The sequence below is a fragment of the Odocoileus virginianus genome, chromosome 12 (genome assembly GCF_023699985.2).
Source record: "Odocoileus virginianus isolate 20LAN1187 ecotype Illinois chromosome 12, Ovbor_1.2, whole genome shotgun sequence".
Lineage (NCBI taxonomy): Eukaryota > Metazoa > Chordata > Mammalia > Artiodactyla > Cervidae > Odocoileus > Odocoileus virginianus.
The window spans coordinates 3,827,256-4,115,613 of record NC_069685.1 but is presented as its reverse complement, the minus strand read 5'-3'; the positions used below and the strand labels follow the sequence as shown (position 1 = coordinate 4,115,613).

Below are 288,358 nucleotides of genomic sequence, written 5' to 3'. Positions count from 1 at the left end.
ATCTCTCTGGTATCAGACTCCATCTTCCATTTCTTTGTGTTGTTTACTCCAGGCTGCATGTTATTGCGAGCAGGAACAAAGATCCTGGCTTTTCTAGTTTTGATACGATCTTCTGGAACACCAGTTAAAGTAGTAATATCCAATTTTCCATCAGCTGTTCTAAGCTGCGTGTCTCGAGTTTGGTCCTGTGCCAGCCTCCACGTGGACGTGGTCAACGACCTGGTCAAAACCGTGGAAACGGAAACGGCAGCTACAGTCGCTGCCCTTCTCCCCCACAACGCCTGCCTCAGCTCCAGTTTTAGGCTTTTTAGATGGGTTCTCAGATCGCCTTCAGGAAAGGCTGTTATACTCAAATTCATTTCTCAGAACTGTTATTCTTAGAAGTCTGTGACATTTCATTTCAGTTTGTACTTTTTTTATGAATGAGGTTGACTGTTTTGCACTGGGTGGAGATTTTATTTTTTTTATTAAATCTTTTAAGTTTTTAATGAGTTTTATTAAATTTGGGGGTTTGCTCTAGGAAAAATTAAAATGGACTCTATGGATAATTTCTTGGTATAGTTCTATTAATAATAAGTAAGAATGGTCTATGAATTTCAAACATTTGTGAAATATGACTTTGTATTTTTACATGGTATTTTTGAAACTCTTTTCTGATTTTCAGTCTTACCCCTAATTATAACATCCAGTTTATTTCTTTATTTATTGCTTAATTTTTCATAGTAGTTTTCTTTTAGTTTCCTTAGCAAAAGAGGTAATGCATGTTTATTATTAGAAAAAAATAAGAAAAACGAGCAAAAAGAAGGAAATACAAATATTTCTCTTAACCTTACATTCTGCACAACTACTGTCATATTACTGAATACTGTCTTCTAACTTAGTTTTCTATATAATACATTTTGGATGTACATATATCCAAGCCATTAAATATTTTATAAAGTAAATTTATTGAATGCATAGTATATTTATCCAGAATATCCTTTTAAGAGTCCAGTTATTGTACTAATTTCCATGGTTTTGCTATGAAAAACTGTGCTTTAACATGCATCCTTAAGCATTATTTTCTTTAGCTAAATTTGTAAAAGTGGAATTTCTATGTAAGAGTTATACATAAATCTGTTTTTGCTACATTTTTCTACTGTGTTGAGGAGTACTTATATCTCTGAATCCTTTATTATAATGTTTAGTGTTTTAAGTAGCCAAAAAATCCTATCTCATGCTTTATTTTACATTTTTCAATTATCAGTTTCACCACTTTTCTTGTTTATTACCCATGCATGTTTTATAGATGCTTATTGACATATTTTATTTTACTGTTGGAGTATTTCCTTTTTTTGTAATTATTTTTAAAAGCTCCTTATTTATTAACTTATTAACTTGATCTTTAATATTTATTGCAAGTGTTTCCCCAGTTATTAGCCTTTAATTTGATTTATGATGTGTCTTAATATGAAGTCTTTAAAAATTATCTCTCTTAGCTGCTATGTCAGGTAAAAGAAGTCCTTCAAAGCTTGGTTGATGATGGTATGGTTGACTGTGAGAGAATTGGAACATCTAATTATTATTGGGCTTTTCCAAGTAAAGCTCTTCACGCCAGGAAACGTAAGTTGGAGGTTCTGGATTCTCAGGTAGGCCACCACAATTTAAAATAATAGATTTGTTTTTTAAGAAAGAAATTTGTTTTATTTAATCCTCTTCCTATTTAGTGGTTTCTGTTAAATTTTTAACGTGCATTATTTGACTCACAATCTGAAGATAATCAAAATCTCTTTTTTTCCAAGGGGTGCAAAGACCTTAGAATGTTCTAACTGTCATCTCACATGCTGTGATATTGTTTTCTAGTATTTCAGTTCTTTTTAGGTTTACAGAAAAATTTATGGGAGGGTACAGAGAGTTCCCAAATACACCCATGCACACCCCCCCCCAACCAAATACACAGTTTACCTTATTATTCACATCTTGTATTAGTGTGATACAGTTGTTACAGTTGACAAGCAAGTGTTGATACCTTATTATTCACTAAAGTCCATAGTTTACATTAGACGTACATTCTTTGTGTTGTGCATTCTGAGTTTTGACAAATCTATAAATGTCATGTATCCAACATTATAGTATCATGCAGTGTAGTTTCACTGCCCTAAAAATCTCCTTTGCTTTACTTATTCCTCCATCCTTTCCTCTCCTCTAGCCCTTAGCAACAACTGATATTTTTAAGGTCTCTAAAGTTTTGCTTTTTCTAGAATGTCATCTGGTTGGAATCATTATAGTCTGCAGGCTTTTCAGAAGAAAGAAGAGTGGCTTTTTTCACTTAGTGTGCTTTTAAGTTTCCTCCATGCCTTTTTGTGTTCTGGTAGCTCATTTCTTTTGATTGATGAATGATATTCCATCCCATTGTATGTACCACAGTTTGTTTACTCATTCAGCTATTGAAAGAACTCTTGGTTATTTCCAAGAGTGTAGTTTAAGATTCTGTCACATTTTGTTGAGCTATTTTGTATCCTTTTACAAGACTGATGCCATGAATTATCATGTAGAACTTAGGGTGCAGTGGTCCCCCCCTTATCTGAGGAAATACATGCCAAGACCCCCTGGTGGATGCCTGAAACCATGGAAAGTACTGAATCCTATGCAGGCTATGTTTCTTCTTATGTGTACATACCTGTGATGAAGTTTACCTTAGAAATTAGGCACAGTAAGATATGAACAGCAACTAGTAGTAAAATAGGACAGTTATAACAATAAGAATGTGAACGTGGTCTCTCTCTCTGAAGACATCTTACTGTGCAGATTTAGTGCCCTTTCCATCTCTTTTTTTTTTTTTTTCCATTTATTTTTATTAGTTGGAGGCTAATTACCTTACAACATTGCAGTGGTTTTTGTCATACATTGAAATGAATTAGCCATGGATTTACATGTATTCCCCATCCCGGTCCCCCCTCCCACTTCCCTCTCCACCCGATCCCTCTGAGTCTTCCCAGTGCACCAGGCCCAAGCACTTGGCTCATGCATCCAACCTAGGCTGGTGATCTGTTTCACCCTTGATAATATACATGTTTCGATGCTGTTCTCTCGAAACATCCCACCCTTGCCTTCTCCCACAGAGTCCACAAGTCTTTTCTGTACATCTGAGTCTCTTTTTCTGTTTTGCATATAGGGTTATCGTTACCATCTTTCTAAATTCCATATATTCCATATATATGTGTTAGTATACTGTAACGGTCTTTACCTTTCTGGCTTACTTCGCTCTGTATAATGGGCTCCAGTTTCATCCATCTCATTAGAACTGATTCAAATGAATTCTTTTTAATGGCTGAGTAATATTCCATGGTGTATATGTACCACAGCTTCCTCATCCATTCGTCTGCTGATGGGCATCTAGGTTGCTTCCATGTCCTGGCTATTATAAACAGCGCTGCAATGAACATTGGGGTGCACGTGTCTCTTTCAGATCTGGTTTCCTCGGTGTGTATGCCCAGAAGTGGGATTGCTGGGTTATATGGCAGTTCTATTTCCAGCTTTTTAAGAAATCTCCACACTATGGCTGTACTAATTTGCATTCCCACCAACAATGTAAGAGGGTTCCCTTTTCTCCACACCCTCTCTAGCATTTATTGCTTGTAGACTTTTGGATAGCAGCCATCCTGACTGGCGTGTAATGGTACCTCATTGTGGTTTTGATTTGCATTTCTCTGATAATGAGTGATGTTGAGCATCTTTTCATGTGTTTTTTTGCCATCTGTATGTCTTCCTTGGAAAATGTCTGTTTAGTTCTTTGGCCCATTTTTTGATTGGGTCATTTGTTTTTCTGGAGTTGAGCTGGAGGAGTTGCTTGTATATTTTTGAGATTAATCCGTTGTCTGTTGCTTCGTTTGCTATTATTTTCTCCCAATCTGAGGGCTGTCTTTTCACCTTGCTTATAGTTTCCTTTGTTGTGCAAAAGCTTTTAAGTTTCATTAGGTCCCATTTGTTTATTTTTGCTTTTGTTTCTAAAATTCTGGGATGTGGGTCATAGAGGATTCTGCTGTGATTTATGTCAGAGAGTGTTTTGCCTATGTTCTCCTCTAGGAGTTTTATAGTTTCTGGTCTTACATTTAGATCTTTAATCCATTTTGAGTTTATTTTTGTGTATGGTGTTAGAAAGTGTTCTAGTTTCATTCTTTTTCAGGTGGTTGACCAGTTTTCCCAGCACCACTTGTTAAAGAGGTTGTCTTTTTTCCATTGTATATCCTTGCCTCCTTTGTCGAAGATAAGGTGACCATAGGTTCATGGATTTATCTCTGGGCTTTCTATTCTGTTCCACTGATCTATATTTCTGTCTTTGTGCCAATACCATACTGTCTTGATGACTGTGGCTTTGTAGTATAGTCTGAAGTCAGGCAGGTTGATTCCTCCAGTTCCATTCTTCTTTCTCAAGGTTACTCTGGCTATTCAAGGTTTTTTGTATTTCCATACAAATTGTGAAATTATTTGTTCTAGTTCTGTGAAAAATACCGTTGGTAGTTTGATAGGGATTGCATTGAATCTATAGATTGCTTTGGGTAGTATAGCCATTTTGACAATATTGATTCTTCCAATCCATGAACACGGTATATTTCTCCTTCTGTTTGTGTCCTCTTTGATTTCTTTCATCAGTGTTTTATAGTTTTCTATGTATAGGTCTTTTGTTTCTTTAGGTAGATATACTCCTAAGTATTTTATTCTTTTTGTTGCAATGGTGAATGGTATTGTTTCCTTAATTTCTCTTTCTGTTTTCTCATTGTTGGTGTATAGGAATGCAAGAGATTTCTGTGTGTTAATTTTATATTGCCCTTTCCATCTCATTGAAGCACTTGTCATGCCCTGTGGCTGTAACTTGTGCAGTTTGAGGTGCAACAGCAGAACTTGCCCAAATTTCTTTTTCCTTCTTCACAGTTTCATGGAGAGAAGAGTCATTTCTCTGTCTTTGCAACCTCAGCGTACGAGTTTTTTCTCTCCTTATTAAGAACTTTCACCTTTTCACTTAAAGGAAGCTCTTTGCAGCATCTCTTTAGCATATCTGAGTTGCGTGCTTCGTGCTTTGGAGCCATGGCCAATTAGAATGATGGTCAGGTGAGCACAGGACTGTGGTCCCTTGACAGTAACCCCATAGGCAGCGTGAGTGCTAAGTGACTGACAGGCAGGATGTGCTGCCGGAGTGACTGTCCGGGCGGGGCGGCGTGGCGCGGAGCAGGGCAGGGCAAGGCTTGTCACCGCTCAGGATAGCACGCGGTTTAAAACTTACGGAATTTTCCATCTGGTATTTCCACACTGTACTTGACCACAGGTAGCTGAAACCACAGATAAAAGGGGGCTATACTATATAGGCAAGGGATGCAATTTTAGGGGAAGTCCTGTGGACTTTTTTGGCAAGGGAGAAAGAGTCCTGATTTCTGGAAGGTAACAGTAACAGGAAAAGTTAATTAACAATAGTAAATTAATTTCTCTCTGGAGGTTTCGTGAGACTGTGTTTATTCACAGGAAAATCCTCCTGAAACACCACTTTTTAAAATGATGCTCCTGTGTTCAACATTATGGTGAACCTTCTTTCTGTCAGTGTTCTTAATTACAAGCAACACAAGCTACCTCTGGTTGACATGAGCAGAAAAGAAATTTATTAAAAGATGTAAGATGGACTTGCAGAATCACTGGGAAGGATAGACGCAGTTCTAAGAGTAGGCAGGACCTGAGGGAAGGTGCACGGCCAAACTCCTACTAGGACGCACCGTGAAGCCTTTCTGGTGAGGGCACTGCTGCTTCACACTCTGCACCCAGCTTTGCATTGCTGACCTCAGACGATAACCTCGGGTTTATGTGTATGTGTGTGTGTGTATTCTTTTTCAGATTCTTTTCCCTTACAGTTTATTACACAGTAGGACCTTGTTGTTTATGCTGCATTTTTTTCCTTGCTAGGAAATAACATGCATATTCATCACTCAGCAGTTTTTTTAACTTGTGCAATTAAAAACTATATATAAGGTGATTTCTTTTTAGGCCTTGTTACATTTCCCTGTCTTCATGGTTTTTTGTTCTTCTCATCCCCTATGAAAGTTCCCTTGTCTTTCCTTTTTACTTAGTTCTGAATGTCCTTTCTCAGAAACTTCCTCAGGCTCCCTTAGCGCACTGTGTTCTTGCCCTTCTCTAAACCCCTGTAGTGTTTTTGGTCTTACCATAAATAAAATGTACAGCTTTGGCAAATATTTCTGATTGTCCAATAAACATTTTCCCCTTTTTCATTGCTCACAAAACATTACTATGTTGAAGGAGCAGAAGACGTTAATCTTCCCAGAGTCCCTTGCATCTATGAATGGCAATGGGAAACAGATTTGATGAATGAGATGTAAGTGAAGAGTAGCTTTGCGGTTTCTGGGAAAATGTTCACTTTCATGATCAAGGCAAAACCCTTTCCTCTTTTCCATGATATGGACCTGAGATCGAACTGTGCCGATGTCCCTAAGAATGACCGGGCCTGAGCTGACAGGGCTCGGGTCCCTGGTGGCGTTTTGGCACACTCCGCAGGCCTTGGACAGCCTCACCTCTGGACTTCACGTTGCATAAGAAAGTTAAGCCCCTGCTTCATCTAGTTTTAGTCAAATACTCTCTTTGTATTCTAAAAGGATGTATTCTAAGTGGATAAATTTGCTTTAAATATTTTTTTAAATTTAAATATGACTTAGCTCTTGTATTATCTATTGCTGTGGAACAGAACTTCATGCCCCAAAACTTCATAACTTAAAGAAACAAACTTTAGTATCTCACCATTTCTGTAGGTCAGGAATCCAGGCATGGTTTAGTTAGACTCCAAGCCTCACGTGAGGGGACTTCTCTGGTGGTCCAGTGGTTAAGGATCTGTCTTACAGTGCAGGGAACACAGGTTCAATCCCTGGTCTGGGAAGATCCCATGTGCTGTGGAGCAGCTAAGCCTGTGCCACAGCGAGAGAGTCGGTGCCCTGCAAGAGAGGCCCTGCGTGATGCAGCAGGTCCTGTGTGCCACAGCTGAGGCTGACAAAGCCAAATAAATACATATTAAAAAAAGAAAAGTCTCACTGAGGCTGTGGTCAAACTGTTGGCCAGGGCTGTATTCTCATCAGAAGGCATGTCTGGGAGATTTACTTCTGAACTCAGACTTAATGGTTATTGGATTTAGTTCTTTGCCGGCTGTTGGGCTGAGACCTTCAGTTCCTGAAAGCATTGGGCTGGTGGCCTGAATTCCTTGGTAGCGTTTGTGCGTGGAGTGTCCAAGACAGAAGCCATAGGGGTTTTTGTAACTTAGTCTTGAAGTGACTCACCTCTGCCTCCTTCTGTTCCCTAGAAACAGATTTAGTTCACACTGAGGGAGAGATTATACATGGGCATAAATACCAAGAGACAAGGATCATTGGGACCATCTTAAAGGATACATACCACAAATTTTTCATTCTTCTAACTTCCCAAATGTATAAATATTCTTATTTGTTTTAAAAAATAGTTTTATTGAGGAATAATTGACATACCCAAACTCATACTTAAAGTTTATAAACTGTTAAGTTTTGACATATGTGTGCATCCATGGAACCATCACCATAGTCAAGCTAAGGAGCATACCCATCACCCCTAGAATTTCTTCATTCCCATTCTCTCTCTCCTGCCTAGCCCTAATCCCTGACACACACTGCTTCCCCTACCCTGTTCCTCAGGCAACTGCTGATTTACTTTCTGTCATTATACATTAGTTTATATTTCCTACAGTTTTATATCAGTGGATCATGCAATACATCTCTTTCCTGCCTTCTTTTACTCAGCATAGCTAAGATGTATCCATGTTGCTGTATATATTACTCATACATTTTTATTGTTAAGTGGTATTTCATTGTGTAGATTTACAGCAGTTGTTTACCTGTTGATGGACATTAGGGGTTTTGTTTGTTTTAGTTTCGGGTTATTAGAAATAAAGCTTCTATGAATATGTATATATGTCTTTGTATAGACATATGTTTTCATTTATATTGGGTAAATACTTAGGGACAGGATGGCTGGATCATATGGTAGGGGTATGATTAGCTTTTCAAGAGATTGCCAGATGGTGTTCCAAAGTGTCTGCGCCATTTTCCAATCCTACCAGCAGTGTGTGTGTTCTGGTCTCTCCATATGCTCACTGATACTTGGGATGACACCCCTTCTAGTAAGTATGTAGTGATATCTTGTAATTTCCATTTCTCCAGGTTAGTTCTTTGCACATTCTAGATACAAATCCTTTATCAGATAAATGCTTTCCAAATGTTTTCTCCCAGTCTTTGGTTGTCTTTTCATTTATTTAACTGTGTTTAGAAGAGCCGATATTTTAAGTTTAAAGGAAGTCCAGTTTATCTTATCAACTTGTTTCCTTATGGTTGGTGTTTCTGGTGTTGTATCTTACCTTCTTCCAGACAGTTATTCATGCCTGAAACTAGGCCTAACAAGTGCTAATTAAGCATTTCTTTTTTGACTTTGTAAACCAGAGATTATCTGGAGCATTGTATGCTTTTTATTTCTTTGCCTCTGTATTTAGCATAATTCTATTTAGCAAGTGAAGGAATTTTGCAAAAAAGTAAGCAAGAGATTCTTGCTAGTATAAAGAATCTATTTTTGATAAGTGAACTTTTAATATCTTTGTTTATTCTCAATAAGGGATAGAATGTTCTAATTAGTTTCTGTCAATATTTTCCTCTCCCTACTGGTTTGAAAGTTGGGATCCAATGTTTTTTGTGACATACTCCTGTTCCTGATGCCGCTTTTACAAGCTGGAGATCAAAGCTTAATCTCATGCACTTGCTCCAGAAGTCACAGTTAAATCAGAGGCCATCACATAGGTAGTAGGTCCTATACCTTCTGTTCTCAGCTCTGCAGAGTGAGATTTTGATATGTCATTCATAGAAGATTGATAGCATTTGGCATTTGCAGTTAATAACTTTTTTTAAGAAACAAAAAACAGTACCGTTTCACTGACCTAAACCTACTTTATTTTTCACTGAAATTTGAGAAGGAATGCCAGTATCATACTATGCCCCTCAACTATGGTTCTGAAGAGAGCTTATCATTTGAGAGAAACAGTAAGGCTTAATGGGAAGAGAAGTAATTAGAAATCAAACATGGATTGAAATCACAGTTTTAACTTTTTGCTAGTTGTAAGGATCTTGGAAAAGTTTCTCAAGCTTTTAAAGCCTTAAAGTTTCCCAAATTTGTAAAAACAAAAAAGAGAGAGATTATACTTACTTCAAAGCATTGTGTGGATTAAGTAGTATATGTAAGGTGCCAGTGTACATAGGCACTCAGTGTATGGTGGCTGGAGGTTTGACTAAATTAGTACTCATCTCGGAGTATATACTCTTAAGTTTACTTGCTCAATCAGAAAAAATATTTGAGGGTCTACTGCGTGCAAAACATTTTACCAGACTGGAGGTAATTCAAAAAAGTAGAAATCAATATCTTTACATGCTTTACTAAGAAAGAACCTGTAACCTGCGCTGAAGATAAGATACATACAATACACATGAAAGAGTGAAAAGTATTAAGTGGCTGACTGCTGAATGAGTGATAGAGATTAAAAGTATTGCAAGAGGTCATGGGATTTATATATAGACATCACTGTTAATGTTGAATTGAAGCAGATTCCAAATTCAAGGATGCACTGAAAGATCAGCTTGTTCAACATATTGCCAAAGTAAAATGGTAACTTCTTTTGAGTTTCTTGTTAATTACTTCCAGATTAGCGAGAGGGAGCTCTTAGTTTCCCCCACCACCCCCATCATTCTGTTCTGCTTTGGTTCTGCCAGTGATTTCAGTTAGGTACAGAAATGTACTTGTCTCTTGAGAATGGGCGTTTTTTGTAATTCTGAAAATCAAATCAGGAAACATTTTTCTCTCTTGCCTTTAGGTTGTATGTGTTGCTCACTATTAAAGACAATCTAAAAAAGCCTCATGGTTATAATTTTTGTTTCTCTAAGATAGCAAAGAAGCTATCAACTGTGTGTGGATTGCATTAACTGCTTCTACAGAAACACTGTGTGCCTCCTCTGTATATGTGTCGTACTAAGTTCTTTGAGCAATATAAAAAAATGATAAAATGTGTGTTTTGTATTGAGATAATTTGTATTTACTTGGTAAGGCAAGATAAATACTTTATATACAGTTAATTAACTTTTAATGAAAAGGCACTGTTAATTGACTTTTAATGAAAAGACATTGTTAATTAACTTTTATGGGAAAAAAAGTCTATATAGTTAAGGGAAAGTTATTAGAAATGGTTCTTTTGAGCTGAAAGTTGCCTCAGTGTAGATGGATGGAGGCGATTACTGAGGGGGACAGAGGGAGCCACTGATGCTCTTGAAGGTGATGGCCAGACTTGACTGAGCAGTCAGTCAGGGAGTTTTAAGAGTTTGTCTTAGTCCATTCAGGCTGCTGTAACAAAATACCACGGATTTGGTAGCTTAGAAACAACAGAAATTTATTTCTCATAGTTCTGGGCTGGAAGTGAATGAAAATTAGAAGAAACAAAAGATGTGAGGTTAGTCTTAATGAAAACAGTCCGCTGACTCAGGGTTCCGTTAATGCTGCTACAAGCCTGTGGCAGTTTTTAACTGATGTTTCGGAATTACAGAAATCATACTCTTTCTTTTGTTTTCTTGCTCTGCTGAGGCCTTCCTTAGTTCTTCATCCAAGTTCTGATTTGCAGCCCATTTATTACTAGTGGAAGGTAGTTTGGGGGTCAGATTTTCTAGGAGTCAGTTTATGACCAACATTTCATTTTGAAATCCACACTAAATTGCGTTTCAGACACAGGGTATGGGTTTGGGGAGACACTAAGAGATTCTCAGGATAATTTTTTAAAAATTTTACCAGTTTTTAGAAATGAGTACAGATATGCTGGCAACTCCATGGGAAGTTAAAACTATTTAAAGTCAAAAAATGAATTTAATACACCTAACCCACCAAGCGTCATAGTTTAGCCCAGCCTATCTTATAAGGACTCAGAACATTTAAACACTAGCCTACAATCGGGCAAAATCATCTGTCACAAAGACTTAAGTGTTGAATATCTTATGTAATTTATTGAATACTGAAAGTGAAACAGAAGTGTCGTCTGGGTACAGAGTGGTTGTAAGTGTGTTGGTTGCGTACCCTGGGGATGACGTGGCTGACCGGGAGCTGTGGCTCACTGCTGCTGTCCAGCATGAAGCATCGCGGGGAGTGTGTACTGCCTGTCACTAGACCGGAACAGGAACCAAACTCCAAGCTCCAAATATGGTCTCTACTGAATGTGGACTGCTTTTGCACCATCATAGAGTTGTAAAGTCATTAAGTCAAACCATCTTAAGTTGGGAACCATCAGTATATAAAATCATTTATTGCTAAAACCGAGTGGATAAAAAATAGGTCCACTTGAGCTCTGTGGACAACTTGAAATGTTTTTAAATAAAAATAGGCGTTAACCTCTGTTGAAATTCATTCAGTTCAGTAAATGTGTAGTGAATGCTTGCTGTGGCAGGCGTTGTGACTGAGGGGGGCTAATGGTGAATGAGGTAGCTCCGGTCCTCAGGACCTCACAGTCTGGTGAGGAGAAACCCTGGTCACCAGACCCCGGCCACATGGTGGGATAATGTACAGCATGGGAGAGGATGGCAGAGGGTGGACGTTCTGCTGAGGAAAGGCTTTACAGTTAAGGAAGGAGACGTTTAGGTTTGTTCTGGAAAGATGGGTGAGTCCAGAAGAGAGTAGAGGGTGAGTACAGAGACCCATATGTTAAAGTAGTGGAGCACAGTGGCTTACGAGAGTGGACTCTAGACCTAGACTCTAGGCTCAAATCCTACTTCTTCCATTTACTGGAAACATCTTGTGTCTCTGTTTTCTCTATTAAGTGGTCCTAATATTTCCTACTTCACAGGTTGGTTGTGACAATTAAATGTGTTGTATTTAACTGCCTACAACAATGACTAATGACTAATGACTAATGACAATGACTTGTTCTTATCTGCCAAGACCGGATAGATATGTATAGAACTGCATAAATATGAGAAAATCTTGATTTGTTTTGTACTGCTCAGTTGAATGTGAGGGATGAGTGTTGTTCAGTCGCTAAGTCATGTCCAACTCTTGCAACCAAATGGAGTTAGGCTCGCTGGGATCCACTGCCCTTGTGATTTCCCAGGCAAGAGTACTGGAGTGGGTTGCCATTTCCTTCTCCAGGGGATCTTCCCAACCCAGGGATCAAATTTGCGCCTCCTGCATTGACAGACAGGTTCTTTACCACTGACCCACCAGGGAAGCCTGAGAGTGAAGGGTTCTGTGTCTGAAGCTGAAGAATTTTGAGTAGGGAAGTGAAATGATCAGAGCCTTATGTAAGAAAGATGCTTCTGTTGGCAGTATGGAGGCTATGTAGGGGTGTGAACTGTGAAATTATCCCGCTAGTGGCTGTCCCAGGCCCACTCTGCTCCAGATAAAAGGGCTTTTTTGCCCTTCCTGTGCCATGATGGTATGGATGGTACCCTGTGGGGCTGCTTCTTCCCAGGGTTCTAGATAGGAAGTGGTGGATTTTCTCTATTCCTGTGCCCTCCAGGTTTTCTAGGGGCTCTGTAGTTGCACTCCTGTTTCTGCAGTTGTAGCTAATCTTGCAGTACCAGAGAGGGTAAATCAGGGCCCTTCTCAGAAACTCTCAACAGTGTCTAATGTTCTTCCTTTCCTCCTAGACTCTCCTGCGTCTTCTGTCTTCAATTTGTCATTTGAAGAGGACAGAACAGGACTGGTTCTGGCTGGTCTTACATTTTTTTTGGCCTAAACCTAGACTTTGACTTTTGAAAAAAACAAAAAGAAAAAAAATCTTATGGTTCCTCTGTGTGCTGTCACTGAAGTTTGTTCAGGCTCAGCTAGAGCATTTATTACTCTTGTCGTATTTACAGCTAGAGCATTTATTACTCTTGTCATATTTACAGATCTCTCTCTTGTATTAGGTATGTGTCTCAGACATAAGATAAACGCCATATCTTCAATCTTCTCTTCCCCAAACCTAATACTAATCCTAAGCAGGCATTTAATCATGTAAACAAATGAGTGAATGAACACATCAGACAACTAACCAGCTTCTAAACCATCTTATCAGCCTGAAAGTTGATGTTTAATGAAAATGTTTGATAAAGAATGCTTTTGTCTAGAAATAAATGGAATATCTGACTAACAGTGGCTTAAATAAATGGAAGTTTATTTTTCTCACATTAAATCAAAAGGTAGGTATCTGCTAATGTTGATCAGTGTTTCAGTGGTATCCGTCAGCATCTTTGGGGTCCCTTATGGTTATGAGATGGCCACCATAGCTATTCTTGTCATAGCTGAAGAATGATAATGCAGAGGGGAGAGGGAAGTGACAGGAATGTTGTCTCTTAACAGGAATACGAAAGAAAGCTTTCTCAGACCTCTCCAACAGACTTTGGCTTAAATCTGTAGACTGAAACAGTGTCTCTGTAACACTGTAGTTTCCTGTCTATAGAGGAAACTAGGAGTGGAAGTGGGTAGGGGAGGAAGGAGGTTGGGAATGGCTTAGATGACTCAGTCAGCTGAAAGGATTGCAGGCCTAGTATTATAAATAGGATGCTGTTTTATGAGAGTGTAAAGTTCTGTAACTGCAGCACAGTTGACCAGATAGTAGTGTTTGATGGTAATGTAGTCTGTTCGCAGTGAATACGTGAGCTGTACAAAAAACATTCTGCTTTATCGTTGACTTTTTTCCCTTTGGTTGCAGGGCTGATACAGGGCATCAACAGAATAATATTTGCATTTTGACATTTCCTTTCAATAGAGAAATACTTGGCCAGTTTCTTACTTGTGCAGATAATCCCTTTTTTGCTATTTTAGATGTGAAAGTCGCTCAGTCGTGTCTGGCTCTTTGCAACTCCATGTACTGGGGCCTGCCAGCCTCCTCTATCCATGGAATTCTCCAGGCAAGAATACTGGAGTGGGTAGCTGTTCCTTCTCCAGGGGATCTTCCCAACCCAAGGATCGAACCCAGGTCTTCTGCATTGCAGGCAGATTCTTTACCATCTGAGCCACCAGGGAAGCTGTACAAATACATTTTTGTTGATGTGGTCACATTTTGTCTACCGAGATTTTTCTTTTTTTAAGTATCAGAGACTCTTATTTGTTTTAGAAATCTTAGTTTCTTCATTGAAAGGTTTTTCTTTATCAGAAATACCATTTATTCTCATCCTTTGTTTCATAGCATTAATGTTAAGTAACTATGCTATATATATAGCTCAAAATGTAGTTTTTTATAAAGAAATATTTTGAAAAATCTAGTTTTGGCTGTGCTGGGTCTTTGTTGTTGCAGGCAGGCTTGCTCTAGTTTTGGTGAGCAGGGACTAATCTATAAATATATACTATATTTATAATATATAAATATAAAATATAAAGGACTCTAAAGAAAGCTGAGCCCCGAAGAATTGATACTTTTGAACTGTGGTGTTGGAGAGGACTCTTTGAGAGTCCCTTGGACTGCAAGGAGATCCAGCCAGTCCATCCTGAAGGAGATAAGTCCTGGGTGTTCATTGGAAGGGCTGTTGCTGAAGCTGAAACTGCAGTACTTTCACCACCTGATGCGAAGAACTGACTCTTTGAAAAGGCCCTGATGCTGGGAAAGATTGAAGGCTGGAGTAAAAGGCGACAACAGAGGATGAGATGGGTGGATGGCATCACCGACTCAATGGACATGGGTTTGAACAAGCTCTGGGAGTTGGTGATGGACAGGAAGGCCTGGTGTGCTGCGGTCCATGGAATCGCAAAGAGTCGGACACGACTGAGCAACTGAGCTGGGGCTGCTCTCTGTTTGCGGCACACGGGCTTCTCATTGTGGTGGCTTCTCTTGTTGTGGAGCAGAGGCTCTAGAGCGTGTGGGCTTCTGTGGTCGCGATGCACAGGCTCAGTAGTTAGCACGCACGGGCTTAGTTGCTCTATGGCATATGGATTCTTCCCGGATCAGGGACAGAACTTATGTCCCCTGCATTGGCAGGTGGATTGTTAACCAGTGCACCAGCAGGGAAGTCCAGAATATATAAGTTGCCTCACTTTAAGTTGCCTCACTTGAAATTGTTCTGGACGTTGTTTCTTTAGAATGTTGACAAATTTAATGTATTAGTATGGTGCCCAGAAGGACAGGATTTTCAGTGAAAAACATAGCCTTTGATATCCAGATAGCTAGATTAAACCAGCAGCATTGCCATTTACTACTTGGTCAAATTACCCAGTCTTTCTGGATCTCAGTTTCTTAATCTGTAAAATGGCAATATCAAAACTTCCAATGATGTCCTGAGTATGCTGCCTCCTCTCCAGGCCTGGTCCTCTGGAGGCCCTCAGTAGCAGCTGCTGTAACAGGTAAATACTCCTGGCAGTGAGGAGCACACAGAAACCATATGGCTTGTTGCATTTGTAGTTTGTTGCTCATCACTGCTTTTATTTACTTGAAGGAAGGGAAGAGAAAATGAAGAATGTGACAAAACTTTTTTGAAGTGAAATTACTTGCTTCTTTAGTTAGGATTATCAAGTTATATTCGGTTTATTAAAGTGTTTATTTTGTAGAAAATAGTTCAACTTTCTCTCTCTTAAAAAAGCAGTTTTATATTTATCTCTCGCTTACTGGCCCCATATACCTTTGTTAATGGGAGAAGAGTTACACTGTTTTGCAGTGGTAAGCCAGCGAGTCATCACCTAGTGGCACAATCACATTATAAATTTCCTAACTATACTTAACCAGCATTCCAAAATGGACTTTTCTTATCCAATAAAACTATATCTGTAGCCAATATTTACTATATTTATAGCCAATAAAACTATATACTATATAAGTAATATATCAAATTCATGCCAGTTTTTCTCAGTGGACGTTCTATTTTGATTGTATTGGGCTATAACCTTTTCAAGTAATTTTTAACCAGGATTCAAAGTCACCACTAGACATTTTAATGATTCCATTCTTGATTTATAATTTTTGGTATCTCTTTAAAAAGATAAGAAAGAACCTTTTATTTTTGTGGCATTTGATATCTTTACCGCCTTCTTGATGGAAAAGATTAAGAGCATTAGGTTTTAGCTTTTCAAACTTTTCATATGGATATTTTTAAACCTACTACCTTTCTTCACCAAGGCCACCTGTGCTTGATCATACCTTATGGCAAGTCTGTGTGTCTTCCACTGATGAGCACTTATGTTGCTTCCATATCTTGGCTATTGTGAATGTTGCTACAATGAACATAGGGGTGCATATATCTTTTGATTAGTAATTTGGTTTCTTTGGAGAAATACCCAGAAGTGGAATTGCTCAGTTGCATGATAGCTCTAGTTTTAGTTTTCTGAGGAAAGTCCATACCATTTTTCAGTAGTGGCAGTGCCAGCTTACATTTCCACCAACAGTGCACGAGGGTTCTCTTCTCCACATCCTCGGTTCAGTTCAGTCGCTCAGTTGTGTCTGACTTGTTGCGACCCCATGAACCACAGCACACCAGGCCTCCCTGTCCATCACCAACTCCCAGAGTTTACCCACACTCAGGTCCATCAAGTCAGTGATGCCATCCAACCGTCTCATCCTCTGTCGTCCCCTTCTCCTCCTGCCTTCAATCTTTTCCAGCATCAGGGTCTTTTCAAATGAGTCAGTTCTTCGCAGCAGGTGGCCAAAGTATTGGAGTTTCCGCTTCAGCTTCAGCCCTTCCAATGAATATTCAGAACTGATTTCCTTTAGGATAGACTGGTAGGGTCTCCTTGCAGTCCAAGGGGCTCTCAAGAGTCTTCTTCAACACCACAGTTCAAAAGCATCAATTCTTTGGTGCTCAGCTTTCTTTATAACTAACTAGACAGACCTTTGTAGGCAAAGTAATGTCTGCTTTTTAATATGCTGTCTAGGTTGGTCATAATTTTCCTTCCAAGGAGTAAGCGTCTTTTAATTTCATGGCTGCAATCACCATCTGCAGTGATTTTGGAGCCCAGAAAAATAAAGTCAGCCACTGTTTCCACTGTTTCCCAATCTATTTGCCGTGAAGTGATGGGACCGGATGCCATGATCTTAGTTTTCTGAAGGTTGAGTTTTAAGCCACCTTTTTCATTCTCCTCTTTCACTTTCATCAAGAGGCTCTTTAAGTTCTTCTTCACTTTCTGCCATAAGGGTGGTGTCATCTGCATATCTGAGGTTATTGATATGTCTCCCAGCAATCTTGATTCCAGCTTGTGCTTCATCCAGCCCAGCGTTTCTCATCATCCTCACCACACTTATTTCTTGTGTTTTCGATGATAGCGTTCTGACAGGGGTGCGGTGATACTGTCTTGTTGTTAACTGGCTGCTCCGGTCTTGGCTGCTGCAGGTGGGCCTTCTCCAGTTGTGTCGAGCAGGGGCTACTCTCTGGTTGGGACGCACAGGCTCAGTAGTTGTGCACAGGCTTAGTTGCTCCACAGCATGTGGGATCTTCCTAGACCAAGAATTGAACCCGTGACCCTTGGGTTGGCATGCAGACTCTACCACTGAGCCACCAGGGAAGCCCTCACTGTGGTTTTGATTTGCATTTCTATAATGATTAGAGATTTTGAGCATCTTTTCGTGTGTCTGTTGGCCATTTGTATATCTTCTTTAGAAAATTATCTATTCAGATACTCTGCTCATTGAGTTATTTGTTTTTTAATATTGGGTTATATGAGTTCTTAGGATCTTCCCTGTAGCTCAGACAGTAAAGAATCTGCCTACAATGCAGGAGACCCAGGTTTGATCTCTGGGTTGGGAAGATCCTCTGAAGAAGGGAATGGCAGTTCACTCCAGTATTCTTGCCTGGAGAATCGCATGGCCAGAGGAGCCTGGTGGGCGACAGGCCATGGAGTCGCAAAGAGTCAGACATGACTGAGCGACTAACACTACTATATGAGTTCTTGGTATATTTTGGATAGTAACCCTTTATTGGCTATGTCCCTCATAGCTCAGTCGGTAAAGAATCTGCCTGCATTGCAGAAGACCCAGGTTTGATTCCTGGGTCAGGAAGATCCTCTGGAGAGGGAAATGGCAACCCCCTCCAGTATTGTCACCTAGAGAATCCCATGGACAGAGGAGCCTGGCAGGCTACAGTCCATGGGGTTGCATGAATTGGACGTGACTTAGCGACTAAACCACCATCGTTGGATACATCATTTGCAAATATCTTGTCCCATTTAGTAGGTACCCTTCTCGTTTTGTTGCTAGTGTCCTGCACTGTGCAAAAGCTTTTTAGTTTGATGTAGTCCCATTTGTTTATTTTTGCTTTTGTTCCCCTTGCCTGAGGAGACATATCCTCCCGAAAAGTCTTTCTAAGATTGATGTCACAGAGCATATTGCTCATGTTTTCTTTTAATAGTTGTATGGGTTCGTATTTTACATCTAAGTCTTTCTGTTTATATGGTATGAAAAAGTTTTAGTTTGATTCTTGTATATGTAGCTATCCAATTTTCTGAGACCACTTAGCAAAGAGATTTGTCTTTTCCACATTGTGTATTCTTGCCTCCTTTGTCATAGATTAATTACCGTAATTGCATGGATTCATTTCTGGTCTGTCTGTTCTGTTCCATCTGGAGGAGGGTAGGCCACCCACTCCAGTGTCCTTGCCTGGAAAATTGCATGGACAGAGGAGCCTGGCGGGCCCCAGTTCATGGAGTCACAAAAAGGTGGAAACAACTAAGCACACACAAACATTCTGTCCATTGATCTATGGGTCTGTCTTTGTGGCATACTGTTTTGATTACTGTAGCTTTGTAGTGTAGTTTGAAATCAGGGAGCATGGTGCCTCTAATTTTATTCTTCTTTCTTAAGATTGTTTTGACTATTTGGGCCTTTCGTGTGTATTTGTTTTTTTAAACAAATTTTGGAATTATTTGTTCTAGTTCTGAAAATTGCCAATGATATTTTGATATTTATTGCATTGAATCTGTAGATTGCCTCAAGTAGAATGGTCATTTTAACAATATTCTTCCAGTCCATGAGCACAGTATATATTTTGTCCAATTTCTTTAATCTGTGTCTTAGCGGTTTTCATAGTACAAGTCTTCACTTCCTTAGTTAGACTTATTCTTAGTTGATTTACATTTTTTGATGCAACTGTAAGTAGTAATGTTTTCTTAATTTCTCTTTCTGATAGTTTATTGTTAGTGTATAGAATAAAAGGGCTTCCCCGGTGGCTCAGTGGTAAGGAATTCATCGGCAATGCAGGAGATGCATATTCAATCCCTAGGTCAGTAAGATCCCCTGGGGAAGGAAATGGCAACCCACTCAAGTATTCTTGCCAGGGAAATCTATGGACAGAGGAGCCTGGTGGGCTACAGTCCATGGCATTGCAAAAGAGTCAGACACAACTTAGTGACTAAACAATACCAGCAACATAGAAACACACTAGAATCTTGATGTTGATTTTGTATCCTGCAGCTTTAATGAATTATTTTATTCTAATAATTTTTGGTAGAATTTTTGAGATTTTTAAAATTTTGTATCATGTCTACTGCAGTGACAGTATTACTTCTTTCCAATTTGGATTCTTTTTTCTTGACCGATTGCTGTGGCTAGTACTTCCAATATTATGTTGAGTAAAAATTGTAAGAGTGGACATTGTTGTCTTGTTCCTGATCTTGAAGGAAATGCTTTCAACTTATCACCATTAAGTATGATGTTATCTGTAGGTTTATCATTAATGGCCTATATTATGTTGAGGTATGTTTCCTCTATATCCACTTTGTTGAGAGTTTTTATAATCATAAATGAATGTAGAATTTTGTCAAAAGCTTTTTTTGTACATACTGAGATAATCATATGATTTTTATTCTTCAGATTGTTAAGATTGTATATCACATTGACTGAGTTGTGTATATTGAACCATCCTTGCATTCCTGGAATAGGTCCTGCTTGATCATGGTATATGATCCTATTAATGTATTGTCAAATTCAAATTCAACTTGCTAGTATTCTGATGAGAATTTTTGCGTCTATGTTCATCAGTGATATTGTCCTGTAACTTTCTTTTGTGTGTGTGGTCTTTGGTTTTGGTATAAGGGTACTGCTGACTTCACAGAATGAGCTCAGAAGCGTTCCTTCCTCGTTAGCGTAGTTTGGGAGATCTAGGCGTTAATTCCTCTTTGTTTGCTTGGTTGAATTCCCAGTGAAGCCTGAACTTTTCCTTGTTGGAAATTTTCCTTTTCTTTTAAACTGATTTAATTTTATTCCTGGTAAATTATCTCTATATATTTTCTATTTTTCCCTGACTCAGTCTTGGGACATTTTATGTTTCTAGGTTGCCCGTGTTACTGGCATATAATTATTCATAGTAATCTCTTACAATCCTTTGTATTTCTGTGGTTTCATTTGGAACTTCTTTTTCATTTCTGATTTTGAGTCATCTCTTGATGAGTCTGGCTGAAGGTTTATCAGTTTTGTTTATCTCATCAGTGCACCAGCTCTTGGTTTTATTGATTTGTTTCTATTTTTTGTCTCTGTTTTATTTATTTCTGCTCCTCATTGCATTCTGAATTATTTTTCCCCAGTTTTTTAACTAGAGATATATATGACACCAATAAGTGAAGTCGCTCAGTCGTGTCCGACTCTTTGTGACCCCATGGACTGTAGCCCACCAGGATCCTCCGTCCAGGGAACTTTCCAGGCAGGAGTACTGGAGTGGGGTGCCATTTCCTGCTCCAGAGGATCTTCCCGACCCAGGGATCAAACTCAGGTCTCCCACATTTTAGGCAGACGCTCTACCATCTGAGCTAGGGCAGTCCCTATGACACCAATGAGAGTTTTTCAAAATTGATGTGAAGTAACTAGTACTAACTTTAGTTGATATAAATCTAGGTTTTAAAAATAATACTCTAATTTCCCTAATTATAACAAAGGATTAATTTATTCTTTCCATTAGAAAAGAAAGAAAGAAAGTGAAGTCGCTCAGTCGTGTCCGACTCTTTGCAACCTCGTGGACTGTAGCCCACCAGGCTCCTCTGTCCATGGGATTCTCCAGGCAAGGATACTGAAGTGGGTTGCCATTTCCTTCTCCAGGGGATCTTCCCAACCCAGGGATTGAACCCAGGTCTCCCGCATTGTAGGCAGATGCTTTATCCTCTGAGCTACCAAGGAAGCCCCATCTTTGCATTAGAGTCTCATTTTTTAAGAGCTACCATTTAGAAGTATCATTTATGAGATTTTAGCTAGCTTTTATAGCCACGTCTTAAGTAAGTACATGTTTTCTGTAAAATTTTTTGAAGTGGGGGGAAAACCCTCAAATCCAGGCAGCCAGTCTTGACATACTGAGGACCCCCAGACTGGACCCTAGCCTTTCACCCTCAGTTCCAGTCCCTCTGCACACTCTGCTGGGAGGCCTCGTCTGCTCATGTGGCTTCCGGTGCCTCCTGTATATTTGTGAGTCCCTGGTTTTTATCTCCTGCCTATGCCTCTGCACTGGACTCCACACCTGTGTCTGTATTCAGCTACTTACTAGACATCTCTACTTGAATGGCTGGTAGGCAACCCACATTCAGTATGTTCAAGACTCAGTTCTTTACCCAAACCTGTTCTTGTGTCTTATAGATTCTGAAACTACAGTCTACTTATTCATCGAAACCAGAGACCTGATTTAGTCTTTACTGGTCTCCCTGTTACTAGTCTTTACTTTCATTTTTGTGCTATAGTAGTTTTTTAAAAGCCCTTTGGATAGTTTCCTGTCCCTAAATAACAAATCTAGATTCCACAGCCTGACTTTAAGGCTCTCTATAATCTGGTTCCTGCCACTAGCCAGCCTAATAACCTGCTGTTTGCCTTCTCTAGCCCTACATGCCAGTTAACCAAATTGTTTACAGCTTCTTGGATGCTGTTCATTTCATATCTTGTGTTTTCACATGCTACACCTGACTAGCCCTTTTTGCTTGTCTACCAACAAACTTCAAGCTGTCCATTAACCTGAGATATTTAAGACCTGGATCAGAAATGTTTTCTTCTGAGAAGTTTTTAATCCCCTCCTCAGCTGATTTGATTATTCCTTTGTGTTTTGACTATCTTACATACATTTCTTTTGTAGAACAAAGTCTTTATGTGCTCTATTACCATGGCAGACATTCTGAGAGCAGGAATATCTTAACCATATTTTATCCCCAGCATGTAAATGCAATTACTGAGATGCAGAGAGACAAATCTTGAATGAGTGCATGAATCAATAAAGCATCACCTAGTTTCAGTCCTGTTGTATACCTCTAGCAGATAGCTCTGGGCTGGTAGCTTTGTAGCAGGTAGCTTCTGAACCATCCCCACTAGTTACTCTCCTTTGCTATTGGAGCTCCTCGCTGGCTGGGTTTGAGAAGCCTGACTCCAGAGCTCTAGAATTCCCTGTGCCGTACCCAAAGCATTCTTCTGTGCTTCACATGAATTGCAGGTCTGGAACAGCCGTTCTCATTCATAACTGTTTTCTCCCCAAATCAGCCAACCTGGAAAGCAGTCCACAAGAACCTGGAGCTACAGTTTTGATGTCATGCCACCAGGCGGTGGCAGTGTCAGACGTAGAGATCCTTAGTTTCCTGGGGTAGCCCTAGTTTTATTTGTCTTGTTTTCCTTCAAAAACTACATCAGTATTTTGTACATTTTAGTAATTCAGCATTTATAATGTTTCTGGCTGTTTTATGTATTTGGAAGTTTCACAAAAATAGTTCTATCAGTGAAGTGCTTTTTTTGTTTAAAGTATGGTTCTTCCTTGACCAAAGGGCATGGGTTCAAACTTCCAGGCTTGCATTTCATCAGATTCAAATATAGGGCTTTGTTTGCATTCCGTAGTATTTATGTTTAATTATAACCATAGATTTCCTAGTCTATAACTTTGGTAAAAATTTAGATTGGATGCCAAAAAAAACCCAATTAAAATTTTTGTAATTATTCTAATTTTTAAAGTTAAATACATTCTACTTTTTCAAAAATTTCTAACACTTAAACTTGCCACAAATCTTAGTGTGGTTGACTGCTGTCAGCTCTTGAGTTAGGCTGCCATCCAAATGTGTTAGGTTGCCCTCTTCATTCTGCTGGAACTGCTTAGACTATGGAAGAAGAAGCTTTCGTTTGCTTTTTTAGCCCTTTAAGATCCAAGTTCTCTTAAGTCTTTCCACTATATGAGGCAGAAATAGAAAGAAAAGAGCATCTTTCTTTTCAAAAGATAAAAGCCTTTATTGGCAGCTACTTTATCCTCACTATTTTCCAGCACTGTTGTCTCCTTATCACTTTTTCTTTGGCTTTATAAGTTTAATGTGAAATTTATTATAACCTGGCCTGAAAAGAAATTAAAGCTTTAAATTTGTTAATTATATTTATTTTAAATAGAAATTTGAACTTAAGCACTTTAGTGCTTCTAAGCAAGTAACTTGTTATATTTTTGATGGGTAGGTTCTAATGAAACTAAATTACTTAAACTGAAAAACTTACTGAATCAAAACATTTTAAATAGTATTTAAGTAACATTTTTATTAGCAGTTTAAATAGTGGACAGTCTTAATTCTCACAAGAGGAATTCATAAATGTTAGAACTGAAATGTGAGCATATCATTTCCCAGTACTCTTGAAAAACTAGGAAAATAAGTTATTCCTTATGTAAAAGTAACTTTGCTGATTTTAGCATCTATGTAGATCTATTGGTAGATGCTGTCAGTTATTATAGTGTATAAAAGTGTGGGCCAGCAATCCTGGAACTTGTTGCATACATGAGTGTCCCCATGGACTGTTTGAACCGACTCTCAAAAGTGAGAGAACAGGACTCCATTGGGAGGCACATTCCGTTCTGTTCCAGAGGGCACTGGTACCCTCCATGGAGAGAGAGACTATGTGTGTGTGTTTGTGTGTGTGTGTGTGTGTGTGCACGCGCGCATGCGTAATGAATCCAAACATCAGGCTGGAAGGGAGTGCAAGGCAAGCTAGAGGAGGGGGTCTGTGAGGGGCGTCTAGCCTGCCTGGAGTGTCTATCCTTCATCATGGAAATTACAGATAGGGAAAGCCAGCAGAGAAGCCGGCAAAGAACCCAGGAGCACAGCCATGCAAGGGCCTAGCAAACATGTCAGGCCCAAGAGCACCGAGGCATCTTAGTGCTTCCTGAGTATGGTATTTCTAGTTCCCTTTACCTGTTCTGTTCTCCTTCCCCTGCTCCAGGCGTGGTAGAGGTGGAGGACAGGAGGCAGAAGCTGCAGTCACTGGACTGAAGGGAGGACAGAAACTCTAGACCAGGAGAGAGAACAGGACAATCACCCTTTCTAGTAAACCCCACCGGCAGCCTGTAGTTGCTGAAAAGTCTTAGCTTTAAATCAAGAATTGAAGTGTTGGTCATTATGTTAGACATTCTAATTTCTGAATTAAGGCTTTGTTTGCCAACTTAAAAAAATTGTAGATCTTGATTAAGAGTGAGCAAAAATTCATGGGACTCCCAATTCTTCATTTAGTGGCAAAGGAAGCACTTCCCTCGCTGAACTGTTGGTAGTTGTGGGGAGGAATTAAGTTGCATCTGTGGTTTTACCCTACGAGTACAGTGCAGAATGCATGCATGCTTAGTCATGTCCACCCCCTTGCGACCCCGTGGACTGTAGCCTGCACAGCCCCTCTGTCTATGGGATTCTCCAGGCAAGAATAGTGGAGTGGGTTTCCATTCCCTTCTCCAGGAGATTGACCTGACCCACAGATCAAGCCCAGGTCTCCTGCATTGTAGGCTGATTCTTTTACTGGCTAAATCAAGCCAGTTATGCAAAATATGTATAGGTTATTTCTTAACACAAAAATATTAATAATACAAATCTTTATAATTAATTTTAAATCTTCCCTTGATTTAAAAAATTTACTTGTTAAACAGTTCTGTCATTCCAGATAATTAAAGGGTTGTTCTTCCAAGCAGATTTTGAGTTTTTTTCTCAAATGGATTTTTTTTGTTTTTAAGACATCCTTTTTATTTTATTTACTTATTTATTTAGATTGGTGAAAAAGTAATGCAATTTCAGACCGTGAATTTTAAATCATTATAAGTAGGCTCAAACATGTCTTTATTAATCAAAATAATAACCATTACAATCAGTACATTTTTCTCAATGAGAAATAAGTTTGTTATTCCTGTAGCATAAAAATCTGTGTTTCGGGATTCAACAAACGCTTGGAAAGCATTTTCTCCCTCCTGCTGGTTGTGAAAGCATTTTCCTTGCAAAAAGTTATTGAGATGCTTTAAGAAGTGGTAGTCAGTTGGCGAGAGGTCGGGTAAATATGCCAAGTGAGGCAAAACTTCGTAGCCTAATTCATTCAGTTTTTGCAGCATTAGCTGTATGACGTGTGGTTGGGTATTGTTTTAGAGAAGAGTTCGCCCTTTCTGTTCACTAATGCTGGCAGCAGGCATTGTAGTTTTTGATACATCCTCTTCAATTTGCTGAGCATACTTCTCAGATGTAAAGGTTTTGCTGGGATTCAAAAAGCGATAGTGGATCAGACAGGTAGCAGACCACCAAACAATGGCCGTGACCTTTTTTGGTGCAAGTTTGGCTCTGGGAAGTGCTTTGGAGCTTCGAGCTGGTTGTCACTGGTTGTCGTATAAAATGTGCTTTTCATTGCATGTCACAATCCGATTGAGAAATGGTTCGTTGTTGTTGCATAGCATAAGAGAAGACACGTCTAAACAGTTATTTTTTGGATTTTTAATCAGTTCATGAGGCACCCACTTACTGAACATTTTCACCTTTCCAATTTGCTTCAAATGCTGAACGACTATAGAATGGTCGACGCTGAGTTCTTCAGCAGCTTCTCATGTGCTTGTAGGAGAATCAGCTTTGATGATCCTCTCAATTGGTCATTGTCAACTTCCAGTGGCCGGCCACTGTGCTTCTTGTCTTCAAGGCTCTTGTCTCCTTTGCAAAACTTCTTGAATGACCACTGAATAAGAAAATTCGAATAAGAAAATCACTCATATTTGCTTTTTGCCATAACATCATTTCTCTAGTCTAAAATAAATAGGAAGTAAACAGGAAGTAGTAAGTCATTAGCAATGAGCAATAGCAAAAGCATAGCAATGAGCAAGAAATGCTCATTAAAATGATATGTAGCATAACCACATTTATTTAAGAATGTATTCCAATATCAAACAGCAAATTTCAACAGTGCAAAACTGCAGTTACTTTTGCACCAACCTAAATGTTTGTTCCTGGTTGTGCTGGGTCCTCACTGCTGAGCGGGCTTTTCTCTAATTGCAGAGAGTGCGGGCTCCTCTGTATTTGTGGTGTGCGGCTTCTCATTGCAGTGGCTTCTCTTGTTGCGGTGCACAGGCTCAGGGAGCGTGGGCGCAGTAGTTGCAGCTCCTGAGCTCTAGAGCCCTGGCTTAATACTTGTGGCACACGGACTCAGCTGCCCTGATGTGTGGGGTCCTCTCAGATCAGGGGTCAGGCCTGTGTCTCCTGCACTGGCAGGTGGATTCTTCACCACTGAGCCACCAGGGAAGCCTTAAGATGGGTTTCTTAACAGAAACTCCCTATCTGGGACATATTCTTGCCCACAGCACTGACAGACAATAATTCCTTTTATTTTCACTATTGTCTGAGGTCCTAAGAAGTAATGGAAGTTGGTAGACAATTAGTAGCCCTCATACTTAGCCCTCAGTTCTGTGTTTGTCATATTAGAGCCCAGTTCTCATGTTTAAAGAGTCTATAATCCTCCATAACTTTGTATCTAACTTCCTTCTCAGTATCAGTTGGATTTTGCATGTCTTTGGCTTTCAAAATATCTGACTGACTTCCAGTTGGATTCTGTATAAGGCTTTGAGTATAGTCACAATTTCTGACTTAACTCTAATAACATAAGGCTTCATTGGACCTCTTTATCTTCTGTATCTCTTAACTATTTCTTAATATTTTTATTGCTTCCTAGAATTTAAAAACAGTTCATTTGCAATAGTTTTCAAATCATCTTGCCTTCTTTTTCTTGTCATTCCTTTGGTCCTCTGTCTGACTGAGCAGGTTGCTGATGCGTCTACCTGAAGGAATGCAAGTCTCATTTGCTGTGCACTGCTCTCACAGTTTGTTTCTTTACACTGTAATGTTTATCGTGATCTCATCTTCATCAGGTGTTACATGTGAGTGTCAGAATTCTTCTCAAGCGTGTACTTAATAAGTGGCTTCACTTTCCCTTGACGTTGCTTTCCTGATGGGATTCCCATGTTTTTTCTGTGTCCATTATTCAGGATTCCTGCTATACTTTTCTCAGGTTCTGAATTGTGTTCCACTGGGTTGCACTGCTGGAAGTTTGATCTGGTTAAGCGGAATATTAATCCTCTGTATTTTTACTAGCTTCAGAGAGTGTTACCTTTTAATGAGCTTCGTCTTGTAGCATAAAGAAAATATTTCAAAAATATTCAGCATTCAGCACTCATACATGCCTTGAGTTATTTGTTACTGTATCCAGTGGAAAGGTTTGAGCCAATAGTATTGTAACCATATGTATAGTGAGCACTTCATAAATGTTTATTGAATGAAGAGCCTTCCTGGCATATATTACTTTATTCTGCTCATTCTTATTCTTAAACACAGTGCTGTAACCCAGCATAGAGGAATAAGAATGTTGAAGTTTGATGTCTTCCAAAATATTTCACAGCTGTCATAGCTGGCCAGCACTATATGAAACAGACTATTGTTAAAGCACTATCTATTATAATAGTTAAAATGTTTACTGTAGTGAAGGTAGAAAACCCGGGTTGACTTGGTATGAGCAATAGCGGCACTTTTGATGTTATGTCTGATTTAAATTATTTCAAAGATAGAGCATACTTAAACATAATTTAATCTGGATTCTGACTCTGTTTCTCTTGGTCTTGCCTCTTGTATAATGCCTTGGTCCTTGAGCCGGCTTTCTTCATGTTTACAAGAGGGCTGCCAGCAGTAATGTAAACTGTTTGCTTCCTTGTAGCTATGCGGATTATAATCCAGAGGGCAGGAGAGAGTTGTTCCCCACAATCATTGAACAGAAAACTCTGATCTTATCCAGATTTAACACTTGAAATCAACTACTGTGGCAAAGAACATTCCTTCCAATGGTAGGCTTAGGCCTGGGTTCCTTACGTGTCCCTCAGCACCAAAACAAATATTAAACCCTAACCAGAGATGGGCAAGGCAGTCGTGAAGAAGACTGCAGCTCCATTGAAGGACACCGAAGAGCTCTCGAGTAAAGGAGCAGCACATTGATGAGCAACTAAACTCAGCCATAAAGATGTCAATTCATTATATATCATGTATATGTTATAGTAACCAGGCTCCTACTAGATTTGCATGGATAATTCTCATGTTCATGTAGTAAAGAAACTGCGAGAAGGACTGCGAGGGACTCCCCTGGTGGTCCAGTGGGTCGGGCTCCATGCTTCCAACACAGGGGCCCGGGCTCGTTCCCTGCTCAGGGGGCCGTATCCCACATGCACAACAAAGAGTGTATGCAACTAAGAAGATCCCTCATGCCACGATGATGATCAGAATCCTGCCTGCAGCGACTAAGACCTGGCCCAGCCAAATACATCCACAAGTATATATTAAGGAGAAGGACAGGAAAGTATTTTAGAAAGGAAGAACAATGGGGTGGGGTTTTCCCTATCAGATATCAATATATAATACTATAGTAACTAAAACTTGCAAGACTTCCCTGGTGGTCCAGCGGTTGAGTCCACCTCACGGTGGGGGATGAGGTCCCATCCCTGGTCAGTAAACTAAGATCCCACAAGCCGTGGAGAGACTAAGCCCATGCATGCTGCGACTTTTGAGTCCTTGCACCACAGCTGGAGAGCCTGCAGTGAAAGATCCCGCGTGCCACAGCTAAGGCTCGACGCGGCCAGATAAATATTTTTAAACACTCGTCATCTGTGTGAGAACAGACAGGAGTATAGCCATACAAAGAAGCCAAAAGCATAGGCTTTTGGCTTATTCCGTAAGCATTTGTATACCTGTCTGCTTGATGATAAAGATGCCATACATCTTTATCAATTCTGAGGGAAAAGGCCAGACTGTTCAGTAAAGTGTAGGGACAATTGGGTGTCTGTTGAAATGAATTAAAGTTAGAGCCCTACCCCAGCCCCTTTCCAAAATAAACCAAAGGTCTTTTAAAGAGTGAACGATCAAAAGAATATAATAATAGAAGGAAAGTATCTGTACAGTATTAGTTTGAAAGGCTTTTCTAAGCAAGATGCAGAATCTAAAAGCCAAAAAGTTGATGTATTTGCATAAAGAATTAAATTTGCATATTGGAAGATAACATTAAAAGTTAAACATTTCTAACCAAGTAATTACCGTCTTCTACATATAAACAGTCCCGAAGAATACATGAGAAAAGGGTAAACAATGCAATGAAATAGTGGTCATAGGACATTATTAATGAAGTCAATGAAGAAATACATTTACATAATCACTACATACATGAAAAGATGCTAAATCTTGAAAATCAAAGACATACAAATTAAAACAATAATGGAATGTCATTTTTCAGCAATCAGATTATTGTTCTTTTAAGCTATTGCCAGTATCCATTTTGGGGAAGCCTATAGGGATTAAGCTTGTTTTATACAGTTGGTAAAGGACAAAATGATAGAATTAAAAGTTCAGCTTTCACATCACACCCATTAGGATAGCTGTGATGAAAAAGAAAAAATGATAAATGTTGGAGAAATTGAACCTTGTGCATTGCTGATGGGAATGTATGGTGAAGCCATTATGGAAAACAGTATGGTGTTTCCCCAGAAAGTTAAACAGAATTACCATAAGACCCAGCAGTTCCACTTCTGGGAACAAAGTGTATCGCCCCAAAGAACCGAGAACAAGAGGTCTCAGGTATAACAGTGTTAGAGCAGTGTTATTCACAGTAGTGAAAAGGTGGGAACAGCCCAGAGGTTAATCACCAGGCAAACAGATAAATAAAATATGGTATATACAAAAGTGGAATATTTATTTAGTCTTTAAAAGGAATGAAGTTCTTGGGTAAATCTCAAGGAATGCTGTTGTTGGATCATATGATTAGAGTATTAAGTTTTGTAAGAAGCAGCCTACTGACTTCGTTGAGTTCTATGATGTTTGAGTCTTTTTAAAAAAACTCATTTTAATATCTTGAAAATATATTCATATATTGCTTATAATAGGAAGGTATTTTTTCTTCTAGTTTTATTGAGATATAGCTGACATAACTGTGTAAATTTAAGGTGAACTGCACAATGATTTGATTAACATACATCATGCAGTGATTGCCACAGTAACTTCAGTGAATATTCATCGTCTCCTTTAGATACCAAATGAAAGAAATAGAAAAACATTGTCTTGGATGAGAATTCTTAGGATTTACTGTCTTAACTTTCATATATAACATACACAGTGCTAATTGTATTTATCATGTTGTACATTGTATCCCTGGTACACAGTAATAACTAGAAGTGTGTATCTTTTCAGACGTAGAGAGCAGACTGGGGGGTTCAGGATAGGGAGACACGTGGGCTGATTCGTGTCGATGTAAGGCAGAAACCACCATGATATTGTAATTAGTCTCCAATTACAGTTAATTAATTTTTTAAAAAATTATGTACCTTTTGACTGTCCTCTTCCAGTTCCCCCTGCATACCCCCATCTCTGGTAGCCACAAATTTGATCTTTTTCTGAGTCACTATGTTGGTTCCTGTTACACAACATTGTGATTCTATATTTCTGTAAATTTCAAACTGATCACCATGATAAGTCCAGTTACAATGTGTCACCTTACAAAGTTTAGAGTTATTGACTACATTCCACACACTGTACATTTCATACTCATGAGTCATTTATTTTGCAACTGGAAGTTTGTACCTCTTAATCTGCCTCACCAGTTCTTTTCTTCTCCTACCCCCTTACCCAGGAAAAGGATTTCTAAAATAACAGTCACAACATAGAAAATTTTATGTTTCACAATACAAAAATAACCATTTTCAAGTTCTGTGCATTTTCTTACAGGTTTTTATTTTGGGGCCTTGGTTTTTTGATCATACATAGTCTCTCAAAGAGCTTCCCTTGTGTCTCAGACAGTAAAGCATCTGCCTGCAGTGTGGGAGACCTGGGTTTGATCCCTGGGTTGAGAAGATCACGGCAACTCACTCCAGTATTCTTACCTGGAGAATCCCCAAGGAGAGAGGTGCCTGGCAGGCTAGTCCTTGGGGTCGCAGAGTCTGACATGACTGAGCGATTAAGCACAGCACACAGTCTCTCAGATGGATTGACAGTTTTGTTTCCAGCTTTTTAAAACTCTATATTGGTGTCATTAAAAGTTCTTCTAAGGAGAAGGAAATGGCAACCCACTCTAGTATTCTTGCCTGGAAAAGTCCATGGACAGAGGAGCCTGGCGGGCTGCAGTCCATGGGGTTACATGACTGAGCATGTGCGCATGAGGGGGGAGGGAGATGGGTTGGTGGCAATAAAGTGGTAGAACTAAAAAAGTTCTTCTAAAATGTTGACTTTGGCTACATAATTGTGACACATTGATACCATGAAATAGCAATTTAAGATTTCTCTATTGTTAAGACAATTATATAACCCCCTTCTTTATATATAAATTCATTTTTATAGTACTCATTGTTTTGTTATGATTTGATTCCTAAATGGCATGTCATCTTAATTTTAAAATTGTAGATACACTAATGTGTGTGTGCTAAGTCGCTTCAGTCATATCTGACTCTGCAGCTCTATTTACTGTAGCCTGCCAGGCTTCTCTGTCCATGGGATTCTCCAGGCAAGAATGCTGGAGTGGATTGCCATGCTCTCCTCCAGGGGATCTCTCCGACCCAGGGATCGAACCTGAGTCTGTTATATCTCCTACATTGGCAGGTGGGTTCTTTACCACCAACGCCACCTGGGGAGCCCCAGATATACTAATAAGACTTTTTAAATATATAAAATTTTAAATTATACTGCCCCTCTCTCTTTTTTTTTTTTTTTTGAGGAGAAACAAGACATAGAACCTCTTTTTTCCATAACATATTGTACATGAGTTTTGATAAAGCTGTAGACTTTTACTGGATTCTTTTACTATTACCTTTTTTCCCCATCCTCCTTTCCTTGACATTCTTTCCCCCCTGTGAGGACTTCTGTATTTCTTTCAAAAGCTTTGAAATTTTACTTTTAAAAAGGAGCGAATCAGAATTCCAGTGCAGCCAGCTTGAATCAATCTTTCTGTTCCTCCAGGCAGTGAATTAGCCCTTAAGAAAACATTGGCATTATGTCTCTGAAGCTTCAGTGTCTGCATAGGTGGACTGGAATGCATTAAAGAGAAGCATTGTCAGACCCTTCCTCAAGTCTGAAGATGAAATCCTGTTCTTACTAATTATAAGTCACTTTTGTTGTTGCTGCTGCTGTTTTTTCTGAGTTACTTGGGTTTTAAAAGTTATTATTTGCTTTAATGAAAGTTGGAAGTAGATTGTTACAGTATGTAGTTGGTTCTTGTTTTATGTTACAGAAATATGTCAAGAGAATTTGCTCTTTAAAGGAGTCCTGTGGTGAATATTTTTTCTCATTATAGAATATCACTTCTTTTTCTAATTTTGTGAATGTGGACTTTTGTGTTTCTTTCAGTGACAAATACTGAGATATTTTATTTCTGGTTCAGACTACAGTGCTTAGCAGTAATTCATTTTTTGCTGATGAACTAGATAATAGTCTCCCATATATTAATATCTTGTGTATTTTAGTTGGGTTTGTTACTGCAAAGAAACAGATTTCTCTCGTACTTCAGTCGTTCTCAAAAGTGTGATGCCCGTAATCAGAAGCGTCAGCGTCCCGTCACCTGGGAGCATGTTAGAGATGCATGTTGTTAGGCTGTGCCTTAGACCTCTACTGTTCAAAGCCTGGGGGGGGTGGGGCAGCAGCCTCGGCTTTTACACGCCCTTTGGGTGACCCTGGTGTGTGCTCAAGTTTAAGACTGCTGGTTTAGATAATATCTGCAGTGGCTGAAAATCTCAGCTCTTAATCACTGGAGGGGCCTACATTTGGTTTAATTCCAAGGGATGTGTTAGGAACTATAGCAATATTGCTTCTAAGAGACGTGTAGATGAAAAACGGATAGCATGGGCTGCCTCACAGAAGTTGCTTTCATTGTTTCTAGCAATTGAGATTTTAAGAACTAAACAGAGCCAAGATTCCTTCCCTACTGAGTTGAAGCAAATTGTTTCAGTGCTTAGGATAATTAGCAGAAGCTTCTCATTTGATACCATCATTTAACCGAGATAGTTAAAGTGACAAATCATGAAATCACATTTAAAATACATAAGATTATTTTCAGAGTTAAGAAATTCCTGAATTAGCTCTCTTTCAAAAGCTTTTAAGTTGTAAATAATTACAAGCAGACATACAATATCTGGGAAACATTTCATTAATATAATTAAGATATGTTAATATGTCCATTAATTATTGGCTTATTTTTACGTAGTTCTTCATTTAGGGAGTAACATCTACCTATCTGGTTAGTTTTTAAACATTTGTAATGTAAAAATGTTATGCTAATACCTATGTGTATTTTTTTCATTGGAAAATACTCCTAAATGAAGATATTACATGCATTTATTAAATTATTTCAGATGGGTCCTGATTCAGGGTGGAATATTAACATTTTAAACATGGTGTTATTTTATAAATGAGAACCCTTGTTTTAAAGAACAAGGTCTCTTTGCTAAATTTGGGGCTTTAAAGCTTATTTTGGCTCTTAACTCTACAGCAGATTTTTGTATTTCAACTTAGGAAGATAATTACTCTCTCTAGAAGAGGTATAACTGGTTTGATGGTGATGTCCTCTTGGCATCACAGATGGATCTTGTTCATGCTATGGATTAAAATCAAGGACTAGACAACCAAAGGAATACTAACAATATTCCCTTTGTACATACTGAGAAGTGGAAGATTTCTTAAAGTCAGGGTAAAGCTACCAACTTTTTGAAGATACTGTTTGTGATTTTTTAAGCAAAAAAGGGTATCTAAGTATAATTCACCCTCTACATAAAACGAAATCATATTGTGAAAGGTCAGCTTTTTAGAATCAGCCAAAAGAAATTACTCATCCATTTGTTAATTATTTTCCAAATGTTTATAACTCAAGAGTGAATGAAGTGTAGAATGTATTTTAAGAAAGCCCTTTCCCAAGGGGCTTACCTTGTGGCTCAGCTGGTAAAGAATCAGCCTGCAATGCGGGAGACCGGAGTTTGATCCCTGGGTTGGGAAGATCCCCTGGAGAAGGGAAAGGCTACCCACTCCAGTATTCTGGCCTAGAGAATTCCAGGGACTGTAGAGTCCATGGGGTCGCAAAGAGTCATACACGACTGAGCAACTTTTGCTTTCACTTTTACCCAATCAGTGAGTCTAAGATGTCTAACTAGTTTACAGCAAAAGATGTGGTAGAGAATTTCCTGTGGGTATTTATTTAGTTTGGGGCCCAGGTGAGACTAATAAAATTGAGACGGGAAGCAATGTTCTGAAATTAAGCAATCCCTTTTGGTGGCTCAACCACATGCTAATGAATATTCTATGTTGTTGGTCTCTGTATGCTTGTGTTACTTAATCCATTTTCAGTATAACTTACTTTCTAAGTTTGGTAAAATGCTTAAACTGGCTACTTTTAAGGTATCTAAAACATGCGTAAAATTGACAGTGCTGCGCTGTGCTTAGTCATGTTCAGCTCTTTATGACTCCATGGCCCATAGCCCGCCAGGCTCCTCTGTCAATGGGAATTCTCTAGGCAAGAGTACTGGAGTGGGGTTGCCATATCCTCCTCCCAGGGATCTTCCCAACCCAGGGATTGAACCCAGGTCTCCCGCATTGCAGACGGATTCTTTACCATCTGAGCCACCAAGGAAGCCCATGAATACTGGAGTGGGTAAACTATTCCTTCTCCAGGGGATCTTCCTGTCCCAGGAATCAAACCGGGGTCTTCTGCACTGCAGGTAGTTCTTTACCAGCTGAACTAGCAGGGAAGCCCGAATTGGCAGTAGATTTGTCTGATAGATTTTTTTCTTCTCTAAGAACTTAGTATATAATTCCTCATAAAGTACCTTATTTAAGAAGAATAATTAAGAATAATTCATTTTTGACTCTCTACTAGTGAAACAGGTCACTGTACTACCAGTCTATAAGAAACAGTGTTTCGAAAAGCCTTTAGTCTGAAGTGAAATGAAATTTAAAGAGAGAATTTATATAAAACAAGATTTTTTTGAACTTTCAAATTAAAATTTTAAATAATATACTTCAGGTTATTTGTGATGGAGGCGGGGAATCTGATGAATGAAGACTGAAAAGATTGATAACATATTCATTTTTTTGTATAGGATAAGAAGAAATATTTTAAACTTTCTCAGTCTGCCCTAGTGATTCATGGTACTTGCTTTTCTTCAGGTTAGAGAAGTCAGTTCCCAAAGTAGTCTGACGTTTTTTGTTATGCTGACTTGGGCTGAAGGCAAATCTCAGTTTGTCTTCTTGATTCATACATAAACTTTATGTTAAACCAGTTTATCTTAGTATGCCATTTTATTTGTTTCAATTTTATAGTTATCTGAGGGAAACCAAAAGTATGCACACCTACAGAAAAGCATCCAGAAAGCTAAAATCGGCAGACATGAAACAGTAAGTTTGTATCCGTACATGCTTGAACAATGTCAGCTCTAAGTGTAATGAAAGCAGCCGTGCTTCCTGTGAAGAGGATGCTGTTCGTACTAGAAAAGAAGCAAGTCCCAGCAAAGGCTGTGAACATCTGACCTGGTAGATCCACTGATTGTGAACCTAGGTTTATTCTTATTGTATTGTAATGGCAGTGTGGCAAAGAAACAAACTCTGGAGCCAGACTGCCTGGGCTTTGGCCTCCTAAACGCTCTCTCCTTGGTTTTCTCATTTGTAAGATGGGGAATAATAAAATCTGCTTCATTGCGTTATTGTTTGATTAAGCTAGCTAATATTTGCAAAGCACTTAGAAGAGAGCCTGGCACAAAGTAAGCCCTGTATAAATGTTTATGTAAATTTTTAAGAGTTGGGATTTTTAAAAGTCTTGGCACAGAACCAATTGAAAACTGTCATTATAGGGCCGTTGTGGTCTTATAATATTTTTAAATGATTAAATGAATATTGACCTATTTTATTTTTCAAAAATATGGTGTTCTCTAAAGTATTATATTAGGGATTTTTAAAAATCACTTTTTAGTTTTTTCATTATCTCAGGTTTGAACTGATAACTTGAAAAAATGTTGAAGATCAACATGAACCTCTAAGCATTTCATTGCAGCCTCTGTTGGTACCGCTTGTTGTGAAAGAGACTCAAAAACTTGTCACACTGTAGAAAAGAATACATCACAGATTTACATGGCTTTATGCTTTTCAAAGTTATTTTACATACATTCTTTCTGTGAGTAGTCAGCACAGTCACAGATAGGAACTGGAGAATGGTAATTGCTAAAGAATATTTAAGGGAAGGTGAGTTCTGGGCACAACCTGAATCTTGTATTTCTTCATTTGGCAGCAATTGCCACTTTTTAAAATTTAATCATGATTTTTTTCCTTTGATTTGGCAATAACCTGTAGAAGCACCTTCAACTAATGGTGACATATTCACGCCCCATAATAGTCAGCCTGCTGAAGATTACCCGTTCACTTTAACCTCTGAAACTAGGGGGAAAACCACTAGCAAACCTATTTGGTGCCTACAGCTATCAGAAGATTATAGTAACAAGAGTTCAGAACGAGTCCTGAGAAAGATCAACTCTTATATTCATCCTGAGTTTGCTAGTCAGGAGTTTTCAGAAATAGCTGAAAGCTTTTTCTACCTATTAGCTGTTACTCATGGTGGTGATGATACTGCTGACAGTGACAATGAAGAAGACATAGCTATCATATATATGTTGCTTACTATGAGCCAGGCGGATGCTGTTCCAAACACATTTTCTCTATTGAATTTTGCCAACAGTCCAAGGAGGTGGCCTGTATTACTGTCTTCATTTTTACATTTGAGGAACTGAAACCACAAAAAGGTTAAGTAATGTGGCAAAGGTCTTGTTGCTAATAGCCAGTCTGGGATGGCTCCCAGTTCAGGATGTCTGGAGAGCTGTCCCTGTATTCACAGATACTCAACACTCTGCTTCACCTGGCTTCATTAGCTTTTTCTCCTCTCATGTTTCATTGAGGATTATGTATGATTTGGGTATTGATAGCAAATAATGATCATCTTATCTTGTGGTTATTTTAAATCGCTCCTGAACTGTACTAACATGGCATACATTAATCATATACAGTTGTTTACTTTTGAATTGAAATTAAATACAATTAAATTCAGTTTCTCAGTAACAAGAGTCACATTTCATGTCCTTGGCAGCCCCATGTAGTTAATGTGTCCTGCACTGGAGAACACAGGTCTAGAACATTTCTGTTATTGCAGTTCTGTTGAGCTCTGCTACATCAGGCTCTGTACGTGCATTCTGTTGCATTGATGCTAGCAAAAGGAGCCAAGGAGAGCAACTGAAGGCAAAAGGAGCGAAATGCAAGCTAGCAAGGAACCTGAAAGGAGTCCCAGTAGAGAGCTTGAACTCTGTTCGGTCTTGCCTGAAACTTATCCTATAATTCTATACCATAACCTCTTCCAGTCTTTGATTTTAGTTCGGGCTTATTTTTCACACATATAAACTGAATACCAGCAGCACTGTGACTTATACCTGTTAATGAAAACTATGGCTAGAAATTTCAAATACTGTTTATTGGATCATTTTGTGTTTCAAAGTTTTATTTTGGTTTACCTTTGAAGAAAAGTGATGGGAGGTCACTGTTCTATTGTTTCTGATATCTTTAAATATTTTTAAAGGTCAATCATTCTTGAAGACTAGGAAATTATCTAGAACACTTTTTTTTTTAAGGAAAACTTTATACTGTCTGATGTTGCCATAAAATTTAGTGTGTGTGTGTATACAATCTTGTGAAACTCTCCAAAAAATTACCATTTGTCATGTAATGACAAATGACAACTGTCACGTAATGACAATCATCTTTGAGTTTCCATTTGGTTAACATATATAGAATTGGAGAGTGCAGAGAAAAATGAGAATTGAATTTGTTCTTACACTGTGAATATATGTACGTTGTTGTCAAAAGCCTAATGCATATCAGTTATGAGAAATAAGATTAAAATGTTTATAAAATGTATAATCTTAAAACATGGCATATTGTTTGTCTTATTGGACATAACGTTATTTTGAATGCAGGAAGAGCGAACTATGCTAGCAAAAGAGCTTTCTTCACTTCGAGACCAAAGGGAACAGCTAAAGGCCGAAGTAGAAAAATACAGAGAATGTGACCCACAAGTTGTGGAAGAAATACGTAAGTCTGTGTTACTCCCTAAGAGTTCTTAAATTTGCTAATGAAAGATACTTTATACTTCTAGTTGCTGGTAACCGTTCTCCATGTATATGAGAAAATAAAGCCCTTAATGCTATTAATATTTCCATTAAGGAGTCTTAATGTTAAAGCAGTGAATAGTCAAATCTGAGCATTTCAGGAATCAGGAGAGTTGGTGGGGTAGGATAAAGACATAAAATACAAGCTCAGGAGGCTGAGGAGTCAGAGAAGGAACTAAGTTGGCTTCAAGTACCTTGTATCCAGAAAGAAATGCACCATAACAGGAAAAGAATACCAAAAGATTTTAGTTTACAAGTTACAGAAAATTAGTCTGTGTGTTGACTTGCCATTTGAATATTCCAGTGATGTTTCTCCTTACTTTTAAACCAGAGTCCCAAAAGCTTCATTTTCAATATTTTTTTTTGTACTTTTATGTAAAGATAGAATTTTGAATACTTGAGGAAATGAGAGATATTATACTTAATTGTTTAGAAAAATATGCATAACTTTTTTCATATTTTTCTGTCTTAGCTTGTCTTTTCATTTAGGAAATTATCAAGTGAAAGATTTAGAAAAATGGATATTATAGTATGTGATTGAAGGCTTTGAGAGAAAATTGAAAATATTTAATGTTTTTAAATTAACCTGAGGACAGTTTGATTACAGTTTAGTTTGATGGTGTTATTTATAACTAAAAAAGCATTAAGCAGTTCAGTTAGTGAAATCTAAAGTTAAACTTGATTTTAGAGACAGATTCCACTTTGCACAACTCCAAGAGATGCCATTCAAATAAATGTAGTACATGGCCTAGATAATATATATTAGCCCTGATTCAGCTGATTACCCAGGGTGATTTTCAAAGCAAAGTGGAGACTTTGAAAGAAGAACCGTCTGTGCCAGTTATTTTCTGTGAATTATTTGAGGAGATATGTTGACTCTTTCATGCTGCCCACGGTTTCATTTCATGTATCGTCTTCCTACAGAAGAAACTATTGATACTAACCAAATCTGCTTCAGAATTAGCCACTTTAATCTGTTTTATTAAAGTTTTAACTAATATCAAGTGACCCTCAGTGTACACAGGCACATCAAAGCAGCAGGAGGCAGTTAGGCGTTCACTACTAGGAGGCGAGGCGAGGCGTGAGTCACCTGCAGAAGGAAACACCGACTGCTTGTTACAGAGGACATCGAATATTGTGTCTCCTACCCAGAGCAGTGTCTCCTCAAAGAGCATTTTTAAGAACAGTTTTCTTACCCAGATTTGTAATACTTCGGGTGGCTTATTTTCAGGCTCAGCATGGCTGTTCCCTCTGGCAGTTGATCATGAAAATTCTGTTTCAGGAACCAGATATGATCTTTCGTCTATTACTTTCACTACTAGATCCTATCAGGATCTACCTTCCTGATTTTAGTTTTGTATAATTCTTGGACTTTTTTCTTGAAGTGTCAACTCTTTGCTTACCTGCCTCATTCTCTTCTCTGTCTCGGGACCCACAGCTCATAGCCACACCTAGCCACGGCTTCTGCTTTTCACTTTGTGGTCCCTGTTGTATTGCCACAGCTCTTTCCCTGGGCAGATGACTGTGACTAATATCACCTCCACTTGTAACCTCCCATTTTTACAGACTTCTCCACAGTTAGATTGTATCTGTCCACGCAGGAATGACTAAAAACTCTTATTTAGGCTTTCAAAATTACTCTGACTTTTACTGATGGCGATCCTAAGCCAGTAGATCTTGTAGTGCAGAAGATCAATAAGGATTTTGTGCCAGACTAATTCATGAATTGGGATAACTTATTTCGAGCATGTAACTTCAGATTTGACATTCCTTGTACCTCTGAACCACGGAGGAATTTTGGCAAGTGCATCACTTCTTAGAAAGATAATAAAACTTGAAGGGAGAAGTTTCAGGTATATTAAAGGTGATGAATTTTCTGGAGAGTAGACTAGCATAGTTGAGATAGAAGTTGCAACTGTAACTTGGTACTAGTTGCCTGAATTCTGCTCTCCATCTTAACCTTTAAATTTAACAGTTTGGTAACTTATTTCTCAACCCAAGGAAATATGTCAATGTGAATGAGTTTTAAGCAGGGTAGGAGGGCTAAGTCAGTGAGAAGAAGATTTTTTTGGTTTACAGTAAGTTAATAGATTTTATCTCTCTTCATCAACATCACACCTAGGTTATCTTTTCGTATTTATTTATGCCACCATATAAGGTGAATCTGTGTTTGGGTCCTATAGAATTTATAATCATGGATATGTTACACATATATAAACTTTGGACATTTTCACATTGTACATTTTTTACATTAATAGGAGAATGAGAGGATAAGAGTCTTTCCTGGCTTTGTGGAAAGCCAGAAAAAAGCCCATTTTTTCATCCCATTAAAAAAATCATCTATTTTTATAAAATATATAATTATAGAAAATTGCATTTAAATAGACAGTAGATATCTAGGATAATTACATTATTTCAAAAATATATTTTAGATGTGAAGGCGGAATATTTTTTCCTATGGAAACTACAGAACTACAATCAGAATGAAAAAAAAAAGCTGTCAGAACCTGTATACCTATAGAAAGAATTTTTAGACTAACTTTAGTTCATACTTTTATAGAGAAATGCCTAGTCCTCTGCTTTTAAAATTCAGAACAGCTCACAAAAGTTTATTCAAATGTGGCACTTTGACTTTCAGCCAAGATAAAGTAGTAATGCACTGAACTTACGCACACATAAAAACAAAAAACGCTAAATAATGATTTCCAAGATACTTGAAATTAGATGGCAGAGAAAAGTGATTCCTAGAAAAAGGAAACAGACAAACTAAGCCTTACAATTATCCCAACTTATTTTTTTGAGAGAGTTTCCTGGCTGCAGCACAAGGAAGGAGAACCTCGGAAAGTCAGAATGAAGCTGAGAGTCAGGGAGACCAGCGTGAACAGAGTTCACAGGGCAGCATACTGGAGAGCAGAGAAGGGCCCAGACAGAGAGCCCTCTCCTCTCGGGTATTCTGTGCACGCATATGAGGAGACTCCCCAAAGCTGAGCAGAGAACGACCGCAGAGGGCCAGAACCAGAGGACTGGGGTAGTGTCTGTTCTCACCAGCCGGATTAGACGCACTTATAATTCATGAAGCATTGAGTAAAGTATCCAAGATGGACTGAGCTCTACCCTCAACCCAGCTAACAAACCGTAAGAGCAAGTCTTGAAAGCATCAAATTATTGCAAGATAACTTAGATGCATTCCAGACAAAGCTCAGTAATATACAAATACAAAAGTACCCAGCACCCAGCAGTGTAAAATTCATAATGTCTGGCATATGATGAAAGATTACCAGGCATACAAAGGAGGAGGAAAAATATGTTCGTTAGTGAGAAGAATACTCCTTCAATCAAAACTGACCCAGAATTGACCCAAATAGAATTAGAAGGCCATAAATGTAAAAGTTATGGTGAAAGTGAATGTTGCTCAGTCGTATCTCTTTGCAACCTCATAGACTATACAGCCCATGGAATTCTCTAGGCCAGAATACTGAAGTGGGTAGCCTTTCTCTTCTCCAGGGGATCTTCCCAACCCAGGGACTGAACCCAAGTCTCCTGCATTGCAGGTGGATTCTAAATGTATTCTATACATTCAAAAAGTAAGTAGAAACATTGAAGACATAAAAAAGATCCAAGTCAAACTTCTGGAGATGAACACTACAGTGTCTGAAAAGAAAAATGCACTGGATTGGATTAATAGCAGACTAAACTTGCAGCAGAAGAAAGGATTAGTGTATTTAAAGACTATGGCAATAAATATGATCCAAAATGAAACTCAGAGGAAAAGAAAAATTTTTTAATGAAAATAGCATCTGTGAAATATAAGACAACTTCAATGACCCTAATATATGCGTGATTGGAGTCCCAGAAGGAGTGTGTATTGGGGGTGGGGGCACAGTAGGGGCGTTTCAGGTTAGAAAAATATCTGAGGAAATAAAGGCTAAGTTTTTTTTCAAATTTGATTAAAACTGTAAACCCACAGATTCAAGAAATTTAAATATGTAGGTAGTAAATGGCAGTGATTTTCTTATCACTAGATCTAAAGAACTTTTTTAGGCTTTAACTTAACTGACCCGAAATCCTCTTTCCTCAATGAGATTATTGTTTTGAAAATGTGCTTGCTTTTTGATAATGAGGGACTTCCAGGATTTGGCTATCATATTATTGCAGAACAGATTAAAGGATTATGAGTTTCACGAATTGATTTTAATAGGATTTTGTTCTTAATAGCATGGCTATAGCACCCAAATTATAACAATCAGGCTTGTCCCTAAGTTTATAATGGCTTATTTAGAAACAGTTTTTCTGTGGGTAATAGCTATAACCCATATGTCCATGTAGATACAGCTCTGTATTATCTTTTATTTCTCAATCCCTGCAGGAAATACTCATATTTCATCATGCTAATTGAATTAAAGTGAGAACAGATAAATTGTAGTAAAAATGAATTCTCACAGCAAAAGGTTTGGAAAGTAAATCTTAGAAGTACTTAAGAGATTTTTCTTAGAAGTAAATGCCCAGATGACAATGAAAATGGTGGAGTAAGGACCTTTGAAAATGTACCCTTCCATGAAAACTGGAAAAAATTATTACAGCTTTTCCAGAATTCTAGAAACTAACCAAAGACTTACCTAGTCAAGAAAAATGGCCAAATTTCTGTAAGAAGAGCAGACTTTGTGGTGTTCAACTTGCCGTACTCCCATCTTCTGCTCTCCAGCTCAAGAGTAGCCTTGAGAAAAAACAGCCCTGCGTTCTTAGTATCAGAGGGAGTAGAATGGACCTGGAGCTCTGTAAGACTGTCATGCCAAAGAATTGTTGTCATTATTTGGCAACCTTGATGCTCCCCTAAAAGCTACCAATAGATGATATTGCCTTTTTTGACCTGACTTGGAATATGCCCATCACTAACAGGGGCATCCCTGGGGAGTGTTTGTCTGAAACTGTTACAGGCAAGAATTTTAACTTCACAGCTCTCTTGGGTGATGAATAAGTTAAAAACAGTGGACTAACCAAAAAATTTTAAAGGAGAAGCCAAAAGAGATGTTCATAGATACCTTGAAATCAACATATTCCTAGAAATCTAAGTGCCCATACACACATTGGGCTATACACACATTGCTCATTCTCATAGAAGACCTGAAGTGGTGCTAACCTCCCACTGCCTGCTGACCTTGACGCTCTGTATAGAGGTGGAGGCCACAGCAGAGTTGTAGATCACTTAACGATATTGTTGGAACATGCTCAAGCACACACATACAGTCTCTCAGCAGAGATGTGAAGATTCAGTCCAGGTGTAAAGGAAGTCTCCATGCAGTCACTGGCTGACCAGTAAGCACACTGACTGGAGACTGCAGTAGCCATACATAACAAAAATACAGACTTCACAGAATTCTTTCAGAGAAATCTCTAGCTAAACAGTAACTGCGAGTGGACGCAACAGCAACCCTGGGAAGGTGGGGAGAATCAGATTTCCAAAATTGAAATATCATATTATTGTAAATATCCAATTTCCAGTGAAAAATTGCAAGACATGCAAAGAAATAAGAAAATGTAGCTCATGTATGATTTTGAACTTTGAATCAACTATTTAAATATGTTAAAAGAACTTAAGAAAAACATGTTGGACTTCCCTGGTGATACAGTAGTTACAAATCCACCTGCCAGTACAGGGGATATGGGTTCAATCCCCGGTCCAGGAAGATTCCACATGCTGTGGAGCAACTAAGCATGCAAGCCACAACTACTGCAAGCCCACGAGGCACTGCTGAAGCCCATGTGCCTGGAACCTGTGCTCTGCAATGAGAGAAACCACCACAGTGAAGTGCGCTTTGAAGTGCACCACCGGTGCAACAAAGAGGAGCCCCATTACACTGCAACTAGAGAGAGCCCTCACACAGAGATGAAGACCCAGTGCAACCAAAAGTAAATACACTATTTAAAGAGAAAAAAAGATATGTCTAAAGCAGAGTACATCATGCGAAATGCCAGGCTGGATGAAGCACAAGCTGGAATCAAGATTGCTGGGAGAAATATCAATAACCTCAGCTATGCAGATGACACCACCCTTTTGGCAGAAAGTGAAGAAGAACCAAAGAGCCTCTGATGAAAGTGAAAGAGGAGAGTGAAAAAGTTGACTTAAAGCTCAACATTCAGAAAACTAAGATCATGGCATCTGGTCCCATCACTTCATAGCAGACAGATGGGGAAATAATGGAAACAGTGACAGATTTTATTTTGGGGGGCTCCAATATCACTGCAGGTGGTGACTGCAGTCATGAAATTAAAAGATGCTTGCTCCTTGGAAGGAAAGTTTGACCAACCTAGACAGCATATTAAAAAGCAGAGACAATACTTTGCCAACAAAGGCCTGTCTAGTCAAAGCTATGGTTTTTCCAGTAGTCATGTATGGATGTGAGAGTTGGACTATAAAGAAAGCTGAACGCCAAAGAATTGATGCTTTTGAACTGTGGTGTTGGAGAAGACTCTTGAGAGTCCTTTGGACTGCAAGGAGATGCAACCAGTCCATCCTAAAGGAGATCAGTCCTGAAGATTCATTGGAAGGACTGATGCTGAAACTGAAACTCCATTGGCTACCTGATGTGAAGAACTGACTCATTGGGAAAGATCGAAGATGGGAGAAGGGGACAACAGCAGATGAAATGATTGGATGGCATCACCGACTCAATGGACACGAGTTTGAGCAAGCTCTGGGAGTTGATGATGGACAGGGAGGCCTGATCGTGCTGCATTCCATGGGGTCACAGAGTCAGACATGACTGAGCAACTGAACTGAACTAAAGGAACTAAAGGAAAATCTGTGAATGATACATCAAATACAGTAATCCCCTACATACAAATGAGTTCCATTCCAAGAGTGCATTCGTAAGTAGAGCGGTTAGTCTAGATACCAAGCAACACAATCGACTGTATAGTACTATACTATATACTGTAATAGGTTATAATACTTTTCACACAAATAATACATTTTTTTTTTTTTCATTTATTTTTATTAGTTGGAGGCTAATTACTTTACAGTATTGTAGTGGTTTTTGTCATACATTGACATGAATTAGCCATGGATTTACATGTATTCCCCATCCCGATCCCCCCTCCCACCTCCCTCTCCACCCGCTCCCTCTGGGTCTTCCCAGTGCACCAGGCCCGAGCACTTGTCTCATGCATCCAACCTGGCGAATAATACATTTAAAAAAACAAAAAATAAAACATTTTTAATCTTACTGTACAGTACCTTGAAAAGTACAATAGTATAGTACAACAGCTGACATTAAGAACTGGCATCCAGTGAACAGGCAAGATGAGTTACCGACTGGAGAGGAGGTGGGAGATGGTAGAGTTGAAGTATTGTCAGCAGTAGGAGACGGAGGGCAAGCTGCAGTTTCACTCATGCCTGATGATGGCACAGGTTCTGGTTCCTTGCTAGATTCCGTTCTATCTACCCTCTTGGAACAAAGATCCAGTGATGTCTGGGAAGCAGCTCTTGCTGTCCCATCACAGAGAATGACATGGTAGCATTGGATTGCATCTGGACAGCTGCTGCAACCTTTGTGTGCCCTTCTACCTTACCATTTCCCGCACTGAGAATTTTTCAGCTGTTCCTTCTTGTCTGTCGCTGCTCTTTCTCTGGACCTCCTGTTCCATTTTTTGCCTCCCTCCACTCTTAATTATTTTCACTTTTGTGTTCATCATTGTCACTTGGCACTTCTCAGCACCAGATACATTACCACTGCTTTTGTACTTGCTCCTGGACATCCTGGACTTGAAATGAAGACACTGTGCTGCTGTCCTCCATACACTGCTGTACAGTAAAGTCCACAGAAGCACACCCCCCTGTAGAGGATGCATGCATGTGACAGTGTGTGCTGGACACGCGAACTCACTTACCTGACTGGACATGCAGACACACGTCTGCATGTTTGAAGGTTCATGTGAAAGGTGTTTAGAGAATATAAGTAAAGAGGAAAGATAAAGAAGGAGCCAAGTAGAAATTCCGGCACTGACAACTATAGTAACTAACTGAAACATTCACCGGAAGGGTTAACAGCAGGTTTGAGCAGGCAAAAGAAAGTTATCTCCAGTAACTTGAAGATAGTTCTATTGAGATAATCCAATCTGAGAAACAGATTAGAAAGAATGAAAAAGCATTAACAGAGTCTCACAAACCTATGGTATGGTATCAGGAATGCCAACATTCTCATAATGGCTGTCCCAGAAGGAAATGAGAGAGAAAGCTGCCAAAGGAATAAAAGCTGAAAATGTCTCAAATCTGATGAAAAACATTAATTTACACATCGAAAAAGCTTAACAAACTCCAGTTAGGACAGCCTCAAAGAGATCCATACATAAACTCATAATAGTCAAACTGTCAATTGAAGGCAATAAAAAAAGAAGTAATTCATCATATATAATGTATCTTCAATCAGATTCTTAGAAGCCATAGTTGCCAGAGATATTAAAATGACATATTCAAAATGATGAAAGGAAAAGCTGTCAACCAAGAATTCTATATCTGGAAATATTTTTCTTCAAAAATGAAAAACAAACTAAGATATTCTCAGGTAAATAATTGAAAGAGTTTGTTATGAAAAAAAATATAGAATTCCTTCTGGTTGGAGTGAAAGAATAGTAAATAGTAACTTGATCAACATGAAGAAATAAAGTAGATTTATATGAGTAAATATAAAGGATAGTATTGTGTATTTTTGTTCGTATCTCTTACATTCTCCTATCCAATTTAAATTATAGCTGCATAAAGCAATGATAAACATGTTTTAGGGCATGCAATGTATAAAATACATTTTGTGACAGTAACCGCATAAAAGTGGGGAGGAAATGGAGCTATATAGGAGCAAAACTTTCCTAAGTTAGTAGTAATTCTAATTAAAATGTTAATAGTCATCCCTAGGGCAATCACTAAGAAAATAACCCAAAAGTATTTGGTAAAAGAAATAAAGGAATTAAAATGATATGCTAAAAATTGCCATTTAGCATAAAATGAAGCAATTGTGGAGGAACTGAGGAAGAAAAATTATATGACTTATAGAAAATAAATAGCAATTGGCAGATGAAAATCCTACTTTATCAGTAATTACATTAAGTGTAAATAGATTAAAATCTAATTCAAAGGCAGGGATCAGCATGATAGATTGAAAACACATAAACTACTGTCTACAAAAGACTCACATTTGACTCAAAGACACAAATATGGTAAAAGTAAAAGCTGGAAAAAGATATTACATGAAAACAGTAACCAAAAGCAAGCTAGAGTGGCTAAACCAATACCAGATAAAATTGACTTTAAGACAAAAATTGTTGCTGGAGACAATGAAGTACAGTTTATAATTATAATGATAAAGGGGTCAGTTCTTCAAGATGATATGACAATTATAAACACATATACAGCAAACGGTAGAGAATTGAAACACATAAAACAAAACCCAAAATTATTTGAGGGGATAGACAATTTAACAATAATAATTAAAAATTTCAGTTCTCCATTTTGAGTAAAGAATGGAACAGAAGGATGGAACTTAAGCTAGAAATTAGAAGACCAAAGCTGCAGACCGACTGAATCTCTCTGGGACACTCCGCAACACCAGAAGACTTACCCTTCTCATGTGCTCAGTCACTCGGCTGCCTCTCACTCTCTGCGACCCAATGGGCTATATGGACCCCATGGACTGTAGCCCACCAGGCTCCTCTGTCCATGAGATTCCCCAAGCAAGAATACGGGAGTGGCTGCCATTTCCTTCTCCAGGGGATCTTCCCAGGGAAGACCCAGGGATTGAACCTGGGTCTCTTGCATCTCCTGCATTGGCAGGTGGATTCTTTACCAGTTGAGCCAACAGGGAAGCTTTATTCTTAAGTACACATGAAATATTCTTAAAGATAGAGCAAATGTTAAGCTTACATCTCAATAAATTTAAATAGGTTGATAATACAAAGTATGCTTTCTGATAATAGTGAAATGTAAAAGATAAATAACAGAAGGAAATTTGAGAAATTTACATATATGTTGAAATGAATCAACTTGTAAGAGGGATGGCTCAAACAAAGTCACAAGGGAAATTGGGAAATACTGTGAGATAGTGAAAATGAAAACATAAAGAAAACTTACTGGATGCAATGAAGACATTGTTCAGTGGAAAACTTATATTAATATATGTTTATGATTATTATAGTATTAATTATATGAATATATTTTAATATATTAATAATATTATTATAATGACTGTGTTAAAAATTGGGACAGCTCTCAAAAGCCTAGCCTTCTATCTTATTCTAGAAAAAGAAGAGCAAATTAAACCCAAAGCAAATATAAGGAAGAAAGTAAAATGACTAGAACAGAAATAAGAGAAATGGGGAATCAAAAAAACAAGAGAAAGTCAGTGAGGTCAAAAGTTGGCCCTTTTAGCAGATCAACAAACTTGACAAACCTTTGGCTAGACGTCAAGAAAGAAGGAAGATTTAAATTACTAAAATCGGGAATGAAAGAGAAAGATCATTATTGACCTTATGAAAAGGATTAGAAAGGAATACTATGAGCAGTGGTATGTCAATAAATTGGACAAGGTGTAAGAAGTGAACAAGTTTCTAAAAGGATACAAAGTACCAAAACCAACTCAAGTAGAAATGAACTCTGCAAATAGTTGTATGGGCTTCCTTGGTGACTCAGTGATGAAGAAGCTGCCTGCCAGTGCAAGAGGAGCGAGTTCAATCCGGGTCAGGAAGATCCCTTGGAAAAGGAGATGGTAACCCACTCCAGTATTCTTGCCTGAGAAACCCCATGGACAGAGGAGCCTGGTGGGCTACAGTCCATGGGGCCACAAAGAGTCAGATCCGACTGAGCAACTGAACAACAAATAGATGTGTGACATGTTAAGAGATTGATTTGGGAATCGAAAGCTTCTACAATGAAAAACTAAGTCTATACTGGTGAGTTCTATCAGTTTAAAGAAGTAACTCTTCAATGAAAACAAAAAAGCTTAGAAAAGAGAAATCACTTCCTAACTTATTCTTTGGATCTTACTCTCTAGTCAAGGTTGTATCAATGTTACTCTGATACAAGTAACCAAAACCAAAGACATCATCAGGAAGAAAAACTGTAGTCAAGTATTGTTTACAAATGTAAAAATTCTTGACAAAGTACTAGTAAATCAAATCCAACTGTACGTAAAAAAGATTACACATCCTGATTAAGTGACATTTATCAGGAATGAAAGGTTGACTCAACATACAAAAATCAATCTAATGCAACATATTGATAGAATAAAGGTGGGGTAACTCCACAAGATTGTGTCAATAGACAAAAGTATTTGATAAAATTCAACACCCTTTCGTGATAAAAACACTGAAACTGGGAATAGAAGTGAACTTTCTCAATCTAATAAAAGGGTACCTATAAAAAATGCACAGCTAACATAATGAGTGGTGAAAGACTGTATGCTTTCTCCGAGGATGTCCACTCTTACCACTTCTATTCAATATTGTACTGGAAATTCAAGCCAGGGCAATTAGGCAAGAAAGAGAAATAAAAAGCATCCATATTAAAAATAAAAAAGCAAAGCTATCTGTTTGCAGTTGACATGATCTTAGCCCTAAGCAATCCATAAAACAACAGAATACAATTATTAGAGTTCACAAGTGAGTTCAACTGATGGCAAAATAGAAAATCAATGTGTAATAAATATTTGTATTTTATAAACCCTCAATAAACTGCCTGAAAATGAAATTGAGAAAAAATTCCACTTAGCATAGCATCAAAATGAATAAAATGCTTAAGAGTAAAATTAATTGAAGAAGTACAAGACTTGTACTGAAATCTAAACTATTAATGAAGTCAAAGATCTATATAAATATGAAACACATCCTGTGTTCATGAATTGAATGACCTACATATTTTTAAGGTGAAATACTCCCCCAGTTGATCTAAAGATTAACTCAAATCTCCAAAATTCCACTTTCTTTTTTGCAGAAATTGTTGGTTCTAAAATTCGTATGAAAATGCAAGGGACCCAAAACAGCCAAAAGAATCTTGGAGAAACAGAGTTGGAAGGCTCAAATTTCCCAATTTCAAAACTTACTATGAAACTTGAGTCATAACTCAGGCAGCAAAAAAAATCCTGTCATTTGCAGCAACACGCGTGGACCTAGAGAGTGTCATACTGAGTGAGTAAGTCAGACAGAGGCAGGAACGTCTCATGACATCCCTTATGTGCAGAGTCTAAAGGAAGTGAGACAAGCGAGCTTATTTACAAAACAGACTCAGAGAGAACAAACTTAGGGTTGCAGGGGGAAGGATGAGAGGAAGGGGTAAGTAGGGAGTTTGGGATGGACAGGTACACACTGCTATTAAAATGGGTAACCAGCAAGGACCCGCTGTGTAGCACGTGGGACCCTGCTCAGTGTTGTGTGGCAGCCTGGATGAGGGGGAGTGTGGGGAGAATGGATGCCTGTGTATGTATGGCCGAGTCCCTCTGCTGCCCGCCTGAAACTATCACAGCACTGTCAGCTGGCTGTGCTCCGGTACAACATAACAAGTCTGGGGACTTGCCTGGCGCCCAGTGCTTAAGACCATGCCTCCAACATAGTGTGGGTTCCATCCTGGTCACATACTGTGGGGTACAGCCGAAAAGTTTAAAAATGTTTTTAATAAAAATTAGTTTCTGTAAAAAACTTGAGTAATCAAGGCGATTTGGTACTAGTAAATGAATAAACATATAGGTTAATGAAATAGACTTGAGAGTCCAGAAGTAAACAAGGTTTTGAACAAGGGTACGAAGACCATTCAATCAAGACGGAATAGTGTTTTCAGCTAATGACACTTGGACACCACTGGTTAGCCACATGTAAATGGGTCATCCTGGCCTCCCACTTCACTCAGCTGGAGCAGAGACTTAAATGCAAGAGCTAAAACTATAGAACTCTTAGGGAAAAAACATAGCTATCTGTGTCTGTACCCTTGGTTTTTTAGATATGACATCAAAAGCTCAAGCAGTCATATAAAAAGTAGATAAATGTGCCTTCATCGAAACTGACGACTTTTGTATGTCTAAGTACATTGTCACGAAAGTGAAAAGAAACCCCACAGAATAGGAAAAAATAGTTGCAAATCTTATATCTGAAAAGAACTCTTATGACTCAGCAATAAAAAATTTAAATACAGGCAAATGGGCTTCCGAGGTGGCTCAGATGGTAAAGAATCTGCCTGCAATGCAGGAACCCTGGGTCGAGAAGATCCCCTCGAGAAGGGAGTGGCTACCCACTCCAGTGTTCTTACCTGGAAAATTCTATGAACAGAAGAGCCTGGTGGGCTACAGTCCACGGGGTCACAAAGAGTTGGACACAACTGAGCAACTAACACACAAAAGATTTGAATACATTTTTCCAAGGAAAATATACAAATGGCCAAAGAGCATATGAAAAGAAACTCAGCATCATTGGTCATTAGGGAAATGCAAATCACAACACAAGGAGATATACATTAGGATGGCTGTTATCAAAGGAAGGCAAAATAATTATTGGTGAGGTTGTGGAAAAGTTGGAACTCTTAGATTGCTAGTGGGATTGTTAAAATGATTCAGCCACTTTGGAAAACAAGTTGTCTGTTCCCCACAATGTACATACAGTTCCCATTTGAGCCAGCAATGCCACTCCCAGGTGTATATGCCCAAAAGAATTGAAAACATGTTCACACACAAATTGTTACTGATATCAGTCATAACAGCCCAAATGTCCATCAACCGATGAGCCACTAAACAAAATGTGGGGTATCTATGCAATTATTTGATAATGAAAAGGGATGAAGTTCTGATACATGCCAAACCTTGAAAACATTGTGCCAACTGAAAAGAAGCCAGACATAATTTTATTTCTGTCAAATGTCCAGCATAGGCAAATCCATAGAAACAGAAAGTAGATAGTGGTCTCCAGAGACTAGAGGGAGTAGGACTGTGGAGTGACTCGTAATAGAGAAAGGATTTCCTTCCGGGTGATGAGAGCTCTGAAGATAGGTAGAGGTGGTGGCTGTACAACCTTGTAAATGTACTAAAAATCACTGAATTAGATGCTTTAATATGGTGAGTTCTGTGGTATATAAATCTTATTTCAATAAATAAGTGCTCTCATTATGACTAATGTTTATACCCATTTGATCATGGCATTGTTATGTACTGTTTGGATTAACTTGAATAACATAATATGGATACAGATACATTTAGTAGCAAGATATATAATTAAATATAAAGTAAATATTTCCTCCCTCAGGGCTACTACTGTATGACCATTAAAATGTTATTGTCAGGTTTATTATGGTCTAATATGTATACGGGCTTCCCTGGTGGCTCAGTGGTAAACAATCCACCTGCAGGAGACATGGCTTCAATCCCTAAATCTGGAAGATCCCTTGGAAAAGGAAATAGCCACCCACTCCAGTATTCTTGCCTAGGATTGCCTGGGAAATCCCATGGACAGAGGAGCCTGGTGGGCTACCGTCCATGTGGTTGTGAGGGAGTTAGACATGACTTAGCAACTAAACAACAACAAATATGTGTACACTAAAGTGCTTATCATTAAACTTACTTTGTCCTCTTCTGGTGTTGTAAATTATTTGAGAAACATCTCAGTTAAACATTTTGTTTTTAAAGAGCAAGTACAATAATAATAGTGGACATTTAGGAAAGAGATACTGTTCAAGTTGACTTTGTGTTTATGATTTATATAACTGCAACTATCTAAAATTTCTTTGGCAAGTTGAGCAGGTTTGTGAAATACATTGTCACTTATTGAACTTCCCCCCCCCAAAAAAAAAATTATATATATATATATATATATATATATTTTTTTTTTTTTCCAGGTCAAGCAAATCAAGTGGCCAAAGAAGCTGCTAACAGATGGACTGGTATGTATTACAGTGGTAATATATAGCAGTGTATTACTACCAGTAAACTAGTCAAATTCTTCTACACTTTCTAGGATGTGAAATGCAGAAGCTACTGTGCCTAGTTTTGTTTAAGAAAAGACATTTCTGGATATTTATGTATTAAGCAAGTTTTTATATCTTAAATCATTTTTTAAGTCTTATTATGAGTTATTTTGTAAAGTATGAGGTATTTTTGTAAAATAAGTGATTGCTTTCTGTTCAAGTTTTATATAACTTTTACCCAAAAAATCACTTAGACTAATCACTTAACCTTCATATATATTAATGCAAGATACAACTTTTAAGAGTTTTGTGGAATGTGAAAGATTTGTCTTCTTGTTCACAATATTAATTTGTTGAGAACTGACTATGAGCTAGGCATTGTAAAGCCTGTCGATGATGCATTCTCATTTTATCGCCACAGCAATCTTGTGAGGTAGGTAGGATTATTATCCCTAAGTTTAGAGGTGAAACTGAGGCCACTGGGAACCCACAGTCACACAAGTGCTGAGCATGGGAACAAGAACTAGATTTCAGGGTCCAGGCTCTCACCCACTACACACGACAGTCTTCTCTGTGCACCTGCTTCCATGTAAATGCCTCATTAACCCATTTGCCAATGGGTACACCCTCTGGTGTGTGCCAGGGATAGTCTCAGAGATGGTAATTTATGTGTCTTAAAGTTTAGAAGAAAATTAATAAATAGTGATTGTTGTGAATTATATACAAGTATGATTACTATTTTTAAAACCTATCTGGAAGTTACACTGATGCTTCTCCAGTATTGAATTATAAAATAATGGTAATTGGACTTTTCCATCTTGGTAAGAGTCTTTAATGCCTTTGTGTGTGTTACTCATCCTGGTTCTGTTTCTCTGGGAGCGTATGGATAAGATCACACTGGCGCCGAGACGCAGAAAGCTTGAAGTAGCTGCCTTACTTAAGTCCAAGGTGATTAGTCACTGGAAGAAGAGGGACTTGAGCCAGATTTCCCTGATTCCATATTCAGGCTTCTGTGTTTCACAGAAAGCTTAAGAATCATTTTTCCTTGTCTGTTTTAGAATTAAAATCAATATAACTGGCCTTTGGCTCCTATAGAATTGCAGTCTTACTTATTACAAAGTTATTTCCTAAATGGTATGATGCTTTAGTGATAAGAGCAGAGAGGGTAAAAGCAGCAAATTCACATTAAATAAAATGGACCAATGAAATGTGTGCCCAATAAAGTATAAACAAACAGTAAATACAGTGATACCGTGTAGGTTTGAGAAATACAAAATTTTGAGTGGAAAAAGCAAATGGATTTTTTTCCCACTTATTTTTATTAGTTGGAGGCTAATTACTTTACAATATTGTGGTGGTTTTTGTCATACATTGACATGAATCAGCCATGGATTTACATGTATTCCCCGTCCCAATCCCCCCTCCCACCTCCCTCTACCCGATTCCTCTGGGTCTTCCCAGTGCACCAGGCCCGAGCACTTGTCTCATGCATCCAGCCTGGGCTGGTGATCTGTTTCACCCTAGATAATATACATGTTTCGATGCTATTCTCTCAAAACATCCCACCCTCGCCTTCTCCCACAGAGTCTAAAAGTCTGTTCTGTACATCTGTGTCTCTTTTTCTGTTTTGCATATCGGGTTATCATTACCATCTTTCTAAATTCCATATATATGTGTTAGTATACTGTATTGGTCTTTATCTTTCTGGCTTACTTCACTCTGTATAATGGGCTCCAGTTTCATCCATCTCATTAGAACTGATTCAAATGAATTCTTTTTAACGGCTGAGTAATATTCCATATGTGTATATGTACCATAGCTTCCTTATCCACTCGTCTGCTGATGGGCATCTAGGTTGCTTCCATGTCCTGGCTATTATAAACAGTGCTGCGATGAACATTGGGGTACACGTGTCTCTTTCAGATCTGGTTTCCTGGGTGTGTATGCCCAGAAGTGGTATTGCTGGGTCATATGGCAGTTCTATTTCCAGTTTTTTAAGAAATCTCCACACTGTTTTCCAAAGCGGCTGTACTAGTTTGCATTCCCACCAACAGTGTAAGAGGGTTCCCTTTTCTCCACACCCTCTCCAGCACTTACTGCTTATAGACTTTGAATAGCAGCCATCCTGACTGGCATGTAATGGTACCTCATTGTGGTTTTGATTTGCATTTCTCTGATAATGAGTGATGTTAAGCATCTTTTCATGTATTTGTTAGCCATCTGTATGTCTTCTTTCAAGAAATGTCTGTTTAGTTCTTTGGCCCATTTTTTGATTGGGTCATTTGTTTTTCTGGAATTGAGCTGCAGGAGTTGCTTGTATATTTTTGAGATTAATCCTTTGTCTGTTGCTTCGTTTGCTATTGTTTTCTCCCAGTCTGAGGGCTGTCTTTTCACCTTGCTTATAGTTTCCTTTGTTGTGCAAAAGCTTTTAAGTTTCATTGGGTCCCATTTGTTTATTTTTGCTTTTATTTCCAATATTCTGGGATGTGGGTCATAGAGGATCCTGCTCTGATTTTTTTTTTTTCATTTATTTTTACCTGCTGTGATTTATGTCGGAGAGTGTTTTGTCTATGTTCTCCTCTAGGAGTCTTATAGTTTCTGGTCTTGCATTTAGATCTTTAATCCATTTTTAGTTTATTTTTGTGTATGGTGTTAGAAAGTGTTCTAGTTTCATTCTTTTACAAGTGGGTGACCAGGTTTCCCAGCACCGCTTGTTAAAAGAGGTTGTCTTTTTTCCATTGTATATCCTTGCCTCCTTTGTTGAAGATAAGGTGTCTGTAGGTACGTGGATTTATCTCTGGGCTTTCTATTCTGTTCCACTGATCTATATTTCTGTCTTGGTACCAGTACCACACTGCCTTGATGACTGTGGCTTTGTAGTATAGGCTGAAGTCAGGCAGGCTGATTCCTCCAGTTCCATTCTTCTTTCTCAAGATTGCTTTGGCTATTCGAGGTTTTTTGTATTTCCATACAAATTGTGAAATTAACAAATGGATTTTTTACGTTAAAAATAAATCAGGAGTTACAAAGTGATTTCCCGCAGTTAACAAACAGTAGGAACAGGAGTCCCGTGTATACGGTGCGAGAGGAACTTAACTTTGAAAGGAATCCAGTTGTGCTCGTTACTTGCTGTGTGGCTCATTGAGCCTCTCTGAGCTTGCTTCTTCATCTGTTCAGTGTGGATAGTGTTTGCCTCACATTTCGGGAGGGTTAGATGAAACAGTTTGTGAGCCCTTTAGCACACCATTGGACACGTTGATAAACAAACACTCCCGTTTGCCCTTTCTTTTAAAAAAACCCTTTTATATTTTCCAATTGATCGTAAACTTAAAAAATTATAATTAAAAAAATGTGAACAGCTTCTTTTTCCGTTTTGTTACTAGCTGAGAAGGAACCTAAAACTTTTAAAATCATGTAGGAAGGATGATATTTTTAGAAGAGCAGAAACAGCTGTTAAAAACCATATTTCCATTTGAGTTTATGACTTGCTCCTTCCAACATGAAAGTGTTATGAAAAAATTATGGAGTTACATTACACCTCAGAAAACCTTCCTGTTTTCAAAACAAAAAGAAAACATCAGTACTATTTGTAACTAAAGATTGTTATGTAATTATTTTTGGTTTCTTTATATGAAAAAGATTCCTAAAATGTATTTAAAGTTGAGCACATTTACTTTTCAGTAATTCAGTATTTCAGTTTTGTAGAATGGGAAATCAGGGTGTAAGTAGTGTTTTGTGACACTCAGTAACTTTAAATGTGATTTATGAAATTATATAAAACCTTGCCTAGTAATGAAGATACTGGAGTTTTTATGACTCTGTATGAGAGACTTCTTGGTGAGTGAGGGGAACAGGTGTTGTGATTGAGGTCCTAGTGTAGACTCATGCACGTGATACTGCCCCTCTAGTTCTGTGTTTATCCTGGGTTTGCCATCATATAAACTAGCACGAATTGTACCCCTCTTAAAACTGTTTCTTTTAAAAAAAGTAATAAAGTGTTTCAAAAGTTAACAAGTGGGACCTGATTAAACTTAAAAGCTTTTGCACTGCAAAGGAAACTATAAGCAAGGTGAAAAGACAACCCTCGGAATGGGAGAAAATAATAGCAAATGAAACAACTGACAAAGGATAATTTCCAAAATATGAAGCAGCTTATACAACTCAATACCAATAAAACAAACAACCCAATCAAAAAATGGAAAAAAGACCTAAACAGACATTTCTCCAAAGAAGACATACAGATGGCTAACAAACACATGAAAAGATGCTCAGCGTCACTCATTATTAGAGAAATGCAAATCAAAACCACAGTGAGATATCACCTCACACAGGTCAAAATGGCCATCAAAAAGTCTACAAACAATAAATGCTGAAGATGGTGTGGAGAAAAGGGAACCCTGTTACACTGTTGGTGGGAATGCAAATTGATACAACCACTATGGAAGACAATATGGAGATTCCTTAAAAAACTAGGGATAAAACCACCATATGACCCAGCAGTCCCACTCCTAGGCATATACCCTGAGGAAACCTGAATTGAAAAAAGACAGATGTATCCCACTGTTCACTGCAGCACTATTTACAATAGCTAAAACATGGAAGCAACCAAGATGTCCATCAACAGATGAATGCATAAAGAGGTCGTGGTACATATATACAATGGAATATGACTCAGCTATAAAAAGGAATGCATTTTAGTCAGGTCTGATGATGTGGGTGAAACCTAGAACCTATCATACAGAGGGAAGTGAGTCAGAAAGAGAAAGATAAATATCTAACACATAGATAAATATTCTAACACATATATACGGAATCTAGAAAAATGGTTCTGAAGAATTTATTTACAGGGCAGCAGTGGAGAAACAGACATAGAGAACAGACTTATGGACATGGGGAGGGGAAAGGAGAGGGTGAGATATATGGAGAGAGTAACATGGAGACTTACTTTACCATATGTAAAATAGGTAGCCATCGGGAATTTGCTGTGTGTCTCAGGAAACTCGAACAGGGGCTCTGTATCAACCTAGAGGGGTGGGATGTGGAGGGGGATGGGAGGGAGGTTCAAAAGGGAGGGGACACATGTACACCTGTGGCTGATTCATGTTGAGGTTTGACAGAAAGCAACAAAATTCTGTAAAACAATTATCATTCAATAAAAAAGAAAAAAGAAAAAAAAAGTTTTTAATCCACTTATAAACATTTCCACAAAACAGAAAAACAGAGGTGTAAACTATCAAGATTGCGGGTAACATTGTCTTAAAGGCAGACATCCAGTGGCCCAAGGGCATATTTAATCAATCATTTTGAACTGATTCATTAAGAATTGTGTAGAGAGGCTTTTTTTGTTTATTTATTCTTAATCTTTGAAGGTTTATAAAATGATTTCTTGCCCTCACGGGAACCAGTATTCCTTCCTGCAAAGGCTCCAGCCTTACTGTAGTACCTCATTTTCTTCTCTCCTGATCCTGGCTTGAAGTCCATGCCTCCAAGGTTCCTGCAGAGTTGCAGCTCTCCTCTTATTTTCTGCAAATCTTTCTGTATTCTTAGAGTCTGGAAGCAGTACACATAACACTTGATCTTTTATCTCTAACATACATATCACTTGGGAACTGTTTAGCGTGAAGTTGATTTTTCTGTTTCTTGTGTCGGTTTGAAGGCACGGGCTCTTTATTTTTGCAAGCCCTGTGGTACACTTCATAACTGTCCTAGGTAGCAGAGTGTGTCTGTGGCGCTCATGCGGACACTAACCAGATAAGCAGACCGGTCTAGAGTGCCTCATGCTGTTAGCTCTCTCACTCAGGTTCCTCTGAAAAGGAGAGACTGGGTTTAGATTGTTACATAGAGATTTACTTTAATATCTGTTGATACGCTATAGCAAGTAAATGAGAATATTTTATTAACATCCTATTTGATATAGTAGTATTCACCTCAGCAGTTAAGTATCATTGCTTGATACTTGGAATTCAACTTCCTAAAACAATATTCTTAAAAGTGATCAAACTCCATATAACTTCCTAATGATACCATACAGTATAACAGTATGCTTCAGACCAGGTGACTTAAATTGATTTTCTCAGAGTTCCGGAGGCGGAAGTCCAAACCCCAGGTGCCGGCAGGTGTGGCTCCCTCTGAGGCCCCCCTGGCGTGCAGGTGGCCACCCTCTCTGTCCTTGCAGTCTTTGCAGTGCCCGCCCCGGGGTCTGTGTGTCCACCTCCCCTTTTCTTGCAACACTACCAGGTCAGTTGGGTTAGGGTGCACCCCAGTGGGCGCATTTTAATTTCAGTCACCTCTTTAAGGACCCAGTTTCCAAATACAGTCACATTCTGAGGTAGTGGGATTTAGGACTAAAACATATGAATTTGGGGGAGGTGCTAATTCAGCCAGTAACACTTCAAAAGAACCTATTTTAATCCTTCATTTCATTATCACAACTAACACAGTGCTGAACATTTTATAGAGCACTATGAACCAGAAAATTGTATACCATGGTTTTTCTATATTTATAGCCTTAGTACATATTCATTGTAAAGATGGTATATGCACATTAAACAGAGGATTTAAGATTAAAGCAAGAAAACTCACTGTCATTCCTGTTCTCTAAGCGCTGCCACAGTGAGCACACTGGTACTGCCCTGCATAGACACTTTCTGGGTGATTAGACATTTAGATTACTTGTATTTTTTTCTTTTGTTACACTGGGATGAAGATTCTATCATAAATCTTTGTACACTGTTTTATTTCCTGCGGGTCCCTAATTTAGATAGATGTAACACTTTTTTTGGTGATAAGATACACTTAAATTCCCTAGAAGACGTTAAGGCTGTATCTGCTCCTTTTAGCCTTCAAGGGCCCCTTCCCTCCTCTTTACCCCTCCTCCCTAGCCTGGCTGTCTAGAAGCCACGTCTGTGCTGGGGGAGGGGAGGAGAGGGGTGCCCTTTGGGACAGGAGCAGCTCCAATTCCTGGGGTGACAGAGCCCTGCCTCTGCTCTGGAGATGTTAAAGAGGCACCATCCGCCTCTCCCTGTCTTTGGATTATTCCTTAAGTCAGGTATTCTTTAGTGGCGACTGATTTACTGAATTTTTTGAATATGAAATCTGTTTATTCAAAATAATCACTAATATTTTCTTTATTCTGAAAGTTAATTGTTGTTACTCTTGAAAATAGGTTTCCCTGGTAGCATAGTGGAAATAAGAATAGTGGAAATAATAGTGGAAAGAATAGTGGAAGAATAGTGGAATAGTGGAAGAATAGTGGAAATAAGAATCCACCTGCAATGCAGGAGATGCAGGTTTGATCGCTGGGTCAGGTAGATCCCCTGGAGAAGGAAATGGCAACCCACACCAGTATTCTTTCCCAGGAGACCCCATGGACAGAGGAGCCTGGCGGGCTACAGTCCATGAGGCTGCCAGAGAGTTGGACATGACTTAGTGACTAAACAACAGCTCTTGAAAATACAGAAAACTCCTTATTTTGATACTTCTAAAATAATAGAAGTTTTTTTTTTTTAAATGAGTATAATTATATTTGAAATTTTATGATTGTGTTTTCAATTCTCAAAAATGTTTCTCAATTTTCTTTATAGATAACATATTTGCCATAAAATCTTGGGCCAAAAGAAAATTTGGGTTTGAAGAAAATAAAATTGATAAAAATTTTGGGATTCCAGAAGACTTTGACTACATAGACTAAAACGTTTGATGCTGTTGATGGTGAAGGAGCTATGTGCTTGTGAATATGTAAATTTTTATGTTATCCAGCTAAATGTACTGAATTGTCATTTACCTGTAACTCTTTATTGTTTTATTATTAAATAAAGTATGGAGTGTAGATGTTTTCACTCTTTGATTAGTCAAAAGCAGGATGTAGCCACGTTCCCTCAGTGCTCATCAGAGTTAGTAAAATCTGTTAAGCCTACCAATAATTTTTTTTAATAGATCAAAGCCATCATGACATGATAACATTTTTTAGTTTTATTCAAATATTAAGAACCAAGGGTACCTTTGAAGGCTGTATTATACATGCTTGAAAATAACTTTCAAAACTAATGGCTGCTTTACTGTTAATATTTCTCAGTATTTAGTGGAAAATGTGTCTGATTGAGTCTCAGTATACTGCATCATATTTGCAAATTTCCCACAGGAAAAAATACAGAAAGTTGGTGTTCCTTAAATTTAGAGTTAGGTAGTAATTCCTCAAACATGAAAGCTACTTTTTTTTTTAATGTTTGATGCCTTTCTGCTGTAAAGAAGAAAAGCATGCCCTTTGTCCTAATTTATACGCTTACTTGTAAGATGATATAATGGTGTTAGTATAGCAGGCATACTCAGCTAGGGTTCAGGAATTTTTTTTTCCAACTACCTTCAAAAAAGAGTAGGTTAAAAATAATGTATGTGTTGTCTTGTGTATATATCTTTTTCCAGTTCAACTTTGGCGTTTAAGGTATTTGCAGGACAAACTTAAAGAAAAGAAAAATCAGGACTAATGTGTGTAATTTCCTTTCCACACATGCCTTAATTTTTCTCCACACAGTCTGATTTTTATATTCTTTTCAGTAACTTGAATGAGGTACTCCATATGTTTGAAGTGACCCAGATGGTATCCACACCATTTGTTAGTGAATCTGGTCTTTGAGTTGCGTTGAGTTGCCAGGGGCCTACTTACTTACTCACTTCCTGGATGTGGGCGGGAGCTTACTGGTCCAACTTTGTTCTCAGGGCCAGTTTATGTTGCCTTAGGGCAATAGCTTTTCTCACAGGAGAAAGTATTTGATGTAAGAGGCAAAGGGCAAAAAATAAAAATAACCCATCATAAGCCTTTCCCTAATATGCTAATGTAAATTCCAAAATTTCTCAGACCTTGTTTGCTGTTTCTTAGAAAGATGCTTCTGGGAATTCCCTGGCAGTCCAGTGGTTGAGGCTTCCCAGGTGGTGCTAGTGGTAAAGAACCCACCTGCCAATTTAGAAGGCATAAGAAATACAGATTCCATCCCTGGGTCAGGAAGATGCCCTGGAGGCATGGCAACCCACTCCAGTTTTCTTGCCTGGAGAATCCCATGGACAGTGGAGCCTGGCAGTTACAGTCCACAGGGTCACAAAGAATTGCACATGACTGAAACGATTTCGCATCCATACATGCCAGTGGTTAAGCGACATGGCATGGCCAAAAAAACTTTTTTAATTAAAAAAATTCAAAGGTACCTTTCTCTTTAGAGAGGAGGTATATATTTTCAAAATAAAGCCATTTTTAATGGCTTAAAAGATTCTATTTCATAAATATTTAGGTAGCTTCAACATTTTTTTCTTTTACTATCTTATGGGGCTCGCCTGAGAATCACTTCTCAGCATTTGCCTGAGATCAAGTGTAGTATGGAGGCTTCTCAGGTGGCACAGTGGTAAAGAATCTGCCTGCCAGTACAGGAGTCACAAGAGACGGAGGTTTGACCTCCGGGTGGGGAAGGGGAATAGAAAATGGCAACCCACTCCAGTATTCTTGCCTGAGAAATTCCATGGACAGAGGAGCCTGGTGGGCTACAGTCCCTGGGGTTGCAAAGAGTTGGACACGACTGAGCGGCTGAGCTCACAGCATGAGAATGATGGCGATGGAGTCTCTTCATGAGCTCCCCAGAGACTGGTACCCTCTGAAGCCAGCAATGTGCTAGTAGATGTTTAACTAAACTGAGTCTTTGGAAAGTAAGTTCGGGCCTGGCTTATAGAATGTGCCTATTAATGATGTAAATACACGCAGCATAGAGAATTTCAGATTAGCACATGGTAACAGTGTCAGGTTGGAGAAAGATGCTTGGTATCATGTATTTCTACCATACAGATACAGTAGATGTAAATCCTCTAGAGCCTAGATAAGGGTAACATGTAAAGTAATTAGGGAGTAATGAGTTTTTAGTTTTAGTACTATTGATTTCAATGCAGCTATAGTTCATCGAAAAGCAAGAGAGTTCTAGAAAAATATCTAATTCTGCTTTATTGACTGCCAAAGCCTTTGACTGTGTAGATCACAACTGTGGAAAATTCTGAAAGAGATGGGAATACCAGACCACCTGACCTGCCTCTTGAGAAACCTGTATGCAGGTCAGGAAGCAACAGTTAGAACTGGACATGGAACAGCAGACTGGTTCCAAATCGGGAAAGGAGTACATCCAGGCTGTATATTGTCACCCTGCTTATTTAACTTCTATGCAGAGTACATCATGAGAAATGCTGGACTGGAGGAAGCACAAGCTGGAATCAAGATTGCCGGGAGAAATATCAATAACCTCAGGTATGCAGATGACACCACCCTTATGGCAGAAAGTGAAGAACTAAAGAGCCTCTTGATGAAAGTGAAAGAGGAGAGTGAAAAAGTTGGCTTAAAGCTCAACATTCAGAAAACTAAGATCATGGCATCTGGTCCCATCACCTCATGGGAAATAGATGGGGAAATAGTGAAAACAGTGTCGGACTTTATTTTTGGGGGGCTCCAAAATCTCTGCAGATGGTGATTGCAGCCATGAAATTAAAAGACACTTATTCCTTGGAAGGAAAGTTATGACCAACCTAGATAACATATTAAAAAGCAGAGATATTACTTTGCCAACAAAGGTCCGTCTAGTCAAGGCTGTGGTTTTTCCAGTGGTCATCAATTGTTGTGAGAGTTGGACTGTGAAGAAAGCTGAGCGCTGAACAATTGATGCTTTTGAACTGTGGTGTTGGAGAAGACTCTTGAGAGTCCCTCAGGCTGCAAGGAGATCCAACCAGTCCATCTTAAAGGAGATTAGTCCTGGGTGTTCATTGGAAGGACTGATGTTGAAGCTGAAACTCCAATACTTTGGCCACCTCATGGGAAGAGTTGACTCATTGGAAAAGACCCTGATGCTGGGAGGGATTGGGGGCAGGAGGAGAAGGGGACGACAGAGGATGAGATGGCTGGATGGCATCACTGACCTGATGGACATGAATTTGAGTAAACTCCGGGAGTTGGTGATGGACAGGGAGGCCTGGCATGCTCAATTCATGGGATCACAAAGAGTCGGACATGACTGAGCGACTTAACTGATAATCCATCATAGTTTGTGTGATTTCATCTTAGAGATGGCTGTGTTAACAGCTGGCCCACTGTTACTTAATAGTTGGCTTGCCTACTGCAGCACATCACTGTTCTTAATCTTGAAGGGCTGGTTTTGAGTTTGCTCTTCCCTGAAATTAGAGATAACTGATAAAGAAGCCCAGGGGCACTGGTCCAGCAAAACTCTAGGTAATCCTTAGTCCTGGGTTGGTTTTGTAATTGACCTGAAGACTGAGGACAACTTCAGTAGACCTAGAGTCAAATTGCTAGTGATTCAGGATCAAATTTGATTCAGTACTGTATGATTGACACTCCCGATGTCATTTCAATGAATTGTGAAGTTTAAAAGGCATTTGAGAGATGATTTCCATCTTTACAACCTTCTTCACATGTACCTATCTTTTAAAGAACCCTAGGAGAAATTTTGCTGGAGAAGGAAATGGCAACCCACTCCAGTATTCTTGCCTGGAGAACCCCAGGGACCGGGGAGCCTGGTGGGCTGCCGTCTATGGGGTCGCACAGAGTCGGACATGACTGACGTGACTTAGCCACAGTAGCAGGAGAAATTTTACAGTCTCCTCATGAGTTTCAATTTTCAGGGCCAGGTCAGACCACTGAAATGTCACTTCTGAGGTTGGGCCAGGACCAAAGAAATCCATTAAGGATGGATAGGGTACCCCTTTTACGCTAATGTTTGCTGCATCATTAGTCTAATAGGATTAGGAAATTCTTGGCCTGTCTCAGAAATTGATGCTATTATCCTAAACTTTACCAAACATGATTCTAAGGGATTAGAAAAGAAAATGAGTACAGCCAAAAAGCAAGAACCACCCTAATAAATCTTGATCAGAAAAATCTAAATTATAAACCCAGTAATACTGTTTTGGGGTTTGTTTGTTTTAGAACATGATTGGAGTAAAATAGAAAACATTTTCTTGCTGATATACTATCACTGTAAGAGCAGTTACAATGGGACAGGTGGTGGGAGGGTGTCTCAAAATTATACATAAATCCCCTTTCAGGATGTGCTTCCTGAACACTGTCTGTATGCTAGGAGGAAAAATGTACTGCATTGTGAACTGTCCCACTGCAGTGAATTTATATTATACTTACTCCAGCTTGATTTGTAAAAAATGATTTGTAAGAGATAAGAGGTCAGGTGATGTGACTATCTTTGAATCTCAAGGCTAATGATATCTATTAACCAAGAATGGCAAGCTGCCGTCCCAAGAGCCAACTTCAAGGCCTGATTTTTACAGCCCTGGAGCTAAGAATGCCTTTTTACACTTTTTAAATGATGTAAACATAGGAGTAAGCAACAGAGGCGGTATGTAGCCTACGAAACCTGAAATACTTACCAGCTGAAACTTTACAGAAAAAGTTTGTCAACTTTCAAAAGATCAAAAGCTGACAGCCTGTGGTCTAGATAGATAGACATGCGAGGCATATTTTGCCTAACCTGTATTTTATTTTTTATTTAAATTAGTTGCCAGCACAGTCGCATGTAAAATGTCAGGCGCATTTCTAGCTTCCTTTGGAAACTGAATGATTCAACAGCCCACTTGGCAGCGCATCTGCTAGAGGTGAGAGGACTCGGGGAGGGCGAGTGCCGCTTTCTCCCGAAGCCACCCTTCTGTTCCAGGTGGCACTCTGCCGTGAGATCAAGCTTTAGTCTCAGCTTTTCAAATTCCAGAGGGAAAATCCCGGTGCCGTTTTTTGTATTAAATGTCTAACATAGAACTGACATCTTGATGATGAAACATCCTATGCACAAACAAGCGATGTCTTCCCATATACTCAAACATGCTTTTAGTTTTTCCGGTAGTTTTGTAGATGGGCTCCCCTGCTGACTCAAGACAGTACACAGTCTGCCTGCAATGTGGGAGACCTGCATTTGATCCCGGGGTCAGGAAGATGCTGGAGAAGGGCGTGGTAACCCACTCCAGTATTGTTGCCTGGAGAATTCCATGGATAGAGGAGCCTGGTGGGCTACAGTCCATGGGGTCGCAAAGAGTCAGATAGAACTAAGCGACTAACACACACACTTAGTTTTTCCAGTGGTTTTATAGTTTTCTTCATATAAAATTTTTACATTTCTTAAATGTATTCCTAAGTATTTTATCTTTTATTACCATTTTAAATGGAGTTTTTTCTAACGGGTTATTTATGTATCTGAAGGCTGTTTTGCATATTAACTTTGCATCCTGCCATCTTGCTAAGTTCTTTTTTGAGTTTTATAATTCTTTGAAGTTTTCCAGATAACCTATCATATCATATTCAAATAGACATAGTTTTAATTCTCTCATTGTTTTCTCATTGATTGCATCGGCTAATACCACTCATAAAACTGTAGTAGAGATAGGAACATCTATCTTATTTCTGACTTGAGTAGGATGTCAGAATTCTGCATTAAATAAAATGCTCGCCTTTAATTGGTAATGTTAAGGAAATATCCTGTTTTCTCAAGAATTTGTATAAGGAATGCTTGTTAAATTTGTTGGAGTTTTCCCCATCTATGGAGGTAAGCATACGATCTTTCTTTTAAAATCTATTAATAAGGTGAATGATATTAATAAATTTTTCACACTCAACTATCTGTACATTCCTGGCATAAAACCTACTTAGTCATGGTGAATTATTTTCTTAATGTGATATTAGAATTAAATATTATGTAGATATTGATAGTTATATGGATATTAATAGTTTATTTAGAATTTTTGCATCAATATTCATATTCATAATTTTTCTTTATGTGCTATCTGTACAGATTTGGATATCAGTGTTATACTAATGTTAATCCTTCTTATAAAGGATTTGCAAGTTTTCTTTCATCTGCTCTGAAACAATTTATGTAATTCTGAGATTACCTGGCTTCTGAAGATACTCAACTATAATTTTCAACAACAAAACCAAAAACTGGATCATTCTGAACATATGAATTAGTGCTGTTTTGCTTTTCACTTAAGTAGGAGTTTGGAAATTTAGTTCAAAAAATTTGTTTTACTTGCTATATATTGTTTGTTCATAAAGATGTACTAAGATTTATAGACATTTGGTTTGTCTTCAGTTGCATGCTATTTCAGATGGTATTTTCATAGAACATTCCCAAACATCTGTCTGTGCATTGATAGGAATTCTTGACAAAAGAAAAAAAGAAGCTCTTTTGTTTTGTACTCAAGAAGACTATTCATGAAGAACTGATCCTCTACAAAGACAATAAGTAATGTAAGAAAGAGATGAGTTTTATAGAAAAGAAAGGGAATGGTAATGGCTTTGAGGACTTTTTAAATTGCTTTTTCAATGGGTTTTCAGAAATGGATTCTAAGTAATTTTTTATTGAAACAATTTGTAAAAAAAAAAAAAATGTGCTGGGACTCTATTATCAAAGACAGATTTGTATAAATTAACTGCCTTTTAGCTGAAATTTATTAATTAGAAAGAAAATTTGTGATTAATGCTCAGGTATCTTTAGGTTAAAGATTAGCTTTTAAAGGTTAAATGCCAAATGCTTTCTGAAAACGTCCCTAAAATGTGCCTCACTGATGTGGAGACTGGGTTTGATGCAGGAAGGGCGGGTCACTTTGCACGCCTTCACCTGGAAGGCATTGTGTTTCTCATAGCATTTGGAAAAGTAACTACGGGAACTTTTTGTACATTTAAATTGGAGAGATATGTCATTTTTTCCTGTCCAGTTGTGGTTGTTACTGTGTTTAGGTCAACGTACTTCTGACTTACATGCGTTTCCTGTGTTGTGTGAGTTCTGGGGACCCACACCTGACTGAGTTTAACTTTCTTATTAGCAAGTTTCCATCAGAGCAGATTTGGTTTGATTCTGAGGTCAACTGGAACAAATATTTTGCTTTTAAGGACGCTAATAAAATCAGTTTATATTTATGGAGACTGAAATGACCTGTTTGTTTGTTTTTAACAGATTTAAAATATACTTTAATGACAACAATTTTCTTAATAGATCCAGGAAGATAAGTTCTTTCTTGGAATGGTATCAGCATTTGACATAACACAGCTTCAGGAAATAACATACCTGTGTATCAAAATTATTTTGCATAACGAAAACTGAAAGTACCTAAGAGATTGCTTTTCTTGTATGTAGACAGAGTATGTAGGGAGCCATACTGTATTGCAGTATTAGCTATAAGACCATTTAAAAAGTAAGGCAGTAACGTTGGAACTAAGTATATTTTGATGATAGTTTTTTCCCTACTAGACAAAAGCTCTTTGAGGGCATGTTGATTTTTCATGTCTTTAGGCCCAGAGCACCTCATGTAGTATTTGACACAAAAGAATGACAGCTTCATAAGCTCCTGCTTCAAACAGATTCTCATCATTGCTCATCAACACTTTTTCTTAAACTGTAACTGGCCTTACTCTAGAAAGGCCAGAAAGTGGCTGTTACTTTCAGTCAGCTTTCCCTCTCAGGCCCTGAAACTGCTTCAGACATTTGCCACTCGGGCCTCTCTACTCAATTCTACTTTCCTCAATTTTCTCTATTTAAAAAAAAATTCTTTTATTTAAGCTTGAGCTCTTCAAGCATAATCTCAGCTCCCTGACCCCCCCTCCCAGTTGCTGTGACGGCCATCCTTCTGCCTAGACTGGAGCCCCACTGTTGCCCACAACCCCGCTCCTCCTGGCTACTCCAGGGCCTTGCTTGGCTTCATTTCTCTCTTCCTTCCCTCCTCGCGGCAGCTTCACTCTTCCTTTCCGCTGCCTGGTCTGAACACACCTCCACACTGTTATCTCAGAACACATCACCGGATAGGAGAAATACCATTTCTTCTCCCTTTATTCTAATAAAGTTCAGCTAAATTGTTTAACTCATTTTTTAACATTGCAGTCACTTTTTCTCCATTCATGAAATCATTTGGACACTCATTTAATAATCTCATATTTACCAGGCAGCATATTAGAAGTTGATGATACAAAGATAAATGAGTTCTGTAGTCCTTGCCTCAAAGGATTCTAACTGAGTAGATGAAGCAGACGCTCAAGCAGGGAATTACGACCCTGCAGAGAGCCCAGACAAGGAGTGTACAGGTGTCGGGGGTGTGGACGGCAAAGACCGCCGCATCAACCCGCAGTCCCGCTTCCGGGATCTAGACCCACAGGTGCCGAGCTGGCGCTGGGCAGGTCCTCCTCTGGGTATTGCTGTCCCTCTTTGGATCCCAGTTCTCTGTATTTGTTTTATAAATCCACAGTGGGAAACGACATTATATTTTAATAAGGAAACAGTCATTTCCTTATTAAAATAAGGAAATATAGTAAGAAAAAATAGTAAGAAATAGTAAGAAAAAATATGTACGTAAGTAAATTGCTGCTATCCAAACTTTCTACAGAGCATATGCTACCTTTTAATAAAAGGGGAAAGGAAGTCCCCTGACTGTCAAGTGGTTAGAACTTGATGCTTTCACTGCCATGTGGTCAAAAAAATAAGTAAAGGGGGGAAATAGCACATGTATCTGTGATTGCTTGTGTCCACACACACACACACACACACACACACACACACAGATGGAAAGGATGCACAGGAGACTTAGTGGTTGTCTCTGTGAAAGGGAGGAATTCTTCCTCTTCTTTCTTTAAATTTTATTTTTGAATATTGCCTGTTCAAGTATTTTTGTATATTGTTTGTTCAGGAAGTTGGCTTACAACAAAGAAATCCCACAGGTCTGCACCATCTGGCCCCAACTTTTCAGTCTTACTTTGCGCTTCGCTGCAGCATGAAACAAATCAAGATAGTCTTATCTCTTAATCAAAGAATCATTAGCAAGCAAGTTTTGCTCATCTGAGCCCTTCATCAAGCATGTCCTCTATCTAAAGTCTGTTTCTTCAGAGAGCAGCTCAGGCCCAGCCCTCTTCTCGAGGCCTTCTCTGCCAGGCCTTCAGTCACAGAAACCTCCCGTAAGCCTCTGCTCTGTGTAAAAATGTGTGTCTACTCCTGCAGCACTGCTCATCTGCTCCGTAACGTTACCTAAATAATGTTCACGTTTGGATGTCCTGTATTCACTCGATTCCCAGCTCATACATCCGTGCATCATCCACATATAAAGCTCTTAGTATTTCTTGAATCAGTTAATCCTGTCCACTTGCTGAGGGGGATAATTACTGTCTTAATGAAAACCATTGAATGAAAGCGAGCAATAGGCTGTCGGAAGTGTTCCCTAAGTCCCTAGGAAACAATATGGATTTGGATCAAACAAGCTTGAGTTCACATACTGACTCTCACTCTGAATTTAGGCAAGTTACTAATATCCCTATGCTTTCCTGCCCTGTTTTTTTCTTTTTAAAAAAATTTTATACAATTTTTGAAAGTTACTTGACGTTTACAGTTATTACAAAGTATTGACTGTGTTCCCCGTGCTGTGCCGCAGGCCTGAGCCCACCATGCCCCAGTAGTTTGTGCCTCGCTCCCCACTCCCCCGCGCTGCCATGCTTCCCGCGTGGCTCAGTAGGTAAAGAATCTGCCTGCCGACGCAGGAGACGTGAGTTCGATCCCTGGATCGGGAAGATCCCCTGGAGGAGGGCCTGGCTACAAACTCCAGTATTCCTGCTGGACAGTCCCATGGACAGAGCAGCCTGGCAGGCTACAGTCCATGGGGTTGCAAACAGACACGACTGAGCACACACAACCCACTCCCCAAGCCGTCTGTGGCCCTTCCTCCCCCTCTCACCCTGCCCTGTTTCTTAAATCTGGATGAGGTAACTCGCCTCAAAGATCTTGAATTTGCCTGGAAAATCAAGTGAAATGATGTGGACACAGCAATGAACACTGTGCTCTAGGGCAGAGTATGTGCTCAGCAAAAGGTAGTTGTATCATTCTCAGCATTTAGGAAGTTCTTGCCAAAAGAAAATAAAATACTGCCAATACTGTGATGGCAGTTTCCTTCCCAGGTACACTGGCTCCGGGGCCTCGCTCCCCAGGCCTCACGGTCACCTCGGGGGCCCTGCTGCTGCTGTGGCGGAGCCCACCTCGCCCCGGGCCCAGCCTCCGCCGCCCACCCCAGCAGCATCTGCATTCAAGGCGTCCCCCACTCCTGCCCGGCCAGGGAAGGTGAGTTACAGGAATCCCAGCTGAGAAGTTAGGAAACATTTTCTTACGGAAAAGCATTGTCTGTCATACATAGTGGTCAGAGTTTGTAGCAAAATTAGGTTAATGGGCTTCTTGGCCATATCTGGCCATCTGAACCACCATATCTAAAATTGTTTCCATGGGAAACTATGTTCCAGCCCAGCCACTGACTTAGAAAGGCGCTACTGGAATGCAGCTCATTTGGAGACAGTCTGTAGGTCAACTTTCATAACTCATTGTCAATGAAAAAGGAAATGACATTTCTCTTATACTGAAACATACTGTACATACATTTTTACATCTGTCTCTTGGGGACACCAAGTATCTAAAGTTATCTGAAATAGCAGTCCCATAAGCCCGTCAGCTAGAACTGATTTTCTGGGTCTAATTATATTTGGGCTGCTAACTCCAGCAACTCAGATGTGCTTGTTAGGTGTCTCTGAGACATTTTTAGCATTTAATATTTTTAAGGAAGGCAGAGGGAGCTTTTCCCTTTGCAGCACTCCCTTTGCGGTTACATAACACTGTGCCCGAGCCGCGCCTCCGCCCCCGTCCCCCCTGGAAGCCTTCCTGCCCTTGTATGGTAACTCCTCCGCCGCAGCTCTTGGTACTGAAGCGAGCAAGCTGAACCCTTATTAGGATCCAGGCCTAAAAGTTAAACAGCTCAGGGGCCAAGATTAAGAATCTCCTGTGAGTAGAATCGGTAGATACTGCATGAATCAAATATGTTTGGTTTCGGACCAAGCTATTAGGTATGAATATAAGTGATCTGTATGAGTTGGTGTCATAAAAACAGAAACAATTACTTGTGTTTTAAATTCATTCTAAGTTTCAAGAAAGCATTTTTCTAGCTACCTAATGTTTCCATGTTGTGTAATTGCCGCAAAGAGCATCAAGAATGTCTTTTCTTTCCTTTTGTCTTTCTTGCGTCCTATGGATGTGGCAAAAGCAACGTCCATGTACTCTGTTTATTCCAGGCTTACGCTCAGTCCTTGAGTCACCCTCCCTTTTAAGTTAGTTTCTCTGAGAGGGAGAAGAAAAAAGCAGAACCAGACAGACTGTTAATTCTCTTATTCCACCCCCTCAACAAAGCCAGATCTTAATAAGGGTAAAATAAGCATTTAATATATCAAAGCAAGTCTTATATTCCACCCAGAGTGGAAATTGGTACAGCCATTATGGCAAACAGTATGAAGATTCCTTAAAAAATTAAAAATAGAGTAGCCATATGATCTAGCGGTCCCACTCCTGGACATACACCCAGGCAAAACTGTAATTTGAGAAGGTACACACACCCCTCTGTTCACTGTTTAAAATAGCCAAGAACTCCCCTGGTGGTGCAGTAGATAAGAATCCACCTGCAGGGCAGGGGGTACCAGTTCGATCCCTGGTCTGGGAAACTTCCACAAGCCTCAGAGCAACCAAGCTCAAGCACCACAACCACTGAGACTACACTCTAGGGCCTGCGAGCCCGACTCCGGAGCCCACGTGCCACAACCTCTGAAGCCCGAGCGCCCTAGAGCCTGTGCGCTCAGCGGGGGACGCCACCGCAGCGGCCACCTGCACCACAGCAGGCAAGGAGCCCCCCGCCCCCGACCAGAGACAGTCCAGGCAAGCAGTGAAGGCTGCACAGCCAGCAGTAAATAAGTAAAATAGCCAAGGCGTGGGAGCAATCTAAATGTCCATCCACAGATGAATGGATAAAGAAGATACGGTATATTTACACAATGGAACATTCCTTAGCCACAAAAAAGAGTGAAATGATGCCATCTGCAGCAACATGAATGGACCTAGAGATTATCACACTAAGCAAAGTTAAGTCAGAGAAAGACAGATAGCATATGATATCACCTATATGTGAAATATAAAATATGACACCAACATATCTACAAAACAGAAAGAGACTCCGACACGTAGAGAACAAACAGGAGGGCTAGATGGGATTTGGGGACTTGCTCACTGGGGGTGACCGTATGGCCTGTCATTCCAGCCAGGGCCCTCTTGAGAGGGAACATGACGGCTGATGCCGGTGGAGCCAGGGTGACGGCTGTGAGTCACGACTGTGCCAGGCAGACTGGCTGTGTGGTCACCCTGCTTGTGGGCTACCGATTTTCCTTAGATTTAGTCTAGCATTTTCCAAATGTGCCGTGTGTGTGAAACACTACATTTTATATCCTCCCCTTCCTATATCTTTCTAGTTTGCAGATACAAAATAGTATATATAGGATGGATAAACAAGGTCCTACTCTATAGCACAGGGAACTCTCTTCAATATCCTGTGATAAATGATCATGGAAAAGACTACAAAAGAGAATACATATATATGTAACTGAATCACTTTGCGGTACAGCAGAAATTAACACACAGCATTGTAAATCAACCTTACTTCAATAAGATTTTTGAAAATAAAAAGATACCCCTCCCAATGCATTTGCCTTGTCTAAGGAATAGATTTCACTTTTTGAGAATTCTGGAAATTAAACAAGTTGAAACATTTCTTTTTGTTTTTTAATAAAAGGACCTGTAACACCAGAGATCTCCAGTCACTTATGAAATGCCTCCTTTACACCAGTTCCAGAGATAAGTGATAAGCTCCAAGTCCTGAAGACAATGAATCTTGGTGCAGAAACAGCAGTAAAAAGAGCTGGTTCCCTGGTAGCTCAGCTGGCTAAGACTTCACCTGCAATGCAGGAGACCCTGGTTCAATTCCTGGATCGGGAAGATCTCCTGGAGAAGGGATAGGCTACCCACTCTAGTATGCTGGCTTGGAGAATTCCATGGACTGTATAGTCCATGGGGTCTCAAAGAGTTGGACACGAGTGAGCAACTTTCTCTTTTCACGTATCCCTAAGTGATATGATAAAGCTTTCCAGAGGATGCTGGGGAGGGATTGTTCAGGGGCCTCTCAAAAGGCCTCATAGAGAAACAGATGGTTCATTGGGACTCAGAATTAAGTTGTCTGGAGCAGGACAGATGAACCCCAGAAATTCCAGAGATTCCCTGAGGTGATGCTCTGAGGACCCTTCCAGGCCCTCTAACTCTTGGGAATCAAGTGTGAGTGTAGGAGTTCTTACTTGAATTCATTCTTTTGTTCTTTTGTGCCCTTATTAGGTGCTGGGAGTTACCTAAAGAGGAAAAGAGGTTCTCATCAAGATTATGGCCTAGTGTGGAAGACATCGAACAAAACACTATACATGTTTAATAGCAACCCTGCTAAGTCCCATGGTGGAGCATGCAGGGTGCTAGGAAAGTTGAACACAGGGACACTTGGTATACGGGAGAGATGATGGTGTGCAGGGCAGGGGTTGTCAGGGAAGAGACATGACTTGAGACCTAATCCCCTGGACAGAGGAGCCTGGCGGTTTGCCGTCCATGGGGTCTCAAAGAGTCAGACACAACTGAGCAAATACACACACAAAGCTTCACAGAGGCAGAGGGAAGGGCGTGTGTGATTTCCCGTGGGGATAAACCTGCCTTCAGAGGAGGAGCAGAAAGTCAGCGGGGACAGAGCCCCAAGCCTAGGACATGGGCAGGTTTGCAGGGTGGCCGGAGACGAGGCACGTCCTTCCAGGTTTGTAGGAACTGCCACGGGTTTTGGACCCTGTATGATGGGAAGCCGTTGAGCAGTTTAAGCTAAAGAATTAACAAGATCTGATCTGCATGATTAAAATTCACTCTGACTGCCATGTAGAGCAGTGGCCACCAAACTTTTTAAATAGTATACCTCTATCAATAAAACAGGTACAACCCACACAGCAATATAGGCAAGTTTATTCTTAAATCATATTATGTGGATCATAGAATACAGAAGAATAGTCATTTTAAAGGATGAGAGAAGTTGAAGTTCGAAGCATACCCACCCACAGTTCACGGCCTCATTCATGGGCTTTGCAGCAGCAGGTCTGTTTGGGAGGCTCCTGGTGTGCGGGGTGGCTGGGTGGCGGGAGATGGGTTGTGTGATAATTCTGCTCAGGGCGATGGAGGCTTGGATTAGGGCGAGGAGGAAGAGACATCCACAAACCGTGAACGTACCTTCCAGGATGAGCAGAGCAGACTGCTTGGCTGGGATGGGGTGGGGGAGGGATGGAGGGAGGACTCGATGGTGATTTCTAGTTTCTTTTCCAGTAATGTCTCAAATGACCATGTCAACTTACCCTTCAACTACAGCTGAGTAAAAGAAGTCTGCCGTTTACATTTTGGAGACCAAAAAAGAAATGAAGAACTCTTCCTGTCATCTTAGCGAGAGTGTGTGTGTGTGAGAGAGAGAGTAAATGTTTATTTTTGTAAGAAAGATTGCCTCTAACTCTCACGTTTTCTGTTCTCACCCTTTCTGTCTCTAAGGAGAGGAAGTTCCAAGATTTAGAAATCTTATTAAGAGAAAGTCAAGATTTCCCTCTCTCTTGCTTTGTCTCTCTCTCCCCCACTCACTCACTCTCTAGGACTGACTACCTCCTGGGTTGTAAAACTTACAAGAATGCTTTTGTTATTTGCAATTTTGATTGTAACATATATATTTACACTGTGTTGCTGTTGTTGTGTGGTTGCTAAGTCATGTCCAACTCTTTGTGACCCCATGTGCCATAGTCCACCAGGCTCCCCTGTCCATGGGATTCTCCAGGCAAGAATACTGGTGTGGGTTGCCATTTCCTTCTCCAGGGGATCTGCCCGACCCAGAGATTGAACCAGCATCTCCTGCGTTGTAGGTGAATTCTTTATTGCTGAGCCACTAGGGTTTCCCATATTTAAATTATATATAAATTACATATAAAATTATATATATGTGTGTGTGTGTATGTGTATAAATTAGGGTTTCCCTGGTGGCACTAGTTGTAAAGAACCCGCCTGCCAATGCAAGAGACATAAGAGATGCGGGTTTGATCCCTGGGTCAGGAAGATCCCTGGAGGAGGGCATGGCAACCCACTCCAGTATTCTCGCCTGGAGAATCCCATGGACAGAGGAGCCTGGAGGGCGACAGTCCATGGAGTCGCAAAGAGTTGGACACGACTGAAGCAACTTAACATGCACACATGCTTGTATAAATTAAAGCTCTTTCTTTTTCCCACTGATCTTAATTTATAACCCTTTTCTTAGTACACTTTCAGAACCACTTGAGTATTTCAGTATGTAGTATATTCAAAGTAAAGCTATTCACAGATTTCCACAAAAATGACAAAAATGGGAGGAGTTGTGGTTATTCTAATATGTTGAAGGCAGGCATCTTCTGTACATCCCCAGAGAGCTGCCTGGGAATCCCCTCATTAAGGAAGCCCGTCCTCAGCACTTACCTGTAGGCAAATGTCAGCTGCAGATGCTATTTTAAAAGTCCTTCAAAAAAACCCACAACTACGCACAGTGATTATGAGGAGCCAAAAAATGATAGATCCAGAGTATTCTGTAAACTGTAGGTTCATATACAAATGTCCATAATATCCTGAAAATGAAATTATTTTAAAGTGTTCCTGAGGTAGCTGCTTGTATGGAAACTGAATCAATCATTAAATGAAATGGGGAAAGCGTCGTGGCCACAGCCCTGCACCGTAACTAAAGGTTTGCTGATTGATGCCGAGTTTGGAAGGATGTTTAGGATGGAAGAAGGATGATTCTCCTAGACGTTCACCGAGTGCAAATAGGTTTCTGTACCCTATGAGTTGTCTGTGATTACTTTTCACTTTCTTGGTTATAAAAATTAGTAGCAAGCCAGACATGTGGGCCTGTTCAGCCATCTTAAAGTATAGGGGGAATATTGTTCAAAAACCTAGAAACGCCTTACTAATTTTCTCCAGAAAAGAGAGTTTGAATAGCTCATAAACTAATTTTCGAGACGTGCATCTTTTTCCTGTATGCACACATGTTTATATAAAGATGACAACAACTTCGGAGAGAAGGGTATTCTTTAATTGGAGACCTAAAAATTCTTGATTGGGGACATGTAAGCTTTTATATACAAAATGAATAAACAGCAAAGTCCTACGTATAACACAGAAAGCTATACTCAATATCCTATGATAAACCATAATAGAAGAGAATATATAATTAAGAAAAGAATGTATGTGTGTGTAACTGAACCACTTTTCTGTGCAGTAGATTTTTTCTCATTTGGCTGAGCTGAGTCTCAGTCGAGGCACAGGGATCTCCCATCTTCGTGGCGGCGTGAAGGGTCTTTAATTGTGGCTTGTGTCTGCTAGCTGTGGCACATGGCGTCTGGTTCCCTGACCGGGATCGAGCCCCAGGCCCCTTGCATTGTGGCCACTGCACCACCAGGGAAGACCCTGAGAGCAGAGATTAACACAACACTGTAAACCAACTATACTTCAGTTTAAAAAACTGATATAAAAAAGAATAAACTCCTGGAAATTGGGAGTGATTATACATTTTTGTGTAAAGAATCCACCTGCAGTGCAGAATACACAGGAGACTCGGGTTCAGTCCCTGAGTCAGGAAGATCCCCTGGAGAAGCAAATGGCAACCCACTCCAGTATTCTTGCCTGGAGGGCTCCAGTCCCTGGGCCTGCAAAGAGTGGGACACAGCTGAGCGTGCATTGGAAACCGAGAATACCTTTTTGTATGCCTAGAGATTTGTGCTCCTAGTAGCCCTTCAATATATATTTTTAATCACTCCTAAGTAAATGAATAAAATTAAAATCCTTCATAACTATCCTTCATGCTCATGTTCAGAATCTCCTGCTGAAAGTGTGACTTGAAATGAGAGTTGGGGTTCCCTTTACTGTTCAGCTGTGGCCTCCTACTTGCCATTTGGGGGGCCATGCTGGAAAGCAGAAATACTGGCTTTGTTGTGCTTTTTTCTTTCCCCAAAGGCTTGAGCCCTAGAGAAGGGCGTGGATTCCTAGTTAGAGGAAACTTGGTTTGAAGGCAAGGGGAGGAGGATTAGAGGGTGCAGTGAAAGCACCTTGGCCAGAAACACAAAGGGAAGACTTACCTGTTACTAGAAATTCCTGCCGGCTAGGAAGAAGAGGAAAGAAGGGGAAAGCTGGGGCCGCACTCCTAAGGGAAGAAGGGTGTCGATGGGCGAGGAGCCCCACCGCACCGCAGCAGCTGAGAGCTGCCGGGCTGGGGCGAAGGGCGCTGTGCACGGAGCTTCTGTGTGCAGGGGGCCCGCTGCCCTCCCGGCGCCCGGTGAGACCCCGGGGCTGTGGCACAGTCTCGGGATCAGGGCCAGGAGACCCCAGGAAGGGCAGAGATCATCTCTGCCACACTGCAGGACAGGGTGGGAAATGGAAAAGAAACTGAGGTAGAACATAAAATTATATTCTTGCAAAAAGGCCTTTGTGGACTGATATGTAATATAACCACTACCACGGGCAGGGCAGACTCTTTTTTTTTTGGTATAAAGTGCAGAAATAAACCAGTTGAGCATGGCTAGGCAATTGTACACATCCCAGAATAGCAGTACATGGATGGGCGGGGCTTAATCAAGCTAGCCCGGTAGAATGAAAAGACGCACGAAGAGTTTTCAAGTAGGAATCTTTTAAACAGAGTCAGCCGAGATGGAATTTAGATGCTTGTACGGTATTGGAGTTTCTGCCCGGTGGCAAAGGCCCTTATGAGACTTTACGCTTCAGAGGCAGCTTGCGTGTGTGACAGGAGTGAAAGTCACTAGAGTCCGACTCTCTGCGACCCCGTGGACTGTAGCCCGCCTGCCTCTTCTGTCTGTGGGGTTCTCCAGGCAGGAAATGGGTAGCCATTCCCTTTTCCAGGGGATCTTCCTGGCACAGGAATGGAACCTGGGTCTCCTGCATTGCAGGTGGATTCTTTACCATCTGAGCCGCCAGGGAAGCCCTCAGAGGCAGCATGCCCAATGTATTATTTCATTTTTATTTTTCCAAAAGACACTGCTACAGTCAAATGGGGACCTGTGGCTCCCAGAAACAGCAGGAGGTAAAGACTTCCCTAAAATCTCTCTCTGACTCTCCAGGGGGCATTAGGGACCTACTCACAAGCTACCTTCCTTGCACCCCAGGCGGCTGGTGTAGGCCAGCCAGTGAGAGCAGCCAGAAGGCAGGAAGGACTCTTCCCCAGTATCTGCAGCGCAAAGTGCTGGGAATGTCCCGCTGGGATTGCACTTGTGAAGCAGGTCTTGGAAGTGGAGTTGAGTTTACTATAGCAACCGCTATAGTACCTTGGGGGAAATGGAACTCAAGGTGTAAAGACAGAGAAAGCAGCTGCAGCGGGGCTTCAGGGACCAGCCCAGAAGAGGTGTCGAGGAAGACAAGAAAGGGAAATGACGGGGAAGGGAGAGGAGAGAGTGCTACCACCCCCAGGGGGTTTCTGATGGGAAGGGAAGTGAAAACTGCAGAAATAGAAAGAGGAACTCAGGGACCAGAGGGCTTCATTTCCCAGCTCGCTCCCCGCCCACCTCCCCCGAAGAAGCAACCACACTGGGGGAAAGACACCCAGGAAGTGTCCTTTGCACCTTAGACTCTGATTTGATGATGGATGATCTGCCAGCTCTTTAAAAGGTCACTGCCTAGACTGGGGAGGAATCAGACGTGGTCCCAGACCGGAACATAGACATTTAGAAAGGAATGACGTTCTCATCCAACACTGACGCTAATACTTTAAAAAAAAAAAAAAAAGGAAGGAAGGAAAAAGAATTACAAACTGTAATTTTTTGTGTGGCGTTCACGTGGGAAGGAAATAGGGAAAGAAGGGTGGGAAAGTAGGAGGAAAGCAGCGTCTTCCAAGAAGGTATTTTATCAAGGGTTTCATCAACTCTTGCTCAAGGCTAATTGTGAAAAGAGCGGTGTACCTTCCCCGCTGCGGGCAGACAGTAAGTGCGATCTGAGAGTCACCAAGTGCCCAGTTGCCATTCAAAACAGATTTCCTAAGAGCTGAACCAAATTTATGAGCACGATTCATTCAGATCTGATGCTGCTGCTGCTGCTAAGTCGCTTCAGTCGTGTCCGACTCTGTGTGACCCCACAGACAGCAGCCCACCAGGCTCCCCCGGCCCCGGGATTCTCCAGGCAGGAACACTGGAGTGGGTTGAGTTCCTAATAAACCATTAATGTAACATTTCTTTATTCATATGCTATGTTGAAACCTAACTGAGCCCTTAAATACATCACAAGAATTTAACAAGCAGACCCGTTTTCCAGTTTTATTCAGGTATGATTGATATATAACATTCTATACATTTAAGGTGTACAACAGAATGATTGGATATTTGTATATTTTGTGAATTGATAGCCACAAAAAGACTTGTTCACATCGGTCACCTCACATAGTTAAACATTTTTTTTCTTGTGGTGGGAACTCTTAAGATCTCTCTTGGCAACATTCAAACATACAGTTTTGAGTAATTGTATTTATTTATTTACTTCTGGCCAGGCTGGGTCTTGGCAGATGCTCAGGCTCTCTCTGGTGGGGTGGGGCAGGGCTGTTCTTTACGGTTGCGGCACTTCTCATCGCGGCGGCTTCTCTCGTCGCAGAGCACAGGCCCTGGGGAGCACGGGCTTCAGTAGTTGCAGCCCATGGGCGCGGCAGTTGTGGCCTCGTTGCTCTGAGGCATGTGGCATCCCTGAGGCAGGAATCGAACCTGTGTCTCCTGCACTAACAGGCAGATTCTCTTCCACTGAACCACCAGAGAAGTATTTTCTAAGAGATAAACTAAATTTACCAGCCTGGCAGTATGTTTTGGGAACCAGATGTAGATAACACCACCTTAAAATAACTAGAAAAGATACCTGTTACCAGAGGAGGGCCTACACTTAATGTTTTACATTGTGGCGAACCAGATACAACATCAAATTTACCATTTAACTATTTTTAAGTGTAGAGCTTGGTACTATTAAGTACCTTCTCATTATTGTGCCACCATCACCACCATCCATGTCCAGAATATTTTTATTTTCCCAAACTGAGAATCTGTACCTATTAAACAATAACTCACATTCTCGCTTCCCCAGCCCCTGGCAACCTCACAATTCTATTGAATACATCCTATGAATTGACTCTTCTAGGTCCTTCACCTAAGTGGGATCAGCATTCTTTTGTGACTGGCTTGTTTAATTTAGCATACTGTACATGCTTGGAGAAGGGCATGGCAACCCAGTCCAGTATTCGTGCCTGGAAAATCGCAGGGACAGAGCAGCCTGGCGGGCTCGTCCCCAGGGTCTGCAAGAGTCGGACACAGCCGTGTGGCTGAGCACTCACTGTCCATGGTGCAGGGTGTATCAGAATTGCCCGCCGGTTTAAAGCTGAATGGACCTATGTGTTTCAAGTGGGAGTCATGATGCAAAGTCTTCTTTTCTTTAAAAAAAAAAAAGTGACATGTATATCACTTTTTTAAAACTGCTGCAGCAGCAAACACATTTTAAAGCATTTATTTGGTTGCAAAAGAGGCTGGACTTTAAAGGTCTTGTCCAAGGGCTCTTCGTTCCTGGGATAGGTTCTTTGTACTCTCCCAGACGAGAGGCCTCCACCAGTGGATGGGACTGAGCGCTGAGCCTGAGCCTCAGTCCCCTGACTCCTGTCTCACCGCTTCTCTCTTTACCCCTGAGCCCCTGTAAGAGTAAGACTCACGGGGGCAAAAAAAGGACAAGTCATGCTTCTGACCTTTCAGGTAGAATTCCTGACGCAGGAATACCTTTCTTGGACCCAAGTTTTGGACACTTTCATTTTTGAGCTGGGTTCTGGTTTTTCAAGCAAATGAATTAAAGAAATTTGTGACTTTTCTCCTCTCAGCTCTAACCTTAATTTCAAAAGTTTATGCCTTTTACTGAAATAAGACTCGCCTTACGAGCTCTAAAAACTGTGAAGAACTGACGCATTAGAAAAGACCCTGATGCTGGGAAAGATTGAAGGCAGGAAGAGAAGGGGGATGACAGAGGATGAGATGGTTGGATGACATCACTGACTCGATGGACGTGAGTTTGAGCAAGCTTCGGGAATTGGTGATGAACAGAGCAGCCTGGCATGCTGCAGTCCATGGGGTCGCAAAGAGTCAGACATGACCGAGCAACTGAACTGAACTGAACTACCAGCTCTAAAGATGCTTTTGAAGTGGCTTTTGACCTTATTCCTTCCAAATCAAAAAGTCCTTCTTTTTTAAGTCACTGTAGGTAGGGCGCCTGCAGTAATGGCAAGCTGAGTCCAACTTTGTGTTTTGAAATGACCAGCTGGCTCTGAAAAGCATCTCCCAAATTCAGTGGACTCTGGAGTCTCTGTTGTGAAATGAGGCAGGGCTTGTCAGTAACCCACAGGCCCATCTCATCACACCCAGAGCAGGAGTCTAAAAAAACAGGAGCATTTACAGCAATCAAGGCATAGACACAGTACCCATGGAAATAACTCAAAGGTCTACAAAAGGGGGAGGGGAGACACGAGTTTTTTGATCTTTTAAAGATTTTTAGATATACAGATATATCCATTTAAATAGATTCTTAAAGATTTAGATAAGATTTTCTTTTGAGGGAACACTTTTGTGTTTCTTACAAGCCATCCTGAGTTGGGTTTTTTGTTTTGTCTTGTTTTTTGTTTTCATAGATTTTATTTTTCTATTTTTAAGTCTTTTTGTTCTTCTTTCACCCTACTGAGGTGGCAGGCCTGCAGGATCTTAGCTCTCCAACCAGGGATCAAACCCATGCCTCCTGCATGAGAAGCTCGGAGTCTTAACCACTGGACCATCAGGGAAGTCTCATCCTGAGCTGTTTTAATCTGACATCATTTTCTGGAAGGTTGAAACTAGAAAAGATTTCTACTTTCAAGCAGGACAAGAAAGTCAGTGTTCTTGTCAAGACAGCTGGGAGAAAAAATGGTGTAACCACTGTAGTTTCAGTTTACAAGTCAGGCTCCTGATTGTTCCATGAACAAAGTGGAAGGGAGTTCTGACTGCAGGAGTGGAGGACAGAAGATCTGGAAGGGGAAAAGTCAAGAATGAAGAGCGCCCAAGAATGCATATTTCTCCACTCAGTTCTTAGATGTTTTTATCTGATGTAAAAATATTGTCCAACCCAGCCAACCTCACAGGTGTTCTCTTCCCCAGCCTTGACTGTAATTCTGCACAGACGAAGTTAAAGAGACAATGCTTTGACCATGATATCCAATCATTCTGCATCAGGATTCAAGCCAGAAGGCTATGTGCTAACAGTTTGTGTTTCTCCTTTTAAGAGTACTCTGCTTTTGCAGGAAAACTGAGGATATTATATGAGCCTTAGAAATATTGGGGAGTTGATATATTTTAAAGTGAAGTGAAAGTCACTCAGTCGTGTCCAACTCTTTGTGACCCCATGGACTATACAGTCCACGGAATTCTCCAGGCCAGAATACTGGAGTGGGTAGCCGTTCCCTTCTCTAGGGGCTCTTCCCAACCCAGTGATCAAACCCAGGTCTCCCACATTGCAGGTGGATTCTTTACCAGCTGAGCCACAAGGGAAGCCCAAGAATACTGGAATGGGTAGCCATTCCCTTCTCCAGTGGATCTTCCCCACCCAGGAATCAAACCGGGATCTCCTGCATTAAAGGTGGATTCTTTAACAACTAAGCTACCAGGGTATATTTTGGTTACTATGAAATAGTTTTCCTAAAAGGGACATACTTAACAATTGGAAATGTGTTAGCTGTAGCCTTTCATGGATATTTGTGTGTGTGTGTGTGTGTGTTTAAAATATATGTAACATAAATTTACCATTTTGACCATTTTTAGGGGCACAGTTCAGAGGATTTAAGTACCTTTGATGGCTATTTTAAAAATCCTTTACTCCTCTGAATGCAGAGGCTCCTTCCTATTTTGTTTAAATCACACTCTGCACATAGTATTCAGGGACCTTTCATTTTTCAACTTCACAAAATTATGAGCTTCCTATCACTCCTTTTTGGGGCTTCCCTGGTGCCTCAGTTGATAAAGAATCTACCTGAAATGCAAGAAACCACCTGCAATGTGGGAGACCTGGGTTCGATCTCTGGGTCGGGAAGATCCCCTGGAGAAAGAAAGGCACCCACTCCAGTATCCTTGCCTGGAAAATCCCATGGACGGAGGAGTCTGGTGGGCTACCGTCCGTGGGGTCACATGGACTGTATAGTCGTACACGGCTAAGCGACTGAACCATCGCCATCATCCCTTTCTAAAAACAGAGATTCTAAAATGGAGTGGCTAGAAGACTGTCTTTTTCCTAATGGTCCATTGCTCCTCTGTGGTCCACTAAAGATCATGATTAAGTTTATCCTAAACCCGCTGTCCCCCAAGCGAAGAAACTTCCATTTCTTTGTCTACTAATAGAAAAATGTTTCTTTCCTTCGCTCCTTACAGTGGAGACAGTCTGTCTGTGCAGAGAGGGGCATGCTACTTATGCTTTCCAGAGCAGCGTGTGTGCCTGTTTCAGTCGTGTCTGACTCTGTGACCCCATGGACCGTAGTCTGCCAGGCTCCTCTGTCCATGGGATTCTCCAGGCAAGAATACTGGAGTGGGTTGCCATGCCCTCCTTCAGAGGATCTTCCCGACCCAGGGATCAAACTCATGTCTCTTAGGTCTCCTGCTTTGGCAGGCTGGTTCTTCACCACTAGCACCACCTTGGAAGCCCTACACTTTCCAGAGCAGACTGGATTTCATATATCCTGATCCATCATCATACCTCATGGCAGGTATGTTACTTGCTTTTTGGTTCAGAAAATATTGCCTCAGGGATTTCCCTGGCAATCCAGGGGTTGGGACTTCACCTTCCAATGCAGAGGTACAGTTTCGATCCCTGGTCAAAGAGCTTAAATCCCACATGCCTCATGGCCAAAAAACAGAACATAAAAACAGAAGCAATAACAAATTCAATAAAGACTTCAAAAATGGTCTGCATGAAAAAAAAATCTTTAAAAAAATAGAAAGAAACATTGGCTGGACTATTAATAAAACTTTAATGGAGGAAAAAGCACCCAAACAGGAGCAAGTTTGCCGTGGAGACCTGCTTGATGCACACGGGTGCTCGTGGCCCCTCCCAGCGTCATCCCACAAACCTGGATCTTCGGTGAATATTTGTTGACTGAGTAAATGAATGAGAGGTGGTAGGTCTTAGGTAACATTCTAGGCCTGGGTAAGCACAACAGTCCAAAAGCAAAAGTAAGGGCAGGTATGGCAAGTTAGAGTGCAGGTAACTTGGGACCTAAGGTGAGGATGTGGTTCAAGTGGGGAAGAGGAAGTTCTGAATGAGTTTGAATTTGACTTGTATCCTCTAGGTTGTGACCACCCCAAAAGACTTACAATTGGTTTGCAAAGAATGTATACCGTCAGAATCCTAAATAAGAATTAAATAATTAAAGAGAGAGAAAGAATTAATGAATTAGTTCTCTTTTTCCTGAACTTTCCATGCTTGTCACCCTCCATGGGAACAGTCCTAACTGTTCAGTGTCCTCCAAGTGCCCTGGCCCTTCGCACCAACACATCCACACCCAGAACAAGTATATTCTTCAGACTACACTTTGTCTGAGCTATGCCCTTCGAGTCAAGATTCCAGTTCCTCAGAACTGGAAAAGCATCCGATCACCTTCCCTACAACATACGTAAGCCGTGGTCCCCAAGTGCTGCAAAACAATACGTGTTGGAAATTACTTGGCTGAAATACTGTGCTCTAAGTCTGAACACCAGATAGACACCTTTGTGTCTCAGAAGAGGCACTGTTAACCTCAGTGAGCATAACCAACGGGATGAACCTGAGCCCTTCTGCGCCAGTTCTGGGCAACGTTCTCCTCTCCCCACCATCAGGGTGGAAGGAATCAGTGACTTGGTAACCGGGTTATAGTCCCGTTCTCAGCCACAGAAGCCACTATAGATTCTGTAGGGGAAAGACATGATAAAAATGGGTCAGCAGTTTAAAAAAGATTTAGAAAGTTTGCTAGAGGAGTGACATTCATTCTAGACCTATCGGAGGACGCTAGGAGGGGAGGTCTGAGGCTGCCATCCCCGATGCTTGCTGCCATTTGGATCGAGTCTAGTGGAGGACATGGAGGGCTCTGATCAGTATTCCTGAGGATGCTGCCACGGGTTCTGAAACACATGCAGAAGATGTACCGGGGCTAGGGGTCCAAAGACCAGTAAAATAAGGGATGATCAAGTATACTTGAGGTGAACAGAGGAGATGGTGAGGAGCTCTGCCTGTATGGACAGGGGAGGTGCCAGCCCTCCTGAGAGAGTGGAGAATAAGACACCCCCAGGTGACGCGGACAGAGCCCGCCAGCACTGGTCATTTTGTGTGCTGCAAAATCCACTGTCCATCCATCTGGCTCCACCACTCCACTGCTCCTTGAGGGCACGGGTGCCTGTGACACATTTTAGGGTGTAGCTTCATACACTACGAGGCATAGGGTGATCATTGCTATATTTATTTTTGAAAGAACAGATTTTCATCATTTCGCTTGAAAGATGAGTAGATGGGACTTCCCTGGCAGTCCAGTGGTTGAGAATCCACCCTTCCATGGCAGAGGGCATGGGTTCAATCCCTGGTTGGGGAACTAAGATCCCACGTGCTGCATATGGTGCAGCCAAAAAAAGAAAGAAAGAAAGGGCTCAGTTACTCTGTGTGAAGAGAATGCAACAGAGAAAAACACAGAATTGGGAAATTCAGTGAGCCCGGAAATGCAAACTTGGGGTGAGTAGGGGAGGGGAAGGAGTAAGGAAATGCTGAAGTGTGGCCAGGCTTCAGAGAGGACAGCCTCGCAGCCTCTGCTAAGAAGGTGGACATGATCGCATAGGCAGGAGGAACCCATTCAAAATTTTAAAGCAGGGACATGATCGAGTCCGTGCCTTAGAGGGATCCTGGTGGCAACATCAAGATGGGCATTTCAGGTAACACGCATCAGCCTTTTTGTGAGTGGGGAAGAGAGGGCCAGGCATTTATGGGAAAAGTCAGAGTAGCACTACAACTAGTATTAAGAGAATAGAAAGAGTTGAAAATGACATCGAGTTTCTAGTTTAGTTCAACACTGAGCGAAAAACCAAGAGACGTAATCGAAGAAGAGAAGCAGCAAGGGAAGGAGAGAGTACTCATTCGATCCTGAATACTTGGAGTCTGAGGAGCCTGCACATTTCCAGGGACAGCCGTGGGTTTGTGGTCAGTAATACGATGCTCAGAAGGGAAGTTGGGCGCAGAGACATGATCGGGGGTGGGAGTCAGAAGCATGTGACGGGATGGGGAGCCCAGAACCTTTGCTTGGAGGGAAAGGAGAAACAGTGAGCCTGGAGATTCCCTGCCCGCTTTGTAAAGCTCACTACCTTGCTCCCTGTGATACAGACACCTAAACAGCAGGTCAAGTGAGTGGAAATGGACCAGCATTTCCCCAGAGTTCTTTACCTCCTGCTCTGTGACAGGTGATGGGCCCTTGCAGGTTCCGGGATGTGGCTCTGGGAGCTGAGTGCTGTGTGGACCAGTAAGGCGGCTCTTGTGTGGAATCTGCTCACCCCTGTGCAACGTGCACAGCCCCCAAACGCCTCTGCTCCAAGCCCCGTGCCAGGAGCCCAAGCAGCGAGTCCGCAGGACCCTCCACACTAACTGTCTTGAAACGTCTGAAGACGTCGTGATGACAAGCCGTCCCAGCGGTTTCCAGAGGCAACCGAAGGAAGACACGCTGGGCGGAACGCAGGAGCATTGAAGGCGCAGCGCAGCGCAGGCCTGGAGCAGGACAGTGACAAAGTCTGAGGGTCGCAGACTGCGGCAGCCACTACTGAGGGACTTCTCAGTGAGCGAGAGGAGTCAAAGAAGGAGGTGTTGAAGAACGGGACTTCCCAGTGGCCCAGTGGCGAAGAATCTGCCTTGCAATCCTAAGCATGGGAGTTTGATCCCTGTTGGAGAGCTAAAACCCCACATGCCTCGGAACAGCTGAGGCCGCGCACCGCAACCGCCGCCTCCTTGAGCCGCAACAGAAGACCCTGCACGACGCAACCAGGATCCCGCAGCCACAGCTAAGGCCCAACACAGCCAAGTAAATAAATAAGTTTTTTAAATGTTAAAAAAAAAAAAAGTTGAAGAATGGACAGGAAAATCGGTGACTACCAGACGTCGGGGATGGTAAGTTTCACGTCGGAGTGAAACAGGGGAAGAGAGTCAATAACTAGAAACTCCTGTCCTTACGGCAGAAAGTGAAGAGGAACTAAAGAGCCTCTTGATGAAAGTGAAAGAGGAGAGTGAAAACGTTGGCTTAAAGCTCAATATTCAGAAAACTAAGATCATGGCATCTGGTCCAATCACTTCATGGGAAATAGATGGGGAGACAGTGGAAACAGTGTCAGACTTTATTTTTTTGGGCTCCAAAATCACTGCAGATGGTGACTGCAGCCATGAAATTAAGGGACGCTTACTCCTTGGAAGGAAAGTTATGACCAACCTAGATAGCATGTTAAAAAGCAGAGATGTTACTTTGCCAACAAAGGTCCGTCTAGTCAAGGCTATGGTTTTTCCAGTGGTCATGTATGGATGTGAGAGTTGGACTGTGAAGAAAGATGAGTGCTGAACAATTGCTGCTTTTGAACTGTGGTGTTGGAAAAGACTTTTGAGAGTCCCTTAGACTGCAAGGAGATCCAACCAGTCCATCCTAAAGGAGATCAGTCCTGGGTGTTCATTGGAAGGACTGATGCTAAAGCTGAAACTCCAATACTTTGGCCACCTGATGCAAAGAGTTGACTCATTGGAAAAGACCCTAATGATGGGAGGGATTGGGGGCAGGAGGAGAAGGGGACGACAGAGGATGAGATGGCTGGATGGTATCACCGACTCGATGGGCATGAGTTTGAGTAAGCTCCGGGAGTTGGTGATGGACGGGGAGGCCTGGCGTGCTGCGATTCATGGGGTCGCAAAGAGTCAGACACGACTGAGCGACTGAACTGAACTGAACTGTCATAAGATGAATAAGTCTAGGGAATGTAATGTACAGCATGGTGACTGTAGGGAGCAATATATTACTTGCTTGAAAGTGGCTAAGAGTGGGTCTTAAAGGTGTCATCACACAAAGAAATTTGCAACTACATGAAGCGATGAATGTTAGCTAAACTTATTTCATGATGTACACGTACATGAACTCACTATATAGTGCACCTAAAACTAATACTGTGAGTGTGCTTACTCAGTCATGTCCACTCTTCGGTACACTGTGGACTATAGCCTGTCAGACAGGAGACCATGAGATTCTTTAGGCAAAAATGCTGGAGTGGGTAACCATTTCCTTCTCCAGCGGACCTTCCTGACCTGGGAACTGCACCCTGGTCTCCTGCACTGCAGACGGATTTTTTATCATCTGAGCCACCAGGGAAGCCCAAAACTAATTCTGTGTGCGTGCTGAGTTGCTCAGTCGTGTCCAGCTCTTTGCGACGCTGTGGACTGTAGTCCGCCAGGCTCCTCTGTCCATGGGATTCTCCAGGCAAGAATGCTGGAGAGGGTTCCCATGCCCTCCTCTAGGGGATCTTCCCGACCCAGGGATTGAACCTGCATCTCTTATGTCTAACCTGCTTTAGTTCATGTCAACTGTATGTCAATAAATGGAAGGAGTAGGGGGAAAGAAGCGGAAGACTAAAAACTGGAGGGAAAAATAGCTATTGGGGAAACAGACTCAACAGTCATCCCATGGATATTATTACTTGATTAAAATAAGCCTTTACAGAAAGCACATTGAAGAGATCAGCAGAAATATCTTGCTGGGTATGCAGTCAGGGGAGGTGTTCTCCAGGATGTGGAACTTGAACTAGTCCTTTAGGGGAGCACAGAGAGAGAAGGGAAGAGACGGGTTCTCACACAGAATGGCATGAACAAAAGAAACAAGCTTGTGTATAAATTGAAGTGATAATTGAAATGAAAGTGGCTGTTTCAGCAACCTGAGATCCAACCAGTCCATCCTAAAGGAAATCAGTCCTGAATATTCATTGGAAGGACTGATGCTGAAGCTGAAGCTCCAATACTTTGGCCATCTGATGCGAAGAGCCAACACATTAGAAAAGACCCTGATGCTGTGAAAGATTCAGGGCAGGAGGAGAAGGGGACAACAGAGGACGAGATGGTTGGATGGCATCACACACTCAATGGACATGAGTTTGAGCAAGCCCTGGAGATGGTGAAGGACAGGGAAGCCTAGCGTGCTGCAGTTCATGGGGTCACAAATAGTCAGAAACAACTAAGCGACTGAACAAAAACAACAATTATTTTTTAAATTGTATTTATTTATTTTTGACTGCGTCAGGTCTTTGTTGCTGTGAGGGTTCTCTAGCTGCAGCAGGCGGGGGGCTCCTCTCTAGTTGTGGTGTGCAGGCTTCTCATTGTGGGGGCTCCTCCTGTTGTGGAGCACAGGCTCCAGGGCACATGGGCTTCTGCAGTCATGGGGTACGGGGCTCAGTTGACCCGTGGCATGCAAGGTCTTAGTTCTCGGACCAGGGATTGAACCTGTGTCCCCCGCATTCTTGGGCAGATTCTTCACCAGTGGACCACCAGGGAAGGTCCCCTGACCGTTTTTAAAATGGGAAAATACAGATTTGTTGGGGGAGTTGGAAGTTTCATTTTATCACCATCTTAAGTGAGGGTGACTCCACTTTTTGGGATGCTTGGAGTCATTCTTGGCTTCACTTTTTAAAAGTCACATCCCACAAACTCTTCTTTTAAAATCTGGTATCTGACTCTCTCTGAGTCCCCTCCTGCTCACACCTGCTCCAAGTCACTGTAACCTCTAAGCTAGATGACCAGCTCACCTGGGACTGCACGTGGGTTGTCTGACCCTTGCCCTCAGACAGTCTACCCCCAACACTGCCGCCAGGAGGACTTCCCAAAGTGCCCATCAGGTCACTCTGCTGAAAGCCCTTCCTGACTCCCCATCTCTCTGCAAAGCCAAAGCCCTGACAACAGCCCAGGAGGCCAGGCTCACCCCGCCCAACCCTTCAGCCTCTGAGCTCATCTTCCAAACCCACTCTCTCACACCACTCTGGCCTCCTGCAGGCATGCCCCTGCCCTGGCCCTGGGCCATCCTCTGCCTGAAATGCTCCTCCCCTAGATAGTTGCCAAGTTAACTCTGTTCAAATGTCATCTTTTAAAGGAGGCCTACCTTTACTCCCTATTAAAAATGATCCATTCCTGCGTGCCACTACACCACCAACAGTCGTCTCCTCCTCCAAGTCACCCAGGAGAATTTCCTCCAGCCCTTTTTACAGATGCTTCTTAAATGTTCTCATCTCACAACCAACTAGAGCAGACCTCCTTCCATCCAGAGAGTCCCAACATTCTACGGTGGGACCCAGGTCAACGAATCCAAGTCCTTACGGTCAGCGGCTTTTATAGCAAAATGCTGCCCAGGACACATGTTGTAACAGGATGTGCACGTGTGTGCTAAGGCACCTCAGTGGTGACTGACTCCTTGCAACCCCATGGACTGTAGCCCAGCAGACTCTTCTGTCCACGGGATTCTCCAGGCAAGAGTTCTGGAGTGGGTTGCAGTGCCCTCCTCCAGGGGATCGTCCCCAGTTAAGGATCGAACCCGAGTCCTTTATGTCTCCTGCATCAGCAGGCGGATTCTTTACTGCTGAGCCACGAGCGAAGCCCTCTGTCAAGATGCAAAGAAATAAACATAGGAGAACGTTCCTCAGGAGGGACTTCTAATATATAGACACATCTTGACCTAAGAAGAATCCACTTATGTTGCTATAGACTTTAAATCTAGTTTTATAAACATGATTCACAACTTGACTTTTCAGGCAATGTAAACACCTATTATACTTAAGCAGACTTGAATCATTCTTTTTTATTATAATCTTATATATTGCCTCTCCCAAACAAACATAATTACACCTTTAAAAATTGTATAATAAGGTTCAAATTCCTTTATTTTGAGAATATACACTTCCTCCTTCAAACATTATTGTTTTCATTTCCTAAAGGTTTGAAATTAGCAAGATCAAACAAATCAGCCTGGAAATGTACAGTAAAAGCTTTAATCTCAGAAAGAAACAATAAGGGAAGGAATCATTGGACTTGAGACCTAGGGGACAGCTTCAGGCTGCAACACCAGCTTGACTCCTCCACCTTACTGTTAAAGAAAGAGAGCCCTCGAGAGTGTGAGTTGAAATCCCTCAGCTCACTGACCACAAACTGGTTCTGGAAGCCAGGCCTCCCCAAGACTGGCAGATAATAGATAATGTCTTTATTATACCAGACCAACCTGAAAATCAACTGGGGTAATTATGCAGTTAGCCAGATTTTATTCGTTAGCACTAGCTGTTACACTCCGGGAAAACCAAACCGTGCACCACGACACCACCACGCTTCCAGGCACAATGAGATTTGAGAATATGCAGAAGCCAGTGCTATGAAGCTTGAGTGACTGATCTGGCGATTCACCCACTTGTGGCATGAACTCGTTTGTCACAAGTATTAACTTCCCTACCTATGTGTGCATTTGTGACTGTTTCTTAGGATCTAATGAGGAAGACCTGGATCAAACAAGAGTGGCATGGGCTAGTCTTCAGGAGTGAAGACACAATGGAGACCTTGTCAGGTGAAATTATGGAGTGGACTGGTATCACCATGGTAACCAAATTGGAACTTTGAACTTCTGAGAAGATCAACCAGCCTGCCTGCTTATCCCCAGGCTGTTCCCAATGCCAAGTTCCTAGTGACGCTTACTCCCTTCTCCCAGTTCCCACCGTTCAGTCCTCAAGAGTCACAAAAATCAAGAGAAGTTTTGGAGATATTTGTTCCATAATCTACAATTATTATGAATAAGAAATAAATTGAGAGTAGCTCAGGGCATTCACACAGGACATCACAGGACTGAAAATAGATGTTTATTCCTCACATTGCCATCTGGGCTAGGAGCTAATTTCCAGAGTAATTGCGGAGATTCTGCAACTGTGTATACACCATTTGAAACCCTAGACCTCTACTCCCAGGAGACCACCACGGTCAGACTGTTTATGTCTCTCACCAGTTGAATGAGAGTCACTTTATTATCTTAAATGTGAACCCCCCTCCACCTTGCCCTACTTCCTGTCCACCACCCTTAACCAAGAGATCGGAAGTGACATTAACAATCAGGGGAGCTGGGGGCTTTCAGGATAAAGTCTATTTTCACTGAGGTATAAAGATTTCGTGGGCTTGTTCTATGTTTTCTGGAAAAAAATAACATATTCTCAAATACGTTTAGCAAACTTACTTGTGCTTACATCAAACTAAAGAAGGAAGCATGGCATATTTCTCTTTTCCAGCTCACTGTCCCAGGGTCTTAGGTATTTAGAATATGGGGTCTGTCCCATTGGCAAGAACTTGGAATCAATTTACAGTGTGTGATATGATAACACATGTTCTAGATCAGTGGCAGGGGAATGTTTGCAGCAGTAATTCTGTCTGTCTCCCCATTACCAGAAAGGCTTGCTAAACTCACAGCTGGAGAAGTGCCTAAAAAGAACTAGGCTCTTTGTATGTGTGTGTGTGTGTGTGTGTGTGTGTGTGTGTGCATGCACGCGCACGTGTGTGTTTATAAAGGCAACACAAAACCCAGCCCCCAGAATAAATGCTAAATTAAGGCCATCAAAAATGAAACGGTACTTTCATCACAAGGATAAACCGGCATCAAGTCAAGATGACTACCTTTCTCAGCTCGAAGTCCTGCTCTACCCCTTCAGACAACTGGGCTTAATGCCACACGTGATGGTTAACTGCAGTAGGGAGAGAAAACAGCCTTAGACCAGTGTTTACAAGAAGAAAATCAAAAGAAAGTGTTCATTTTTATAAGACACAGAAGGTGGGTGGGTTGGGGGGAGGAACAGACGATTCAAACAACGGGAAGTGAAACTTGATCTCTCTGAGGCGTGAAGCAGAAGCGGAGTCTTGGCCTGGTGAGCCAAACATTAAGGAGGCATGTAAGTGCAAGTACGCAGCCAGCAGAATGTACCGGCCTCACGAAGCCACGTGATGAGCGTAGACAAGAAAGATCAAACATTGTTCTCTGCAAAGAGGTCAGTTATTTACTCACTGTGATCAGCAGGAAGGACAATCTGTATAACATATCTCTACTTTCATATTTCTCTATCATCTGGAGTGTTCTGTACCTTTCTATTTCCTTACACTTTACCCTACTTACTCCTCTCCAGATTGCCCTGAATGAATGAATGATGAATGGAATGGTCGAACGATTAAAATACTCAGAATACAAACCTCATGGAGCCAATCATGGCTGATTTGGTGTTTTAGACTGTTTCTCTAATTCAATTGATTCACTTAAATAGGCTGGCTTAAGCCCAGGTTGGATGCACAAGACAAGTGGGAAGACCAGAGGGATGGGATGGGGAGGGAGGCGGGAGGGGGGATCAGGATGGGGAACACATGTAAATCCATGGCTGATTCATGTCAGTGTATGGCAAAAACCACTACAATACTGTAAAGTAATTAGCCTCCAAGTAATACAAATAAATGAAAAATAAATAAATAAATAGGCTGGCTTACAGATCACCAGAAATCTCTTGAAAAGAGTCAAAGATACAAGCATACAATTTTACCACTACTTGCTCAAAACTAGAACTGAAATAATTTATAAAGCCAACTATCCATGTAGGATTAGAATTAAGAACATGCCAGCTAACTTTGCAGCCTTTTTCATAGGGTAACTCCCTAGTCTCCAGAGAAAGTATTCATAAAGCATTCCCCAGTTGGCACAGGGCTTCTACCTGTATTATTTTATCTAATCCTCTCGACCTGCATCTTACCTGGGCTTCTTTTTCAGACGTGATCTCAAGTGTTAGGTCTTAATAATTGAGCAACATCTTCCCAGAGCCCCGTCTTCATTACGTCAACTTCCTTTGACAGCTAGAAAGGCTGTCTTAGCCATTTCCTGTTCAGAGCCCTGCCTGCTCTAAGCCACTGACCTGCATACTGGCTTCTGGCTTCAGGGTTGCCTTGCATTAGCCACTCACTGGAGGGGCAGAGAGAGGACCGACCACTGAGCCCCTTGCCCACTGAGGTTATCAAATGCACTCCTCACCCACCTCCTCTTCTGCAGCCTTCCAATTGTTTATGACTATGACCTCCTGGGCTTCCCTGATAGCTCAGCTGGTAAAGAATCTGCCTGCAGTGCAGGAGACCCCGGTTCAATTCCTGGGTCGGGAATATCCACTAGAGAAGGGATAGGCTACCCACTCCAGTATTCTTGGGCTTCCCTTGTGGCTCAGCTGGTAAAGAATCCACCTGCAATGCGGGAGACCTGGGTTTGATCCCTGGATTGGAAAGATCCCCTGGAGATGGGAAAGGCTACCCACTCCAGTATCCTGGCCTAGAGAATTCCATGGACTGCATAGTCCACGGGGTCGCAAAGAATTGGACATGACTGAGTGACTTTCACTTCACTTCAGGACCTCCTGAGGTTTTCAGGTCTTGGTTTGTGTTTATTTTTTAAACATTTATTTATTTATTTGGCCGTGCCGGGTCTTAGCTGAGGCATATGAACTCTTAGTTGCATCGTGTGGGATCTAGCTGCCTGACCAGGGATAGGTCCCGGCCCCTGCACTGGGAACGTGGAGTCTTACCCACTGGGCCACCAGAGACGTCGCGTGGTTTGTGTTTAAGTCCACAGGCCTCGTCGTTGCCGATCCTGGCACTCACACCCTTCCAAGTGGAGTCATATCCCCCTTCACCTTTCACAAGCCCCACGCTCTGCCCAAATGAAACACCATTCTCTACCCTTTCCCGGCTTTATTGCCTAGAAGTCCATTTTGCTCCAACTACACGGGTGTACTTTTTTTCTTTGTACCGTCTTTTAAAAAATCTTTTATATATTGTCATTATACTGAGTAGCTTTTCACAGAATCTATCATAGTTATCTTTGCCATTTCCAAGTTAGTGGATTTATTTTGGGTATTTCCAATTTGGAGCTATTACAAATAACATGGCTATAAATATCTTGTAAAATATCTTTCATTTAAAATTATTTCCTCAAAACAAACTTCCAGGAATATTACTATACCAAAAGGTATGGTCATTTTACAGCTCTTGTTCTGTATTCAGGTTACCCGCAAGAAGAAGTACCAGTTTGTCCTACCCTTGGCACTGTTAAGAGTGGGCTTCTCTGAATTCCTCCCAATACTGGGTTTTATAATAATTTGCTCTGTCATTGTCGTTCATTCAACCACCATGAAATGCCACTGTGGAGTTACTGCAATTCTACGTGAGGCTGACCTATCAATAAAAACATGTCAAGACTGAAATGTAGAGCAGAATAATAATTTAATGTAGCGCAAACGTAACTTCCAAGAGGAGGGGAGCGGGTCACGTTTTCAAACGTATCAGGCTGACTCAGAAGACTTGGCCTACACACTGGCAGGGAAGAACTCCTGATGGCTGTTAGCCAAAATCGCTACCACCACTCTGGTCCAGACTGTTCTCTCCTCACAGGTGACTGCCCAAGTCTCTTAACCAATTCACCCACCTCCTACCCTCCCAGTCCTTTACCCACAGCTCTGGCTCCTGGCTCAGCTGGTAAAGAATCTGCCTGATGCAGGAGACCTGGGTTGGATTCCGGGGTCAGGAAGATCCTCTGGAAAGGGAATGGCTACCCACTCCAGTATTCTTGCCTGGAAAATCCTGTGGACAGAGAAGCCTGGCGGGCTACAGTCCATGGGGCCGCAGAGTCGGACATGACTTGGGCACCAGCCAGCACCACCAGTTTAGAGAGCTCACAGCGGAAATAGGGTGGGGGAGGGTCGGGGCACAGCCGGTCCGCCGACCTTTCTCCTGCACCTTGCGCTTCTCCGCACTTTCTGAGAATCCGGATGCCTCGGAAGAGCTGCCGGCCGATGCTGGAGGCTCTGTGCGAGGCTCGCCCCCGCAGTGCGCGGTTCTGCCCCTGGCCTCTCGCTGCGCCGGAGAGCTGCGCCCCAGCTCGGGCTGCTCCTTCTCCCACAAGCTGTCGTTGGCGCCGGCTTACTCAGGTGGTGCTCCCCGCCTTTTGTCTGCCTGCTGCTTGGTTTCTGGGGCTTGCTCTCCCGCGCCACTGGCGGTCAGGGCGTCCTGAGAAGGGCCAGGTGCGGGGAACTGATCTTGTGCGCCTGGTTGCGTGTCTGCAGTTCCTTTCCCTAGGCGGGGTGTGCGCGCTCTGCCTTGAGCAGGATGTGGAGTCTTGTGCACCCTGAGCGGGCACTGTTCGAGAAGCCAGATCAGATCTTAATGGAGATGTTCCTTTTCCCGTGGGTGGGTAGTTTTATTTTGCAGTTGAAGGAAAAATAAGGAAATCCTATATTGCCTTGGGCGCCTGGGGATTGAAACACGAGTCACAATAAAATAACTGAAGTGGGGCCCTTTCACAACAGGAGGGCACTCGGTTCACACTGGCACTAACGTGGACTGCTAGAAGCATCTTCCAGGCCATCACCTGAGCAGCTCCCCTGATGTGCTCCTGCCCACGCTTCCACCCGACCTCCTTCAAGCTCACGTTTTGTTTTTCTTAATACAGGAAACGACAACAACCAACCGACATGTGCCAGGCACTCTGCTACAGGCTTGTATATAGGAGCTCAGTTTGCTGCTGCAACTGATGAGGTGGATGATTCTTATCTCATTTTACAGGTGAGAAACTGAGGTGCAGAGAAGCGAGGTGACTTGCTTGGACTCCCCAGCAAGGACCCCGGACTCCACTGGCTGCGCTCTTAGCCAGTGGCCCCAGCCTGGCAGTCCAGGTCTGAAGCTGCAGAAAGAAGAGTCCCCCTTATCATGTCAGAACTGTAACATCTGGCTCCCTGCTGCTGACCTGGCAGTTTTTTTATTTGAATTTTATGGGCCAAACTTAACATGATTGTAATCTGAAAGCACGCAGATTCAGGAAGCTGTGAAGTTGCTTTACTCAGTGGATTTTGGAATAGTAAGAAATGATGAATTAAAAAAAAAAAGCAGGCTTCCTGCTCTCAAGTCATCAAGTCTGGACAGAAAATCATTCAACATTCTTTACATAACATATAAAGGACATTAGAGGTCATATTTTATGGCTTCATTTAAAGTCAAGAAAAAAAGCTCAGGGAGCTGAAGTGCCTTGTTCAAGGTCATGAAATACATTTTCCAGAATTGCAGTTAGATTGTTTAGATGGGTAAGTCAGCTAAGTGTTGCTGAAATGCTACTATTAGGATGCTATCTAGTTAAGGAACTCGATTGATGGTATTAGTTCGGGGAGCTCCTATAGCAACATGGGTTCATATGACTTAATTCATATCCTATATCAAGATTACCTCACACAGACAGATCCATTTTCGACACTAAGCATGCCATTGTTTCTGGAACCATGACACATTCAAGGTCCAGAAATTGGTTGCACAGTATCAACATCCTCTTAAAGACAATTTGTTAGTCTCCTTGGTGCCATTACGGCCTTTATTCAGTGTTTCCAATTCCCATGTGCTTTGCATACATTTCTAATGATTACTATTAGAATGATTACTATTCTAGAAATAATGATAACCTTCATACGGTGCTATCCTAAAAGTGTTGCTTATACTATTACCATTCCTTCACTGCCCATTCACATGAGGATAAAAGTGGTTTTTCCCTGATGGTGAAAACTGTGGTTTCCAGATCAGCCTAGGTTTGCACCTTATTGCTTTGTGACCTTGGGCTAGTTGAGCTGAGTTCAGTCGCTCAGTTGGGTCCAACTCTTTGCGACCCCATGGACTGCAGCATGCCAGGCCTCCCTGTCCATCACCAACTCCCAGAGTTTACTCAAACTCATGTCCACTGAGTCGGTGATGCCATCCAGCCATCTCATCCTCTGTCATCCCCTTCTCCTCCTGCGTTCAGTCTTTCCCAGCATCAGGGTCTTTTCCAAGGAGTCAGGTCTTTGCTAGTTCCACCTCACTTATGTTCCTCAATTTCTCCATTGGTAAAATAGGGATAATAGTACCTACACCCCATAGAGTTGATGGCAGGATTAAGTGACTTAGTATATGCAACACTTTTAGGATAGGGCTTGACATAAGCACCATATGAAGGTTATCTTTATTTCTAGAAGAGGAAGCTGAATTATAATGGAATCACTTCAGACTGTTAAATGGAGCTGAAAAAGTACTATTTCTGCTTCCCAGATGAAGGCTGGGCCTTGTTTTATTATAGCTTAAGTTAGACCTTAAAAAAATAGTTTTTCCAAGATCATCTACTAGGAAATTGACTGAATTTACAGAATTGGAATTCTTGCCAACCTTTTAAATGAAATCTCTGTCTCTATCTTTTCCGATAACAAACAAGAAAGAAAGGAAGAGAAAAATAAATTCTATTCTTTGTTCTACATTTTGAATTCCCAAGTAGAACATTTTAATAGCACATATAAACAAAAAAGTTAACGCAGTCACTATTTTAGAGGTTTACACAAATAACCTTATCAAATAGACTGTAAGCTAGTATGTACAAAGGTCAGTAAAGGGACAAGACCAGTAAGTCTAAAAGTGTTGTGGCTCAAAAGAAAAATGAGAGATTTTTACTGGATTTCATCTTGATCTTAATTTATCACCTGGCAGGTATACACCTGTATACCAGGGTATGTTTTGTAGCTATACATACAATAGTAACTCATTCTTAATGACTATAACTGGGCCTTCATAGACTTTTCTAGACCTTCCTACAAGCATCCTAAAATAAGTAGAATTAAAACATGGGGGGAGGTGTAGAATGGAAGTTTCCAAGTGAGTTCTTCTTTATCTTTGGAGACTGTATGATGCAGTGGAACTGGAGTCCAACTTTAACTCCAGAGTAACAACTTACCCAGTCAGTTTCCATTTCTAGCACGTGAAATAAGGACAATAAGGCTAATCCCATCGCATTTTTGCAAGGTTTATGTAAGACATGCATATAAAGTGAGTGCCCAGTGACAATTCTCTCTTCTCTTTTATATTTTTTAAAGATTCACTTTGTGGCCATGCTGGGTCTTTGCTGCTGCGTGTGGGTTTTCTCCAGCTGCAGTGAGTGGGGGCCACTCTCTAGTTTCCATGCACAGGCTTCTCACTGCAGCGGCTTCTCTTGCTGGGGAGTAGGGACTCCAGGCTCACGGGCTTCCGTAGTTGCAGCATGTGGGTTCTGTAGTTGTGACTCACAGGCTCAGCTGCCTGGCCGCACATGGGATCTTCCTGGACCAGCGACTGAACCGGCATCCCTTGCATTGCAAGGTTGATTCTTAACCATTGGACCGTCAGGGAAGCCCCTCCTCTCTCTTTAGACATAAGAAATAATATTTTGTGCTGGAGAGGGTGTGCAAAAAGGGAAGCCTCCTACACTAGTGGGAATGTAAGTTAGTGTGGCCACTGTGGAAAACAGTATGGAGGTTCCTCAGAAAACTAAAGATAGAGTTGATAGATGATCCAGCAACCCCACTCCTGGGCATAGATCCAAGCAAAACTATAATTATAAAAGATACATGTACCCCTATATTCATAGCAGCACTGTTCACAATAGGCAAGACATGGAAACAGCCTAAATGTCTATCGACAGATGAATGGATAAAGATGTGGTACACACACATAATGGAATAATACAAGGCAGTGAAAAAGTGAAATTATGCCATCTGCAGCAGCATGGATGGACCTAGAGATTATCACACTAAGTGAAGTCAGAGAAAGAGATACATTATGTTATCACTTATATGTGGACTCCAAAGTGGACGTGTTAGTTGCTTAGTTGTGTCAGACTCCTGGTGAACACATGGACTGTAGCCTGCCAGGCTCCTCTGTCCATGGAATTCTCCAGGCAAGAATACTGGAGTGGGTTGCCATTCCCTTCTCCAGGGGATCTTCCCAGCCCAGGGGTCCAACCTGGGCCTCCTGCACTGTAGGTGGATTCTTTACCATCTGAGCCATATGACACAAATGAACTCAACCACGAAACAGAAGCGGACTCACAGACATACAGATCAGACGGTTTTGCCAAAGGGCTGGTGGGGGAAGGATGGAGTGGGAGTTTGGGATTAGCAGAGGGAAACTATTATATACAGGATGGATAAACAACAAAGTCCTACTATACAGCATAGGAACTATATTCAATATCCTGTGATAAACCATCATGGAAAAGAATATGAAAAAGGAAGTTTATATATATACATATATGTATCTGAATCACTTTGATATACAGCAGAAAGGAACACAACATTGTAAATCAGCTATACTTCAATCAAAAAAGAATATTTTGATTAGAAAAAGCTGCCTTTTCCTGGAGGCTGGAAGGACGCAGTGTCCCGGGCCTGTGGTTCGGGCCGTCAGTGCCCCTACGGCGTCAGAAGGCTGCTCCTCTCACTGCAGGCACCCTGGAGGCAGGGCCTGGCTTGGCGCATCCAAGCTGGAGTCCAGTCCTCGGGCTCCCCAGGCGTGAGCATGCATGGCAGCCCGGTGTATGTGATGAGAAGGAGCCAGATGTGTGCTCGTGAGGACAGAGAGATTTCTGAGAAGAGAACACAGCAAGTACAAAGGCCCTGGGATGGGGATCAAGCCTGGTGAGCTCGGGGGACACACAGTCCCCGGGCTGAAGAGCAGCTATCAAGGGGAACCCGTGGACAGTGAGGTCAGAAAGGCAGGCAAGGCCAGACTGCTCAGTTCCCTGCAGGACGAGGACAGGAGTTTAGATTTTATTCTAATTACATGGGAAACCACCAACGGGTTCTATAGATGATATGAAATCTATGTTACTAAGATCATTTTGGCCACAGGACAGCCAAGATATGTGACGAGAGTAGAAGCAGAGGGACCAGTAGAAGGTAATCGCTGGTGTCTCTCTGAGCGACGGGGTGCTGACGTCCTGAGATTCAGACGCCGGGCTAGTGGCTGAGGAATAAAGCAGAGGGGAGCGCCTCACGACTTGCTCAGAGAGTTAGAGGCTATAAAGGAAAGTGGAATTAAATAGACTCCTTGCATACAGTCCATGGGGTTGCAGAGATCTGGACACAACTGAGCAACTTTCACTTTCATCTTGAATATTACAGCCATCAAGAGGAACGAATCTGGGTCCTTCGTAGAGACATGGATGGACCTAGAGTCTGTCATATGGAGTGAAGTAAATCAGAAAGAGAAAAACAAATGTCGCATATTAACACACATGTGAACTCGAGAAAAATGGCGGTGATGAACCTCTCTGCAGGGCAGGAGGAGAGATGCAGACATAGAGAATGGACGTGGACACAGTGGGAGAAGGGGTGTGGAATGAACTGGGAGGTTAGGATTGGCACATATACGCTCCCACGTGTAAAACAGGGGGCTGGTAAGAAGCTGCTGTGTAGCGTGGGGAGCTCAGCTCAGTGCTGGGTGATGACCTGGGGGCTGGGGGGACGGGGCAGGTGGAGCGGGAGAGAGCCCCAAGAGGGAGGGGTATATGTGCGCGTAGAGCTGATTTACTTTGTTGTACAGCAGAGACCAACACAGCATTGTAAGCAACTATACCCTTTTTTTAAAAAATGACTCCTTGGCTTTTGGCTTCAGCAACTAGGTAGATGGCTTCCCTGATGGCTCAGAGGGTAAAAAATCTGCCTACAATGCGGGAGACACCGAAGACTCAGGCTTGACCCCTGGCTCGGGACGAGCCCCTGGAGGAGGAAATGGCAACCCACTCCAGTACTCTTTTTTTTCCAGTACTCTTACCTGGGAAATCCTATGGACAGAGGAGCCTGGCGGGCTACAGTCCACGGGGTCACAAATAGCCAGACACGACTGCAGCAACTGAGCAGGCATGCATAGGTAAATGGCGCTGCCATGGACGGGAGGTTACGAAGAGCAGGGATGTAACAGGTTTGGACGGGTGCAATCAAGAGTTTGGACATGTTCAGTTTGAGACACTTCTTAGCCATTCAAATGGATATGGCAAGCAGGCAGTTGGATATGTAAGTGTGGAACCTTAGGTTTAGGCTAAAATTCTAAACTTGAGACTTTCAGCTTATAAAGAATATTTAAAGACACAGGGCTGGATCTAGAGAGAGAGCAAGAATACAGGACCAAGCCCTGGGTCTTCTTCCTTGCAAAGGTTGGGCTTAGGAGGAAATGGCTGCAAAGTAGGTTGAGGAGGTGAGGACAGCCTCGTGGATGGTATAAAGAGCTATTTGCCACATGTGCTGGGTGTGCAGTTCCCACAGACTTACAGGGACGGCCCTGGGGGGAACAGGCTGTTCTCTGGAGAATAAACTAGTTTACTAAGTAATAAACACTGTTTCTCTGCAGCTATCTAATCAGTATTTATTTTTGTTGCTTTTATTTATTTTGCTAATTTGATATCATAAATGATATGATGGTTCTTTTAACTTGCACTTGTAAAACAAACCGAGTATTACTTTGCTGTTTCCTCTTGTTATATGAGCATTCTGTTAATATCTTTGAGACTGGTTCTTGTAAATGATTATGGTTTACTTCCATTTTTGTATTGAGTTTTTTCTTTCCTTCACTTGGGATTGTTTTTGACTGGAAGTAACAGAATACTTGCCTATAATAAGAAGGGGTTATTTCTGCTTACAAACAAGATGTTGAAAGGTAGACAATCCAGCAATTCTAGAAATCCTCTAGGATCAACACTTCACCTTTCCAATGCACCATCCTCAGCAGGTGTTTGCTTCCTCAGGCTTATCTGAAGGCTGCCAAACCTCACGGCATCACATCTATATGCCAGCAGGAAGAAGAACACAGAGCAAAACTCTTGTACTAGCTGTCTATTCCGCTTCATCAGGAAAACAATAACTTTCCTTGAAGCCATACCAGTAGAAGTCTGCTTACATCACATTGACCAGTAGTTGGCCAAATAGCCATGCCAAATTGCAAACGAGGCTGGGAAGGTGACTACTTTTTTTTTTAAATTCATGTCTCATTCATTTAATCATAACTAAACATGTAGCAGTAGAGAATTCCAGGGGTGAGATAAATTGGAATAAAGAGAAAGGTCCTCTTGAGTCATGGGGGTGGTCTGCATCTTAAGAGTTCCTGACCATAATCCCTAGGTTTCTGCTAAGCTCAAGAACCATCCCTTCTGTGCCTTTCTTCCCAGGCAAGGAAGAGACTTGTGTCCCAGCAGTGACTGCAGTGATGATTTGATAGGAGACTTAGTTTTGTTGTCTCCACTGGGGTGAGGCCATAAATGTAAATGAACAGATGAACTAGAAAGCAATTGTTTTGTGTACATTTCATTAATCATTCCCATTTCCAGCATGTCTGAGTGATAAGAGATGACAGTGAATGGCAATGATGAGGTAATGCAAGTAACTGAACATCAGTGTCAAACTTAGCATGTACATGAAAGTCTGGTGCCTCCCCACAGTGCGAGCATATGGTAATACCGCTGCCAGCGTTTACTGAGCCCATCCATGGGATGCTCACCCCACAGTATCTCATTTAACCTTCACAACCACCTTGTAACCTGCTGTGTTCAATCTTCTCTGGATTAGAGATAAATGATTTGGGCTTGACCTTTCCCCATCAATTTTCTGTAGGATGAGATATAACTCATATTTATAAACTTGCTTGGTTTTCATCTGTAATCTTTAAAAAAAAAACAAGGGTAAAGTAAGTCAAAAGCATGGCCAATATCTTGCATGTTTAAAGTAAAGGTAGATTTAGTTGCTCTTAGATGTGGTTTTAAAAAATCTATAGATCTAATTTAAAAGTGATATACTCTGGTAAAATGTCTCTTTTTTTACCTCCTATGTCTCTTCCATGCTTTAATCTTCTGTATATAATTTGCATATCAAGTTAAATCATGTTTACATTAACTTTTTTCAGTTACCATTATTTCATACATACTTCTGCATAACCATGCCACTGTAACATGGACATTTCTCACCTCTTCTGGGCTTCAGTTTCTTCTGTAAAATGAGGCAGTTAGGCCACTATTTAATAGCAGTTTTTCTAGCTCTAATAGGATACCTATTATCTTAATAACAGAAATACATCATGAACAGCACAGGAGGCTTTTTTGGAGAAGTTTACTTCAAAACAGGGATGCTACTTGATGGGCCGTAACTTTCCTGTTGTTCATGAGTCAGCATGAAAAATACCTCCAGAGAAGGCTAAGTAGGTCAGATTTATCTAAGAAGACAGCTGTGTAATCCTGTATCCCTCTCCAACCCCATGGCACTGCAGACATACTTCTGGCTTTTGAACAACAGTCACATAGCATTACCAACTCCGTAAAGTCCACAAGACCACAACTTGAAAAATTAAGCTGACCTTTAAAAAGCTTGTAGAAATACAAAATACAGCTGTATTTATATACTGTCGATAGCAATTTTCTTCTATCTGTTAAGCCATTTTCATTGATTCTATGGTATTGGCTGGTGTGAAAAAGTTTCAGTGAAAAGTAAAACAGTTTAGAAATTAGCAAAAAAAAAAGTTTTTGCCTGTGACTGTTTTTTAAACTATTTAATAAAACCTGTTAGGTTGCCGATGTTTGCTTGCTTTTCTTTCTAAGTAGCATGGTCAGAAGACATAAATACACATTGTAGGGACTTCCCTGGCGTCCAGTGGTTAAGATATCACTTTCCAATGTAGGGGGTGGAAGTTTGATCCCTGGTCAAGTAGATGCCACATGCTTCTTGACCAAAACCCAAAAAACATAAAACAGAATATTGTAACAAATTCAAAAAAGGCTTTAAAAATGATTTACTTCAAAAAAGTCTTAGAAAAAAATACAGATTGTAAATAAACAGGTCAATGAGGGAACTTTCATGTAAAAACAAACTTTGAAGGTGCAGTTACTACCTAAGTGGACTAGGCAAGTATTCTTTTCTTAAGAGGCCTCGTTAACACAGTAGAAGATAGACCTTCAGAGCCAAAGGGGCAAGAGCAAACCTAGAGAAGTGAAATGAAGAGAAAAAAGGGACATGCTGGTTTGGGACTGGAGATTATTGCTAAGGAAAGGGAGATGCTGGCAGGCAACGTGGGGAAAAGGTAAGGGATAGGAGAATACCACAGAGTAGATAATGCAACACGCTTTTTTATTTTTAACATGGAGGTTTTATATTTATGCTAATCTTCTTAAATGTTAAGTTCTGGCCAAGCAATTAGGCTATTTAACCTTGTTTAGAGTTATGCCCAGTGTGAGGCTGGGTTTACAGTACTGTATTATGTCCTTGGGAAAGAGAGGATCCATAATTGATTTAGTTCTTCTCTGCATCTGTCCTGCTATGCAACCACTGCTTTGCCATTGTCTAGACTCTAAGGCACCAGAAGCAATTAAACAGAGGATCAATGTAAGCAGACAGGTGTGCCCCAGTCACTTCCCCTCTTTACATTGCTCTTACTTTCTGAATTTCATACAAGCTACTCTGGAAGCAGCAAATTAACTAAAAATATCTTAAGACTGCCAATACTTCTAGCTTATGTAAATGGATTCCTGAATAAACCCGTGCTGTTGATACCGTTGGCACAGCATTAACTTAAAAGACATCCCCGATCTTATGTGTACTTTTTGGTTCTAGGCATCCAAAAAATGGAGCCGGAAAACACATTTCCGAGTATCACTCATATTTCCGCGGGAATGTTAGAGGCAGGCAACTGACCATGTCCCAGACCCCAGCTAGATTTCAGAAGAGGCTGGCTAAACTTTGCAATAGGAATCCGAAGAGGAGTGTGTGCAGGGTCTTTGAAACTGTAAATCCTCTCCGAAGAGGCTTCCCCACCTGTCACAACTGGACGGTCTCCACGGAGGGTGACGGGTGCGCCCCCGCCACGCGGCGCTGAGGTCAGCCGCTCGGGTCTTGGGGGAACTCTTCTTATGCTAAATTACAGACTTCGCAGCCACCGGATACCCTCGCTGCAGACTGGCAGTAGCCATGTGGCTGCACTCGCCTTTCCGGACAAGCAGTGCATTATTTCCACTAATATCCTGCCCAGGGCCTCCCGCTGGGCGACGCCGCATCCCACCACCCACCACCACCGGGCGTCCCCGTGGGTCATAAGGCGATCGTGGCCCGCGTGCTCAAACCAAGCGGAAACCACCCCAAAGTTCCTGGCGACAGTGGCCCGGGAGCCCTCCCGCCGGCTCTCAGCGCCCCTGTCACGGTCGCAGAAAATGCCCGGAGCCCCCGCCTCGGGGCCTCGCGCCGGGCCCGCGGCCGTGCGCTCCGCGCGGGGCGGGGCGGCGGCCGCGGCGTTCGCATTGTCCACGTTCCCCGCGCCCCTCGGCGTTCCGTCCCTCCCTATCTGTGGCGCACACGCGCGGAGCGAGCGGCGCGCCCGAGGCGGGCCGGCAGCAGCTGCGGCGGCGGCGGGGGCGGGGGCGGCGCGGCGGCGCGGGGCGGGGCGGGCGGGCGGCGCGGGGGCGGGCCCGGGCGAGGCGGCCGGGGCGCCAGCGAGCGGGCGGCGAGCGCGGCGAGCAGCCGAGAGGAGCGCGAGCAGCAGCATGGCGGGGCCCCGACGCCCGCAGCCCGGCTGGCACCGCCGCACCGCCGCGGCCGTGAACCTCCTGCTGGGCGTCTTCCACGTCCTCCTGCCCTGCGGCCGCCCGGGAGGGGCTCAGGGACAAGGTCAGCCTGCCACCGCTCCGCGGGCTCCCCGCTCCACCCCGCCCCCCCTCTTTCTTTTGGGGGAACCGCTGAGATCTGTAAGAGGGCGAGGGGAGGAACGGGAAAGGGGGAAGGAGAGCGGCGGCAATTACGGGCTGGTGCCCTCCGCTCCCCGAGGCGTCCGCTCCCGCGCCTCCGGCCACCCGAAAGCTGGGCAGTCGCGGGGCTCGGGGACCGCGGCGCGGACCGCTAGCCGCGCGCGCCCCGGAGCCTTTGTGCGCGGGCCCCGGGCGCCCCGGGCACAGCCCCCGCTTTGTGTGGCGCGCGCTGGGGCCCCGCCGCGGCCCGGCTTCCTGCAGCTTTGTTCCCCGAGCCCGGCCGCCAGGGCCGCGTCCCGCACTCGCCCGCCGCAGCTGCTGCGGGATGCGGAGCGCGGGGTCCCGCGGGGTGGCCTGCCTTCCCCCCAGCGCGAGAGCCCGCGAGCCCGCACGCCGTCGCCTCACAGTCCGAGGGGCTGCCGGCTCGCACCGGGTGCATTGTGTTCTGATCCGCGGCTGGCTTCTCGGGTGGCCTCCGCTTCTGGAGGGGAAGGGAGGCTTGTTTTGGTGAGGCGGGTGCACGGAGGAGGCGATCGGGAAACAGGAAGCGTTTCTTTTCCGTGCATTAAAAACGCCGTGTGTTTTTTGGTGTTGGTGCAGCGATCGAGCCCATGCCGAACGTGGTGGAGCTGTGGCAGGCGGAGGAAGGGGAACTCCTGCTGCCCACTCAGGTGAGGACGGCCGAGGTGACAGGGCGGCTGCGGGAGGCGGGGGAGGCTCCGAGGCCGCGGCCCCCCCGCGGCTCCGGCGCTCGGGCCACTTTGCAAGACAAATAAACGGTCGCGCCGAGCCTGAACACCTGGCCACGGTGGCCTGCACGGCCGCCTCCCGCGCCATGTGACAGGGCGTGAGTCACGCCGGCCCCAAGTTCAGGAGGTGGGAGCCGAGGCCACCTCAGCAGGGCCGCGGCCCGCGGCGCCGGTGCCCAGGGACAGGGCGGGCCCCTCGGCCGCCTGTGGTCCAGGGTGGGCGAGGGGCCCGTGCCCTGATCTCTCGGTGAGCCAGGCTGTGTGCCTGAGGACCACCGGAAGATGCAGTGCTGCTTTCGGAAATGTTACTGAGTGGTCCACGCCATTGGCCTTAAGTATCTTTGTTTGGATGAAGATGGGACTTTAAAGGATTGTGATCTTGGATCTTTCCCAAGTGCCTTTAATTTGTGTTAACATACAGCCTCTTGTTAAGAACTCGAATTTAAGGCCCCCACCCCACCCCATGCGATATAATGATGGCACGTGGAAAAATCGTTGGTGAGGATTGGCGGGACATTTGGCATCATCCAGGGTTTACCACTGCCACAGAGTACTGCAAAGCCTTTGTGTTTAAGGTTTTTTAACTTTAGGAGAAATTTTCATTGATTGCAGATACACACATTTAAATATTGTTGACTGTCTTTTAGCAGCGACAGTATGCCTGCACTGCATGGGAGATGCATGTTTTGGGTAGGTGGGGGAGTGGTTTGAATCCTCAGGGAATAGTTTGTGTGTGGTAATTTTGAGGATGTTCATTACTTCCTCCATTGGTGGTAGCACTTAATTCTATGTTGTCTCTTGTGGCTGTTTAGAAAACAGGGTGTGTAGCTGGAAATTGACTGGTGAGGCTGTGCAGTTTTACATTTCGGAGTGCTGCTAGATATTTGGAATATTCGTTATAATACAGGGCTAATGAATAACAGCTTCAAGGTGGAGAGGTAATTTTTTTAGAGGAAAAATTTCCTGACCCTTCGCTGAAGGCCAGGGTGCTGAATAAGACCAGTCCTTGGAGAAAAAGTCCTGTCGGGATGGGGATCAAACAGTTTGTCCTTCTCTTAAAAGTTTATTCCTAAATGGATCCCTGCCCCCCATTGTAAATGGCAAATGTGTAGTGTTTAAAAATGCAATAAGATAAAAAGAACAAAATAAAAATCATTCAGTTCCTGATGAAAGAACCATATTTGACATATTTACTTTTAACAAATAAAGTGTGGTCATATTTGTGTATATCAGAGTTTTCAACAGAGGTGTTAGTAACATTCAGGGCTGGAGAATTCTTTATTGTGGGGCCGTCCTGCTGTCACGCAGTTACAGCATCTGCCCCTATCCGCTAGATGCCAGTGGCTCTTCTCTCTCCCCCTTGTCGTCCCCCCCCCCCCCCCCCCCCATTTTGTGACAGCTAAAAATGTCTCCAGACACTGCCAAATGTCTCTCGGGAGCAGAATTGCCTGGGTTGAGAAGCACTGGTGTATATCTATACATATTTGCATTTTTACTCAATTGTACCCTCTACCTCTTAACTGGTTAGTGTTGAAAGCCAACCCAGACTGAAAGGAAAGTAAATTATAGACTTTCATTTGTTACAGCCGTAGTTGAAGGCTCAGTCACTGTCCTCAGAGGTGGAAATGTCAGTCTCTGAGATGATGAATGATTTTATTTATATGCTCAAAAGTGATTTTATTTAATTCTTAATTTCTGGTTTTGTTTATATGTATAATATAGTTTGTTTTGGTAAAATAGTGTTAGAATTTTAGAAGCTGTGTCTCTGGAATGTTCACTATAGAAGCGTTTATACCTAAGCTATTTTAATCAAAGCTGTAATGAAAGTGAAACTGATGTTCAAAATCATTTTCTAAATACTTCATCTCCGTGTATTTGTGTATTTTTTTGAAATTGTTTTACCGTGCATATACCTGGGTAGGGGTAAGGATAGATATGGATCTATTTATATTTATCTATCTAAGCTGCATATCTATCTAAATGGCACGTGTGTGTGTGTCTGTCTGTCTGTCTATCTGTGAGTATAAGTGTAAACTGCAGAGAATTCTAAAGAGAGTTATTTTTAGAGAATTTTTTTCAAAGTAGTTTGAATTTTTTCAGAAAAAGTTCCCTCGTGTGTTATGGAGTCTGTTCAAAGTAGGCTATTTATAGGTGTTATTTAAATTTGAAGGTTTTCTGCTTAATGAATTTGTAAGTTGGGTTGCTTTCAGGAAGACTTAAGGATATGTATGGCTTCGGAAGCCAAGATTTGTCAGTGATTGGTAAAATAGGAGTGTCCGAAGATGTGGTGTTATACTAACACTGGCCAACACTTGTTATTTATACAGTTATCTCTTTTGGAAATGTTTTTTGTCGATTGGGCCTTTTTTCTTCTTTTCTTTTTCTAATGGCTCTCTTAATGGACCAAGAACTTGAATAATGCATCACTGGTAAAAACAGATACAGTTGAGTTGTTACAAGCTGCCAGACTTCAGGATTTGACTCAGAGCGCCATCCTTGGCCACCTCTCTGTCCTCTGTTTCTTCATCCTCAAAACGGGGTTAATCGTGGTGCTGATCTCAGGATTTTGTGCCGCTTAAGTGCCTTGAACTTAGTGAGTGCTTGATACAGGTTTCGTATTATTTTGGCAGTATTCTCATCTGACCCCTGTATTTAGTCACTGGAGAGTGTGGAACAGCTTTCCCGCTTTGAAGGGGCTGAGCCAGTGCAGATAACTGTAGTTATGTAGTATGTCGTATGTGCCCAGCAATTGCCTGGAGGCTCAGACTATTGGAAGAGTCTGCTTGCAGTGCATGAGACCTGGGTTCGATCCCTGGTTTGGGAAGATCCCCTAGAGAAGGGACTGGCAATCCACTCCAGTATTCTTGGACAGAGAAGCCTGGCAGGTTACAGTCCCTGGGGTCGAAGAGTCAGACACAGCTGAGCAAGTCACACTTATTATGTGCCCAGCAATTGCATAGGTAAGTTATAGTATTCATATCTTTTTGTTATATACTGTTTTGTTTTGTAAAATATTTTGGTCTAAGGACAGTAAAACTTGATCTGTGTTGATAACAAGAGGGAAGAAGAAAACATGTTATTTTACGATTAGATTTACAGAATTTTCCCTCTCCCCTGATTGTGCTTCATCCAGGCTTTCACCATGCCAACTCCCAAGCAGATGCTTTCGTCAGATATTTTATTGTCAAGAAGTAGTTGCGTGTGTGCAAGACACTGCTTTGTGCACCTTCTTACTCTTGCTCCAAGACCAGAAGCTTCTGGGATTCCCTGTGAACCGTTTGACCTCCTCTGGGCCTGAGGCCTTTTGTACTCCGACCTTGTCCGTGGCCTCTCAGTCCTTGGGGACACTCGTGCCCCTTGGCTAGCCAGGCCTGACATGGGTCTGTTGAATGAAAGCACGAATCCTATCGCCTTGCCGTTTATCCAAGACCAGTCCTTCTGACCCCTGCCGTGGCACTGGCACTGTCTCCGTTTCTCTTCCCTCTTTGAGCTCTTTGAGCGTGTGGATTTGTTTTCCTGGTCTTGTGTGTGCCTTGTTGCCCTGATTGGGTTCCCCTACGCCTGGTGGCCCCGTTGTGGCGCCGATGTTGTATCTGCAGTAGGCATTTAGGGCTTCTTCCTGCTGAGAGGAGAGTGGTCCGTGTCTTGTCTAGTTCCCTGTTTAGGAGGTTAGTCTTTCTCAAAGATTGCTGATGGACTGTCTTACGCATTGAGTTCTTATTATTAATAATCACATTTCTATATTAGTTCTAGGGACAAGAAGGGCAGTCTAGAATTTATTAATTTAGCTTCTTCAGACTTTGCTGGGGTGAGAAGCCTCACTCCTAAGGGTCTCAGCCATGAACGTGACTGCTGAGGAGGAGCAGCTGCTACCTGGTCCAGAAGCGTGTTGGTCTGGGATGGCTTGGGATGGAATGGGATGGGGAGGCCACGTTCTTCTGGCCTGGTTGGTCCATCTAGCAAACAGCTGACCTGGGTTCGGATAGTACAGTGTTGAATAAGAAACTTTTCTGCCTTTAAAAATCCCATAGCTAGTTTATTTTACCCTCCTGAGCCTGAGCGTGTAGATAACGGAAATCGGTGGAAAGTGAAACAGGAAATGACAGAGTGAGTATCTCAGGTACTAAGGAAATAGCCTCTTGCTCCAGGCCAGGAAGCACCACCTCGTATTTGGAAAGCTTTTTGTCATAGAGGTTTATTTTTGGTTGCATCAGATTCCACTGTTAATGTCAAAAAATACTAACATGGGATGAATACTGCTGGCATTGTTTAAAAACCCTTGAGTGTTCAGTTCAGTCACTCAGTCGTGTCCAGCTCTTTGCGGCCCCATGGACTGCAGCACACCAGTCTTCCCTGTCCATTACCAACTCCTGGAGCCTACTCAAACTCATGTCCGTTGAGTCGATGATGCCATCCAACCACCTCATCCTCTGCTATCCCCTTCTCCTCCTGCCTTCAATCTTTCCCAGCATCAGGGTCTTTTCTAATGTGTCAGTTCTTTTGCATCAGGTGGCCAAAGTACTGGAGCTTCAGCTTCAGCATCAGTCCTTCCAATGAATATTCAGGACTGATTTCCTGTAGGATTGACTGGTTTGATCTCCTTGCAGTCCAAGGGACTCTCAAGAGTCTTCTCCAGAACCACAGTTCAAAACCATCAGTTCTTCGGTGCTCAGCTTTCTTCATGGTCCACCTCTCACATCCATACATGACTACTGGAAAAACCATAGCTTTGACTAGACAGGTCTTTGTCGGCAAAGTAATGTCTCTGCTTTTTAATATGCTGTCTAGGTTTGTCATAGCTTTTCTTCCAAGGGGCAGGCGTCTTTTAATTTCATGGCTGCTGTCACTATCTGCAGTGATTTTGGAGTCCGAGAAAATAAAGTCTGTCATTGCTTATTGCTTCCCCATCTGTTTGCCATGAAGTGATGGAACCGGATGCTATGATCTTAGTTTTTTGAATGTTGAGTTTTAAGCAAGCTTTTTTACTCTCCTCTTTCACTTTCATTAAGAAGCTCTTTCGTTCTTCTACACTTTCTGCCATAAGGGTGGTGTCATCTGCATATTTGAGGTTATTGATATTTTTCCCAGCCATCTTGATTCTAGTTTGTGCTTCATCCAGCCTGGCATTTCACATGATGTACTCTGCATATAAGTTAAATAAGCAGGGTGACAATATACAGCCTTGCTGTATTCCTTTCCCAATTTGGAACCAGTCCGTTGTTCCATGTCCGGTTCTAACTGTTGCTTCCTGACCTGCATAGATTTCTCAGGTGGCAGGTAAGGTGGTCTGGTATCTCTCTTAAGAATTTTCCAGTTTGTTGTGATCCACACAGTCAAAGGCTTTTGTAATTAATAAAGCAGAAGTAGGTGTTTTTCTGGAACTCTCTTGCTTTTACTATGATCCAGTGGATGTTGGCAATTTGAACTCTGGTTCTTCTGCCTTTTCTAAAACCAGTTTGAACATCTGGAGGTTCTCGGTTTCACGCAGTATTGAAGCCTGGCTTGGAGAATTTTGAGCATCACTTTGCTCGCCTGTGAGATGAGTGCCGTTGTGCAGTAGTTTGAGCCTTTCTTAGGGATTGGAATGAAAACTGACCTTTTCCATTCCTGTGGCCACTGCTGAGTTTTCCAAATTTCCTGGCATTGAGCGCGGCACTTTCACAGCATCATCTTTCAGGATATGAAATAGCTCAACTGGAATTCATCACCTCCTCTAGCTTTGTTCGTAGTGATGCTTCGTAAGGCCCACTTGACTTCACATTCCAAGATGTCGGGCTCCAGGTGAGTGATCACACCATTGTGATTATCTGGGTCGTGAAGATCTTTTTTGTGTGGTTCTTCTGTGTATTCTTACCACTTCTTAATATCTTCTGCTTCTGTTAGGTCCATACCATTTCTGTCTTTTATTGAGCCCATCTTTGCATGAAATGTTCCCTTGGTATCTCTGTAATTTTTTTGAAGAGATCTCTAGTCTTTTGCATTCTATAACACACTCGAATGCTAGCTCATCCAAAAGCCATGAAGTGTTGAGAGCTGATTTCAGATGAGGAAATTGAGAACACATAGTGGGTAAGTAACTTGTCCAAGGTGATAAGCGCGCAGCAGTTGTGGAATTTGAACCCCGGAGATGTCAGCATGAGACTGGGCTTTTGGCTCCCTTGCTCCTGTACGAGTTTTAGCACGGTCTGACCAGAAAAATACTGTGGTGATGATGAAAGTGCCTGTGTCTGAGAGAAATAATTGGACGTTCAGTTTCAAATTTTAAAATTTTGCTTAATTGAGTTTTAAAAAATAGCTATATCTACTCCTATTAACATTTTTTAATTGGAAAAAAATTTTATTGAGGTATAATTGACATAGAATGTTCCATGAGTTTTAGGTTTACACCATAATGATTCTATATTTTGAGATACTGAAAAATGATCACCACAGTCAGTCTAGTTAATTTTTATTTATTTTTTAGTTTTTGGCCATGCCATATGGATGTTAGTTCACCAACCAGGGATTGAACCCACACCCCCTGTATTGGAAGCCTGGAGTCCCAACCACTGGACCACCAGGGAAGGCCCAATAAGTCTAGTTAAGATTTATTACCATACATAGTAACAAAAATTTTTTTCTTGTGATGAGAACTTTTAAGATTTACTGTCAGCAAATTTCAAATATGCTGTACAGTATTATTTACTGTGGTCACCAGGCTGTACTTTATATCCCTGCGACAAATTACTCATTTTATAAATAAGTCTGTATCTTTTGACATCCTTCATTCATTTTGCCCAACCCCCATCCCCTGCCCCTTGGGAACCACCAATCTATTCGTTGTTATCTGTGAACTTGGTGTTCTGTTTTTTTTGTTTTGTTTTGTTAAAGATTCCAGAAATAAGTGAGCTCATACGGTATCTGGTCTTTCTTTGACTTATTTCTCCTTGCGTAATGCCCTCAAAGTCTGTTCATATTGTTACAAATGGCAAGATTTCATTTTTTTTATATAGCTGAGTAATATTCCAGTGTATATACATACCACATGTTCTTTATCCATCCATCTATCCGTGGACACTTAGATTACAACTTAGGTTGCGTCTTTGTATTGGCTACTGTAAATAATGCTGCAGTGAACTTAGATGCACACATATATATATATATATTTTCAGGTTAGTGTTTTAGTTTCTTTGGGTGAGCACTCAGACGTGGAATTGCTGGATCATATGGTATTCTGCTTTTAGCTCTTTGAGGAACCTGCGTACTGTTTTCCATCGTGGCCGCAGCCCGTCACAGTCCACAGCAGTGCTCGAGGGTCCCCTTTTCTCCGCGTCTTCTCCAACCTTTGTGCTCTTTTGTCTGTTTGATAATAGCCTTCTGACGGGTTTGGGGCAGTTCTCACTAGTGTTTAGGAAACAGACTGTGCTTAGGCCTGCAGACAGTCATGGCACGCGTACTGTGGGCTGAGCGCGGTTTGAGGTGTTGGGCTGTCATGGGGAACAGGAAGGAACAGCACTGCCCTCACTGAGCTGCCCGTTTACTGGAGGCACATGGATGAGAAATGAGAAGTAGAAAAAATTGCAGTGATAATGTGGTGGCAGACTGGAGGAAGATTTGGACAAGAGGAATCACAGTTTTAATTTAAGAGGTCAGGGTAGGCATATGACTCTGCAGTCCCACTCCTGGGCGAGTATCAAGAGAAAGACATGATCTGGAAGGATACGTGCTCCCCAGTGCTCCTTGGAGCTCTGTGTACAATAGCCAAGACCTGGGCGCAGCCTCGGTGTCCTTCAGCCGAGCAGTGGATCAGGACGATGTGCTACATGTATGCGGTGTCCAGTTACTCAGCATTAAAAAGAGTGAAATGATGCCACGTGCAGCAACGTGGACGGACCTAGAAATTGCTATCGAGTGACGTTAGAGAAGAAATACCGTATGATATCGTTTATATGTGGAATCTAAAAAGAAATGATAAAATTAACTTAGTTACAAAACAGGGATTCACAGACTTAGGGAATGAATTTATGGTTGCCAGGGGGAAGGATGAGGGGAAGGGATAGTTAGGGAGCTTGGGATGGACGTGGCAGTTCAGTTGCTCAGTCATGCCCTTTGCGACCCCATGGACCGCAGCACGCCAGGCCTCCCTGTCCATCACCAGCTCCCAGAGTTTACTCAAACTCATGTCCATTGACTCGGTGAGCCATCCAACCGTTTTATCCTCTGTCGTCCCCTACTCCTCCTGCCTTCAATCTTTCCCAGCATCAGGGTCTTTTCTAGTGAGTCAGTTCTTCGCATTAGGTGGCTAAAGTACTGGAGTTTCAACTTTAACATCAGTCCTTCCAATGAACACTCAAGACTGATTTCCTTTAGGGTAGACTGGTTGGATCTCCTTGCAGTCCAAGGGACTCTTAAGAGTCTTCTTCAACACCACAGTTCAAAAGCATCAATTCTTCTGTGCTCAGCTTTCTTTACAGTCCAACTCTCACATCCATACATGACCCCTGGAAAAATGATAGCTTTGCGACTAGATGGACCTTTGTTGGCATAGTGATGTCTCTGCTTTTTAATATGCTGTCTAGGTTGATCATAGCTTTTCTTCCAAGGAGCAAACATCCTTTAATCTCATGGCTGCTGTCACCATCTGCAGTGATTTTGGAGTCCCCCAAAATAAAGTCTGTCATTGTTTCCATTGTTTCCCCATCTATTTGCCATGAAGTGATAGGACTGGATGCCATGATCTTAATTTTCTAAATGTTGGGTTTTAAGCCAACTTTTTCACTCTCCTCTTTCACTTTCATCAATAGGTTTTTTAATTCTTTACTTTCTGCCATAAGGGTGGTGTCATCTGCATATCTGAGGTTATTGATATTTCTCCCAGCAATCTTCATTCTGGCTTATGCTTCATCCAGCCTAGCATTTTGCGTGATGTACTCTGCATATAAGTTAAATAAGCAGAGTGACATTATGCAGCCTTGACGTACTCCTTTCCAGATTTGGAACCAATCTGTTCCTTGTCTGGTTCTAACTGTTGCTACTTGACCTGCATACACTTTTCTCAGGAGGCAGGTCAGGTGGTCTGGTGATTCCCATCTCTTTAAGAATTTTCCAGTTTATTGTGATCCACACAGTCAGAGCTTTGGCGTAGTCAATGAAGCAGAAACAGACTAACAAAAAGCAAGAACTGTGTTGCTTTTTTGATGATCCAGTGGATGTTGGCAGTTTGATCTCTGGTTCCTCTGCCTTTTCTAAATCCAGCTTGGACATCTGGAAGTTCAATGTACTATTGAAGCCTGGCTTGGAGAATTTTGAGCATTACTTTGCTAGCGTGTGAGATGAGTGCAACTGTGCGGTAGTTTGAGCATTCTTTGGCATTGACTTTCTTTGGGATTGGAATGAAAACTGACTTTTTACAGTCCTGTGGTCACTGCTGAGTTTACCAAATTTGCTGGCATATTGAGTGCAACACTTTAACAGCATCGTCTTTTAGGATTTAAAATAACTCGGCTGGAATTCCATCACCTTCCCTAACTTTAACTTTGTAGTAATGCTTCCTGAGGCCCACTTGACTTCATACTCTGGTATGTCTGGCTCTAGGTGAGTGGCCACACCATTTTGATTATCTAGATCATAAGACCTTTTTTGTATAGTTCTGTGTATTCTTATCACCTCTTAATCTCTTCTGCTGTTTCTGTCCTTTATTGTGCCCATCTTTACATGAAATGTTCCCTTGGTATCTCTAACTTTCTTGAAATCCCTGGTCTTTCCTGCTCTGTTTTTTCCTCTGTTTCTTTGCAGTTGTCCACTTAGAGCCTGCATTAACACTGTCACAGGGGGCGTGTTTTATGCCAGTGTTTTCAATGGGAGCCAGAGCCCTGCTGAAGTGTGTAGAGATTGGGGTGAGTGTGTCAGAGTCAAGTGTCAGTTGCTCAATTCCCAGTCAGGAGCTTGGAGCCAGGTTCTTGAGCAGAGATTAACGTGGTGACCTTGACTGCTGGGTCTGTAAGTGATGCCTGATGTTGATGAAGATGGGCCTCACAGTGACTGACACACAAGATGGGTTGAATGCAGCAGTCTTTTCATTTGTTAAAGTTTTATTATTATTTTTTATCGGGGTATAATTGCCTTACAGTATTGTGTTAGTTTCTGCTGTGCCATGCGGTGAATCAGCTGTGTGTGTGTCTTCGTCCTCAGTTGCTCAGTCGTGTCGTGACTCTCTGCAGCCCCATGGACTGTAGCCCACCAGGCCTCTCTGCAGCACTTGCCACTTCCTATCCCAGGGGATCTTCTCGATCCAGGGATTGAACCCGTGTCTCCAGTGGTGAACAGTCAGCTGTGTGTATTCATGCAGCCCTTCCCTCTTGAGCCTCCCACCCTCCCACCTTTCTCGGTCATCTCAGAGCACCAAGCCGAGCTTCCTGAGTGTACAGCAGCTTCCCACTAGCTATCGGATTTACACATGGTAGTGTGTGTATTTGTCAGTTGTAATCTCCTGATTCCCCACCCCCGCCACATGGCCACATGTCTGTGTTCTGTGTCTGCATCTCTGTCCCTGCTCTGCTTATTTGGTTCACCTACACCATTGTTTTAGATCCCACGTATGTGTTAACATAGATATCTTTTCTCCTGTCTGATTTTGTATGCAGACTCAGTGGCAGTCTTTAACTTAATTTTTATTGAGGCCTAGCTAATGTCAGTATTAGATAAATTGAAGTGATTCTTCTCCCCTCGTCTTGTCCCTCTCCCCTGCTGACCACTAGTTTCTTCTCTAAATCAGTGCATTTTTTTTGTATTCCCTAGTTGTAATTTTTTTATGCAAGTGATATCATACAGAATTTGTCTTTCTGCCTTATTTTCATTATTTATGGCTAAGTAGTTTTCCATGTGTGCGTGTGTATGTGTGTGACATCTTTATCTCTGTGTGTGTGTGTGTGTGACATCTTTATCTGTGTGCGTGTGTGTGTGTGTGCCATCTTTGTCCATGTGTGTGTGTGACATCTTTGTGCATGTGTGTGTGTGTGACATCTTTGTCCGTGTGTGTGTGTGACATCTTTATCCGTGTGTGTGTGTGTGTGTGTGACATCTTTATCCGTTCATCTGTTGATGGGCATTTGGGCTGTGTCCATATCTTAGCTTTGGGGAATAGAGGTGCTGTGAACATTGGGGTGCATGCATCTTTTTCGAATCAGTGTTTTTGTTTTTCTTAGATATATACTCAAGAGTGGAACTGCTGGGTATATGGTAGTTCTGTTTTTAGTTTTTTCAGAAACCTCTGTAATATTCTCTAACGCCACACCTAATACAGTCCCACCAGCAGTAGAGGAGGGTTTCCTTTTCTCCACGTCCCGGAAGGGCAGCAGCCTTCCACAGCCGGGAAAGCCTGGCGCATTGGTCATGTAGGCCTGGGCGCTGATGGCTTGGGCTCATTTGCTGGCAGAAGGGGTGGAGAAGGACAGGTCTGCTGAGGGGACTGATCCACTGCTTGGGGGTGACAGGTTTGCCCAGGGGTCAGGGGGTGTGATGGCCCCTTGGATGTAAGTGGGCCCTTGGCAGGGACCCCTGACAAGAGTCTGGTGTGGCTGTTCCCGGGGAGATGGTGTGTAGACCCTAAAGCTGTTTGGTGGTGGGACTGCAACTGGTTAACTGGTCCTGCTGTCCTGTGGGTTCTGACCCACCTTGTTTGAGCCTCAGCTTTCACAGGAAGGTGGGCACTGATCTGAACGTGCTTGAGTGAGAAGTTGGGGATTTGGGCCCTGTGGCTCCAGGAGCAGAAACAGTCGGAGGGCGTGTGTGCTTGGAGTTCTGGGCTCAGGAGGACGGATGACGGGAGGCGGGGCAGCCGGGGAGAGCGGTGGGCTAGGGGTGGGGGCGCGGAGCAGGAGGAGGAGGAAGGCTGGGGAGGAAGCAGCCCACGGTGCGGCTTCGGGAGAGGACAGAAACCCAGAGCATGAGTGCCCGCACGTGCCCACGCAGCGTTTAACTGGATCTGCCCTTTTGCTTCTGTTGTGAGTGCCTTCTCTTTTTACACTCTTGATGTGTGTCTCCTGGGCACAGTGTGGCATGGTAGGTCTCAGAGATTTTGGCAGTGGATTGGAGTGCAATATTTATGCCATTTATAGTATAATCAGCTTTTTTATGTTGAAGTCAACATATATTGGGTGTTCGTATAGGGGATTCTGAGCTATTCAGTACAGTTTTTATATTTGGGGATTTTAATTATCATTAAACTTTGTCTTGTGTGATTAAACTTGAGCATCAGAAAAAGGCTCTTGGAGAGAAGAGTGGTGTCCAGCCAGCTTTGAGACCGTGTTGGTGGCAGTTTGAAACAGGTAGAATGTTTACTTGTAGTGCACATCTAAGGGATCACTTGGCAGGGTCTGGCTTTCAGTGGCGCTATTTTAGTGTCAGTCTTTTTTTCAGTAAGTATTTATTGAGTGTGCTGGGTGGCAGGCACTGTTTTAGACAAGTTCATCACCCCTGTGGGATTTGAAGAAGTTTTTTGTTTTTTGTTTTTTGTTTTTTGTTTTTTGTTTTTGTTTTTTGGGAGATGGTGTGTTTCTCTGAAACAACTGTTAAAACATATTTTTTCTCAATAGGGTGATTCTGAAGACGATACAGAGGAGCAGTCTCAAGAACAGAGGTAAGGAAGGGATGGGGGCAAATCTGGGCTAAGTCTCCCTGCCCACTTTGGGTGCTTTCTGACGTCTTGGAATATGTGTTTATGTGTTTAATATTACCTGTGACAAGCCTTTCTTTCTGACGTTTGGGGTATCTGGACTCTAATAATACGGTTTTGTTCTAAATGAAGTTGCACGGAAATCTCTGGAGACATCCCCCACCCCAGCTTCACTCTCCTGTGCCGTCCTTGCACCCTCCGCCCTGTTCACCCTCTGTTCTGTCTGCACACACCTGTGGGTCATCGTGGTGCTGCGAGCCGAACATAACACTTTGAATGAGACCTGCTTGTGTGCAGTAGGGAAGTCAGACATTACTGTAAATAAAGCAAAATAGTTATGTTTATAATAAGAACTATCAGTAATCCAGCTGCTGTGGGAGAGATGAGCAAGGTGGGTCACGCGGACAGGTGGTCGGAGGTGACGCTGGAGCTGAAGTGTGGGAATGCGTGGGGGCAGCCACATGGTGGGCAGAAGGAAGGGAGGGTGCCAGGGCCGTGCGGCGGGGCACTGCCAGTGCAGGGGCCTGGAGACGGCAGTGTGGTTCTGTAGGGTCAAGGGCGAGGCGCTGCCCGAGAGCACACACAGTGACGAGATGCAGCTTTATTGTTTCAAGTGTGAGGTGAGTGGTTAAAAGTGGCCAGCAAATCGAAGATGTAAACTACCTTTTTGAAGAGAATGCCTTGGTCCCAGGGCTCGCTTGGTTCACTGTTGTCAAACTGGGATGTCCAGTGCCTTGGAAGGACCTCAGTACTCTTTAAGTGGTGCCGGGCAAGGGCGTGCATTTCAGAGAATCAGCTTCTGGATTCCCAGCATCCATGTCCTGTCCTGAAACTGATCTGAGATCACAACTTAGCGTTTTCCACCTCTCTTCTCACACTGTCACTTTTCCGCTTTGCCAGAGAAAGGCATATCTTTTACCAGGGCTTTATCTTGCTCTGTGCTTCACCGTGGGCAAAGGGACAGTTGAAGATACTGTTACTGGTTCGGAGAAAATGACTGAACTCTGGATGACAGAGTCATTTGTAACTAGTGGTTTTCACGTCTTCACTTTCTATAAAATTGAAGGAGGACCCAATCAAATTGGCAGTTGTTTAGACTATCAAAAGTTCTTTTTATTGCTTTTTACTGGAGCCTAGTTGCTTTATGATGTTGTGTTAGAACGCTGTAGAGAACATTGCTGCACCGTGTTCTGTATAGCAAAGTGGATCAGCTAAGCATGCACATATATGCCCACTTTTTTGGATGTCCTTCCCGTGTCGGTCACCATGGAGCATTGAATAGCGTTCCCTGTGCTGGGCGTTTGGTCCGCATTAGTTACCGGGTTTATACGTGCACGCATGCGTGCTAAGTCACTTCTGGCGAATTCGACTCGGCTGCGCCGTGGACTGCAGCCCGCCGGGCTCCTCTGTCCGCGCGGTTCCCTAGGCAGGAACACTGCAGACGGTTGCCGTGCCCTCCTCCGGATTGTATACACAGCAGTATATGCATGTCAGTCCCAGTCTCTCAATTCTTCCTACTCCCCCTTCTTTGCCTGGTATCCGTACGATCTGTATGTCTGTGTCTCTGTGTCTGCTTTGCGGAGAAGCTCGTCTGTATCAATTTTCTAGCTTCCACAGTAAGGATACTGTACAATGTTTTTCTCTCTGTGACTCCTTTGCTCTGTATGACAGTCTCTGTGTCCATCCACCTGTCTGCAGATTACACAGTTTCGTTCCTTTTTGTGGCTGAGTAACATTCCTTGTGTGTATACCACATCTTCATCCATTCTTCTGCTGATGGACATTTAGGTTGCTTCCATGTCCTGTCTGTCGTAAATAGCATTGCAGTGGCTATTGGGGTGCATGTATCTTTCTGAATTATGGTTTTCTCTGGGTATATGCCCAGGAGTGAGATTGCTGGGTCATATGGTAGTTTTATTGTTAGTTTTTAAAAACTAAAACTGTTACTGTTCTCCACAACAGCTGTACCAATTTACATTCCCACCAACAGTGTAAGAGAGTTTCCTTTTCTCCACACCCTCTCCAGCATTTATTGTTTGTAGATTTTTTGATGGTGGCCACTCTGACCGGTATGAGGTGATACCTCATTGTAACTTTGATTTGCATTTCTCTAATAATTAGTGATATTGAGCATATTTTCAAGTGTTCTTTGGCCATCTGTATGTATTCTTTGGAGAAATGTCTGTTTAGATCTTTCACCCATATTTTGATTGGGGTTTTTGTTTTTTTTCATATTGAGCTGCATGAGCTGTTTGTATATTTTGGAGATTAATTCCTTGTCAGGTGCTTTGTTTGCAAATATTTTCTCCTAAAAGTTCCTTTTAATGATAGACTTTTGGCAAGAATGCTGAGGGAGTTTAGAGCATGTAGGGACAGTGCTGTAACAAAGGTTCTTACATTCACATCTATGTGAACAAACATTCTCAGTGCTTACATTAAAAAAAAGGACAAGGAAAATAACAAATTGGTGCTAATTAAACTTGTCTCATTCTAACAGTAATATTCACATAAATCAATTACGAGGGAAAAGACAGTTTATTCATCTCATTAAAGGATGCAGTTTCAATAAAATAATGTTCAATTACCTATGAAAATTTGTAAAATTTCTCGGCTTGATCAGTTGTGTGCTAATAAAATTATAATGATAATTCAGAAGAAAAAATGAACACTTAGATCCTTTGGTCATAAGATTTTTTAAAAATCCTGAAATCTCAATTTGAGCCCATAGTTTTGTTGAAAGAGGCTTTGAACATAAAGCTATTTTAGGTTAAAATCCTTTTGAGAGAATATCCAGCAATACAGGAAAGTCCATCTGTATATTTAAAAAAATGGATGATGATGAAAGTTAGTGCAGTGTTATTTAGATTCCTTTGAATGTAATTTTAAAAGTCTGAGTCTGATTAAAATTGCCAGTATTTACAGTATGTCAGAAATTACATTTTTTGCAAACATTTAGATTCACGGTATATATAGCATTTTATGTGTTTGAGATTACTTAAATATATGGGTCAAAGCTGGAAGTTTGTCACAATCCTGTTCGAGTGTCTGGGAACAAGACTAGCTGAGTGCTGACGGTGGTTCCAGCTTGGTTGGCAGCGGTGGGGACGGAGGACGTGGAAAGTTCTGCGGGGAACTTTGGTTGGTTCAGTTGTGGAGATGAAGAGAAGCCTGGAGCAGCGATGATGTGATGGGAAAGGTCTGGCAGAGGGCAGCTGGGAACTCTGCTTGGTTGCCTCCTAGGAATCTCAGACTTGATGAGACAGGAGGCAGTGTGATCTAGGGAGTGAGTGTGAGCTGCTGTGAGCTGGGAGCGGGTGTGAGCTGGGGTGTGGGCTAGGAGTGAGTGTGAGCTGCTGTGAGCTGGGAGCGAGTGTGAGCTGCTGTGAGCTAGGGTGTGGGCTAGGAGTGAGTGTGAGCTGCTGTGAGCTAGGAGCGAGTGTGAGCTAGGGTGTGGGCTAGGAGCGAGTGTGAGCTGCTGTGAGCTGGAAGCGAGTGTGAGATGCTGTGAGCTGGGAGCGGGTGTGAGCTGCTATGAGCTAGGGTGTGGGCTAGGAGTGAGTGTGAGCTGCTGTGAGCTAGGAGCGAGTGTGAGCTGCTGTGAGCTAGGGTGTGGGCTAGGAGCTAGTGTGAGCTGCTGTGAGCTAGGAGCGAGTGTGAGCTGCCGTGTTTTAGGAGCGAGTGTGAGCTGCCGTGAGCTAGGAGTGAGTGTGAGCTGCCGTGAGCTAGGAGTGAGTGTGAGCTAGGGTGTGGGCTAGGAGTGAGTGTGAGCTGCTGTGAGCTAGGAGCGAGTGTGAGCTGCTGTGAGCTAGGAGTGAGTGTGAGCTGCTGTGAGCTGGGAGCGGCTGTGAGCTGCCGTGAGCTAGGAGCGAGTGTGAGCTGCCGTGAGCTAGGAGCGAGTGTGAGCTGCCGTGAGCTAGGAGTGAGTGTGAGCTGCCGTGAGCTAGGAGTGAGTGTGAGCTAGGGTGTGGGCTAGGAGTGAGTGTGAGCTGCTGTGAGCTAGGAGTGAGTGTGAGCTGCTGTGAGCTAGGAGCGGGTGTGAGCTGCCTTGAGCTAGGAGCGAGTGTGAGCTGCCGTGAGCTAGGAGTGAGTGTGAGCTGCCGTGAGCTAGGAGTGAGTGTGAGCTAGGGTGTGGGCTAGGGAGGCCAGGCTGCGTCTTCAGGGGCCTTGTCCTTTGTACCTTGGCGCTGGTCTTCTGCTTTCACAGATACTTCTTTCTTATTAATAAGAACTAGCTTCTTCTCACCAGTTTCGCACCACACTTAAAGATACGGAGTAGATTTTGCCCTTCTTCCTCTTCTGACGTGGATGATTGGAGGGAGGGTGTAGGGGGCATTGAGTCCAGTGGCTGTCAGACTTATGGACAGCAACTCGGCGAGAGACCTTTTACACTGTGATTATTTGTTACCCACAGGCAGTTAATGGGGGTGTCTGACTATGTCCTCCTGCTCATTTATTTGTAAAGTGGCCCTTAACCTGTGCTACCTGTGGTGGACTCTATTTTCTTTTCCATTTTTAAAAATTGTGGCACATACGTTAACACCTGCCGCTTCAGCCAGTTTGAGTGTACGGTTCTGTGGTGTTGAGTACATTCACATGGTCCTGCAGCTGTCAGCCCATGGAACTCGTTTCATTCTCTTTCACTGAAAAAACACCGGCTGCCACTGCTGAATTGATTTCAGAACTCCTTAGTCATGATTCACTGTTGGCTCAACCCTGATTTGTATGTTATAATCTTCTCAATGACCAATAGTCCAGTGTGTTGCTGTTACTTTATCCCTAGTTGCTTTCCTTTTAGCAGGACTTCCAAGCCTCTTGGGTTTTTCTGTTGTTGTTGTGGAGTTTTTTTCCTTTTGTGTAAAGGCAAGATCATGATGAAGGTTGGATGCTGCAACCAGAAAACCTTCTCTGTGTCCATTTTCTGAAAGTGTTGCTTCTGGTGTTTTTGCCATGAATTCTCTATAAGTCTCACATCCTGTGATGGGTCAGTCACCTAAGTACTCACTGTTCGTTTACCTTCTACTGGGCAGTTGGAACTTTTTTAAAAATGAAGATTTTTAGTGCTTTCAAAGCTTGTAGATTCTCTTGCTCCTTTTTTTTTTTTTTTAAATTAAAAAATTTTTTTGGCTGCATCTTGCAGTATGAGAGATCTTAGTTCCCCAACCAGGGATGGAACCTGTGTCCCCATGCCATGGAAGCACGGAGTCTTAACCACTGGACTGCCAGAGAAGTCCCTCTTGCTACTTTTAAATTAAGCCTTTTGCTTTAGAAGAGATGTAGGTTTACGGGAAAGCTGTAAAGATGGTACAGAGTTCCTGTCTACGCTTTGCGCAGTTTACCCCAGTGTTAATCCCTTATGTTGGGGCTTCCTTAGTGGCCCAGACAGTAAAGTGTCTGCCTGCAATGCAGGAGACCTGGGTTCAATCCCTGGGTCGGGAAGATCCCCTGGAGAAGGAAGTGGCAACCCACTCCAGTATCCTTGCCTGGAAAAGCCCTTATGTTACTGTGGTCCATTGATCACAGCTCAGAAACCATTGTGGGTACGTTACTGAGAATTACACTCCACGCTTGATTCGGGTTTCCCTGGTTTTCCCCTAACGTTCTCTGTCCCAGGACCCGATCCAGGAACCCACGTGGCTTTCAGTTGTCGGGTCTCAGGGTGCTTTTCGTTGTGACAGTCGGTCAGAGTTGCCTTGTTTTTGAAACCATGGCAGTTTTGAGGAGTTCATCCTTCAATTTGGGGTTGTCTGAGGTTTTTCCTCGTGGTCAGATTGAGGTTATGGGGGAGGAAGACCTCAGTACAAATTGCCGTTCTTGTCATATGTCAAGGGTGTTGTCTGTCAACGTGACACCCCTTCGGTGCTGACCTTGGCCACCTGGCTGAGGTGCTGATTGTCAGCTCTGTCGACTGGAAACTTCTTCTTGGCTTACCTCTTTCCACACCGCCCTCTTTGGAGGCGCGTCATTAAGTAGAATAAGCTCCACTTACATAAATTGTTCAGAATTCCTCCGTTCGGGAGATATGTCTGTTCTCTCTCACTTATTGATTTATTCAGTCCTTTGTTTGTGTCATGGATGTTTATTTTACACTTTGGATGATAGTCCAGTACTAGGGTTGTGCTGCTATTTTGACTTTTTATTTTATTTATTTTTGGCTGTGCCAGGTCTTCATTGCTGCTCGGACGTTTCTCCAGTTGCCGTGACTGGGGGCTGCCCTCTGGCTGCGTTGTGGCGGCTGCTCTTGCTGTAGACCATGGGCCCTAACGCGCTCAGGCTTCAGTATTTGTGGCTCCGGGGCTCTCGAGCACAGGCTTAGTCATTGTGGCGCACAGGCGTGTGGGATCTTTCCAGATCAGGGATCGAACCTGTGTCTTCTGTGTTGGCAGGCAGATTCTTTACCACTGAGCCACCAGGGAAGCCCTGCCCTGCTATTTTAACGCCATTCATTCTTAACCTTATTTATAAAGTCATTAGTATGTCCTTACACATTTTTCAAACATTTTTGTGATTTTCATTTTAATTACTACCCTGCTGTGCCAGCATTAATGACATCAAGGTGAACTGGAAGTCAGTGGAGGCAGCACATGGGAGCTCCACAGAATGAATGCTCTGTCTCTGAGAGAACCTGTGCGGAGGACAGCTGAAAACTTGGGCAATAGATCTGACCACAGAACAGCCTCAGTGCGTTCTCGTTCTCGGAGGAGTGGCGGCGGCCCTGACCTCTGGCACTGGAGAGAGTGCAGAAAGAGAAGGGGGCCCTGGTCTCCTCCGGACCAGCCAGGGTCCTCGCTGACTACTGTGGATTCTGGGGCGGGGGGCTTCTAGAGCAGCTTGCCTGTGATCTCAGACAGAGTTTGGGAAAGCTTTTCGGGTAATTGGCCTCATTGAAGATTTTGTTTATATTATCCTGACTTCATCTTCTGTGAATGCTATGTAATTGTACTTGGTTGAAAGCCAGAAAAGCAATATTTGAAAAACTTTCTCCCCTCGCTCTTCTCCATCCCCATTTTTCTCCTGGGTGTTCTCAGATATCAGCAGTAATCTGCTCCTCTGCTGAGAAGGATTGCTGTTGGGGATTCAGTGGCGGGAGCGAAGGGGAGCTGGCTGACTTCAGCCCCTCTTAGAACTGGCTGCTCTCTGGATGCATCTCTGAAAAGCCTTTTTGGGGTCAGTTTGTTAGAATGTGAAAAATTTAAGTGTTGGCAGAGTATAAATAGTATGTTATTTCCGTTTTTAAAATGGTTCTGTAAAAATCATCCATACTGACTGGCTCTGGGGTGTCCGGGGAAGGTGGTGGTGGTGGTTTTTAATGTACTTTTGTCTGGTAGCAGCAGCAACATGTGTTCTCCTGAAACCGTCTCCATCAGTTAGAGGCTGATCCTAAGAGTCAGAACATGAAGAAGATCTCGTTAACCTTTCAGCAACAATCTGAAAGATGTAATTGCAGACAGTAACGGCTTAATCTTCAGGGCAGCTTCCTTTTGGCAATGAAGCGGTCTCAGAGCTCCCACGGGGGACGGAACTACTTTCCACTCTTTGTTTTCCTTCAGAAACTGAAAGCCATGTTTTTCGCACAACCCTGGAGTTCCTTACCTGTTGATAGGGTCGTGCATTTCTAACCCGAGCTCGCCTCTGCCTCCTCTCCCGGGTTTTCACGGAGAAGGGACCTGAATCCGGTGGCACCTCCTGCCCAGGTCGCACTGTGCAGTCGGGGAGCAGCCTCCGCCTTGGGGAGCGCGCCCCCTCCACCGACCCGCGCCTGCGTGTGTGTCTGCACAAGCCTGAAATCAGGTTCCCCTTGCCTCCTGGCATACTCCTTGTCCCCAGGGGGTCACTAGGTCTGGCTGCATCTTTTTCTGTCTCCTGCCTCGGTTTTACAGCTACCCTAGCCTGTTCTCCACGTCCCTACCCACCTGATGTATCTAAAACTTGGGCGTCCTTGCCTCCTTGCCTCTTCCAAGCGGCCTCTTGGGGGCCCCTTGCCTTCTGAGCCTCGCACAGAGGCCTTTTGTGATATAGGTGCCCCTCTCCTCTCCAGCCTTCCTCCCCTCGCTTCTTGCTTCCTCTCAGGCACGTGGCCCCTTTGCCTGGCAGGGACTCTCTTTTCTTCCCCGGCAAGCCCCTCACCCAACTCTGCCTGTCCTGCCGGCTCCAGTGCTTACTTTTGTGTTTAAAGTCACCTTCCTCGGATCCCCCAGCACCTAACCGCTGCCTGACACCTAGGAGACGATCTGCTAAAGGAAGGGACAAACCCTCCTCTCTTTAAGTCTTTGAAATTGATTGCTTGTCATACTTCATGTGCCTTTCATATCCAAGCACACAAACCATATTTGTCATTGAAACCACAGTACTGGTATTTCTATTAGGGGTTGTGGTTTTTAGATTGGATTGTTGCAGTGGGTGTGTTTTTAATGAGAATGGGTTATTAGCTCTGTCCCTGCACCCTGCAGTTTCTTCTGCAGGGTTGTGGGGCCTGAGGGGGTGCAGAGCGAACGTGTTCAATCATGATTTTCGTGGCTGTGACAGTGTGAAGTGAATTTCCTTAGACTGTAATAGGGCTCATAATTTGGATGTTGGCCTTAGAATTACAAGCTTTTAAATAGGGTTCTTTGTACATATTAAATTTGTTAAGCCACAAAACCTTTTTCAGCTGTTTTAGGTGGTGAAATTTCTAGCAAAGCTTTTTTGACGCTTATATAATTTTTAGGCCTCAACTGAAATCAATTGGGAAAATGGTATAATAGGATCAGAATCTTATACTGATTTTCACTGAAAGTTTTGCTTTTCTTGAATATGTATTTTTTGCACACACTGGGGTGATTCAGTTCAGTTCAGTCACTCAGTCACGTCTGACTCTTTGTGAACCCGTTGGACTGTACGCCAGGCCTCCCTGTCCATCACCAGCTCCCTGAGTTTACTCAAACTCATGTCTGTTGAGTCGGTGATGTCATCCAACAGTCTCATCTTCTGTCATCCCTTCTCCTGCCCTCAGTCTTTCCCAGCATCAGGGTCTTTTCCAATGAGTCAGCTCTTCACATCAGGTGGCCAAAGTATTGGAGCTTCAGCTTCAGCATCAGTCCTTCCAGTAAATATTCAGGACTGATTTCCTTTAGGATGGACTGGTTTGATCTTCTTGCACCCCATGAACAGTATGAAAAGGCAAAAAGATACGACACTGGCATGATTAGACTTGTGCTAATTTGTATCTTTAATTAAAAAGGATATTTGAGTCAGCTTTAATGATTCCAGGTGTATTTTGAAGGGTTAGTTTAGAACAAAAACAGACAAAAGACGTCATTAATGTTGATAGTCCCGAAACAAAAAAGGGGAATTGGAGATCCTGAAACAAAAAAGGGGGAATTGGAGAGCTTGGGTGTGTTTCAGAAGAACCTCTGTGTCCATTAAATTAGACTCGGTTGGGTCGCCTTTAGGAGAAGTGGCTTAACTCAGTACTGAAAGTCCAGCCTCTCAGCGTCCTTCCACAGGGGCCTGGCTGGGTGCTCACTACGTTAGTCACGGTGCTTATCATCAGAGTAACGATGGAATCCATTCAGTCAGGCCTTCTGACCAAAGGATGAGGCAGTGTCGACAGACCAGGAAGACTGGCTATGGAAATTACCACATGGTTAAAAAGTGCATGGGTCTTCCCTGGTGGCGCAGTGGTAAGGAATCTGCCTGCCAATGCAGGAGATGCAGGTTTGATCCCTGGGTTAGGAAGATCCCCTGGATTAGGAAATGGCAACCCACTCCAGTGTTCTTGCCTGGAAAATTCCGTGGACAGAGGAGCCTAGTGGGCTACAGTCCATGGAGTCACAAAAGAGTTGGATTGGACTGAGCACATACAAAGTATGTAAAAGACTCAGAGAAGCTTATTTTAGACAAGAAAGAAGGTAGTGAGTGCTGTGAGCAAGAGAGAGGCTTGGGTGTTTTGTTGCTGGGAATCCAGCTTAGGTCTTAGAGATGAGCTGACATTTTGGCCATTTATCCCTTCTTTACTGTGCTTTGGATCAATGAGAAGAAAGGTATCCTAGATGGAGCCCAATGTATTGGCAGCAGTGTTGATTAGTCCTGTAAAGATGTTGGAGACGTGTTGAGACATCTAGCCTCTTACTGCTTAAGGTGGCAGAACCTGGGATTTCAAGGTTCAAAGAAGAAATGTAATTTCCCAAAGCAGTATTCTCTGTCTGGGAACACCAATAATGAGATAATGGGGTCTCCTGGGAGCTTGTTACTCTCGTTTTAAATGAATTGTCATCAAATTATTAGTTTGTTGTTAGAGTCTTCCACATAGGAAATAGGACTCCAGAGTAATAGTGATCTCTCCTCCCCAGTAAATGTGACAAAAGAACATTGCCACTTCACAAATAATTACTGCAGTTAGTCTGGACAATGTTTCATAGAGGTGCTCAATAAAGATGTTTTTGGAACCATTGCTTTAGGGTTTACCATTGCATCTACTTGTAAATGATGTGAGAAAAAGTCTCATTTGTGAACTGTAGTCCTTCCCAATGTTTTCCCCCAAAGTAGTGGGGATGTAGTTTTGAGAAGTCTGCTGTGGGTATGGAAATTCTTTTTTTTTGGCCGGGGGGGAAGTCTTTTAAATTAAACAACTTAGAATTTTCAGTCATTTAAAAATTACTCACTGATTATTCCTTTTTTTTCCTTCAGAAATCATTAAATAAAATCCATGTTTCAGGAACACAGATAGCCTGTGTACTTTCTGGCATCATCTCTTCTCTGCTCCACAGATGCTTACCCCAGTCTGAGAAGCGCGGCTTTAGTGCATTCCTGCTTTTCCCCTTACTCCTTGTCCTGCTGTTTCTACCCAGTTTGTTCAAGTAAACACGGCTCTGCCTTCAGAGCATGTGGCTGTTGGGCTAAAACTACACTTGTCGGGTAGGAGAGATGATTTGCCATTTGTGGAATGTCTGGCAGTGCCCACTGCTGTGCTTGAAGTAGTTCCCAGGGAACAGCAAAGACACAGTGTGTGACCTCCTGAGCTGACCTTTGTGAAAACATGTACATTAATTCACGTTGATGTCATGCCTTGTACAATGGTGACTTTCAGGATTGCGCGACCCTGTGAATGTTCATTCCTTTATTTAGCTACCGCTAAATTGTTGATAATAGGTGAAGTCCAGTTTAAATAACAGTGCAGCAGTGTTCCAGGTGATAAGTTGTGGCAGGTGTGTGTGCACATACTGTGAATTTTTGGTGAAATAATTCTTCTGGGAACATGATTCATCTTTCTCTCTGAAAATCAGGCCATGTCAATCCAATTAATCCATTCAAAATCAGATTTAAGTCACTGCCCTTGTACTTCGGGTTTGCAGAGTCCTTTCTCATGAATTGTTCTTAGAAAACCAGGTGGGTGTGGGCTGGCTTTCCCATGTTATAGATGAGGGATGAGTTCATAAAGCCCGACAGTTGAGGACCACGGAGCTGTGTGGTGGCAGGCCAGGCCCGTAAGTGGAAGTGTCCTCTTTCTAGATATACCTGTCTGTCTGGTCTCTAAAGGGGATCGGTTACATGACTCTCTTACCAGTTAGATGTACTGGTGCCCGGCATTGATGGGTGAAAGCAGTTCAACTCTCTAGTAAGCTTTGGTAGTGTAGGGTACTTGGCAAACCCCCTGAAAAAAAGGAGCATGGCACTTGTAAGACAGACCCAGAGCTGGGTCTTCAGTCAGCCTTTACGGGCTGCTAGATAGCGTCTTCAGTTTACATTATTCTTAGGGGCTGCTCACCCACTGACTGTCAGCTGCATAGCTTTTGGAATAGTCTGGAAAGTGCATATCTGGAATTTTAGGATTACTTGGTGGAACACATGCCAGTGTAATACAGTGTAATACATGCTCAGAGGTTGTCCTCTGTCCTGGATGGACGTGTTATCCTGTTAGCTTGCTTTGTGATCTAGGTATTTTCAGCTTCAAGTAACAGAAAGTCCTGACTCAACCAGCTCAAACAATGAAGAAGGAGTTATGTCACCTAACAAGAAGCCAGGAGGCAGGGTGGTGCTGGTTGGGTTTGCTGAGCAGTGGGCATCGGCAGCCAGGCCCTTCCCACTTGTCTGGCTGCTGCCGCCGCTGCGCCCCCCACCCCACCCAGCCCCAGCGCGCTCGCTGCCTGGTGAGCATCCGTGGGCAGGTGAAGCGCCTTCCTCCTGGGCCCCTTTCTCAGGAGCACCCCCCAGTGACTTCCCCTTACGCCTCACTTCAGAATGGGTCCGTCTCAGCCTGAACCCCTCCCGGGCCTCGGGCGTGGTGGGGCCGCTAGGCTTGGGAGGGTGCTCCCTGCGTGGCGCAGGCTTTGGCTTTGAGGTGGGCGGGTGGAAGGGGAGGGAGGGCAGGCTGGCTGCAGGGTGCCCACAGCTCGTCACCTGCGCCCAGTGCGCAGTGAGAGGCCCGGACGGCGTTTCTGGACGTGCAGTCCTGGAACCAGCAGAATCAGCACCACCTGGAAACCTGTTAGGCCGGTTCCCAGACCCCACCCGGCCCGGCTTCTGAATCAGAAGCTCCGGGGCGGGGTCTGCGAGCTGTTTTCACAGCCCTCCGGATGATTCTGGAGCGGAGAGGTCCAGCCGAGGCCTCCGAGAAGGCACATTTCAAGACACACTTTTGGTTGAAGGTGGAATGATGGGCAGCGGAGGCGGTCTCGGAGGTGAAGCTGGGAGGCCGCCTGCGCTCAGCGCACCGGCCGCCCGGTGGGCGCAAACCTCTGATACCTGCACGCCCTTCATGGTGCCAGCCTTCGCCGGCAGATGCGGCTCTCCTAGACGAGTGCTGTCCCGGTGATGGGCAGGGCGGGCCCCCCACCCGGGCCCACCGCGTCCCCGCAGGCCGTCGAGCTCGGCTTCCCGGGAGGAGGGAGGAGCTTTCTTGGGGATAATTCATTCATTATAAGGGAAGTGAGTCTGGCAGAAAACCTTGGCCCAGTAACAGAAAGTCTCAGTTATGGGAGGGGAGTGGCCACCGGCGGTAACAGGGTGTGTGTGAGCGCGGGTCTGCCTCCTGGCCCAGCTCCTTCTGGGCACGTGGCTCTGTGTGTGTGTGTGTGTGTGTGTGTGTGTGTGTGTGTGTGTGTGTGTGTGTGTGTGTGTGAGAGAGAGGGGGGCGGGGGGAAGAGCGTGAGCACGCGACTGGCGGGGGGGGGGGTGGGGGTTGTTGGGGCAGGAGGATATTAAGTAAAAACGGAGAAATGTTCTAAGTACTCTGAGGACCTGGGGTGGGCGGGAGCGGCAGGGCGCCGCCCACTCTGGGGGGCACCTGGCCATCCCGCCTCACACCCCAGCCGCGGTCAGGGATGGGACCCTCGGGTCGGGGGAGCTGGAGAGAAGGCGATGGCTGGGGCCGGGGCCTGGGGCGGCTGAGCCTTGGGAGGCGGGAGGCCTCCCCCGACCAGACCAGACAGGGATTCCCGGGGCTCTTTCGGGGCGCAGTGGGGGCGTTTCCCAGCGAAGGGGGCCGGAGGCGGAAGCCCGAGCTGCTGCGTGCTGTGCTCGCTTCCTAGGGCGGCCATGACAAAGGACTTAGCGGTAGCTTGAAGCAACAGATTTCTTCTCAGTCCTGGAGGCCAGGAGTCAGAGCAGCGCCGCTCCGCCTCGGGAACCGCAGGGACTCCCTCCCTGCCCCTCTTAGCTTCTGCTGCTTGGCCGTGAGCGTCGCCACTCCGGCCTGCAGCTGCGTCCCCCGGCTCCGCCTGTGCCCCGCGTGCCTGCTCCCTGCGCTGTCTCCGGATCTGCCCATGGCTGTCCTTGGACAGCAGCATGCAGTCAGCGGTCCGTCCTACCCCCGTATGCCCTGATCTTAACTCGTCCTGTCTGCAGCGACCCTGTTTCCAGTAAGGTCACATTTCGAGGTCCTGGCGGCTAGGACGTCAGCGTGCCATCTTGGGGGGGACACACACACACACAGTTCAATCTGTTATGTACAGAGGCTCATTTGTGAGCCTTTCTAGGGTCTCCTCACCCACGTCCCCTGCCCTCCCCTGACTCTGGGGCTCCTAGGAAGTAGCTGGTGTTGGGCTGGGCGTTTGCATTCTGAGAGCTGCACTTACAGTTATGCAGCTGTATCTGTAAGAGCACATACATGGGAATTCTTTATTTTTTTTACACCAAATTGTGGACACCAGGGACAAGTTTTTTTTTATAATTTTTTTTAATTCGGTGGAAATAAGTGGGAAGGTGGAAGAATATTTCTGTATACACCGAAGCTTAGCAAATAGGCAAAGCCTTGCAATCAAACGACAGTCCTTAGGTTAGAATTCAGAAAAACACAACTGCTGAAACTGCTGCCAGTCCGTGTGTGCTGTGTTGGGGTGTGTGGACGTATCTTAAACAGGTTTCATTCCCAGTTTAAACCCAGCAAGTGAATCCGTGTGGGTTGACCCACGTGCTGAAGTAGATCCTTGTGTGAGCCATTCATCAGTTTGAAGGGAGAATCCTTTTGTTGTTCTCTGGAAATGCTTGAATCAGTATGAGTCTTTTTCTGCCTTCATACACTTGGACTGCAATTATCCAGGTGTCTGAGAGTGCCAACAGTGAGGCGTTGGTGCTGGTACTGTAGATTTTAATAATTCATCTAGCAGTCTACTTTCAGGTGGATGGATGTTCCATCCAAATTGCCTGTTGGTTTGACTTTCATGTAACTTTAATTAGTAGATTAATGCTTTGGGAACATCTGATCTGTGATCTTGAAATTGGTTACGGTTGGCGTAATTCACGGGTAATTAGGCGCCTTTGCAGCGACTCCTCCAGTCATTAGAGGGCCGGGGTAATTTGAGGTTGAAATGTGAGAATGAGGTGGAGAAAGCCCTTGTGCTCTATCCCTTAATCTTTTAATCCATTTAACCTGGTTTGTAAATTCAGGCTTCCTTTTAATTTGAGATATATTTAGGTAGCTGGGAAGAGGTTTCCTTAATTCATCACATTTAGACCATAATTAAGGGAGGTAGGTTATTCCTAATTGCCTAAACTCCTTAAAGTTACCTTGGGTACAGAAAGAATCCATCAAAAATGTGTTGCTCCCTGTTGGAAACCGAAATTCCAGGTTGAAAAAGTGAGCTGACAACCAGAAGAAACAGGCATGACAAAAACAAAACCTAGTTCGGAAGTATGTTTGTGGCATGTGGTGTAGAGTTCGTGGACCCACACCTATCAAGTAACCTGGTCTCTTGCTGAGTTTAAGGAGCATCTCTCACTAAATGCACACTATTTACATTTTCTTTTTATTTCTGCTTTTGGGGGCTCATGGGGAAACTGGAGGAGAGAGATGCTTCCGGAGACCTGCACACCTGTAATATTGACTAATGAAAGGAGGGAAGGGGGAAGTAAATGGAATAAGAAACTGGGACAAGAAAAAAAAAAAAAAACCCCAGCTAGATAGAGGGTCTGGATTGCGTGCATTTTTGGGTCTGTGCCCTCCTTGAAACTTGGAATTTTGATCAGGTAGATGGTGGTTATAGGTGTTAATGTCATGAAATTAAATCTTCAGTCTTTTGTATTGTTTTCTTAGTGACCTATGTCAGTTTTCTATTCCTCTATAAGTAAAATCCTTCAGGTGGTTGGTAAAAATCACTTTATTACTGTTTAGCAACAACTTTAAATATGTTGTCACACTAGTCATTTTATTCCAATTTGTATAGTTTGCATTTTTTTGACATAGTAAAAGCTCTCCGTACACATTTAATATAGTTTATCTCTGTGTTACTTTTTAGTAGTACAGTTGGTCTCTGACTTAGGATAGTTCAGTTTACAATTTTTCCACTTTACATTCAGTAGGAATTGTATTTGGAGTTTTTAATTTTTGTCTTTTCCTAGGCTAGTGATAGGAGGTGGGATCCGATTTCATGATGCTGGGTGGGGTGGCCGTAGCTCCCATCAGCTTCGCCATCACAAGGGGAAATAGCTGATACACTGACAGCCATTCTGCTCCCCACTTTCAGTGGAGTATTCCATCAATTATATGAGATACTGAATACTTTATTATCAAGTAGACTTTGTTGTTACATGACTTTGCTTAACTGTAGGCTAATGCAAGTGTTCTGAGCACCTTTAAAGTAGGCTAGGCTAAGCGATCTCTGGTGTTTGGTGGGTTTGGTGTATTAAATGCGTTTTTAACTTATCATGGGTTTGTCTGGATGTAGCCTCATGGTGAACTGAACATCTGTACTTCTGTACTTTTTTTTTTAAAACATTTCTTTTTGGTTTCCCAAATAAGGATTCTCAGTATCTGAAAATTACTTAGGCCATTATAGTATGTAAGCCTTCTGAACTTACGTAGCTTTTGGAGTATTTCCCTGTAATGTCTAGTTTTAGATGTGTTTGGTGGTGCTCAGCGCATGTCATTTCTACTGTAAAATAGAAACTTGATGAAGACTTTAGCAAACTTAGTATAGTAAGTAAATATTTAGCTTTTATTTCTTATGAAAAGACCTGAAAAGTTAAGTCATTTCTGGTCTTCAGGGAGGAGGGCTGGGGGGCAGGTCGATGTGACCATTTGACGTTGTGGATGCCACTGCACACCGGTTGTCAGACCGGCCCGCTGCCCTTGGAGCTGTGACCTCCAGAGGGGGTGTCTCATTCAGAATTTGTACGAAAGCACCATATGGGCAAGTCCTGAACTTGGCTCTGCTTGCTACAGTTTTTATTATACTGCGCATTATTCCTTTTGTAGCCTTAAAAATTAACTTAGACATTAATTAGACTGTGAATTTTTTAAGCATGCTTTGGCATACTGGTTTTCCTGAGCACTTTCCAGTGTAAAGCACATGGCTTTGTGTTCGCATTTGGTCCATAACCTTGTAAAGGAGGCCCCATCTGGAAAATGGGGTAAGGACACCAAGATTCTGTGTATAGGGAACTGACGTTTGTTGAACATTTCCGGTGGTTTTCATAAGTATCATCGTGTTTAAGTCACACCTCCCAGGAGGACGTGGCTGTCTCTCCATCCCGCCCCCAGAGGTCTGGGTTCTCCCGCAGCCGAGGGGAGTGGAGCTGAGATGGGAGTCCAGCTGTCAGACCACCAGACTTTGGGTTTCTCCCATCTACAGGTGTGATGTCAATGATTAATAGAATTAGAACATTCTCACTTGCTCTCGTTTCTGTCTTCCTTCTATAGTTTCCTTCTATTCTAAGATGAGTAGAACAAGAAAAACAAGATGGAATAGTGCCATTTATTTACATGTATTGAAATGTTAATCCATGTAAACTGGGAAAATGCAGCATTGAGTTATGGGAACTTTAACCTAACGTTTAAAAGAACAGTGAAAAAATACATAATTTAGCCCAAGGGAAATGATCCAATATCCACCGTGATGGTGACTTACAAATTAGCCTGTTGTTTGGATTGTAGGTAATTCTTAATAATTAAATGTGTAGTATTATTTTTCTCTTGAGTTCACCCTGGATTAAAAATAGAGGGAGTTTTGCTGAAGCTCTGTGTTTTTATCCACCCTTATTCTTTACATTTTACAAATTTTAATGATGTTTCGGCTGGAGATGTTTTCAACGACTATTTTGAATAGTCATTAATAAATGACTTTTAATAGGCATTAATAGATGTGCTCAAAACTTTGCTTAAATTATTGTTTGAATTTTAAGGTTATGCATAAAATAGCTCAAATTTTCTAAATTGTACCTGGGGAAAATGACTATTCTGCTGTACTCAAGATAACATGCCAGTAATAGGAAGCTGGTATTTCATATTTCTGGAAAGCCCTGAAATGTGCTGGTTAAACTAGGACGTTATGAATGCAGGATCTGCTCTTAAGGATTGTGCATCATTTTAAGGGAAGGAACACACGACTTTGAGGACACATGGATTAATGTGTGTTTATGCCCTGGGCTGTCAGCTTAGTTCTTTTTATTTACATCTTCCCTGGGCTTCCTATGACTTAGGGCTGGTGGGGGAGGAACAGAGAAAGTGTGACGCGGTAGGTTGAGGAGTTGTGGTTGGGAGTGGAGGAGACAGCTGGGAAGAGGGGCCAGGATGGTAAGCCAAGAGCCAGGGTCATGGCCCTGCCCTTCTGTCAGCACCCTGGTGGTGTGGGCAGAGCTCTGAAGTAAGATGTGAGTTCAGGCAGAAACGGGGATGAGGACATTTTCCCAACCCTCCAGGTAGGGTTGAAGCTGTGCTTGGAGCCAGAGCATCTGGGTTTGGATCTGACTTATTATCTGACCTGTTAGCAAGTTGCCAGAACTCTCCTTGCCTCAGTTTCCCCTTCTCTCAAATGTGGGTGTTATGAATAATACCTCCTGCAGAGTTTGTTGTAAGAAGTAAGTACAGTATGGTATTTGGAACAGTGCCGTCCGTGTAAGAGCTCCAGTCTTATCTGCTCCGAGGTGGAGACGGTCATCCTCGTTTTAGTTGTGGCTGCCTCTGATACCAAGGGATTCTGCCCTGACTGCGCCCGTCCCTTCTCCAGGGCAGCATGCTTTTTAAAGGAATGGTTGCATTTGAGAAGTCAGCACTAGAGCAGCTAAGGCCCCGGGCTCAGAGCCTGAACCCTGTCTGTGTGGCTTTACCAGCTGTGAGATCTCGAGCCTCAGTTTTCTCATCTGTGAAACTGGGACAGTCACGGGATCAAGTGAGGCTTAAAGGGGTTCTGTGTAAGAGGCTCTTCAGCACTGAATATGCAGCACGTATCAGAGTGTGTGCATACTTCAAAGACATTATACTATGTGTCTTAATAAAGAGCAGACTGTTTTACAAAGACATACTTAAAATGATATTCATCTTTCTATGGTGAGAAAAAATTAGGAACAAGCTAATTTATATTGGGAAAGAATTAGAAACAGCATATGTGTCCAACAGTACATCCGTATAGGTTGCCGTGAAATGTTTGCAAGAGAAAGAGGTTCATGATAGTGAATTTTTAATACAAAAAAATTACAGATGGATGTTAACTAGATGTATTATGCTACTTATTTTGCAATATATACAAATATCAAGTCAATGTGTTGTACACGTGAAACTAATATAATGTTATGTCAGTTGTGCTTCAGTCATGGAGTCGTCTATCTTGGATGGTGATGTTGGCTGAGTGGGTCTGCGCCAGGTGCTGGGATAAGCTTCCTGGTGTCTTACTGTGTTGTTCTTGTGTCAGCTCCCGGGCCTGCTGTCCCAAAGGCAGAACTGCCTGTGTGACGCTGGGCAGAGGCACTTGTGTCGTCCGGAGGAATATATTTGAAGTTGTTACATGTTTTCATTTGGTAGTGAAATGTTATTTTTGGTTTTGCATATTATACTAGAAGGTCCCTTAAAAATTAAGGCACCCTGGCTTAGGGAAACTCACAGTGAAGAGGGGAAACAGACTAAGTAGCCAACCATGGTCCCTGATCGCAGCTCAGCAGCCCGGGAGAGCCCCTCCCGAATGTGGTTCCCTCCAGTTGCCGAACTGTTTGGTGACCGGGAGCTGGGTTTCAGAGGGGCGGGACAGCTCGTGGCCTCGGGGGAGGGCAGTGCTCTGAACCCGCCAGCTGTCTGTCCTGTCCTTGCTCCATCCTGGGGATGTGTGAGGGGCACCAGGGTGGGGGTGGCAGCTCTTTATCAGATGGGCCTGTTAGAGGATGTGGCTGTGCCTTAGGTTAGGGAGTGGATGCTGCCCTGGCCAGAGAAGGAGCTTGAAGCTGACCTTGCCCTGAGGACCAGCGGGGCCCCGGGCTCTGGGTGCGTGGAAGAGAAGACCATTTGGAGTCAGGGTGTCATAGGCTTTGGATTTAATGGATAGGAATTCTTTAGAATGATATCAAATAATGCTTGGCTAGAAGCTGAGCCTGAAATACAGTTTTAAAAAACTGTAAATCACTTAAAAAGCATTTAAATCACTGAATGCTTTACCTAAGCAGAATTTTCTGTAGAAGTCAGGTCGACAAATGATAGACCCAGGCTGCCTTGTTACCCTGGGGTTGGGGAGGCTCCCCGAGGCACAGGGGTATTTTTCTTTCAAGACCATCATTCATTCATTCTCAGGAATGCCCATCTCACCTTCAGCTGGGGCCGCCCTCCCCTAGCTCCCGAGGCAGCGCGCAGTCAGCCTGAGTCAGCCGCATCTGCGGATGTGCGTGCGGGGACCAGGGCCGTGTCACGGTTGTCCCCTCACTTTTGCCCGGGACTGATTGGAGATTGGACATTATGAGGACGGTTTTGAAGGGACACTCTTGGGGACTTGGAGGAACATTTTCCCCACGTACCGAGAGCGCTGCTGAGGCTGTGATGCCGGGTGGGAAGTTTCCACGAGCCCCGCGGTGTCCCTGAGCTGCTGAACCAGACAGACTGCCAGGGACTGTGTGCTCTGGGACGATGGGTCCTGTGAGTCACGGGAGAGAAACGCTCCTGTTTTACCTTGTTTCAAGTTCGGCTTCGTGCTGCCTGAAGCTGAAAACATCCTGTTAGACCTGTGTTTTAGGTGTCTCTTCTCCAGCCCCTGAGATAAACAGATCACAAACCCGAGACTCTCTCCCAGTTTGAAACTTTTTGCTCCATAGAATCGTCTGCCTAGAGAGTTAATTTGATTAAATTAGGCCTTATATTTTGTTATCCATGTTTTTAAAGATGTATTTTTGAAGTCTGTATCTCAGAGCATTTTCCACGCTATAGTTTGAAACACGTCTGCTGATGCCTACGTGTCCTGTTCTATAAAAGAAAGTTAACTTGGGCATTGAACTCACAGCCTTGAAATTAGAAAGTGATGACAAACATCAGTGCCTGGATCTTTATCACAGGCTTTGCTCTTTTCCACTTTTTACCATTTCATCTGTGTTCCCAGAGATGCCTCTCAAGATGCAGAAATTTCTTCTCCTGACACATTTCAAACGTAAAGGAAATGTGGACGCATTGCAGAATGCACACACAGCACCGTATTTCCTAGATGCAGCTTCTGTTGGCATCCTTAAAGCTTTTGATAGCAGAGGCCAGTGTTTAACCATTTCGAAGTTGCTGGCTAAATTAAAAAAACACTGTGTTGCCTTCCCTGCCTTTTCATGTTTTCAGATTTAAGGCAAAGCTCCTTTTCTGTTTGCCTGCCGTTCTCCAAGTCTGTGTAAGTTTGAGGGGGCGGCTGGGAGAGGAGAGAGGAGGGAGAGCATCTTGCTTTATCCACGCGCCCTGCTCAGTGGGTCCTGGGCAGAGACAGGGTCCCCGGGAGCCTGTGCAGGAAGCCCTTTCCCTCCAGCCCTTGATCATCTTTTGCCCAAAGAGGGCGAGGGAGATGGTGAGAGGCCCTGCCCTGCTCGGAGGCGTTCCTCAAAGTCCACTCTGGACAGAGAAGCAAGGTTGCAGCCGCAGAACCGGGCCCAGGCCAGCTTTCCCGCCCCTCTCTCTTGTTTCCGGCTCATTTGAAATGAGCCGGCTCCCTCTCTCCCTCCCGCCCCTTGCTCTTGTTTCCGGCTGCTTCATTTGAAATCTCGGAGCATGTGTGTTACTGAATTGGTTCGTAAAAATGGTTTCTGCAGGATTCTCAAAGAGAGGCTGCTCATTCTTTAGTATGGGTATTGCACAGCATACATGGGCATTGCCCTATGTGAGAGAGAGAAGCGTGTGTGTATTTTTGAGGTGGGTAAGGAGGTAGACGGTGAATACGGTCCTTTTAAACTCTGTCTTCACAAGATGCAAATTATTTCCTGCCTTCGTGTGTATGCAGAGTGCAAAGCAAGGAAGAGTTGAATCGCCGTGGTCCCCTGGGGCCCCGGGATCTTCTTGCTCGCTCCTTCTGGGGGAGGCTGGGGCTCCCCCTTGGCCTCCTGCTTTCCTCTTTCAGTCACTTTGGAAACTAATAGAAGCTGGAAATCAAGAAGTTGCCATTTGGAAGTTTGCACAGCATATGCAAGAGAGTCTTTCCAAACTTTGCAGTTGTATCAGCTGGGAGCTTTTGCCAGCCCTTCTTAAAAAAAAAAAAAAAGCCCTCTGGAGTTCAGAGAAATGTCCCAGGCCTGCACAGCCAGCCCAGTTCTGCGTTGTAGTGTGGCAGCCTGCACTGTTACTGTTGTCTTTCTCTTGGAATGCAGTTTTAGTAGAGAACTTGGGCTGCCTCTGACTTTCCAAAAACCTTTATCTGGCTTATCTTAGCCGTTTTTTCTTTCTTCTGTGAGTAATGATATTTAGGGCTGGGCCAGGCCTAAAGGCACTGTTTTGTGGCTCTGAGACTACGCCTTATGCCTTGTGAGCATTGGTCCCTTTCCCAGGGTGGTGATGCGGAGATGCAGATGCTGGAGTCCCTGCAGGCCCCTGGGAGGTGTGGCAACCGCCAGCGCCTGCCGCCCCCTCAGCTCCTACTACCGGGCCCAGGCCCGTCCTCTGGAGTCTCAGACCTGATGGGAGTGAAGAGGTCAGTCCTGCTATAGTGTCCTCTACGCTTGATAGGTTATTCAGCCTCAGCTTGACCTCTCCTGGTGATGGGGAGCGCACCTCCTCCGAGGCTGACTTCCCATGGTTGAGGGTCTCATTGCTGGGCTGTCCTGAGCTGGGTTTCCATCCACTGGCTTGGCCTCCACCAGCTGCGTCCACGCAGAGCAAGGCAGCCCTGTCTGCTGGAGGACAGAGTTGTTCACGGACTTCAGAGAAAGTCGTCAGATCTCATCTCTTGGTTGAATATCTCTAGGCTAAACTATTCCTCATTGTTTTTCAGCTCTGGTGTTAACTCGATCAGAACTTTTTTTGAGAGTTTGGCCGGTCCTGGATAAAGGGATCTAGTTGAGATCCGAATGGTGCCACATTGAGAGAACTCATTTTTGCCTGGACTCTCTTTGTTCTGATGAAGCCTAAGAATTTCATTAGCACCTCTGCAGTCTCTTCCCACTTAGACCACGTTGGTCTTATGGCCAGATGAAAACAGAAACAAATGCAAAACTAGACAAAAGCCTTTAAGCCTGTCTTTTTCTTGTATCCTTTTTCTTCTTTTTGCCAGTTCTCTTTCTTAATATATTCTTAGGTAGTCAACTGCCCTCTTAAAAAAAATAAAAACAATTTAAGTATTTACATTGGGTCTTATAAGGTTTCATCCTGTTGGTTTAGCCTGTTGAGCCCAAAGAAAATCACACACACACACACACACACACACACACACACACACACACACACACACACAGAGGCACTTTTTCCCCCTAGCTGTGAAAGTTGAGTCCCAAATGACCATGTGACTTAGACTCCTCTCTCTCCCCAGACCTCATTTAATATGACAGGATAGAAATTTAAAAGGTAGAAAAAGCCCACAGTATACAAGTGTTTGGGGGAGGAGTTGCCAGTTGATAAGAAATTTCTAAAAAAATCCAGGAAGATTGAAAATAGATGAAATGGTGACTGGTGAAGGACACCAAGAAAAGCCTACAACCTGGCTCTGAAGTTATCCGCTGAGTTTACTGTGGGTCTTCAAAACAGCAAGGAGAAAAGGATGATTCTTGAAGGCTTCTCTTGGGAGGCATTGGAAACCAGTGGGGACCAGATCGGCTCACTAGTGAAGACACCACAGGGGGACTTCTGGTCAACCCGTGCAGGAGCGGTAATGAGGACATGGGACTTAGGGTGCCCACCTCACGCGGTTGAAAGTATTAAATAGTATGTGCATAACATCCACTGTGTTTTCCTGGGGCGTGGTAAGCGCTGTCCGTGGGTGTGTGCAGATGTCACTGCTGATCTTAGTATCCCTGTGTCTGCTCTGCTCCCGAGGGAAGTGGTGTATTAGGGCCAGGATCAGCTTCGTGAGACAATCTCAGTGGTGTAAACAGGATAGCAGTGGGGTAAACAGGACAGCCGCTCGGCTTTAGGCTGCGTATCTGAGAGCCCAGTGGGCAGGTCAGGGCTGATATGATGGTTCCATGTTGTGGGTCCCTTTCGTATCTGTCCCATGGAGGAGGAAGGTGCTGCAGTAGCTTTTGGCTACCCCCTCCCCCAGGTCACTTGCTGGAGGTAGTCCCCCGATTTCAACACGCATCTCATTTCCAGAACTTAGTCATGTGACTGCATCTCAGTTGCAGGATAGGCTGGGGAAAGGAGTCTTCTACAGCCATATGCCTAGTTAAGCTTTTCTTTTAAGGAGGAAGGATAAAACAGCTGTTGGTAGCCAGCATCTTGTTGTAAATTTTTGTCAGTAACCAAATCCCAAACTTATGGAATATAAGATTGATTTCACCTCTTTGGGACAGCACACAAAGCTTCATTGACATATTAACTTACAAGTTGGTTGATTTATGAGCTATGTGTTAAGCCACGCATTAAACCACAGAAGCTTTTAATATGGCTGAAATTCATTTAAATGAGCTCCCCTGAAAAAGTTCATTTGAGCATTACTTTTGAAGGGAGCTGCTGGTAAGGACCATACTGGAGATGACTAAGATGGTCTTGTGAAGCTGGTATCAGTTACACTGTCCTCCTGGTATGAAGGCAGTCTGAACAGATGGCTTGGACTGACAGGTGCTTACAGTGGTCCATGGTTGTTAACTTCGTGTGATTTGGTCCTCTGCCCTGGGAGTGCTCTGCGTATCCATCATCTCTCCTGGGAAATCCGCATCTTAGATTTTTCACGTTATTCCCGTGTGTTAGGAGGATGACCATGGGGTCCATGACCCTGTTCCTAGAGATGAAATTTCTAGAAACCCAGTTACTACAAAGTCTCATCTTGCAGGATGTTCTTTTTTTTTTTTTTCCCCAGCCTTCCTGGTTATGTTTATTTCTCTTGACCCAAATACTTGAGATTTATTTTTAGTTGGAAAAACTCAGAGATGCCTCAAGATTAATCTTAAACTCTATATACTGTATATTGAAGCTGAAGACCTAATTTCATTTTCTTACAGTTAACTCAAAAAGTACTTTCTCACTTAGGAAATTTCTCAGGAACTGTTAACACGTAGCAAATGTTCATGTGATGTTTTCCATTGCTATAACTTTCTTGTTCAGTTCACTTTTTCCCTTACAGCTTTTTAGAGTGCAAGGAAATTTTCACATTTCAGGGACTTGGTTATTATTCCTTCTTGCTCCTGGAGCATAATGTAGCTTTTAAATGTAAGTCGGGACAGGACTAACCATGTTAAGTCGGGTAGACTGGAGTAGGCTAAGTGGCGCAAATGGACAGCTATTTAAAACACAGCAAAATAAGTAGATTCTGTCTCAGTGACTGCCGTTTTCAAATTCAGTCACTGTTTATACTAAATTCTATTTAAAGCAAGTACTAGGATATAGCTTTGAAAGAATTGTTAGGATATATATAGGATAAACCTAAATACTGAATAGTTAAGAAAAAGCATTAGGCGTGTATTAAATTCATGCTTTAATTCAGTTTCGTGGCCAGAGCCAGGACAAGGATTGAGGGAACCTGGGTCCTGCCCCTTGCTAGTGATGTGATTTGGGGCAAGTCATTTGACTGCTGAGTTGACTTCACCACAAGCAAAATAAGACTAATTGTGTACCTTGCCAGCCTCACTAAGAATTTAATACTATGCTGGCTATGGAAGTGCTTTGAAAATGATTGAGGGTCATGAGTTTAAGGTTATGTTAATGGAAGAATCACAGCTGAGACTTAGAAGCAAATCTTTAATAAGGAAGAGAGAACAGAAAACACTGCTTTTCAGTAATATATATATATATATATATATAAGTCTTTGCTTTTAAGTGAATAACGAAAGCTAAATGCATTGGTTGGTTGTATTTTATCCTAAGCAAGGAAAAAATTGACTTGTTAGAATAATGATTTTGTGGCTTGGTTAATATGAGTTGTAATACTAGCTTATATTATAAGTGATGTTTTTTTTGTGTTTTCATTCATTCCATGAACTAGCAAAAAATTCTTTTAACCAAGTTATCAGATTTTCTCCTGTCAAAAGGCTTTTTCTACAAATGAATGACATTTAGGGTATATGAAAAACAGAATTGTTGACTCTGAGCCTCTTCATCACTTCACCCTGACAAGATGCCTTTGTCAAGGATAGATGTGCTCACTTAAATCTTCGCTTGTCTTCCAGAGTACGCAGCGCTGCTGAGCAGTGACAGAGGTTGGGGTTCGGGGGGGCCTGTGAGAGGGGAGGCTGGGGCTGGCCAGGTGTGCGCTGTAGTGTGTAGAACAAGTGTCCGCGGACCTTGGAGAGGGGATCAGCACAACCTACGTGGATTTTTGCCCATAAATAGTTGCAAGTAATACCTGTCTGTAATCAACTCCTAAACTCTAAACTCATTCTTTAATTATAATGTAAGTGTACGCACAGTTGTGTATCACTTAAATTAGAACTTGAAAGCATGTTATGTGCTGAAAAGGAAAAGAAAAATGTTAAGTCATAAGTTCTCAGTATTCAGGCTGTCATTCTGTTTGGAAAAATGAGTGGTAAGCCCATGACACATCAGTGGTATAAGAGAGTGCTATAAGGTTATTACCCGCTGATATAGCTCATGCCACTAAAATGAAGTGAACAATGAAATAATGATTCAGAACAATGGAGGCAAGAGAGAGACTCATCAGTGAGCAGGAGAGGACTTGAGAGGAATCAAATCAATTTGGCCATCAAATTGGAAGCAAGACCTGGAATTCTGCTGGGGCACCGCCGGCCAGAGCAGAGGGCTTTTTGGCGTGGCAAACATAGGTCTCGTGGGTGTGTGACACCGGGTTTCGATAGCTCCAGCCCTCACTCATTGTTGGCTGTGCTGCGGCCTTGCTGCGGGCGTTTTCCCTGTTGTGGCCGCTCTTTAGTTGCGGTGTGCGGGCTTCTGTGGGATGACTTCTCTTGTGGAGCACGGACTCGGGTGCGCGGGCCTCAGTGGTTGCAGCCTCGGTAGCTGGGGCTTCAGGGCTCTGGAGCGCGGGCTCAGCAGCTAACAGCGCACAGACTTAGCTGCTTCGAGACCTGCACGATCTTCGTGGTTCAGGGATCGAACCTGTGTCTCCCGTCACTTCAGGCAGATTCTGTACCACTGAGCCGCCAGGGCAGGTTGAATTCTTGTGTGAGGAATTAACACTTTTTCATGAAGCAAAAAGGGTCAGAGAAAAGGTGAAGTAGAAGATAATAGCAAAGGAACATGTATGATTGGACTGTGAAGGAGAAGAAACAAAGTTGTTTGGTGGTACTAATATTTAAAATCCAGGAAAACTTTCCAAAAATAAAACAAAACTTGAATTTGTGAATTGAAAGAGCCTATCAAGGAAATTATCCTGGGGAAATTAACCCAAAAAGATCAACGTGGAGATAATATTCTAAAGAAAAAGCATTAGACTTCAAAGAAAAGAGAAAAAAAAATTCTCAAGGACTCCTTGCAGAAAGATTGAATAAGGCACAGGGCAATAAGGATTTGCTCATCGTCTCATTCCTCAAAATGACGCATTGAAAGCAAGGCCACAGTGGACCAGCATTTGCAGAAGATCTTAAAATGATAATCATGGGTTTATATCCAGACAGGCTGTCCTTCAAGTATCAAAGCTAGAAAACCAGTTTTAAACATACACAACCTCAGGAAGTTCTGCATCTTTATGCCCTTGTGGAGGAGTTTGTGAGAGAATGAACTTCATTTAATCAAGAAGTGTCTGGGGAAGTTTTACTAAGATGATTGAGGGTGAGTGTTTTGTATTGTATTTGCAGATTTAAGACTGAAATGGAGGAAGAAACAGGATGGGAAAGTAAAAGCCATCCTCATAACTGTAACTGGAAGCTCTTGGCAGTGGTTTCTGTCTCCCTGTGGGTTCCCAGAAGCAGATGCTGAGCTGGAGTTTGGTGTGAGGGATATTTATGAAGGATTAACGCCTGTGGAAGGGAGGGGGCAGAAGCAGGGTGGGGTAGAGGGAGGAGCCAGCTGCCCAGTGGGTCTGCTGGAGTCTTGGCCGTTGCTCCAGGGAGCTTCAGAGTGTTTATGGCCCATCACAGTGGTCCAGGCTTGGGCTGAAATAATTGGGCCCTTGTACCCCATCTCCATCAGTCATTGGGTGTGGCCTGCCCTTTGAAGGGCGTGTTTTTGGTGGGTGATCCAGGCAGACCCTGAAGGCCCTGGAGACTGTCTGCCCACCGCCCTCTGGTTGTGCATCTCCATGCCCACCATCCTTTTTCTTTCATAGAAGACTGCGGTCAAAGTGATCATTTAGAGAGATGAATTTCCTCTCATTGCTGTAGACCCCTGTTCTGTTGTGGTTTCCCTGCGTCTTTTGAACATCCTCTTCATATCTGGGTATCTCTCTGTGTTGTGAATTCTGCCTTTCCCAGAGGATGCACAACAAAACCCCCAAACCAAAGAACCCCTTGCACTGTATGACCAACCTCTCTTGCTGTTAGGCTGCAGACATTTGACCTGAGTGCTACCCGCTAGAGTGTGAGCCCCTGGCAAGACTTGGATTTGAAACCGGAGTGTGAGGAACGCTGTCGAGGCTGGAAATACCCATTTGATGCTGGGGTGGCTTCAGAGGTCGCTTTCTGCTCTCAGTAGAGCTGGGTGTTCTGGCTCCCTTACAGGACCAGTCCTGTAATGTGGTTCAGCCTAGATCCTGGGCCTGGGGTGACAGGTTCGTCCTCTGCTGCAGAAATGCCTGTGAAACATGCAGAATGGACTGTGATTGGCAGCGAAGAGCCTGACACACGCATTCAGTGGATTGTGGGGAAGCCCGCGTGGGGGCAGGGGGTCAGCCAAAAGACAGTGACCCCAGTCCAGGGGAAACTGGTAAAGGCCTGATCTAGGATGGACTTGGTAGAACCTGAGTATATTTAAGAGAGCATAACAGAAGCAATGAGTCACATTTAATGATGGTTAGTAAGAAATTGATGGGAAAAAATCAGATAGCATTCAGCATTGCCTCTCTGGATTGGATTGGGCGTGATGGGGATGTTTGGGTGTATGTAAGTGATAGGGAGGCAGACATAGTTTTCAGCTTTTACCCTGCCATGGGTTGTATTGACTGTTTGTTTACAGTATTTTCATAATTTTAACAAAGAGAGCTCTGAGGTTTGAGCTGGATTAGAAAAGTTGGGGTGTGAAAGTATCAAATTTTGGTCTGTGTATTATACCTCTCTTTGAGCATGTTATGTTAACATATTTTTTAATCTGAGAAGTCAAATGAAAGAAGGCAATGAAGACTGGAATTGCGTAGTTAGAAAATTATATTGTTGTTCCTCCCATTTGAATCCTAGATTCAGAACTTGTAAAGCACAGTTACTGAGTTTCCTCTGTGCATCAAATGATGTGCTAAGTTTTGTAAATATTTTCTCATTTAACACCTTTCTTCTCACCTCTATATTGAAGATAATATTATTCACTAAATACATTCCCAGCACACACTGATTAAAGATGTCTCCCATAGGTTTCCTTGAATTAAAGATTTGATATAATGTTTACTTTAAATGGCCTCTTTTAAATAACTTAAAAACTTTGTGTAGAACTGTCATGCTTTTTAAATTATTAATAATACATCATAAAAATTAAAATTTATGATGTATGAATGTTTGGATTAATCTACAAATTAATTTTTGGGTTAATCTATAAATCAGGAATATACATCACACAAAATAAATTTTAATATTTTGGTATTAATTAGTTTAGTGGTTCTCAATCCTGACCACACTTTAGAATCACCTGGGGAATTTAAAAAAAAAAACACTGATGCTACTGGCCACACGGTAAAGTGACTGAATCAGGATATGGGTGGCCAGAGTTGAAACTGCTGCCCCAGGATTGCTTCGGTAACAGACCGGCGGCTGCCTTCACGGTGCCCTTGTTCTCCTCTTGCTAACTGGAATCTGATCTGTCAGGAAAGGGACCACATGTTTATTTTGTAGAAGGCTACATTTTCATTTAAAGTTGACAGCATGTCTGATGTGAGAGGATTTGGGAACACTCAGCCTTACGTTGTAGTTTTGATACCTGACTCTCCTTTATCAAAGAATATGTGTGTGAAACAGCCCAGATTAGAATCAGATTTGGGGTAACATTTTCTTAATCTCTACCCTGTGCTTCTTAGAGCTGCGGCCTTCAGAGCCGGGAGGATACACGCCTGGTGAAGCCTTTTCCCCGGATATACTGGCACCTGTCGTTTAAGGGGAGTCCACTTCAGAGTCTTCGGTCTTGAGTGACCAGCCTTAGAATTGACCTGGCTGAGGAAATGCCTGTGGCCCAGGTGGCCTGCTGGATCCCCTTTCACACCTCTCCTTTCAGAATTACCACCTCTCACCGACCTCTCACCATCTGATGCCCAGCAAAGGGAAGATTAAAAAACTGGCGTGACAGCTGAAAGTGAATGACTCCAGGCACTAGCTGGAAGGTCCTCTGCAGATAAATCCCCCTTCTTTACTTTCAGTAAAATTGGAGGGAGGCTCATGGGGTGGTCAGCTGAGAGAATTTCAATATCACTGCCATGGATGCGTAGTGTTTTCCTTTGCTAGAAAAGTCTTTTTCCATTTCCATCTGCCCGTTGATATGTGCTCATTTTCTCAATGCGTGCATCTCTAAGAACTAAACACAGTCTTAAATGCATGCGGCATCTTGTCTTAGTCCAGTAATAAGTAATAATCTTCTACACGGACTAAACTAACGGGAGGGGGAGTACCATCCATGTCATACAGATGTACATTTCCAGTAAAATTTTACTTAGAATAATTTGTGATATTTCTTAGGTCAATTTTGTCCTTACAATGCTAATTGTATTTACCTCAGTTTAGAAGAAACTTTTAAGACTGATTTTTATGGTTAGATATGTAAATCTCAAATTATTTACACGTTTTTGAGGTGTGAGGGACTTTAATGCATGAAAGTGTATTGAGATTCAGTAGTCTGGGGAGAGTGGAATGTGGAGATGAACTCAAGGAGAAAGGAGAATTATGTACAGGTGCCAACTCTTGGTTGATTTGTTTACTTTTTAGGTATATCTTGGTAATTAGAAGATAGAATATAGACTGGAAGAGATTTGTTTAAAAGTGATATAATAGTTTTATTTAAAACAATATTTACAATAAGAAATTATCTTCTCTACAACCACTTAAAATGACAATGTGAGATTTTAAATGTTAACTTCAAAATGTGTGGAGTACACAGCTTTTCCACGTCCTTTTTGGGATTATGCAAACACAAATGTGAAGGCCCATCACAGGGGCAAGGATGAGGAGGAAGACAGATGTCATTTATTTGCTTATTTTTCCTTTAGTTAAAATACCTGGAGAGATGACACGATTCAGTATTTTTGAGTGTATCAGCAGTATTTTAACAAAAAAGGATAGTTGCCAAATTTTAATATGGTGTCCAAAAATGCTTGCTCTTTTTTGTTTTTAAAGATCGCCTAACTTTTCCAGGCCCAGTCTTCTCTGAGCCTCTGTCGATAACATTCCTGATATCTCTCTGTCTTCTGCCTTCCTGCTCAGAGAATGTCTTCCAGTTTAGATAGGCAGGCGCTTTGCATTTATCAGCAGATATTACTGGGGTTTTAACTCACCAGTTTGTCACGCTCAGGTATGCCTTTATCTTTTGCTAATTTTCATTTTTATCTGCTGGTTCTGATTATCAGGGAGTCTAGACAGATTGGGAATGCCTGAAGCAGCAGATGTGGCCCTGGAGAAAGTCAGGGTACGCTGGGACCTCCTGCTGCAAGCTGTTTGTATGTACAGATATTCTGTGTCATGGTAATGTGAGGGAATTGGTGTGTGCCTTTTCCTGACGCCATTACCTGAGCACGCTTGTGTGCTCATTAGAGAGAGCTGTGAGATTTGACTACAAAACGCTAATTCTGTTGGTTCTAAGTCTCGAGTAGGTAGGATTGGATCTCTGTCTTTTTTGAATTGTTTGATAATTTGAAAAGATACAATAATCAAAATATACTTAATGAAAGAGTAAATTGAAGATTGAAAAAGGGCAGAACACATTTGGTTACATTATGTGAGCAGATCCGGTATTGGGAAGACAGCATAGGTATTCTTGACCATGACCGTGTGAAGTCGCTCAGTCGTGTCTGATTCTTTGCGACCCCATGGACTGTAACCTATCATGCTCCTGTGTCCATGGGATTTTCCAGGCAAGAGTACTGGAGTGGGTTGCTGTTTCCTTCTCCAGGGGATCTTCCTGACCCAGGGATTGGATCCAGGTCTCGCGCATTGCAGGCAGACGCTTTACTGTCTAAGCCACCAGGGAAGCCTGTTTTCTTGCTAATTCTCTGACTTTCAGTACTGAGTTTGCATAGTATTGTGGAAGCTGTCATAACATAAACTATTTAATAATAAAGGTAATACTTGTAAAGTTGGTCTCCATTCAAACATATCTTCCTGCTTAATACTAGCTTCTGTTCCATCAAGTTCCCTTCTGATTGGTAGCCAGTGTCTTTGAGTTCACAACTGAAGAAGAGAAAATTGACATAGATGATATGTTTGATGCTTCAGAAGAGGGTGGTTTAAATGTCAGAGCATTAAGGCATGCCCTTAATGTTTAATTAAAAATATGCTTAGTGAAAATAATGTTTAATGAAAATTAGTACAGCCCTTAAATGTTTTAGCAAAAATTACTTCTGTCATATCATGCTAGTGTTTGTCAGGAATTATACTAAAAATTCTCAGCTTCTGACTTTGTTTCTGCTGAGATTTAGGGCATGGTTGGAATTACAACAGAATTTGTTAAATATGAAATGTTTATTTTTATAGCTTAGTTTTTTGAAGGTTAAAGTCCCAGATAAGTCTGTCTGTCTCTTTATTTTGTTCTCTCTCACTTTTGTGGACTTTAAATGGATTCCTTTGAGCTTCCCAGCCTCCCCCCCCCCCCAGGTATCTGTTGTCCTTTGGATATGGCAAAGTATAAGCTTTGGAAGCATAAACCTAGGTTTGAATCCTGGTTTAGCCCCTTGCCCTGGGCACCCTTGGTCAAATAAATCCCTGCAAGCTTTGATTTCCTTCTTTTAAGAGGGGAGTACTGATACCTTTCCCAGAGCGTGCTGAGAATGCAAAATGCATGCAGTGCACTCAGCTGGAGGCTGTGTTTAAGAAAGTGCCCTGTTACTGTCGCACCTCGTTTGCTTTGCTCTTGGCATTTGTCTCAGCTAATGTGAGCACTGCTTCTTAAATGATGAGAAACGAGTCAAGAATGTGCAGTGATGTCAGTTCAGTTCAGTCGCTCAATTGTGTCCACGCAGGTGGACTGCAGCACGCCAGGCCTCCCTGTCCCACCAACTCCTGGAGCCTACTCAGCCTCGCATCCATCGAGTCGGTGATGCCATCCAACCATCTCATCCTCTGTCATCCCCTTCTCCTGCCTTCAGTCTTTCCCAGCATCAGGGTCTTTTCCAGTGAGTTGATTTCTTCGCATCAGGTGGCCAGAGTACTGGAGTTTCAGCTTTAGCATCAGTGAATATTCAGGACTGACTTCCTGTAGGATTGACTGGTTTGATCTCCTTGCTGTCCAAGGGACTCTCAAGAGACTTCTCCAACATCACAGTTTAAAAGCATCAATTCTAAAAATAAAAGCATCAATTCTTTGGTGCTAAACTTTCTTTATAGTCCAACTCTCACAACCATACACGACTACTGGAAAAACCATAGCCTTGACTAGATGGACCTTTGTTGGTAAAGTAATGTCTTTGCTTTTTACTATGCTGTCTAGGTTGGTCATAACTTTCCTTCCAAGAAGTAAGCGTCTTTTAATTTCATGGCTGCAGTCACCATCTGCAGTGATTTTGGAGCCCCCAAAAATGATATCTCTCACTGTTTCCATTGTATCTCCCTCTATTTGCCATGAGGTGATGGGACCAGATGCCATGATCTTAGTTTTCTGAATGTTGAGCTTTAAGCCAACTTTTTCACTCTCCTCTTTCACTTTCATCAAGAGGCTCTTTAGTTCTTCTTCACTTTTTGCCATAAGGGTGGTGTCTTCTGCATATCTGAGGTTATTGATTTTTCTCCCGGCAATCTTGACGTCAGTAGGAGGCCATGTTTCCGTTTTCAAAATGGAAGTCATTTTTAATTTTAAAGGTTATAATAATGGCTGGGCTTCCCTGGTGGCTCAGCTGGTAAAGAATCTGCCTGCAATGTGGAGACCTGGGTTCAATCCCTGGGTTGGGAAGATCCCCTGGAGAAGGGAAAGGCTACTCACTCCAGTATTCTGGCCTAGAGAATTCCACAGACTCTATAGTCCATGGGGTTGCAAAGAGTCGGACACGACTGAGGGACTTTCACTTCACTTCATTCAGTTCAGTTCAGTTCAGCCACTCAGTCGTGTCTGACTCTTTGTGACCCCATGGACTGCAGCACACCAGGCCTCCCTGTCCATCACCAGGTCCCGGAGTTTACTCAAACTCATGTTCATTGAGTCATGGCTGATTTTTAAGTGCTTGCTTCATGGTGTGTTTGTGTGAGTGAGTCCGTTCTTAGTCGCTCAGTCGTGTCCAACTCTTTGTGACCCTATGGACTGTAGCTGGCCAGGCTCCCCGTCCACGGGATTCTCCAGGCAGGAATACTGGAGTGGGTTGCCATTTCCTTCTCCAGGAGATCTTCCCAACCCAGGAAATGAACCTGTGTCTCCTGCATTGGCAGGCAGATTCTTTACAACTGTGCCACGTGGGAAGTAAGCCCTTTACATTTGGAATCTCATTTACTGCTTTGAAAAAGCTGTAAGTTAGATGCTGTTAAAATGGGTACTGCTGCTATTCTCATTTAATAATAGGAAACCAAAGTTAAAGTTAGTACTAACTCAAGCTTGCCCACCTGGTGTTAATTTTTTCTTAAAAAATATTATGAAATATAACGAAAAGTACAGCCATGTAAAGTATGGAAATAACTACTGTGTTTTTAAAAATAGCAACTGTATATATATAGACAGAGATATCTGAATGTATATATATATATATATATATATATAATATATGTAGTGAATCACTTTGCTATACACCAGAAACTAACACAACATTTTAAATCAATTATGAGTGGAAATGGGTGGGAGAGGGTTGGAGTTGGGATTAGCAGATACTAGATGGTATATGCAGATACAGATAAAGAACAAGGTCCTACTGTATAGCACAGGGAACTATATTCAGTTTCCTATGATAAGCCAGAATGGGAAAGGACATGAAAAAGAATATATTATGTAAATATATGTGTGTGTGTGACTGAGTCACTTTGCTGTATAGCGGTAATTAACACATAACTCAGCTATACTTCAATAAAAATAAACTTAAAGAAACATTTTGTAAAAGTAGCTTTATTGAGATATAGCTCACACAATGCCTTGTAAATGCACCCTGTTACTGGGTACAGTTCAGTGGTTTTTGGACCATTAGCAGTTGTGCAGGTATCGCACTATCTAATTTTAGAACATCCTCGTCACCCTGAGAAGAAGGCTCACCCCCATCTCCCGTGACTTCCCACCCCTCCACTCCAGCCCCTGATGACCGCTCACTGGTCTGCTCTCTGCCCCTGTAGACTTGTGTTCTGAACACTTCACGTGAATGGAGTCGTGTGCGCTCTGCTCAGTCTTGTGTGAGTGGCTTCTCTGGTTCAGCGCGACATTCTCCAGCTCTCCCAGGTTGTGGCATCTCTCGGGGCTTCTCCTTTGTGTCACCAAATAATGCACCTTTGTGTGGGTGTATCGTCTTTGTCCATCCATCAGTTGATGTACATTGGGATATTTCAAGCTCTTGACTCTTACGAATAATGCTGCTGTGAACATTGGTGTACAGGTTTATGTGTGGACACATGTTTTTAATTCTTTAAGTATATATCTAAGAGTGGATTTGCTAGTTGCTATGGTAACTCTATGTGTAACATCTTGAGGAGCTGCTAAGCTGTTTTCCAAAGCGTCTGCATCGTTTTACCTTCCTTCCAGTAGTGAACAGGGGTTCTGATTTCTCTGCATCTTCACCGGCACTTATGAGCTGACTTTTTGATTGTGGCTGTGCTCGTGGCTGTGAAGTGGCATCTCGTGGTTTGGATTTGTATTTCACTAAAGACTAGTGATGTTGAGCATCTTTTCACATCCTTATTGGCCATTTGTCTGTATTCTTTGGAGAAATGCCTGTTCAAATCCTATGCCTATTTTTTAATTGGATTCTTTGTGTCTCTGTTTAATTGTGTATTGTAGCGTTTTAATGTATCCTGCCAGAAGTTTTTTCTATTAATAAAGCACTTTTTTGTGTTTTTTGTTGTATTCTTTTTATTATATATTTATTAATGGGATTATTTGACATGTAGTTTTGTAACCTGACTTTTCCCCTTTTTTCTAGTTTTATTGAGATATCACTGTATAAGTTTAAGATGTGCTATGTAGTGATTTGACTTACTCTGAAATGCTTACCACAGTAAGTTTAGTTAGCATCCATCATCTCATTTACATGCAATAAAGAGAAAAAGCAAAAAATGAAAAAAAATTCTTTTCCTTGTGATGAGAACTCAGGGCTTGTTCTCCTAACAACTTTCCTATGTATCGTAAGGCAGTGTTACCAGTGGTCATCATGTTGTACATACATGCACAGTACTTACACATCTCATAACTGGAAGCTTGTACCTCTTTAGAAAGGGTTTATTTATTTGGCTGTGTTGGATCTTAGTTGCAGTGCGTGGGATCCTCACTGTGGCTCGCAGACCTCTCTCTGGCTGTGGCCCAGTGGTCGGGCTCAGTGACTGTCCTGTGGCGTGTGAGGTCTTAGCACCCTGATTGGAAGCTGGAATCCTAACCCTCGGACCACTAGGGAAGTCCTTGGAAGCGTGTACCTTTTTTGACCACCTTCCTTCAATCCCCCCTTCCCTAAGCCCGTGCTTCTGATAACCATGTGTCTGACCTTTTTTCTATGAGTTTTTTTTTTTTTTTTTTAAGAGATTCCACATACAAGTGAGGTGATACAGTATTTGCCTTTCTCTGTCTGACTTATTTCACTTAGCATGATGCCCTCAGGGGCTGTCCATGCTTTTGCAAATAGCGGGGATTTCCTTATATTTTATGGCTGAGTAATATTCCGTTGTTTATATGTACCATGACTTTATTCATTCATTGGTGGACACTTAAGCTGTTTCAGGTTTTGGCTATTGAATAATGCTGCTGTGAATGTAGGGTACAGATATCTTTTGAGTTAATGTAGCTTGATTTTTAAGCTTAATATTGCTTCTAATGACTGCTTTGTAGTACATTGTATGAATGTTCCATAATTCAAAATCTAATACTTTCTATAAGAGGTTTATTTAAGTGAGGGGAAGAAAATCCAACCACACTGTATCTGCCACACTGCATGTGCGTCTTTGAACAATCACTTCTTTTTTAAAAAGGCATATTTATTTATATGGCTCCATAGGTCTTAGTTGTGTGACATGGGTTTTTTAATTGCAGCATATGAACTCTTAATTGTGGCATGTGGGATCTAGTTCCCTGACCGCGAATTGAACTTGGGCCCCTTGCATCTGTGGAGTCTTAGCCACGGAACTACCAGGGAAGGCCCACCAATATTTTCGTGATCTTTGTGATTTTAATCTGTGGTTGTGGTTTAGTTGCTAAGTTGTGTCCAAGTCTTGCGACCCCGTGGACTGTAGCCCACTAGGCTTCCCTGGGATTTTCCAGGCAAGAATCCTGGAGTGGGTTGCCATTTCCTCCTTCTGGGGGGGTCTTCCAGACCCGGGGATCCAACCAGGTCTCCTGCATTGCTGGTGGATTCCTTACCAGCTGAGCCACCACAGAAGCGCATTTTAATTTTAATTTTAAAGAGGCCCTAATTGGTGTTGTATACTTTTCATTTGCATTCATTTGCTAATGAGAGTAGTTGAAGTGTTTTTTTGTTTTTTTTGATTCCCACCATTGGATATGTTTCCTGAGCCTGGAGGTTTCCTCCTGTGCTCCTCCAGGTTGATTTCTCCCTGGACACCCCCTTGTCTAGGAAGCCTTTCCTGCCCCTCCCCCCACCTGCACACACACACAGTCCTTCTCCATTCCGATGAGTCCTTTCCAAGGCTGTGGGAGGAGCCTAGGAATGTTTTCACATGGTTATGCTTTTTATTAAATTTTCAAAAGTAAAATACATTGTGTGTTTTTTCCCATTAAACAACACCCTTCCTACCGCCCAAGCAATAAGCTTCAGGCCCCATGAAAGCAGATCTTCTCCTGCCTGAGACACATCTGGTGTTCAACACAGAGTTGAATTGAATTGAACCCATGAAGTGTAGAGCTCGTTAGCTTTTTTAGCATTTAGGTAAGGAACCTTTTGTTTGAGGCTTAGTTCCTGGTAGGTTTGTGGTAGCAGTGAAAGAAGTGCTCTATGAAGGTTTTCAACAGTTAAGATAATTCTTTGTGCAGTGTGTGTATTTATGCAATCGTGTGTTCCCAGACTCTGTTAGCCAGAAGTTGAAAATCTATTTCGGTACATTACTGATTTCCTGTGATAACCGGGTCACATTACTCACTGCCCTTCTAGCCTCTTTCTAAACTCACTCTGAGTCACCTCTTTTGCCTTTTGCATGGAGTAGGAGTCTTTTGGAACCCTATTTTTATCTTGGAAATTTGCCCAACTTGAGTGGTGGCGTTTCAAGGTGATTTGTTTATCACTAGTTTTCCCGTATTTTCCTAAACGTCCTGTGTGTGAGTTTCTAACCGGGTGAGAAGAACCCCACAAACGTTTTGTTAACTGGCTTTCCGTGAGCGCCGAGACCCGCGTGGAGAATGGGGTGCACGCGGGGGGCGGTAGTTTGGCCCCCACCAGGTCCGCGTTTAGAATGGAGGCAGGCAGCAGGTGTCTGGCTCCTTCCCAGCTCCCCCCGGGCGTGCTCTGCACCGCGGGTGTCGCGTTGAGCCCTGACCCGGAGGTGCCTCGTCTCCTGAGCACCTTCACCTTCGGCGAGCACTGCTGGATGCTGCTGAGTCTTTCAGAAAGCGGGGTTTTTGGTCTCAGGGAAAGCTGTGTCGGCCAGGGCTGAGGCAGGATGCCCCAGAGCAGACCCAAAGAGAAAACAGAGTCAGAACAGACTGAGCCCAGTGTCGAGGTCTCTGAAAATAAGAAGCAGGCCTAATTAGCTGAGAAACTGTTAGTGGAATAGAAAAGCTGAAAACATAGTGAATAACTGAGTTTGTCTCAGCATTAACTCACCCTGGAGAGAAGGTCTGTCTGTGTCTGTGTGCTGACTGGTGAGGCTCTAGTATGACTCCAGTATGCAAAGGGAGAATTTGGTCAGGTATTGAGAAACTTCCTATTGATTAAATCATGTGTGACGGTTTCAGAAAAGAATGACAGGCTTTGGTATATGTTAGTATGTGTTTACTATGGGCTTCCCCGGTGGCTCAGTTGGTAAGGAGTCCACCTGCAATGTGGAAGACCTGGGTTCGATCCCTGGGTCAGGAAGATCCCTGGAGAAGGGCATGGCAACCCACTGCAGTATTCTTGCCTGGAGAATCCCATGGACAGAGGAGCCTGGTGGGCTACCGTCCATGGGGCTGCAAAGAGCTGGTTATGACTGAGTGACTGACCACTAGTTAAGCATGTTTACTCTAAAACCCGATGTCCTGACTTGGTGCCCAGGCTCTAGCTGAGGTCTCCCCATCACCCCCCGAAGATGTATCAGACCTAGGTTTCAGCTTTTTGGTGTGACATACTTGCTAATCATTTAGCTGGGGCCTCCTCTTCTGTCTCTGCCCCCCCGTCAGGACAGGGACTGTCTTGGACATCCTACTTGTTGGGGCCTTACAGACTTTGAGAGACTTGAGCCAGTGGTTTATTTGTTGTGTTTTCAACTCTTGATCACCAGCCACTTACATGTCCGGTGATCGGCGTATTGTCCCCACATGCAGAGCTTTTCCCCTAGCCGTCCGGCGGCGGGGACGGGTGGGGCGGGGTGGGTGTGCGTGAGGAACCTGGCACGTGGGTGGTGTGAGCCAGCAGCCGCAGGGGGCACCCTGGGTGTGCTGGCCAGCTGGAGAGATGGGGGAGAGGTGTACAGTGCTGCCGCTGTGTGCTTAGAGATTTGGTGGAGAAAGTTCTCCGGGATTTCATCAACACCTGGTCTGATGTCTTGTGTAAATATTGTCTTTCTGAGTCGCTTGCTTAGGGCCAAGCATTCAGTAAAAGTTGCTGAAGTGACAGAAGCTCTGATAGAAAATTAATGTTGGTGGCCCCATGTACAAATTTTTGAAGCTGAAGACTTTGTACCCAAATCCAGTCACTTCTTACTCATGCCACAGAAGTTTGAAGTTTTACTTAAACTTCAGGTGACAGTAACCATAGAGGGAGAAAAACTGGGATACAAGCAGGAGTAGACACTTTAAATTGGCCATCTTTACCTCTTGGTGAACACATTTACATATGGAAAATGAGAAATTTGAAACTTTAATTCTTGGGTGTGCATAGCAGTGAAACGACAGGCAAGTGTAATTTTAAAGCAGATACATGGACTTCCCTAGTGGTCCAGTGGTTGAGTGTTCACCTGCTGGTTCCACCCCTGCTCCGGGAGGAGTCCACTTAGCAAGGAGCAGCAGGGCCCATGTACCACACCTTCTGAGCCCTCTAGCCCTGGAGCCCACGCTCCACAACGGGGAAGGCCCGTGACCACAACTGGAGAAAGACCCAGCTCAGCCAAAAATAAAGAATGTCTCAAAAAAAAAAAAAAATCAAACCAGTCAATCTTAAAGGAAATCAGTCCTGAATACTCATTGGAAGGACTGATGCTGAAGTTGAAATTCCGATACTTTGGCCACCTGATGAGAAGAACTGACTCATTGGAAAAGACCCTGATGCGGGGAAAGATTAGGGGCAGCAGAAGAAAGTGACGACAGAGGATGAGATGGTTGGATGGCATCACTGGCTCGATGGACATCAGTTTGAGCAAGCTCCAGGAGTTGGTGATGGACAGGGAAGCCTGGCATGCTGCAGTCCATGGGGTTGCAGAGTCGGACACGACTGAGTGACTGAACTGAATCTCAGAAAAAGTCAGATACTTGAGTGCAGTGCATATATGATCTGGCCCGGTTAGCAGCAGGGATGCGGGGTGCATCCTACTTGGTCCCCATCAGAGCCAAGTGGCTCAGCAGGCTTTGAGACAGACTCTCCCTGAGCCTCCAGGAAGGTGGCCTCTTGGTTCCTATGACACTGTGGTTTCACACAAGGCCTTTTGCGGAACCGGCACAGCCAAGCGTCTCTTATGTGTAGGAAACAGGATTCGATGCCATGGCTGAATAGGGAAGTTTGATGGCCTTTGACGATGGGGAGTTTAACACTGATGCATGTGAAAACAGAACCGGTGGGGTAAAGCCCATGCGTGTGGGTCACACGGATGATGCAGGCAGCAGCACCGGCCCAGGGGTTCCTCTCAGGCCCGAAAGGGGCGCCCCCTTTGCTGGACAGCCGGGTCAGCTTCCTCCTCTCTGGGCTGACTGGGGTGTGGGGGTCTCTGGAGACTTTGGGCATCATCCGTGGTCCGTCTTTCTAGGTGCTGATTTTACTTAAGATTTGGAAGGGAGATTGTTTGTTTTAATTTTAAAATGAACCCTACAGATGGAATGCTTAGTTTTCACCCATTTTAAAAATAGACAACTGTAGCCTTTAATTAGTTCTCACATTTAAGGCAGGAGACCTTGGAGGCCTCAGGCTCCTAGAGTTGAGTGTTCTCTGTTGGGGAGCTGAGGGGAGCAGTCGTGGGAGCCGGAGAAGAGCTCAACCCCACGCAGACCTCTCCCTTCCCTTCGCTCTGGAGTTAATGGGAAGCCCTGCGGAACCTCCTGGGTGTGGTCATGGCTTCTGCTTTTTCTGCTGAAGTCTTTGGATCCAGCACGTCCACGGCTTCCTGCAGGTGCAGAGCAGTTTCACTGTGTATGGGAGGAGGGGTAGAGAGCCTTGCAGGCTGCCCTGGGAAGCCAGTTCTGTGTATGTGACTCAGGGGTGACGGGGGTGCTGGGGGGTCCGTGCGGGGAAGCAGCTGGCCCCAGGTGGGCAGTATCCAGGCTGCAGGCTCTTCTGGCTGTGTCATCTCAGGCCTCATTCCTTCACATGTAGACTGGGGATCGTGCCTGCTCTCCTCACTGATTTTGGGTGTAGAGAAAACATGTATCAGGTTCCCGTGTATTGGGGATTCAGCAAATGGTGGTGGCGGCCGTATTGAGGGTGATGGTGCCCATGTCCTTGGGGGGAAGGGGCTGGTCGCTTCTTCAGGGAAGACTGGGTCCTGGCCCTTCAGGCAGGCCTCTCTCAGTACACACGTCCACCCTTGATGTTCTGGTTAGGAATTAGGTACTCTCCTTGATAACTGCTAGAAGCATTGTGCATTATTTGACAAATATATTAAATTCAGATGGACTTTAGTTCAGATACAATAAATTCCTGAAGCTTGTTCCTTTTCAAAATTCATTTAGTAGTGGTATAGTATATTTAATATGTAATATAAAGTTTGCCATTGTGATCATGCAGTGGCATTAAGTCTGTTCCCATTGATGAGCAGCCATCACCACCATCCGTCCATGGGACTCTGCTTCTTGCAGACCTGCAGCCCTGCTTCATCCAGGCTGGCCCCCATTCCCGGCCCCAGCCCGCCGGCTGCGATGAGTGTGGCCACGCACTCAGCGCCGCGAGGTACGCAGTCAGCAGCCTTTACCCTCCGAGCCTGGGGTCTCTCCTCGGGGTTCATCCGAGCTGAAGCGCATGTGCTTTGTTTTGCTCTTGGCCTCCTTTTGTTCTTTCTTACTTTTATTGCAGAAGAAACGCAGCTTTATTTCAGCTTTTCAACCATGCAGAGGAGAAAGCATACCATACCTGTCCTGCCCCGCGTGGCTCTCGGTGTGTGAGCTTCCGCTGAGCTGTGTCTCAGAGCAGAGCGGCCGAGTCGCCTCCTGCACGCCTGGGGGCCCTGCCCCCGTCAGACGGGGGCCGCGAGGGTCGTGGGCTCTTCAGTGGTGAGGACGGGGGGGAATCCAGTGTGTGTTGGCGGTGGGGAGAATGTGGAGCCGAGCAGTGGGAACCCTCAACCGCCTTGTATGAAATGGGACGTTCTCACCTTTGAAGCTTCAGCTTGTGGGTTTTGAGTTCCTGTTTTGTGCCCTTTAATTTCAACTTTCTAAGTTCATGAGTTTGTAGTAAAGAGATGTGCTGGCTTTCACTATGTGTGAGTCTTAGGAGGCCTCAGAAGAGGGGGTGGGCTGGGGAGCAAGACCTCATGCTGGACCTCAGGGTGAGGAAGGGGCCCGGGATGATGGAACCGAGGTGGATGCGGTGCCGAGAAGGCTCCTCTCTGGGGCCTGGGGGTGGCCTCCCCCAGCCCCTGACTCCCGCTGGAACATTCTGCCTCCTGCCAGCCTGAGGCTGCTCTCTGGGGCCTGGGGGTGGCCTCCTCCAGCCCCTGACTCCCGCTGGAACATTCTGCCTCCCGCCGGCTTGAGTGTCAGTCTCTGGCTTGCCTCCACCCACTAGATGAAGGTCTCTCAGAGCAAGATCCTTCTGTGATTTTAAAATTTTATATGCTCAACCCTTCTCTGAGTGCCTTTAACAGATGTTTTTTCAGTGATGGGAGAGCCTGCCCAGGTGGTTGATCCCAGGTTTCCTGGTTAACACCACTCCCACTTCTGTTCCTCCATCCTTTTGTAACAGGAGAGAAAGAGGCAGGGCAAGACTTTTGAAAGAATGACATAGCCCAAGGACACAATGTAAACCAGTTAGAATCAAATGGGACTGTGATGGCAGACAAGACTAGACCTTGATCCTCAATCAGCAAGTGGAATGACACACCAGAGGCACCCTGACTGTTCCACAGCTCTGTTACAAAGCCAAGGAGTGGGCGGGGCCCAGGTCCTGAAAATTTCCGCCCCTTCCCAAAATAGTTTGAATAATCCTCCCTCTCATTAGTTCACTTCAGTCACTCAGTCTTCAGACTGCAACCCCATGGACTGCAGCACGCCAGGCCTCCCTGTCCACCACCAACTTCCAGAGTCCACCCAAACTCATGTCCATCGAGTTGGTGATGCCATCCAACCATCTCATCCTCTGTTGTCCCCTTTTCCTGCCCTCCATCTTTCCCAGCATCAGGGTCTTTTCAGATGAGTCTGCTCTTCACATCAGGTGGCCAAAGTATTGGAGTTTCAGCTTCAGCATCAGTCCTTCCAGTGAACACCCAGGACTGATCTCCTTTAGGATGGACTGGTTGGATCTCCTTGCAGTTCAAGGGACTCTGAAGAGTCTTCCCAACACCACAGTTCCAAAGCATCAGTTCTTCAGCACTCAAATTTCTTTATAGTCCAACTCTCACATCCATAAATGACCACTGGAAAAACCATAGGACCTTTGTTGAGAAAGTAATGTCTCTGCTCTTTAATATGCTGTCTAGGCTGGTCATAACTTTCCTTCCAAGGAGTAAGCATCTTTTAATTTCATGACAGCAATCACCATCTGCAGTGATTTTGGAGACCAAAAAAATAAAGTCAGCCACTGTTTCCACTGTTTCCCCATCTATTCACCATGAAGTGATGGGACCAGATGCCATGCTCTTAGTTTTCTGAATGCTGAGTTTTAAGCCAACATTTTCACCCTCCTCTTTCACTTTCATCAAGAAGCTTTTTAGTTCCTCTTCACTTTCTTCCATAAGGGTGGTGTCATCTGCATATCTGAGGTTATTGTTATTTCTCCAGGCAATCTTGATTCCAGCTTGTGCTTCCTCCAGCCCAGCATTTCTCATGATATACTCTGCATATAAGTTGAATAAGCAGGGTGACAATATACAGCCTTGACATACTCCTTTTCTTATTTGGAACCAGTCTGTTGTTCCATGTCCAGTTCTAACTGTTGCTTCCTGACCTGCATACAGGTTTCTCAAGAGGCAGGTCAGGTGGTCTGGTATTCCCATCTCTTTCAGAGTTCTCGACAGTTTATTGTGATGCACGCAGTCAAAGGCTTTGGCATAGTCAGTAAAGCAGAAATAGACATTTTTCTAGAATTCTCTTCTGGAACTTCCCCACTCACTAGCGTGTGAAATCGCCCAGCCTGTAAGAACTGACCCCTGCTGTTTCGCAGCTGCTGCCCTCGCCTTCTACGATGGCTCACGCTGTGTCTGCGGAGCACGCTTCTGTCTGAATCTGAATAAATTTGCTTCTTACCTATCACTTTGTCTCTCCCTGAATTCTTTCTGTGATGAGCTTCTTTAGGTCCTGGAACCAGGTACTGTGGGTTTTGGCTGGTCGAGTCCCAGCACGTGGGCTGAAGTCCCAGCCCATGGTAAACGGCTTCCCCTTTCTCCTCAGCGTGTTCCCATCTCCCCCACCGCGGGGCCTCCCCCGTCCTGTGGCTCCCACTTCCCACGGACCCCTCTCTGCCCTGGGTTTGCCTGAGGCCCTGCCTCTAGGTGCCTTCGGCGGTTTAGGACAATCAGAGGGAATCCCCGGGGCCTCTGCCAGGGCTCTGGGCCCTGGGTTTCCCCTTAGCCCGCTCTGGTACGTGGTGGTTAGACTTTACAGAACTGAAGGATTGAGTCGGTTTTCGTGGCTTTGCCTGTTGACTTAACCATTGTGTAATATTTCTGAGGTACTGTGTTTTCTTTGGTCTAAAAAAAAAACTGAAGACTGTGTGACTGTAGCGTTACCTGTATTTGATATAACACCTGAAGTAGTTTCCTGTGAATGTCATTCCCAAATACAACGCAGTTGTTGGCAAACTACAGTAATTAAAACGGCCAGAGTGCTGATGCTGCTTGAGTAGAAGTGTCGGTAAAATTTAGGGATCTCCTTCAGTGCGTCTCCATTGCTGTCTGTTGAATGGGATTCCTTCTGTAAGACGTGAGGTTAGGCAGTTTGCCTCAGGCTGGAGAAGGGCTTGGTACCCTCAGGAGTGAGCTGGGAGAGAGGCAAGATAGTAAGCAAAAAATTCAAAATCTGAAGGAAAAGCATCCCTTCCTTCTGTAGGAGGAACCCAGATCTGATGCAAGTCCAAAGGTAAGACTTGGTGTAAAAAGAAGGGGAAGTAATCGAGGGAGAGGAACTGAGGTTTAGAAATGCAAAGTCCGACCTTTGCAGAGTCAGTTGGCTCCCTGCTCCGGAGGGTGCTCTGGGGAGAGCAGTCAGAAAGGAGGTTGGTTGCATGCTTCTAATTAGCCTCAAGTGTTATAGTTGAATTTCCAGGTGATCATTAGTTAACGTAATATTACCAATAGCACTGTGGGGAAAGGTCTGCAGTTAGCTTGCGTTAACATTAAAATTTATGTCTGAATGGGCGCCACACCCAGCAGAGAAGCTGTCGTCAGGGTCCTGCAGCCAACATTATGTGGAAAGTTTCATTTTTTACCCCTTGAGAGACCCAGGGTTCCAGCCAATCAGAGCAGGTCTTAGGCAATCAGGAAGGAGAGGCCAGCCCCGTCAAGGGTCAGCCCTGCCCTTACTTCATGACAGAGCGTTCTCCCTGCATTTCTCCTTACAGAAGTCATGTCTGTTGTAACAGGATTACCTAACTCAGAAGAGAACCGCAGGGATAGAAATTGCCCTCTTCACGCTCCTCACTAGCATGCCCAACCGCACGCCTTACTCTAGGTGTGGACTGTCTTTCCCTCCGTACGCTTCACTTCTGTTTGGCCGTTGCGTCTCTCCTGCGGAAGCTCTGGTGGGGAGCTTGGCCGCTGGCTGTGCCAGGCTGCCTCTCTCAAAGCTTCGCCTCCCGAGAATTCCCTCCCAGGGCTCCGCTGGCCCTGCCCCGGCTCACATGCAGGTCCTGGGGAGGCTGCAGCTCTCCCCGGCTGGAGAAACGGCCGAAAGCCAGGGCTGCTCTGCACGTGCCTTCTCCCAGCACTCTGTAACTTTACAAAACTGTCCCAAGGAGAAAGCGGTAGCAAATAACAAGCGCACAGATCTGTAATTTTTAACGGCTGACATGGTTGGCAGGGGACATGTGTTATGTGGGGATCATGTTTTCATTTACGTGTGTCCTGTTTTGGAGACACCATAAACAATAACGGGGTGTGTGTGTGTGTGTGTGTGTCTGTCTGTCTGTCTCCAGGGACTTCTGTAAAGAGGATGAGCTTGTCTAGTTGCATATGACGGGTGTGCAGGAGGCCTGGGGTTGTTTCTCAGTTGGTGTTTGACTGGGTTCCTGACTGTGGGCAAGTGACCCTCTGTGCTTCCATTTCCTGGCCTGAGAAAGGAGAGCTTCAGCCCCTGGGGTGTGTCAAGTCAGCCTGGCACAGAATTTCGGTGGCTCGATCTTCAGCGCTGCGTGCTACTCAGAGGGCTGGTAGCTGTGTGGAGGATGGCGTGCGGCCCCGCCACGCGTTCGTGTTCGCTGCCTTTGCCAGGCTGTGACTCTTGGTACTGTTTTGCTGCTGTAGTTCCCGTGGGAGACATCACTGGCGTTGCGTTCCTCTGCGTTTCTGGGCATGTGCCACGGGGGAGGCGGGGACTGACCCCGTGGAGGGTGGCCCTTGCTAAGCCCAGCTGTCGGGGAGGTGCCCGCCCTCCGTGGGCTGCCTGAGTCCCTGCCGGACGGGCGCCCACCGCTCTCCCTGTTACCAGTCCTGCCTTCGTGGACACCCTACAGTTAATGCTCTTTAGCTTCATCTCTTTGGCACCATAGTTTTGCAACTTGAGAGGCTTCTTTGAGTTTTGGTCCCGTGTGTTTCAGGCGTTTGCTGAAGTGGTGTGTGAGCAGCTGCGCTGTCCTGCGGTCTGTCCTGGGTGTCCCTGGCCCCTGTGGCCGCCGCCTGCCATGCCCGGGATGGGCCCTTCCCACGGGCTCTGTGTCTGCGGCACCGACAGCAGCATGGCACCTGTGGAGTTTTAGAGCTGGGGGTGAAAGAAGTCAGCCTCTGCTTGCTTTCAGATTTTGGCCTTGGATAATGTAAAACAGGTTGGAGCTTGCCTCTTCAGAGAGTGTATTATTTAGTTGTAAAGATGGGAAATTTATTGACAGAACCTAGGCTGTGAAAACAGAACAGAGTAAATCAGGACTTGGGCTCCTAGCACTTGGCTTCGGTAGATGTGCGTGGGTTGAAAAACCTAAGTTTTATATTTAGTGTATCCTTTTCCAGGGACTGGAGAAAACCATGTGTCTATTTTAAACTATTGAGGAAAGAGGACTGGTTTTAAAAATAGAGTGTGCAGACTGGCTGCGGTAATGCTGATGCAGCATCCACCTGTGCAGGTAGGGGCCGCCTCTGGTGGGGAACAGCAGCGCCATTGCCAGTGAGAGCAAGTGTCGGCTTCACGGCAGGTAGAGGAGGGGAAGCCTGACCTCAGAGCGTGACGAGATACCCTTCTCCTGCCCGTTTCCTCCTGTGTTCCCCTCTTTCTTCTTTGGAAATGCAGCTCTTGTCTCTTGGCTCCCTTCCTGGGCCTGTCAAATAGAGTGTTTGTATCAAAGTTCGGTTACGGCATAGGCCTCAGGTCTAGAGTTTCTGAGCCCAGTAGCGCGCAGGGAGAAGAGGCTGTGCTGGGCTGGGGGTGGAGGGGGCTGAGGGCCTGCGGTGGAGGGGGTGGGGGAGCCAGCCCTCCCGGGAGAGTGCGGCCCAGACGGCTGGATCCTGTAGCTGCGCTGCACAGCTCTCCCCTGCCGCATGTGCGCTGGGTCACCGGAGGTGCTGCACTTCAGCTCTTTCTGCGGGCAGGCTCTGTTTCGTGTGGTCTGGGAGGTGAGGAGGCGTGCCTTTGCCCCCACTGTCCAGAGGGCTTGGACGCCGCTGTTGCCTGTTCCGGGATCATTCGTGATTTCTGGGGGATGTGTGTGCACTCAGTCGCTCAGTCATGTCTGACCCTTGGTGACCCCATGGACTGTAGCCCCCCCAGGCTCCTCTGTCCATGGGATTTCCCAGGCAAGAGTCCTGGAGTGGGCTGCCATTTCCTACTCCAGGGGATCTTTGCAACCCAGGGATCGAACCTGTGTCTCTTCCATCTCCACATTGGTGGGCGAATGCTTTAGCACTGTGACACCTGGGAAGCCCGATTTCCGGGATATTTTGTGATTACTTTTACCTTGGTGCTTATGAGAAATTACACTGAATTTAGCATCTGCGAACTCTGACTTTCGTCTGTATAAAATGGAAATGTTCCACATAGAGTTGGTGGTACTTGCCAGTAGTAAAAGAAATGATTGATTGCTTTGAATTTTCTATTTAAGGACATTTCTTACAGCGTGCTTCTAAAGTGTGGTAGGTGGGATGGAATCCATTTACAAAAGACACGAAAGTAAAATTTCCACTTAAATTAGCAAACGTTTGTGGGTGTGGGCCTTCCTCCTCTTCAGTCACACCTTGAAGAGAACCCTACCGGTGTGCGTTTCCACTTACCGGAAATAAGTATATAAAGTAAGAGACCTGTGTGGACTCATTTAGAAACAGCCTGCTGCTTTGGAAGGGAGTGGGTTGAAAGAGGTGAAAAACCAGTGAGAAGAGACGACTGAATCCTCAGGGGGGAAATCTTAATGCGGGTAAAAATAAGGTACCAAATTAATTTTACTCATTAGAGAAGACAGATGAGAATTTAACACGCACATAACTCACGCTTGCTGCCTGAGTCAGGATTGATTTCATTTGCTCAGAAGACCTCCCTTGCCTCCTCACCCCATCCAGGTAACTGTGGGAGAGTTTTCGAATTTGACATGTGCCCACGTTTTGAATTCACATGGTGTATTGAATTAAGTAAGATCTGATTGCAAAAATGGACTCTGTGGGCTGTTACACAAGATGTTACCATATGTTCACTTCATGAAACCATGCTTTAAGAAAAGAACCTCCATCCTTATTTCAAGTCTGAGTAGTTCATGGTTCACATTGGTGTCAGATGTTCTGTTTGCAGCACTTAAAATTCTTGCTGTTTCTGCTCTTATTTTTTTTAAGTCTCTGCTGCTCCTCTAAGAATAGCAACTCCTTGTTTGTGGTCAGGGGCTTTTGTGCATTTGTAGCATCTCTCTTTTGGACATATGGCCCAGAAAATACTGTGTAAAAAAGGCTGGTTGAATTCAGGCAGATCTTGATAATGCGATTATTACGATTTCCCAGTGAAAGTGGTATTAGTATATTTTAAAAATTAATTCTATCTGTTCAATGTTAGTATCATTAATTTGTTGCATGACAGAATTTGGGGACAAAGAGTCAGCCTATTGAATGATAAAAATCAGAACCCTAAAAGATCTAGACAGACTGCATTATGAGCTGAATCTTAAAAGGAGAAATTCAAAAGATATCATTAGGTACAGTAGTGGAGTGAGCATTGTCCCCACAGGCGGGAGAAATGGAAAGGAGAGAGGCCTGTGGAGGTTGCAGGAGGGGGAGACTGCTTGGTGGCGACTGCTGTGTGTCAGAGGTGAGGGCCTCTGCAGAGTGGGCTGGCCTGCTGGATGCGATTCTGGGGACCCCAAGTGCAGTTGTGTCCAACTCACATGAGTTCAACCTCTGGAGCATTCGAGTGAGTGCTTCTTCCCACGTTCAGTGGCCGTTCAGACGGACTCAGTGGCCGTCAGGTGTAGGACAGCTGGTGGTGGTCTAGTCCTGGGTGCTCCTACTCCGTGGTTCCAGGACGGCCTCCGAGAGGGGGCTCCGCCTTCCCTGTGGGACAGAGGCCGGTGTCCGTGGCAGGGCGGTTCCCTGTTGCTCTGGGGCTCCTTTCTGGAAGCCCAGTCTCAAGCCTTCCCTCTCGAACCTTTCGGTGACCTCATGAGCACTTAATTCCCTGCGTGAAAATCCCTGTCTGCTAGCTTGTCTCCTGCAGCCTGACTTCTGCTGAGATGGAAATACTTCACCAGTATAATGGGAACGAACCGTTGGAACGAGAAGTGCACCGAGTGGGTTCTGGAATGAGCCACAGACAGACGGGTGCGTGAGTCTGTGGTTTCCAAACGCGCGACTCCTGCTCTCCTAGTGGGGGCAAGGGCAGTGGGTTGCTTGGGGCTGTTACTCCCAAAACAGACTTCCAGGCTCTTCCCCCAGAGGTTCTGATTCAGGAGGAAGTAGTGGATTCCTGGAATTCGTAGTCTATTTTATTTAAAAAAAAATTTTTTTTTAATGTGAACCATTTTTAAAGTCTTTATTGAATCTGTTACAATATTGTTTCAGTTGTTAAAGTTCTGGCTTTTTGGCCGCGAGGTGTGTGGGATCTTAGCTTCCTGACCAGGCAGCTTGCTAACTGCTGGTCCACTAGGGAAGTTTCTGGAATCCATATTTTAAAAAGCTGTTCCTGGTTATCCTGAGAGGTGGTCAGGTTGAATTCCAGTGGACTAAATAATTTCTCGACTCCATGATCCGGTGCTCACGATGATTCTTTTTAAAAGGGAGGAGGTGTTCAGGAGCTACACATTTTAAAATTCCACTACACATTTTTAAATTCTACTGCAGGGGATTTACCTTCTCTTGGATTCACAGGGATTAATTCTGTAACTACTGCCAGAATGTGGCAGTATTTCTAGTGTGGAATATACAGGATTTCCTTCTTTTGTTACTAAGAAAGTAAAGAAAATGCAGATTTTGGAAAGAGTGTGCCTGAACACAGAATAAAAATTGAGTTGTCATGAGAGTTAAAAACATAATACTTTATATGCAGCGTAGTTATTGTAGTAAATGTCGCATGTCACAGTATAATCCCCGATTCATTATGTAAAGTACTGTTAGTGTTGTTTCTTATCTCTGTTTATAGTTAAAGGAAAACCACAATGGAGACTATCTGAAATACGGAAATGCCTCCTCAGAGGGGAGAGGTCATGGGATTATTTGGGAAACTGGCAAATTCAGAGGCGCTGAGTAGCGCTGGCCTTCACTGGGCCCTGGAGGCCAGGCGGCGAAAGCCCGGGCTCCCAGGCCTGTGGAGATGAGAATGGGGGTGCACACAGCAGGGGACGTCCTTTCTCGGTGGAAGCGCTTGTTCTGCTCTTGTTAGATTTCGTCACCACCTGTGCTTCCCACCTGCCCGCATGCCAGAAAAAAAAGGGCCACCAAAAACAACCCCTCTGCCCCCAAACTGCTCCAGTCCTAATTTCGGCCTTTCTCTTCATCTTCTCATGCTGGCATTTGGAAGGTCCATGACAACAGATGAAGCCTGAGAGTGCCTGCTTGATTGCAGCTGATGAGCCCTAGGTAGCTGGGGTCCTTGCAGCGACAGGGGGTGTGTGTCGGAAGGCCTCCACTGAAGGGCTAGGCTCTTCTTCCCCTGCAGCTGTCAGACTGCTTGAAATGGGGCAGAATGATTTTGTACTTGGATAATAGGCAGGCATTAACTGCAGCTTGTTACAGAGTGCTGCATAATAATGGGAAACGTGGACGTGCTAATCAAAGGCATCTGCATATGGCGTTTTCATTTTGTATAGGCGGCATCTGTGTGCAGAGAGGAAATGAGCTTGTGTTGTGGGGCTTCTGTGTTTGAGAAGATGCGTCTGCAGAAATGACCTCCTTCCCTTCCTACGTTGAATCCTGACAGAAAGATGGAATTTAGGAGACTGGCCTTTGCTTCCTAATGTCTGTACTTGCCTTTTTTTTTTTTTCCTGAGACCGCTTTATTGAGATACAATACACATAGCCTACAAGTCACCCATCTAGAATGTGCAGCTATTCTAGTACATCTGCAGGGTTAGGTAGCCACCACCACAATCTAATTTTGCAGTGTTTGTCGCTCAAAAGAAGCTGTGGTGCTTTTATAAAGAAAATATAGTTTGTACTTTTTAAGGGACACTTTTTTTGGATCGAGATGCAGTTTTTTTTTAGACCTTTTGCACAGTCACCCTATTTCTCAGAAAGCATTTGTTTTCATAAATAGCAACAAAATTTATTTTAATGTTTCAGAGGTTACCTGCATTTTATTTTTGGAACCAGTCTCATAAATTAGATTTTAGTTGCTGGGCTTATCTAACGATTAGCTGGGACCTTTTTAGTCTCAAGTGATAGATTCCAATTACAAAGAATTTGTTCTCATAGCCTAAAGAAGGACAGATAATGGCTTCTGGAATAAGCAGAGTCAGGGACTTTCTCTCCATCCTTCAGGTCTTTGATCCCCATGTTGGCCACATTTGCCCCCATGGTAGCTGGGGGACTGGATGTGGCTCTGGGGGACACATCTCTCCACTGGGGCTTGAACCTGGGGTGCACCCTACGTAGCAGAAGTGTGGCTGGGGATATGGTGCTGAGCTCACTTCAGCTTGCCTGTATTTTTGTGTACCTGCTGTCTATAAATACTGTAGCTTTTTGTTTTAATTTGGCTGTGCCACATCTTAGTTGCTCCATTTGGGAATCCCTTTTTCGTTTAGTTTGTTGCTTTTAGTTGGGGCATGCGAGATCTTTAGTTGGGGCCTGCAGAATCTCCTTCCCTGACCAGGGGTGGAACCCAGGCCCCCTGCATTAGGAGTGTGGAGGCGTAGCGAAGTCCCTCAACAGTGTCAGTTTTGATTTGTCACTTCATTCTAGGATTATGAATCGACGCATTCAAACAGTGGAGGCAGAATTGCCATCTCAGGCCTCTTGCTGTTTCGGGGGCTTGGTCAGACAATTCTAACAGGTCCAGGCCTGGGGTGCTGCTTCCCAGAGGTCCTCCCCAAGCCGGGGGTTCACAGATGGGACCTCTTACAGCCCTGGCGTAATCTCTCCACATCACAGTGCCTGGTGCAAGGCCTTATTTTTCTCAATAGACTCGATATCCTTTCTTCTTAAAAAGTGTCTTAGTTGTCTCAGCATTTTATTAACAAGTATAGCATTTGTAATGTAATAAGTCACTGTAATTTGTATACTCTTGGCTTGATTAGATCTGACTTTTTTTTTCTTTTTAAGGTGAATAAAAATGTAACTTACCTGACATTGGTTTTTAAAACTATTCTATATGTAGTTTTTTCCCCCTCTCTCTCACACATTTAAAATTTGATATGGTCAAGGCTTACGTTGAAATTTGAGAAACCTTTTTTCATGACATTTCCTGTGGTCTCTGGTATATTTTGGTGAGGCTGACTTTAACTGGATAATTAAAAAGATATTCTGAGGCTTGGATTGTGGTTTTAAAGATCCATGACACTGGTTAAAGACTTTTTCTCTTGTGTAATAAATGCTTTTGAGCAACTGTTTGCTAAATTCATGAGACACAGTTCTGCACAAGTTCAGTTCAGTTGCTCAGTCGTGTCCGACTCTCTGCGACCCCATGGACTGCAATATGCCAGGCTTCCCTGTTTATCACCAACTCCTGCAGCTTGCTCAGATTCGTGTCTGTTGAGTCAGTGATGCTATCCAACCATCTCATCCTGTGTCATTCCCTTATCCTCCTGCCTTCAATCTTTCCCAGCATCAGGGGCTTTTCCAATGAGTCAGTTCTTCACATCAGGTGGCCAGAGTATTGGAGTTTCAGCTTCAGCATCAGTCCTTCCAAAGAATATAGGACTTCCAAAGAATACAGGACTGATCTCCTTTAGGATTGACTGGTTTGATCCCCTTGCAGTCCAAGGGACTCTCAGGAGTCTTCTCCAACACCACAGTTCAAAAACATCAATTCTTCAGCACTCAACTTTCTTTACAGTCCAACTCTCTGGACCATACTGTACATGACTACTGGAAAAACCATAGCTTTGACTAGATGGACCTTTGTCGGCAAGGTAATATCTCTGCTTTTTATTTATTTATTTATTTATTTATTTTTAGTTCTACCACTTTATCACTACCAACCCATCTCCCTCCACCCTCGTGCACACATGCTCAGTCATGTAATCCCATGGACTGCAGCCCGCCAGGCTCCTCTGTCCATGGACTTTTCCAGGCAAGAATACTGGAGTGGGTTGCCATTTCCTTCTCCATCTCTGCTTTTTAATATGCTGTCTAGGTTGGTCATAGCTTTTCTTCCAAGGAGCAAACGTCTTTTAATTTTATGGCTGCAGTCACCATCTGCAGTTATTTTGGAGTCCAGGAAAATGAAGTATGACACTGTTTCCATTGTTTCTCCATTTATTTGCCATGAAGTGATGGGACCAGATACAGTGATCTTAGTTTTTTGAATATTGAGTTTTAAGCCAGCTTTCTCACTCTCTTTCATTTTCATTAGGAGACTCTTTAGTTCCTGTTTGCTTTCTGCCATAAGAGTGATGTCATCTGCATATCTGCGGTTGCTGACATTTCTCCCAGCAATCTTGATTCCAGCCTGTGCTTCATCCAGCTTTGCATTTCTCATGATGTACTCTGCATGTAAGTGAAATAAGTAGGGTAACAATATAGAGCCTTGACGTACTGCTTTCCCAATATGGAACCAGTCCCTTGTTCCATGTCCACTTCTAATTGTTGCTTCTTGACCTGCATACAGATTTCTCAGGAGGCAGGTAATGTGGTCTGGTATTCCCATCTTTTGAAGAATTTTCCACAGTTTCTTGTGATTCACACAGTCAAAGACTTTAGTGTAGTCAGTGAAGTAAAAGTAGATGTTTTTCTGGAACTCTCTTGCTTTTTCTATGATCCAACAGATTTTGGCCATTTGATCTCTGGTTCTTCTGTCTTTTCTAAATCCAGCTTGAACATCTGGAAGTTCTTGGTTCACCTGTCAAAGCCTGACTTGGAGAATTTTGATCATTACTTTGCTGGTGTGTGAGATGAGTGCAGTTGTGCGGTAGTTTAAGCATTCTTGGGTCAGTTTTCATTCAAATCTCAAAGAAAGGCAATGCCTAAGAATGCTCAGTTCCGCACAAAATAGACCAAAACCCCTGTCCTGGTGGTGCTTGCAGTCTGGGTGTGGGAAAAAGGCAGTGAACCTGAATATAGGGAATAGCTGAGTTGTATGGCTTTTGGAAGGTGATATGTAGTGTGGAGAAAGCGGAAAAAGTGGGGTAAAAAAAAAAGGGAGCTGTCATTATAAACAGGGTGTCTGGGCTTGTTAAAGAGGTGAGATTTTCCAAAGATGAGGAGGAGGTGAGGGAGATCGCCATGAGGCTACTTGGGCAAAGAATGTTCGAGACAGAATGGCCAGTTCACAGGCCTTTTAAGATGGGCATTTGTGCCTGGAGTGGTCACAGGGCAGCCAGAACACCGTGGGCTGTAGCAGAACGTACTGAGGAGGAGGCGGGTCACAGGGTGATGGCTCTGTGGGCTTATCTCCTGGGACCAGTGGATGGGGAGTCACGGGGCCTTTGAGCAGAGCCTTGAGGCTCTGAGTTAGGTCCTGGAAGGCCGTCCTGGCTGGCGTTGACCTGCACTGTGGGGAGGCCACTTGAGGTTGCTTGATTGCAGTAAGTGGTCAAGTGTCCAGGCCTGGTGGAGCTGGGAAGGTGGTGTGGTTCTGGATTTGTTCTGCACCAGGGCTCACAGGGTTTCCAGTAGATTGATGTGGAGTGTAGGGCAGAGAGAGCAGTCAAGGATGATTTCAAGGTTCTTGGCCAGAACAGCTGAGCCAGGATGGCTGTGGATGCAGCAGTGGAGGGTTTTGTTTTTTAATGTCTTTGGGAATTCTCAGAAGACTTCCCTGGTGGCTCAGGTGGTAAAGAATCACCCTGCAGTGCAGGAGACCCATGTTCCACCCCCAGGTCAGGGGGATCCCCTGCAGAAGGAAAGGCAACCCACTCCAGTGTTCTTGCCTGGAGAATCCTGTAGACAGAGGAGCCTGGCATGGGGTTGCAAGAGGGTGACTTAGTTACTAAACTATTCCTGCTAGTAGTAGACCTGTGTGTGGGTGGGCAGCTGAAATGCTGGGGTTGGTGAGAGGAGGGCTGGGCTGGAGATGTGAATTTCAGGTACAGAGCTTGGAGACTGGATCAGATCGGCCAGTGGGTGGCTGTAGATGGGGAAGAAAGCCAGTAGCTAAAGCCTGGGGATCTCTGAAAGAGGCCTTGAGAGACAGGGAAGAGGAGCAAAGTAACAGGACACTGGGGGTTGAAACTTTTGTTAGCTTTTCAGTAGCTCCTTAAGGTGGAAATATGTTACTTCATAAGAAAAAGTAATTTTTTAATGAAAAAAATAATTTTTTAAATATAAAAACTGTTTTGGATAAGACTGTACCTTCCTATTGCTCTTGAGTTTTCTAAAAGCACATAACTGAAAATTGTTAATATATTCAAAGACACTGCTCCATGTAACAAATTTGGTATATGGGGTGGGGGGAGGGAAATGTTACTGATACTCCCCCATCCTAACGGCCGGTTAGTATTTCAGTAATCGCTTGCTCATTTTCCTTGGTAAGTCTTTCGTTGTAATCATACTGCACAGGACAGTTGTGTTTCCTTTTATTTACTTGTTGACAGCTTTCTTTTTTCCCCATGTTGCTGTCATTAAGAACAGCTTTTACTGGAGCGCTCTTCTTTTGCAGTTGGCATTCATTGATAGCAGGATTGACTGGCCAAAGGTACCTTGTGGTCCTCTGATCTTGACTTCCCCTCCATCTCCACTGGGCTCTGGAACCTCTGTGGACTTCTCTTAGTGTTTTGTCTGGGCTGGAGAATGCTGCGAGGAGAGAGGAAAGAGTTAGAGAAGAGACCAGACGCTGGCCCGCCAGTGGGAGGGACCCAGCCCAAGGGCCGCACAAAGGGGCCTGCCCCCTGGGCCCAGGCACCTCTGGGACATTCTTTCTTCTCTAACGTCTTCAGCAGTAACACTTCAGTGCCTCAATGGTTTGAAAGAAAAATTACAATTTAAAAGGAAAGCCCTTCATGCACTATTTGCATATGAGTGGCATCTGTATAATTAAGAACAATTAAGTTCCCTGGGCTGAATTGAAAGGGAGGCACTGCTGCTAACAGCCTGTAGCTGTCAGCTCCTGGGACCCTGGGAAGCAGTTCAGCCTCTGCCGCCACCCCCTCCTAAATACACACAATTCTGGAACGTTGTTTGGTCTTGCCCCCATTTGCTTCTGGAGAGTCCGTGGAAATCAGAACATGAATCTTGGCCATTTCTTCTGCCTTTAGAGCTGACACCCCCGTCCTCTTCCTACTTCCCCAGGCACTTTGCACAGCTCTGTACCTATGTTTTAATCCTCACAGTGGACCTAGGAGCATTATCTTAATTTTACAGGAGTGGAAACTGAAATTCTGGTCGCGTGACTGTTAGATGATCTCACGTCCTCATCTAGCTAGTTGACTCCACCTTTTGAGGGTTGATCTCAGCTGGGGTCTCAGTGACTCTGCTGCTGCTAAGTCGCTTCAGTCGTGTCCGACTCTGTGTGACCCCATAGACGGCAGCCCACCAGGCTCCCCATTCCCTGGGATTCTCCAGGCAAGAACACTGGGGTGGATTGCCGTTTCCTTCTCTAATGCATGAAAGTGAAAAGTGAAAGTGAAGTTGCTCAGTTGTGTCCGACACTTAGCGAGCCCATGGACTGCAGCCCACCAGGCTCCTCCGTCCATGGGATTTTCCATGCAAGAGGACTGGAGTGGGTGCCATTGCCTTCTCCCCCAGTGACCCTAGGCCCTGGGAATTTCTTTCGTCCACTGCTGTAACCTTTTTGGACTCCTTTCTCGCAGGACTGACTAGGAGGCAGGACACAGTCTGGAACCAGAGGCAGCGCAAAGCATGACAGAGAGAACATCCCTCTTCTGGTTTTGCAGGAGCTCTGCCCTTGTCACCGTGTGAAGGACTCTGGGTAGGGCAGGAAGATGGCTGTTTCCCGCTGTCGGCCTCCTTCAGTCAGTCCTGGGAAGGAGCCGTGTATCAGTAACTGAGGAATTTCCAAGCAGTCTTTCAAGAGGAGAGTGATGTTTGCTCCCTGTCCTCCCTGCAGCGTATTTGCTGTTGGGACTCAGCTCTGGGCTCCCTGCAGTGCCTGACAGAGGTCCTGGCAGTCCCCTGCACGGGCGGGACTTGCGCTTGTGCAGTTACAAGGCAGGACAGCCGGTTCTGAACCAGAAGGCGGCTTCTGTGTTCTCCCCGCTGGTCTCCGCGCGGGGCCCCCGCCGTCACTGGGGCGCTGGTCTCCGCGTGGGGCCCCCGCCGTCACTGGGGGCTGGTCTCCGCGTGGGGCCCCCGCCGTCACTGGGGGCTGCTCTCCGCGTGGGGCCCCCGCCGTCACTGGGGGGCTGCTGTCTCTGCGTGGGGCCCCCGCCGTCACTGGGGGCTGCTCTCCGCGTGGGGCAGCAGGGCCTGAGAACTGTCCTTGCTTTGCGGTCAGGTTTGGGCTCTTTTACTGCTGCAGCCATCTCGCCGCCTCCTCTGTCAGGAAGCTCTGGTTCTGGGCCACGTGAAAGGCTGGCAAACGCCGGGAACCCACCTCCCCAGGGCAAGCCGCGGCTGGAGGGTAGGGCTGTTGGACAGTGTGAGTTCTGTGGAGCAGTGACCACTGGCCGTTCTGGTGAGAGCTGTTTCAGTTAGACCTAAGCTTTAAGGTAACTGAGTTACAAAATACCAACACCTTAAAACAAGGTAGTTTTTCCTCTCGCGCGTTGCACCACTTCTGGTTCCAGGCAGGTTTCAGGGAGCCCTGCTCCACCCCGATCCCCCCTCCCCGGGATGTACCAGCCTGGTGCTTAGGATGTGAGGTGGCGGTGTTGTGTGCATGGCAGCCGGTGGAAGAAAGGGTGGAGGGAGGGCCCGAGGGTTCGTGTCAGAAACCTGCTCCCCATTTGCTGGAGCCTGGTTCCATGGTCATACCCAGCTGCAGGAGAGTCCGGGAAGTGATGCGGAGCCCAGACAAAAAGGATGCAGAAGAAGGACCAGAGAACAGTCTTGTCACACAGCTCTGGAGAAGAAGCCAGGAAACCGCGACCATTATTTCCCAAGGGCAAGTGCTTTTGATATAGAACATCCTAAAATCACCACTGCTCCACCCGCTAAGAGAAAAGCCTGGCCCCTGCGGTTTGTGTGCAGGAGTCCTTTTTCTGGGCACATTCAGACGGTTTCTCCAGTGTCAGAAAGCCTTGGGCTTCACATGAGGAAACAGCGTTGAAGACATTCTGGTGGTGGGATTATATCATATAAGCCATGAACTGGGACGAAGGAAACGGCAACCCACTCCAGCATTCTTGCCTGGGAAATCCCATGGACCTGGAAGCCTGGCGGGCTGCAGTCCATGCAGCCGCCAAGAGTCAGACACGGCTTAGCGTCTAAACAGCAGCAGCAGCAAGCCTGGAGCTTGGCGGTGGTGAGTTCTGCTCTGTGGACAGGTGTGGGGTCTGTGCCAGGGTGTCACGGGGACACTGACCGATTAAAAGAGTTTCTCCTCTATCCCTGTTTTCAAAAAAGGTCTGCATTCGGAGGTCAGATTTGCTTTGCTCTTCTCTTTGCAGGGGAGAGCCCTGAGACTGTGGACTCGCGCCTGCTGTCCAGCTGGCCGGAGGGGCGGCGGCGCCCGCTCACTGGCGTCCTTGCTGTTCCCAGGGCACTCACGCTGTGGCTGGGGGGTGGGCCGTGCACGGGACAGTTAGAGAGGTGGAGCGGTTCTCCTTCGATTTCCCCGTAGTATTGCTGATGTTCTTTGTAGTGGCCCAAAGGTTGTTTTGGTATACTTGCTCACATTGGGATTAAAAAAAAAAACCAGTATATTGTGTTTTAATTAAAATTTTGGACCTTGAATTTACATAGAATTATTCTTCCATTCTACAAAGAAACTCTGAAAGATCACCTTGGGTACATCTGTTTTGGTGTCACCGACCTTCCTCAAGTCTGTGTGCCTTCATCTTTGTTTTCCCCTTGGTCGAAAACTCCTTCCTCGCTGTTCAACTGAGCGCAGCATGTCCAGCCTTCTCAGCCCACTGAGATGTCGCTCTTCCAGAGAGCTTCTCTGAACCTGCTTTGCAGCATCCTTCCTCGCACGGGCTGTGCTCCCCCTGCGTGAGATGTGAGACTGTAAGCCGTGGGAGTTAGGCGGCCTTTTGGTCTTTGGATTCTTGGCTCAGGCTGCTTTGGCTGAGGTGTAGCAGCTCGTGCAGCTCAAATGAAGGCATTGGTGGTGTGGGATTTGATGTGGCTGCTTTTTTTCTGGTGATGGTAGTTCCATCACCAGAAAAACTAAGGATGTTTCTCTGGAATACAAGCTGGAATTGCTACATGCTGTTTGTCTGAAAATCATTATATGCGAAAGTAGTAGCTTTTGCAAGCTTTAAATTTATAGAACCAATCTAATTAATCAAATTCTATTGTGACCAATCCAGTATATTCATACTGCCATCCATCCAAAAGCATTTTCATGTCAACTAAGGTAACATTTAATTCTCGTTTAAATATCAAGGCAGTTGTATTTTGGAAGTCATCTGTGAATAAATGTGTAAGATAAGTACATATTGGATATCTGTGTTTCTCCATGTGTTAGGAAATAAAATCATTTTGTTTAAAGAAATGATGTTTATATACCAAGTTCCTTATTGTCGTTCTGTCGCTCAGCTGTGTCTGACTGTTTGTGACCCCATGGACTGTAGCATGCCAGGCTTCCCTCTCCTTCACTGTCTCCTGGAGTTTGTTCAAACTCAATGTCTATTGAGTTGATGATATCATCCAGCCTTCTCATCCTCTGTTCCCCCAAGTTGCTTAAAGTGTCGTTGGTTGTTCAGTCACTCAGTCGTGTCTCACTCTTTGTGACCCTGTGGACTGCAGCACACCAGGCTCCTCTGTCCTCCACTGTCTTGCAGAGTTTGCTCAAATTAATGTCCATTGAGTCGGTGATGGCATCTAACCATCTCATTATCTGCCTCTCTCTTCTCCTTTTGCCTTTATTCTTTCCCAGCATCAGGGTCTTTCCAGTGAGTTAGCTCTTGGCATCAGGTGGCCAAAGTATTGGGGCTTCAGCCTCAGCATCAGTCCCTCCAAATGAATATTCAGGGTTGATTTCCTTTAGGATTGACTGTTCTGATCTCCTTGCAGTCCAGGCTTCAGCCTCAGCATCAGTCCCTCCAAATGAATATTCAGGGTTGATTTCCTTTAGGATTGACTGTTCTGATCTCCTTGCAGTCCAGGCTTCAGCCTCAGCATCAGTCCCTCCAAATGAATATTCAGGGTTGATTTCCTTTAGCATTGACTGTTCTGATCTCCTTGCAGTCTCAAGCGTCTTCTCTAGCACCACAGTTAGAATGCATCAGTTCTTTGACTCTCAGTCTTCTTTATGGTCTCACATCCGTACATGACTACTGGAAAAACCATAGCATGGACAATATAGACCTTTGTCAGCAAAGTGATGTCTCTGCTTTTTAATATGCTTGTCTAGGTTTGTCATAGCTTTCCTTCCAACGAGCAAGTGTCTTTTAATTTCATGCAGTAACCATCTGCAGTGATTTTGGAGCCCAAGAAAAGAAAATCTGTCACTGCTTCCACTTTTTCTGCTTCTATTGACCATAAAGTGATGGGACTGGATGCCATGATCTTAGTTTTCTGAATGTTGAGTTTTAAGCCAACCTTTTCACTCTCCTTCACTTTCATCAAGAGGCTTTCTAGTTCCTCTTCACTTTCTGCCATAAGGGTGGTGTCATCTGCATATCTGAGGTTATTGATATTTCTCCCAGCAATCTTGATTCCAGCTGTGCTTCTTCCAGCCCAGCGTTTCTCATGATGTACTCTTCGTATAAGTTAAATAAGCAGGGTGACAATATACAGCCTTGACATACTGCTTTCCCAATTTTGAACTCATTGTTCCATGTTCGGTTCTGTTATTTCCTGACCCGCATACAGGTTTGTTAGGAGACAGGTAAGGTGGTCTGATATTCCCATCTTTTTTAAGAACTTTCTAGTTTGTTGTGGTCCACACAGTCAAAGACTTTAATGTAGTCAGTGAAATAAAGTAGATTCTTTTTGAAATTCCCTTGCTTGCTCCATGATCCAATGAATGTTGGAAATTTGATCTCTGATTTCTCTGCCTCTTCGAAACCCACCTTGTACATTTGGAAGTTCTCAGTTCAACGTACTGCCAAAGTCTGGCTTGAAGGATTTTGAGCAAAACCTTGCTCACATGTGAAATGAGCCCATGTTTATGGTAGTTTGAACATTCTTTGGCATTGCCCTTCTTTGGGCTTGGAATGATGACTGACTTTTTCCAGTCTTCTGGCCACTGCTGAGTTTTCCAAATTTGCTGACACATTGAGTGCAACACTTTAACAGCATCTCTTTTAGGATTTGAAATAGCTTAGCTGGAATTCTGTCACCTCCATTAGCTTGGTTCGTAATAATGCTTCCTGAGACCCACTTGCCTTCATACTCCAGGATGTCTGGTGTAGGTGAATGAACACACTGTTATGGTCATCCAGTTTATTAAGACCTTTTTTGTATAGTTCTTGTAGGTGCTTTTGCCACCTCTTCTTAATCTCTTCTGCTTCTGTTAAATCCTGGCCATTTCTGTCCTTTATCATGCCCATCCTTGCATGAAATGTTCCCTTGATATGTAGTTTTCTTGAAGAGATCTCTAGTCTTTCCCATTCTGTTTTCCTCTATTTCTTTGCATTGTTCAGTTAAGAAGGCCTTCTAATCTCTCCTTGCTTTTCTCTGTAACTCTGCATTCAGTTGGGTCTGTCTTTGCCTTTTTCTCTTGATTTCATGCCTCTTCTTTCTTCAGCTGTTTACAACCACTTTGCCTTCTTGCATTTCTTTTTCTTGAGGATGGTCTTGATCACTGCCTCCTGTATAGTGTTACTAACCTCCATCCATAGTACTTCAGGCACTCTGTCCACCAGATCTAATCCCTTGGGTCTATCTGTCACCTCCACTGTATAATTATAAGGCATTTGATTTAGGTCATACCTGAATGGTCTAGTGGTTTTCCCTATCTTCAGCTTAAGCCTGAATGTTTGCATTAAGGTGCTCATGATCTGAGCCACAGTCAGCACCAGGTCCTGTTATACTGACTACAGAGCTTTTCCATCTTTGGCTGCAAAGAATATAATCAATCTGATTTCAGTATTGACTATCTGGTGGTGTCCACGTGTAGAGTCTTCTCTTGTGTTGTCGGAAGAGGGTGTTTGCTAGGACCAGTGTGTTCTCTTGACAAAAGTCTGCTAGCCTTTGCTTCATTTTGTACCCAGAGGCCAAACTTGTCTGTTATTCTGGGTGTCCCTTGATTTCCTACTTTTGCATTCCAATTGCCTATGATGAAAAGGACATCTTTTTTTTTTCTTTTGGTGATAGTTCTAGAAGGTCTTGCAGGTTGGGGCATAGACTTGGATTACTGTAATGTTGAATGGTTTGCCTTGGGAATGAACTGAGATCATTCTGTCATTTTTGAGGTTCTACCCAAGTACTACATTTTGACTCTCCAGTTGACTGAAGGCTGTTGTATTCCTTCTAAGGGATTCTTGCCCACAATAGTAGATATGATGGTCACCTGAATTAAATTCGCCCATTCCTGTCCTTTTAGTTCATAGATAAGCTTTAAAAAGTAGCTTGTTCCCTGTGTCTATGTGTCTGTTTCTGTTATGGTTACCAAAGGGAAAAGGGCAGGGGATAAATCAGGAGTATGAGATTAACAGATACACACTGCTATATATAAAATAGATAACAAAAATTGACAGAACAGCACAGGGAACTATACTCAGTGTCTTGTAGTAATCTATAATGGAAAAGAATCTGAAAAAAAAAGTGTATATATATATATATAACCTTGCTGTACACCTAAAGCTAACAGTATTGTAAGTCAACAGTAGTTCAATTAAGAAAAAACAGCTTGTTCATGTTCAGATTACTAATATCTGAATTCATCTGGGCACTTTGAGAAGTCAGTTTTTTTTTTTTTTTTGAAAATAGCTACTGTGTTCCATAAACGTGTTTGGTCCGCCTGTGATGGAGGAGGATAAGACCTTCATTCCCAGGCCCCAATTCACTTATCGTCTGTGTGAATTTCTGCTTTGGCTCATGTGTAGCGTTTGGTCAAGACTGTTATTGCTGGAGACATCTAGGACTGAATTACTTTTTCATGCTAACTTGTCTTAGAGCTGAAAAAGAGTGCAAAATGTATTTTGTATTTTGCAGGTTTAAAAATCATGTTTAATTATTTTAACATGTAGTAGTCTGGGAAAAGATGGAAAATCTTCAAATCATAGATGAGAAGCCATGCTTTGCTGTAGAGAAAGTTGGACCAGGGATAGGAAACATGAGCTTAATTACCAGCCTTTTACTTTATAGGTTTTTGCAAGGCTCTTTAACCACTTGACTAAAGGAGTTCTTCATAGCATGTGGACTGTGATATGATTAAATGTGTAAATCCAATTATGGAATTTAAAATTCTTTAATGTGCAAATCAAACAACTTTTGAATGTAAGGTCCTGCTAGTGAGACCAGAAGGAGGGGACTGCTTTGCATGGAGTCAGCGTGTGGGTCCCAGGATGTCTGTCAGTGTTGGCTGTGTGGAGTTAGAAAGCGGGGAGATGTCGCGGTTGCTGCGGAGCTCTGGGCTGGGCGGGTTGGCTGTCGCCCACCAGGACGGGCAGACAGTGCTGTGAACCGCTGGGGAGACCAAGGGCGATGCTGAGCTCAGGGTGCGGGCATCTGCAGGATAGCCTTGCCGCAGATGGAAACAAGAGTCAGAAGCTCAGAGGAGTCCAGGCCACAGATGCACAGGCTTGGGAAATGAATCAGTCAGACCACAGAAACCGGCTCTGGCTGATTTAAGCAGGAAAGGAATTTATTGAAGAGATGTTGGGCCGCTGACAGAATCTCGAGGAAGTCCTAAGAACCTGGCTCAGAAAACAAACAAGCAGAAAGGGGCCTTAATAGCTAGACCCACAGCCAGAGTGTGTCCTGGAAGGAGACTGCCCGAGACCCCCTGCCCACTGCTGGCCATGTGATTGTTCCCCCAGGACCTCCTGCCCACCACGGGCCGTGTGCACGTTACCCAAGACCCAGCCCACCACTGGCCGTGGGGCTCGTTCCCCTTGGACCCCCTGCCCACCGCTGGCCGTGTGCTCGTGACCCCGGGACCCCTTGCCCACTGCTGGCCGTGTGCTCATAAGCTCGGGACCCCCTGTCCACCGCGGGCCATGTGCTCCTTATCCGGGAGTCCCGCCCACCACTGGCTGTGTGCTCATGACCCCGGGACCCCCTGCCTGCCCCGTGGCTGTGGTCCCCGTTACCCTGGGACTGCCCGCCTCCCACCGCCCGCTGCGCCGCCTCGGGCAGGTGAATCCGCCCAAGTCTGGGTTGTATCATGACCCCGGGACCCCTGCCTGCCCCGTGGCTGTGGTCCCCGTGACCCCGGGACTGCCCGCCTCCCACCGCCCGCTGCGCCGCCTCGGGCGGGTGAATCCGCCCAAGTCTGGGTTGTATGCTGGCCCCTGGCTGCAAGCAGGGCCCCTGAAGCCAGGACGGAGGACCCTTGAGCAACTCGAGTTTGAGCTGCGCAAGTCCACTTAAACGTGCTTTCTTTCTATAAATATGGACTCCATGAGCCACGGTTGGTTGACTCTGGTGCAGAACTGAGAATGTGGAGCAGATCCCCAGGACCAGCTGTAAAGTTACACGCAGACTTGTGACTGTGCGGAGGCGGAGCCCTGGAGCCCCAGTGTTGTTCCAGGGTCCCCTGGAACTGGCCCTTGTGCACACAGCCCAGAAGGGGTGAAATCTGTGATCGGGGTAAGGAAGCTCTGATGATGTGGCACAGTGAGAAGAACCCAGATGTCTGTATGGGAGTGTCACACTGTTGGTGATGGGTGAGCCTGGGGGTGAGGGCCGAGGAAATGGTGGCCTGGGAGGGGTGAGCAGGGGAAGAGGGCCTGGAGGGGCAGAGCAGGAGCAGCCACAGGGCAAGGGGAAGGCTGGGCCACACTTCTAGAAACCACAGAAGGGCAGTTCGGGAAGGAGGAGCTGGTGGAGGGAGTGGGCCAGCTCAGCACTCCGGTCCCAGCATGTTACCCTTGGTGACCTCAGCAGGAGCAGCCTCAGTGAGGGAGGGGCGGGCTGTGGGAGAGAAGTGGGGTGGGAGGCAGACGGGGAGGGGCTCTGGGCATGTGCTCACAGGCCCCTTCAGCCCAGCCACAGAGTGGGCCTTTGCAGGTTGTTTAAATGCTCAGCACGTCTGTGTCCCTAGGCGTGAAAGTGTGTATTAATGGTCTCCACCGGGCACACGGGTGTCCGTGGGACACTCCGGTGCTGGGCTCAGCATCCTGTATGCTGTCAGTGCTCAGTAAACGCACGTGCTGCCGCTGGCACGCTCACCGGCACCTTGGCTGCGAAGGGCCGGAGAGGGGTTGGAGCAGGTGCGGAGCGTCCGGGCGTCGCCCAAGTCGGGGACCGTGAGTTCCACATGTGGAAGCGGAGGAGGAGGTGCGGGCAAGGGGACAGTGGAAACGCTGGGGCGGGCAGGGCAGGATGGGGCTGGGAGCCGGGGGTCGTCCCTGAGAGAACACCTCCTCTGTGGCTGGAGACGGTCATCAGCAACTCACGGTACAGAATGGCGTGGAGGACTTTGGTCCTGGCCTTGGAGGACTTGACCACCGACAGGCCAGGTCTCTTGTCAGGGAAAGTGTTAGTCGCTTAGTCGTGTCCGACTCTGCAACCCCGTGGACTGTAGCCCACCAGGCTCCTCTGTCCTTGGAATTCTCCAGGCAACAATACTGGAGTGGGTTGCTATTCCCCTCTCCAGGGGATCTTCCCGTCCCAGGGATGGAATTCAGGTCCCCCTCATTGCAGGTGGATTCTTTACCATCTGAGCCACAGGGGAGCCTTGTCAGTGAGGGCGCCTCCGATACACCACGGTTGGTGTTGCTCCAAGAACGTCCCTCGGCTTTGACCGCGAAGCCCAGGCCTTTTAGTAGAAGAAACTGGGTGACTTCCTTGATGGCGCAATGGCTAAGACTTTGTGCTCCCACTGCAGGGGCCCGGTTCAATCCCTGGTCAGGGAGCTAGATCCCACATGCCACAACTCAGACCTGGTGTGGCCAAATAAATAAATAAATATTTAAAAGAAGCAGCAGCTAGGAAAATCGTGTCCTACCAAATGACTTTTTCTCCCTCTGTGGGAACTTAATGGGGAAGAATGTGGGTTTCTGCCTCCATTTTTAAGTGGTTGCTTGCAAATTAATTAATTTACTGGGAAGAATGACATTTCTAACTTAAGTAGACATGCATGTGTATTTCATATTTTTCCCTTTTGGTAAACTTATGGGGAGAAGTATTTTTTAAATTTAAAGCGGAAAGCAACTGGTAGCACCATGATTATGATGTTATAACTCATGTAGTTACAGAACTCATTTCATCAGTCAGGCAGCCTGGGAATTTGTGTTTCCAGGGAAGGCCCTCAGACAGGTACAGATGGGTCCCAGGAATCCTCTGGGCAGCGGTGCTGGTGGGAGCTGCAGGTCTTGCCCTGAGGCTGCCCATCTGACTGGGGGCTGCAGGAGGCTGGGGCTTCTTCCATCCCTACAGGGCGCGTGCCAGTCCACTGCATGGAGGGCCGGTACTGAATTCCTCTAGGACCCCTGGGAATGGCAGCTGACTCAGAAATCCCTGTTTCCTGCTCAGGGCCCAGGGGGATTAATAGTGCAGGGATCCCTACCTTCCGACCTTCTGAATTAGGTGCTCAGCTTCTTAAGAGGAAAACAGCCCAGTAAGCGGCTCATTAAGGAGCTCATTAACATAACCGGTTTTCCTCAACACCTCAGCTTCTAGACCGCTGCAACCTTTTCATCCTCATCCAGTGCCTAAAGCCATTGTCGTGGTTGACCTAAAGAAAAAAAAAGTGCTCTTTCTCTCCGCCCCCCCCAATGAAAGAGTTTGGCTGTAAAAGGCAGCTGGTGCTGTAGTCGGCGGGGCTTCAGAGCAGATGAGAACTGGTCCGTCACCATTTCTCAGATCCCTGCTGGAACGGGAGGCTCCTTCCTCCCTGGTTGGGGAGGATGGCAGCCCCTACCGGCTTGTGGGCCGCGGCAGTTTTCCCAGAGACCAGTGAGACCTGGAGGAGAAGGTAAGCACAGGCCCCTGCCCTGCAGACCTCACGTGCTTCTCCTACCCTCGGGGTCCAGGAGCCATCTCAGGGCTGCCCCCATCTGCCCGCTCCATCCTCCCTGCTCACACCCCCTCTTCGTCTCTGCAGTCTGCTGCCTGCTTGGAGCCCCCAGCTGCTCAGATGGCCTTCTCCAGAGTGACCGGTGCTTCTTGAAGCTGTTGGCCTGGCTGGAGGCACCTCCAGGATAGCTGTCCGGGGAGCCTGAGCCCGGAAGCCTTTCATGACTCTTGCAGGAAGTTTCTCCTTCCCTGTCTTTGCACTGGCTTGATCTGTGAGTTTCGCCTGTTGGCACATGAGCCTGGCCCCCTGCATCATGATCTGGAGGGGAGGCTCCTCTGAGCTGGCTGCGCCTCATACCCCATGCAGCCGGGTGCTCTGAACCCCGGGGGCTGCTAGACTGGAACCAGCCCCTGAGCCCTGATGCTCGTTCCCAAGACGGGAGCCTTGGTGAGGTAACATCTGTGAATGGCCAGAACAGTTGCTTAGAGTTAATTCATTTTTATACCTGTTACTGGACTGAATTTTTTAAAGGGTGTGCCTGATATTGGCAGCTGGATATAATTTTCCTAGGATGTAATTTACATCCAAACCCTTTTCTAAGTATCTTGGCACACCCATCCCATCCCCCTTGAGGAGGAGACCGAGAACAAGCCTTGTGTCACCTAGGAACTCTTGGCTGGGACCTTCTCATTCACTTCTCATTTCCAGGGAAATTTTTCCCTCTCATACTAGCCACTTATTTGAACTGTGTTTCTTTATTTTATATACAGAGATAAATGATGGCCAAAGTTTTTTTAAAAAGAGAAAGAAGATAAAGTCATATACTCTAAGGCAAAGATATTCTTTCAAAAAAGCATGTGTGGAATTCCTTGTCCACATGTCCTGCAGCGGAGGGAAGGCGTGGCTCTTTGCAGGGGGTGGACGTCTGCAGAAGCAGTGGAGGTGGACAAGGGGGCCCATGACCAGAACCCCGCCTCGGTTTGCGGTGTCCGTTCTGTTTTGGCTCTGTGCCTTGTTCCTGCTATAGGTGCAAAGTGGGCTCTCCTTTCCCACCATCTCCTTGTAAGTTACATCTCCGTGTAACTTAATCCAGTTTCCAGATGGCAAAAGTAAGTTGAGCTAAAACTGACCAAATGAGAAAGATGTATCTGTTCTGTGACTTTTGGAAGAAATATTGACATGGTTTTACTTCTGCATTCTAAGACCTCTGACTTCTTTGAAGTTAGAGAAATTATGGCTGTTTCTACGCTTCTGCTTGAGGTTGACCCTTAAATGTCTTATTTTCATTGGGTGTGAAGACCTTCCTGATGGTGCGCTTTCGTAAACTCATGGTATAAGACAGCCCAGGTTTCTGTTTCACTTGTTCTATTCACAGGTAATTACTTCTCCATTTGGGACTTCTAAATCCCAGGGTCTGCTCTGCTCCAAGCTCAACTGGTCTCTCCATCTGTTGCCATTGCCTTTTCTGTTATGTGAGAGTCATCCTCTTAGTAACACGATCTGATAGGTATCGCGTTATGTGCCAGGCATGACGCAAAGACATCATTTCATTTTAACCTCCTGATAACTATAAGGCAGACACTGTTGTCATTTTCATATTACGGACACTAAGTGACCAGTTCATGCAGTACTAGATAGTCATGGCTCCAAAGCCTCTTCCTCTCCTGGCAGGCGAGACTACCTTGGTTCCTTGGGTAGGTCACAGGAGCTTGGATAGACTTGAACTCCATACAGGGGTCATGTTTCTGAGCCAGACAGATCTGCACTGGAGTTTTGGCTCTTCCTCAGTAGCTATGTGATCTTGGGTGAATTACTTAAATCCTCCAAAGCTCGTCTTCATTCAGAAACTGTGTGTGAAATCTGACGATAAATTCACCTTCAGTATACGAGGCATGAGATAGACCGTCATTGACTCTTTTACTTTTTACTACTACATTAGCCTGATTTTTCTAAGGTAATTTTTGGCATGTGAAGTTGGCTGTTTTCTTTTCTTGCTGGAATGCTGAGCCCTGGCCAGCTCGGTCTATAGTGGGGGTGACTCTGGTGCATCTGATGTTGGCAACTCTTTATGACCATTGGCCTCCTGTGGCTTTTCAAAACATTTCTGGAGGCAGCTGGGTGTGTTTGTGGCCTGTTTTTGCAAGCAAATCATGGAGTTAGTCCTGGCCTTTTAGGCTTTGAGAGTGCCCAGTAAATAGCATACCTCTTGACATGGACACAAGGAAAGAGTTGGCAGAGGGGAGACCGAAGTGTCACCTTTATTATTAATAGAGGTGATGCCGGATGTAGAACAAAGGAGACACAGGTAAGAGAACGGAGACGGGACTCTAAGGGGAGAGGCCGGAGGAAGGGAAGCTTAGGGCCAGTCAGAAGAGGGGAGGGAAGAGAGGCTGCAGCCAGAGCTCACCCGGAGCTGAGGGTGTGGACGGGTCTCTGGTCTCTGCGCTCTGGCGCCTTCGGGACGGGCGGGAGCCGGGCCTGCCGCAGGTCACAGCAGCGCTGTGGGCCGGCAGGTGTGGGACGCGAATGTCCACTCCAGCCTCTGGCTCGAGCTCGGTGCAGGGCTGCTGGTGGGAGGGGACAGTGGAAAGACTGTTATTTGGGAGAACTTGACTCTTTGAAAACAGCTATGTGTGCTGCATTTAGGAGCTTCTCTAAGTTGAGTATTTTTGGAATACATGGGTTTTAAGATGTTGTATGACTCTGAAGTAAGTCAGAGAAACACAAATATGTGATATATGGGGAATCTTAAAAACATGATGCAAATGGACTTATTAATATTCACGAAACAGAAGCAGAGTCACAGCCTTAGAGCACAGTTATGGATGCCAGAGGGGAAGTGGTGGACCGGGACGGATTGGGAGTGTGGGATTAACATGTACACACTGCTAGATTTAAAACGGATTAAGAAAATATTACTTAAAAAGTTATATGGCAGTTAATAGTTTCTTGATACACATGCATATTTTATATTATATGTGTTATATATTTGTATGTAGTTTTATATTTTATGTCTTTATTCATATATATTGTTATGGCTTATTTTTAATGTGTCTTTTTGGGTATATTAATTTCTGGTTTTTGATTCTGAAGGAAAATGAAATCATAATAATGATTAACAACTGCTCAAAATATGACCTGCTGTGTGATATTTTATTTGATTTGTTAATCTTAAAGATACAGCCTTGGTGATGGTTTCAGTCTGAAGGGGCAACCCTTGCTCCCAGTCCTTTTCCTGTTATAACTTATCTGATGAAAGCAGAAGGCAGAGCTCCTTCCCTCTCCAGCCCCCTACCCTCAATTCCCACCCCTGTGTTTTTTCTTGATTTGGAGCTTGTGAAAATGGATATGTTTCCTGAATTCATCGAGAAATGAAGCCCATTCAAAATTAAATCTATCTGCATTTTTATCTGAATGCTTATAAAAGCTGTGTATTAACCATCATCTAAGAGCATCTTGGGCTTCCCTGGTGGCTCAGTAGTTATCAGTAGAATCCACCTGCCAGTGCAGCAGGAGACTCTGGTTGATCGGGAAGACCCCCTGGAGAAGGAAATGGCAACCCACTCCAGTATTCCTGCCTGGAGAATCCCACGGACAGAGGAGCCTGGTGGGCTACAGTCCATGGGGTAGCAAGAGAGTCAGACACACGTTGGCAACTTAAACTTTTGCAGCTATAGAATTATATTAGACTTCAAATAATTTAGCTATTAACATTTTACCTTTTAAGATCTAGCTCAAACTCATGTTTTAGGGGGTAAAATTAATATCTCATGAGAGTTATCAGCCTAAGTATATAGCCTCTTAACTTGGCATTCAACAAAAGCATACAACAAACAAAAGTTAATCTGTGTTTTCTTTTCTTTTTAGTTTCTCAGACAAGCTATTTAGTGGAAAAGGCTTACATTTTCAGCCATCAGTTCTAGATTTTGGAGTTCAGTAAGTATTTTCTCCTTATAATTTTTAGCAATTTATTACTAACACTACTTACTTTCAGGATATTTTTAATGTATGTGTGATACTGAATATATTTTAAATAGATAATATCAAGAGATACTGTTCTTAGAACTTGTTGAAAGGAACTTTCTTGTGAAAAGGAGAGTATAAGAGTTGTTTTAGTCCTTTCTTTAGTTTTTAATAAATGTGTCTTATAATTTAAGTCTGTGGTATTACATCCTTGTTTTTCTGAAACAAAGCAGGTTATTTTTTAATGAAAAACTATATATATCAATGGTTTCTGAATTTTTAAAATTAGATTCACTTATTTACTTGTTTTTACTGCTCCTTGTGCTTTGGGATTCAAAATTGTACATGCATCAGTTATTGTGATTGGGGTTTGGGGACAGGTGGGGAAGACAGAGTGGAATCTGTAATTCCTTACAGTGCCTATTGTTGAGAACCATGAGATGAAGGGGGTGATTTGAGTGTCAGTTGAGGGACTGATTTGGGAACTCAGAAATTAAGAGAAGGATGAAGTTGTTCTCAGGAGGGAACGTTAGGACTCATGTTGGTTGTAGTGAAGTTTAAGATGTGAAGTGTTATACTCACTGGATGTAGAATTTTGCTGTACTGGATAGATTCAATTTCATGTAGAGTTTCAAGGTGGAAGTAAAAGAGTGTTTCAGGATTAAAAACTCTGCTTGTTGTAGCATCCTGCAACATCAGCTTTATGAAGAACTTTTTTGAGTTGCAAAAAAAAGTTATGTGAGTGAAGTAACCATGGTGCTGGGAGAGCATCTGGGGCGAGTTAGTGGCGCTCTCCTGGTGTGTCCTTTATTCATCTGGTTTCCTTCTTCCATTTCCTTCTGATCGTCAAAAGATCAGAGCTGCAGTGAAGAATAATGAATTTTAAATTTAGAAGTACATTGCTGAACTTTTTAAGGAGAGCGTTTAAAAGGAAGACGTGATAAAAGTGCAAAAGGAACTTGCTGATTTTACAAAATTCTAGGCATCTGCTTTTTTGTTTTTGAATTCTTAAATTTTTACTCTTAAGTAAAGAATGAGATTTTATAATAAAACCTCATCAGTTTCAATTTCCAAGAGATTATTTTGCTTCTGTCAAAAGTATGGTTAAGAGAACTCTTAATGCAGGACCTACTTATATATTATAGATTGGTAGATACCGTAAGAGGGATAGTAGTAAATACAGTTAGACTGTGATAGCAATTCCAGTTCACGGGACACTGGCTGCCGATAAGTATAGTTACTCTGTCAATATAAAAGTCCTGCCGCCAGTGCCCATGCACGGGTGTATGCGTTGTCTGCATATGTTCCTTAGCTCTGCACATCAGTTTCCGGTTCTGATAGCTGTTAAGTCATGTTGAAAAGAAATGTTTAAAGTTTTTGACTTGAAAAGGTTACTAAGTTTTAGACTTGAATCACCTTTGGATGATTCAGTTTTGTTTATGTAGTAGTTTACAGTTCTAAAATACAATCTTCTCTCTTGTGAGTTGAGTCTTATATCAATCCTGGAAGGATAGTGGAGATAGGTGTTATCAGAAAGAGAGAGAATTATTTCCAAATATCTCTATATTTGAGCATGTACTATAGACTCTTATGTTTGTGCTGAGAAATAATGCATTTTTCCCCAAGGTTATTGGTTATTTCACTAGAAGTGGCAGTAAATCTTGATTTCTAAGCCAGTATGTGCTATGCTATTTTTCTCATAACTAAGATCTAGGATGTGGTTATGGGAACCTTATTTTTTGCTAAAGTTTAAAACAATCATTCAGTGATAACAAAATACAGCCCAAATCAGAGCATTTAAAAAATTAGTCAGGTTTTATCTTACTTCTAACAAATGGCCTAATTTATAGGCGTTAGACACACTTTAACCAGCACATTCTCCTCATTTCTTCTCTATACTAGGTCAAGTTTTGCTATTGTTTATTTTGACGTTGACCTTGAGCAAACCTCATCCCTTCTCACAGCTCTGGTTTCTCTCTAGGATACAGAATGAGGATCATGTTATTTTGGTACCCTCTGCCTGCTTCTTAGGGTTTATTTTAAGGGTTAATATTCTTCTGATCCTGAGATTAAAAGTGCTAATCATTCATAAGAAATTTTAATCATTCTGTTGTAGTATTAAATTAATAGAGTATCTTCCAGTTGTCACTTGTGAAGGAAATTCTTATCCTCATGACACTTTTAAAAATAGAGTTTAAAAAAAATAGGATAAAAATAGCACAGTGGTAACTAGGTTTTGGCCAGCATTTTCTGTTAGGTCTGTTGAGGTTTCTGGGGGACATAGCTACTGGACTCCGCAACATGGCAGTTTTGTGTTGCTCCGGGAGACATTTGTATCTTTTGAAACTAAAAATCTTGTATTGCAACAATGTGAATGAGATAAATATTAGTAACTTTGCTGATTGATTCATATTATTCACTGAAAAACCTAAAATCATGGAAGTTTTTATTTAATTTAATTGAAGAAAAAGGCAGATAAGAGCCCAGTGCTCCTGACCTAGGGCTTTCTGAGGTGACCTGCTATATATGATAGTACAGAAAATTTTTAGTTGTATTATTTAAGAACACTCTAAAGAAATCAAAGTTTTAATCACACTGATATGTATTTTATTTGTTACTGGTTGTTAAGGACTTTTAAAATACATATTGAACATATTAAGCCTTCAGTTAAGACTTGTGATGAAAAGTAGGAGGAAAAGTTGAAAGAAAAACTTCAAGGAATTGATGGCAAATACAGTATTTTGGAAACCCCATTGTTTGTAAGAGAAAGAGTGTGCATTTAGTTTTTCCTAAAGCACACATTTTTAATGTCAGAGAAATTGGAACAAAATCAGAGAAACACAAGTATAATGTAGATGATCTTATGCTGAATTTAGAAATGTAGTTTTATTTCTGGGCCATACTGATGAGAACTGTCTATTTGGGTCTCTGCCACTGAGGGTGTTAAAACTAGAGAGATGACTTCAGTGAAGTTTTTACTGGCTGTCTATTTATCACAACGCTTAACTAGATGAATTTGGTATTGGGTGGTAGGGATCAGAGTAAATGATTCCAGGAAATCTTGCAGGTAGCTCCAGGTAGGTAGGCCAGAAACCAGTCCCTTTCCTCTTGCAGTTCTTTGTGAGAGACCGCCTTCTAGACAGAGATCCTTGCTGAAAAGATTTGGCCCCAGGGTCTCCTGATTAGGGTGTTTGCTGAAGAACAGAAACTCTTACTGTGAGGGTCATGGAAAGTATATATAAAATTTTTGTGTGCATATTTTGGATGGAGGAGCCAAAGCTTTCATTAGAGTTTTTTGAAAGACTCATGATTTAAATGGATAAGAGCCAAAGCTAAAAGTGGTGCAGAGTTTTCATTTTTCTCAGAAGAATGGTGTTTAATGATTAAGTTTCCTTTTATAAGACTTAATAAAGCCTCTTTGCTAGTTAAAATCCATTCCCCCCAAAAGTCTATTTAAATTTATTACTCAGTAAATGAACCCTAAGAAAATTGGATTTTTCTATGAGTACAGTTTCTTTTCTAAATATATTTTCATTCAAATTAGAGACCCATGTCAGACAGGTACCTAGTTCCCTCTAGGTGTTTTTTGCAAGCATTTAACAGCCTGTGCATGCTAAGTCGCTTCAGTCGTGTCTGGCTCTTTGCAACTCTGGACTGTAGCCCACCAGGCTTCTCTGTCTGTGGGATTTTCCAAGCAAGAATACTGGAGTGGGTTGGTGTGCCCTCCTCTAGGGGAACTTCCCAGGGATCGAACCCCAGTCTCTTATGTCTCCTGCATTAGAAGGCAGGTGTTTTTACCACTAGCGCCACCTGGGAAGCCTATTTAATAATGGCCTAGAAGGGTTGAATTCTTCTAATACAAAAATCAGTGGGGTGCTGCTATGGGTTGGCATAAATGTCTTACAAAAGAAAGAATTAAAAAAGTTTTTTGGACTCTTTGTGGATAGAATTAACAGTAGGATTATTCTATTAGCAATAGGACTGTTTTTAACTTTGTAATGAAGATTAACAGCTTTCTGTGTTGGATTGTGTATATGTATTGATGGGTGGATGAATGGATGGATATTTTGTTTCTAACCCTTGCATTTTCTTCTCTTTCCCCACCTAGGTTTCTGGGACAGCCTGCAGCAAAGATTCTCTACGCTTACAACCCAAGCAGGGAAAGTGAGGTTGTAGTGAATTCCGTGTTTACAGCCGCGAGACATTTCCATGTGCCTCCTGTTCACTGCAGGGTGAGCATGGACCAGCTCTTGGAAGCTAAGCTGTGGCGGGCTGCCAGCTTTTCTTGCTTTCTTTGGCCTGCAGTTTTTTTACTTTCTGCTGCCTGTCTCTCCGTTTTCTGCTACCCAAGCTCTTTCCTTCTGTGTGTTTGCTTTAGCATTTATTTTTTCAGTTGTTCAGATTCATAACTTTGTGGCTGTTGATACTGACGTGGAAAGAGAAGTTTAAAGAGTTGAAACTAGCTGGTAATGTGTGTGTATTCAATATGACTTTTTCATAGTTAAAGAAACTTAATATTGCTTGTCTCATGATGACTACAAATGCTGAAGCTTGTAGTAACTAGTCAAGTTTATAGTGGTGATCTTTTAACCTGGCCAGCCTACTAGACTGTTTCCTTAGTATAGGACTAAGAGAGGGTGAGTGGTTCCTTGTGAAGCTTATTTGCATCAACGCAGAGCTCCAAACCCTAGTCTTCTAATAGTTTTAATTTTAGTAATTCACTTTACCTTTAATTTTTAATAAAAATCCAGGTTAATAGTAGAGTTTACTTATTTTCCTTACTATGTTTATGTGATACCCGTTTCTTAAAATCAATACTGGGACTCAGGAAGTGGTGTAAGGGGGAGCCTGGTATCTGTCCAGATGAACGGATCTGTCCAGATCTGGGCAGTCTGTCCAGATGAACGCTGTCCCTGGCTTTTATTAAGCAGCGGCATGTTTGTACACTGGTGATTCTGTTACTTAAGTAGAGGTGGAACCGTGTAGATACTGGCCCTTGAAGACAAGGATGAGGAAGAGGAGAGGGAAGATGTGGGGCCCGTGACTCCAGCCGGGCTGAGAGCGGTCTTGCCCTAAGTCCACGGTGTTTTTGATATTTTCTTTTAGATTCTTGGGTGTTGATCTGTTTGGATATTCTCAGGGATCCATGATATGTATAAATCAAGGGTGCAAGAATATGCCAATATCTAGAATTGTAAAAAAATAAAAAAATCTGTGAAAGATAATTTGTCAAAGAAGGGCCATTCCAAGTGGCTAATGAAGTGCCTTTCTTTCAGGTAATTCCAGCAATGGGGAAGACTTCCTTCAGAATTATTTTCTTACCCACTGAAGAAGGAAGCATTGAAAGTTCTTTATTTATTAATACCTCCTCACATGGAGTCCTCTCTTATCATGTAAGTAGCCTTTTCTTTTGGTCATATAATTTGGCTGCTGATTTAATGAAGGTGTTTGGATATTAAAGGAAAAAAAGCCTTTTGGAAATGATGCCACCTGGTTTGTGTCATTCAAACATAAGGCTGCTTAGTTGATGTTCAGCTCACCAGCCTGCCTCTTTGCACTGCTCATGGGTACCTGTCTTTCCTGCAGAGTGCAGGACTGGAACACACCTTGGATCTCGAAAGGGTATTGGAACAAAACAGAGAAATGCGCTGTACAGTTTTCTACTGTAAAATATAGTGGGGTTTCAAAGCTCACGACCTCCACCTCAAGCAGTCCAGAGCTGGGGGCTGTGAGCGCTTCTGAGACGCTTGCCCCCTCCTCTCCTGGGCTTCGGACTATTTCTGGTTGTGGGCTTGGAGGCCAGTCCTCAGGGGCTCCCTGTTTTAGCAAAGCTGTGGCGGGGGGGGGCAAGGGACAGGAGTCTTTTTGTTTTTGTTCACAAAAACAGTCAGAAATCTTTATCTTGAGTGGTGTCTGTGACATCTTTCATTTAAGTGCCAAGATCTAGCATTTTTGTGGCTAAGTCTACCTGAATTCCATTCAACTGTTGTCCCTTATCAGAAAAGCTATTTCTGTAAAGATTTGCTACAGTGAGAAACACTCAGCTTAAATACAGCAACTTTTGTTGCAGTTTTTTAAGTAGACAGAGATGAGTATAATAACTGGATAAATAGTCTTGAAGGCCAAGTTGATGAACACAGATTTCCTTTGGAAAAGTATTTCAGTGTTGTGTCAAATGTGTTTCGAAACTCAGTTGTTGGTTTTTTTTTTCTTTTTCTGCAGGTATCTGGAATTGGTACTCGCAGAGTCTCTGCAAAAGGGTCTGCAGAGCAGCTTCCAAATGCTTACTTTCTGCTTCCACAGGTCCAGAGCGTTCAGCTTTCGCAAACACAGGTGATTTTAGTAGTAAGTTTATTTTGAATGCTGGTGAACACTCAGCTTTGTAGCCGCTACATTTTGGTGTCTGATGGAGAGGACCAACAGCTCTTTTCACATAGTCAGAATTGGGAGTTTTAACGTGCTCTGCTTTTGGGGAAAACCCTGGTACATACGGAAATAACGTGTGTGTGTGTGTAGAGTGTCACAGGAGTCCGTACACTTCTTGGTGACGGCTGTGTGGTTCATGGTGCTGTTTCATAGTTTGCATAGTCCTGTTGGTCACTGCATGTTTCCAGTTTTCCATTATTGTCATTAGATGGTGTACGTATTTTACAGCTTTCTATGTTTTTCTTTCGGACTACCTATTTTGCTGGGGTGTATTTTGTAAAAAGGATTCTGTAGTTAAAGACTGCACTGTTCTGTATAGCTTGTTAATCTTGCCAGAGTGCTTTTCAGGAAGCCAGACCCTCCCTGGTCACCACTGATGGCATTCCTGCCAAGTATCTTCCCGCCCCACCTGCCTCCAGTCCTGCCTGGGTGTGGCTCACCAGAAAGAAAGGTTTTCCATGTCTTAGTAGGTGTATGTAATAGTACCTTAAAATTCTTTTAATGTACATTTCATGAACAGCTTATAGGGTTGTCCATTTTTCCCTTTGATTATTTATATTTCCTTGTGTGGACAACTGTTGACATTCCAAAAGCTCTTGACTCAACATATTATGAATATATGTTACTACTTTTATACTACTTACTACTACTTCCTTACTGCTACTACTGCTTACTACTACTACTAGTTCAGTGAGTAAATAAAACCCAGTGCTTAGACTTCTGTAGGTCGTGGTATCCAGGCTTTCCTTCACCATCTGCCTCACCGAGCCTCTGCTCTTGGCCAGGTATTGGTCTGGCACTTCTGTCTCAGTGGAGCTCTCATTCCAGTGGGGAGACAAGAAAAATTAATTTACCTGTAATGTAATGTCTGGGCACTTTGCCACCAAAAATGTTATTCTTAGGAATTTAAAATGTTACTCCTATTTTCATTTTTTATAAAATGAAATAGCCCTTCCTCAGCATTGTAAGGAAGATTTAATTTGCAAATTTGGATTTGCTTTAAGTCCTAAAACCAGTGGACTATACTGAAAGGTTTTAGGCCAGAGACTGCGCTGATCTGACCTGCATCCTGTGAGGGCTTGGAAAGCCTGGAGAAAGTTCAGTTTGCCTGTGCTGACAGCGAAGGCTTTTCCTATGAGCACTTTCAGCCTTATCTTGGGACGTCCTTCGTCCTTCGGTGGCCGGAGATGAGGGAGCTGTATGGGTCAGGTTTCTCTGCTGACTGCTAGTGAGAGCTCTGAATGCCTGGTGCCGTGTTAGTGGTGATAAAAGAACTAAAAGCAAGGCGGGTGTTCAGATTTCCTCAGTTAATGGAGCTGATTTAAGGATACCTGGAGTTAGGGGCCTCGGAGAGAGGCCTTGGTTGGATGAGAGCTTGCCTGTCATCCGCTCTGCCCTGCTTTGACGGCCTCTGCCCTTCCCCACATGCGGGCCTTCGTCATCTTGGCATCACAGCAGCCCCTTCCCGAGCGGCTCGGGCTGTGTCTGGAGGCCGCGCGCCTCCGCGGCCCGCGTGGGCCTCGGCGCCCCTGCCCTCACGGCCGCTCCCGCCGCCTGCGCGCCACCCTTTCTCACTGAGCGCTCCAGGGACCCTGCTGCCTCTCCCGTTCTGGTCCGGACCTTGGTCAGACTTCAGGACAGCTGCGCTCTTTCCCCTGAGGACTCCTATCCCATGAGCCGATCCCGTACCGTGTCTCCTTCCCTCTGTGCAGCTGAAGCCCCGAGAAGACGGGCCCTCGCGGCCTCTCCGCGGCCCAGCCTGGGCCTGCTGTCCGAGGGGCCGGGAAGGCCCTGCAGGCCCCCCGCAAGCACAGGCGCGGTGGCTGCGGCCCCCTGCCCTGAGGCCAGCACAGTGGGGGCCCTCCTTGGTTTATTGCTGCTCTGGCTGGAATGAAACTTTTCTTTTTTTCCCCTTCTTTGCATTTTCGTTTATATTTAATAGCTCTTATTAAGATATAATTCACATCCCACAAAATTCGGTCACTCAAAGTGCCTCCCCAGTTCCTCACGGAACTGTGCAACCATCACCCCATCTCACAGCCTAATTTTAGAGCGTTTTCACTGCCTTAGTCCCTGGCAGCCACTACTGTGCTTTCTGTCTCTATAGATGTGTCTGTATTGGACGTTTCGTGTAAATGAATTGTGTGGTCTTTTGTGACTGGCTTCGTTGATTTAGCAAAATGTTTTCAAGTTTCATTCATGTCATCAATCTTCCCTTCCTTTTTATTGCCAAATACTGCACTATTGTATAGACATGCACCACAGTTTGTTTAAACATTTATCAGTTGGTGGACATTTAATTCATTTTCGTTATTCTGGCTATTATGAAGAATGTTTGAGTGAACATTCACAGACAAGTTTGTGTGGACGCATGCCTTCTATTTTTCTGGGTATGTGTGGAGGGGTAAACCTTTGCTGGCTCGGGATGATTCTGTGTATGACACTTTGAGGAATCATCAGACTGTTTTCAAAGTGGCTCCGTTGTTTTATAATGTTACCACAGTATATGAGGACTTCAGTTTCTCTGCAGCTTTGCCAAGGCTTGTTTTTTTTTTACTGGTTTTTCTTTTGTGTTTTTTATGGCCATCCTAGTGGGCGTGAAGTGATATCTCATGTGGTTTTTATTTGCATTTCCTTAATGACTAATGATGTTGAGCATCTTTTCATGTGCTTTTTGGTAATGTGTGTATCTTCTTTGGAGAAATGTATATTCAAATCCTTTGCCCATTTTTGGGGGTTTTTGTCTTTATTGTTGAGATGTAAGTGTTCTTTATATATTCTAGATATTGGACTTTCATCAGGACATGATTTGTAAATATTTTCTTCCATTCTGTAAGTTGTCTTTTTATTTTTAATTTTTATGAACTCAGTTTACTTATTTTTTATTTGATCATATATACTTTTAGTGTCATATCTAGCGAGGCCCAAGGTTTTGAAGATTTACTCGTATGTTTTCTTCTAAGAGTTTAAAGTTCGTCTCTTCCAGTGGGGTCTGTGGCCTGTTTTGACTTCATTTTAGCGTGGAACGTGAGCTTGGGTTCCGAGTTCATTCTTTTCACGTGCGTTTCCAGTGGTCCCAGTACCTCTGGTGAACAGACAGTTCTCCCTCCACTGGGTTGTCTCGGCTTGTCCTTGAATCTGTCAGCTTCGACTCCATTCCCAGCAGTAGAGTCTCTCCTTCCTTTTCATCTGTACTGGGATCTGTGAGTTTAGTCAAGTCACTTTCTGAGCCTCCTCCATTGGTCAGCAAACAGTTGTTAGATATTCTCGAATTTTCCAGGAAATGTTAGAGCAAGTGAACACAGCACAGTGACCCTGCTCTTCTGATGTGACACTGCAGAACACATTTCAAGAGTTTGTAGATAAAGCTCAGTTTTTTTGGCTGATCTTTTGTTAGAGCCCAGTATTCAGAGATCTACATATAAAAAAAAATTCTCTTAAAAATCAGTTACTAAATTTCTTTCATTTTCATGGTGATGCAGAAAAAGAAATTTTAAAGTCTTTTTTCAAGGTTTACTACACCTGGAAACAAGAGAGCCTACAAAATTTAGACTTAAATAATCATGGCATTCCTCAGAAAAAGTCCTGATTACAATATTTTTGCATTTGAACCACAGACATAAAATGTGTTTGTATTGTTTTAAATGGATGTGAGGTTGCCAGCTGTCCTTTCTCAGAAAGGAGTGTCTTTATTTTGATGTTCTTTCTGTCCCCTGTTCTTGTCCAGAAACCATCATCTGGGGTGGGTGCCGAGTTGGGGAAGTCATTTCGCGCACAGGGGTAGGATGTGTGGGAGGGATTGCTCACAACTGAGTCTTCTTCAGGATGGAGTGGGAAGGCGTATGTGGTGGAAAGAAGCTAAAGAGCAAGGTTTGGGCAGAAATGAATATGTCCTGGATCTTTCAGATAGGGTCTCTGCTCACACTTGAACTTGCTTCCTAAGGTAGCAGCTAGAAGTTCCACGCAGTCAGAACACGCCAGCTCACTTTTCCCTGCAGCCTACCACACGCGGCCTCAATTAGAGGGACAGGCGGTGCTTGGTCTTAGCTCCCAAGATAAGATGTAGTCAGCTATTACAAAATCAAGTTTAAATCATGCAATTTTAAAAATCTCGGATTTACTTGATTTTTAAAATTAACAGATTACTTTCCGTCTGGGCTGTGAAGGAGTCTTTGGGCCTAGGAAAGAGAACAGCAGTCTCAGGCCCCTCGCTGAATCATCTAACTTCGGAGAAAACAAAGCGTAACTTTAGTTCCACCCTGATGCTCAAGGCCGGTTGCATCTATCTGGGGCTTATCACCCCCTGTCCGGAAACCTACCACCCCCTCCACCCGCCCAGAAGACTTATCACCCCCTGCCCAAATACAAGTGTCATCTCAACAAAAGAACACTCAAAATATCCCGCCTGATTGACGTTTCCCTTATCGCTTCCACAAACCTCCCTATAAGTATGAAGCCTCCCTGATCCCTCTCAGCGCTCAGCCTGGTCGTTAGGCCGACTGTCGCCCCTCCTTGCCTGAATAAAGGTAACCTACTTCTCTGTTGAGGTCGTCTTTCCTTTTCTGCCTCGCCGGAACTATGCCTTACAGGCCGGGTCTTTGCTGCCGCTCTCAGGCTTTCTCTAGGTGCAGTGAGGAGGGGACCTCTCTGTTCCGGCACGCGGGCGTCTCGTTTTGGTGGCCTCTTCGTTGGGGAGCGTGGCCGCTACGTGCATGGGCTTCAGGAGTCTCAGCACCCGGGCCCAGCAGTTGTGGTGAGCAGGCTTAGTCGCCCCAAGGCGTGTGGAATCTTCCCAGATCAGGGATCAAACTCGTGTCCCCAGGTGGATTCTTATACACTGTACAGCCAGGGAAATTAAAAATAAAAAAATAAAAAAAAAGGATTTATTTTAGGAATACAAACTGGAGGAAAACTTAACTACGTCTGTGAAAGCAGAAGCTGATCCCCTCCTTTGCAGGCCTGTGAGCTCCCCACTGAGCCCGCTGTATCTTGCTGGATTGTTAAATGAGCATTTGTAAAACCCCAAGACAGAGCCCAACCTCAGTTCACTGAGTATAATTAAGTACCCTGAAGAGGGTTTTGTTTGATATTCTGCCCTCCATTTTTAAAAGAGCATGCATTTAGGGAAAATGGTGAAATAAAATATGTCCATATGATCTTATTTGAATGTTGAATTGTAAGCCAACTTTTTCACTCTTTCATCAAGAGACTGTTTAGTTCCTCTTCGCTTTCTGCCATAAGGGTGGTGTCATCTGCATATCTAAGGTTATTGATATTTTTCTCAGCAATCTCGATTTCAGCTTGTGCTTCATTCAGCTCACATTTTGCGTGATGTACTCTGAATATGTTAAATAAGCAGGGTGACAGTACACAGCCTTGACGTACTTCTGTCCCAATTTGGAGCTAGTCTGTTGTTCCATGCCTAGTTCTAACTGTTATATCTTGAGCTGAATACAGATTTTCTCAGGAGGCATGTAAGGTGGTCTGGTCCCATCACTTCATGGCAAATAAATGGGGAAACAGTGATAGACTTTATTTTCTTGGACTCCAAAATCACTGCACATGGTGACTGCAGCCATGAAATTAAAAGACGTTTGTTCCTTGGAAGAAAAGCTAGACCAACCTAGACAGCATATTAAAAAGCAGAGACATTACTTTGCCGACGAAGATCTGTCTAGTCAAAGCTATAGTTTTTCCAGTAGTCATGTATGGATGTGAGAGTAGGACCATAAAGGAAGCTGAGCACCAAAGAATTGATGCTTTTGAACTGTGGTGTTGGAGAAGGCTCCCTTGGATGAAAATCCCTTGGACTGCAAGGAGATCCAACCAGTCCATCCTACAGGAAATCAGTCCTGAATATTCATTGGAAGGACTGATTCTGAAGCTGAAACTCCAGTACTTTGGCCACCTGATGCAAAGAACTGACTCATTTGAAAAGACCCTGATGCTGGGAAAGATTGAGGGCAGGAGGATAAGGGGATGTCAGAGGATGAGATGGTTGGATGGCATCACCGGCTCAAGGGACATGAGTTTGATCAAGCTCCAGGAGTTGGTGATGGATGGGAAACCTGGCGTGCTGCAGTCCTTGGAGTGGCAAACAGTCGGACACAACTGAACGACTGAACTGATGATCTTATTTCTATGAATGGGGGGAAAATAGTATGAATATTTATAATGTCATATAGATTATAATTGGTTCTGCCCTCATAATATAAAGCCTGAGTTTAAGATCTCAGTTTGTTTTCTGAAATATCAAAAAAATCTGTTCATCCTGTGGAATAAACTAGGGTGCCCATGAAAAATTGTTAGGTTATCTAATTTTTTTTGTAGTATTGAGCTCATTCTGGCCGTTTGTGTGTGCGTCCATTCGTATCTGACTTTTGCATTTTTCCTGCTCAGTCAAACTGGATTGAATGGCTCACTCTCTAATGCTGAAGCCAGGAGTGTTTGTGTGATGGGTCTTCTATCTAAGTTGGCGCTGGCCGGGAGTTCTCTAGCGGTGGCCGAGCTCTGGGGCCAGGAGGATGTACATTGCGGCTGCTCTGCTGCACACGCGTGTCTGCTCTGGGGGAAGAGAGTCGGCCGACACGGGGGGTTCAGTTGCCTTTTCCTTTGGTCCTTCTCTTTTATTTGTTTTGACCTCTATCGGGTGAGCATTCCTAGTGGACACGATGTCACTGTGACAGTGGGTTTCAGTGAGATTCCCAGGTCGCTCCACTTCTGTTGCATCTTGTCCACGTTTGGTACCTGGATCATGCCCCGGTCCAGCTTTCCTGCCTCCAGTGCCCCTGCCACATGGGCTGGTGATGTCCCCGTAAACAGAGCTCTTCTCCCCGGTCACTGCCCTGCTGGGTCCCCGTTGTTTTGCAGGACCCAGCACAAGCATCCTGACTTGGCACCCGAGGCCCTTCATCCCCCAGGTCCAGCGTCTTCTCCATCCTCAGAGATACCACCCTGCTCTTCTCAGCTTTGGCCTCACAAACTGCTCACGCCTGCAGCCCTTGTCATCCCTTTCTCCAGTCAGTCTCCCCATTCACAAGCTTTTTTCTCATTCTGACTCCAGTTCTCCTGCTGTTTCCATCCTTTGAGGCCCAGTTCCACTATCCCTTCCTTGTCAGATCCCCGGGCTAACGTCTGCGCTGGTCCCTCGGCACATGGTTCAAGCCTGCTTCAACACTGAGTGTCCTGGGCTGCCTCCTTCCCCTGCTTTACCATGAGGCTCTCTGGGCCCAGGCCTGTCCCTTCTTCGTTTTTATAATCTCAGCATCAGCTCAGTGGTTAGTACATTAAGGGCAGCCCCTGGAGTTTTTAATAGGTAGATAGGTCAGTGGGCACCCGAGTTAAGAGCCCCAAATAGCACATCACCTCGACATAATATCTAAGATTTGTGTACGTTCACCTTTTCGCCACATGAACCAGATGACCTTCTACAGATTTACTACCAGGGCAGGTGGTATTAAAATTCTTATTTTAGAAATTGTAGAATGGTCTTGGAGTTTAGGTTACTTGGTGGAGGTTGAGGACACAGCTAGAATTGGCAGTCCTGGCTCAGTTTGCTTTAAATGTTTCCCCGGGTAATGATTTTCATATCGTTGACTTCGTAATTCATGTTCCAGGAAAGATAAATGCAGATAAAAATTTTTGCAGCATTTGTATAATGGGAAAAACAGTAGAAACAGCTTAAAGGCTCAACAGTGGGAAAAGGGGTTGATAAATTTAACTGTGTCAGCATAGTACAATGTTAAGTCATTGCTCCAAATTACAGTTATGATGCTATGTAGGAAAGTCTGCAAGCAAATGGTAGAATATAAGCTAGACTGCATTCTGTGATTATAACTATAAAGTGTACACTGGGATGTAACATGTAAATAGAGTTGTGTTAGGCTCCCGAAAAAGCAGGAAGTTCTATTTTTATTCGTTAGTTCTTTGGCTGTGCCATGTGGCATGTGGGATCTTGGTTCCTGGACCCAGGATTGTACTTGTGCCTCCTGCAGTACAAGCACAGAGCCTTAACCACTGGACCACCAGGAAAGTCCGAAGAAGCTGTTTTTTTAAAACATTTTTCTTTAGTGTTGTTTTGGATCCAAGCCATTGAGATTTGAGAACCATTTTAGTGATTTATTTGGGCAAAAAAGAACTTAAAATTAGCCTTCTCTTAGAATCCAGCTTATAAGGTCACTCACTATAACAATGACCTTGTCTCAGAGAGTTAAATTATTATTATTGGAATCACTGTAAAATAATATTTATTGTTAAGGATGGAATTATAAGGCAATATGGGAAACAGAGAGGCTTTAAAGGTAGAGGAAAACCGATGAGACACTGTTCCCACCAAGTAAAAGTGCTTTTTCTTTATATGTGTGTCCTGAGGTGGTATCATAGTATGGAATTCTCTCACGGGGAGATCGTGACGATAAGAAATTACAGCTCAATTTTAAGAAAGCACAGGAAACCAGAGAAGTGGAAAATTAGAAATAGGCACCAGGTCTCCCGGGTGCCTCAGCACAGGGGACCAAGAAGCACGTTCTGTCACCTCCCGTCTCAGCTTTTCTGTGTGTGTGTGATGGGAGCCGCCCTCCCCCGTCACGGTGTCCTGTTACCGGACTGTGTAAAGGGGAGATTATTTCTGGATGCTCTGGGTGGTATCTAATAGACCTCAGCCCTGGCGTTCCTGCCCGTTGAAGCCTGGCGCATGCCGCCGCCGGGCTCTGTGCCTGCCCCCCCCCCCCCCCCCCCCCAGCGGGACAGGTGTGGGCTGGGCCGCGGGCCCAGGCTGGGGGTTGGGAGGTGCCCCAAGTCCTGCGCCTTGCCGAGATGCTGATCCCGTCAAGTGAGTGTGGCCGGGCGCAAGGGAAGCTGTCAGCTGTGCTGGGGGGAGGGAGGACCGGCTCCAGCCACAGTTTGGCAGAGAAGTGGAAAGGGGCGGGTTTCTCTCTCACCAGTTGCGAAGGTCTGAACCAGGATCTGGAGCTGGGAAATAAAAACAGGGAAAGGTTGAAGGCCTCAGTAGCTGCTGTGTTTTCCTGAGATCTTACATAATTAGTTAAATGAGATACACAGCTTTTCTGGGTGCGATAGTTAAGAATTCCTAACAGTCTGGTTAGAGTCATGTTTTTAATGACACTAATTTGCCTGATAAAAGTTATCTTCTTTTTTTTTTAATAAGAACATTAGGCTGTCCACCTCTGGAGAGTTATTAGTGTATGTTAGGAAAATATATGCCGTTACCTACCTACCTGAGAATACAGCTTTTAAAGCAAAGAAATTGCTTTGTTAGAAAAAGAATTTTTTTTTCATTGGAGCCTCCAGTGAAAATGATTCAGTGGGATGGGAGTTTGGGAAGAGATAAGAGCGTTGGCGAGTAGCAGCCAGGAGGGATCCCTGTGGAGCCCAGGAAGATTCCCAGGGGTGCGGGTGTGGTGTCAGCCCGACCCTGGGGAGTTCTCCCCCCAGCCCGACCCCGGGGAGTTCTCCCCCCAGCCCCACCCAGCAGCCCCATGCAGCTCTGAAGTCTGTTCTCTCGGCAGTGCACAACACCGTTCTAGAAAAGTTTCCTGGTCCCTCTATTAACTCAGCATTTGCTTAGTCCCTTTCTTGCCTGCTGGGAGAGTTGACTAGCTCCTTACTGAAAAACCTGAGAGACCCCTATCATAGCAAGAATAATATGCAGGAAGTTTTTTTGTGTGTGTGTGTGTGTGTGTGTTTTCCTTCGCTAAGATTATAAGCACCTTAGGAGCAACAGTCGTGTTCTAATCAGTACTTTTTTTTCTTATCACCTGGCACAGAGCCTCATCACGTAGCTTTGTAGTAAATAAATGCTTGAGGATTGAATGCCAGGCCTCCCTAAGAACTGAATAAATCACCTTAAAAGGCAAGAAAGTACGGTTTCAGCTGTTGACAAAACTACGAGAGGAGTCTTTTCTTCTTGGTTAGCTGACTCCCTGCGGCTGTGCTGGGTCTTCGCTGCTGCTCTCAAGTCGTGGCCAGTGGGCCGCTCGTGGGGCCGCTTCCCTTGTTGCGGAGCGAGTCCTCTAGGGCCTGGCTCAGCAGTTGCCGGCGCGGGCTTAGTTGCCCTGAGGCGTGCAGGATCTTCCCGGACCAGGGATTGAGCCTGTGTCCCTGCCGTGGCAGGCAGACTTCAGAAATGAGTTACCAGGGAGGTAATGAATCTTTTTTGTTGTCCTGACAGCATTAACTATGTTCAAATATTCTAGAAGCATTTGTTAGAAGGTTTGAACATGTCCAATAAATAGCACTTTCTCCCTCGAGTTCTGACTGGTGGATAAGAATCGGAAGCTGGAACACTAAAACGCCTTCTTTATATTACTGATAAGCCGCATTCTCCTGAGTCAGCTGACATAAGAGAGCCAGAGTTGCTAACTCCCTGTCCCCAAGGGTAGACCTTGGTGTGGCCCACTGGAAGGGACTTTTTTAAAAGTTGAGGAAAGGTTGATGTGTAGTATTATGTAAGTTACAAGTGTATGCGAAATATAGTGATTCACCATTTTAAAGGTTATACTTCATTTATAGTTATAAAACAGTGCCATATTCACTGTGCTGTGCAGTGTATCCTTGTGGCCTAGTTTATATGACAGAATGGTTCCTGTCTCTCAATCTCCTGCCTCTGTCTTACCCACCCTCCTTCCCGCTCCCCACCAGTAACCTGGTTTGTTCTTTATGTCTGTGAGTCTGCTGCTTTTTTGTCTGACTCACTACTTTGTTGTAGTTTTTAGATTCTACATGTAAGCGATACCATACTGTATTTCTCTGACTTACTTCACTTAACACAATAATCTCCATCCATGTTGTTGCAAATGGCAAAATTTCATTCTTTTTCATGGCTGAGTAGTAGTCCATCATATATGTATACTCTGTCTTTATCCATTTATCTGTCGTTGCTTCCATATCTTGACAGTCGTAAATAATGCTGCTAGGAACATTGGGATGCATGTATCTTTTTAAATTAGTGTTTTTGTATTTTTAGATATATACCCAGGTGTGGAATTGCTGGATCATATGGTAATTCTGTTTTTAGTTCTTTGGGAAACCTCCTGACTGTTTTCTATGTTGTATGTGACAGTCACTCAGTTGTGTCTGACTCTTTGCAACCCCAGGGACTGTAGCCTACAAGGCTTTTTTGTCCATGGAGATTCTCTAGGCTAGAATACTGGAGTGGTTTCCATACCTTCCTTCAGGGGATCTTCCCAACCCAGGGATTGAACCCAGGTCTCCCGCATTGCAGGTGGGTTTTTTTTTTTTTCCATCTGAACCAGCAGGGAAGCCCTGGTTTTCCATAGTGGCTGCACCAATTTACACTCCCACCTGGAGTGTACAAGGGTCCCCTCTTCTCTGCATCCTCATCAGCCCTTGTTATCTGTGGTCTTTTTGAGGATAGCCATTCTGACAGGTGTGAGGTGATACCTCATTGTGGTTTTGATTTGCCTTCCCGTGATGATTAGCAGTGATCTGTTCACATGCCTTTTGGCCGTCTGCATTTCCTCCTGTGGAAGGGATGTTTGAATCCAGGACTAGCACCCTTCCCCAGGGTGTAGAGAGGAGGAGGAAAGAAACCAGCTCTTCCGAGAGTCCCCAGCCTGCCAGCCTGCCTGCAGCACAGGCTCATTGTCTGACCCACCAGTAGGTGACTGCCTCTGCCTTGAGGGGCAGGCAGGCTGGGGCAGAGGGGCACGAGTATTCCCGTTTAACTTCCTTATTCCATTGGCTCCTCGGTTTTGTACCTTTGACACTCTAGACTTACCTGTGGTTAAGCCTCCCCCTAACCCCGCCCCCGACGCGAAGATGAGCTGACTGCCTGTGGCCATACACCTTCCTTTCTGAGCCTCTTCCTTCTCCCGTCGATTTACCAACCCTCGTTTTTGTTCCTTGTGGACCACTGGGGTGCACACTTGAGTTTGCCCCAGGAAGCTCTCAGATGCATCATGATAATTCATCAGCAATCTGCTCCAAAGCCCCTCTGTATCCTGAACCTAAAGTTCATGTCCTCATGTTTCCCATCCCAGATTCTTTTTGAGTATCCAATATAGCTCACCAGAGCTTTGAAAGAGGATCAAATAACAGAATTAAGATATTCCAATTAAAAAATAACTCCAGCCTTGTACAGATGCCCCATCCTAGAGCTGTATAATGTAGTAAATAAAGTGAATTCTAAAACCCACTTGGATTAAAGTCTTGGTTCTGAGTAATCTTGGCCAGATTACCTAACCTTTTTATGTCTCAGTTTATAATACAGATAATAGTGCTACCTCTTAGGAGTGCTATAGCTGTTGAATAAATTAATACATGGGAAAAAGCTTAGAACCTAGTTTCTGGCACATAGCTAAAATGCATTTATCACTTTAAAAAGTTTTTGTGTATCAACTCTCTCCTACTATGAAAACTCTCAGGGAGAAATTTAAAATTCAGAGATTCAGTCCCTGGCACAACATCAAAGTTGGAGGCTCTAGTCCCATATCAGATTATGTTGGGCTGTGAGTTAACATGCAGAGAATTTGGAGTCCTCCCTGATTCCTTATTTTGTCTTTTGTCTTAGAGAGGTGCTCCGTGCCTGAGTGCAGTTGGAGAGCTCCAGCAGCCCCAGCCTGGCCCCCACCCCTTCCCGCTAGGGTATGTGGGTTCCCTGGGGCTTCAGGAGTCTCAGTAGTTCAACACCAAGTCTCTCTTGATCTAGAATTCTAACACGTAGGAGTATTACATTATCAACCTTGCAGCCACCAAATTTGGAAAACATGCCCCCCAGCCCTCAGGGCGTGAATTCTGAGCAGAACTGTTCCCAGTATTTTGTCATTTGCCAAAGAGAGGGGTGGGGGGCTGAGAGAGAGCATCCTCTGGTTTCAGCTTCAGTTTGTGCCCGTTGTTCTGAGCCCAAGACCTGCCCCCCCCCCCCCGCCTTTTTTTCTTAAATAAAGTCTTTATTGAATATGTTACAATATTGCTTCTGTCTTTTTCATGTTTTGTTTTTTTTGGCCATGAGGCAAAAAACTCTGACCAGGGATTGAGCCCGAACCCCCTGCATTAAAAGGTGACGTCCTCACCACTGGAGCACCAGGGACGTCCCGAGACGTGTGCCCTTGAGCCCCACGGGCAGAGGTTGCCTGTCCACAGGTGAACTGGGGGAGGAGCCACCTGCGCCTGCCGCCTCCTTTTTCAGGAAGTGACTCCGGGAGGCCTGGGTCTGCGCTCAGCGTTGGAGGCTTGCGGTGGCCGTGCGTCTGTCCTGTCCCGTCTGCAGGGAGCCCGTGTTGCAGGCATTGCCCTGCAGAGCGGTGCCCCTGCTCTGCTTCGAGATGGAGTGGGGGGTCGGGGGAACTTTGAGACCTGCGCCTGACGCGGGATGTGGCTTCCCCCGTCTCTCACAGAGAGTCCTGGAATCTGCTCTTTGGGGAGGTGTTTCCTTTTCCTTCCGCTGGTTTCAGGTGGAGCTTGTTTGCAGCAGACTCCTGACGGGGAACTGTGGGTGCCATTCTGGGAGCTGGGGCCAGCGGGGGGTTAGCACCTGGGCCCAGTCCCGCGCCCCCTCCTCCGGCTGTGCGCCTGCCACTCTTTGCCTTCAGGCTGTGCTGGCTTATTCCTGTTCCCGCTCTGTCAGGGATGCTCGGATGAGCTTCTGTCTAACCAGCTGCTTTCCCCTAGCACTTGTAAGCTCCTGCTGTGTGCTGTCATTGGTGCAACCCCACAGCCCCCTTTAAACTTTTCCTTCTTTTTTGATCTAGAAGTAGTTTTTCGTCGAGATGTTCCTCTAGATATTTTCTTGTGAGTTCTCCCAAAGCAAGAGACATACAGTTGCTGGGTTCTGGGTGTGCTAAATTTGCTTCTCTTCCCTGCACTGGGTGCTCGTATGTTGGAGTGCCCTCCCAGTAGACCAATATAGAATACAGGGCTGGGGTCAGTCTGCCTGGTTCTCCCTGGTTCCCCTTGAATGGGTCTCCTCGATGCTGTGCCTTCTCAGACTGAGCCCTGATTCCATGAACTTTGGAAACGTGTTCCCTCAGGGCATCTTCCTCCCGTCTCCCTGCCTCACTGCCTTCCCGGTTTGTGTCGTCCTTGGCGGAGCTGTCTCCATCTTTAGAGATGCAGCTAGGTCCTCAGCTGTCTCACTGCAGGTTCTATACCTGGCTTCAGAAGTGTGTTTCCCCATTTCTCCTAGAACTGAATCCTGTTGCCTTTTGAAGGAACAATTCCAGTCCTCCAAGATCTTGCTTGTCTTCCTTCAGTAGGAGAGTTTTGGTGTTTTTTTTTAAACTCAAGCAAGCACAAAGATACAGCTCCTTCACTTGAGTTCGACTCCAGGCTGTCTCTGGCTCTGTCCACTGAACCAGGCAGCATGATCTCCTTTTCTACCTTTGTCTGGTTATTCCCAAAGGTGTCAGCCTTCTCCAAAGGGCAGCCCTCTCTTCCTCCTGCTTCATCAGTCTGCCTTCCTTTTTTTGTTGTTTTGTTTTAGTTCCTCTTGTCCTGATAGGAAAATGAGAATGTTTCTCTAACCTCTCTGATTTCTGGAGTGAGCCTGATCATTCTAAGGACAGCCGTTAGTGGTTGCCTTCTTCACGCATGCAATACTCTTGTTAGGTTGCTTCTCTGACTCAACCCAAGATGACAGCATGTCTCTTAATAAGAATACCCTTATTACTTCTCTTTGTATAAGAGCTGCTACCCCTGGATGTATCTATCTCTTTGGATCGTGAAAATCTGAAGTGGCAGTTAGCATTTAGATGGTTGTTAGCTGTGGGGCCACTGAGTTAGACAGGAATTCTTGAGTCTGTGGACCAACCACATGAAGGTAAACAAACCCTTTCACAGTTCTGACTCCTGGCCATGAAGATAATGCATAAAAAGCAGAATTTGGAGCAGCCTGTCCGTGCTGCCTGCCTGGTGTTGGACTCCGCACAGTTCCCTTCAGATATGCCTTGGAAGCAGATCGTATTCTGGAAGCTCTCTTTGTACTGAAGAGAGCCCTGACTCTGGGATACCTTTTCGTTTTGTTTTTCTCCCCGCTCCCCCTTTTCCTGTGGTGAACTGTGTACCCCCCAGTTTGTTTACCATTTTGGCCGTTTTTAAGTGTACAGTTCGGTGGCATGCATCCGCCGGTCACCACCATCCGCCCCCAGAGCTTTTTTGTCTGCCCAAACTGAAGCCCTGCCCCCATTAGCAGCGGTTCCTCCTTGGTCCCTTATAAACATTATTCCACTTTCTGTCCCGAATTTGACTGTTGCGTCCCCGCACGCGTGGACTCACACTGCATCTGTCCTTCCGGGGGCTTCCCTGGGGGTCAGCGGTTGGACTCTGCCCTCCGCTGCACGGGGCTGCGGGCTCGATCCCTGGTCCGGGGGCTGTGATCCTTAATGTCGTGTGGCGCAGCCAGAAAAAGGATTTTAAATTCTAATAAAGCACACATAAAGATGGTTTTAAAAGCTTGTCCTTTTGTGACTGGCTGATCTCATTAGCACAGGTGTCCTCAAGGCTTCGCCGTGTGGTAGCAGGCGTCAGAATGCCCTCCTGTGTATAGCCCGTGTGTATTCTTGCGCCTGGCTGTGGTTGGGGTCGTCTCCTTCTGGCTGCTGTGGGCACCGCCGCTGTGAGTCCAGGTGTAGAAATACCTGTTGGAGCGCTCCCGTCTCTGCCGGGCGTGAGCCCGGGAGCGGGTCCGCCGGACCATGCTGCAGTTGCGCGCTCGCTCTGCTGGGGAACCACCACTGCGTCTCCCGCCGAGACAGCCTTTCTCTCGCAGCCCCCTCTGCGTGCCTGCTTGGGCCACAGCCGCGTGGCCTCTCGCAGCCCCCTCTGCGTGCCTGCTTGGGCCACAGCCGTGTGGCCTTGCTCCTCAGCGCGTGCGGGGCCAGGCCTTCAGGGCTCGCTTGCCTTTGCTTACTCAGGTCGCTGCGTGCCGTCGGGTGGACCCGCGTGGCCCGCTGCGGTGGAAGCCCAGCGTGGCCCTGAGGCTGCCAGCCCGGCCGCGGGAGCTCGAGCGGCTGCCGGCGGCGGAGGCCAGGAGCGGTGCGCAGGGCAGGCGGCTGCCGCTCCCCCGCACGTCTTCGTGGCCCGCGTTCGCTTGCTCTCCACACTGCCTTGTCTTCCATGATTCCTGGTACATGTCAGGGGTGGGGCAGTGGGAGGTGGCGTGCAGCAAATGACTTTTCTCTCCTTTCTTGAGTTCTGAACCAATTATGAGGTAAGACAAGAAGAATTTGAAGCATTTAAGAAAAAAAAAGTCCCTTCTCTTGGAAACCAAAGGTTTGGGGGAGAGCAGTTTCTTTTCTAACAACTTAAAAAAAAAAATCATTGCTTTGTCTTCACTGGGTCTTGGTTGCAGCTTACGGGCTTAGATGCCCTGAGGCTTGTGGGATCACACACGCGTCTCCTGCGTTGCAAGGCGGGTTCTTAACCACCGGGCCACCAGGGAGTTTCCCCCTTCTAACAGCTTGGACGTGGAGAAAATGCTTTCCAGAAGCATTGCAGTTACTTGTTGTGGCATTTCATTAATTGAAGGCATTAATTGTGAATAAACGAGCAAATGCTCCCTTTTGAGGGTCTGTTTGGTGTGCTGTGATTGGCACCTGTGTCTCATTTAACACTGCTGACATGGCTATGAGCCCATTACTGCTGCTTTATGCAAGAGAAAGCTGAGTCCTGGAAAAGGCTCATAGAGAATATATGGGTTTCATGTCTGGGGTTTCATCTTGAATCTGTGTTGACTGCAAAGTCACTTGGCCACACTGTCTTTTCTAAAAGGATGTGGGTAAGGAAAAATATGATATGTGTGCTGAACCCTTTTCCCTTAAAATAAATAAAAAACTCATTTCAGCCAGTTCTTAGGGTTTTACAGATATTTTAGTGAGTGGGCCTGGCAACGTAAGTAAATTTTGTTTCAATTGTGAAATTGGAACATATTTGAAAACCAGGTTAGTGGTAGTGGTGGGGGCTGGTGAATATTAGGGTCAGTTAACCCTGCAGCACCTATTGGTGAGTCAGCTGAGCCTGTCTGCTACATAGAAAACACTAATTTAGGATTTTGGTTAAAGAGCGTGAGTGCTGTGTAGAAGGGGCCAGGAAAGTACTCATTTTATACAAAATCATTTCATGTATGGCATGTGTTTTATGTAGCAGCGTGTGAGTGGGCCCCTGGCTGGAACGGTCACATGACTTAATGTGGGCTCTGTGTTCCAAAGACACATGTGGGCAGAAGAGATTTACCTGTGTAAGACCCTTACAGTTTAGCATTCAGAATTGTGAAAGGGGGATGTCCCTGGTCGTCCAGTGGCTAAAGCTCCGGGCCCCCAATGCAGGGAGCCCAGGTTTGATCCCCGATCAGGGAGCTAGATCCCACATGCCACAACTAAGCGTTGATGCTGCAGATAAAGATCCTGCATGGTGCAACTGAGATGGGGTGCAACCACACAGATAAACATGTTTAAAAAAGCATTAATACGTGTGGGAAAAAACCATGAAAGGGAATCTAAGTAATTGGCGTTTATCCAAGTAATTCTTTTATATTTCATACATCATATTCTTTAAATGAGAAGTTTTCATGTGTGAGCATTAATGGGAACATTATAATTTCAAGTCTCTTGTTCATTCTGTCTGAATTAATGCATTATAGACTCTCCTGTACTTTTGTTCAGGGAATGGTTTATTCTTGTTAATGAAAATCATCTCAAATGACTTAGAACTTCCAACCCATCGTTTTCTTTCCTGTTTGATTGCACACAGCCCCCCAGGATCACCCGGTGCCCCTGGCCTGGTACACAAAGACCAGTTTTTTAAGCAAGTAGAGGGAGGTAATCTTTTTCTCTTTCTTCTCATTCCCTAAGTTTAGACCACTGCTCCACAAAACCTTGGAAATACATGCCATACAAAAGGCATCTTAACAGGGCTATTTTCTCGACAGTTACATTCTCTCTTGGTGTGGTTTTCTAAGACATGTTTTCATGTTGAAGAATTTTTAGGCTTGCAGGTACCTGAGAAATAGACATGACCTGTTCAGATTTACATGGAAAAAGTACTGATGACTTAAAAAAAGAACTGCCTTTATTTTCCCCCTGTTTTTCCACTAGCTAACCTTTGGGGACCTTTGATAAGTCATTTAAGTCCTGCAGACTGCATCTTTTCCCACCTTCTAAAAGGGAATAATACCATACACTTAGGTGAAACCTGGTGAGGAGTTATTGTTTCTTTTAACTGTGAAATTTATGAACTAATCTGTTAAAATAATGTGGGCGGTTTCAAAAGAAAAATAGGCTTTTGTTTTTCTTCTATAACCTGCCTAGGCACACTTCTGCATAAGTGGTCAAAACAAATGTTCTCAGCTGGGGTTCTTTCAGAGAGAATTTATTATCCCAGTGTGCCAGTGCGTGCCCCAAGTGGCTCATGTTTTGGTTATAGTTTCCCTTTTTAAGTCAAGAGTGCAGTACTTTTGTTCTTTTGGGAAAGAGACATGAACATTTAAATTTCTCTTTGAGAAAAGTCTGCATCTTCAAGGGCAGTTTGGAGGTCCTGGCACTCCCCCTTGTGGGGTTCTGAAATATGTTGTGCAGCAAGTAAAACGACATTGTTTTTGTTATGTTTCCAACTGATAGAAGAATCTTATTTAACATGGTAAATTATAAATTCATTCATCCAGAAATTTACCAAGAATGACAAAATAGTGGGCTCTAAAATCACATCAAATCACTGTGCAGGTAGGATTTTTAATCATGCTCAAAGTCATGATTTTGAACTTTTTAACTTTATTTCAACATGTGAAGAAATATTTTAGGCAAGAAAACTGCCTTGTCAGATTAAGACCTATACTTAAAATGTTGTAGGTTAGTTAAACAAAACCCAACCTAGTCGTAAATGTGTTGACATGGGTTTCTCTTTAAACTTTTTTGGGGAAAGTTTCAGATCAGAAGCACGTGCCAAATATCAGGTTTCGATGCACTTTTACTTGAGAGCCATTGTTTGTTTTCAGTGTCTTGCCCCTGGCAGACTTGCACCTTTCAAGCGCGCATTTGTGACTGTGCGCCCACTTCTCTTCCAACATCAGCTTTCTGCTGAGTGCAGATTAAGCGGTAGACACTGTGGTAAAAGCGTCAGACAGGGTGCTTGCGGTCTGCTGGGGAAGGCAGACCTTGAACAGGTTGCTCAAGTGTCATGACCTATGACCTGAGTGTGAGTACTGGCATTTACCCCCGTGGTGGTGTCAAGGACCACCTCCCTAAGAGTACTGTTTTTGCTGGGACATGAAGGATGGATTTGCTTTAGTTAGGTGGAGCAGAGGGTGGGCTGGGAATGAGAGCTCAAGGCAAAGAAACAGCACGTTCAGAGGTTGATGGCAAAGTGGAGCAGAAAGTAGATGAAGCTGAAGCATAAAGACGGAGGTGAGAAGAGGCAGGTGCCCGGGTTTCATAAGCACAGTAAAGGACCTGGGGCTTTGGCTGAGCAGGAAGTCTGATGGGTTCTGAGAAGGTAGTGATGTGACCTGGTTTGTGTGTTAGTGAACTCATTCCTAATGCATTGTGGACGGTGCAGAGGAGAGGACGGACGTAGACGCGCGGAGACTGGGAGGGAGTTACTGTGTCAGCCTGCCCGCCCCCTCCTCCTCCCTCCCACCAGGGCAGAGGGCCATCAGCTTGTTCTGTAAAGGCCCAGACAGGCGTTTTCATTTTGGTTTTGTAGGCTGTAGACTCTACTATGCCGTCCTAGCCTGAAGGCGGCCATAAGCAGAGCGTGGCCATGTTCCAGCAGGACTTTATCTGCAAACGTGGGCTGGCTCTGGCTCTTGGCACAGTGTGCTGACCTGATCCTTAGGGCGTTTGTTAGGAATGGAGGGAAGTGAACGCGTCCCCTTACTGCACCTGGGTGCTGGGTTGTGGGGAGGCTGAGCGAGAAGGCACGGGGAGGTTGGTTTCCAGGTTTCTGGCTTAAACAGTGCTGTGAGGAGTGGGGTGCAGGCGCGGCCCGCAGCCTGGCTCACGTGTGGGCATGCAGAGAAGCCTGCATCAATGGGATAAGCATGGGTGGCTGCGGCGTGTCGGGCGAGAGGGCAGGGGACAGAGACCGAACCTGCAGCGACTGTAGCGTCGGTGCTGGAGGCAGGAGAGCCGGCGGACGTGCCAAAGAGCACAGAGACACGCCGGGACATGGCCAGGTGGGGAACAGGCTCGGGCAGAAGAGGGGCTCCCTTTGGATTGGGACACGAGCGGTCACTTAGAGCTTGGTTAACAGTTTCAGGGAGTAGGTGGGCTTTCTTTGTTTATGTGTTTGGTGTGGGACTTGGCTCACAGAAGGACAAATTAAAAAATCTAGCTCTTCCTTGAGATTTGAGGTTCAGTTTACAGATGATATTACTGTTTAAATCTAACTGATATGAGCAGTTACTTTTTTAAAATTAATTTATTTTAATCGGAGGCTAATTACTTTACAAAATTGTGGTAGTTTTTGCCATATACCGACATGAATCACTCACAGGTGCTCATGTCTTCCCCCAGCCTGCTTCATGCATAGAACTTGCACTGGGCATCTGTTTAACATATGGTAATATACATGTTTCAATGCTTTTCTTTCAAACCATCCCATCCTTGCCTTCTCCCACATAGTCCAAAAGTCTGTTCTTTACATCTCTGTCTCTTTTGCTGTCTTGCATATAGGGTCATCATTACCTTCTTTCTAAATTCCATATATATGCATTAATATACTGTATTGGTGTTTCTCTTGAGCGATTACTTTTTTTTTTCATTTATTTTTATTAGTTGGAGGCTAATTACTTTACAGTATTGTAGTGCTTTTTGCCATACATTGACATGAATCAGCCATGGATTTACGTGTGTTCCCCATCCCGATCCACCCTCCCACCTCTCTCCCCATCCCATCCCTCTGGGTCTTCCCAGTGCACCAGCCCTGAGCACCTGTCTCATGCATCCAACCTGGGCTGGCGATCTGTTTCACACTTGATAATATACATGTTTCAATGCTATTCTCTCAGAACATCCCACCCTCGCCTTCTCCCATAGAGTCCAAAAGTCTGTTCTATACATCTGTGTCTCTTTTTCTGTTTTGCATGTAGGGTTATCGTTACCATCTTTCTAAATTCCATATATATGTGTTAGTATACTGTAATGGTCTTTATCTTTCTGGCTTACTTCACTCTGTATAATGGGCTCCAGTTTCATCCATCTCATTAGAACTGATTCAAATGAGCTCTTTTTAATGGCTGAGTAATATTCCATGGTGTATATGTACCACAGCTTCCTTATCCGTTCGTCTGCTGATGGGCATCTAGGTTGCTTCCATGTCCTGGCTATTATAAACAGTGCTGCGATGAACATTGGGGTGCACGTGTCTCTTTCAGCTCTGGTTTCCTCGGTGTGTATGCCCAGAAGTGGGATTGCTGGGTCATATGGCAGTTCTATTTCCAGTTTTTTAAGAAATCTCCACACTGTTTTCCAAAGCGGCTATACTAGTTTGCATTCCCACCAACAGTGTAAGAGGTTTCCCTTTTCTCCACACCCTCTCCAGCATTTATTGCTTGTAGACTTTTGAATAGCAGCCATCCTGACTGGCGTGTAATGGTACCTCATTGTGGTTTTGATTTGCATTTCTCTGATAATGAGTGATGTTGAGCATCTTTTCATGTGTTTGTTAGCCATCTGTATGTCTTCTTTGGAGAAATGTCTGTTTAGATCTTTGGCCCATTTTTCGATTGGGTCATTTATTTTTCTGGAATTGAGCTGCAGGAGTTGCTTGTATATTTTTGAGATTAATCCTTTGTCTGTTGCTTCATTTGCTATTATTTTCTCCCATTCTGAAGTCTGTCTTTTCACCTTGCTTATAGTTTCCTTTGTTGTGCAAAAGCTTTTAAGTTTCATTAGGTCCCATTTGTTTATTTTTGCTTTTATTTCCAATATTCTGGGAGGTGGGTCATAGAGGATCCTGCTGTGATTTATGTCGGAGAGTGTTTTGCCTATGTTCTCCTCTAGGAGTTTTATAGTTTCTGGTCTTACATTTAGATCTTTAATCTGTTTTGAGTTTATTTTTGTGTGTGGTGTTAGAAAGTGTTCTAATTTCATTCTTTTACAAGTGGTTGACCAGTTTTCCCAGCACCACTTGTTAAAGAGGTTGTCTTTTTTCCGTTGTATAGTCTTGCCTCCTTTGTCGAAGATAAGGTGTCCATAGGTATGTAGATTTATCTCAGGGCTTTCTATTTTGTTCCATTGATCTATGTTTCTGTCTTTGTGCCAGTACCATACTGTCTTGATGACTGTGGCTTTGTGGTAGAGCCTGAAGTCAGGCATGTTGATTCCTCCAGTTCCATTCTTCTTTCTCAAGATTGCTTTGGCTATTTGGGATTTTTTGTATTTCCATACAAATTGTGAAATTATTTGTTCTAGTTCTGTGAAAAATACCATTGGTAGCTTGAGCAATTACTTTTTTTTTTTTTTTTTTTTTTTTGAGCAATTACTTTTTAAAAGAGCCTTTGCTAAATGTTTGGTCCTATTTACAAGATTGGTTAAGTGAAAGTGAAAGTCGCTCAGTCATGTCCGACTTTGCAGCCCCTTGGAAAACTATACAGTCCATGGAATTCTCCAGGCCAGAATACTGGAGTGGGTAGCCTTTCCCTTCTCCAGGGGATCTTCCCAACCCAGGGATCAAACCCAGGTCTCCTGCATTGCAGGTGGATTCCTTACCAGCTGAGCCACAAGGGAAGCCCAGCTTGGTTCAACCCCTTAACTATTTTTACCACACTTTAAAGTGTGATATGGCATGGTCCCTCAGCATCTTCCGGGGGGTGGGATCCAGGAGCCCCCACAGGGACCACACTCTCAAGAATGCTCACGTTCCTTCCAGTCTGCCTCCTCGGAACTGAGGATCAGCTGTGTTTTGTACATTAATTGCTGAATGACAGTTGAGGTAGTTAGAAACGTATTTTTATATTTTTATATAATATACTTAGATAGTTCTTATAAATCTAACAAATTAAACATAATTGTGGTGATTCTATTTAAAACGAAATTCTCCTGGAGTAAACTGACATGTACCCACAGGTGAGTCAGCCAAGGATGTGGAGAATGCCTTCATGCCTTGCTGAGATTTTCTAGTGTTCTGACCGAGACTGCCAAGCCACGTGCCTTCTTTATAATCACTGTGCCAGACATGTCAGACTCAACAAAAGAGGGAATCCTTTAGATTGACGTGCTGCGCTGCCTGACACTGCTGTGTATTCGCTGTTGCTGACCCCACCCTCCTACCCAAATGGCCATATGCCTGGATTGACTTTGCATTTCCTTGATATCATCCCATGTGTTAAGATCTTTGAACTTTATGAAATTCTGCTATCTTTTCATATACTTTTGTTTCTTCCATCCACCTCTCTTCTACCTATTGAAAATGATAGCCAGTTGAATGGTGGACCTTCTATGGTTTTGTCACAGCATCTAAGCTCCTTCTACTGATGAGAGCCAGGCATCAGAACCATTCATTGGCTCTGCAGATGGTGACTGCAGCTATGAAATTAAAAGACGCTTGCCCCTTGGAAGAAAAGCTATGACCAACCTAGACAGCATATTAAAGAGCAGAGACATTACTTTGCCAACAAAGGTCCATCTAGTCAAAGCTATGGTTTTCCCAGTAGTATGGATGTGAGAGTTGGACTGTAAAGAAAGCTGAGCACCAAAGAATTGATGCTTATGAACTGTGGTGTTGGAGAAGACTCTTGAGAGTCTCTTGGACTGCAAGGAGATCCAGCTGGTCAATCCTAAAGGAAATCTGTCCTGCATGTACATTGGAAGGACTGATCCTGAAGCTCCAATCTTTGGCCACCTGACGCGAAGAACTGACTCATTTGAAAAGACCCTGATGCTGGGAAAGATGGAAGGTGGGGGGAGAAGGGGATGACAGAGGATGAGATGGTTGGATGGCATCACCGACTCAATGGACTTTAGTTTGAGCAAGCTCTGGGAGCTGGTGATGGACAGGGAAGCCTGGCTTGCTGCAGTCCATGGGGTTACAAAGAGTTGGACACGACTGAGTGACTGAACTGAACTGAACTGAGTGAACCTACTTTCAAATAAGAGCAGGCTCCTGTGTTGGAGCAGAATGTTCAGAAAATATAAGAAATGCCAAGCGACAGCATTCCTTTGTATATTTAGAACATATTTATCTGCTTATTGCCATAACAGGAATTTTCATGTTGCCCATGGGAGAGCTTGTGATTTCCATTAGATACAAGCTCAGTGACAGAAGAGATTTTTCTGTTTTATTCACTATTGTCTTGCCAGCAAATAGAATTTTACCTAACATTTAACAGAGGCTCAAATACATGTTGAATGAATAAAATGAATGAAGAAATCTGATTTCTGATTAAGTGATAGATTGTTTACTGTTGATAGTAGATTGAGACTTTTGCTTCCTTGTAATTTCTTTCCCCCCTTTTTCTTCTTTTAGGCGGAAACCACGAATTCTAGCCTCTTGCAGGTGCAACTGGAATGCAGTTTACATAATAAAGTGTGTCAGAAACTAAAGGTAAAATTAAAAATTTAGTGTTTTTCTTCCTGCCTTCCTTCCCGCCTCTTTGTTGAGAAATAAAAAATAAAACAGCATGTTTATTTGCAGAAATGCATATGCTTTTCCCTTAAATGCCTCTCCCCCTTAAAATTTGAAATAAAAAAAATTCAGTTGATTTTCCAAGTTTTTCCTTTTTTTCCATCCCCCCAATCTCAGGGTTGTTATATGGAATCGGATGATGTTTTACGGCTGCAGATGAGCATAATCGTAACAATGGAAAACACCTCAAAAGAATTTGAAGAAAACACACAAGATTTGTTAGATCATCTCTCTATTATTTATGTAGCTACAGATAAATCTGAGAGCTCAGGTATGGCAGAATCTTTAAACTTTTCTGTTAAAATATATTTTGATTCACCTGCATCATCTTTCTATATCATTTACTTAGAGATCACGGATTGCGTTGTTGCGATCCAAGACAGAGATTTTGCTTTCATTGTTAATACACCGCAGTAGTGACTCATTTTCAATGTGCGTCTGCTAGTAGGGTGTATTGTTTTACAGTAAATTAAGTGGCAACAGCAAACCATTCTGTGTTTTCCCAAGAAATAATTTTCTTGACATTTTGAATATGGTGAACAAATTAAATGGGCACTACAGTCTTAATATAAATATTCACGCAGGATTTTAAGTCTTGTGTCTTGGTTCTGTTTTATGATTTGCAGACGCTCAGTTGACCAAGTCATGCTGTTTGTATTTTTCATGGTTGATGGTATGTTCCTGGTATGGCTTGATCCTGGATGCCTGACAAGTTAGAGTATTGTAAATTTCAGTGTCCTGTCTATAAATTTCACCTTTGAAATTGTGTGTCCTACGTAGCAAGAATAACCTTGTTTATCAGTTTAAGTTTCTAAGAGATTTTGTAGAGGACATATGGTCCATGAATTTTATCATGTCAGCCTTGCTATTATCCATTGGTTATCAATACTGTTCTGGTACCAATATACAGTCTTACATTGGCAGTCTTAACTGTTGATCAGACATGATTTGCTTTCCCGTCCTCGGAATTGATGATAGTAGTCGCAGGCCAGCAGGAGAGCTTTCCTATGCTGGGGTTCCTAGTTTCTGTTGATTCCCAGAATGGCCAAGTGGACATCAGTGTAGAGAAGACTGCTAGAGCATGGGGAGCATTCCTGTTGGTGACGATTCAAGGGAAGCCTGCATCCTGAGATCCAGGGTTTTATTCTTCCCAAGTGTGGTTGTCAAGTAAGGAAATGAGGGGCTGTCTGGTCAGTAGGAGACCTCAGCTTTATTTGAAGCTCTCCAGTTGGGTAGTTTCATCTAAAGGGAGTCGAGTATGACCCTGCACTCAGACTTTTTCTGCTAGTAGTTCATCATTAGAGAGCCTGTGTTGACAGGTCAGTCTTTTTGCCAGAGACCTTTTTCTTGTGACTTCAAAGAATACCCACCAGAAAACAGCTCCTCATTTCAATTTTAGTGTTGGAAGATGAGTTGCATTTTTTAATAGAAGTGTGTTGTGTGATATTTTAACTTGTGTTAAAATGTGAGAATGAGATGGCCCTTTGTTTTAGTCTCGTTACTTTGATTCTTTTGAACAGATGATTCGGCAGTGAATATGTATATATTACATTCGGGAAACAGCCTTATATGGATACAGGTAATTTAAATACTTGTGTAAAGTATAGTTTAAACTTACAAGAGTATATTTAATTACAGAACGTGAGGATTTGCAAGAGAACACTTGTCTCTGTTACCTTTTGCTTCCATTGAAGCCTGTTTTCCCTTGCTTGAGCCCATATTTAGATGAAGGTTGTGTGCACACCTTCGTGCTGTTACAGAATAGCACGTGTCATTACCCCTTCTGCTGAACAGTTGCTATCTATGCCAGTCTAAGCTACTCAGCCGTTTTAACAGGGTTGATTCTACCTGGATCAGCCTCCACCCCGCTAAGAGCAGTATTGTGGATTATTTTTGTTACAGGATGTACATCATTTCTCCCAGAGAGATGTCCTGTCTCTGCAGTTTGAACCAGTGCTCCTACCTACTTCCACAACGAACTTTACAAAAATTGCTTCTTTTACTTGCAAAGGTACAGATTTTTAAAATGTTGGCGACTGTCTTTTTGTTTTCGTTATTTAGTTCTTGTGACTCTAGTTCTTTCTGTGATGACTCCACTACAGCCTAGGCAAGGCTTTAGGAAATGAATGGGCTTCATTTCAATTCCACAGCCTTAATAGTTCTAAGAGGTAACCTGATGGAAGAACTGGTGGTGTGCAGCTTTTATGATGCCACGTGAGTAGGATTTTGAGTTTATAGATCATAGCTCAGTTGGTTTGAAAGGCCAGGTTGTACATGTGTGGTGGACGGACTGCTTTTACAGGTAGGGTTGTGCATCCCCAGTTTGGTCTCTTTGTATTGAAGCCATGCAGGATATCTAGTGAGTGTCAACCCAGTCCTATCCTAGTCTCGTTTATAGTTCAGAAGGTTTCTACAAAGGAATGAAATGCAGGTTAAATATCTGAAAACAAGACCCAACTCACTTATATTGAAAGAAATGTTAATTTAAAGCAATAAGTGAGATATAACTTAGGACTTAGGTCTATGAAGATTAAAAAGATTGTTAGTATTCTGTGTTAGTAATGACTAGAAAGAAAACAACACTGATTTTTTGATATGAGTATAAATTGATACAGGCTATTTGGGAGGGAAAATTGGCAATTTCTCTGAAAACTTAAGATGTGCATGTATGCTCTCTGATCCTAAATTCTACTTCTCTTGGAGTTTATCCTGGGAGTGTATCTTATGAGAGATACACTTGTATATATTCAGAATTGTAATAACAAAGATATGCATTGTCTGTGGCAACAGAACAGGAGATTGGTTAAATTGTAATTCATCTGCATGGGGATGGGGGACTAGACCTTTTTAGGTGTTCAGAATCATACACAGGCGTGCAGTGTCGGCAGATTTGCATGTGTTAGAGCACTAGAAGGATGCTCGGGAGTCTGCTGCCACTTGTTCCCTTGTCTCGGGAAAGGTAGACTTGTATTTTCACATCTTTTTGTTAGTGTTTGAATTTTAGGAGGGGAACATATATTAACATACAGCTATAAAAAAGTCAGGTATAAAAAAAAAGTCAGGTGTTAGCATCAGAGTTAAGAACTCAGTACCAGTGTGATGGTGTCCTGACCTGGCTCAAGGAACACATATGGGTGATTGATGAATCAGCAGTGTTTTGGCAGCGAGGTCCCACTTTGGTTCTGAGCCTCCTCCGTGATCTTGTTTGACCTGTTCATTTCTGGCTTACACCTCCACACTCATCTCTTCACGCACCCTAGTGGGCTCGACTGTTCACTTTTGTCGTCTCTGCAGACCTAAGGACTTGCCTGTTAGCTCAGATCAGTCGTTCAGTCGTGTCCGACTCTTTGTGACCCCATGAATCGCAACACACCAGGCCTCCCTGTCCATCACCAACTCCCGGAGTTTACTCAAACTCATGTCCATTGAGTCGGTGATGCCATCCAACCGTCTCATCCTCTGTCGTCCCCTTCTCCTCCTGCCTTCAATCTTGCCTCTTAAGATCTTTACAAAAGGAGAGCCACAAAGCATTGAGTCTCTCTTTTCCTCCAAAAGAAGAAATGAGAAGTTGGTTTAGCAAGGAGAGGTAGTACCGTGTTCTGGGTAACTGACAATCAGTCAGTAAGGAGAAAAGATAGTGTTCAAGAAAGGATTTTACCATTTATATCTTATGCACAGTTTTAATGGAGACAAAAGTGTGGAGTAATTAAAATGTTATAAATAAATAAAACAGTTATTTTCATTTGGGCAAATGAAAGAAAAGATACTTACTCTTCACCTTTATTTCCTTCTGCCTCCCAACAGCTCCGTCCTGTGACAGCGGGGTGAGAGAAGACAGAAAGAAAAAAAACACTCCAACACTAAAAGCTTGCCTCTCCTCCCCTGTGGTTCAAGGGTGGGTTTCATTCCTCTTTCCCTGGAATTGTTTGGTTCCCTGCCCCAACCCAGCCCAGGGGTGATTTAACAACATAAGTGATACTTGTGTGATTCTCTCCCTGGACTTGCCTTCCCCAAGTTAGCAATGCTAGCAGGCTGTGAAAGGGTGGTTTGCAGGGTGGGAAAGGGGAAGCTGAATGATGGGGGTGGCGGATTGGATCTGGGCCAGGCAGCCGTGTGTGGAAGGAGGAAAGCATATTCCCACCACATATCTGAGTTACATTCGGGGCCTGGTTTCTGCCTGGTGGCCTCTATGAGCTGTCCTGGTGCTGGCCACACTGCACCCTTGGGCCTTCAGATGCTCCGCTTGTGGGCAGGAAGGCTGGAGAAGGCGCTGACATTCATTCTGTGATGCTTTTATGCAATGATTGTGTTTTGTTTAGGTTAGGTTAGGGTTATATGCGACCGTTGTCTTGCAGTTAGAGGCTCATTTTCATCCTTGGGGTTGTCTCTACCACGGCAATGATGGCATGCCTGGCCTGTGTTCACAGGTATTTTCGAATGGACCCTTCTGCAACCCACTTTCACATAGAGAATCACGAGAATGCTTCAGGGCTTTGGTCAATGTGGTACCTCAACCATTTTGACCATGGTGTTGTATTAAATGATGTGTTTGTTTCCAAGGAGACCAAGCACATTTTAAAGGTACATATGGTATTTTTATTCAAGTTTTAGCCTATTTTAAGCTTTGTTTAAGGTCAAATACTATGAAATTAATTTTTTATAGAAACCTTTCATTTACAAATTTTAAAGCAAGTATGTTTCTTTTAACATTTTCAGAATTACTTTAGGCTCTCTTTATTTTTTCAAACTATTGTTCAAGGAGCTCAAAGGGACCAGGATATATCTCATTAGAGATATTTGTTATTACCATTATTTAAAAATACTGTAAATTATAATTTATCCTAAGAAAATTACATTTAGTAAAAATAAGCCTCATTCATGATAAAATAGTAGGTTTTGGTAAAATACCGGCTATGAACATGTCAAGATTACTTTTGTGAAATTTAAAAACAGCTGCATGTTAAATATTAAATCTATTATTTATAGAAAAATATGTCAATATTTGACCTGGAAATAATTGAGTAACATTTTATTTCTCAAAGTATAGAAGAACTTTAGTATCACACAGTATGATGATTTTAATCATAATTAGCATTAGTTAGGAAAGTAATTTCTCTTACTTCTTTTCTTTTTAGATTCTGAATTTCACTGGCCCTTTATTTCTACCTCCAGGCTGTTGGAAAATATTTTCTTTGAAACTTGCTGTTAAAGACATTGCCATAAATCTATTCACCCATGTATTTTTGACTACAAACATAGGTGCTGTTTTTGCAATACCTCTTCAGATTTACTCACCGCCCAGCAAGGTATTGTTTACACACTCCATATGTGTTATAACTTTTGTAATAATTACTATTTCTTCTTATTAGCTTACCTTATGGTGCTTGGATTTTATTGATGCAGTTGACCTCATATTTTCTAAGGCTGTCTAAGAAATTAATGGATATTACCAGGCCAGTCTTAGATGATAAATTGTTTAGTATGGAAATCTATTTGAAAACAGCTTCTAGTTTTCATAAAGTAATACATGAAGTAATTTTCAAGTGAAATAAGGCATTACAAGTCAATAGATCTCATTTTCACTTATTTCCAAAATGAGCAAGGAATATGTGCTTGCTATAGTAAACACATTTGTGCCATTAGCACATATTTGCAGTGATTTCAAATAAACTAAATTGTTAAATGCTTTATTTAGACCTCTGGTAAGTGACACTCAGCTGCTCATAATCCTTGAATTTCCTTAGTGGGCCATAATCTAAAGCCTGAAAGGGTTCGCGATTAAGCAAATACTTTCTAAAGTCTTTGTATATATTGTATTTAATTTAGGTCTTATCTTAAACATGTCTCATTTTTTCTTAATGTTTATTTCTTTTCATTTAGTTACTGTTATTGCTTCTTTTTGATCCAAGCTCTTCTGTATAATGCTGGGTTCTGATTTTTCACTATGAGACATTCATACAACCATCTTTATGATTTTTCTCACTTATTAGCATTGGTGTTTCATAGATAGAAGTGCCTCATGTTTTGCTAAAAACTTAAATTAGGGCTTCTAAAAGTATGCTAAACAAAATGTAAGGTTAATTTTATTAATCCATATCTTGAGTAGGGGAGGTTTCTTAGAAATTTCCTTTTTCCATCAAGGGCTGCATATGAGAAGAGTGACTGGGAGGGAGCAGGCAGGCTGCAGGCATGTGTGGAAGAGGCGATCTGTGCTTTCCCAACTTAGGAAGTGGGACGTTCATTTAAATGTCCTGAACAGCTTAGGAGTTATGATGGATTAGACTACAGTGTTTTAGAAACCCTGCTGAGAATATCCTGAGACTAATTTAATCTTTAATTTAGAAGGCAGCTTGGTGTCTGTAGGGCCCTGGGGGTGTCGCTGTGGGTGTTGATTATTGCACAGAATCCACTGTAGTTTCCCTGCTGTGAGAGACAGTCAGAGCTCTCAATCAAGGAGAAAGAAGGCCAAGAAATCACTTCCTAGTTGTTTGGCTTCTGGTTAAAGGGAAGTTCGTGGAGGTGGAGGCCCATGTCTGCTATGCGTTTGAGTGCATTAGGATTTTTGTGTTGAGTGTTGTGTTTTAAGTTATTCATATATTACTTTTCAATCTAGGAAGGGAGTCTGGGTTTTGAAGTGATAGCACATTGTGGCATGCATTATTTCATGGGAAAATCAAAAGCAGGTAAGTATTTTGCCCTTAGGCTTTCTGTAGAACTCTAGTTTTGGGTGGGGTGGGAGGTAGTGAGGAAAATTCGCATTTGTAGATGGAATAATTAGTCCTTTAACATCATTGCATCATATTCTATTCTTTAAGAGCATGATCATTAACCGAATGACTTGAAATTATTAAGAATCCTCCAGAACCATCTGAGGTGCCTGTGTAATTAACGCCCCCTTAAGTCTTAATCTCCACTTCTGTAAGGGATTTTTTCAAACTCAATGTTTGATCATCATAGCAACCTTGTCGCCAGGAACAATTGGGCTCTGATTCTTTTATAAAAGGGCTGACTAGAAGTTAGTAAAATAATAATAATAATAACAATTTGAAATTGTGTTTGAGGAGAGTATAAGCATCTTATAGGGAGCACTCATTGTTGTGTGAGACTGGAGGCCCGGGTGTTGAGAAAGCTGTTCCAAGTTCCCTTCCTGCCTGTTGACTTATTAAAATACATAACCTAGGGAGAGAGTTGGAGCACAGCGGTTTCCTTTGGATGACTCCCACTTTCCCACCCTTGTCTTTCAGCACAGACAAGGCAGGCAGACCAGCAGACAGGGCCAGTTCATGAGTGTAAACATGTGCCTTTGGGCTGAGCCCTGCTCACAGCCGTCGTCTCTGAGGGCTGCCGCCTGTTTGCGCGTTGGCCTTCTGAAGCCTGGTGACCCAGCTCAGAGACGTCTAGCACTTATGTGACGCAGTTTAGCCTTTTAGATTTAAAGCTGTTGAACATGGTCTGAGTATGATTTTTACCTTGTTTCAGGCTGTATTCATGAGCCATGTGTCTTTTATGTTACTATCTTCACATAATTCGATTTAGTTTTGTTTTATACATGTTTCTTTGATTTGATATCTCATTTGCCATTGAGTTAGAGGGACTTGTAGTAAAGCAATTAGCGGACAGGAGTCACTGATCACTCTACTGTCCTCTGGGTTTGAGAAGTTTTAGCCCTCAACCCTTGGCATTATTTACCAAGTGAATTATGTTTCCTGTGCATCTAAACAGTAAGTCTGATCTAACTTGTAGAAAATCCTAACTGGGAAGGGAGCCTTTCTCTGGATCAGTCTACCTGGGATGTGGATTCCGAACTTGCAAATACATTATATGAAAGATGGAAGAAATTAAAACATGGTGACGTCTGCAAGTATGTTTTCACCTCTCTTTGTTTCTTTTATTCAGCGCTGGGGGGACACTTTAACATAATCTTTGTTGAAATTTCAATACTGAATTTTTAATATCCAGCCTTTATTTTGACAAATTTCAAACCTCAGAAGAGTTGAAAAGTATAGTATGATGAGTACTCACATATTCCTAATTTGGACTCAGCAGATGTTTACATCTTACCACTTTTGCTTTCTCTCTCTCCATCTGTGTCTATATGCACACAGACATATTGAAAGTAAGCTGTAGATACCATGATACTTCAACCCTTAGTACTTTATTAGGAAAGACTTTCTTTCCTGAGGAACATTCTCCTGCATATAACTTCACTGTCATTACATACCCAAGAAACTTAACACTGATGCAGTTATATGAACTAATAAACAGTCCAGATTCACATTTCCCTAGTGTGAAAGTGAAAGTGTTAGTCACTTAGTCAGGTCCAACTCTTTGTGACCCCATGGACTGTAGCTTCCCAAGCTCCTCTGTCCCTGGAATTCTCTGAAAGAATACTGGAGTGTTAGCTCTTCCTTTCTCCAAGCGATCTTCCCAACCCAGGGTTTGAACCCAGGTCTCCCACGGTGCATGTGGATTCTTTACCATCTGAACCCAGAAAAGCCCCTAGTTGACCCCAAAATATCCATTATAGCTGTTTTTTCCTTTTTTTAAAATCCGGGATGCATTCAAGGATCATGCACTGTATTTAGTCATCATGTTTCCTTAATTTTCTTCAGTGCCCCCACCTTTCCTCATCTTTCATAGTGTAATGTTTTAAAGCATCATAGCCAGCTGTCTTACGGAACATTCAACACTCTGGATTTTTGGGGATTGCTTTTTCAGGTTTGCATTCCTGTTAAACATTTTGGGGAAGAGTACTAATTACTTGGTTGCTCTTGTGTCCTTAACCATTGCGTCACCTGAGGAGGGACATAAATATCAATTTGCCCCATTATTGACATTGTTTGGTTGAGTCATTTGACTCTCTCCATTGGAGACTATGTTTTTTGTTTTACAATTAATAAATAATATGTGCTATGATAGTTTGAGTCTGTACACATTGCCTGTTCCCTGAGGACGTTTCACCATAGGATTTTGGCTCCCACTGATAATCATTGCCTGAGATCAGTTATTGATTGATGGCTGCAAAAATGGTGATATTGCTAATTATTTTGTTCATTCTACACTCTTGAGCATCACCATGAATTCTTTGGTCATTAGCATCATTATTATTTTTGATGTCGATTTGTGCCAGATTTGGCTGATGGGAGCCCATTGAGGCTAGCTTTTGGATCTTTGGTGTGTACCCATCATTCTTTGAGCACTTCCTTGCTTTCTAGTAAGACAGGATGTTCCAAGATCTTGTACTTTGCCTTCCCCGTACCCTGAATAGGCTTTCCAGGTGGCTCAGTGGTTAAGAATCCACCTGCGATACAGGAGAGGCAGGTTTGATCCCTGGGTTGGGAAGATCCTCTGGAGGAGGGCATGGCAACCCACTCCAGTATTCTTGCCTGGGAGATCCTGTGGACAGAGGAGCCTGGCAGACTACAGTCCACGGGGTCGCAAAGAGTCGGACACGACTGAAGTGACTGAGCATGCACGCATACCCTGAATAAGCCATTTTTTCCCAAGGGCCTCTTGTTCCTTTTAGTTGGAGTGATATTTAGTGACTTCTTTTTTATATGTCAACATTATTTCCCGTAATTGCTTTCTTTACCGATTTTGCAGGAGGACTGTTTTGGGAGTGACTCGGTTTGCCCATTCAAGGAAACCCAAGGAGTCAGAGCCATTTGCTGTCTTCCTGCCTCGTCTGGTCCCCGAGCCTGGCCTCGTGTTGAACTTCAGCGCCACCGCCCTGAGGAGCAGCATGGTGAGCCTCCCACGTCTTCTCATTTCTTCGTCTGTGAGACCTCGGCTCTTGAGTGTTCACGTTAACCAAGTATTTCCACCTTGGGATACTGTTCCAGAGTCAGAGTTAGTTGAAATTTAAGTGACACATGTTTGCCATTCAGTGCTTTTAGGAGGGAGGTGTCAGAAGAACAAAATAAGGAATAAACTCATGAGCAGACTGAAATGCTTTAAGCAGGTATGTGCTATGGAGTCTGTGTTCAGTTCAGAATCCACCAGCTAAGACAGTATTCAGCTGCAGCCGCGGAGGGGATCTTGGCTGACACAGGCTTCCGTAGCAGTGAGTGGGCTTGCAGCTCAGGAGGGAGAGGCGTCTGTCTGTCTCTTGTTCCATCCTCAGCTCTCTTCCTGCGTGGAAGCTTCTCCTGAGCTGAGTGGCGGGAGGGGGCAGAGGGAAGGCACTGACGCCAGCCTTGAGGTTTCATCTGGAAAGTCTGCTTACCTGAGAGCCGGATCACTGTGATCCGAGTGATAGTTTATGCTTCCTCAGGCACTCGTTGAGCTTCTTACGGAGGACCTCCTGAGACTGCTGTTTAATAACATTTTATTTTGAAAAAGTTCAACTTATAGAAGAGTTTCATGAGCAGTAACAAGAACTCCCAGGTGCCCTTCATGCAGATTTGTCTCTTTTTAACATTTGCCACGCTTGGCTTGCTGTTTCCCGTCTTCTTCTACACGTGTGTTTTTATCAGCCATGAGAGAGGGTCAGGCATGATGCCCCGACTCCACTTCCATGTGAATTTCTTAAGAACGAGACATCTTACATATCAGAGTCTAACTGTCAAAGTCAGAAGATGTGAACATCAAGCACAGCGGTTTTGTCTGATCCGCAGTCTCCGTCCAGTTCCCACTTGTCCCACTCACACACGTCCGTTACACCTCCAGCCCAGGGCTTCTCCTTGCCCGGCCCGGTGGCCTGTGTATCCTCCTGTCCTCGCAGCTCCTCCACCGCAGGTTACGCAGCTCTTATGACGCGTGCAGGCCGTTCACGCTCTAGACCGTTCCTGGAATGGCCTAGGTGATGGTTCCTGGTGAGATGCAGGTGATGAGTCTTTGCACCTGCGTCTCAGGGGTGCTGTCCTTCTCCGGAACTGACTCTCCTTCCTGCACGTCTAGGTGAAGTACTTCATGGTGAAGAACCCCTCCTCGTGGCCCGTGTCCCTGCAGCTCCTGCCCGTCTCTTTGTACCCGAAGCCTGAGGCCGCCGCGCGCCTGCTGCACAAATGGTAACGCCCAGCCGGTGAAGACCCTTCGGGGGGGTTGCTAGGAGGAGTTGATAGGGCCTGTCCTGTTAAGACCCGCAACTGTTCAGCGTCCTCTGCATTCCCCCCGGTTCTGTGCGTGGATGTGCACGGGCTCAGCCATGGTGCCGACCCTGTCCCTCCGTGCGGACCCGATGGCACGCGCCATCCCGTGTGCTGTGTGGCTCTTCAGTGTCCTGGCTCAAGTGCAGGGCCCGACAGAGCATTCTTTTCTCGTCAGGGAAGCTTTCCCGTTGTGATTTTTCACACTCCTCAAATTTAGACCTGGAATCCGTGACCCCTGGGCAACGCAAGCAGAGAGTTTAGTGGAGGTTTAGTGTATCTTAGCCTAGTGTTGTGATACAGGTGAGATCAGAATTTGTATCTGTTAATCTAATCTTCGTACAGAAGTCATGGTTTCACTTAGAACGTTTTCCCTTCTGGCTTAGTGATGCCTCATCCCCATGTCTCAGCTTCAGCACTGCCAGTGTTTTGGGCACTGACTCTGTTTGATGAGAGATGAGATGTGTTCCGTGCTTTGGAGGTTGTTCAGCAGCATCCCTAGCTTCCACCCAGTAGATTCCGGTAGACTTCACCAGCCTGGGCAATCAAAAGTGTCTCTAGGTGTGGGCAGATGGCCACTGGGAGATAGCATTCTCCTTGGTTGAGAGTCACCTCCTGTCAGGTTCCACAGCTTTGAACCGTTTGGAGGAAAAGAATTGCTTCAGATGGAGCTTTTGTCACCATAGCATTCTTTGCATTCTGTGCTGCCAACATTATTCACTCCACAATGTTTACTGTGCTCTTAAAGCGTGCCGGGTACTGTGTGGGGAGCCGGGCACAGGAGTGACAGGTCGGGGTGAACTGGGTATGTGTAAAAATATGCACGTATGTTTATATGTGTGTGTATGCACACATATGTTCTTTCTTGGTGATCTGAATGCTATTTTAAATGTTTTTTTTTTTCTTTATAGGTTTGGCACCGATATGCAAATGATTAATTTCACAACCAGTGAATTCCAGCTTACCAAATCTTGCCCTTACCTGGTAGGATGTCATCTTTAAACAGAGAAAAGAATGCTGACAAACTTGACTCCTAGCATATGGGCCTCACTGATTTATGTTTCAAGTGGCTTTTCGTAATATACGTGTCTCTCTATTTTTTATTCTAGGAGTTAAGTATACATAGCAGCTTTTTCCAATTAAGTACTACAGCAGGAGCCCAGGGTTCATGTGAGCCTGTAAATCATTTTAATTTGATTATTTAGATTCATGTGAGTGAAGAAATAACAATTGAATCAGACCTCTGTAGAAAACTGTAAAACTTGAGACCCCAGAATTTATAATTCTCTTAAAATTCCTTAGCCCCATCAAGATATCCTGGCAAGATAAAAGTAAACACTGGTTGTTTTTTTTTTAAGTCTTACTAAGCTGACTTCATGTTTTTAGCAGATAACCCAATTTCTGTAATATTGACCTTATCTATATAAAAGGATTTCTCTGAAATTCTTGCACCTCTGGGCCCTCACGAGGTCTTGCATAAGTACTCTGGAGAGGGAGTAAGTAATAAGCATGTCACATGGAGAGGACGTCGCTTGCCTGGAAACTGAGTTTTCACGCAGTCCTTCTGTGGGTCCCTGGTGTAGCTGAGTATTTTACTTACGGGTATTCTGTGCTTGGGGCTTCTCTGGTAGCTCAGCTGGTAAAGAATCCGTGTGCAATGCAGGAGATCCCGGGTCGGGAAGATCCCCTGGAGAAGGGCAAAACAACCCACTCCAGTATTCTTGCCTGGAGAATCCCCTGGACAGAGGAGCCTGGCGGGCTACAGTCCACAGGGTCGCAAAGAGTCAGACACGACTGAGTGCCTAGGCACAGCACACAGCACGGCATTCTGTGCTGGAGGTCAATTAAAAAATGAAGCCTCTCCTACAAAAATACAAACACATGTAGACACACCTGTGCACATCACTGTATTTTTAATGCACGCACATATTTAAATGTCATAGATGTTTTTTCTTCTTTCTCTACTCATGACCCTCCCAAAGATACGCTGTTGGCTCTAGAATAACTTGGAAGAAGGAGGCCACAGATAAGCTCCAGTGTGAGTTAAAACAGAATGAATCAAAGCAAAGCTTTAAATGGATTTTTAGCAGAGACTTATCTGCAGTAAGAGGCACGCAGCAGTAGTGCTCCTTTCCTTTGTCGGTGGTCCAGGCAGCGGAGTCCTGTGCTATTGGGCTGGTCCTGCTTTTTGCCTGTCCACCCAGGCAGCTTCCCAGGAGTGCTAGGAGGTAGAACTAGTGAGTCCTCTATGCTAACAGATATTTCGCCCCACGACCATTTCATCGTATGTAGTTTGAAATTCCAAAAATGATGCCCATTTCTTTTACATGTTGGTATTCTATTCAGACTTAAGCAAATGGTGCAACTCACTTGGAAAAGGTCTTTAACCTGTGATTGAAGATTTTCCATAGGTTATTATACTTTTTGTGACAAAGGAAATTGTCACCATTGTTAATTTATTACATTTACAAAAAGGGATAGTATCAGTGTTCCTTTCTTTCAAAAACTTAAATTGGAGGATAATCGTTTTACAATGTTGTGTTGCTTTCTGCCATAGAACAATGTGAGTCAGTGATGAGGATACATATATCCCCTCCCTCCTGAGCAGTATCAGTGCTTTTGACACCCAAGTTTAACTTAAAATTCTTAATAGAATCATTTGTTGTTTAAGAAAGGCCTGCATTTTTTTTTGTTGTTGGTTTGTTTTTAGAAATGTAGCTCCTTTGGTTAAGAGCATGTGGAATTGGGCATTCAAAGTTCCAAATCCAGGCTCCTCTATGTGGTCCTGGGTAAATAATTTAGCCTCTTCAAGTCTCCTCTTTCTTACTTATAGTGATGTTTGAAAATTTCATAGTTTTATAGAATGCTTAGCATTTTATATACCTAATTATAGTCCAGTGCCTGGCATATAAGAATTACTTAATAGTTAGTGCATTGTTCTTATACTTTTAATACTTAAATTGGCAGCTTTTTTCAGTATCCATATGTGTATAAAGCAGAATTCCTCCCTTCATGAAGTTTATAATTTTAATGAAAATGAATCAAATGCCATTACTGTTTCTTCTTTCAGATAGTATGGAAAATGCTAGTAATAACTGAGGGATAAAACAAATTCAAAAACTAAAAATACAAAAGAGATATTAGGCAGATTACATGGTTATAGCTCTGAAAATTAAGAAATTTCTTTTAGTGAGAAAGAGCTAGGAAAAAACAATGGAAAGTGGGAAAGTCTATCACAATAATGAAGAACTAAATCTTGAATGTTAAATTGAGAATGCAGTTTATTCAGGAGGATGTGAATAAATAAGTTGTTCTCCTGAATGGAGAGACTAAATGTAATAAAGATGGTTTCTTTTTAAACAATAATGCAGGGAATTTAGGGTTGCCCAGAAGTGGGAAGTGCTTGGGTCAGATCCCTGTAGCGTTCAGGCGGAGGCTGTTGTCTGTTTTCCTGGTGATGTTTTACATTCAGGTGAGCTCTCTGATAAAGGTCTGCAGCCCCAGCTCCCGTCCGATCCAGGAGGCCCAGCCCCTTGCCAGCGCCCATGTCGGCCTGTCCTGCAGCCCCTGTCTCTGCTTCCCAGTTGCGCTCAGCAACTGTTGATGGGCGTGAACTGTCGTGATAGACACGTTCCACAGGTTGATTTGGATGGTCAGATCCCGACATTAAAGAAGCAGCGGTCATGTTTATGCATTTAATGAAGATGGAGTCTTGCTCTCCATACATTAATTGCATTTATTAATAACTTTCAGGGTGTGCAGTCTGAAGAATCCAGATTTGGCATCCTCCACTTACATTTGCAGCCTTTGGAAAGAAAAGGGTTGGTGTAGTGTTCACTCCAGCTGATTACGGAAAAGTCAGCTCCCTCATCCTCATCCGGTAGGTGTGTCTGTGTTGCTTTCTTGTTGACTGATTCTTTCTCTCAAGAAGACAGGCCCCCAGTGATGAGCTATGTCTCAGGACAGGAAAGGCAGTGGCTGAGGACAGCAGCTTCCCAAAGTTCCACCTTCAGTCTCCCTGGGTGTCAGGCTCCTCCCTGGTACCAGGGAGAACGTGTGTTCTCCTTCACACAGCATCTCACCCACCATCACAGAGGGCAGAACACACACACACGTGAACGCACACACGTCCGCACTTTTCTTTCCTCAGCTCAGAAGAATGATTGAAGCACTACTGTATACATTTTCACTCCGCAGTGTTTGGATTTATACCAGTATCACACCCATTTGTCTTGCTTCTGTACTTCTTGGTAGCACCAGAAGATAATGAAAAAAGTGCCCAGTTGAGCCCACTGGCTCTTTTTACTTGCCAGCTGATTTAAGCAGCTACGTGTTTCTCATTCTTGAATTTTTTTCCTCTTTAGTCTTTATTGAGAGTCTTGTTTCAAAAATTTACAGTAAATATGGATCTATATTGAACCTCTCTCTGCATTGGTGAGATGTCTAATACAAATTTAATTTTTCATTAATGATATTTTAGATATTTTTTTATTTTATGTTTTATTTTGGCCACACCACGAAGCATGAGGGATATCTTAGTTCCTTGATCGGGGGTTAAACCTGTGCCCCGCCCCTGCAGTGGAAGTGTGGAGTCCCAACCTTAGACTTTCTTATTCTGGACTTTCTTTAATATATAAGTTTATTCTTCTGCAAGTGAATGCTACTAAAAAGAAAATGCACTAAAGTTCTTAAAAGATTCTGTTTTGTTAAGCATTTTAACTATTGCTTAGGGCTTCCCTGGTAGCTCAGTTGGTTACAGACTCTGCCTGCAGTGTGGGAGACCCCAGTTTGATTCCTGGGTCGGGAGTACCCGCTGGAGAAGGGATGGGCTGCCCACCCTGGTGTTCTTGGGCCTCCCTGTGGCTCAGCTGGTGAAGAATCTGCCTGCAGTGCGGGAGACCTGGGTTATCCCGAGGTTGGGAAGATCCCCTTGGAGAAGGGAAAGGCCAGTCACTCCAGTATTCTGGCCTGGAGAATTCCATGGACAGTTTAGTCCTGCTGCTGCTGCTAAGTTACTTCAGTCGTGTCCGACTCTGTGCGACCCGATAGACGGCAGCCCACCAGGCTCCCCTGTCCCTGGGATTCTCCAGGCAAGAACACTGGAGTGGGTTGCCATTTCCTTCTCCAGTGCATGAAAGTGAAAAGTGAAAGTGAAGTTGCTCAGCTGTGTCCAACCCTTAGCGACCCCATGGACTGCGGCTCACCATGTTCCATGGGATTTTCCAGGCAAGATTACGGGAATGGGTTGCCATTGCCTTCTCTGACTGTATAGTCCATGGAGTTGCAAAGAGTTGGACACGACTGAGTGACTTTCACTGTCACTCAACTAATGCTTAGTGGAACGGGTAACTGATGTTCTAGTAAGCACTTTAGTGCTCTGTGACAGGTGTTTCACTTTAAACTCATTCTCTGTTGAAGAACTAAGTTCATGGAAAGTGTAGAGTTAAACTTTACCTTATCCCAGCTTCAACTATCCCAGACTTGAAAGTCTCCGCTTTTTATAGTGGCTAATTTATTCTTGGTACTTTCTGTATTGAGAGACACAGTATTTTTCTGTAAACAGTATCAATCATCCAACATCACTTAAAGGCTTTTAAATGGTTTAGTAAAGGCTTTAGTCCTTTAGATGAAGATGTAAAGATACCTCAGTGTGTTTTGTATAACTAGGAATGAATTCTCTGTCTGCTTCTACTGTTTACATTAATGATAATTGCCTTTCAGTATAGTCTGCATCATTTAAACATCATTTCCACTTCTCCATCCTAGGAATCATGATTTCAGTTAATGGAAAGGCAAAAGCTAATCTGATTTACTGTTTGATTAATAAGAACTTGAGTAGATACTTGCTATTTGAAGGCTGCTCTTTTAAGTCTTTGGTTTAAAAGACAGGGTAGCACTTCATTTCTAGAAATATCCCTAAGGAAGAATTGCTTATAGTCACAGTTACTGTAGAAACTCCTTAATTCACCCTGTGAACAGTTTTATCAGTTTCTCTACACTTACTAGTATTTTTCTGTGGCTCCCAGTTTGCTCACTTTTGTCACCTGAATGTCTGATCACCATCCTGGTGCCTGGTTAGAAAACTGCGGGTTTCCATTCTTGGGTGGAAATTGGAGAGTGATCATGGTCATTTGCTCATTTTTGCCCAGTTGGCTTGCCTTGACTCTGGTGCGTTTAGTGGCCTCTCTGCTCCGAGATGGAGGGAGATGCCATACTATTAAGTTGATTTTTCCCCAAAACTTTAGAAATGTTTTTTTGTTAATTAGGAATATTTAAATTCCTAATTTAAATTGTATCCTGTAACTCTCCTGCGTTGCCTTTTTGTCTGCATCTGCTCGCTCTGTAGGAATAACTTGACTGTTATCGACATGATTGGTGTGGAAGGATTCGGGGCGAGAGAGCTCCTGAAAGTGGGTGGAAGACTGCCTGGCGCCGGGGGCTCGCTGCGGTTTAAGGTGCCCGAGTCCACGCTGATGGACTGCCGGCGACGTGAGTCTGCGCGTGCACGGTCTGTGTGCACGGCGCTCGGGAAGAGGGGCTGGGTGCTGACGCCGAGAGCAAAAGGCGGTTATCAGAGTCAGTAATTCATTGTACGGATGCAAGTAATTAGATCAGGCAGGTATTTGAGCATATGTAGTCTGGTACCACTTGGTTATAAAACAATAGTTTAGATGTTTAACCCAGCTTAAATAATAGGTGGTGGGAGGGGGGAGTATAATGTTAAGTTCCCAATAGCGTTAAAATATAAGCCCAATCGTAGGAAACTATTTAGAGAACCACACCAATGTAAGCGGAGAGAGGCTTCAGGGAGCGCTGACTGATAGTCCCTTGCACGTTGTGCGGTGATGGAAATGCTCTCTGTGTTGTCCAATGCGGCACCCGCATGCCACACGTGGGTGAGGAGTGCTTAAAGTAGAGCTCGCGGGACTGAGAAACTCAGTGTTTAAGTTAGTTTAAAGTGGCCGTATGTGTCTGGTGGCAACTGTGTCAGGCTGTGCAGATTTAGAAATTTAGTTAAGTGTTCCATTAGAAATTTATAAATTTGCATGTATTAAAATTACATGCTTCTAAAGTACTTACATTTTCAAGAACTTCCTCAGGAACTGAGACAAAAGTCAAACTGTAGATATAAAATGTTCTTGGTGAATTCTGTCTTGTTTTCCTACTACTATTTTTAATTTCAGAACACACTGAAAGTATTTTAGTGTAACAGTATATTTCCCACGGAGAAAAGTGATTGGTGAAACCACTGGATAACTTGTAGAACTATCTTAATGCCTGTTTGGATTTTTTTAAATAAGAAAACTGTGTCAAATGAGCACTGTCTGAAAAGATTAGCCATTTTGCATTCAAAATCTTCATCAGAGTGTTCTTTAAATCATTCCTTCACTTACTCATTGAATAGTTTAGAGTTGACCTTAAAAGCTAGAATTAAGGAGGAATATAAAATCTGTGGAACCAGATAAAATGTTAGTCCTAATATGGAATAGATTGTAGATTATTAATATACAGGAATATTTTACAAATTGATACTTCCTCCCTTTTTAAATGCCCAGTATGAAATGTGCTCTCATTTATTTGCAAAGATTTTGCTGCCTCCTGCCCCTCACGTAATGAGAGTTTGAACCATATTTCTCGTGTCTGTGATGCAGTTACGCAGAAGCACACACACCCTCCTGAGTATTGGGTGTGAAAGGATCCTGGGTGCCTGGTGGCTCATGGTAAATCCAAACTCGGAGAATCCTGAGAAGAATGAAATTTTCCACCTTAACCTTTAATAAATAAAAGAACAGAAGAGGCTTTGGTTACTTTTGGTACCTAGGCAGGTCATTTAACTTAAGAAAAATCTTTATGAGTTATGTATTTTTATCTTATCTTGGTAATATAGTAGCATCTAGAACTGTTCTAGGAATTAGGAATCTGCTTTGAGCTTATATTGAATTTTTCTGCGTTTTACTCGTGTAGATCATGGTTTGTGAATTCTGTAAATGTTGATTCAGGAAATTATTTTGAATAAATTTTGCAGTTCATGTGTACTAAAATCTCAGTTTCCATCCTCACTAGAACTGAAAGACAGCAAGCAAATTTTATCAATTACAAAGAGCTTTAAGGTTGAGAATATTGGACCACTTCCTATATCTGTGACAGCTCTGAAAATTAATGGGTATAACTGCCAAGGTTATGGATTCGAAGTGCTGGACTGTCATCAGTTTTCCTTGGGCCCCAACACATCCCGGGACATCAGCATTGTGTAAGCACTGGGTTTCAACTTCATTTCGGGGGTGCGTTTACTGTGTTGTGGGGAAAAACCTTTTGTCACTGGTAAGGCTGTCTTAAGCTGTTCCCATGTGCATAGCTGTCTTGTGGAGGTGAGAACTGCTGTCACTGTGACTGTCTTGTCTTGCGCCTAAAGTGAGAACCATCGGGCCTCACAGAGATGCCTCTTGCTGTCAGGTTTACCCCGGACTTCACGTCTTCCTGGGTCATCCGCGAGCTGACTCTGGTCACGGCGGCGGGCCTGGAGTTCCGCTTCACTCTCAACGTGACCCTGCCGCACCACCTGCTGCCTCTGTGTGCGGACGTGGTCCCGGGCCCGAGCTGGGAGGAGTCGTTCTGGAGGCTCACCGTCTTCTTCGTTAGGTAGGCCGCCCCGCTCCTCTGCGCCTCCTCCCCAAGGGGGACGCCGTCAGCGAGCCGTGTGGGAGTGGGAGCTGCCTGGCAGGTCTCAGCGCGGGGACTGAGTGGGTCACGCTGCTCTGAGAACGCTGACAGGAACTAGACGAAGTGGTCCCTGGTGAGCTGAGGGAGCAGAGAGCTCAGTGCAGGGGAGCTCGAGGATCTGAGAGTGTAACAGACCGTTGCGCTCGTGTATGTTCATTGGCGGTCCCAGGGGAGGGTACAGATGTTGTCTATAACATTTAAGATATAGGAACATCACCTATGGTATATGTGGTATATGGTGTTATTGGCTTAGGGCACTGGCAGTTTGAGATTAGAAGACTAGAATGACCCTTTCGGATGTGATTTTTATCCTGGAAAAATCTATAAAAATTGAATTGAAATGTCAGACTGATAAATAGTCACCTGTTTAGAAATTTTGCTTTTTGAAATTTTGAGACATCAGAAATTTTAATGTTGTACATCTTGTAGAATCTGAATAGTGTCTCTTTAGACCTTGCCCGCCACTCATTCCCTTCTGGTAGAGCTTGTCTTTTTAACGGTAGTCAGAACCGGGCAGTAAAGAACCTGTTGTTTTTGTCCTCAGTTTGTCCCTGTTGGGTGTGATTTTAATCGCCTTCCAACAAGCACAGTACATTCTGATGGAGTTCATGAAGACGAGACAGAGACAAAATGCCAGCTCCCCTCCACAGCAAAGCACTAGTCCAGTGGACGTAATCAGCCCTCAGTCTCACAAGTAAGGATTCTTGTCGTGTGGGTGGGGTAGATGCTGGCGGGTCTCACCTCTGGTATTACTTACTTCTGATTTTATGTTAAGGTGATATGCCTTTAGTTTTGTTCAAGTCAGTGTGTGGCAGCTAAGCCATTCCTCCTAGTCTATGCTAGACTTCATGTGAGGGCTCAGTTTATTCCTCGGTGGAGCTTGAATGAAAGGTGAGAAGTCCTTAGTACACCCCCGCCCCCCACCACGCTGGCTGCGCCCTCTTCCTCCTGGAGTTAGAGAGGAGGGGTTTATTCAGCTTGCCGTTATGTTAAATGTTTTTCTTCTTAAATTCAGAAGCAATTGCAAGAACTTTCTCGATACCTACACCCCCTCCGATAAAGGCCGAGGGAAAAGCTGCCTTCCGGTCAGCAGCCCGCAGAGCAGGATCCAGAATGCGACCAAGAGGAGCCCGGCCACCTACGGCCACTCCCAGAAGAAGCACAAGTGCTCCGTGTACTACGGGAAGCACAAAGGCAGCGCGGCCGCGGCGAGCAGCGCCGGCGGCCCCTCGGAGGACAGGCCAGCCCCGGCCAAGGAGGACGGGTGCCCCGCAGGGGCGGGCGAGGCCTGGGCGGGCCTCAAGTGTGCCGGGGGCCTGGGCGTCAACCTGCAGAGGGGCTTCGCGCTCCCCAAGAGCTTGCTGGGCAAAGACGAGAACACACCCAAAGGCGCAGCTGCTGCCAGTCACCCTTCCTCCGGGTGTCACGCGAGGGAGGGCGTGCAGACGTGTATGTTTCCTAAGGAAACGGACTTTCAGATTGCAGAAGGCGTAGCGGAGCTCCAGGAGCGAGACGTCTGTCCGATGAAGACGCTTAAGAGACTGCCTGAGAATCATGTGCCGAGAAACTCCCCTCAGTGCCCGTCAGACTTGCCAGAGGTTTCCAGGAAAAGTAACGGTAATCTTTTCCTCCTCCTCGGTCATTCTTCCGTCCCGTCTGTCTGCAGCGCGTTCTTCGTGGAATTCGTTTCCCCTGTGACTCTAGTTTGAATTGTGGCTGTGGAATTTTTAGTTCATGCCCTAAGTTTCATTAGCATAGGTATAACTATTGAAATACCGTTTGCATGACGGAAAGCTTTTAGAGCTTTGTGGTTTACTTTTTTAGTACATTCGCTGGAATGATGCAGATATCATGTTTTATTGTTGGACACCTATTCCTAAGTATCTTTTATCTTGGCCTTTCAGGCTGTTTGCAAAGATCACTCAGCCTATGCTTCTGATAGAATGAAACTTGCCAACTTTCTGGGTTTAACAGCTGCACCCATAGCATGCTGCTCATCCGTGCTTCTTCTCTACTTGTGTGCTTATTTTTGTGTATCCATCTTGACCATTTTAATAAGCACGTTTCTGTTCCCTTCAGGAGGCGAATTTTTGACACACTTTTTACTCTGGAAGAATTAGTTACCTCTGATCTTACTTGAAACATCTGAATATAAATAAATTCATATTTTTCCCTCCTTGATATTATAGAGGACGTCATGTTTTCTCTGGTTCTAACGAGCTTTATGCATTTAGCAGGGGGAAAAAAACACCCAGCTGAATGTTAAATGTTCCCTCAAAGGACATTTCTAATTGAGAAGGAAGCCGGGGTGCCCTGAGTAGAACATGGTTTGGGCCGCTTCGCATCGTTCCTGGCGCCCCTTGTCCGCCCCGCTGGCGTGGGCTCCGTGCAGCAGTGTCTGCTTGAAGGAGTCCTGTCCCCGTGGCCTCTCCCCAGCGTGGGAGGGTTTCCTTGGATGACGCGCTCAACTGCGTCTCCATAAAGGCACAGCGTTGCTTGTCTGAGATGCCAGTGTTGGGGCTGTGGGTGCCTGTTCTTCCATTTCTGTCCCAGGTGTTCTCTGCCGCTCGGACTACAAAACTCCTGTGCAAAGGGTGACATTCTGCAGTGAGTCTAGCTGAGTATTTCTCATTTCATGCGTCACATAGGCCTGAGAACAGTATTTGACATAGACTGACTTCACACAAACTTAAGATCAGACCTGTTTCTGAGGGTTGTTGCTCCATAGATGTGTCTTCTGTGGTCCGTTGCGTCTGTCAGACATCTGTGTATATGTGCCTGCTGCATGCACGGGCTGTGGTCTTGCGGGTGGATGGACTTTGAAGGGTGTGGACCCTCAAATGATGTAGTGCCAGGGAGGGTCAGAGGATTCAGATCCATGCTCCTGGATCCTTGTCTACTTCTGGCTGTTCAGTTCCTGTAGTTGAGCCTAGGTGACACCATGTAATATCTAATAGCACTCAGGAAGAGTGAATAAATGAAATAAAGGAGCCCACAAACATAGAATTTGCTTGTATCATTGTAGATTGTAGACAGCTGTTCCCCCACCCCCCACCCCCAAACCTTCCTGCCCTGTGCAGATGACTGGTGTGTTTCAGTTCTGTTCAGTCGCTCAGTCGTGTCTGACCCTTTGTGACCCCATGAATCGCAGCACACCAGGCCTCCCTGTCCATCACCAACTCCCGGAGTTCCCTCAAACTCATGTCCATCAAGTCAGTGATGCCATCCAGCCATCTCATCCTCTGTTGTCCCCTTCTCCTCCTGCCCCTAATCCCTCCCAGAGTCAGGGTCTTTTCCAATGAGTCAACTCTTCGCATGAGGTGGCCAAAGTACTGGGGCTTCAGCTTCAGCATCAGTCCTTCCAATGAACACCCAGGACTAATCTCCTTTAGGATGGACTGGTTGGATCTCCGTGCAGTCCAAGGGACTCTCAAGAGTCTTCTCCAACACCACAGTTCAAAAGCATCAATTCTTCGGTGCTCAGCTTTCTTCACAGTACAACTCTCACATCTATACACGACTACTGGAAAAACCATAGCCTTGACTAGATGGACCTTTGTTGGCAAAGTAACGTCTCTGCTTTTTAATATGCTATCTACGTTGGTCATAACTTTCCTTCCAAGGAGTAAGCGTCCTTTAATTTCATGGCTGCAATCACCATCTGCAGTGATTTTGGAGCCCCCAAAAATAAAGTCAACCAACTGTTTCCACTGTTTCTCCATCTATTTGCCATGAAGTGATGGGACCAGATGCCATGATCTTAGTTTTCTGAATGTTGAGCTCTAAGCCAACTTTTTCACTCTCTTCTTCTTTCACTTTCATCAAGAGGCTTTTTAGTTCCTCTTCACTTTCTGCCATAAGGGTGGTGTCATCTGCATATCTGAGGTTATTGATATTTCTCCTGGCAATCTTGATTCCAGCTTGTGCTTCCTCCAGCCCAGCGTTTCTCATGATGTACTCTGCATATAAGTTAAATAAGCAGGGTGACAATATACAGCCTTGATGTACTCCTTTTCTCTATTTGGAACCAGTCTGTTGTTCCACGTCCAGTTGTAACTGTTGCTTCCTGACCTGCATACAGGTTTTTCAAGAGGCAGGTCAGGTGGTCTGGTATTCCCATCTCTTTCAGAATGTTTCAGAATCCTAAACTGGTATGTTTAGGATGCTTTAAATGGAAACAAATCTCTCACTTCAAGAACTGTTTGAAACTGCTCTTTGGCTGACTTGTCAGCCTGTTAAGCAGTATTAGGGTGATTGTTGGTCAGATCAGATCAGAGATGATGACAAACTTTGGCTTTTCACCGTGTTTGTACCAGCAAAATCAAAGGTGCTAATTCACAGGCCTGTATTTCTCCCCAGAATTAACCTGTCAGTTCCTCACAGGGAAACCCATTCACTGATGTGTATTTGGTTCTGTGTTCTGTTTACATTGCTATTGCAGGAAAATATCAAAGAGGTTAATAAAGTAAAAAAATGACCTCCCATTAATTTGTGATTTAAGCATTTTAAAGAATTGAGAATCTTAAAAGTAAGAAAGGACTGAGAAATCTAGGGCAAGAAAATTGTAGTTTAAAGATAGAATATGGGGTTTATGGTAATACTGAGGGTTCAGTGTTCTTTTGTCAGATATTAAAGGATGGCTTTGTGATAAGCTGGCAGATGGTGACAGGCGGGGAGTCATCATGTATAAAGAACCAAGAATGAGAAAACCAAAAGTGTAAGACCCTTCAGATTTTTCACTTCCAACTTGGAAGCATCAGTTTTTTTTTCCTATCTTGAAAAGGATTTCACTTTGCGTTTCCGTCTGAAGATCCTTTCTGGAATCTGAAGAACAGCTTCAGTCCTGTGAGCGGAACTCAGCCCCCCAGGAGCCTCTTGGGAACTGAGGTGGCGCTCCGCTGGAACCAGTCAGCATCTTGGCCGCGTTCTTGCCGTTGCTCCCAAAGCACATAGACGGACTTAGAAACACGCCCGGTGACAGGGCAGCCTTTGGGAAGAGGGTCTGGGGAGCTGGCCTGTGCCGAGAGCACCTGAAGTGATGCCCTGAACCCGGTGGGGCTCTGGAGCGCCCGAGCGTTGTGCCTTCTCCTCCTCCGAGGCTGTGCTTTCTCTGAGCGTAGCCTGCTGTGTGAGAACGGTCTTCTGAGATGTGTGTTAATGGCTGCGTGCTCACCGTTGTTGTGGAGAGAGTGTTTTCTGAGTAACAAAGTGTGCCGTCCGTCCCTCTCACGCTCTTCCTCCTGCTTCCTCCTGAGAGGGCCGCAGTAAATAACAGATTAAGCTCGGTGATAGACGTGCAGTCTGTTGAGAGACTCCTCAGGGCTCGGTTTCACACGCTTGTCTTTTGCTGTCAGTGGTCAAACAGCTGTGAAACAGTGACACCCTCGAAGTGTGTGCTATATGGTCCAGAGTCTCTTGTCAATCTGACAGGAGCAGGGCTTTATGTGTAATGTAAATAAGTGATCTTTTGAAATATATCTCCTTTCAAATATTTGTGACTATTATTTTTTCATTATATGATCAAAATAATGTAGACTTAAAGCTGGAGACCAGTTGCTCCTGGCCTCAGCATGATGAAAGAGGAATAGTTGGCAAAGTTTTTGTTGTCTCTGCTTGTAATAACGTAAGGGATAATGAACTTCTAAATTTAATACCGTAAAGCCTTGAAATTAACAGTGCATGGAAATTTTTAATGAGTTGGACAGGTATTTAGAAAATTTCTGAAATACCAGTGTTTGCAGAAATAAAAAAAATAATCTCATTTATTTAATACTTAGAGATACCAAGAACAAGAAATGAAAATCTAGTGGTTTACTCAAAATACAGCATACAGTTAGATTTGATACAGTAAAACTCTGAGCAGGATTCTGGCCCATTCACTTGTTTCCTTTCTCTGATTGTTCTTTATTTTTTATCTTCCTTTTTATCTGCTTTTATTTTTCTTTTTTATCTCTGTGGCTCAGACATTCCTGCTGTGGCAGAAGAGCGTATGACCCTGTGAGTCCGCACACGTAGTAGGATGCCTTGGGGTGGCTCCATTTTTAGAACCACATGTATGCTCACGGTTATTTCTGAATTCTTGCGTATTGTCGTGTTAGAGTTTCTGGAAGACTAAATTTGAATTCATTTTATTGTTGGTCCTGATACACTCCATAGGGTTGCAAAGAATCAGACATAGCTGAAGCGACTTAACATGGCTGGTTCTTAATGCCCACAGTAGGTATTAGGAATTTTCTGAGAGTCTGTGCTTTATCCCTTTGGATCCTTTCTCAGAAACTTTGATGACTGATACTTTCAGTACTGTCCTTGGCCTGAAGAAAACTTGAGGAAAATAATTTTCTCATAAATTAAGGTTCTAGGAAATTCATGCACATTTTTAGAGATTAACTGTCTTCTGGGCACACTGATGGCTTCAGGAACCCGAAGTGATGTCTTTGTGACATTATTTTCTGTTTTGACCCTGTCTCCCTTGCTATTGGCTCTTTCTCAACTTCTTCGTGGTGCTGGAATTTTTTTCTTAATTACTTAATTTTAATGGGAGGCTCATTACTTTGCAGTATTGTGGTGGTTTTTTTCCATACATCGACATGAATCCGCCCTGGGTGGACATGTGTCCCCCATCCTGAACCCCCTTCCCACCTCCCTCCACACCCCATCCCTCTGCGTTGTCCCAGAGGGGCTGGATATTTCATCTGTGGGTGTCTCACACCTGATCTGTGTTGCAGAGGATTTCATGTTCCCAGCGTGTTTATAGCTACATAATATTTACATAATTTTCCATTAACAAAATAAAAGAATACTTACCTTGTAAGTGTTATTGATAAAATGTATGCATCTTGCTTTGAGTGAGGTTGATGTGTAGCTTCAAGGTTGCAGAATCTGGAGGGCATTTGACCGCTTTTGTCTGTGTTGAGAGCCTCGCGCTGCCCCGGGCCCCTCAGCAAGCAGATGACAGCCTGTAGCCTGCTCTGCTGTGATGTGTTTGCAGGCGGGCATCTACACTTCCCCAGATGGCCAAGGTGTTATGAGGGCTTCTTCCTTAAAGAAGAAAGGGGAAGGTATGAAATCCTTTCTGAGTCATATTAGTGTCTTGAGGCCAGTTATGGGGTTGAGGTTGGTTTAACTTATTTTGAAGTCAGGGATAGAAGAAGAAATACACTGAGGAATGAGGTTACTTGGAAGAACAGTGGAGAGGTCCCACTTTCGGATGGTTCCTGCTGATGCCGACCTTGCCTCGTGAGTGACTGGAGCTCAGTTCTCCCCCGAGGGTGCTGTTCCCTGGGCAGATGGGCACCTCCTGCAGGAAGACAGCCGGCCCTCCAGCTGTCTGAGTGTCTGTCCATGATGACCCTTAATATTTTTGTCTTTTCTGGTTGCGTCTTTATAACAGTCAATTAGGGCAGGCAGAGAAGGTGTTTCGGTTCATATTTAAGAAAACTGCAATTCCTCCGGCAGCTTGAGACTTATGTCTGATCATAAAACTGATTAGTGTCTGAGTCATGTCCATAACCCAGAATTTTACCTCCTCCTCCAACTTAAAAAAAAATTGCATGTTAGATCCTGGTCGAGGAAGTAAGGTCCCACAAGCCACACAATACCGCCAAAAAAAGCTTTGGTAAAATACACAAGCCGAAAGTTACCATCTTAAATTATGAAGCTCAGTGACATTACATTAAGTCCATTCCATCAATGTACAGCCATCACTGGACACCATTGGTTTCCAGAGCTTTTTTATCATCCCAATAAAGCCATCAAGCAGTAACCACCGAACTCTGTTCCCTCCAGTCCCTGGTAGCACCATTCTTTTTATCTCAGTGAATTTGACATCTCTAGGTCCCTCAGACAAGTAGCTGCTGCTGCTGCTGCTAAGTCGCTTCAGTCGTGTCCGACTCTGTGCGACCCCATAGACGGCAGCCCACCAGGCTCCCCCGTCCCTGGGATTCTCCAGGCAAGAACACTGGAGTGGGTTGCCATTTCCTTCTCCAGTGCATGAAAGTGAAAAGTGAAAGTGAAGTCGCTCAGTCGGGTCTGACTCTTAGCGACCCCATGGACTGCAGCCCGCCAGGCTCCTCTGCCCGTGGGATTTTCCAGGCAAGAGCACTGTAAGGATCACACGGTATTTGTCTTGTGACTGGCTTATTTCACTCAGTATAGTGTCTTCCCTGTGGCTTCCCTGGTGGCTCAGGTGGTGAAGAATCTGCCTGCAATGCAGGAGACCCAGGTTTGATCCCTGGGTCAGGAAGATCCCCTGGAGAAGGAAATGGCAACTCACTCTAGTATTCTTGCTTGGAGAATTCCATGGACATAGGAGCCTGGTGGGCTACAGTCCTTGGGATTGCAAAGAGTCAGACACGACTGAGCGACCAACACTTTGACTTGATAATTATCGTCAGTGTTCGTCCATGTCATGTCATATGTTGGAACTTCATTCCTTTTTTCCCCTACCTTAACCATTTTTGTTTGTATGTTCAGCAGCGCTAGTTATATTTGCATTGTAGTGCGATGAATCATTCCTGTTTAAAGCTAACGGTGTTCCACGGTATTTACCACATTATATTTATCCATCCATTTGTCCGTGCACAAGTTTGGGTTGTTTCTACCTTTTGGCTTTTATGAATAATGCTGCAGTGAATAATGGTGTGTCCCTCCTCTCTCTTCCTCTGAGCTCTCTTACTGTTTGTAGAACTCAGTATGAGTGCCTTTTCACCTGCAAACAAGATAAATTTTTAGAGCGTTCATTGTGGATGTCAGAAACAGCCCTTAAGTCTAAGCCTCATTAAATCAAATGAGATTGTGTGGTGTAGGAAGGAAATGTAACTTTGGGGAATGTGAATGGAAATAATTAGCTAGAAATTGAATCATTTTTATTTATTCAAGGGAATAACCAGCAAGTGCCTGTCAAGAATGAAGTAGACAGTTGTGAAACTTTGAAAAAGGTTGACACAAAGTCTTCTTCAGAGAAGAAGATTCACAAAGCAGCTAAAGAAGACGGATGTTCTGAGAAGCAGGACATAGCTTCAGTCGAGGTCTGTATCCATTTTTTTCTTGGCTTTTAGAACAAAACCCAGTTTTAGGGCTTCAAGTTGCAAATATCTGTGTAATAACTGTACATTTGTATTTCATACTTTTCAAAGAGGATCGTTACATATTTTGATTTCACATGGATAATTGGTGAGGTTGACGTATTCAGAAAGTTTATCTTCTAATTATATAGGAAATACTAAAATAATTTTTGATGACATCAGATAGCTTTTATTTGCAAGAGAAGCTGTTCTTAAGCAAAATGGGTTAACTGCTGGGTAAAAATGGCAGAGTAGAACCAGATCATATCTATCTTCTCTAATTGTTACCCAGCATCCTTTTTTAGGGCAAAACCTTGCTAGTTTAGAAGCACAGGCCAGTGTCGCACAGGAGAGGGATGCCTGTCCAGCTTCAGTGTGTGGGCTCTGGCAGGACAGACTCCAGAAGAAAGAGCAAAGCTTGGGTACTGTCCCACCGTGTGGACCACTGCTTTTTAGGAACCCAGCCTGAATCTGATAGGAACCAAAGTTCCCAGATAAAGGTGGGAAAGGGATTCAGGAGAATTTATCTGCTTTACCTCAGAATAGAGCTGTGCACAAGCACAGTGGAAAAAATAGCGTTGCAACTATGCCGATAAACTGTAGGAAAAATGAAGAGAAGGAATAGAACATGCCAAAAACAGACCAAGGTTCTAATCCAGATGAAAACCTATCCAGAGACATGAAGGGAACTTTGAGAACACCTTACGCAGTAGACTATGAATTCAGTAAAACACAAGCTTTTAAAGGCAGATTAATAGGTGAGAATGTAGTTGGAAGAGGTGTATGACAGTGGCTGAAAATTGATTTACTGAGCTGAAGGAAAGGCTTAGAGATAACCAGAGTGAACGTGGAGGAAAAATTTTAAGAGATTGATTTTAGGGAAAAGATGATAATAGATAGGGGGACAAAGACAAAAATAGTCCAATGTAAAAGAATGATTGTCTCAGTAAGTGGCCCAACAATGGATCAGAAAAGTATTCAGTGATGTAATAGAAGAAAAATTTCCTAATGTGACGGTAAAACTGAGTTTAAAGATTCAGAGTCACACTGTGTACACCAGAAATGCTGATCCGTGATAATAAACATAAGCACATCCTGGTTAAGGTGTTGAACTTAAAGTTTAAAGAATTGTGCAGAAAAGACGGGAAATAAATATACGTATGTCTATGTCTGATCCATGTTGATATATGGCAGAAACCAATACAATATTGTAAAGCAATCATTCTCCATTTAAAAATAAAAAATTTTAAAGAAAAGGCAGGAAAAATCAGACACACACCTAGGTTTGCCTCAGGCTTTGTAGAAGCATCTAACATCTGAGAGCAGAAGAGTTCTCTCCTTGAGACAGTGAAAATGTGAATGCAAACATTATGTCCAGAGAAGCTGGCACTCAGGCTCAGAGGCAGTAAACATGCATCTGCAAATGCACTTGGCAGCCTTGCTTGAAAAATGAAGTTAATGAAATTTAGGCACCCAAGATAAAAGTATAGATAGACTCAGGATCGAGGAAGCTGTGTTAAGGATCTTAGGTTTCTGTCCATTTTATATCCAGAACTAAGGCTGAACAGTTGTCGATTACAATGGTAGAACAGAAATCAAATATTAAAACTTGAATGAAGCAGAAATAGTAATAAAATCTGCAAAAACAGGAGGCGGGATTGAAAGGTGAGTGTAAAGTAAGTTTTAATTTTCTCTTTCTTGGTAGCAAGCCAAATCTGTGCAAAACTGAAGCATGTAGTTGAAAAGGGTGAGAACCTAGAAAAATCTGTTTCTCCGTCTCTCTCTTAACCTGAGAGATACCCTTGAGGAATTAACGTATCGCGAGGAAAAGAAACACTGATTGGAAGTTGGCATTCCTTTGGCTCTGCTTGGTTTTCTTCTGTTAAGTTCAAATAAAATTGAACCTTAAAGTTTTATTTAAAAACAGTGCATGGTCTTAGTTTTCTAAATTACTCCCATCATCTGTCCTGCCACCCTGATGTGAGTATAGGTTTTAAAAAGACATTTAAAAAAATAAGGTTTGCTAAATAATCAATGGGAGAACAGGGTTATTTCTCAGGGGTGGGATTTTTGCATGATTTCTTTTTTTTCCTTCTTTATGTTATTCTGTTTTTGCTTAAACTCTATAAAAAGCATGAATTTTTCACTGAAGTAAATGAGTGTGATATCAAATAAGAAAATCTCAGACATTCCAAACCAGGTATCTGTGGTCTGTTGAGAAAGACAAGGTATTCCCATGTAGTCAAGTGCTCAGGTCAGTGCGTGATCTCAGGGGTTGCAGAGGTGAGCACAGGCCCTGGGAAGGGATGCTTGCCTGCTCAGGAATTCCAGGATCAAATTTTTAAAAGCACTCTGGCCCAAACAAAAAGTCTCTTTGGAGGATTTGGCCTGAGGGTGGCCCGTTTGGGGACCCTGCTGCGAATCTTGGAGAGCTGTTGAAGGGTTCTGCCCTGGGCAGGGGGTGGGGGTGGGATGGGGAGGGAAGGATAACAAATGGAAAACAGCCGGCAGGCTGCTGTCTTCTTGAAGGTCGTGATTGAGTATCTTTAAATTCAGTTTCATAAAGTTGGGCAAAGTGCCTGTAATGAAGAGCCAGTGTGATCGTTTAGCAAGTGCTCAAATGAATGTGTGGATAGGGCATTTCTGCAGGATCTGTCCGGGTGTTTTGGAGGCAGGTTGGGGAGGGCAGGGATGGGTACTGGCTCTGTGCTCACCAGGAGGCTGTTCTCTGCTGGGAGGTGTGATGTAATCAAGGCTGGGCTTGGCAGGAGCAGGGGTACAGGATGGCACAGTGTAGAAGAGAGATCTCAGGACTTCTGAGGACCTGAGTGCTTGAAGGAAAGGAGCCATCTTTTTTGCAGAGCCATTTGCAAAAATAGCTCCAGGGTTTTAAGTCTGGGAAACTAGAATGTGGGGAAATGGGACTTCTCCTTTGCTGCGTTCATGTTCATCTCAGGGCAGTGTTGCCTAGTGGTTTAGCGGCATGGGTTTTTTGTTTTTGTTGGTTTTTTTTTGCAGCTGGTGTGAATCCAGCCCAACTCTTACTCCTTAACGTGGGGCGAGTTACTCAACATCGCAGTTTCCTCATGTGAAACGTGAGAGTAGTGATAGCATTCCTACCTCTTAGGGTCTCGAGGATTGGAGGAGTGGTAAGTGCTTAGGACGGCAGCCCTTGGGAAGCACTGCGCAGTAGTTGGAATCAAGGAGGTGACAGTTGTGACTGTGATCACTGCCAACAGAGGGGGGCCAGACGGGCGTGGCGGTGATTCGTGGCCGGCAGGTACGGAGCTGGAGCCGCCGCTGCGAGGCAGGCCCTGGAGAAGGGAGTGTATTCTGACTGGAGAATACCATGGACTGGAGACTACCCCTGGAGTCCAAGGGGTTGCAAAGAGTCAGACAAGACTGAGCAAGCTTCACTTCACTAGAAAATACCAAACAGTAGAATTGAACCTACTGTATTTTAAGATAACCTGGAAGCATGGTGTAAAGCTGAGAAAATTCTTACTGGCTGAAGTCTGGTATTAGTTTTGTTGCTAAGCAGTGACCCCATGAACTGCAGCATGCTAGGCTTCCCTTGCCTTTGAGTTTGCTCAAAGTTGTGTTCATTGAGTCAGTACAATGAGCTTTCCCAACTTGCACAACTGTATGTTTTGGATCCATTTTTATTTAATATTTACTCTCAAATGGACTTATTTTTATTTGGATCAAACCCTCACTGTAGTGGGATCCAGCCCACTACAGTGCAATGAAACATGTGTCCGGGAGGGACTCTGTCCCCGTGGAGGTTAGCACTGAAGGGTGTTGTGAGCTCTCTGAGGCGGGCGCGGAGGCCAGCGGCCCGAGTCTGCTTGACAGGCGAGCGGAGCAGGCAGACAGCAGGCGAGCTGGCCGGGCCGCGGGGACAGGGCGCACGGGCAAGAGCAGAAGTCGAGTCGGTGGACCTGGGGAAGAATGGACTGGACGCAGCTGGGAACAGGACGCTGTGCTGCCCTGCGGCGAAGCGGAGGCCGACTCCAAGGGCTGCCGACCCCGCTGCCCCCTGGCCGTGTGTCCTGGGTGGTGGTGGGGGGAGCCGATCCCGGCAGGGCCTTGAGTGCACCCGCCAGGCTGGAGGTGTGGCCCTGCCTGCCCGTGGGGGGCACGTGCCCCCTGCCCCGCCCCCAGCCACAGAGCTTCCCCGGCTCCCGTCCAGACTCGCCCTCTGCGTCGGTGCCTGCGTGCACGGAGCCGGATGCTCCATGGACCCCGGTCCAGGGCTTGTGTCTGCTCCGCCTCCCCTCCCTGCTCCGTGCAGGCAGCGGGCTCCGCGGGGGCCGCACTGGGGCCGAGAGTCTGGGGGCTCGGGCCCGGCTCGGGGGTCCGAGGCCCCTCACAGTGGCTGAGCGGCTTTCCGGGGCAGCGGGGCTGGGGGTGGGCTGTGGGCGGTCCTCTCTGCTGGCTCGGGGGCCTGCTCTTTAAACCCCTTGAGTGTACTTTCCATTTCGTTGTTCGCTTGGAGAAAATCATTCTCAGCAAACGCGTCCCCGAGTGCAGCGCTCAATGTTTGTTTTTCTTGCGCATTCTTGGGGCCTAACTTTGCAGCTAAAAGATTGTATAAATCTGTCTATAGCACATGGGGAACATTCCTCCAGATTTATTGGCGAAGGAGGTTGAAGCCCAGATTTGGGAGCCACAAACCAAATTTTAGTCCCAGCCCTGGCTGTTTATTTTCTTGTAAGCAGATCTCCATCCCCTGCTTAGAAAAGGAATTCATGACTATTATAGAAGCGTAAAGAAGGGAGGAAAAGATGTGTCCAGAATGGATCACTTTTCGCATTTTCTGTATTCTCTTGCTTCTCTGTGCAAGCATTGAAAAACGCGGGATAATTATATTATTGTGTATACGGAGCTTTGTTGTAATGTCATAATTTTGAATTTTCTCGTGTTAGAAATTAATGAGGAACTTTGTTTTCAATGGTTACATAACATTCCATCACTTAATTGTGCGGTAATCCAAACCGTTTCCCTGCAGTTGAACATTATAGTTGTTTGCAGCTTTTTATTTTCATAAATAACAGGATGGTGAACTAAGTGGCCTGTGTACCTGGTATATCCTTGCTATAGATTTGTGGAAATAGAGTTAAAGAGCATCAGCTGTCAGGGCCCCTCCTGTGTGCCTCCAGCTTGCTCTCAGAAAGACGGTGCCCGTCTCCCTTCATGCAGGGTACGTGACAATGGTCCTGTACTCCGGTCTCAGCAGCACTGTTCTTTGGCAAAATCTTGGTCAGTGGGATAGGTAAACAAGTGCATTTTTTCATTTCAGTTTGCATCTCTTACTGGAGAAAAGTAAGGATTTTCCTTCATTCTTTTTGTAAAATTCTAAAAAGCACAAGATACCATTATCCAAGATCCTACCACTGACGTTTTTTAAAATATGTACTTTGTCTAAGTTAAGATGTGAATGTCTACGCCAGTCTCGCTTGCCCTGCTGAGAGACACAGGAGAGACACATGCTGTTACAGCGCACTGCCCCATCCCCTAGCCTGCCCCTGTCTTTGCAGGCATAAACACACAGTGTAAACACACTTGTGTTTTTAAAGTCAAAATGGAAAGATGAGATACAAGTTGGTCTGTGATTTGTCTTTTCTAACAACACGCTTTATTGTTAAATATTTTGAAGGCCGTCTTCGTGCTTTTGGCCTTCTGTTGCTTCTGTGAACTTGCGTTTCATGCCGTTTGTCCACTTCCCTGTTGAATGTGTTTTTCTCCCCCTTGTTTTCTTTGAGAACATAGGTGAGGGTGTTAACTCTTTGTCAAATAGTAAAACGATTTTTTCCCTTAGTTTGCCCTTCCCTCCTTTTATTTGACTTACGTACAGTAGCTTTAAGAATGCCTTTGTGCAGTCTGTGATTTCTTTTTTATTTCTCCCCTTGCCTTCATTATTAAAGCTTAGGAAACCTTATTTCCCCACCCTGTGATCAGTTGGTTGTCCCTCATTCAGGAAGATCAGGTAATTCAACAGTGGCGATGATAGCTCAGTCTACATTGCCTGCTTCGTGTTGCGTACTTGACGCCTCACAACAGCCTTTGGAAGACTTGGGAAACTGAGGCCGAGGGAGATAAAGCTACTTGCCCAAGATAACTGAGCCTGTCACACGGAGTGGGGCTCAGGTCGGGCGGTTCAGCCTCAGAGACTCCTAATGTCAGATCTGCACGGACCCTTCAGACCCTGGGTAGCCCTGCCTCCTCACCACCGGAAACCAAAGACCCACTGTCCCTGTCTTCCTCCTGTTTCCCGACACGTCTGTAGCTTTGGTTCCCCTCAGCTCCACCTGTAGCCTCAACTGCTGGCGTGTCCTCCCCTAGCTGCCTCTGGCCACAGCCTCTGCACCACCTGATGCTTCTCTGACACACACACACACAGACAGACAGATAGACAGACACACGTGCCGTCTCCCCAGCCGCTCCTGTGTTTGCTGCACCCTGCTTCTGCGTCGCTCCATCCACACCATGGCCAGCATGTCCCCGCTCTCCTGAAGCTCACAGGCAGCCTCCCCCCGCCCCGGGCTAGCCCTCCGGTGCTCCCCTCTTTGAGCCACGCCACCGCTCACCCTTCTGGCTCCATTAGAAGCTGACCCTTCACGTGTGGGTGACCCTGGGACAGAAAGGCTCAGATCCCTGCTGTGTTGTATATTTCCAACTTATGCTGGGGTAGGGGGAGAGTGAGTTGGGGAGGAGCCGGCTTTTCCCCTACCCCACCAAAAGCTGGAAAGAGCAATACTCAAATAAATGTGGTTTGTATTTGATGTTTAAAATCGCATATTCTCTGACCACACATCTTTAGTGTGTCTATTTAGTTTAGAACTTTCTAGCATTAAGTCCTATAGGATAGGACTTTGTGTGTTTGTCTTGCCATGTTTTAAAAGTACTCTCAGAATCAGGAAAAACACTTACTTGAGGGGGAAAATACAGGTTAAAGATAGCAAAAATACCATAATCCCACCACATATGCAGTTTAAAAATATCATTTTATTTCTAGTGTTCGCTTATGGTAGTGATATCTATCATATTTCTTTGATAGATACATGAGGCTTTCACTGCCCCAGTCATGTAACATGCAGTCATCTAAAACCTTTTATTTTTCTTCTGCTTTAAAGGGGCAGTGTGGTAGAAGGAAGAAGAAAAAGTTTTAGGACATTAAAGGGATGAGCTACTTAAAAAATTGAAAAGGCAAGGGGACCGCTGCTCCCCTTGGGCCTGTAGAAAAATGTGCAGAAAATGTGACCATGCCTCACATTTAAAGGACTTCTCAGGTGGCTCAGTGGTAAAGAATCTGCCTGCCAATGCAGGAGCCTCAGGAAACACGGGTGTGATCCCTGGGTCGAGAAGATCCTCTGGAGGAGGAAATGACAGCTCATTCCAGTATTTTTGTCTGGAAAATCCCATGGGCAGAGGAGCCTGGTGGGCTACGGTCCACGGGGTCACAAAGAGTTGGACACAACTGAGCACGCATGCCCTTCAACATTTGAAAGAGGAAAAAACCCAAATTTTAAAAATTGATATATATTATATAATATATGTATGTGTCATGCTAAATTAAGTTTTTCAGAACATTTAAAAACATCAAGCATATTCTTGGTTTTATTTACTTGAAAAGCTTAAACTAGTTTGGAGTATTCTCTGGAGTTTTGACTGTTCTCCTAAAGTTCATTTATAAACAAATAAAAACATAAATACACAAATTACTCCTCTAAGTTGAGTTTTTACATGACTTTTCTTCAGTAGTAATTCATGTGAATTGCACATACCAAATAAACAGGTGAAGGTCAGAGGATTTATTGCTGCTGAGGTTAACAGCAAGCTGACCATAAATTGCTAACAGATGTTTTTCCTTTATAGCCCCTGAGAAATTTTATAGGCACAGTTTGTGTTTTTTTTTTTTTTTTTTCTTTTCTTTTTGCAGAGGTTGAAGGAAGTAGAAAAAGAAAGGAAATGAAAACAGACTAGAGATTGAGAAATATATGTCCTTAGTTTTCACTAGTTCTGGAATGTTCTGAATTCAGATGGGGGTAGTCTTCAAAAGCTAAAATCACACAGAGGTTTTTCTGTGTATTAGAAAGGTGAAGACTTTACTAACGTTTTCTTTTTTTCCTCTTTAGCAAGAAGATCCTTATAGGAAGAAGGCGCTTCAGGAGAAGAAAGAAGGAAATGTACAAAATTTAAATTGGAATAAAAATCGAATATGCAGGAAAAACAAAAAGAGGACTGCTGCCCAGGTCTTGAGGTGTGTAATTCTTACAGTCCCTTCAAGTTTTCATCCATTATTTACTTTGTAATTTTACACCTAGCTGTTAACCTTCCAATCTTATTTTTGTTGAGTTGGGCACAATAATGTGGGAGTGTAGATATTTGCGTTTTGAGAGGAAAATATATTGTTGAAATTAATATTCTTAAAATTAACGTATCTTCTGGTTACTTTTATTTTTATTGGAAAGCCCCTTAAAATGAACAAATTTTAAAAATTTTAGTTGGTAAAATGCAAAAAGCCATGGAAGGTTTTAGGGGGAAAGCATAGTCATTCCACCTCGCCAGGGCCTTTGTTCTGCCTATGAAGTGACAGGGAGCAGGTGGTAGAGAAAGCCCTGGGCTCACCTTCCCAGCCTGACCCTGAACTGCCTGGGCTGCCTGGGGTCCTGATAATGAGAGAGAACACCGCGTGCATTGGATCTTCTGCTCCGTCTTGCAGAAGGAAGGTTCTTCCTGCAGGAAGGGAGGCTCTGATACTACGAGGTTGGCCTGTGCCAAGAGCCAGATGTGACCCCAGGCAGTCAGACGTTCTTGCTGGTAAACTTTGCTTATCTGCCAGATGAAGGGTCCACTGGGATTTGTGGGAATCCCATTTGAGTTTCCACAAATGGCTCTCTAAACCTAGTTTTGCATTAGTTCCACAGCTCGAGGGTTTTCCCACTAGATCAGTAGTGTGTCCATCCTGACTCCAGGCGCAAAGCACCTCCCGCCCTCTCCCCGTCCCTGGGGCGCCTGCTGAGCCGCCCCGCGCTGACGGGCTCCCTGACCCCTGTCCGGGTGGCCTCGGCCTGCTCTCCCGCGCTGGCCCCACGCTGAAGGGCTCCCTGACCCCTGTCCGGGTGGCCTCGGCCTGCTCTCCCGCGCTGGCCCCACGCTGACGGGCCCCCCGACCCCTGTCCGGGTGGCCTCGGCCTGCTCTCCCAATGCAGAGCCCTCTCGTGGACCCCGGAGCGCCTGCTGAGTGGCCCTGAGCTGACGGGCTCCCTGACCCCTGTCCGGGTGGCCTCGGCCTGCTCTGCCGTGCTGGCCCCACGCTGACGGGCCCCCCGACCCCTGTCCGGGTGGCCTCGGCCTGCTCTCCCAATGCAGAGCCCTCTCGTGGACCCCGGAGCGCCTGCTGAGCGGCCCCGCGCTGACGGGCTCCCCGACCCCTGTCCGGGTGGCCTCGGCCTGCTCTCCCGCGCTGGCCCTCCGCCCTCTGGCTTGTCTTCTCTTGAGCACTGGCTCTTGTGAGCTCAGCAAGGTGTTAAATGTGTCTGTCCCATTGTTCTCGGCAGCTCCACATTCGTGCGGAGAAGACTGCATGTTGGCTGCTCTCGTGGTTGGGAGGGAAATCTGCCAGAACAGCCGCTGTGGCGGCCAGGGGCCCCGGGTGGGGGCATCTGTCCTCTTTGGTTTGCACCCTTGGGATGCAGCCCTGCGACATGCCCCGCCCCCCACCGCCCCTGTGTGTCCTGCTTTACCGGGAGGAGGGCCAAGTGACCCTGGGGGCCTTTTTTTTTTTTTTTTAAAGCTGCTTATTTATTTGGCTGTGCTGGGTCTAAGTTACAGCACACGAGATCTTTAGTTGAGGTATGTGGGGTCTAGTTCCCTGACTAGGGACCGAACCTGGACCCCCTGCCTTGGGAGCTTGAAGTCTTAGCCCCTGGACCACTAGTAGTCCCCTCCCCACCCCCAGGGGGCCTTTAGGCTCTGGTTCTGTGCCCTGCAATCAGCAGCATGCAAATAGGAACAAAAAAACAGAGACCCACTGTTAGATTATTAATGGGTAATTATTGATCTATTAAAATACTGTTTTCATGGGTAATTATTCTTAGGCTACATTATTTGAAAGCTGCAATGTGATCTCCTATAGAAAGGAAAGTCACCCCTTATATTCTCATAAAAAGTTGATGGACTTATGTGGTTCCTTTAAAGTAGTATATTTGCTTGATATGGACACACAAAAAGATAAAAGGTTAGGGTGGAGTTTCATCAATTGAATGTTAAGCTATATTTTTAAAAGCAGATTTCTGACATGAAAGAAACAAAGTTAAGTTATTACAGAATAACTGTGAACTATCTTATAGGTAATCCGAGTTTTCTGAGAATATGATGCTTACGTAGCTGATGGTTCTTGGCCTTTCTGCTCCCTTGGCTCCTGCTTCTGTCTCTGTACTCTTTGCCCTGAGTGCTCAGAATCCAGGGAGGCCACTGACTCCATCTCACGCTCAGATCCCGCAGTCATCCCTGACGTGAGGTACAGAAGTTGGAGTGTGTGAAATAGTCACCGAGGCGTTCCTGTAGTGCTCTCTGGGACAATTTTGTGTCCCCATTTATAAGACCTGTATTTCAGGTCTTCCCTCAAGTTCATGGTCTAGTTAGAGAGATGTAAGTGTTGGACCGTGAAGTCCTTGGGGAAAAAACGTTCTTCTTTGTAGATACTGCACCTTTCCTAACAATACGTGACTCGTGGTGATCACTGCATAAGTGTTTGCTAAATGAATGAATGAGAAAAGATATCAGCTAACACTCAGACCTTCCCTCACACCAAGAAGCAGGGTCATCCACCCAGAGTCATTTTACACTAAATGCAAGAAGACACGCCAACAGTTGTGGGTTTTAGTCCTGCACCTGCCACTTACCAGTTGACCTTGGGTGACTCATTGAACCTGTGCAGTATTACTCCTCTCACTGTAAAATACAAAGCGAGTAAATGAACTCCAACTTAATTCTGGTTCTAAAATGGCAAAAGCTTATCTTTCCTGATCTCTGTCCCTTACTCATCATCACCCCCAGAGAGAAGAGGGCTTGCGTTGTCACAGATTCACATTCTCATGCTGCTGAGAACAGGTATGTGTGTATGCAGGATACGTGCAGATGGGATTTTCTGTGGCTCTTCCAGGCCTTCCGACCAGAGTGAGTTAAAGCTGGTGTGCAGTGAGTTTGAAAGGTCTGAGCTGAGCAGTGACGTCAACGTAACGAACTGGCGTATCCAGGAAAGCCCTGGGGAAGCGTGCAGAGCAGGTGCCAGCACTGGAGGCAGCTTACCTGCCACGCAGGGGGAGGCAGGTACGGAACCGCGTTGAGCTACGAACCACACTTCTGCTGGGCTTGTTTCCTCGGGGAGGGACCGGGGTGAGAGGTTACCACTTCCCAGGCAGAGTGTCCTCACGCCTGAGTGGAGAGCCGTTGGATGGGGCAGGGCGCTGAGGCTCTCCCGAGCCCGCGCGCTGCCCCTCTGACCTCCAACGCCCCTGAAATCTGGATTTTCGAGTGTGTCCTGTAGACGGCTGGAGGGAGGTGGGTGCTTGCTCGAGACAGGACTCCCTTGGATAGAGAGGGGAGCTGGGCAGGAACGGCCATGGGTTTGGCAGCACCAGGGTGGGGTGCAGAGCGGGGAGTCACGATCCTCCTACCAGCACCCACGTTCCCAGCCATATGCCCACCGGGGTGCGCCCAGGACACTGAGCTGATGGGTTTCTGTTCCTGCTCTGCTCACCTGGGTCTGCCTGGAGGGTCTTCCCTCCCACACGTAAACCATATTCTGAAATGCGGGATGAACGTTTTTAAAATGTTTTTATTAGAGTGTAGTCAATTTGTGTCAAGTTTCAGATGTACAGCAAAGTGATTCTTTTTTATTTATTGGTGGACATTTTAATAGAAGCAGTGACCTCCGTGTCTCCAGTCCAAGAGAGTAGTCTTGATTTTCTGGAGGGAAATCCTTGCTGTTCCCAGAACCATTGTTAGGCTGACATCACCCCAGGTGCTGGCGGTCTCACCCCCACGGCATGCATCGCCCAGCTGCTGCGGAGTGAGGGGACGTGTGATCAGCACGCGGCTGCCTCCGGCCGGTCGTCAGTCTCAGGGGGTGTCTGCCTTCTCGAGGAGGCCGAGCCCCGCCTTCCTCCCCACTCGGCCACTCTCCTCTTCCTGGAAGTGGCCTGGCTCCTCTCTTGCTTCCCGCAGAGGGTTACTTTCCGAAACCGGGGAAGAAGGGTGCAGAGAAGTCCTGCTCAGACTCCGGCTCAGACTGTGGCAGCTCCTCGGGCAGCGTGCGCGCCAGCCGGGGCAGTTGGGGCAGCTGGAGCAGCGCCAGCAGCTCTGACGGGGACAGGAAGCCGGCCGTGGGCCCTCCGCGCTGCCTGCTGCCAGGTAAGTCCGTGGCGGGGCCAGGGCCCCACCCGCCCCGAGCAGGGCCCGCCCAGGCGCAGGAGACTGTGTGTCCAGTGTTTGCTTTGCTTTGCTTTCGTTCTAATGCTTATTATTTATTTCACTTATTTTGGGTGTGCTGGGTCTTGCACAACCTTTACTTTAGTTGCGGCAGGTGGGGAGTACTCCCTAATTGCAGTGCCCAAGCTTCTCATCCCGGTGTCTTCTCTTGTTGCAGAGAGCAGGCTCTAGGGCGCAGGGGCTTCAGCAGTTTCGGCTGCTGGGCTCCAGACCACAGGCTCAGTAGTTGTGGCGCTTGGGCTTAATTGCCTTGTGGCAGGTGGGATCTTCCCAGAAGGGGGGATTGAACCTTTGTCTCCTCCGTTGGCAGGCAGATTCTTTACCGCTGAGCCGCCAGGGAAGCCCCGGTGCTTTGGATTTTATTCACTTCCTTTTTCTTTCTTCCTTCCTCCCTCCATTATCATTATTATTAAGTCTGTATCTTGAAAACAGTTCAAAGAATTTCCATGTTTATTTTTTCATCTGTACATGTTTTTATTGTGGTGAGATACATGTAACCCAAAATTTACCATTTTAACCATTTGTAAGTGTGCAGTTCATGGGCATTACATACATTCACATTATCGTGCAGCCGTCACCACCATGCGTTTTCAGACCTTTCCCCCTTCCCGAACAGAGGCTCGGTACCTGTAAGTCCACAGCTCTTCCTTCCCCACCCCCTGCAACCCTGTGAACCTCTCCCCTGCTTTCTGTCTGAATTTGAATACTCTAGTACCTGGTAAGTCAAGTCATACCATACCTGGCCTTCTGTAACTGGCTTATTTCAGTTAGCATGACGTCTTCAGGCTCATCTCCATTGTGATGGACCAGGGTTTCCTTCGTTTTAAGGCTGAGTTTATTATTCATTGTCTTTTCATACCACAGTTTATCTGGCTGTTCATCTGTTGATGGACACCTGGGTTTTTCCATCGTTTGGGTACTATACTAATGTTGCTGTGAACAGTAGTCCTCCTTTATTTTTGAAAAATTTACAGGTACAGGACATGTCAATGAAGCACCTATATTTTTATCACTTAGAATGAATAACTATTTTGTCATATTTACCCTTTTTTTTTTTTTAAGAAGTCATAGTCTGTTCCGCTTGCCCCTCCTTGAGAGGCTTGCTGTCCACTGTGTGTTATTTCACATTCACACATCCATCGACAAAGCAGAGAATTGTCTTTAATGTACATGAAGGAGTCTGTGCTTCAGTAAGCGTGCCACGCTTGTGCCTTCTCCCTCGGCATGGTTTGCTCTAGCTCTGTGTCTGTAAGATGTAGTTCACTTCTTTTCACTGTTATAGTCAGCATGGTACAGGTTGAGCTCTGTTACCAGGACAGGCGGGGAGACAGGGGTTCACCCTTGGGGCACTCACTGTGTGTGTGCCTGGTCATGAGTCGGGGGTCATGACTGGCTCAGAGCAGTCACGTGGCTTGCTGGACGCCCAGAATCCCACGGCTTCCCCAGAGCCCTGCCCCTTTTCCAGCTTCCTGCTCCTTGCAGTGACCTCTGCGCTCTCTCCTGCCAACAGTGATACCTAAACAGAAGCTCTTGTCCGGGGGCCCGGGACCCTAATGCCATAAAAACCGAGACAGCCACCCCCTTGTGATTTCTGTCTTTTTTTTTCAGCCTTTTTCTCATTTTGGCTCCTCCTGCAGGCATATTTTTAGACACTGCTTGCCGAGTGACCCCCCCATAAAATCTCAGTGCCACCCGCATAGAGCAGGCGTCTCTCTGGCTGCCCCGTGCCTTACCCATAGCGATCAGCTATTCTCCTGCCCCGTCCTGAGCAGGCATGACACCACCCCGTGGGGAACGCATGCAGGCTTGGGCACAGGGCAGATCGCAGCATTTTGTTTGGTGGTGGGCCTGGTGTGCTTGGCCATTGAGGGCAGTTTGGCTGTTGATGCCAATGGGAGCATTTTTAAATTGGTGCTTAACATCAGCAAGAACAGAAGAGCGTCTCTCGCCTGTGGGATGCGGCCCACAGTAAGAAAGAGGGAAAGGTGATTGACTGATGATGCCTTACTGTGATGCAGGGCGTTAGATGCAGCCTAGGTGTGTTTGGAGGTTGCATAATAAATGTCGGGAAAGTGTCCCCAGTGTAATAATCATGTAAAAGACCGAAAGCGAAAGTGTTTTTAAAATGTGATCACAATTTTACACATATTTGTACATAAAAGGTTTTTTAATTAAAAAATTACTGAATGTGTGAATACAGTTAAAAGTGAAAAATCACTCATAGAGGTTAATTATGTTAGCAGTCTGCATCTTAAATGCAGAATAGATACAGTTGAATTATGCTTATAAAAAGTTCTGATCATCTTTTTGTTTTTATGCAGGAGACAGTGTTTCACAAAATGACTTTTCCTCTGAAGCTCCCATCTCCTTGAATCTTTCTCGTAATGTCTGCAATCCCACGTAAGTGTTTGGTTTTCCTCTGAAGCTCCCATCTCCTTGAATCTTTCTCATAGCATCTGCAAGCCCATGTGTTTGGTTTTCCAGCTTTGACTCTATGTTTCAAGTACCACTTTTTTTTTTTTCCATTTTGGGTGTTTTTTCTTTGTTTTCAGTTCTGTGGACTAAAAATAGGAAAACCTTTTAATGATATGAGAGTAAAATTGATTTTATTAATAATTTAAAGCATACATTCCTTCCAAGATAACATGTTCGTGCAGGAGCATCTCTGGTATCCCTGGTCCTTTCAGTGATATGGATGTTAGAAAAATTCACTGTCCTGAAAGTAGGAAAAACAGGTAGTTATAATAAGAATGGGAGCCAGATACTCTGCTGGGACTTGAAATAAAACAGCGTTGATGGTTCTTAGAAATGTGCAAGGACCTAGTAGACAGTCAGGTTTATGGCTTCACTGTGCGATGATTTCCACAGCTTCAGACAAAACAAACGAGCCCATTTACTGAGGGGGGAGGGCGGGTTAGGGTATGTGGGTGGATTGAGTTTCAGAGTGAGGGGGCAGTTAGGTTTTAGGTGCCACAGGAGGACAGGAGATGTCACAGAAATAAAATTGGATGAGGGAAGCTCTAGGCGAGCTCTTTCTTTTCAGGGTAGAGAATAAACACGGGGTGGGAGGTTGCTGCCAGCCGCAGGGAGGCCGACTGGAAGCTGCAGACCATCTGAGCTACTCAAGTTAAAGTTGTGCAATTGCTGTTTACTAAGCAAGACTTTGCTGGGTCTTAGGAATCTGATATTCTTCAGCCCTTCTCTGGGTGTATGCCTTCACGTCTGTAGCATCCATCTGTTTTGGTGGGGGAAGCATTATGTCAAACCGTAATCAGACTTGTTTGCAGAGCCTCAGTGGCTCCTCCTCTGCTTGCTCTCCCCCAGGGACGTGAGCAGCCTCCCCGCGCCTGCGGACGCTCCCTGCCCCAGCCTCCCCGCTGGGCCTGCCGCCACTGAAGATCAAGGTGAGGCCCGTGGCTCCTGCTCCTGCTCAGGGTCCACGCCGCCCTGCTGACCGGGGAGCTTGAGGGCGGATGGAGCTGGTCTGGGGGTAAGGGGGGGCGAGGCCCCCCGCCTTGGGCTCCTGAGCATCTCTGCCCTCCATCCTGGCATCCCCAGGGCCTCCTTCCTGGGGGAGCAAGGCGCAGGCGGCCTGTGGCCCCAGAGCGGGGCTGGGGGCCCCTGGACGGGGTCTGCCTCTGCCTTTAGTTCCCCTTCTCATCTGAGATGGCAGAAAAGCAGGGAGCAGACCCAGGGTCCAGTGCCTCCATTGGCCACATCGAACACACCCATGTCTTTGCCCTGCACGAGCCGAGGCCATGTGCCGGCTCTGCGGCCCCTCTGAGCAGGGACGGGGGTGGGGGACAGGTGGGGACAGTGACTGGGGCGTGGACCTGGGGCTGGTGGGAAGGAAGCTGCTCCACCCAGGGCCTGTCCCGGAGGCCTCCCCTCTCTTCTTCCTCCCTTCTCCTTCCTTCCCTTCTCGTTCCCCTGTCTTATGTTTCCTGTTTTCTCCTTGGGCCTCCGTCCTGCCTCGCCAGGCCCCGGCTGCGAGGGCAACTGTCTACCTCTTGCTTTTGCTTGCATTCCTGGTGCAAGTTAAAGGCTGCTCGGCACAGTGGAGCGCGTTAACTTTGAATGCAGGAGGCGGCTCCGGAGCGCGTTAACTTTGAATGCTGGAGGCGGCTCCGGAGCGCATTAACTTTGAATGCAGGAGGCGGCTCCGTGCGGCTTTATGGTTACCTTTTGGAGTTGCTGTCCGATTATAACCAGAAATAAGTTATTTGTGAGTCCAATAAAAATAAGTGGTTTTTTTTTCCATTTATTTTTATTAGTTGGAGGCTAATTACTTTACAATATTGTAGTGCTTTTTGCCATACATTGACATGAATCAGCCATGGATTTACATGTATTTCCCATCCCGATCCCCCCCTCCCACCTCCCTCTCCACCCGATCCCTCTGGGTCTTCCCAGTGCACCAGGCCCGAGCACTTGTCTCATGCATCCAACCTAGGCTGGTGATCTGTTTCACCCTAGATAATATACATGTTTCGATGCTGTTCTCTTGAAACATCCCACCCTCGCCTTCTCCCACGGAGTCCAAAAGTCTGTTCTGTACATCTGTGTCTCTTTTTCTGTTTTGCATATAGGGTTATCATTACCATCTTTCTAAATTCCATATATATGTGTTAGTATGCTGTAACGTTCTTTATCTTTCTGGCTTACTTCACTCGGTATAATGGGCTCCAGTTTCATCCATCTCATTAGAACTGATTCAAATGAATTATTTTTAATGGCTGAGTAATATTTCATGGTGTATATGTACTACAGCTGCCTTATCCATTCGTCTGCTGATGGGCATCTAGGTTGCTTCCATGTCCTGGCTATTATAAACAGTGCTGTGATGAACATTGGGGTGCACGTGTCTCTTTCAGATCTGGTTTCCTCAGTGTGTATGCCCAGAAGTGGTATTGCTGGGTCATATGGCAGTTCTATTTCCAGTTTTATAAGGAATCTCCACACTGTTCTCCATAGCGGCTGTACTAATTTGCATTCCCACCAACAGTGTAAGAGGGTTCCCTTTTCTCCACACCCTCTCCAGCATTTATTGCTTGTAGACTTTTGGATAGCAGCCATCCTGACAGGCATGTAATGATACCTCACTGTGGTTTTGATTTGCATTTCTCTGATAATGAGTGATGTTGAGCATCTTTTCATGTGTTTGTTAGCCATCTGTATGTCTTCTTTGGAGAAATGTCTGTTTAGTTCTTTGGCCCATTTTTTGATTGGGTCATTTATTTTTCTGGAATTGAGCTGCAGTAGTTACTTGTATATTTTTGAGATTAATCCTTTGTCTGTTGCTTCATTTGCTGTTATTTTCTTCCAATCTGAGGGCTGTCTTTTCACCTTGCTTATAGTTTCCTTTGTTGTGCAAAAGCTTTTCAGTTTCATTAGGTCCCATTTGTTTATTTTCGCTTTTATTTCTCAATATTCTGGGATGTGGGTCATAGAGGATCCTGCTGTGATTTTTTTTTTTTTCATTTATTTTTACCTGCTGTGATTTATGTCGGAGAATGTTTTGCCTATGTTCTCCTCTAGGAGTTTTATAGTTTCAGGTCTTACATTTAGATCTTTAATCCATTTTGAGTTTATTTTTATGTATGGTGTTAGAAAGTGTTCTAGTTGCATTCTTTTACAAGTGGTTGACCAGTTGTCCCAGCACCACTTGTTAAAGAGGTTGTCTTTTTTCCATTGTATATCCTTGCCTCCTTTGGTCAAAGATAAGGTGTCCATAGGTATGCGGATTTATCCCTGGGCTTTCTATTCTGTTCCATTGATCTATATTTCTGTCTTTGTGCCAGTACCATACTGTCTTGATGACTGTGGCTTTGTAGTAGAGTCTGAAGTCAGGCAGGTTAATTCCTCCAGTTCCATTCTTCTTTCTCAAGATTGCTTTGGCTATTCGAGGTTTTTTTATTTCCATACAAATTGTGAAATTATTTGTTCTAGTTCTGTGAAAAATACCGTTGGTAGCTTAATAGGGATTGCATTGAATCTGTAGATTGCTTTGGGTAGTATAGTCATTTTGACAATATTGATTCTTCCAATCCATGAACACGGTATGTTTCTCCATCTGTTTGTGTCCTCTTTGATTTCTTTCATCAGTGTTTTATAGTTTTCTATGTATAGGTCTTTTGTTTCTTTAGGTAGATATACTCCTGAGTATTTTATTCTTTTTGTTGCAATGGTGAATGGTATTGTTTCCTTAATTTCTCTTTTCGTTTTCTCATTGTTAGTATATAGGAATGCAAGGGATTTCTGTGTGTTAATTTTATATCCTGCAACTTTACTGTATTCGTTGATTAGCTCTAGTAATTTTCTGGTAGAGTCTTTAGGGTTTTCTATTGTAGAGGATCATGTCATCTGCAAACAGCGAGAGTTTCACTTCTTCCTTTCCTATCTGGATTCCTTTTACTTCTTTTTTTGCTCTGATTGCTGTGTCCAACACTTCCAAAACTATGTTGAATAGTAGTGGTAAGAGTGGACACCCTTGTCTTGTTCCTGATTTTAGGGGAAATGCTTTCAGTTTTTCACCACTGAGGGTAATGCTTGCTGTGGGTTTGTCATATATAGCTTTTATTATGTTGAGGTATGTTCCTTCTATTCCTGCTTTCTGGAGAGTTTTAATCATAAATGAGTGTTGAATTTTGTCAAAGGCTTTCTCTGCATCTTTTGAGATAATCATATGGTTTTTATCTTTCAATTTGTTAATGTGGTGTATTACATTGATTGATTTGCGGATACTAAAGAATCCTTGCATTCCAGGGATAAAGCCCACTCGGTCATGGTGTATGATTTTTTTTAATATGTTGTTGGATTCTGTTTGCTAGAATTTTGTTAAGGATTTTTGCATCTATGTTCATCAGTGATATTGGCCTGTAGTTTTCTTTTTTTGTGGCATCTTTGTCTGGTTTTGAAATTAGGGTGATGTTGGCCTCATAGAATGAGTTTGGAAGTTTACCTTCTTCTGCAATTTTCTGGAAGAGTTTGAGTAAGATAGGTGTTAGCTCTTCTCTAAATTTTTGGTAGAATTCAGCTGTGAAGCCATGTGGTCCTGGGCTTTTAAAATAAGTGTTTTCAATGAGAAAAATACTGTTAAATTTGGTAATTCACTGAGACAAGATTTGGAAAGGTTTAGGAGGTACCCCTTTTTTCTTTGAGGTGATAGAGGGGAGAGAGGACTTAGCTCATGATGTGGAAAAAGAAAACCTGCGTCAAAGCAGGTATACCCCCATGTTCTTGTGTGTTTCTGTCGTCAGCTGGAGAATCTTTTGTCATCTGCTTGTTGTGTGTGTGTTTCAAGTGCGTTTTTACCTCGTCTTTGTTGATAATCTGCAATTTACCTTTGTTGTTGTTCAGTTGCTCAGTCATGTCTGACTCTTTGTGACCCCACGGACTGCAGCACGCCAGGCTTCCCTGTCCATCACCATCTCTCGGAACTTGCTCAAACTCATGTCCATTGAGTCGGTGATGCCATCCAACCATCTCTTCTTCTGTCGTCCCTTTCTTCTCCTGCCCTCAAGAAATCTTTACCAGCATCAGGTCTTTTCCAGCGAATCAATTCTTTGCATCAAGTGGCCAAAGTATTGGAGCTTCAGCTTCAGCATCAGCCTTTCCAGTGAATATTTAGGGTTGATTTCCTTTAAGATAGACTGGCTTGATCTCCTTTCTCTCAAGAGTCTCTTTCTACTCTCAAGAGTCTTCTCCAGCACCAGTTTGAAAGCATCAGTTCTTCAACTCAGCCTTCTTTGTGGTCCAACTCTCACATCCATACACGACCACTGGAAAAACCATAGCTTTGACTAGATGGCCCTTTGTCGGCAAAGTGATGTCTCTGCTTTTTAGTATGTTGTCTAAGTTGGTCATAACTTTCCTTCCAAGGAGCAAGCATCTTTCAATTTCATGGCTGCGAGTCACCATCTGCAGTGATTTTGGAGCCCCCCAAAATAAAGTCAGCCACTGTTTGCACTGTTTCCCCATCTAGTTGCCATGAAGTGATGGGACCAGATGCCACGATCTTCGTTTTTTGACTGTTGAATTAATTTTGCCTGCTTTACGGTGGCCTGTTAAAACCCCTGTTTCGGCCCTAAAGTCCCTGCAGAAACCGCCCTTATCCACAGCCCTTGTCCGCAGGCCTGTCCCCAGCTCCTTCTCCCATCCCGTCCCCTCGCCTCCCGTGCCCCGCTGCCCCGCTGGGCCTTCTCCCCTCTGATGCACGCGCCTCCAGACCACACGCGCGCTTTTGCCGAAGTTTTCCGGCTCCTTTGCCTGTGGCTGAGAGAGTGGAGAACAGCACACGCGAGTGACCGGCCCCAGCGGACCCCACCTCCCCACACCCACACTCGGCGCCTCTGCCCTGGCTTCTCTGCCGAGGCCTCCTGCTCGCCCGGGGCAGAGGGGCTGGTGGGGGCCTTCAGACGCTCTGCCTGCCCGTCCTCCACCCTCTGCTGCGGTCCATCTGTCTCCATGCCGCTGCCAGGCTCTGTCCAAGCGGGCCGCCCCCCCCTGCACAGCAGAAGCGCTGGGAGGCGCCCCCGGCCTGGCCGGAGTGCAGCAGCCTCTCTCCCGTGGCCTCCCTGGCCTGGCAGGCTCCAGGGAGCCACTCAGAGCGGCCTCTGCCTGCTGACGAGCCTCCTTGAGGCCGTGGGCTGGCTGTGCGGTGATGCCTGTGTGTCTGGGTCCCGCCGCTGCTGTGTGCGTGAGCCCCGGTCTGTCCTTGATCTCCACGCCCACCCTGCCTCTTCTGCTCGGGCTGTGACCTAGGGTCCTGGTGCAGTTCCCCTCCACTCCCCCGCTCTTCTGTTTGTCTGGGTCACGCTCCCCTGGCGGGCTGTCCCCCTCCAGCCCCGACGGCCCGCACGTCTGCGCCGTCGGCCTGGACCCCCACCCCCTGCCGTCTGTCCTTGGGGCCGTGGGCGTCGCTCCTCAGCCAGCTCCTCACGGCCGCCCACGCGCTTTCGTGGTGCTCAGGCGGAAGTCTGGGGCTAGTCCTTGACCTCTCGGCCTCTGCCTTTCACATAGACGCAGAGTCTGAGCGCGTCTCCTCAGCCACCATTATTTCTCACGTGGGCATCACCACAGTCTCCTGGCAAGTCTCTGCTTCTGCCCTCAGCTACCCTCACTATCTCGTCTTTTGTTTTTGTTTTTGTTTTTGTTTTTTTAATTTTTATTAGTTGGAGGCTAATTACTTTACATCATTACAGTAGTTTTTGTTATACATTGATATGAATTAGCCATGGATTTACATGTATTCCCCATCCCAGTCCCCCCTCCCACCTCCCTCTCCACCCGATCCCTCTGGGTCTTCCCAGTGCACCAGGCCCGAGCACTTGTCTCATGTACCCAACCTGAGCTGGTGATCTGTTTCACCCTAGATAATATACATGTTTCAATGCTGTTCTCCTGAAACATCCCACCCTCACCTTCTCCCAGAGTCCACAAGTCTGTTCCATACATCTGAGTCTCTTTTTCTGCTTTGCATATAGGGTTATCATTATCATCTTTCTAAAGTCCATATATATGTGTTAGTATACGGTAATGGTCTTTATCTTTTTTAGGTGCAATTGACACATGCATTTTGTTAGATTCTGGCATATGAGTAATGATTCAATGTATGTGTGTGCATGCATGCTAAGTCACTTCAGTCGTGTCCATGGGGTTCTCCAGGCAAGCATAGTGGAGGGGGTGGCTGTGCCCGCCTCCAGGTTTGAGTATACGTACATTTTGCCGAACGGTCACCACAGTGAGTCTGGTTAACATGAGTTGCCACCTCACCATCTGTTTTTAGTACTGCAGCTAGAGGGTGGTGTTGGGCCTGCCTCGGATCGCGTCACCGTGGAGACCGGTGAGGGGTCTGCAGTGTTCACCTGTGCTCAGGTCTGCCTGCCGCGGTTCTGTGGACGCTCCCAGAGGGCAGGAGGCTTGGGTCAGAGGCACAGGATGCTCAGCACAGCGAGCAGCCTGAGAGCCTCCAAAGCACACTTCTGCAGGTCCCCAGGCTTTGGGGAGGGATGCGGGGGGCGCCCAGGACCCCCCGGCAGCTGCAGTGGTCTGTGGTTGTGCTACAGGAAGGGAGCCCCAAGCTTAGGAAACCTACGTGTTTTGGTTTTTAATAATAGGTAGGAGATGACGTCTTTATCACGTTGGATGAAGCAGACTTGCCCCTTGCTCTAGACTGAGACCCTCCCCACATCTCCCGAGCCTGTTCAGTGGCTGTCCTTGGAAACAGGTCAGAATGTGGGTGGCCAGAGCACCCTCTCGGGGGCGTAGAGAAACCTGAGACCCCGAGACAGTCTCACAGCAGCACGCACGCCCCTCGTTTCTCCGCAGTCCTGCCCGCTGGTCCGTTTGCTCATGAGTACGTGACTCTAGAAGCAGTTCTTGGTGAATTTGACCGACAGAAGGGGAACCAGAGCTCCTCTGGTTCCAGCGGCTCTCACGAGGACTCGGGGCAGGATGCGTTGCCCTTCAGGACTGAGCTCAGGGTCTGGGCCCAGCCGCTGAGCCGGCCCCAAAGCACCAGGGCGGCCCTCGGAGGCAGGCCTCATCCTTGAGGCCCTGCTGGGACAGCCACCTGCTCTCCACTGGTGTTTCTTTAAGTGCTGGAGGGTCGCTGTGACCATCTTGAGCTGCACGTCTGCAGGTCTGCAGGCGGGTGATTACCACCAGCTCCCCGAGGGCACACGGGCTGCCTGGAAAGTGAGTGTGTGTGCCCAGGTTGGGCCCCCGCTGTGGACCTGCCTCCGCCAGGAGTACAGGCAGGCGGTGGCCCCGTGTGGCCAGCTGGCTGGTGAATCTTTTGGTCCCTGGTGCGTTTCCAACAGCTGAGTCTAGTCTTCCCTTGTGGAGGCGCGGCCTGTGTGCAGATGGCCAGCTCGTGGTGGGGAAGGTGGCGGCCCACGGAGGTCCTGGCAGGTGCTGGCTGGGAGGGGCAGAGGCCTCGGTCCCTGGGCAGGTTTAGGAGACGGTTCAGACCCGCGTGCCGGGTGTCGGCTGACCTCGCAGGCAGGCCTTCCACAGCACGGGGGAGCCGAGCCGGGACAGGGCCCTCTCTGGGCCGAGGTGGGCTACCCCTCCTCTGCCACAGTAGCGTGTGTCTCGTCAGGGCGCCATTGCCCCAGCTTCTTCCTCCTTCCTGTTTGTCTCTGCTCCCCGGAACATCAGCCTGTTCACGCCAGACCCTGGGACCCTGACAAGGCTTTGCAGGAAGCAGGCCCTCCATGCTGACGGAGTCACTTCCGTGACCTCGTTATCCACGGCGCCGGCGTGGCAGGCCCATGGGTGATATGGGGGCGCTTTCTGGGGGGCGAGGAGGTGCGCTGCCCCTGCATAAAGGGGGGCTGAGAGGCCCGCTCTCTCCCACAGGTCTCTGTGCCCCGGGGGACCTGTGGCCTGCGCAGCCCGTGTGTGTGACCGGCGGCTTCGGCTGCGCCCTGGAGAACGGTGGGCCGGCCGTGCTGCCCCCACCCGCCCCCGTGCCCAGCAGGTACGTGCTCCCGCCCGGGATGGCAACAGCCAGGGACTGGCACGCGGGGCTGGGAGCTGGTCCTCACGGCAGCTCGGCCCCGGCTTCCTCCGCAGCCCCTCGCCGGGGTGTTGCCATCTGCCTTTCAGAGCCTCCAGAAGTGGAGGGAAGCCTGGAAGAAAGAGAGCAATCCAGCCGGTGACCACATCCGTGCTTTCCTTTTTAAATGGAAGAGATGAGCTGTTCATGTATTAGAGGCACAACTGGAAAAACAAAAACAGTCCCTCATAATTCCTCCTCACTAACAGAACAGGAATTTCTGTTTTCCACAGCATTAATCTTGAACACACTTAAAACTTTTAAAGATCGAATAGCCTGCATATTGAAAAATAGTTACACAATGGCCACGTCTTAGACTTGCCATTGGATTTATCACTTGATGATGAGAACTTGAGAAAATGTTAATATCTGTGTTTATCAAAAAACATTCATCAAATGTTTTTATCCATTTGAGGTTTTTTAGGGGTTCCAGCTTATTACAAAGTCGTTGCTTTCTTATTTCTATAATGAAAATCCAGTGTGTGATTGGGATCAAAGCAGCCACCAAGGATCGCATTCTGTATGGCTGCGGTTCACACGAGATGAGTGCGGGCCTGGCCCCGAGTGGAGGTGTTCGTTGGTGTGGGTGTGTGAGAGTCCCAGAGCGGTGCCGGCCCACCAGCGGCATCCCGCCTCCCCCGCTGACAGAGCCACAGCCGTGGGTCCTGCCTCTGGTTTCACTTCACAAACCTGGCTGGGCTGCTTTTTTTTAGAATGTAATAGCTATTAGTTAGAAGGGAGAGCAGTTTTCTTTCAAATATTAGTCCTGCTTACATGGGGCACACCTCACCAGGGGTGGGAACTTTTTGCAGTCTGCGTGAAAGTACTTCTTTGCAAACTGAAAGCCAGGTTTTGATCCATTCCTCTATCCATGCGTAATTTATTTGTTTTGTTTCATTTAATAAGAGCTCCCTTTCACCCAAATACGTGCTGTACTCAAGAGATCAAACTCCACCTCTGACTTTCTTTGGAGTTATAATCAGTGTAAAACATTGTGTTAGTTGCAGGGGTACAGCATGGTGATTTGATATTTTTATACATTACAGAATGATCACCACATACAGACTTAGGTCAGTGTCTCTGACCAGAGCGTTTCAGTGTTGCTGACTGTATTCCCTATGCTGTGCGTCAATTATGTCCCCTTTAAAGGAAGTGGGGATGGGCCTAGAGTCTGTCATGCAGAGTGAAGTAGGTCAGAGAAACACAGATGTATATTCACGCATACATGTAGAATCTAGAACAGTGGTACAGATGAGTCTGTTTGCAGGGCAGGAATAGAGACAGGTGTGAGAACAGACTTGGGGACCCAGTGAGGGAAGGAGAGCGTGGAAGAACCGAGAGGGTAGCGCTGACATGTACACACACCCCACCAAGTGTGAAATCGGCAGGCAGAGAGAACCCGCTGGGGGGCCTCGGAGGCTCAGCTTGGTGCCCCGTGGTGACCGAGGGGTGGGCGGGGGCGTGGGGGGGAGGCCCCCGAGGGAGGGGGCGTGTGTGTACTCGTGGTAGGTTCCTGTCATCGCACAGCAGAAGCTAACATGACGTTGTAAAGCACCTGTATTCCAGTAAGAGAAGGAAGGAAGGAGGGGTATCCGAGCTGTCCATCCTGCCGCACCGTGTTGGTGCTGGTGAGCCTTGAGGTAGTCTTTGATTCCGTGACGATAAAGTGCTTCTTTTATTTTCCAAAACTGAAGAACTGGCAGTGATGAGGATGCTGGGCAGTAAGATCCTTTTCCTCTTTCTTTCCTTGCTCTGTCGACATCCTGTTTCTGAAACTAGACCCCTTGTTTTCTGTAGCAGTTTCATTGATTGGAACGCCACGTGTGAAGGCCAGTTTCCCAGTGTGTACTGCCCCCTGGAATTGAACGACTACAATGCCTTTCCAGAAGGTAAAGCTGTTCGGACAGTCCCAGTGACATCCTTCTATCCTCAGAAAGTCAGAGCCGAAAGGGTGTGTGCTTAAGGCATAGCTGCAGAGAAAGTGCCTTTGAGAGCCGTCTTCAGTTGTGCGCTGAGCCTTCATGTGGCTGCTGCACACTTGCCGTGTGTAATTTTATATGGCCTCAAAAAGCCTGCTAGACCCAGGGGCCTGGGGACACGTACAAATAGCCCTACTCCATTTAGTCCTTCAGATTAGGAAGAACAGGATCTCTCGGACCCACATGAACCTGAGATGTGCATTATCTGTCGGGAGGCTAGGTCTTTACCTCTTAGTTATTCTATTCAGGGAGACAAGTCCCAGGAGAGGTAGAATGATTTACGTGCTTGTTCCTCAGCATGTCCTGACTCTCATGTCCCTGGATAGTGCTGCAGGAGGAAGGGAGAGAGCACGGAGGGGAAGCTGACGGGCTGCAGATGCTTGTGCCCGCCTGTGTGGATGTACAGATGCTTGTCCTTCTCGGGGCTTTGAGCCGTGCAGTGCTCTATGGTAACCGCAAGGGGGCGCTGTGGTAGCTTCTTGCTGTGGTGAGGCTGTGCTTGCGCCTTCTTCCTGCCAGCTGAGAAATGCTTCGTTTCCTCCTGCTTTCATCAATGCATGTGGTGTATGTGCAGATGGCCGACACTGGCATGACAGGCAGTCAGAGAAAAAGGGACTAGTAAGAACCATGACACTCTCAGTCTACAGTAGTACTTACTACTATAAAGTATCACAGTGTACTCTGTGCATGACAGTCCCCCCAGATCATCACATACAGAAGATCAAGCCCAGAGGAAGAACTTCCTCACTGGGGCCTACCAGATGCTGTGTCTCACGGAGTAATTATTTCATGTCTGTCTTTAATTTGTCAGCACAGTAAGTCCTTGAAAGCTTATGGCCTGAGGGTGAGAATTCCAGTCTCTCCTGAAAGATGTTCACCTCTGCTGATGTCTCTGCTCTTTGCAGAAAGCGTGAACTACCCCAGCGGCTTCGCCTGTCCTGCTGAGGTTCAGACGGACTTCGCTGACCACAGCTCCCCGTCTGCCTGGGGCAGCCCCACCAGCGTGCCAACCGCCTGGGGACACGCCAGTCTCATCAGCTCTCCGGTCAGTGCCGCCCAGCCCTGGCATCACGTGGGTTCTTCCCAGTGCCCCCATCATCCCGGGCCTTCGGGCCGGGTTCAGAGGTGCCAGAGCCTGGCTTGCTCCCCTGGGTCACTAGCCACTCTCTGCAGGGGCCTCCCTGGTAGTCAGATGGATGGGAGCCTGCAGACGTTGGCAGCCACGATGCCCTAAAATGCACCAAGGAGAGAGCGTTGTTGGTGACGCTGAACCTGGGCCAGGAAGCCCTCCGGGAGGCAGCTGGGGGCCTGTGGCCCCGCTGACCTTCCCCCTGTGGGAGGAGAGGAGATGAACCTTCCAGGAAGGTCAGGCAGGGTCACCCACGGGTCTGGAGGGCTTCACCTGGTCATACCCTCTCCACCGTGTTTTTACAGATAGAGGGCATTAGACCTGAAATGAGCTTATCTAGTTGGATGGGAATTTCTTGACCTTCTGTTTGAGAAAAATGGAGTTAGGGAAACCAGGGTGGTTGAGAATAGTGTGGTAACATCCAGGCAACCTGGGTTGATTCCACTGTGGTAGCCACGAGGATGCAGTCAACCTTGACATTGCTTTCTAAGGCTTCTTTATTTCTTTAAATATTTCCTTTCCCCCCCCTCCTGTGTATGCCTCAGCCCTACCTCACAAGCGCCCGAAGCTTGTCTCCAATGTCTGGACTTTTTGGTTCCATCTGGGCCCCGCAAAGCGATGTGTATGAGAATTGCTGCGCCATCAGCCCCACCACGGAACACTCGGCTCACCTGGAGAACCGGGCGGTCATGTGCAAGGAGTACTACCCCGGGTTTAACCCGTTCCGTGCCTACATGGACCTGGACATATGGACTAGCACAGCGAACAGGAATGCAGACTTCCCACTGTCGAGAGACTCGAGCTACTGTGGGAACATGTGAAAAGGTTTCGAGTCTAAATGTGAATAAAGAGGCTTGTGTTTGGATTACTAGCGTAAACTGGTTGTTGAAATAGATTGACGTTGGTGGATATTTTGGCACTTTTATATGAAAATAAATTTTTTTATGAAATCTGGGTGCTCTATTTTTTTAACCCTTCACAAATCGGTGATAGAGACAAAGCATCGTGACCCCAGAAACGCATCGACACGCCGACTGTTTACATCGGACCCAGGACAGCATCTAAGAAGGTAAGACTGGGGAGAGAAGGGGCTGCGGCGGGTCCACCTCCATGAGCATTGGCTCCTCGGGAGCTTGCAGAATGCCTCCTTGCTCGGAGAGCATTCCCAGGGATGCTTCCGTAATTGGCCCATGGCTCAGGTGGGGAGGATTTTGTTTCAGGCGCTGCTTTGATTGAAACAAGCCTCCAGTTTGGGGAACCTCACTGCTGGTCACTTGCCTGGACACACCGGTCCTGGTGGGCACGGCCGCTGGGTGGAGCAGAGCCCAGCGCTGTTCTGCTGACACTTGGCAGGGATGTTCCCTCACCTCCGTCAGGCCAGTCCCCACGGGCCGGCAGCAACAGGGGCATGCTGGTAAGCGTGTCAAGGTTCCCTCCGAGTGAGCAGGCTGAGTCCACATGCGAGTTCTGAGCAGGTCATGGAGCCGGTGCGTGTTCACCAGGCCAGCGTGTGTTTGCTTGTCAGTGATTTTAGAGATTCATGTGATGGTGGAATTATGTGATTGCATGTATAAACTTTGAAAGCTTTACAACTTTTAATAAAAATGGCTTATTTTTACATTTTGTTGTGTCTGTTGGAAATTGAGTGGGAGAGATTTTCGAGTGGGATGTCAGGTTCGCTTGCTTTTCCTTTCTCGTGGTCTCGTGTTGCCTGGGTGAGGAGGGTAAGAGGAGTGTAATCTTGAACTGCCCTTCAGGGAGCACCTACTGGCATGCCTGGCTGCTGGAACGCGCTCGGGTTACTGACCCCGTCCTTAACACGGAATAATACTGAAAAGTCGTTTAGGTTCTAGGTGTACACCCAAAGGAATAGAAACAAACACTTGTGCACCGTGTTCGCTGAAGCCAACACTGTTCACAGTAGCCAGAAGGTGGCAACAACGTCAGCGTCCACCGATGGAAGACAGAGGAGCAAAATGTGTGCACAGTGGGGCACGACTCAGCCTTCGGGGGGAAGGGAGTTCTGACACCTGCTGCCACACGGGTGAGCTCAGAAAATAGGCCAAGTGCAGTAGCCAGTTACTAAGGGCCAGGAGTATGTGATTGCACTTTGATGAATTTAGTGTGGTCAGGGTTCGAGTCAGGAAGTGGAATAGAGGTTGCCAGGGGCTTGTGGGTGAGGGGAGTGGGCTGGTTGGGGGCCGGGCACCGGAGGTACATGCTGGCTTTGGGAGGCCTGGTACCCCATGTGCAGATAGCACGGGACTGTGGCCTCAAGAAATCTGAAGGTCGTGGGAGTCTGGGGCTGGAGATAGTGGGGGTGTCCATCCTTGGCCTCCGGACAGTTCTAGAGGGGCCTCTTTGGGAGAAGGGACCAGAGCTCTGAGCCAAGGCCCCTGTTTGGAAGAGGACTCGGCAGCAGAGAAGACGGGAGAAGTTGCTGGGGAGGCGGTGGCCACGATGGCGCCAAGACAGGAAGGTGGTCAGACAAGGAGCCCGAGGGCTGGTCAGGCTGTGACCTGCCCACTGCCCTCAGCCAAGCCGGCCGCAGCCAGCTGACATGAGAGGCGAGCTGGCCGTGGAGAAGGCCCGTGGGGGGAGCTGAGTGTGCGTGTGCGGGGTGCCGGGGGCAGGGACCGCTGGGCAGGAAGGGGGCAGGCAGGCCTGGGGGTCACCCGCAGGCACCTGAACCTTGACACGCAGGGCACTGCATCTCCTGGGGCGGGTGGGCAGTGCAGACCTGAGAAGGGGCAGGATGCCCAGCTGTGGGTGGCACGTCACGGCCTGTAGACTGCTGTGTGGGTCAAGTCGTCCTGGAGCAGGGCAACTCCGCACGCGTCTGCCCAGCAGTGCACAGCCTGAAATGCTCATCCCACCCCTCACAGAACACTGGCTGGCCTTCGCTCTGGTAACAGGAGCCGCCGGAGAGCAGGGGCCTGGGCCTCGCAGTAGCAACACGTCTGCTTGTCCGGCTCCCGCCGCGTGGGTTTGTGTGGCAGCCTCGGAGCCGGCACGGCCCTGCCCTCTCGTCCCGTTTTCCGGCTCCCGCCGCGTGGGTTTGTGTGGCAGCCTCGGAGCCAGCACGGCCCTGCCCTCTCGTCCTGTTTTCTGGCTCCTGGCGCGTGGGTTTGTGTGGCAGCCTCGGAGCCGGCACGGCCCTGCCCTCTCGTCCTGTTTTCCCGCTCCTGCCGCGTGGGTTTGTGTGGCAGCCTCGGAGCCGGCACGGCCCTGCCCTCTCGTCCTGTTTTCCGGCTCCTGCCGTGTGGGTTTGTGTGGCAGCCTCGGAGCCGGCACGGCCCTGCCCTCTCGTCCTGTTTTCCGGCTCCCGCCGCGTGGGTCTGTGTGGCAGCCTCGGAGCCGACACGGCCCTGCCCTCTCGTCCTGTTCACTATCTCTGGCGTAGCGTCTGAATCACAGGAGTGAGTGGAGGGACAGGTGTGAGCACGGTCATCCGGTAGCTAAAGAGGTGAGTCTTAATGATTCGAGAATAATTCCATTGTTCTGTGGCTGACCACAAGCCAAGGCAAGAGAATCACCGCAGTTCTTTGTGGACTAAGTGGACTTCCTTGTTTTACATGCTCACCTCCACGTACAGAGCTCTTCATGGCAGCTGTTTCTGTGCTGAATGCCACTACCACCTGGGAGACTTGTGGACCCTAGAGTAAGCGGAGCAGCACAGGAGGCCAGCCCTGCCTTCCAGGAGCTTTGATTTTAATGGGAGACTCGCCAGCAAACATCCCCTTTGGGACCAGACTTCGTGGGGTCTTAACTCCAGGTTTATCATATATTTCACTTTCTCATTGTTAAGCTTGAGTAAACTCCAGGAGTTGGCAATGGACAGGGAGGCCCGGCATGCTGCAGCCCATGGGGTCGCAAAGAGTCGGACACAACTGGGCAGCTGAACTGAACTAACTTTCCTGTGCCTCGGTTTCCTCTTGGGGATAACAATGGTAACATACTTCATAGAGTTGTGAGGATCTAGTGAAAGTCGCTCAGCCATGTTCCACTCTTTGCAACTTCATGGACTATACATGGAATTCTCCAGGCCAGAATACTGGAGTAGGTAGCCTTTCTCTTCTCCAGGGAATCTTCCCAACCCAGGGATTGAACCCAGGTCTCCTGCATTGTAGGTGGATTCTTTACTAGCTGAGCCACAAGGGAAGCCCAGGAATACTGGAGTGGGTAGCCTATTCTTTCTCCAGGGAAGGATCTTCCTGACCCAGGAATCGAACTGGGGTCTCCTGCATTGCAGGCGGATTCTTTACCAACTGAGCTATCAAGGAGGCCTGAGGATTAAATGAGTTGAGTGTTGAGATAGTGCTTGGCACATAGTAAATCCTCAGCTACCATTAGCGTCCAATATAATTACTATCATCAATTTAAATAAACACTAAATAACAGGATACATAGGAACTTAAATCTCAGGGTGAGTAGCAGCCAGGTGAGGCAGCCTTTATACATTGCTGATGAGATGGTAGCATGTTTGGCAATGTGTATTAGGTACCTTGAAAACTCTTCAAGGAATTGACTCTTAAAGAAAATAGTAAAAAAAAAAAAAATGCATGCACAAAAAGGCATGAGTTTTCTGTTGTTGCTATAAAAAGTTCCCACAAACTTATTGGCTTAAAAAAACATGAATGTATCATCTTACAGCTTTGTAGGTCAGAAGTCCAACACAAGTTCTGCTGGGCTAAAGTCAAGGTGTTGGCAAGGCGGAATTTCTTTAGGAATTACCACCTAGAGCAGGGTGGATGCTCCAGGGAAGAATCTGCTCCTTTCTTGACTTCCCCAGCCTTTAGAAGCGGCTTACATTTCTTGGCTCATGGCCCCCCGTCTGCCTTCTTCAAAGCCAGCAATGTGGCCTCTCTCTGGCTCTGATACCATTGTTACATCTTTTTCTCTGACCACAGTTGGGAAAGGTTCTCTTCTTTCAAAGACCCGTGTGATTAGATTTGGTCCACCCAGAGAATCTCCCCACCTCAAGGTCCTTAACTTAATCATACCTTCAGAGTCACACATTTTCACCGTTGCAGTCACATATTCAAAGCCTCCAGATTTAGGATGTGGACATCTCTGGGGCAGGGGCATTGTTCTGCCTGTGATCTATTAGTATATTTGTTCCAGTGTTTAGAACAGTGCTGAGTTACAAATAAACGCTCTACAACAGGTATATGTTTAAATTACAGTCCATACAGATGTTGGAATACGAGGAAGCCTCTAAAATCACTGGAAGAGAATGAGATAGGCAGTGAAAGGTAGGATGCAGTTTCTGAGCAGAATGAGCCCGTCTGGATGTGGGGAGGAGGGGGCACCATCTGGTGGGCAGGATTGTGAGTATTTTCATTTTCTTTTTTTGGTATTTCCTATTATAAGCATGTATTACTATTATTCCCCTTTCTCTAAAAACTTTTAATTAAATCTTAAGGGAATGTGTATTTTATTTAACCATGTTGAAAGTAAGTATGCTAAAAACAAATGCTAAAGTCAATAAAATTTACATTATGCTATAAAAGAACATAATTTAAAGGCAAAGGCAAAGAGAAACTTTCACTAAACTTTCCCTAATAAAAATCCTATAAAATGAGGTATGTAGTAATTACTTGGGCTAGGATTAAAGGCACATAAGAATGTCTTTAAACACTCTATAGCCAACATACAAAATGTAATGCAGTCTAACTATAATTAGTTAAAATATAACTTAAAATACATATGTTTATGTAAACTCAAATTAACATTTCAAAATAATTATTTCTGTGTGACCCAGACATTTGCATAATTGAATACTCACACTGGAGTACAGAGAAGATGTCAGTAAAACAATGTATTTGTTATTTTGTATGCATAATGCATGTAGTGTATCAAAGGAAAGCTCTTTAGAAACAAAACAAAAACTTTACCCAACGTCATTTCATCTCGACGGACGTTTATTTCAGTTGGGTGTTTATTTATTCACTGTAGATGAAGAACTTATTTACAACCTGTAAAAAATAGAAGGAACAGCAACAACAAAGCTGGAAGGAACAGGCCAAGTGCCACGATCTCAGGACCGTGTGGACAGCGACACTGACACGGCCGCTTGGTCTGTTTTCATCTGAAAAGCAAGTCCTGCCTCAAAGGAGCAAGCAGTGCTGGTGAGGCCCCGTCCCCCAGTCCATCACGTATTCCGGAACCACAGTGCTGCTGAAAAGAAACCAACCACGTGCGCCTGCCTTCTTTATTTAAAAAGGTGATTGAATCACAGTAACGAGTCAGGATCAAGAACTGATTGTGTGTCAGTTGGGATAGGCTAGGTTACACTGCAGAAACGAACGGACCCCACACAGGGCCTCGTGACGCTACAGGACAGGGGTCCCCGGCGGGACTCGGCCTCCAGCCGCTGTGCCCGGGCACTTGGCCCGCTCTGCACGCGGCCTGCCTGCTGACACCCGCAGGAGGGGCAGCAGGACTCAGGTGTTTGCCAGGCTCGGGCCTGGCAGAGACTCACTGTGCTCTGGCTGTCGCTTCTGCCCACAGCCGGCTGGTTGACTGGAGCCAGTGACGTGGTCCCAGTTGAGATGAAATAGAGGCTTCCCTGTGTCAGAGCTGAGGCAAGTGGATGCTGCTGAGCATTCCTACAATTGAACAGCACTGTGCAGTCTTGGAGAAGTGTCTTTCTTTGCCCACTAGTTGGAGAGATCTGTGGTGTCTAAGCCCCTGGCAGCCAACACAGCCTGGGCCGCCTTGTGGGGAAAAGGTCCTGCAGAGCCAGCAGACGTCGCCTTTCGGCCCCACCTTTCCGGGAGCGCCCCAAAGTCACTCACCCAGGGTAGTGGCAGTGCCTGGCCAACGGGCTCCCACGTCCCGGGGGAGCTGGCTGCAGCTCACAGCCCCATGGCAATCTGACTCCTCCAACAGTGTGTGCCCACTGTGGGGCTTCCGCTTCAAAAAATAAGGCCTAAGATCACAGTCACAAATACATGTCAGCTGCGGAGCAGCTATTCAGAAAGAGTCTGCCAGAGTAACTAGCAGGACTGAAGTCCAGGGAGCCATGAAGGGAGGCAGTGCTGGAGGAATTCTGAGGCAGAACTCGGAGAAACAGGTAGTGGCTATACTGGAAGGAACATGTTGGTTTCCTGTGTTTCACTTCTCGATGGGAAGTGAAAGTCTGGTCAGGTTCACTTGGGGATGAGATGAAGGCTGAAGCAGTCTTAAGCTCATGATTTCATGCCCAGCCTGTAATAAGAAGGATGATCAAAACAATGCTGGGATGTTGGTCTAGCTGTCCAATGCAGGACAGCCTCCAGGGCTGGGCAAATGCTCGAAAAGGCAATAGACAGGCAAGTGTGAATAA

General features: G+C 44.4%; 2 protein-coding genes, 1 long non-coding RNA gene and 1 pseudogene across 3 annotated transcripts in view; 2 read left to right on the top strand and 2 right to left on the bottom strand.

Moving 5' to 3' along the window:
- LOC110138078 (NADH dehydrogenase [ubiquinone] iron-sulfur protein 4, mitochondrial pseudogene) overlaps nucleotides 1–359 on the bottom strand; it is a 704-nt pseudogene extending 345 nt beyond the window's left edge.
- The window catches only part of MND1 (meiotic nuclear divisions 1), an 85,462-nt gene extending 17,130 nt beyond the window's left edge, over nucleotides 1–68,332 (top strand). Inside the window, exons 5-9 of the mRNA XM_070474736.1 lie at nucleotides 1,491–1,628; nucleotides 35,560–35,634; nucleotides 38,250–38,364; nucleotides 53,299–53,343; nucleotides 60,951–68,332. Coding sequence (XP_070330837.1) covers nucleotides 1,491–1,628; nucleotides 35,560–35,634; nucleotides 38,250–38,364; nucleotides 53,299–53,343; nucleotides 60,951–61,057 — 480 coding nt within the window. The 3' untranslated portion in view covers nucleotides 61,058–68,332. The remainder of the gene's footprint in view (nucleotides 1–1,490; nucleotides 1,629–35,559; nucleotides 35,635–38,249; nucleotides 38,365–53,298; nucleotides 53,344–60,950) is intronic.
- A 36,804-nt stretch (nucleotides 68,333–105,136) lies between these two features.
- LOC139037728 (uncharacterized) lies at nucleotides 105,137–107,582 on the bottom strand. Its single transcript, XR_011490571.1, has 2 exons — nucleotides 107,078–107,582; nucleotides 105,137–106,613 (listed from the first exon to the last, which is right to left on the bottom strand). It is a non-coding gene; the product is annotated as an uncharacterized lncRNA (long non-coding RNA).
- Nucleotides 107,583–107,740: 158 nt separating this feature from the next.
- TMEM131L (transmembrane 131 like) lies at nucleotides 107,741–281,978 on the top strand. Its single transcript, XM_070474735.1, is given in 36 exon segments — nucleotides 107,741–107,923; nucleotides 108,601–108,671; nucleotides 121,322–121,365; nucleotides 193,874–193,942; nucleotides 198,078–198,201; nucleotides 199,246–199,362; nucleotides 200,192–200,302; nucleotides 224,831–224,908; nucleotides 225,107–225,260; nucleotides 226,510–226,568; nucleotides 226,892–227,000; nucleotides 228,794–228,884; nucleotides 229,417–229,570; nucleotides 230,125–230,295; nucleotides 231,603–231,672; nucleotides 232,733–232,850; nucleotides 234,593–234,734; nucleotides 235,889–235,998; nucleotides 236,988–237,060; nucleotides 239,830–239,887; nucleotides 239,890–239,956; nucleotides 242,423–242,565; nucleotides 244,141–244,327; nucleotides 244,531–244,716; nucleotides 245,342–245,491; nucleotides 245,813–246,414; nucleotides 253,675–253,823; nucleotides 261,998–262,122; nucleotides 265,030–265,196; nucleotides 266,094–266,279; nucleotides 268,679–268,757; nucleotides 269,682–269,761; nucleotides 277,722–277,842; nucleotides 279,718–279,809; nucleotides 280,805–280,944; nucleotides 281,574–281,978. Coding segments are annotated over 36 exon segments (4,797 nt in total). The 5' UTR covers nucleotides 107,741–107,799; the 3' UTR covers nucleotides 281,850–281,978.
- The last annotated feature ends 6,380 nt before the right edge of the window (nucleotides 281,979–288,358 follow it).